The sequence below is a fragment of the Centroberyx affinis genome, unplaced genomic scaffold, assembly GCF_046629955.1.
Source record: "Centroberyx affinis isolate AG114_WGS23_722 - 3 ecotype Tasmania unplaced genomic scaffold, CSIRO-AGI_Caff_v1 ptg000109l_1, whole genome shotgun sequence".
Lineage (NCBI taxonomy): Eukaryota > Metazoa > Chordata > Actinopteri > Beryciformes > Berycidae > Centroberyx > Centroberyx affinis.
The window spans coordinates 517093-790000 of record NW_027278811.1 but is presented as its reverse complement, the minus strand read 5'-3'; the positions used below and the strand labels follow the sequence as shown (position 1 = coordinate 790000).

Here is a 272908-nt window from a genome sequence, read left to right as displayed (position 1 = left end):
GATGGACAGATGGCTGGGAAAGGGGGCTTTTGGTTCCAGCCAAGAGTGAGTCACGCCAAGCCAGAAACCACAAGCGCGCTCGCCCATTGTCTGCCCCGCTGCAGTCAGCCAGTCCGTCAGCCAGTGCAGAACATGACTTGGCGTGAGGAATAATCTTCATTCTTCACCCATGATGCTGGATGTGAGGTATACTGTATAGTTTGGCCACGCTGGCTCATTTGTTTCACTGCCACCACGGCTGAATTTTGGCAGTTTTGCTCAGTCGGTTAGTCGGTCAGACGTTCTGAATTTCAAGATGAATATTCACCCTGTCTTATAGTTAGGGTTTGGGTTATTGGTGGGTAAAGTTTACAAACCTTACACGGTCGCATTAGGTCATTCATAACATATTAATGCCTAGAATATGCCAGAGAGGCACTTCACAGTCCTCTCCCCTTTTTGAGGAAAACTGCAGAGGCTAGAAAGCCAAAGCCCATTGGTGATCCCATGAGAGAGAGGGGGGGGGGGGGGGGGGGTTGAGAGGAGGAGAGTGAGGGGATGGGATGGGATTTGAAGGGATGGAGTTGGGTGAAAAGGCGAGTGAGGGAGACAGAGAGAGATAGAGAGATGGAGCGGAGAAGGCATGGGGAATTACTGGGAGAGGAGACCTGAAGGAGCATGAATGAAAATGAAAACAGATAGGATCGGGCACAGTACACAAGCTGTGAGTGAGAGTATGATGTGGCACAGGGGAAAGAAGCAGGAGAGGGGAGATAGATGTTAGAACTGAAATAAAAAAGGAAAGCTATGGAGTCTTAGCAAGGACTCCTCTACCATGAAGTATAGACCGGACCAGAGAGCACTTTATAGCACGCATACACGGCTTATATTTTTCTGCATGACTACAGCTCTCCATTTTCTTTGTAGATACAGATATATAACGATATAGAAGCACTCCTATAGTCCTGCTGGTAGCTATAAATGGAGATGGAAGCTTTGAGATCATGAGGAGATTCCCTGGTGTAGCTATAGCTTTTACTGTATGCTTTCCACTATAAGAGACACTGACAGCGTCCTGGGAGGCAGCACCTACTGACTCACAGTCCCTCCGTTCAATGGTGGCAATTAGCCTCAGCAATTTGTAATGTCTAATGTAGTGACCGCTGTGCCACCGCTGCATGTAGAGGCAATTCGCAGTCTTGCAGCAAAGACCCCTGTCTAAATAAATCAATAGGACCATTATAGAGACCGCAGGACCACTGCCCTCTATTTCACTCTCTCTTCAGCTCTCTGTTTCTGTCTCTGACCCACACACATAACAGCCACCTCTCTCTCGCTCTCTCTCTCTCTCTCTCACACACACATACACACACACACACACACACACACACACACACACACACACATATACATGATTCCTCTTTTTTTTTAATTCTGCCTCCCCCTGTCTCTCTCCCTAAGGTGCCAGTGAACAGTGGTAGTTTTTTGGGGGTGTGGCAGTAGGAAGTAGACTTGAACAATTAATTTAAAAAAACTATACAATATGAACTTCTGCAATTTCCAAATAGCAGAGGCTGCAATTAATTGCTTAAGCGAGATAAACAAGGTATTTTAAAGCTCCAGGTAATTTTTGGTCCATGAATCACGTACAATGTTGGTCAATCGTAAATCCTGAACACCGACATCTATGTTTTTTTAACAAAACCACTTTTATTTAAACAATTTCATAAAGTTGTAAAAAAAAATTATGACAAGAAATACATGATGATATGAATCGCAGTTTAAATCGCAATTGCAATATTCTGTCAAATAATCACAATTCGATTTTTTTGTCAATATCGTTCAGCCCTAGTAGGAAGAACATCCTTCAACTGGAGGTCCCGGGTTCAATCCTCCCTGCTGAAGTGTCGTTGAGCAAGACACCAAATCCCTACCAACTCTCACTCTGACCTCCCTGTGGAGCGGGGCAAGCCAGGAGACAATTTCCCTCCAGGGATGAAACTATCATACGATTACATTATTATTAATGGTGTGTGTGGGCTACAAGATACTGTTGGTATCAGTGTGGGAGCGGGTCTAGAGGTTGGTCATGTCAGGCAGCCAGAGGCTTGTCCTGTCGCTGTGAGTCTTTGTCAGTGTAGCCGTCACTGCGTAGCCTTCACAGCTCCACCAGCCCGCTCTGCCGGCTCCACAGCTCCACGTTCAGAGCATCTGTGCCGTGCCCCGACAGCTCCGGGGGCTAGTGACGCCCCTTGTCAACCCATCCCATTCAACCATATGTGACCCTTACACCATTCCCTAAAAATAGGCATTTCACTTAATCTACACATCACCCAGAGTTAGACGCTGGGTGTCATTAACGGAGAAGTGTGCTGTGCTAGTCTTTAAAGTTATGATTTAATTGAGGTGATGAGGGAAGTCTGATGTTAGGCTGGACAACAAGATGAACATGACAGAATTTCTCTCAGCGAACCTGTTTTTTAGCTCCACTTTAGGCGATCCGGTGGCCTTGTCAGTAATTGGACCACAACATAATTTGCTCTTGCACAGTCATTCCCATCCGTCTCTGTTCAAAACGTAATCTACCATAGGTGATAGCCTCCCTCGTTAGGCTAATTGGTCTTAATGAGCTAAAATCACATTATTCTCCCCCAGCCTTTCCTTTCATGTAAGATGCAGCTAAATCAGTGTGTCATTTTAAAGGCACGTGCTTGTTGAAAGGACCCTGGGCAGCTGGAGCCGTGTCATTGATTGGTTATGATAAGCGCCACTGATTAGCATGTCATCCTTTGATCTACAGTTAGTGCTCCTTGGGGAGTGACTGCTGGCCATAAACCAGCGAGCCTAGTTTGACTTCTAGTCCCACGGGCCGACCTCTGACCTCTCTGACCTTACACAACCTCATGACAGGTCAGACAGAGGACCGTCATGCGTCAGCAATGCAAAAAAAGAAATCTTGATTATGGTCATCTTTCAGCGGGCTATTTTTAACTTTAGCTGGTCCTTTATGAGGATGGGAAATTTTAATTAAAACTGTAATTATTCTCATTTGTCCTATGTGGCTTTGCACTCTGCTCACATGTAATGAATCACCAGCGATCTGATAGGCAAGGCTTTAGAGTAGCTTTCACCTCAGAACCACTACTGTCACGATCAGAGTGGTGAGGAAATCTATTCTAAATCTTTAACTGTCTCTCTCTCTCTCTCTCTCTCTCTCTCTCTCTCTCCCTCTCTCTCTCTCTCCCTCTCCCTCTCTCTCTCTCTCTCACACACACACACAGTCACTCTTTCCACTTCATTTTCCCCGGTGGCTCAGTGAAGGAGTCGTGACATGCTAGTGTGTGCGTAGTGTGATCCATGATGAGAGCGAGCGTGTAGATTTGGGATTTACTGCAGTAAACATGCTCCTCGGGAGGGAGAGACGTGACACTCATTTACGGACTGACATAAATAGATCATATCAAGGCAATAGTGTATGTGTTTGTGTGTGTGTGTAAAAAAAGTACAAGACAATTTACATACACGGCACATACGCAAGCCACATCCATACGCCACATGCAATGCCCAGCATTGATCACTGCAGATACGCGATGAGCAGATGGATTGACTGTGAGGGGTAACTGGAAAAAAAAAAGAGAGGGAGTGACAGAGGAGAAGGAGAAGGAGGGGGTGGGCAGAGGGATATGGAGGGGAGGCTGAGAGAGGGAGAGGAAGAGAAAGAGAGAGGGGCAGAATCACTGAGGTAGCACAGGGGATCCTGGGAGAGGGAGAGTGCAGGACACACACTGAGAGAAAGAGAGAGAGAGAGAGAGAGAGAGAGAGAGCTTGCATCGTGGCAGCAGCAGCACCTGAGAAGCAGCAGCAGCTTCGTTTGCATCAGAAGCACGATCGGTCACAGGCAGCATAGAGCACCGAGCATCCAGCCACCAGGACCCACGCTGATAAGCTGTTGTTGTTATTCATCCCATGTGGAGGAGCATGGCAGCCCAGCCTGGGAAGGCTGCAGCGGAGCAGGAGCAGCAGCAGCAGCAGCAGAGCCAGTGCAGAGGCTCTGACTGAGGCTGGAGCTGAGACCAGGGCTGGAGGCAGAGCCTGAGCAGAGAGAGAGAGAAGGAGAGAGAGAGAGTGAGAGAGAGAGAGAGAGAGAGAGAGAGAGAGAGAGAGAGAGAGAGAGAGAGAGAGAGAGAGAAGGGGGGACGAGCAGCATCGCAGCCACCTGACTCAGACTGGGAGTCAGCCTCAGCACCTGCAGCGGCAGTCTGAGCACACCAGCTATCAAGGAGACTGGGGCAGACGGGGAGCGAGCTGCTGAGATTATGCACGGGGCAGAGAGCTCCTGTGGATTCCCCATCTTTGGCAGCAGCAACAGCAGCAGGAGCAGGAGCTGTGGCTCTACATATAGCAGCAGCAGCAGAGCTAGCTGTAGCTGCAGTAGTCTAAGAAGCCCCAACTCCGAAGCTATTTGTTTATCCAGAGATGAAGGTAGCATTTACAGCCAAGGTGTAGTAAGAGTCAGCTGTCGATGTAGCCACAGTGTTAGATGTATCTGTAGCCGTAGCACTGAAGGTAGCTGTAAAGCTGTTGCAAAGGTGAGCACAACAGTCCAGTTAGCTGTAGTTGTAGCAGTAGCAGGTGGGGCAGTGGCTCAGGACACTGAATGACCAGTGTGGCTGATGAAGGCCACCTGGATCCGGTTGCTGAAACGAGCCAAGGGAGGTCGCGTCAAGAGCTCCGATGCCTGTGTAAGCAGATTTTAAGTATGTTTACATGTGTACCTTTGTGTGTGCGTGTGTGTGTCTGTCAGAGAAAGAGAGAGGGAGAGAGAGAGTAAGAACAGACCTGCAAAGTTGGTATGTTTGTGTGTGCATGCGTGTGTGTGTGTGTGTGTGTGTGTGTGTGTGTGGGTGTGGGTGTGTATAGTAAGTAGGTAAACCTTTATTTATATAGCACCTTTCAAAACTTCAAAACAATGAGTTACAAAGTGCTTCACAACATTGAAAGCACAGAAAACAAGGTTGCAAAGAGTATGACACATATGTACTTGTACATGTGTGTGTGTGTGTGTGTGTGTATGTGTGTGTGTATTCCCTTCTCTGTGTCTAGTGCATCCATCAGTGCATGGGTGGGGGTCAGGGTGGCACGGTTGTGTATTGACGGTGATGATGCGAAGCCCGGTGTTGTTATCAGTTATGGCTGTCAGATCCCGGGCAGCGCTCCATATCACCTCCCTCTGACCCACTGGGACGGTGCGCTGGATCACGCCCCATCGTCAGGCGTGACATGATGGAATAATCACACCAGACCAGTGATTTTCACCTGCCCTTTTCAAGTGAGAATCACGTGTAATAAGGAGCATTTTTAACTAGTGTGTATCATATTCTCACAGTGAGGAGATACTGATTCACAGTGTGACTCAAACTTGAACTTGAACAGCGTTTTGAAGAGTGACAAAGACGCGGCGCGTGTTTTGGATGCCCTCCGAATGTTTCGGATGCCGCTAGGAGATGAATATGATGCGTTATTCATACACCCGATGTGATGAAGGCAAGAGCTGCCCATGGATAGTTAATGAGCTAGGTTTCAGATGAACGCTGGGTTATTCATAGATGCTGTCTCAGGTACAAAGTAGGGAGACGAGACACAGGGACAGTTGACGAGCGGCTTGGTTTCATATAAGATGGAGGATATAAATATGAATAGTCTTGTATTGTCTATCATAATAGTAGTGGTGTCATTTCCATTCTTAAGCCTGGTAATGTAGGCAGGGAAGAGGAGAGGTATGATCCTCCTTTTTATGTGTGTGATGGCTGGGTAATTCTAATCAGGCATAGAGTGAGGGAGGCTATTTTTAACTCAGACACAGCAGAGTATAATGGTGCAGTGAGATGAATGAGAGACCTTGTGTGGGTGCCATAGTAGTGTGCAGGTAAGGACATGGATCGCACTCCCTCCACTTAGTTAAAAATCCCTCTTTTTATATCATAGAGCTTGATTTACGCAGACTGACCTAACCAAAAATAAGGGAATAATTCACTGTAGTGTTTTATTGTATTTCATTTAGCTGAAATAAGCAGTGGCTCAAACAAACTGAATGTAAACATACTGATCTGTGCAGCTATAGCCTGTGTGCATCCATTACTTCATGTACTTTTGCAGTTTTTAGAGGTCTGCATGCCTGTACCATAACGTATATGTTATATAAGTGTGTGTGTATGTGTGTGGTGGTGTGTACATAGGCATGTCGCCCACAGGAGTGATTGAATGTGTGTCTAGGGGTGAACGTGTGTGTGTGTGTGTGTGTATGTGCGTATTTATATACGTGAGTCTGGTTGTTTATGAGTGGATCTGTAGCACACACATATCACAGAGAGAGAGACGTAGCGGGAGCCAACATTTCCCCCCAGTGTTTACCACAGAAGGCACACAGCAAATCTACAGGCAAGCAGCTGAAAGGCTCCTATGGACAGAAAAAAGAGCTAGAGGATAGAAAGGATAGAAAGTGATGCTATGGGAGACACTGAGCGTCCTTTGGCATGCTTTCTCAGACAAAGAAGAAGTGCTTGTGAGTTTGGAATTTCCCCCAGAGTGTGGCAACGGTGCAATTTCCCAAAAAACCATGTGCCTGCTCCTTTCACTAGGTTCAGTGCTCTGATTCATTATTCCGTGGGGTTAACTGAGGTTACTTTGATTCCTGGAACTTCATAGACATTTTAACATTTTAGTCTGTGTGTGTGTGTATGCGTGTGCTTGTGCGTGTGAGCTGAACATCAAACGCTCACCCTCTTTGAGTCAAACATTGCCTTTTTAGAGCAAGGACAATGCAAAGCAAAGTAGGTTATCTCCAATGTCCTCAAGACGCTGCCAACCTCTCCAAGTTCACTGCTGCTTGGCTGATAACAGCAAGCCAATTGGAATTATACAGTGTGGATTCTGGGGAGGTGGGGAGGGGGGGTTAAGTTTCAGTGTGGTGTGACGCTGTTTGTGTTCCTGCAGGGTTCGGCCGACTCCTACACCAGCCGTCCATCAGACTCCGATGTGTCCCTGGAGGAGGATAAGGAGGCCGTGCGCAGAGAGGCAGAGCGACAGGCTCAGGCACAGCTCGACAAGGCCAAGGTAGGGGATCCTGCACCAGACTGCGCCGGGTCGCTCTGTCCACCTGTCTCTGTTTTTGCCTCTGCCTGACTCTGTCGGTTTGGAGGGGGGAAGCATGATAATATTTCAGATGAGGTCCTCCCAGTTTGAAATATGTGCTCCAGATATCCCGAAAAGTTGTTACTTAGTTTTGGGTGGTATTAATATATTTTTCTACTTTTAGAGGGTCAAACATCTCCACTGAGCAATTTGAGATTGTTCAGCCGTTTAAACGACGTCTAAATGGTTATAGACATCTAGGCTAAATGAGGCTACACAGGTGCATATTTTTGATATTTACAGCTGTTTATGCATTGTTTAAATGTGTAATATTGTATTTACCGTTTGGTCTAAAACTGGGCTATAAATTGTCAAAAAGAACCTGGGCTATATGAGAGCTAAAGCGTGGAGGCAACATAGAAATGATGTGTAATGCTCAGGGGGATCAATGGTGATAGAAATTTGAGAGAGAATTTTACTTTTGTCTTTCCAATTACATTAAATAATTTCCTTTGCCATAGTTGGTGAAACTAAAATGCTACAATGAGGTTTCAAGCTTGCTAAGGTTTCCAAAAGGGCAAAATGCAGCGTTGAGAGGAATAGTCTGACCAAGGACGGCGCATAAAGTTGATGTTTTTTTTGTTTTTTTTTTAAGTTTTTAATTTTTTGCCTTGACAAGCCCATCCATTCGTCCATCTATCCATCCACCCGTCTCTCTCTCTCTCTCTCCCCCCCCCCCTCTCTCTCTCTCTTACATTGCTTTAATGTGCTAATATTTTACTAATCCCGGGGTAAGACTGTGGGCAGTGCTGCAGTACGGACTAGGTGGCTATATGAGAAGCAGGATAGCACAGTTGACTCCAGCTGGCCGCTCAGATGAAGAAAGGGCCGTTGGGGGCCAGTGATGTGAGCGGCCGGGGGGCCTCAGGGGGACAGAGGGCTCAGCCTCACTGTTTATCAGAGCCAAGCCTGCCTGCTCTGCCCTGCTCTGCCCTGCTCTGGGCCACAATTAGCAGCATATAAACAAACAAACAGACACACACACATGCACAGCAGAGCAGACTTGCCTTGTGCAACAGGCATGGCAATCAGATCTCACTTGCACAAAATCACTCAAATTGCTCTGTTAAGATTTATGCCTTTGATGTGTGAAATAATTCTTCTATCTTCTGTGTACATGCTGTTCTCTCCCCACTTCAGGGTTTCCAGCTCATTGGATAGTTCATGATGTTCTATTTTTGCGTATTAATTTGAGCAAAAGTCTGATAAATTGGTTTAGTGTCTATAACAGCTAGCTCACTCATTAGCTCTAAGCTCTAAGCTTTTAGCTATCCAGCCATTCTAACAGGCTTTTTCCTCCTGCGCTGTCTCACGGTTTGTAGCCGGCAATGAGACAGATCAGTCCAGCAGCTCGATGTTGTTATTTCCCAGAGTCAACCTCTTTGCTCACTAATTAAAAAGATAACTTGGCTGTAGATAACCTGGCACAGATTACCCCCGCTGACATTTTGTGTGATAGATGAGCAGTAAAAAATAGCTTCTCAGTGGTTTGGCCACCAGAGACAGAGCAAGCTAGGGTCAGAGGAAGTGCAGACTCTCTGACTGCGATCCTTTATGGGTAGTAATTCACAAAGACTTCCCCACCGTACCACTGATATACTTAGCTGGTGTAGACAGTAGGGGTGATGCCTGTAGGTAATGTACAAGATGTTCCATTGCCCTCATATGTCTTCATATATACACATACTGTATATTCTCATATACACATATACTACACCCACAGCTGTCTCTAATTAACCTTAATTATAGAATATAGCCTGTCTAGTCTTTAAAGTGGTGCCTTTACTCTGGCATGTTGTTGAACATTCAGTCTGGTCTTCTTCTTCATCAGCCAGTTTTGTCTACATTGTTTGGCCATACAGACTGCTCAGGTGTGGGACCCCCCATTCTTCATATGACCAGTAGTAGATCGTAAGACTAGGCCATAGTCTTGGCTGGTGTAATGTCTCAAAGGCACTGCTCAGACTGTTTTCATGCACAGTATTTGAATGTTATGGCCGACGTCAGGGTTTCCGGATTTAAACAGGGATGACTCTGTTGTGATTGATATATTGATTATTCTCTGAAGTCTCATATGTCTGGATCTTGGAGGTCACAATCAAAATCAGATCAGATCAGCATCAGAATCAGTCAATTTAAAGCTGCACTGGGCAACTTTGCAGCCCCAGATGGCAGCTAGAGGTATCTGTCTGAATTTTGAGGACTTCACTAGCCAGGAATCCTGTGAGGTGAGGTCAGTAAAGTAAATGCCTTCTTCATAGTGGCTGTGGGGGGTGGAGGTGGTAAAGTGGTTTCCGCCGTCGTTGGTGAGTCCAGCAGACTTTCTTTTGGACAAATAGAGTAAATCTGCAGCATTTCAGTTAGATGTGGATGGGGCACTCTTCTCTGTCGCAGACCCACTTCCTGATCTAGGCTGATAAGAAAGCTGGATTTTTACATAAAAATCTTGCCTTGTGTAGCTTTAATTCACCAAGTACAGTGGATGCATAAGGAATCTGACTTAATTGGTGCTGACACATTGCAAGACACATTTTTAGTGCAGACAAGACTTGACATGACATGACATGACATGACATGACGGAAGACTAAACATAAACACACTACAAGTATACATTTAAAGCCAAGTAATTGTACCAGTCCAGCAGCGCTGGAAAAGTTGGCATAGTCACAGAGATTCAAAGTACAACTAGGTGGCTCAGGTTTCATCATCAGTTTTTATTGTGTGTAGCTATACTAAAACATGTGCCCTTGCACAATTATGGAACAATCTTCCCACATTGCGTTGATGAAGGTTAAGGTGCCTGCATACCACATAAAAATGCATTTTACATGCTCACAGTACGCCCCGAGGCTAGTGCACAGAGCTAGCTAGAGGCTGGAGTGAATTCATTTCAAATCGATCTAGAACATTCAAGGTGAAACAATATGGGGTTGTTGATTTATAGTATGACATCCTGCGCGTGCTCCTAATGGAAAGGCTGCGCTGCGTTACATGGCCAATCAGCATCAGGGAGGGCAAGTGTTCACTCAGTCAGTGTAAGTACAGAGAGGACCGGGAGGTATTATCTAATGAAATATTCATAGTGTGGTGTGATATTGTGAGGAGTGTCTCTGTGGTGTTAATTGGCTGTGGTCCATGGCGCTGCCTCCCAGGGTTCCCAGTTACAAATCTGGCTCCTCTTATGCCTGTTATCTCTGTGGCTCTTTCCATTTCTCTTCCGCTCGCTTTCTTATCCTCACTCTATCTCCTATCTATCTGTGTCCCTCTCTCACCGCCTCCCCTTTGCCTCCTTCACCTCCTTTTTACGGTATATCTTGTTCTGCCCATTTGCTCTCTCCTGTCTTCTATCATTCTGTCCGTCTCATTTCCCCTTGCTCCCTTGCTCCCTTCCTCCCTTTTTCCCCTCCTCCCATGCCTATTCCCAGATCCCTAAACCCTCCACCTCCGTCCTTCTCCTTCGCTCGCTGCGGTCAATACGGCATCCCTAATGAAGGCCTGTGTTACGTAAGAAGGAAGAGAGGAGTGTGGGCTTGGTCAGGAGATGTGGAGTTACCGGAGTGCTATGGCGCCATTACGTACAGATCCTGCCGTCACCTGTGATACAAAGTGGCATGTGAGGCCGTGTGTGCGTACATGTGTGCCCACGGGTCTGTAAAATGTCATTAAGCCTATATAGGAAGCTAGATGATGGATCAATGCAAGCAGAGCAGCTGGGAGGGAGGAAAGAGGCAGCGGTCCATGAGACAGCCTATCCCTCTCACAGAAAGAAAGACCACATACATGTTCTAATGGACCTAGTACCTTCATGCAGCCATGTGACTCAAAGCATGCAACCATCAAGGACGCTCTGTCCTCTGTGTGTCCCAACGCTGTACACACACCGGACTGGATGCTCTCCTCAGTGGGGTTGACACAAACACACACACACACACACACACACACACACAAACCCAGCTCAGTGCGCTCCTGGAATATTTTACACTGCTGTCCTGGTGAGAAAAGCGACTGCAGGAGGATTTCTTTGATGTATTTTTTTTTTTCCATAATTCCTCATAGTTCATCATCGGTCGGTTTGCACCTGTTATATTTCCATGAGGCATTGGCTGACAGTGAATGCCATCATGAATAAATGAGAATACCCTACATCCATATAGCACTTCCCATCCTCCACTGATGAATTCCTCCCACAGCACTATACTGTAATGTACTATGTAGTGTTGAGGATCCAGAACGGCATCCTGATCCTTACAAATCCCATCAGTCCTACTTTCCTGTTTGGAGGTAAACGCCGGGGGGAAAAAAAATCATCCATCTTAACAAGTCATTTAATCTAGTATTGAATCCTTACAGAAATGTGCTGAGTGCTCAATTCCACTTGCTTCCAATGCAAATTAACTTGTTTCAAAAGTTCAATCAAGTGACATTACCTTGATGCTAGTGGAGTGATGTACCTTGTCTTTCTCTTTTTTTTTTAAACTGTACTGGAAACAAGTGAAATTGTCTCATCCCGTTGGCAGATTTTTTTTTCAGTTACTTAAAGAGAAAAAGTTACTACAGCTTCTCTGCCAGATTTGAGGGCACTTTGAAAGCATTTTTTTAAAGTGTGTGTAAGGTCCAACTAGGTTACTGTATCAGAGCTCTGATCGCAGCCCCAGTGAGGTTCAATTTGGCTTCCAGCAGAACGTTAGGCTGAAGCTCGGTACATCTGCCTCCCCCCCGTCCCGCTCTCTTTCATCTGCAGGTAAATATTTAGCGCGTGAGGCCACGCTGGGAGAGATTGCTCTGAGCTACATGCCTGTGCGTTCGGCTCGGCTTTCAATTGACCACCGTCGGGCTCGTCGCACTGTCACCGGCTGAGCAAATGTAATCTGGTAGAGGGCATGTCCATGTCGTCAACTGTTGCCCCAAGATTGTGTCCAAAAGCATTTTATGTAATTCTTAAAGGAATGTGTCTCGTATGGATATTCTTAGGAGCGCGACACGGGTGCAAGGATCTGGATTTAGTGTTTGTCTGTGTGCATGTGGTTATCCCCTGCTATTTTCTCATGTTGTGACCTATTTTTAAATCTTTGTTAAATCCCCTTTTTTCGCTGAAAGTGTAATGCCTTTACTATGGGCAGAGGAGATTTGCTCTTGCTTTGTCCAAAAATATCTGTGGAATCTACAAATCCGCAATATGACATGTGATCGATCAGCTACATAAGGTGGTTATGTGTGGGCCTGTAGAGGTGCTGGAAACATTTCATTAGCTTTATTATCTATATGGACCGGCTGCTTGTCCCAGAGAGGAAGGCCAGCGATAATCGGATAGGAAGCCCAATATTGATTAATCCATTGTAAAGATTGTAGCTAGATTTACGAGCCATTTACATGAGTGCTGTTTGTAGCAAGTAAACACAAGACAAGAGTCCTGTTGTACTGTTGTGCTCTTAAGTGGTTATTGCAACAAACGTTAACATGAGTGTTTTAGCCTGTAGCAGACAGACAGAGCAGCAGCGGGCTCATTCATGGAGAGATAGCCCAGCTGAGTGAGGATGAGTCACAGCCTGCTTGTTTCCCTCGCTATGAGTTATTTTTACACCTCGCACAAAGGGAGGAAAACAGCTCACTAATAGCACGCTAAAAAAAGTTCTAATTTCAGGAACAGATATCTCTACTCTCTCTATGGGCATTCAAATTCTGCGGTTGTGGTTTTTTCAATTATGACACAACTGCCATTTGACAGCCACTCTAATCTTACGTATGATCTGACATTTCCATCTCTGTCCCTCCATTGTTCCTCCTGGCAGACTAAACCGGTTGCGTTTGCTGTTCGCACAAATGTCAACTACAGCGCCAGTCACGATGATGACGTCCCCGTGCCGGGCATGGCCATCTCCTTTGAGGCTAAAGACTTCCTCCATGTCAAAGAGGTGAGGAGGCAATCACTTCAGTATGAGATGATATTTAAGATGGTTGATGCTGACAGCTATGGTGGTGATGGAGAAGATTAGGAGGAGGGAGGAGAATGCTGAAGGTGATGGTATTATTGTCTTAATTCACTCCCTGTGTAGAAATTCAACAATGACTGGTGGATAGGCCGCCTGGTGAAGGAAGGCTGTGAAATCGGTTTCATCCCCAGTCCGGTGAAGATCGAGAACACGCGAATCCTCCAGGAGCACAGAGCCAAACAGGGCAAGTTCCACTCCAGGTATGAGGCTCGTCCACAACACAGTCTCTTCTCTTGTCTTAACTTAGATCTGTCAAGAATTTCAGTGACAAAGTGCTGTGATCCTAAATGAGAAAACACTCCCTCTCTCTTTTCAGTAAATCAGGAGCAAACTCGTCCTCTAGTTTAGGTGAAGTGGTTCCTAACTCACGGAAATCCACCCCTCCTTCCTCTGGTGAGTACTTGATAGCCATCATTTCTAACTCCAGCTTTGTACTTAAAAGATTATTTAGTCTTTTAAATCAACTTTGAACCACTCTGATTTTGAGTTACTAGTAAAAATTATGATAGTGGAATATGAAGGTAAGATTTATTTCTTACATTTTTCATATCTTGTTGATCAAGCTGCAGTAAAGTTGACATTTATCGATGTCAGTTATGTTTTAACTGCCATTACTGCACTTTTAAATGTTTTGTTTAATATTGCTGTTGCTCTCCACATTCTGTATCAGTCCTGTGCTACTGTGGATGTGAAATGTTCCCCCTGTCCCCTGTAACCTCCTGTGTTCGCCTCTGTGTGATGGTGGTCTTGTCTGTCTGTGTGCGTAGCAATTGACATAGACGCCACAGGCTTAGACCCCGAGGACAATGAGCTTCCAGTCAACCTGCGCTCCCCTAAAGCCAGTCCAAACACTGTCATGTCACCCCTAGCAAAAGAGAAACGAATGCCCTTCTTTAAGAAGGTAAACCGGGGCTCTATACTACACTACCCCCCCCCCCTCTCTTTTTCTCTGTCCGTCCGCACGGCTCTGACAAAACGCCTTTGGCTGCTCGGCCTCACTCAGCGCCCGTTCTGTTTGTCTACTTGTGCCACCGTCCTCGTCCCTCGGCGTGCATCCAGCCGTTAGCATGCGTGCCTGTTCTTAACTTCTCTCTCTTTCCTCTTCCGTCTCACCATAGCTAAGCAGAAGCAAAAGTCGGTAAGTTGTGGTGCAGCGACACGGCAGGGCCCGGCCTGTGCCGTACCTCTGATTCCCCTCCTTACTGACAAACCCCCCTCTCTCTCACTCCCTGCTCCTGAGATCTCTGTATTTGTTTTTGTGTTTTTTTGTGTTTTTGTATTTACGATTCAGATTTAGTGGGACCTCAGTGTGCACGGCATTTTAATAAGCTAGACGAGAGCGACTTCATTCTTTGCTTCTCTCTGTTTTGGTCGTTGCCATGTAACAGAGACAAATTATCATCATCATAATCTTGGATGACCTCCATTATTTGGTGCTCTGGGCAGAGCCAATCATTGTTTTGATTTGCCCTCACAATATTTTGCATTTCATGTATTAAGCTTATGAGTGGTCTCTCCATTCATATTTTTTTATTTTTTTGGATCTGGCAGTAACAACAATGAAAGCAGCGATAAGGACCACTTCCCATGACTATACTGATATTAATCAAGTAACCCAAGGCTGAACTTAGGTTAACGAAAGTATTTCAGCTGAACCACATTGTCCATTAATACTCTCATGTTAGTCAGCGGCAGCGTGCATCTTTCACCAGTTCCCTTGCTCTGATGTAGCATAGCGTCCCTAGGGGAGTCCAGTGACGGCAGCAGATCGTACGAGCTTAAGAACAACGAAGACAGTCAGAGAGATAGAAAAGAGAAGTGGAGAAGACAAGGTGATAGACAGCAACATAAAGTCCACAGAAAGACTCATCGTAAAGACACAGACTCATAAGATGGAGAGAACAGCTTAAAACATAACGGCAAACAAGGGGAGGTGGAAAAAAAAATATTATGTGGTAGATACAGTAATTAGCAGTCCTTTTAAGTATCTAGAGGAGGTAGAAGTCACCCTCAACCCTCCCTCCCTCTCTCCCAGCTGTCTCCTCTCCTCTCTCCCTGCTGTCTCCAGCAGAGCTTAGATCACGCACTGTTGTTGCTTTAGAGAGAGAGAGAGAGAGAGAGCGCTTTCGTTTTCCTCCAGTGTGTCGGCATATCCACACATCCTTCAGACATACTGCTGTCAGACGCCTGGGACACACACAGCGGCGGCAGGCTCACCGCCTGGCTGTCAGACGCAGAGACAGAAATGCACTTCCTGAGAGAGTATACAAAGAGAGTACAAAACATAACAGCATTAAAGGGACATTCTTTCCAAACCTACACAGAAAATCCCTTCTATTCTGGGCAACTAAATATGTAGCTTGCTGCAACAAAAGGGACAACCAGCAGGATATCAACTTTATCAAAAAAGATACAAGATAGCTACATGCAGGAAAATAAAGGTGGGAACTGGCACTGAAAATGGTTCTTCAGAGTGATGCCATAGGAGAACCATCTACAAAGAACCTTATATGGTTCTTTGGGATATTAAACGATTCTTAATTCTTAGTTATTGGATGGTGGGTGATGGCATAAATGTGGAAAATAACCAAACCCCGGCCTCCATAGTACAGTATATATTGTGCAATTGCTAATGAGGCTGTACAAGCGCAGATAAACAAAAACACAATGCAGCTGTATAAACAAAGGAGTGCAGAAATGGTTCTTTAGGGTTCTTTGTGGAACCAGAAATGGTTCTTCTGTGGCGTCACTCAGAAGAACCATTTGCGGCACCTTTTATTTTTCTGTGTGTACAAAATATACTGTATGTCATTCTTTTCTAATACCATTTCTCCTCATTTTATTACTAAAGGAAGTTGCTTGGAGCTTGGAGAATTCCATCCATTGCTAATTTAATGTATTAACATTTTGATAAACGTATGTTGCTCTCAGTTTTTCAGCATTTTCCTGTAAATCGCTATTGTTATTTTTCAAGTTGCTTCGTTAAAACATTTCAAACATCACGCCAATAATAATGCCCATTGGATTTGAATTTAAAAAACGAGGCTGTCACACTAACTGAGCTCCCACTTTGTCCCAGCAGTAGTAAGAAAGTGTGTCTGCCTGTTTCCCCTCTTCCCAAAAGTCTCAGTTGTAGCTACTGTAGATCTGCTTTGGCATTTTTGCTGTCTGACTAACCTCTTCCTGTTACAACGCTCCCTTCTGACCCGATTACGTCAGAATCATGAGATGAGAGGATTTATCTCAGCACTCAACACAACAATGTCACGGAATGTTGTAGTTTATTGTAACCTAACAAATATATGAATTTCGACGACGTGCGGATGTTAATATTTGTATAATAAACCACCAAATCTGTTCTATATCAAAGAAAGCTTGCTTGTGTTTTGTTGGGGCCAGCTGAGACATCTCATTTCATGGTTCACAACGTTCCAGTGCTTTTAAATTGTCTAGTGCGTTGTTGTTCCAAATCCCAAAGTGATTTGTGATGGCGAGTGTTTACTTTATCTCCATAAATGTGTGCAACTGTTTTCCCTCTTCTTCTTCTTCTTCTTCTGCTCCCCGAAGACGGAACACATTCCTCCGTACGATGTTGTGCCTTCCATGCGGCCCGTGGTTCTGGTTGGACCATCACTGAAGGGCTATGAGGTAAACAGCAGCACCGGCAAAACTTTGGCATCTCCCGCCGCCTGTCCAGCTGATCACACGGCGCCGTCTCCAGCACAACACCGGCTTTGTTGTTCATCTGGGAAACGATCATTACAGTCCAGAAATAAATATGTCCAGGCTTCTCTCACTTACACAGGGAGAAATGTTTCTGTCCCTCTATGCACTGCAAAAACTGACAAATTTGTTGACAAGTTATTTTATCTTGTATCCAGACTTATTTTAGGATTTTTTCAGTAAAATCATATTACTGCACTGGCAGATAATTTTACCCAGTTTCAACAAATTTGACATTTTTTCAGGATAATGTAACTTGTTTCAGAAGATTTACTTGGTAAAAGTGATTGTCTTGGATAAAGTTTCTTGTTTCAAGATTTTCTTGATTGTTTTATGATTTCTTGAAAGAAGTCGTATTGGCATGTGTCAAGTGAAATGCATTGAAACCAGCAAGATTATCTGCCAGTGCAGTGAGATAATTTGACTAAAATTATCACAAAATAAGCTTGATAGGTCTAGAAACAAGTTAAAATCACTTGGCAACTTGTCATTTTTTGCAGTGTGCATACACCCGTACAAATGTGCAGATATCTATTTTCACTGTTACTATCCTTTCTGTAAATGGTTCCTGAATTCAGATGCTGTATTCTCTTCACAGGTGACAGACATGATGCAAAAAGCACTGTTTGACTTTTTGAAACACAGATTTGAAGGAAGGTAAGTTCACTGTGACCTTTTAATCCAACCTCTCTTCCTCTTCTCCCTCATTCCTCCCCTCTCTCTGAGTCCTATAGGCTGGTATTTATCTCTCCCCTGAGGCTCGCTGAGGGAGTGTGTAACAAGTTTGTTTGGCCTGGAGATGTGTGCTGCTGCTTTAAATAGGCCCTCTCCATGTCCTTAATAGGCCATAGTGGGCCCCGGAGCAGCGCGGGATTCTCCTCACTCAATGTTAAGTCCCCCGGTTGGGCGCTGTCCCATCCAGCCATCCAGAGCAGAGGCCATAAAGTTACACAACGCTAAGATCCACTCAGATCATCAGCAGCCGCAGTGAATTCTGTTAATTCCCTTTTGATCCACTTGTATCACATCTGTTAATATGATTTAACAAATCCGCACCTCTCCTAGCTTATATTCTGTTTATTCTAGCTCTCCGGCTCTGCTCATCATCATTTGTCTAGGATATATTAAAAAATTTTTGGTGTCTTTTTCTCTCTCAATCATTGAATTGTTTAATATTTTCATTTTGGTGTCGGCCTGAGCTAAGTTTATTTTATGTGCCAGAAAAAAATTCTATATGCTTTATCAGATTCATTCCATATTTTCCCTTTCCTCTATGTCAGAATATCAATCACTCGCGTCACGGCGGATATCTCTCTCGCCAAACGCTCAGTCCTGAACAACCCCAGCAAGCACGCCATCATAGAGCGCTCCAACACACGCTCAAACCTGGGTAAGTTGATCTAGAAATGACTGCCTGCCTGGGAACATCTGGTGTTTTGATGCATAATGTTTTCAAGGAGACCAACTTATGTGAAAAAGGAAGGAAACGATTAAAGAAATTCTTCACAACGGTTATGATACTCTCCAAAGCCTGGAGTGGCCTTGGCTAGTTTTCTTCTGTTTGGAATGAAAGATAGCAAAAAATCGAAGCATGCCCGATAACGAGTTCAAGCACCCCCCTGATTTAACCGGGGTTGATTGGGGTTCAGATGTGATTAGAATGAAACAGATTCCTGAGTGATGGCCTCACAGGCCCAAGTCCGACAGAAGCCACGGGGCTAATCTTTGCTTTGTATCACCATAAGCGGCAGACAGCGCCGCTCTCAGAATAAGAAGTCCCAGAATAAATCCATGAAGTCCCAGGAAAAGCATAAGCTTGAAGCAAAAAGTGTATTCCATTTCAATTTTTTATGATTACATAGAGCCAGCACACGACACACGATGATGTGACCCCAGTCTTTTTCAAGGGTGTGCTGCTGTCCCAGAATAAACCCTAAACTCAGAAGGAGCTCCACCACCCTGCTGTCTTCTTTAATGATACATTAGGACTGAGACACATTTGGAGCGAAAGTCTTCACTCCACATTTTACCCAAAGCTATTTTAAGCCATTGCCACTCGGAATTGTTTTAGACATTTCATCAGCATACTTACACTGCCAAAATATCATTTTAAGTCATTTAGTCTAGTATTGAGCCTCAAAATCTAATTTTTCTCAAAGCGGAAAGTGGAAAAAGTGGAAATATCTGACAAAGGGGTGAGATTATTTCAATTGCTTCAAATGTAAATCAACTTTCTTCAAGAATATTCTTGAATCAAAAGCAACATTGGCTTGATACTAGTGGAGTGATTTGCTGTATGTCAAGATATAATCACTTATTTCAAGAAAATTCTCAAAACAGGTTAAAGTAGTTTGGAAACAAGTGAAAATATCTCACCCACTGGCAGATTTCAGAACAAAAACAAGATTTTATGACTCAGTACTAAACTAAATGACTTTTGCAGCGTTGTCATATCACCAGTTTACTTCTGACATTATCATGACTGTGAAAGTCACGAAGGCTGGCCATGTTTTGGTGAGATTGGGAATTGTGCCCTTCTGCGATGCTGTGATCTTTGGAGGATTGTTTTGCAGTCAAATCATTATCTGTCGGGGTGGGGGTGATGTGATGTAACAGTTCCTGTTTGTTTGAGGTAATACAACATGGCTCGCTGTTCCTCTCAGAGCTATTACTCTCTAAGCCATGTCCCCAAAGTCATGATGTCTCTTGAATAGTAAGTCTCTCTTATGAAAAAGAAGGGAATCAAGCATCGAATCAGTGATGCAATGCACTCTTATTATTAAAACCACATCTGGCTTATGGACTCCGGTTTCCAGACAGAAAAAACCCAGAAGTAGGTGTACTTGGGGGTAACTAACAGTCACAAAATGTAGTAGACTGACAAATAATCCATGCAGTCAAGCAATGTTACAAAATAAGAATTATTCCCTGTTATGATAGCACTTTGTGAGAATGAATTATCAGTTTCAACAGTGAAAAGCTTGTTAGCTAATAAATTTTCTCTCACACTCTGGTGCCAGCTACTTTCATGTTTTGGTATCATCCAACCGCACAGTCCTTATAAGTATAATCTCTGGTCTGATGGAAGCACTGACCCCCCACTCTCCCTCTCTGTGCAGCTGAAGTCCAGAGTGAGATCGAGCGGATCTTTGAACTGGCTCGGACGTTACAGCTGGTGGTGCTGGACGCTGACACCATCAACCACCCGTCCCAGCTGGGAAAGACCTCCCTGGCCCCTATTATTGTCTACGTCAAGATCACCTCTCCCAAGGTGAATACTGTATGCTTTTGTCGTGAAATTGGCCGTATTTGATCCAGCAATAAACCTAGACAGAGGAAGAAATGCAAAGGTCCTCGACAGAGAGTAATGACAGAATGAAGAATGAAAGTAGTTGGAGTGAAATGTTCCCTCTATCCCTATAGATGTAGCAGTCAAGTCCTCTGGTTTATGGATGTCCCTGGTGCATTAGGAGGCGCGGGTGTATGGATGTCCTGTCACTGCTCATATAGTTTTTCTGTAACTGAGCAGCACTCTAGCTGCGGTTTTAAATACAGGATGTCAGATTTGACTTCGCATCTCATCTGAAAGGGAGAGAGTGCGTGAGGGTACTGATTCATCACTCTGACCTTCAGCCATGTGTAAATAAGGCTCATGATTCAGCGATCAATAAGAACGCAGGCATTCGAGTAACATAGAAAATGGAAAAAAGCATAGCCGAGGAGACATGAGATGCAACCTTTAAATCAAAGGGCCATCAGCTTGAATCACACTGGATAGAATAAACAAGCCTTTACCAGCTCCCCTCTCATTTACACCCTGCTGCCATCTCCTGTACAGCTAACCTTAAAGGACAACACCAGTGTTTTTTAAGCTTGTGCCAATCCTCTAGGCCGCCCCTCTCCTTTACATGACTCCAGGTGGTGTTAGCATATTTGGAGATATCACAGCTTGTTTTCCTCCCTTCAAAAGAAGCCATTTGCTGCAATTCATTCTTGTACAGTATGAAAAACAACTTCCACAGACATGAAAATTGCCCGAGGTAGATAATCCATCGCGGTAAACACGAAGCCTTAATTTGGCTTTGTTAGAGTTTGTGTTTTATGGAAAAACCAGCACAGCCATGACCTTGTTGCCCTTCGTCCTTATGTGTCCTCAGGTGCTGCAGAGGCTCATCAAGTCCAGAGGCAAGTCTCAGGCCAAACACCTCAATGTCCAGATGGTGGCTGCTGACAAGCTGGCTCAGTGTCCTCCCGTGAGTATCCACAGTGGGCACAGATCACTGCTGACTTGGACCCAGTGTTAAAATAACCTCAAGTTTTAGGTGAACTGTGTCAGTTAGAGATAGCGTGGCTGTGGGCTTTCGTTTCATGCATATCTGAAGTCGGATTTTTGAAAGCATTATAATTCCTGCCAGTTCTATTTCTGTTCTGCTGTAATCTGCTTAGTTATTATTTTAGACTATCAAGCAAGCACCCCAGGCTTGTGAAAATTTAGGCTTAATTTAATTCAAATAGCAGTGTATATCTTTGGGGATTTTCGTTTTTTAAAAGGCAACTTTTATGGGAATATTTTCTCAGAATTAATTCCTAATGCTATTAAGTGGTTAATTCAGCTGGGTTTTTTCTAACATAGCTTTGATATTTTTGTATATCTGAGAAGCAGTTTGATTATATCTTTACAGAATTACTGGCAATGTTATTTGTAGGTTATTTATCAGAACAGTCCTAGAGTCAGTAATTATTTTCTAGGAACATTTTTCATTTGTGAAATGAAGCAATATTATCACAGGTCTGTGACACACTGCCTGTGAATTTGGTCCATAAGAACTGTAACAGCACTGATTTGCTTTCTTGCCCCCCTCACTCCTCCTTTCCTTTTTCTTTAACTCTCTCTGCACCCCTCCCTTTCTCAGGAGATGTTTGACATCATCCTAGATGAGAACCAGCTGGAGGATGCATGTGAGCATATGGCTGATTACCTGGAGGCCTACTGGAAAAGCACTCACCCTACCAGCTGCAACCCCCCCAACCCACTACTGGCAAAGCTGGCCACAGCCACCCTGCCCTCCAGCCCAGCCCCAGTCTCCAGCATGCAGGTACAAGTGCTGACCAGACTCAGGGCCAACGTAGGCTCGCCCCACAGCACAGACAGAGAGGGCAGGGAAACCTGCAGCAGTTCAGTGGAGATGAGCAGTCTGCCCTTGGCCCACTGAACAAAACAGGATAGGACAAGACAGGACAGGAGAGGATGGGACAGGATGGGGGTTAGAGAGGGAGAGAAGAAGGAAACCTGCAGGGTAATGAATGTTAAGATATGATGACAATGAGGGAAAGGAATAGAGAAAATACAGAAAAGGACAAGAGGGGGAGGAGGTAGCATGAGAGCTTGAAACCCTTGATTTCACACATACAATAGGATTGTCTTACTAATAAGTGTTTCATTTGATTTTTCTGAAAATATCAGCTAACTGTCATGCATTTGAAACTGTCATGTTTGTTTGGTGATTTAATAGTGACACATAACAGCACATTAAGTAGCATCACAACTAAATGAGTTGCACTTCAACAATAATGTGTCTTGCCATGCATCTTGGTCAGATTGTGTCAATATAATGAAAGGTTTTTGTTTATAAAATTAAATGAATTACTATGGGTCATTTCAGGTTATTTAAGTGTGCAAATACTGTATCATCCCTTCCCTCTACCCTTTCTCTGTCCACCGCCATCACAATGGGAAATGTAAGACTGAAAATGAGGAAAATCCTGATAGTGCTGAGGAGCTGGAGTGAGCTTGACATGTGATTGCTAGTGTGGTGAGTGAGAGGCCCTCAGTCACAGGCTTTCAACCTCAGATCCTGGTAATCCATGGGGAGTCAGTCTTGGTCCTGGAGACTAAAAATAAAAAAATATGAGCATTCTACAACATTCTGCCTTCAAAGCACCCTGAACCTTTCTTTTGAAATTGCATCCTCCAGGACCACAGTCAACCTTCAATGGATGGTTGATAGATATTCAACCTAAGAGTGTGCACCAGCGTGTGTGTTCAAGTGTGTGTTTGGATTTCATGGTTTTAGGTTTTGTGTGAGTACAGTATGCAGCAGTAATAACGAGGGTGAAGTGCATCTTAATCTGCATGAGTTAGTTGTGTTTGTGTGTGTTTACGATGCATTTTGCTGGTTTGTGTAACTCTACTAACTGGCGTGTGTTGCTAACCTCAGGGCAGTGGGGCAGAGCAGAAAGGAGATAAAGCGGTAGTGGAGAGAAAGGGCTCCAGAGAGGACCACCAGCACCATCACCACCACCACCACCACCACCACCAGAGCCAGGACCAGGCTGACGCCGAGGGGGAGGAGGAGGCCGAGGTGGAGGGCAACGAGGAGGAGAGGCCGCTGAGGACAGAGGCGTCCAGGAGACCGCAGCACATCCACCACCGCTCCTCCTCCACCAGGACTGAGCACCACAACCACCATCACCACCACCACCACCACAGCAGCCGCGCCAGGGGCCTCTCCCGGCAGGAGACCTTGGACTCGGAGACCCCCGAGAGCAGGGAGAGCCGGGAGAGCAGGGACTCGGCCTATATCGAGCCGCGCACTCAGGTCCTCCACCAGGAGCAGGAGGAGGAGGAGGAGGAAGAGGAGGAGGAGGAGGAGGAGGAAGAGGAGGAGGAGGAGGAGGAGGAAGAGGAGGAAGAGGAGGAGGAGGATCTAGGGGAGGGGCACCCCCAGCAGCAGCAGCGTTACGAGCCTCTGCCCCACCGGGACCACAACCACCATCACCACCACCACCATCACCGCGGCGGGGCCGAGGAGGCCGGCCACAGCATGGGACACCACCGCTCCAAGGAGCGCGAACAGGACCATAACGAACGCAACAAGCAGCGCTCTCACCACCACCACCGGCCGGCTCGGGACCACCACCACCACTACTATGACCGGGACAGGGACAGGGACCGAGAGGGGGAGGTGGCTCCCAAAAAGAGGGGCGACACGGGGGACTGGGCCAGAGACTCCTACATCCACCAGTAACAGACCAAAACCCCTGATTCCCCCCACATACACACACACACACATACACTGAGTCAATCTCATTTGGACTCCACCTCCTCTTGAAGACCATTCTGTTCTCCCATCGTGCTGCTATACCCCGACACCACAGCATCCTATTTATGTATGCTTCCTTTGTAAATGCTGTTGCATCCTTAGCAATGGCAGTATTTTGATTATATAGATATAGATATGAATATAAATATATATGTATGTGTGTATCTATGCATAGACGTTGTCGTTTATGTGTGGATATGCATGAATATTCTCAAATATGCATAATATTTTAAACCTGTGTTTGATAAAGCATGACACAAAAGCAGAATTTTTTCTGTACTGAGCTGTGCTTTCTGTGATTAGCATTTTAATTTTTATTATTTTTTATTATTATTATTTGGGTTTTTTTTTGCTTGCTACCACTTGAATAATTTGTTCCCTCAGACTACTGCTAGGGTTGACTGCTAGGGTTGACTATCCAAGTTAGTTTGATGCTGTATTTGCAGAGGTCTTTTAATTTTATGATCATCATTTATTGCTTAGTTCTTTTTTTTTTTTTTTTTTTGCACCAATGATTTTAGACATTTGGTCCTCATATATTGATGCCTCCTTTGAGGTGCACCTTAGTCTTGCCTTACAAGACAAAAGATTTCTAAAATAACTTCCTGTCTTACATGCAGTACTGTTCTATTTATATGGGTCCAGAAACATTTTATAACATTGATACACCCTTTATTCTGCACTTTTACTGATTCACATTGGTTTCAAGTGAAAAAGATTTGATATGACATTACAACTTACAACTTACAGTACGTCTAGTACCAAACTCCATGAAGGTTTGTCTTTTATTAAGTTTGACCCCTTTTCTAATGACTCATTGTGTTTCATTCAGTTTTATTTCATAGTATAAAGAATGTCAATTTTAGGGTATCCTCTCTGTTCCTCACTGCAAATAATAAAAAAAAAAAATAGATACATTTGCAAAACCGTCAGAAACAATTCCAAATGTTTACCAGATAAAGTTACTTCTGTTTTCTGTGATTTTACCATTTACTCACTTGTCATTTTGGGTCAATTTCAGATCATTCCCTTGACTAATAGACAGGATCTTAAACAGTTTAATGTCTAGCAATGGTGCTGAAGAGATGGTTTAACCCCTGCATTGTAAGCTCGATGAAGGGTCAATAATGTGCAACTTGAGATCAATGTTGAACTCATATTTTCACAGATATCATGTATTGATATGAATTCATGATACTGAAAATCTGAATTGAACACACAGAAGGCATCTTAGGTTAGTAATGCTCTGCAAGATAATGGAGTCCTTCTGTTTACACTCCCACCAACCCGTCCCCTCACTTTCATTTTGTTTGTTTGGTTTTGCCTGACAACTGTAATTATGAAAACTTCTCCATTTCTATGCTACTTTGGTAGCACTACAAATTTTTTAACAGTGTACATGTGTATGTACATAATGCATAAATGTAAAGAATAAAGTTGGCAACAAAGGACTGATGTGGGGGAGAAGAACTTGTTGTCTGCTTTGTCAACAGTGAAGATCCAGACAGACGAAGAAAGCAACATCTATAAATAGTCCTTAGAAACTCCGCTGAGAAATTGAGGTGGACTCACCTGCCTGCCTCCTGAGTCGTCATGGCGACAACAATGAATGACAAAACTGAGTGGATGAATCTAAAATAGGGAGGTGTTTTTTCCTGCATCCCCACACACAGAAGCCACCAAAATAGCCAAACTGACACACTCCAAAAGCTGCAGTCCCATTTAAGCCGATTTAATCTCGGGAGAATCTTAACGTTGTTAAACATAAAGGGACTGAAAAATCCTTATCCCGAGTCTGATACAAAACCCTTTGTGCCGCAGCCATTTTAATCAGTACTCTACCCCTTCATTCAGCGCACATACCCAGCAAGCTGATGTGACTCGTGATTGTTTTGCAAGTACCGTGCAGTGTGCTGTCATTTCAGTTCAGACAGTTGTGTGGATGCTTTGACGAGAAAGTCTGGTGGTATTCCCAGGAAGAGGAGGTGAGCTGAGGTCACTGTGAAGGTTTTCTGAATCCTGCATATGAGTGCCAGAATGGGCCAGAAGGCTGTGTGCTGTAGCTCCAAATCTAAACGTTACACTCTGTACACAGATTTAATGGACAACCATAATTCAGTTTCCAGTGAATGAATTTGTGAGCAGTGTTGTGATTTTCATTGAAAGACCAACATTTCACCAATATAATCAGAATATCTACAGGTAAGCCTTATATATGCTAGACATGCATAGCAAAAAAAAAATGGCACAATTCTTTGAAAGGAACTTTTATTTGAGAGAAACATATCAAACGAACACAATTTCAATGAGGTGAATGCAGCGATTCAGGGAGAGCCAGACACCAGCATCATTTCCCTTTTACAAACAGCATTAGTAATTACTAGCGGTCCCAGTTGTCTGAACCACTACTAAAAGGCAGTAAATTGTTAATACCTCTCATGACCTCTTTCTGCACACTACTTCCTGATCTACGCTCTGAGATCCAGCGAATCCACTGTCACCATGGCAGCTGTGTCGTCACTGTTGTTATGGCGACGCCAGCAGTGCTGCATTTGCCAATACTCATTCACTCTCTCCCCTTCTCCATCCCCACGTTGCCCCCCTCTCTCGTTCTCGCACTCAGATCCCTCCCTCTCTCCTGCCCTCCGTGTTTATAAAGCTCATCCCTATATGGCCCACAGTTTTAGAGAGCAGCTGCTGAGAGGCAGATGTTGTAAACAGCACAGTGAGTGTCTTTGTCAACACCGCCCTGTCTAAGCATACAGAGTGTCATACTGTAAACACTATTGTTCCCCTCTCTCTGCAGTCTCATGTAAGGGGCCGTCGGCAGAGAGCAGCGCCGCTCTGTATACCGATAAGAGAGAAAACGTGCTCTCCGGTCAGTGTTTCAGGAACTTGGCGATAAAGAAGCCAATAGTGTCCCTGTTGGCTCTGCTGGGGAGGAGGGCTGGCGGCTCCGTCTGGTCCCAGCTCAGCTCAGGACTGAACCTCTGGAGGAGACGCAGCTGCTCAGGTGACAGGCCGGCTCCCGGCATGCCTTCTGCTCCGATGTGAGGCTCCTGAGAAAGATGTGAACAAGTTTTCTGTTTGGTTTCTGTTTACGGGCATATGCGTGAGTGTGTCCACATGGGCCAGAGTGCCGTTACCTGAGGCTGAAGTGTAAGGCAGGGAAAGGTCTGGAGGGCCCAGGCTACCTGCTCCTCATTCTCTGCTAGAGTCACTGTGCAGGTGCTGTACACCAGGACCCCTCCTCTCTTCAGCAACCGCACTGCCTGCAAGCAAGCACAAGCTCAATTTAGGAGGATTTATACACTTACAGACCTTTTATTAATATGCCACACAACTACAAACAGTCTAGTCTAAACATGTGTTGTAGACATCAGCATCTACCTAAAAGCAGTCTCTCTTCAGCCCACATACTGAAAAGCCTTAAGGCAATGCTGGTGGACACTGATGGAGCACTATGTGTCACTGGGATAAATGATGTCCCCTGCACTGGACTCTAATCTCCCTGTAGTAATCCATCTGCTAGCCATACTTAAAGCAAAAGTCCACCCTAAAACAGATTTCACATTTGTTATTCCTTTCAACTCGGACAGTTAAATCAACATTTACGTAAATGTGCAGCTCTCTCCCAAAGCTAGAAACAAGAGAGCTACTACTGAAGTCCAAGATATCCTGAAGCAATGCTTTCTGGAGCTGCTTCCTAGACACCAATTAAGAGACCAACTTTGGACAATGTGGCAATACAGAAGATGGTTTTCTTAAGAATATTGACACGGTTTCTAACACAATGCTGTAAGTTGTACAAAGAAAAAAACTCATGAGTGTGTAAGCTTAAGAAAAATTCTACTGTACAAGTCCAAAAAGTCAGCATCACAGTGTCAGTGGATCAAATCCACTTCATGACATCAAAGATTGGAGTCTTGTTTCTCAATTATAGCTTTGGGGGAGATTTGTACATTTTTGTAAGAGATTTGTAAATTTTGCTTTGGGGTGGATGTTCCCTTTAAGCTGTTCATTAAAGCTCTGTAACCTGGAGCAGTACAATAAAATAACTGCCCCATGCCGCCACCTACTGTCCAAGATGAGTCACTATCAATGCAATGTGAAAACACCCACATAGTTTTAGCATAAAAAGGGAAAGAAAGGAAGTTATACATGTATGTGTCTGTATGTGTGTGTTAAACATACAGCATGGAATAACTTGCGCTGCAGTGGCTGGTAGGAGCAGATCTCCTTGAGGCTCCAGGTGATGGCCATGTTGGGTCTCTGTCCCAGGCCGCTGCAAGGGGCGTCCAACAGAATCCGGTCAAAACTCTCGGGGAGGAAGGGAGGTCCTGCGACATTTACAGGAGAGAGATACCGAGATGCTAACTATTTACTGAGTCCTGTGTTTATTCATACCAGATAGACAGGAGCTGACACTCTGTACCTTCAGTGTCCTGGGCCGGGTCGCTGCTCACAGCCTGAGTGCTGTTGAAGAAATGAGCTTTGATACAGTGCAAATGCAACATTTGGGCATTCTGACGGATGCGATCTATCTTATTTCGGATCCTGTCCAGGGCCACTACCTCACCCTGTGTGGGAGAGAAAGAGACAAAGTCATAAAGTCATGAAAAAGACGCAAAGAGCATCAACTATGTTTTCAGGCCGATAATCTATAACGCAATTGGAGTCTGTAATGAATGTGTCTTATAAAGCCTGATAATATCTACAGATTTTCTGTGTCCACTCCACTTAAATTAAATAAAACAAATACCTGTAACTAGCGAATTTGATTACATGCAGTTCACGCATGTTGGGTATATCTAATAAAGCCACTACTTCATGGAGGCCACTACTTCATTCCCCTATGGAACACAACCATTCACCTAAAATATTTCCTTTTCTAAGGAACTTTGTTGCTGCAGGTCATACTGTATGTTAGGTGTGCATTTTTAGACTACACTCTCAAAATGTATGTAAGTGAGCTCATGTCTGCTGTTGACTGTTCACAAACTCTCTGGGAGTTGTACCTGATCGCCCATGAGGGCAGCAATGTGGCAGGTCTTCCCCCCAGGTGCAGCACACATGTCCAGGATGCGTTCTCCAGGTCGGGGCCCCAGCACATGTCCCACAACCACAGAGGGAAGGTTCTACAGAACATGAATCCCTTTATTTGTCCGGTGCAATAAATGTACAGAAGCAAAACAGAACATAGCCGACTGACACACTGTACATACTGTGCAAATAGACAGTGGCCCGATATATCAGCAAACCTAATAGACAGTAGAGTATAATAATCACTCTAATAGACATTCAAAAATCAGCTGCTGTGTACATTCAGGCAGCATGGCACAGAGTATTGTCCAGTAGTTCACTGGACAAGAGTACCATGAGGTAGTTATATGGAATAGGATGAAATGGAAGAAAGAAATTATAATAAATGATAATGCTCTGCCCAGATTCAATGTATCTTAACCATATACAAAAGTTTCTACAGCACAGGCAGAAGTCCATAACTGTTTTCCAGACAAGCCTGCAAAGTTTCTTGGGCTACTTGTATTGAATGTTAAGAGGACTGGAGGAGTGGATAGAGTCATCTGAATGCAAAAATATTCTACAGCCACTGTATCAATTCTTAGACTTAATTATATCGTTGAAAGGTGGCTATTACAGCCACAATATGTCAACACCAGCAGTTGAAGAGTTTCATTCCAAAATAAGATTTACACCATTTAAAACAGTGATACCTACTCTGACAAAATGATTGTTGGTTACTATTTCAAAAAGAAAGTGAAATGAATGAACGTCTGATTTAATGAGTTTTCAGGCCTCAAAGCAATAGAAACTAGAAGATTTGAAAGAGTGTACAGACTTCATCTATAGGTATGGAGTAATAGTAGTTTCTTCAAAATTATGAAAGGACATGCTATTGTAATACTTTGGCACATAAACACAGATCATAATGACTTATATGTTGTTTCAAATGCTCTAAAGTACAAAATCAGTCTAGGGTCTATGTCTGGTACTGAATGTGCTGATTCACATTTCCAACAATAATTTTGCATGAATTTTCTGAGCCCAACCAGCACTATATTTTTGTTTTGGGCACAGCCTAAAACAAACATCTTGTGGTTATGCTTGCCTGCACCAACTTTTTAAACTTAGCAAAGTCCTGACTATAATATGTCGATCTGTCTATTCACCCAGGTAATGCATGAATTACCAATGTAAAATTTCCTGCATAAAAGTTTATGATTACCAGCAATAGACTATTGCTCTTCAAATTGGTATACATTCTAGCAAGACTGACATATTTATCAAATGTGGTACAAACACTTTTCTATTTTATGCTTGTGAGTTGCTTTTGAGGTCAGAGTGGAACGGTGAGGACAGAATGTTCTTATCCGCCCTAAAACTATCCTAGACCTCTTCAGATTCTGCAAATGATTTAAAAGCACTTTAAAAAATAAATAAATAAATAAATAAAAGCACTTATGAGTTGCAAAGGTTGTGAAAGACACATCAAAAAAACGAAAAGTATATCTTCAAAGGGTCTTTATGATAAAGTTATGAAGCCTCTGGGAAACAGCTCCCTTGATCTCAGGACTGATCAGTCTGAGTTCATGTATCAAACATTTAAAGAAGTAACAGAAGAAATACCTGCAGGAACGCCAGGCTGGGCAGAACTCCATCGAAGGAAGGACTTTGGTAAAGTGGTTCTACCATCCGGACACCAATACCTCTGGATGAACACAAGACAGTCACTATGTTTTTCTCCTTTTGGGATTTCAGAGCACACGATTACCATGATACATACAGTGTAATTATTACATTTGCAATTATTCCCATATTTCTAACAGTGACTAGAGTCTACCTACTTGGCAGGTTCACCTGTGCAGAAAATGCTGGAGCGGTCCATTTCAGCAACTCCATTTCCCAGAAACACTCTCTTCCCCTGGAAGTCCTTGGCTCCCCGGGTGCACTTGCCCTCCAAGTCGGAGAAGACAGACACCGCATCTCCAGACTTCATGACTGAGAACAAACGCATCGCGAGCAGATTTCAAGTCAAACAACCGCACCCTGACTTCCAGCCTTGTCTATCAGAATGAATTACAAGCTGCAGAATGAACACAATGTGATCTTAATAGATAACTTAGAAAAGTAAATGACTAAGAAAGTCCATATGCTGGGTAAGAAAATGGACATAAAATAAGGCTTCTCTGGTGCGTCGATTTCAAATTAATTCAAGAACCAAAAAAAGGGAAATCTGCACTCTCAAAAAGATCCACACACTCGCAGATTTCCTTTTTTTGCTTCTAGATAACTTACAAAAAATAGCACATTGACAGGAATTCAAAACACGACATGGTTCTATAGCTACAGAATTGGAAAATAGGAAAAATATATGCTTTGATTGGTTGTTTTTTTTTTTTAAATAATGTGTGTCTTCTTACACTTGGGGCTGCCGACGATCCCTGGGGCAAAGACATGAGCCCCTCTCAGAACAGCGCTGCCACACTGAGCGCCCACCACCACCTCCGAGCTGAGCTGGGTCACGGGCCTGGGAGTGGAGGGCAGAGGCCAGTCACACACACACACACGCAAAAGCACCACTATATATAATGGCTCTCCCTCACACAAACACCCCGACAGCTGTGGCTTGGATTTGAGTTGTTCACGCATCAAAAAAGTAGCAGAATGAACACCCAAAGAGGTGCAAACTATTTGGCACTGATGAACTTTATAACAGTCACACACTCCTCCGTACATTCGCTGTGACGTTTATTTCACGCACTCACATTTCAGCTTTCTGAGGGTGTGAAAAGTGAATGTCATGCCAACTATGTGACTACTTGTTTTTCTATAATTTGTGTTGTCGAGCCCGTCTTTGAACGGAAGTCAGGAGAATAATCTATTTTGGTAGTAGCATACCATGAAATTACATGTGGTTTTTGGCCCTGCATAACTCCAGCCCAGTGGAGGGACAGATACTGGTGATTTGGGGCTTTGTGTGTGCTCTATAAAGCAGATTCAGATTTGGCTGACGTTGCTCTGGCATTCCTCGCATACCTTGGGCCAGTGACAGGAAGGAGCAGCACATCTGGAATGCACGGGTGAGAGAGAATCTGAACGGGAACCTCCTCTGCTGTTGGAGAGCCGCACATCTGCTGCTGCAACGAAAACAGCATTCTGAACATCTAATCCAATCTAACTCCACTGCTGGGCACCACCAACATATGTATATCCACACCAACAAACTCTTAAAATATACTCTTCTTCTCTCTCTCTGTTTCACTCTTCTATAAAGGCAAAGGCTCACCTTGTTCAGCTCTTCCCCCAGCTTGTGCCTGATCTCTTCCAGGGGGGCGAGGTGAGTACTGGCCCGTACACAGGTGAATGCGGGGGGGTGAGACAGGCACAGCAGAAGCCTCTGGAAGCGGCACTCTGCCTCCTGACGGCCAACTGCAGCTAACACCTGAACCCAGCACAGAACAGGACAAAGTCAGGACCAAAAAGGTCAAGAAGTAGGAAAGCTACATGGTAAGATGTGGCTGGAGCTGGGTAAATAATGGCAAAACCCATATATATGATGTTGGTGTGCAGTAGGGTGCCTCACCTCCTTGTTTAAGAAGACATTCTTGAGGTAATCACTGACTTCTGGCTTCAGAGAAATTCTTGGGAAAATTGACATTTCTTCTGTTCTTAACCAGACTTCAATCTGCACAAAAAACAAGTAATATCTAATCAATAACACAAATCCAAATCACTTATGGATTGCATACATGCTGAGTTGCAGAAGCAGTACGACAGATATAAGTCTCTACAGAGCTTACAAGCCCATGGTGATGGCTTGTTGACACTAGTAGATAAACAAAGATGAGAGCCATCAGTTTATATCTTAGTCCTTTTCTTTGTGCAGTTGGTCACTTGTTATGCCTGTCTACCATTGGTACTATTTGGATAAAATTGAACAAACACGAGATATTTAAAAAGGGACATCCATCTACTATTATGAAACCTCCTTGGGAAGTGCCTCCTCCCAAAAGTTTTTATAGTTTTTATAATAAATAGTGTCCAGTACAGATCGGTTTGGAAGCTGTTATCACTGAAACTTTCTCTAACCAATCAAGCCTATTCTGTATACTACTTTTATCACTTGGGGAGTAATAGCTATGGATTAAACTAATGTTGGCTAGTTACTTTGATTTTACTTAGACAAACAGTACTCACGTTTTCTGTGCAGTGCAGACTAGAAAGCACGGTTCTGCTACTTCCGTATACGTCACTAAACATTGACCACGTGATAATGATGAAAACAGTTTTGTAGTCGAATTAATCAACCACTTGATCGCTCATGGGGTGGCTAATGTCAGCATTTATGAGAGATTTTTGGCTGAATTGACGTTTTTTCTTATTCATTTTTATAATGTAGATTAAAATGTGTGACTGTTTCAACTATCTATGCAGTGCCTCAGCATACACATATACGTGCATTGGTTATTACATATTACTACATAGTGATGTCAATTCTATTTTTTTCAGACGCATTTTAAAAATTGTGTCTAAATAAAGCATTTCTTAGTACAATCTGTGCGTACAGTAAAGCCCTCAAATGACAAGCCACAACGTCACCAAGTAACCGGATAGTGGGGGCTGCTTTTCTAGAGGCAGTGAGCCAGCTAACGGGCTGCCTGTGTGTTGAGTCAACACTGAGCAGCTCTGCCGTTAACAGCCTCGGTTTGCACGGTTCAGGAGCCTTTAACGATACCTTAGACACTCAGTAAATAAGTCAGCACTTATCCTGTACCATTAACCCACATTTTGCCTTGCACTAGTCGCGTTTTAGATGTTGTCGGCGCGCATGGAGTCCGGTTCAAAAAGGTCGGTGAGGTTTCTGTCGGACAAGAGGTACAGCTAATGTTAGCTAGCCGCAGTCAGCGAGGGATTGTACGGTGTGGACTGGTGAGGCTCGGTGCTGCTGCCCACTCAGCCGCTGCTGACACTGCTGCTAGCGAGTTAACGTTGGGTAGCTAACGTTACACAGCTGTAAGGACATTGCCATCATCTTCTACAATGGGCCTCATATTCGCCAAACTGTGGAGTTTCTTTTGTAATCAAGGTGGGTACGTTAGCTCTTAGGTAGCGCGGTGAAATTGTAACGGCTGTGAAGTGTTAGCTAGCATGAAGTGAGCAACAAGACCGATAAAGCTAACGTTTGGCCAGTCGGGGGTATTATCTAGCTTTACTATAGGTTACTAGCGTAGATATCTTGGTGACTGTAAGACTCGGATTGCTCTCCCACTTGAACTCTTTGTCTCTCTTGCATGCCAGCACATCTAAAAGATTTCGCGTTAGCTAGCGTTATTTACTTAAAATCACTTCAGGCGCTTAACAAACATGTTGGCCAGTTAACATTATGTCACCTAATGTGATGTACAGTGTGTTAGCTAGTTAACGTTAACATGATTATGTGAATTTACAATAAGCCACTTGTTGATGATGTAAGAGCTTTTTCATCGAGTTGTAAACCAGTGTTAGCCAACGTTAGCTGGACACATCAATGACTTTTCCTTGGGGGCTATTACTTAAAATGTCTTCAACTAAATTCTCACTTTGATCAACATCAGCGGCATTGTGTAGTGCTAACGTCGTCATCTTGGGAGGTTCTAGCTAGATAAAGCAAAATGGGTTCATTGTCTTTTTTTAATTTACAAAGGGCGAGATCTTCAGTTGTAGTCATAGGTTAAGTTGAAGTTGCCTTCCCCATGCTCTATACTACTCTGATGCTGATTCTGGAAGAACATATGAAAGGCTCTCTCTTTGGTCTAATTCCTTTGTGCTTTTCTACCTGGCCCTGACGATAGCAGCATGGCACTCGTAATCCCACTCACTAATTCTAGATTATACTGTTCCCAGTGTCAGGTTTCAATCACTTAAAGAGATCAGAGTTTAGGCCTAAGTGGAATTATTAGATGTAATAGTAGAACAGTCCTTGTGTTTGTAGACGGGTCGTTTCCATGAAGTTGTAGAGTAAGGGGTTATATGTATAGCCAAGACTGGCATAATTTAATTACAATATTGAAATGTGGATTTTGTGATGGTTGGATGAGACGATGACAAATTTAGTTGTGTTGGCCATCCACTGTCACCGCAGGGTAGCTACTCTCTCAGGAAGTAATAGACATGCAACATCCTCCAAAGCCCTGTGTGGTGCACCAAGGCTGTCAGAATTGTGAGCCCTCTGACCAGACTTCCTTCCTCCCCGACAGCCAGAGGCCTTGGAAGGTGGAAAAGTCAAAACACTCAAGTGGGATATTCTAGCATGTATGTGCCAGCTTTGATTCTGCCTTTGGTCTGTCATGTGTGCCTGCTTCACAAGCGGCCGTTACAGCCCTTACCGTTGCCCGGTTGTTAAAACACTGTTAGCGGATTTATGAATGGGCACAAGTTACTGCAGTTAAAGCTATGATTGAAGAAGGAGGTCAGGTAGCTTTGAAGGAAGAGGAAGGAAGGAAATTCAGCCTCTTTATGATTCTGAATGGGCTGCAATGAATGACAGGAAGGCATCGTATAGAAGGAAGCCAGGCATACTCTTTGACATACTCCTGGCGGGATATTGTTTTTTATAGTGTGGTGGACAATGAAAGCCTTTCATTTACATCAGAGTGAGATATGGGTCAACTCTTAAAGTTGGTGAATGGCTAGGGTGGTTGGGTTCACTGAAACCCCAGCAATAGACCACAGCTCATGGAAATCTCAGGGTTAATATTGTATTTTTTCCCCGTGTTTTGCAGAGCACAAGGTGATAATCGTGGGACTAGACAATGCGGGAAAAACTACGATACTCTACCAATTGTAAGTAATTTTCTTTTCATATAATTGCACCTATCTCTGGCTGCCCCATTTTTTTTTGGCTTTGCCAGAAATGACTTTTATCCTTTTCTGTTTTATCTAGTCTGATGAATGAGGTGGTCCATACATCACCCACCATCGGAAGCAATGTGGAAGAAATAGTGGTGAAGAACACTCACTTCCTGATGTGGGATATAGGAGGGCAGGAGTCTCTCAGGTCCTCCTGGAACACCTACTACTCCAATACAGAGGTGACTGCACACAACTGGAACACACACCTCTCCATATACATTATATTCACATGCCAACCATGCATTAAAGCTCAGTTCAAGCTGAAATTATCATCTTGATGCTGTCCTCCCTATGGGCCTGCATGTCTGTAGGCATAGATTCACTGTTGTGGTGAGGGCTGCAGTGCAGAGCTGTAACTATAGCAGGGCTCTTAATCCCTAATAGCTGTTGTCAGTGAGGGGAACAAAAGTAGTGCCCAGCAGCAGTTCCCTCCCTGAGCATGGCAGCTGGTGTGTTTGTTCAGAGCACAGACGGCAGTAGGGGCCGCCCAAGTCAGAGGTCACTCTCCCACAAAGGGGCCCGTCTGAAAGGCAAGGCTAGGGTCAGCCTCCACAGCGTATGGACAGAACGAGAGAGGGGAAAAAAAAACAGGACAGTTATAGCGAGAGCGGGGGAGTGGGAGACGCTGAAGAAAGCTCTGTTCGAAACCACAGGAATTCACTTCAACCAATATCTATAGCCCATACAGTTCCAAGTTTATACTGTAACACAGCATAGGCCATACTCTCCTGATGTAACACCCAACATCTGCAAGACACGTCCTCGCTGCATTGTCTCAAGCAACAACCCATCTCTTATTCACGCTTTCACACCTCTCTCCAAAATCTGATGCCCTTGTTCTTTTGTCATGTGTTGTCACTCTCTGTTATTCAAAAAGGGCTATTAGCATAGCAGTCACCATCTGCGGGGCAAGGCCATTGTGAGACCCTTGGCCAGGAAGTAGCCACCCACTGTGTTTCAGTGCATTGCTGTAAATGGCTTTTGAAAAGGTTGCTCAGTGTGATTTTTGCTTCCTCTACTCTGCAGTTCATCATTCTGGTGGTGGACAGCACAGACAGAGAGAGGTTGGCCATCTCTAAAGAGGAGCTCTACAGGATGCTGGCTCATGAGGTAAAACACCCGACTTCATACATGGGGCAAGGACCAGCAGAGGAAAAGCTATAAGAAAATAAAATAGAACAGAACTAGCCTTGTTGATTCATAGGCATTGATTTTCCTGCAAGGCTAACCCTCAATCACGTCTCAGTTTCCAGCCTGTCACATTGTTCGGAGGTCGTGGTAAAATGGTGTGCAGAGTGCAGGGTTGTGGTTTCATTGTTCTCTTGTCCGCTCCTTCTGCCTCCCCTCAGGACCTGAGGAAAGCAGCTGTGTTGATATTTGCCAATAAGCAGGATATGAAGGACTGTATGTCTGCAGCGGAGATCTCCAAATACCTCACCCTGAGCTCCATCAAAGACCACCCCTGGCACATCCAGTCCTGCTGCGCACTCACAGGAGAGGGGTAAGAGAAGATGGCCTTGTTGCCATACACACTCCAAAGGCAAAATGACAGACACACACACTTTAACAGCTGCTCAGGGCTCTTATGAGCCTTAAAATGTTTTCAAGGTTTATGTATTTTGGACAGAAAGTCCCGAAGGAGCTTGATCTCATAGTAAAATATACCATTGAAGTCATTAATTGGCACACAGTTTCTGTGAACATTATATAAAATTGAAGGTTCTTGATTGTGATACAAGGCATTTATATGTTCCAGATATGCTTAAATGCTTCGCCTCTAGCAGAACCTGTTTATTATTTAAAAACCATGACATTTCAGTCTAGACTAGGCTTTATGCCGAAATGTGTTAGCCTGATGAAGCCAAAATAAAAACCGTCAACTGAGGCAGAGGCTTGCTGTTGGTAATATTTTTGGAGTGCCGCTATCCATGGCTTTTTCGTGACATTTTGACTCCAGCAGAGCACTCAGCCAGAAAGGGCCACAAGAGGAGGCACACCTGTTGCATATCTCAATTCAGAAACATTAAGGAATTGACATTAATAAAAACTTATCAAGTCCCAAACCTATTCAAATGCCAGTGGGACCGCCGTGATTACAGGAGCAACTTATTCACGGGAGAGCCACTGTAGCATAGTAACAATGGATCAGGTACATAAAGATCACCGCCTCCTGGTTTGACACACCAGTATCTGTGTTTTTAACTACGTTGGTAACAATCCAGTGTTGGAATAAATGATATGACCCTCAGTTGTTCTGACAACAACATTAGGGGGAAAAAATAAGTCTTAAACGAATCCTTGAAGATGACGTTGAAAAGCATCGAAACATCCTTGAATTTGATGCCTGAGTAACTGTAGGAACCCTGAAACCTTTTCCTCCACTGACGCATATCTTCATTGTTTTTGTTTTCAGCTTATGCCAAGGCCTTGAGTGGATGACCTCGAGGGCTGGATTAAGATAGCCTCTCCCTCAGCCTTTGACTGACTGACTACCTGCACCACCTACAAAAGGTGGCACAACAGCTTGTCCCGTCTGGCTGTTGTTTTTTGTTTTGTTTTTTTAAATGACAAAAGTTCAACTTTGACCTCTCAAGACTGCACAGGAAGCAAGTGTTTCCACTTAGCTCTACCAGACCATACTTGTAACAATGGAGCTGCTACACCTCCAAAATACTTGTTTTTCAATGGAAACTTGACCAGAACTCACCATGGCACTTGATCATGGAACTAGCAATCAGTTTTACAGCAGAGGAGGAGAAGAAAAGTCTCTCGGTGGGGACTCAAGTCCAGCAGTGTGTCCAGTGCAAGGCAGGGCAGTGGACACCGATCATCAACACTACATACATATCATGTTACATAACACCATATCATGTCAGAATATTGCCATGAACATCACAAGGATGCTCGACTCTTGTGGAACAAATGGTGCAGCTTTCTATTGATTTTCATTGCCTCCACAGACGTTTGTTCATGTTCAGGTCATATTTGATGGGGCAAACAAAGGGATTATGACTTGCACACAGCAGTATTGTAAAAACAATTTGGATGGGTATGGTGGCATTAAGTTCTCTGTTACACTGCACAGACTTGATTAGGGTTTTAAACAATGGTGTAATGTTCTCATTATTTTTTTTTTTTCTCTACCTTCTCATTCTTAATACAGTTATCGTCTGTTACACAAGATCTCAGTTTCATAAGCTACATTGGTGGTGGTTATTTTCACATTAGAACTCATTGGTGCTGTGTGTAAATGTGGTAAAACTAGTGTTAAGAGGTATGAATCTCCCTTCCTATTAACTGTGAGCCGCTACATGTACATTATTCAGCCAAATGGTCCAGGTTCATATGCTGGCGTGCAAACTTTTTTTAATTTTACCTAACCCCGGGAACAAGCTGATGTTATATCAGCCATACATTGAGTTTTGCAAAACACTAATAATTGGCCAATACTTTTCAGCCCCATTTCAGATGCAGCCCTATTTCAAATGCAAGTATAAAGCTCAGTTTTATAACAGTATTTTAATTTACACAGTATGTTTTGTCAATGCTGCATTATGATTTTTATTTAATTTTGTTTATTTTATTGAGCATTGTTTTTGCTTTTATAGACTGTCAGTGTCAGGAAGGGCAGGTTGATAATCACAGCTAGTTAGCCTCTAGACCTATTTTGTATTAAGAGATGGTCACTGGTCTGCTACAAGCATTTGTGGCTGACATCTTAATATGAGCTTTTCATTTACCATGTTCTACAGCCATTCTGACTCATATTTCTCTTAAAATACTTTGTACTTTTGATTTAAGAATCAGCATAAGCTACCATCAAACAGGTGCACACCCTTGAAGCAATTGTTTTGTCGGCCTTGACGGCTCAGGGTTACGTTGCCCTGTATCGAATGTGCCACAACATTTCAGAGCTTGGCATGTATGCAAAGTTGTTTCTCCTTACCCATCTTGACTGAGGTTTCCAATGGTTTAGTAGCATTAAGATGATCTTAACTCGATGTTTAGGTCATCAAATAGATGGAGTTGTTACTACAGTACTTGTCGAAGCCTCGGCCTTAACCATGCTGGTCTTGAGTGTCTGGAGGACCGTGTGTGTGTGTATGTAAGTCAATCTGACAGTCTGACCTGTTTTTTTTTTTACCCTTGTTTCCCTCTTTTTACGATCAGGGTTTGTTACTCCATTGACCTGATATAAGAATTCCCTTAACTTGCTAACAGATCTATGCACGTGTCACTTTGAAACCTTGTATACCTTCTCTTAGTTCCTCAATGGCCAAAATGGGTACAAGAAGGAGCAAGTGCATGAGTTTCATTGTTAAATGGATTCTGAATCAGAGTACTGACTAGAACGAAGATGATGATAATGGTGATGATGAAAAGATGGTGTCCATCTTGGTCTTGGAGTGCCTCTGGGTCTCTAGAATATATTGCTCAACGTTGTGTAATAAGGTACTTTTACACTAACAGGCAAAAGAGGGAACTGTCCAGACCCAGTCTCTCTGCAGCATTAATGGTTTTTACCTTGATCTCACAAAGCAAGGGAACTGACAATACACTTTCAATCAGTGTGACGACGTGTGTAATCTGGGTCACGCATTTCTCTTTTGTTTTTAATAAAATTTTGTTTTGAACCCTGAGCTTGGCATGGTTTCTTTCTATTAAAATGTTAATGTGGAGAGGTCCTTTTTAAGTTGTAAGGTTAATTATAATGGGAGTTCTCTCAGAAGAACAGGGTTGCAATTGACAACGAGGAGTGTTTAATTTATGATGGAACAAATATTTTTGGCACTTGGCGGTGTCTGTGGATTAGAGGTCCACTTCTGTCTTAAATAGGGTGTTTGTGGGTCACAGATCATTCACTTCAGTCAAATCATATTCATGTCAAGAGGCGTACAGGAAATCAAGTACAAGTTCAAATACATTTTCAATAGACACCGAAGGTCAATAGTTTGAGAAGACAGTTTAAACAAGGATAATACAGACTGATCTGAGCGCGGTCTCCTAAAACCCATCTCTTGTATATTATTTGAACATTAAATTATGTAATTTGCAACTGTTTATTGAAATAGCAGGCATAATTTACGCTTGAGGGAATGCACCTCCTCTATTATCAGTGACTGATGCTGGCACTCAGCATGAGGGAATGTTTTTGTTTTTCTGTCAATCATGCATAACTTCTATCAATAATGAGAGTTGATAAATGGATGTGGACTGATGGAGATATTAAATAAAAGGGGGCATGACAGTGTAAATATATCTTGTCAAGTGAAAATCCTTGGCATCGTTTAATATATTGTTATAATCATTGTGAACATCCAGTTGAAAACATTTGTTTTTAACACGTAATATGCTTTATTCTCTTGCTGTGCTATTAATTTAGCAGATCCCACACCCAGAATGTCTACGCTTTCATTGAACCTTATACAATGAATTTCATTATTGAGAAAATGCCATGTTTGAATTGAAATTTCACTCCTTTTAGCTTGTCTATCCATGGGTTTTCTGAACTCTTGTAATGCTAGGAAGTATTCTTAGGTCTCCCTTTATGATGCCTTTGACGCTGAATTAGGGAAGGCAATTCACATGGATTCTATTTATTTTATCTCCCAATATCTATTGTATGAAAGTTTCTCTTCCTTTTTGTTCTTTTCTCTTTAGCCTGCCTATATTTCTCTGTAACACTGTAGAATTCTATATCATCCACCAGGTGGCGACATTGCTCTGTCTATTCATCACAAGTCCCAACTGTTTCAGGGTTGTGTAAAAAAAAAAGCCTTCATGCCCTTTACCAGTTATCAGCTAAAGGCAAATATTGATCTTGGCTGCTGAAACCAGTGTTCCCCAAAGAGACATCTCTTAGTCTCTACTAAGTCTGTGTATCCCAACTGTTTTGCATATATAGGTAATCTTATGTCCACATGCATCATCCCTATCATGTAGCTATTTACCGTATCAGGATTCAATTTGAGAGTGGTGGCTTGTTGAGGGTCTGTTGAAGGGAATTATTCTTAAAACCTATTGGGAATTAAATGTTAAGGTATTTATTACAATCAGTCTGGATTGTATACTGGCTTTATAGGGGCTCCTCCTAATTCAATAGTTAGCAGAATTCCAAAATGGAGATTGTACTGTCCTTTGGCTGGATATCTCCCACATAAGAAAACTGTCAACATACTACCACAGTGTACGTACTGCCTATACATTAAGAACTTAAATGGTGTTTTCAATAAGAAGAAGACGTATTATAGTATGATTGTCCCATGATGGAGGACACTGGGGTTATTTCTCACAGCAGTCGTGAGCTGATAAGGGAATGCAGAAGAACCAGTAAACTACATGTCCATTACCTACAGTTGAAGGACTTAACACTATAGGACTATAGGACTTTAGGACTTTAGGACTTTACTAACCTCAAATAAGGACATCTTTTTCTGGTCTAATTTCTGCCAATCAATTTCTGCTTCCTCCATGCAGACTAAAAAGTTTTTGACAAGGTTGAAAATATTCGATCCAAGAATACTCTTCCCTCACTTGGACTTGCTCAGTCACTTTACTGCAATTTCTCTGCAAGAACTTATGGATATTGTGTCACATTTGAGATTGTTCATTCTGCTTGATAGACATATACACTGGGTTGGAATCTGGAATGGTTCTCATCTTTCAACCTGTCAAATTTTCTATTTGGCAGGTTTCCACTGGTGACCATGTTCCCTCCACCTCTTTAGTGACATGGTGTACCTCAAGGCTCAATTCTAGGCCCAATTTCATTCTCACTGTACTACCACTTTGCACCTCATTGATTACCTTTCCCTTTCCTGTACTTGACTTCCTTGGCACTGTTCTGCTAATTGCTGCTGTGGCACCTGAATTTCTTCCAGGGGATCAATAAAGTGCAATCTTATCTTATCTTATCTTATCTTATCTTATCTTATCTTATCTTATCTTATCCACTGGCATGGTGTTGTCCTCCGCTGCAATTCCAATGATACTCAGCTATATCTGTCAGTAAAACCCAATGATTTGTAGCTTGTGCATATTGCATTACTGTTTATGTCTGATGTCTCAGAACTTTCTGCAGTTAAGCTCTGACAAAAACCAAAGTTGTTGTTATTGGCCCTGAATGCATTTCAAGACAAATTCAGCAGTCTCTTGGTCCTTCAACAGATATCAATCTAAAAATGTAGCCTTCATCTTCGATCCAAGTTTAAACCTTCAGCATCATTCCAGAAGGCAATAATCCAGTTATTTTTTCTCCACCTAAGGAATTTCCCTTTGATCTGCTGCAGTAAACATAATGTATTCATGGTATTCTAGGCTTGTATCAACTTTTTTGTGTCAATAGTCTTATATCTTACCCTTCATAAGAAATTTTCTTACAAAATCCCATGTTTCTAATAATAATTGCTGAGACTGTGAGAGGGCAGGCCAACAAAATAATATGAAACACCTGTTGAAAGCAAATGCAGGGCTTAAACAGATGATCGCAAAGGATGTTCAAGTCATTTGGTTTCATATTGAGCTTGAAATCTTGTTTTTCTTGAAACGGGTGAAGGGTTTTGCCAGTGGGATTGGATGGTTCCACTTGTTTCCAATGCGGTTTCATTTATTTATTTTCTGGACGCAAATGTCAATATCTGAAACTAGGCAGAATAAGGCACATTACTCGACTAGTATCAAGAAAATGACACTTTATACATCTCTACCCTTGTTATCTGTTAGGTTTAGAAATGATTTTAAGATTGTGGGGCCTTCTTGTCTTTACTTGTAATATATTTTATTAATATGATGTTGGTTATGATTGTTTGTAAGCTCTGTTTTTTAAAAGTGTATAAATTAAGGTTATTATTTATTAAATTCATTCTCTCTCTCTCTCTCTCTCTCTCTCTCTCTCTCTCTCCTCTCTCTCTCTCTCTCACACACACACAAACACACACACACACACACACAAAGTATAAGTCTGCATTTTGCTTTTTTCCACTGCATGTCCGTTGAATGTCAGAGGCAGGAAAAGTTTAATTTAATTCAAATGATTCAGCTTTTTTGAAGCACAGTTGCCTGAAGGGGCTTTTCTGCAGCAGGCAAAATGGCTTTCTTTTTGTTCATTGTCCAGAACTATGGATGTCATTAATCTTGTTTGAGTGCATTTTGCCTTCCAGCAGAGGTGTCCAAAAGTGTGCTGAAAGTGAAAAATAGTTTGCCTGACTGAAGATGAAAGAGGTCTAGAATCAACTACCGTATGGCACTGCTGCAGAGACCAGTGATATGTTGTAGGCCTGTACTTCATAAATGACCAGTACAGTCTGCCATTGCCCTCAGTGATTGATTCAGTGGAGTTAGAGAAGAGACTGATCGCACCAGTGAGCCTCTGTTTTTGGTAATAAGCACAGAAGAACCTGTTAAGCTTCAAAACAATCAATACTGAAAGACTTGTGGGTTAAAACTCTCACAGCAGACACACTTCTCTGGTAAAGTGACGCTGTACTGACCTGACTGGCCAGTCTTCAGAGGTCTGCATTGAATTGTGTGTGTGTGTGTGTGTGTGTGTTTTCCGGAACGGCAGTCTCCTTAATGACTACACCACCCATCTTCTTGGAAAAACGCCTCCCTGTTTTAACACCGGAGAATAAATTATGAGATAAATAACTAGATATGCATGAAAGTAACTCATGACAATGGCCATATATTTCACTTGAGGCTGCTGGCTGAATAGGAGGGAGGGGGCTTTGGTGTGTGAAGATGGCATTGCTCACGAGTACTGTTCTTCATTTCAGCTTAATAATAGCGTGGCATAGGTCAGGCATACTGTATGCCCATGATTGAATGGCAATAACCAAAAGTACAACCAGCTGCCTATGTAAGAGTTGTTGATGCCTTCTGGGAGGGTTGGACAGTGGAGACTTGAATGTGGAAACTGCCTGAAGAATTGAATCACATGTTGACCCATACACAAAATCTAATACTTTTCATATGTATTTCAGAATGTGTTTACAGATATGTTTGAAAATATAAAAAATTGGCCAAAAATATATTTTATCATGAAATATATTTAAACATATTTTGGCTAATTATACTTCCATATATATAATGTCAACAGTGATTAGGAGGAATGTGTTTCCAGTGTCCAAAATGCATTTTGAATGAATGAAAAATGTAGGGACAAGGCTGAGTCTAATATCAAAGATTAAGTGATCCAACATTGCTGGTCTCCTGGACTTCCAGTCCTAATTCAAGTCACAGTATACTGCCAGTGATGACACAAAAAACCTGAAAATAATAATGGTAACAGAGAAGTAATCGCCATGGGGACCAAGAGCCAGCAGCGGCTCAAATCCCACGCTGCCAGGAGGGTCTGTGAGCAGAGGGTGTTCATCCCACATCCCAGGGTGTAAAAACCCTATTCATGGACACAGAGACCATCACATGAAACAGAACCTGGATTATCTCTTTGAAGAATCCGCCCACCTCAGCAAACCAATGGATTTGACCACCTCAACACTGATCTTATAGTCCGTTCTATTTTCCTACCATAAAGGATTTTATTCTCCCTGAGATGTTGCTCATTTTTGTCTTGCGGTGTGTTTTCCTCTAAGAAGTTTAATAAATACTAGCTACCATCATGCAGTCCCATTGATTCCAAGTAGCTGTCTCATTTAATATGCTGTCTTTAGGCTGAGACTATCCAGAATACTGTGCACCCTTACCCTTTTAAAAATTCCATGTATGTGTTATTACAATTTTGACTGGGAAACAGTGTAGACTGTAGTTGGATGGGGCAAGTCATTCAACAATATGGCTGCTGGATTGCAGTTTTATTTGGTTTTCATATAGACAGGATCTGCCAGAGGGAAGAACCACTTGAGTTTTCTGAATAGGGACCAACCATAGCTGTCACATGCCAATATGGTTGTAAATAACACCATATGCTCAACAGTTTGGGAAAGGGGATGCCCCTGGCATTTGTATAATTCAATATTTTAGAGAGAAAACTGCCATTTTTGTTGCTATACTGCCTTTACATGTCATGGATTATCCTGCAATTCTTACGCTTAAAAAAAATCTACACATCAGAAGAGGCTCAATGGACATAGCATGCTATCATAATCTTTCAAACCTTTGCGTTATAAAGTACATGTAGTCACAAACAAAACAAAAGTCACATGTACAGTACAGTACATTTTAATCCCCTATAATGCAGCCTGTGCCATGTCTACAAAGGTTTGGAGAGCTATTTCAAAAAATGTTATTGACTATCTTTTTTTTTTTTTTATATTTGTGTGCGCACTCAGCCCCATTTATGCAACCATTAGATGAGATAAGTAGCCCATCCTGCCCATTAAAATTTAATTTTAATTAAGAAAGAAGGCAGCACTTAAATGAGAAATGATGAATACCTCATCTTTTATAACAATGGACTGTAGGAAGATCACCGCATGCTCGACTACTATCTTATGCTAAGGTGCTAGAGGTCAAGAAACATCAAAGTGGAAGAGCAAAACTTCTGCACACTTAGGTCCACGTGAGTCAAAGAAAGAGTAAAAGAAAGAGAGCTGAAGATTTCATCACAAAACAGATTGCATGACAGCAGCCACATGATACAGCAGCACAACAGCACTGTTTGACCACTCATCCATTAACTCAACTAACACGTGCAACACATCAGTTCAGTGATGCACACAGGTTTAAGGCATGTACTTGACAAATAAGGTAACAGGTAGCCCAGAATGTAACCAACAAAGGTGTCGCTGAAAGGTGCATTGTGGGATTTATGCAGCATCCACATACTCCCCTCCAGCCGCTCCCCTGTTGGCCAGCAAGGATCATGGCTCATCCTCATCTGCCTACAGAGCAGGGGCCTCCGATCATGTACCACAGAGGGCCAAGAGTATGAAGGTTTAGAGGCTTCACAGTTGCATCAAAAATCTCCTACCCACCGCCATGGATGTCCATCAGTTTTGCCTGTCAAGTGTACCTGAGGAAAAAGTTGAGAAACTAAAAAGATGTGAACATTGCTTTGGGTAATAAGGCAAAACAGAATGGAGTTTTATTCAGTCATTTTATTTTACTTATTTTATCCCTATCCAGGGTCACAGGGGGCTGGAGGCTGTCCAGCAGACACTGAGCAGAAGGCAAGGTAACACCTGAGACAGGTTGCCTCAGACCTCAATCACACTCACATTCATACTTATGGGCAATTTAGAGTCTCCAACCTACCTGACTTGCATGTCTTTGGGCTGTGGGAGGAAACCGGACCGGCTGGAGGAAACCCAGGCAAATTTAATGCAGGTCCTTCTTGCTGTGATTCAACAGTGATAACCACTGAGCCACTGTGCCACCAATGGGGATTTACATAATTATAAACACATTGGAAACTATCAGCAGTGTTAAAAGGAATATAACTCCAATCTCAGCCCATTTACTCTTTAATTTTATCTTCTACTGCGTCTGATACACCTAATGACAAGAAATTGGCACTCATTTTCTAGCATGAAATTTAAAAAGCTCCAGTTGGTTCTCATTCAGTTTTTTTAACCGGGGCGTCCTGGTGGCTCAGCTGGCTGGGGTGAGTGCCATGCGCCATCGGCCTGGGACCTTTAGCGCATGTCATCCCCTCTATCTCTCCCCAAGTCTTTCCTGTCTATCTCCACTATCAGCCTTTATATCACATATTGAAGGTAAAAATGTCCATAATCTTAACATCCTATACGAAAAATTATAGTATGAAAAATATGCATACAAACATGAAGTAGGCCAAAGAATAGGCCAGAATGAAAGTTGATTTAAAGCTGTAGTGGATAGCCTAGTCGGTAAATGGGCTCTATGCTGTATGTAGTGTTTTTTGCGGAATATGCCTTTAAAAATCTGACTTATATCAAGATATAGCATACATGTCCCTAAGACACTAGAGAACACAGCAGACACTGTCCATTTACATCCCCATTCATCCTTTTTTTTTTCTCCATCACACACATTATTAGGTCCTCAGGTTATTTTAAGCCAGTGATTTTCTGGGCTGCTTAGTTTGTCCCAAAGAATCTCCAATTCTACATTTTCTATCAATCACCAACAAGTTAGCCGTTTGACAGTGGGCTTTCTCTAGATGACACCAGCAGATGTTCTTTTCTTTAATAGTTCTATGAAGCATCTGTTCCAAGCAGCTATCGGTTCTCACAATACAGTAAAAAGTCCATGTTTCATCGTTGTTCATGTATGACCTTCTTGTTTGGGATTGTTCAGGCTGCTGCTGATGTGTTGCTGTGTTAATGAGTGGATTAATAACAAGCCAGGAGCTCCATCTTTGTGCTGTTCATTCAGGCTTTTAATTTATGTCTTAGCTTTAATTCATGCTTTGTTTGTCAATGTAATCACTTCTCTGTGTTTAGAGAGGCTGAGTGACTCATCCCACAGAGGCTACAGGTATACTGTGTTATTAATACACACACACACACACACACACACACACACAAAGTGCACAACACAAATAAATATCCTCATGCTTCTACTTAATTTATTGCTGTCGGCCCTTTGGTTGTCCATCTCACCACCACGGCCACTGATATGAAGTTTAATGCCTTTCTCTTAACCACTTCCATCAATTTTTAACACCTTATAAAATTGAAGCAGAGCTAGGAAAGAACTCCTTCTGTTTTATTGATGTCATGACCCCATCTCTGTATATTAACTGGGTTTTATTTCATTTCAAACTCTGTTATTGGAGGAATGACACCACACATCTTCAAAATGTTAGCTTTTCAAAGAAAGGAAAAACTGCCTCATATTCTGCCTGAGTAGCATTGATATATATATGTTTAATTTTTAGATTTATTCTGAGTGTATTTCATGCTTGCTACAGTCCTGAAATGTACTCAGCGTAAAAAAAAAGACTGGGTTACCTTTCAAGTAAACACAATTAAAAAAGGCGAAATTGGAATTAGAAGGTGTAAAGTGTAAAGGAAAGTGCACGATGTCATGGTCAAGCTAGGCAGTGATCGTCCCTCAGACCCTCATGACAGATGCTGCATGCCAAATAGAGAACAACTTAAATTTTCAATTAGGAATCCCCACTTACCCACTCAGTTGTACTGCTATCCCACTGACATAGTGGGATAAATAAGACTGCATGTCTAGCTACAGACTGAACATAAAACCGACTTCCATTTTAGAAATTTAATGTATACGTTGTTATTTTCAGTGGGAAACAGTGTCGACTGTTGATGTACTGGGCAGCTTGCTGAACAGTATGGCTTTTTGGATTGCATTTTTGTTCCTTCATATAGAGAGAATCTATCAGAATGACAGACTATTTCAGTTTTCTGAATAGAGACCAAACAGAGCTGTCATACTACGGTTGTAATAAACACCATATGCTCAGCAGATCGGGAAAATGGATGCCTCTGGCACTTGTATCATAAAATATTGAGTACAGAAAATGCCTTTTTTGTTGTACCGTTTTTGTATTGTTTTACATTGAGATGAGACACTTGCTTGTCTGCACATGAGATTGGAGCTTCTTAAAGAGGCTGAAATGGACGCAGCATGCTATGCCTGGCTACTCCATCCTGACAAACATCCCACAGTGATAAACATGGCATCACATGAGGACAGATAGACAGCTCTGCTCTGCGGCCTTGGCTGGGCCATCCTGTATTTTATCAATAACTATGCAGCCACATGCCGCTAGCCCCAAGCCAGGACAGATGTAACGGGCCAGCAACCTCACAGTTTAGCCTTTAAGTTCATTCCCAATCTCTCGTGTTGCTGACTGAACATATTTTGACCCCAGCACTTTTGTTACTAATCTCTTCTAATTTAATTTGACATGGCAATTCCTCTTTTAATCCTTAAATAGAAATGTCTGTACTTACGGATATAATATCTTCCCGATGCCGATTCTCTATTCCTTACCAACCATTCAGAATCAGAATCAAGCAGCACTCCCATTAATATTTATGTTCACTTTACTACCATTCTCCGCTCAGAGATAATCACTGTGCCTGCATCCCTGATTAATTCCCTGAAAAATTCAATTTGGTCGATGCGTTGTGGAGCCAACACTTTTGTGACATTTCCCTTGTCACATAAGTGCCCATTTAAGCTTGTCTTCTTACTCATTATGCAGTTTCATTTGCATTTTACAAGAATGCTGAATCTCTGAACCCCCCCCCCCCCCCATTGTTTCACTCATGGCCTGTCATTATGTGCTACAGCATGCCATCTTTACATTAAGCCTCCCAGCATGTGAAGGCATTTGAATAGCCTGAGCTTCAGTCATATGAAAAATATCAAATGTCTAATATAAAAAATAATTAAAGTAAATATATTTACAGGTGATGAAGTTCTTCAGCAACCGACCAGCTGTGGTCCACAACCTACTTCCTTGAAATTACTTTTTTGCTGGAAAAGCCGAATTTCCCACCTGGTTGCCTCGTGTTTTCAGATTTCATCTGAATGTAATATTTCACTAGCAGTCCAGATGAGAGATTAGAAGAATTCAGTTTGTCCACAGCTACAACAGTGTTAATGGTTTTGGAGAGCCGTTTCTGTCTTTAAACTTTCAAGTTGTTACATTTTGAGTGAAAGCAGTCAGGGATAGTTTGACAGACGTTAATTAGAATGATGACTGAAATTTAAAGATAGATTTTATGTTCAAGTCATGCTCTCTTGGCTGTACTGACACTGTTAAAGCACATACTCTTGACAGAAACAGCACTAAATGGTGTTTTTTTGACAGGCTGTTTGTGTGTAGGAGGCAAAGTAAAATAATCTTTTTCCTTGCTTTGCAATTTAAATCTTTGACTCAAAAAATCTACTGACTCCATACTTTCTCGCTGGTCCAATGAACTGAAACCCATGCAGTAGATCATATTGAAATATAGAGGTGTAAGATATATTTCTCCCAACTTCACAAGAAATCTTTTGCACACACTAAAGCTACTTTAAAAATGAATTCAATGTATTTGTGTTATTATGACTATGCATATGATCGTTCTTTATATGGGTGGAAAATCAAAGCTTGTTGCTCCCTCTAGTGGTTCAAATCTCCTTTTGAAGCTGTGATAGTAATGTACACTTTCTGTACAGCCGATGACACAGAGAGTCACAGATATTAAATCAGAAGCAGTTACCCCCCCTGCACAAACATCTGCTAACAGGCTTCCTGCTTTCAACTTCCTCTCCGTTTGAGCCAAACTGCCAAACTGCACTGTTGCATCTTTTAAAATGGCAGAGAGAGGGAAGTAGAGGGGAAACAGAGGGGAGCTTACAGTGTATTTATCTCAAAAAGAACTGAAATCCCAACAAAGATGAGAGAAAAGTGCAAGTAGAGGGGAAAGGCAAATGGAGTCACAAGCAGTCTTTTCTTTAAAGAGAATGTCTCCATAAGGAACAAAAATTTTGCAACACGAATAAAGGAAAAATGTAATTTCTTTCTCCACTTCAAAGGAGATTTGGGTCAGTATAACTTCATATTTCACCTCATTCTGAGTGTGTCTGCCATCTTCTGTGAAATCTCTCTCCCACATTCAGTTCCCTTGCCAGTGGCAGGGTTTCTGAAGCGTAGGTCCGCGGCCGATGCCAGGCGACACTGGTGACTGGATGAGGTGGCGGAGCGGGTCAGTGTGGTTTAGCTGATCTGGTCTGGCAAGGAACTGAGAGAACTTTGTATGGGACAAGAAGATGGGTAAAACAACCTGGCATGGGCAGCCGGGCAGAAGTTCTTCAACTCCACAGAAATAATGGGTGATACGCTGTAACCTGGTGGGTCCTCTGTGTTATCTCAGACCTAAATTAATAGGAAAATAAAGGATGTTTTTATTAGTCAGTTAGTTTGATGCTGTCCCATATAAAACAAGGCAAATATCCTTCCACAACCAGTTGAATATCTGAGAGGCCACAGGCTCAATTGGACTTTTGAGTCCTGTTCTATCAGGTTACAGTACAGTATTTTTTTTTACAATTTGCATTGATGAAGATGTACAATTGATTTGAAAATGACATAAAACCATGTGAATACCCAGAGTCAGGTCTTAAAAATGCAAAAACGTATCATGTGAAATGAACAATCCTTATAATCCTCGTAAGCCTTATGCTAGAATTGCCCTTTTGTTTTATCTTCAGTAAGCCGTGCCCTTGGATTTAGCCGGAGAGAAAAGTGATATATTGACTCTGACAAGTTAAAAGCAACTCCTCCTGGGTGAGCACAGCGAGGTTACTCAGGAGAGGAAACACTCTCTCCGTCAGAAACAGCCGGAAACTCTTTGAGCCCGTCCCCGTGAACTTCACAGATGACAGGAATGTCGTGCCAAAGCGCCGCACCTTTTGAACCTTTCATCCGTATCAGACTTTTCCTCACTGAGTAGAGTGCATCACCCAAATCATCCAAACCGCTGGAGCAAAGACAGATCTAATGGCGCTGAGGCGTCCTGACATATTTTGTCTAACATGTGTTCTGGGTTAGCAGCGTGTCATTGCACTCTATTGTGATACTTTCTCTCACCTTGAGTGGTAAAAACAGGGGAAGTTTAATATCCAATTTTAATAATGGAAATAAATGGCACACTATTACTACCCAGCCATGTGGAACTAAACTCAATCAGTCCAGATTAGCTTCTTCTCTTCGCCTTCATTTTTCTCTTCATTGTCCTCTATAACCCTAACTATGTGAAAATATAGGAAATGAAAGCACACAATTCTCTAATATGAATTCTGTGAGGTTTTACAATACATGGCTATTTACATGAAACCTGTAATAGTAGGAAACCCACAACACTGACATCCAATTCATTATAATCTAAGAAAGTTATGGAAATGTTGCATGAACAATGTGTATTGTTCTGAGTGGGTTCTCTGTAGCGATGGGACAATATATCAAAATTCAATGTATCGCAATACAAAAATGTGACAATACGTATTGTGGGGCAGAAAAATGAATCGTGATATTAGCTCCACTTTATTCTGCTGTAGTTCTTCATCAAAATTATATTATTTGCACTTTGAAAATGACATTTGAAAATTGTTGTTTTGTTGTGCATCTAGCAAGACAGCATCATTGCTAGAAAGATTTGTGGCTCAGAAATAAACATAATTCAGACTTTGTCATACTTTGTTGTCACTGAACGTTTATTTATTACATCGCATCGTGATTGTATCGAATTGTGAACTCCATATCACGTATTGGATTGTATTGTGAGATAAGTATATGGTCCCATCACTAGTTCAGAGGAAGTCTATATCTGTCCACAACCCTCCAAGACTTGATGTTAGTGTGAAGATCTGAAAGTCTGTTCGCCCTCTAACAGCCTGGGGAGTTTAGGCCAGAACAGAACATGAGATGTTACTTTCTCTTCTTAAGAAAACAAGCCCTGGCCTGATAAATATGGTTTGGATTTTTGAGGAGAATTCAACTTTCTTGCAGTTGGAAAATCTGCCTTAGTCGATGTCAGCTGTTACAGGACAAGACTGCCACTGCCAACGGATGGATGGTAAGATTAACAAGAGTACAGCATGGCAGCTCTGAACGCTCACCAATCAGCAATAAAACCTGAACCACAGCAATGGTTTACTGCCTCATATTATCCATGTCTGTAAGCCTTGACATTTTGTACTATTAGGATACAATTTATGATATCATATCTGTATCTTTGATCATGTATAGCGGCCCACATGAATACATCAGCATTGAAAAAGATGGCTTGTCTGAGAGCCAACAGCGCTGGGAGGGTTTACACCCACCTGCACTCTCATGCTGACCCTCACATGTTCATGACCCACACACACACACACACACACACACACACACACATACAGCCTGGTGGATGCATGTAAATGCCTCAATTATACTGACGCTCCATGAATTCCTGCAGAGATGTCAGCTCGTTATTCAAGCACATAGGGTTGTCATGGTCAAGGATTCTGCCGTTTTCCCGCAATTTATAAGCAGCTGCACCTGAATATCAAAAAGGCTTCAACTGTCACATTATTTTTCATTTGAAATATCTCACCTACTAAATATACCTATATCTCTATTGCTATGGACTTTTTAGGAGTAGACTAAGCAAAAGTGATATTTTCAGTGACTGCTTGTCAATTCAGGTGCACATTTTTGTCTTTTGGATCTGTCTGGATTTCCGGTGTAATTAAGATTAATAAAACTTGTCCTCCACTTCTGTCTAATGAACCTCCCCTCTCTTAGTCATTAATTAAGCTGCAATTATCCAGGTGATTTACTTTGAGAGGTAATGACCTGAGGGAGACAGGACTAGTCTCTGTTCTTCATAATCTGCTGCGTTATTTACAGAATATGTCAAACTGATGGAGCTGGTCATTCACTCCAAATCAGCTGCTAATTGGGTAAATTAGCATAAAAGTAGATTTATTGGTTTATATTTGATGTGATGTATGTGTTTTTAAGAATCAGGTAGCCTGCATAGACATCAGCCACAGCTGAGACAGATGAATAGCTTGACTGATGAAGCATTTCAGCCATAAACAGCTGACTGGTTTCCTGTAAGTTACCAAGAGGCCAATGAATTCGACTCTAACTCTATTCTATTCTGTTCCGAACACTTGGCAGACTGCCTCTTGATCACTGACAGGTGGCAGCATTGTGGCGAGACAAGGATCTGGCAAGACGGGATGCATAAGACTCAGGTGTTTGATGAAGCCTGGGTTTCAAATTCTTCTTCTTATGTGCTCATCAGCACTTCATTGGCTGTTTTAGATTTCCTGCACGAAGCAGAAAGCACGGCCACAATTTACCAAACACGACAGGATCATTCGAGTCGCACCGCCTTGATTTGCGGCGCTGAGGCAGAGAAGCATCTCCTACAGGCATGAAGATTAAACCCCAACTCTTGTGATCACTTCATCCCACGGTGAATAACTGGAATCGGGTTGAAAGAAGCTGAGCAGATATATCGACAGTGAATGAGTAGCATCTTGAAACCACAGAGACTGGATTCGAAATGTGATGCAAATGTTCTTCCCTGTCAATACATTCTAATTAACAAACTATCTAAAGGCAGCGGGATGGAAAAAAGCTATTATGAAGACAAATGATGATGCAACACGACTTAACTTTGGTTTCTTTTCCCCTCCTAGAGCAACAGTGCCTTTAAAAATGTATTTTATGTGGAGCTCTTCTGTAGTCACACAGCACATCCTTATCAGCGTTCCTACTTCTGCTGAATGGAAATATGCCTTGGAAGGTAAAAGTGTGTCTTTTACTGAAATTTCACAGCCATTTCAATAGTTGTTTCTATGTGTTTTTGTGTCTATGTTTTTGCCACAGTAGGATATAACCTATTTGTTTAGGTTGTTCCAAACACCACACAAACCATGTATCTGTACATACTGCTGCCAGGAGACTTTCTATTCAGTACGCCCCCTCTGTCTTTTTTTTCCCTTTCAAAACCTGTGAGATAATGGGATTTTTAACTCATATTCTCAGGCTGTATGCCAGTGTATGAAGGTAACCTCCCACTCACCATTATTTTGATGAAACATCACCGGAGTGGCAAAAACTAAGGTCAAAGGCAATTTTTCCAATCAGCCAGGTTACAGATGTGAACAAGATTTAATCAGATCTAGGTTTTAATATGTACCAGACGGTGTGGGCAAAACAGATTGGTTCAAATATTTGACAAATGGTTGCGGTGGTTACACCAGCACCCGGGACCTAAATGATATGTCTTTTTTATTTAAGTCACTTATGGTGGTGCTTTGCTTTGACCTCCATTTCGCGCATGAAGGTGAATTGAATCACAAGACTCCAAAATTTATAAGCTAGAAGATGGAAGGGAGGAGAAATGCCTAGAATTGCCCCAAACTGTGGAGATTAGTTGGGCTGCGGAGGGAACCTTTGTTGAACAAATGTCACACATCCCTGCTTCATTTTAAAGTTTTCTTACTTGCAGAGGTGGAATATTTTATTTCACCATCCTCTTAATTTACAGGAATACATTTTGGTATACTGTATGGAGGATATTCTCTTGATGTGAAGTTAATTGTTATTCCAGCAATAATACAAAGATAGACTTGCAGCTTCTATACCCAGCCACTCTTAATACTTTGTGCCTGTATGACAATTAATCTCTTTAATGAAGTCTTACTTTATTTACTGTACATGGAAAACAGCTTTGTGCTGCCCTGTTGCATGTTAATGACTCCCTCAATGAGATCAATTAATTGGGCTTATGAGTCACCATAATTGGGCTACAGTATGTTGCTATTCTGTTTCCCTTGCACTTTCCTGTCACAGCATATTGCTTGTGGTTGCCGTGCTGCACGTCCATTAATCCATACATTAATGACATCCTTACCACTAATTGTGTCCCATATAGTCCACATACTGCAAAAAAGTCCATCTTAACAAGTCATTTAGTCTCATATTCAGTCTTCTTTAAGGAATTTTGTAGAAATGAGTGTCAATATCTTGAAACAAGTCAGAATAAGGCAGATCACTGCACTACTATCAAGAAAATGACACTTGATTCTACAAAAATTCTTGAAACAAGTTGGTGTCAACTGTTTTTTGTTTTTTTTTCAAGAAAATCTGATTTTAGGACTGAACAATCTCGGAACCCATTGTCTATCGGTCTGACGACGATTAGACTCTGGGGGCGACGGCCAATATTTCGGGGTTTCCGGTGTAGCCAGCAGACATCCAAGACTTCCTCTTCCGTGCGCCCCTCATTGTTTACAGTCTGATTAGCAACATGAGACGCGACGAGTCGAACGTTTCTCCACACAATACACAAACATCGATACTTTTTGTAGGTGTTTTAGGTCCAGACGACATTTCGGCTAATCTCTATAAACAGATATCTGCATATGAGACGTCGTCTCTCAACTCCAACTCCATTCTCGCGTCTCAAGTTGCTAATCGGACTGTAAACAATGACCAGCGCACAGAAGAGGAAGTCTTGGCCTGGATGTCCGCTGGCTACACCGGAAACCCCAAAATATTGGCCGTCGCCCCCAGAGTCTAATCGCCGTCAGACCGATAGACGATGGGTTCCGAGATTGAGGACTGAATAATAGACTAAATGACTTGGCTGTTCTTCCCCTTTGCAACATTTTAACATCTTAGTCATTTAGCGGACACTCTTATCCAGAGTGACAGTGAGTCAGCAGAAAGCAGTCTTGCTGTCTGATTTCTTGCACAAGGACACTTCAGCAGGACACACTGGTTGCTGTGGGGATCAAACTTGTGACCGTCTGGTTGTGACACAGTCTGTCTACTCACTAGTCCACCCTGCTGCCCACAGTCTGCACACTCTGGCTCCCACTGCCAATATAGATCAATACGGCCATGATCCCATCCTTGTTTCATTGGTCCCTTGTCCCCTGCTGAGCCGTGAAGCTCGCCTCTTGTCTCAAGGTTAATTTCATTTGAGCTACACTACCTCTTGTATTGGCTCGCCGCTCGTCTGTTTGAGGTCCTCTCTTTATTGATTGCTGTGAAATGAAATTATGTCTCACTGTAAAGTGGAGCTGGGCCCTGTTGGACACAGCTAATGATCCACTTAAAGTAGTTCATATTCCCAACCAGAGCTCTTCTCCCCCTTGTTGTGTGTTCAATCCATCAGCCGTTAATTAGCTGGAGCTAATTTATCTTATCTGGCCCACAACATTGAGGACCCTCTTGTCAGTATGCAGGCCCTTCACCTATACTTACAGCCCAGTGGACATACTCTTGCTTATTCAATTATGTGTTATATGAGCAGTGGTTGTTAAAAAGCCCTAAGTGTTAAGTGTTGAATATTTACACGTTGTTTAGACAAGCTTACAATTTATAGCCTGCTGTTCACACACACATATACACACAAACATGCACATACACTTAACCAAATACCTAAATGATTTCTTTGACTTACCTTACTTGTGAGGACCTTCATTGACTAGCTTCATTACCTAACTTTAATCCTCTCCACTATATAGTATGTGCCTAGCTTTAACCCTTACCTTAACCTTAACCTAATACTAATTCTAATCTTAACTCTAAACCCAAGTCCTGACCCTAAAATTTTTAAAAAAAAAACATAGCAAAATGTCCTCACTTAGAGGATTTTTCTCATTTTTCTATACTTGTGACAACATTTGGTCCACGTAAGTAGAGTAACACAAGAACACACACACACACACACACACACACACACTCACCTTATTGAGTAACAGCCATAAAATCCATTTATTGCCCTTTACCCCATGCTAACAGCTTGAACACACGTAAAGAATCAATCCAAGAGCCAAGTAAACTGGCTGCACCTCGACTGGAGTTCTCCTTCACGTTCTCACTACAACATGCTTCACTTTGGAGGTGAAGTGTGAGAAAGGGTTCTAGTTAAAGGAGAAGGAATATCCAAGCTGATGACTTTGCTGCTGCGGCCGGTGTGGCTGCTGGCCTGCTCTCTGGTTTACCTGCCTGTGTCTGTCGGAGCGTGTTCAACACGAGAGTTTACCTGTGCTCACGGATCATGTGTGTCTGAGGACAGTGTGTGTGACTTCACTGACGACTGTGGGGATGGCAGCGATGAGGAAGACTGTGAGTAAAACAAGAAAACTAATCTAAATAATATACAGTACATATATACTGAATGTATAAAATATTAGGGACACTTACTCTTTTCATGTACACTGGTGAGGTGCATCCAGGTAAAAGCCATTATTCCTTATTGATTTCCCTTATTAAATCTATACCAATTACAAAGGAGGAGATGTAGATAAAAAGAAGCAGACGAGTTACAGAAGGATTTTTAAGCTTTGAGACAACTGATATTGAGATTGTGAAAACAGGGCTGCAACTCAATAACAGGAAGATGTTCCTACATTGAGTGTATCTACAGTGTACTTTGGATTAGAGACAAGCAGGAAGAAGTTAAAGGTCATCTGGGCAGACACATATTTGTAAATAATCCATTTATGGACACATAAATTGAGAGTAAATTTTAAAGGTTTGAGAGTAAAAGTAATTAAGATGGAGAGTCTGTGCAACCTTAACTCACACCTGTTTGTTTCAAGCCAATAGAGATTATATGTTGTGATAATTCACGTCAATCTTACTGCTGTCAATCAATCTCACGTGGGTTAGGACTGTTAGGACACTGTTTCCTGCACCCACACTGCTGTTTAGCTAGGAATGCCACTGGCTTGACTAGCCATGGAAAACTATTTGAGTTCAAAGCCTTCGTCAGGCGACACTAAGGCCAAATTAGCTACAATAAGAAAATATGATGATAGCTCTATTGAGTTTGTCAAGTTCATCGACGAAACACATAGTTTGCATGTGGAGCATGATCATAGAGTCTGCTTATAAACTTATAAAGTTAAGCTACTGTGGTTGTAAATAGCAAGAAAAGGCCAAATTGTGATGCAAAACAAAGGTTCTGTGGTACATGTTTAGAAGACAAGGCATAATTACTATGATGTGTTCTGTAATGCTGTTGTGATAACTTATTTTATGATGTTTTTGGTGTTATGGTCAAGAGAGTGTCCTTGGAAAAGTTTCTCCCTTCTAAAGGGTCCCCGGCCTGAAAAATTTTGAGAACCCCTGATCTAGGAAACTATCACTTATTAAAAGTTAGGATTCTGCAGTTGGAGCTCCAGCTGCAAACGGCCCAAAATGCGACAGAGCAGCAGGCCTCCGTGATCAAGGCTTTAGAGACGGAGCAGAAAGCAGCAGATAAAACCATTGCTGATCTCCAGTTGCAGCTGCAGAGAGCCAAAAGGGATGCAGAGCACAAGGCCTACGAGATCAAGGACTTGGAGATGAACCAGGAGGATCTTCTACATGAAGTGGCGGAGCTAAAAGAAACACTCCAAAAGGAGAAGAGTCAGAACACCCTGCCTACTGACAAAAAGGATCTGCTGCTTAAATCTACTCAGAAAGACATCAGGAGGTCGTAGAGAAGCTTGATAAAATTATCCAGAAGGAGAAAGAGGCCCAGAAGGCTCTAGAAAATAGCCTGGCCTCCATGCTGGCTGAGCAAAAGGCTCAGGGTGATGAACACAACATGATCAAAACCGACCTGAAGCGTTATGAGCAGCTGCTGGCGAACGGACAGGACAGTGCACCTGTGACAGCGCAGGAGGAGCAGAGCGATCTCCTCAAGGCCCAGAGTAGGCTCCAGCAGACCTTGGAGGACGAGCAGAGGGAGGGGGCAGAGAGAGAGAGAGAGAGAGAGAGCATCGTGCTGGCCTGGATTGTTGAAGTGGAGGAGGAGGTCAGAAAGATGCAGGAGATAAAGCAGCGCAGCTGGCTGAAGAGACTGATGCGCAAGGGGAAGAAGAAGAAGGAGGAGGAGGAGAAGGAGATAGAGAAGAAGAAGGAGGAGGAGAAGGAGATGGAAAAGGAGAAAGAGGAGAAGGATATGGAGAAGAAGGAGTCCACTTCCACCAGAGTTACAACAAATTCTTCAGACTCTTCAATCAAACCTGAGCACATTGACACTTGTGCTCACAAACGCACCCAACCATAACCAAACACACACTCCCAACCCCCTAAATCCATTTCCAACCCCCTGACAATTCCCAATAAAAGACATCAGCAATGATATCTTAATAATAATGTACTGTCTGTATGGTACTTCTGTAGAGAATTGTAAGTTCCACTACAGCCAACAGTGTATGCATAACTAAACTATAACTAAACAGTTTGAGTGGTTTTACTATTTAAATGCTGTTAAAAATAGAACATTCTCTTCTCCCTCTCTAAACAATCAAACTCAGAAATGGAGGTGGAACTGGTATGTTGCTGTATATTTATCCCTGCAGTCACATCATGACCTTTTTATTTTAAGGTTCCAGTTGACATTTTGGTCAAAAATAATTAAAACATTTTTTTTATTTAAAGCAGGTATGGAAAATAAATGAATAAATGAATGAATTTCCCCGCAGACAAAACCATGGGTGTCAGGTGGCCTAAGTGAATCCAAATTTGGTCTTGTTTTTATCAGGTGGTATTAAGCATTACAAGACAGTCTCACATTTGAAGAAGACCAATCCAATGATAAGAAAGAACACTAATTTATATATATAACTTATATATATTTATATATATATCAGATGGATGGTTTGAGAGCCCAAGTCCACAGAGGGCAGCTGTATTATGTTAGCGCTAGGTAAGATTCAACAAAAGCAAGGGGGAGGAAAATCTGCTGTAGGTGTTATTGTAATAGAGAAAGAATTGAACATGTGTACTTCCAATATACATATGTGCCAAGGTCCTGTCTAGATAAAAGGCTTTATCATCAGAAAGGATCACATACAAAAAAAGTGATCTAAAATCAATCTAATAAACACTTAAGTATATAAAACTGCCTCGCTTTCACTTAATAGGCCTTTCCCAAAATACCCCAAAAAATAAATAGGTAAAACCGTATGCACTATGAACATTACATCTGAATACATATGCATTTACTAACTAGGAAAAGCCAGAACACATCATAAATAAGTTAATTTCTTTGGGAGCATTTTCCAGAGAAGTGTCCAGAGAAGGTGGTTCTTGAAGAGCAGGAGTTTCTGTAACAGAAGAAACTGCAGTAAGTATCTGAGGCTCGGTGTCATAACAGAACAAGTACAGATCCTGCACAGGCCCGTGGCGCATGTGTTGAATTCCACTAGCTGCGGCCACCCTGATCTGTCGGAAAACGGACAGAATTATTGACGGATAGCTGTTTTGGAACGTCAACATGATGGAGAGGCAGAAATACAGCAGCCTAGCTTCGCTCATAACGGTGCTACTTCATAGAAACAAGTTAAATTCACTTGAACACATTGTACTCACCTTGGGTTGAAAATAGAAAAGAATGTCTGGTTTCTTCTTTCTCAACATTTTCACAACACAACCTGTCAGCTCCGCGGCTCGGATTAAACTGTCTGTGCTTGTCATTTGATTGTGCGTTTGTTTAATGTTGCCGGCATCCCGGTTGAGTTTTACGTTTTTAAGCACTGTGACTGGCCCAAAGGTCCAAACACCGCCCAGCCGGAAAACTTTGGTCATGAAACAAACCAAGCCAGTAGTTTAAGCTCCTAAAACAGGTGCAACCACCGGTACTGCTCTGTATTTATTTTTTCCACGGCGCAGCTGAGAGCATCATGAGCCAAATTCAGGTCAGTCAGTCAGTCAGTCAGTCAGGTAACGCTTAGATGATGCGCTTCATCAGATGGCCTCTAGAGGACGTTTTTGACTGTGCGGTTTTCCCATATATCGGCACAAAATCAAAAGTTGCTCAGTGTAAAGAAATGGGTCTAAATTGATCTCTAATGCACCTGATGTGGCATCATGTCATGTCTGTAATTTGAAGATGTGCAGACAGCAGGCCAGCCAACTCAATCCACAGAGTCTCCTGGTGTGAAAACAAAAGTGAAACTTAATATTCCACAGTTAGTAACAGGGATTTGCAGACAGTAACTCGTCTTCGCTGCCATACAGACTTTAATGGTAGGTGCCTTTAACGTTACCTTGTGGTATTTAAGTAACATTAGTGGAAATAGGTAATTTAACCGTGCCTCAGTGCTTCAGTGCATAGAATTGAACATGCGCCGTGGGTACAGGATCTGTGCTTGTTTCAGTTTTCACGATTCCACAAATGCCAGGTGATGCTTACATGCAAAAAACATATTTGTGAGCCAATTATTTTGTTTGTAAGATACAAAACATATTTGTGAGTTTTATTTTATTTTATTTGTGACATGTTCATACTATTTATTTATTTTATTTTGAAACAACAATGCCCCCATAGAATAGCTCTCTCTGAGGAGGGATGTGCAATGAGGATGAATCTGGGTATAAATACAATATGCATGCTGTGTCATTATGGCTTCTCGCTCAGCACAGTCAAGCTGAAAATGAAAAACATGAATTTCACACCTGATGTAAAGAGCCATGCAAAACTATAATTGAACAGCATAATAGATGGTTGTCAGAAAGAACATTACTACTGTTAGTCTACTTTTTTTTATCAACAGCCTGTCCTTCCTAATAATTGACACATTTTGGGTCATTTAGTGTGAGATGGTTTCCCTTTCATTTCAAGCTGTTTACATAACACTTCTTAACAACCATCATTGATGAATGGTGAATTAATCATTTTGTTAATGTTTATTAATTATCGTTTAATGGTTAAGTAACAGCTAATTGATGAGGAGGTAATTTCCTAGATTGTTTACTCATTAATAGTAGGCTAAATAATATGGTGTACATTGTTTAATTATTACTTAATAACATGTTAATAAATGGATTAAATGATTTTTATTTGCCTACCTAACAAAGGTACGCTTGTCACAATGTGGTACACTGGTCGTCCTTAATGTACAAATAAAAAATAAGCATTATGTGGGCTATTATAACTGATGTTTACAAATGCTTTGTAAATATTTAATAAGTGGTTTGTTAACATGTCATGAACTAATGATTAAATTATATATACAATATCATTTATTATTCATTTGTAAACAATGCAGGAAATTAATAGCCTAATCATCAATTAGTCATTGATAATGAAAGAATATTAAATATTGATTAATTCACAATTTCTCAATGATGGTTGTTGTAAAGAGTTACAACTTTTAATTATATCTCTAAGATAATTTGAAATGCTAGGGCAGACACAGATCATGTATGGAAATGTTCCTAATAGCATGATCACATGCACTGATATACTAGAGGAAGAATTGAAATATGTACAGTTTTTTAACGGAACACACCCTGAACCCATGGCAGGTAAATAACAAATTAAATGAACATGCAACATGCTCCTTTGAAGACAATTCAGTACACTTTGCTTGCTGCATCATCAGCTCAACATTTTGATATTTATTTCTTCCTCTCCTAAAGCCTGTTTGTCACTGAAATAAAATCTGAAAATCTAACTGACCTTTGCTGATCATATATCTGGGCATTTTACCTCTGAAAATACTACAGCAACAATACAACTGGTTTATAGTCCCAGGTTGCACATCAAGCCATAAAATCAAGTCAGAGTCCCTGTTTTAAGCTGAGAAACTACTTGCTGAGTTGATGAATCTTTATTGTGCGTGGAACATAATCCCAATACACAGAGGAGCGGTAAAATACACTCCAGAGTGAAACACAAAACAGTGCAATTTAGAAAGCAGTAGACCAAATTCAGAGTGTCAGTGGATGTGCGCTGTACTTGAAACTGTTTTATTTTATTTTCCTACAGGTTCATGGTACAAGCGGTGTGACTTTGAGGAGGGGTTCTGTGACCTGACCCAAAGCTCAGAGACGCTGTCTGAATGGACCAGAGCAACAGGGGTCCCAGGACTCACACATGACCATGCTAACAACCAATCAGGTAGCTCACTGGATCTGAAGTTGAAGACTTTCATTTTTGATTGGTTGATGAAGGAGCATCTGACATTTGTTATATGAGATACACGTCTATTATGAATAAACAACCTTTCGTTTCTTTCTGTTTCATTTATTTTCCCATCCTCTTTATTTCTTCCTTACTCACACACACACACACACACATGCACACACACTTCTCTCTCCCTCAGCATACTTCCTATCCCTTTTGCCTGCCGGAGGAGAAAGAACCGTGGCAGACCTGAAGAGTCCAGTCTTCCTGCCCTCTCAGACTTGCCAGGTAGCGTATTCTCCTGATTGGGTAGAATTTGGTCATGAAGTCCAGACAAAACCATCAACAACTGATAACTTTCATGCATTTTTACTCAACAGATGAGCTTCTACCATCACATGGGGGTGAAACATGGAGATCTTCAGGTCCTAATTCAGACTCACCCTCTGGGTCAGAGCACAGTGGTGTGGAAAAACCTGCAACCACAGAAGGAAATGTGGCTACGGACAGTGATTCAGTTTACCAGTAACCACCATTTTCAGGTCAGTACAATATACAATTTAAAATAAAATGCAGCCATAAAATGCAGATACAAAATGTATAGTAGTATTGCACTATAGAACAGATATAGCCACTAAGTGGACAATGTGTATCACTCATCTCTTCTTATCTCACATCATATCAGACCTTATCATATGGTATGGTATGGTGTGGTATTGTATTGTGTCATACCGTATTGTATGGTTTTGTATGGTATATCATATAGTATTGTATCTTATTTCATGGCTTTGTTGAATACTCAATTCTGATTGGCCAATGAATGCATTCTAGGGTCTGTTACTTCTGAATTACAGGCCATTGTTTCACATAACAAACTGTTGTTTCACATCTACTGTAATCACATCACTCTGCAGTCAAGAAGTTGGGTAAATTTTGTTGATAATAAAATTAATTTGCAATACCTTGTGCTGAAAAGATACTCCTTGGTTAACTATAAACAGTCTTGCTAGACAATTTTTTTGGCTGAAACTTGTAAATTACTTTAGCTTGAAATGAAATAATTTTAAATCAGTATTTTCTGTCAAATGATTAATGTCTTTGGTAAGTAACAATGTAATAAGCGGGATAATGTACAGCAAGATGTTTCAGGTTGGGGTCTTGATTCATCCTCTTGGTTTATTTTTTGGTATTGACCGGCTCTCTTTACATTGTCTTTTATGTATCGTATCGTATCGTATCGTATCGTATAGCATTGTATGGTATCTGATCATATCGTATTGACACGTATAAAGATTACTGCTGAAAAGTTTACAGGAGCTGTCACGTATTTGTTGATATTGGATAGTGTGTAAGATACATACTGTAGGTTGCCTTTAAACTGATGAAGCCATCAATGGAATAATGAGTGGCCAAAGGTAAGAGAAGGGCCATTTATGTGCAGTGAGGGGTTTCGACCCAACTGGACTCTTCAGAGGCCATCTGGAGTCAGATGAAGCCTGCTGTTTGTGTCCTTGCCATATCCTCAGACAATGTCAGAGTCTCACCCCTCTCCCCTTCTCTGCCTCCACCATCTGCCACTGGGCTTAGCCTGCTCAGTTTCATAACATGGCTGCCTGATGCCTGAGGTAAATAGAGGTCAACTCTTTGCTAACACTCACTTTCCCCTCCATTAATCCACTTCCTGTTTCAAAGGCAGTTTAGTTGATAGGGTTTTATTTACCGCAGCGATTCCTTCTGAGTGACTTCAATTTCAGCCTACTTTGCTTAATGATCTACTACACTTCTTCACCCATTTAAATGCTTTGCAGTTTTCGAGGTTACACTCTAGTCTTGTAGCATAAATCCACCCCAAAGCAGAAAACACTTTGGTTATTCCCAGGATTTTGGAGAGTATATCAAGATTTGTGTATGCATAAACATGTTTGTCCTAAAGCTGGAAACAAGAACGCTGAGAATCTAATCTATGATGTGATTAAGCAGCATTTTCTGGAGCTGCTGCTGTTCACGATAACTAAGTGACTCGGTGGATACTGTGAAAGAACCCAGGAGGATTTTCTGAGGGCATGGGTGTATTGTTTGGATCAGATAAACACACTCGTTTGGGCGTAAAAAATCCTAAACAAACACCTTGTGTATGCACAAAGTTATCATCCCATACATTGTTAATGTAGCAGCTCTACAGTATTGCTTTATGGCATCAAAGACAAGAGTAGTGGTTCTTTGGATTCCAGTTCGAGGAGAGAGAAATATAAATATCAGCTGAATATTTTTGACTATAAAGTATAACTGATACAAATTCTGTATTTTAGTGGATTTTCCCATCACCCATGATGACACAATCCACCATTTCATCCTTAGATCAGTCATAAATCATAAGCTATAAAACCGCATGATGGTAGATAAAGCCTCTCTCTGGACTTTGATCAGTGCAGTGAAGATATTATTCTGATAGCACTGTGACAGACGGAGAGAATGTAATGGTTTTTCTTAGATAAAGAGTATTCTAGGAGGTTCAGTATGAATCTCACATACACACAAACACACAGCACATATACACAAATGCACAATTGCACACACACGTGCACACAAGCTCACATACACACAGAAATATAGAGAAAAAGAGATTGCAATGAAAAGAGGATGAACAGGAGGGACTGAATGATGATATCTAAAAGGTTTTCTGTGTGTCTTCCAGGTAGTGATTCGAGGGGAGCTGTCTGCTGACAGTGGATCCTCTGGGGTCCTGGCCATCGATGACCTCTCCCTCAGTCGTGGCTGTGTGACAGTGTCCGGTACTGCTGCCATTAATAACACCCCACTACACAGACAGGACAAGTTCAGACCTTGAGATTTGATGAAATATCGCTGCACATTCTTAAACAGACAGCCTTAACCTTGTTTTGAATACTGATAACGAGGAAAGAAAATAAAGCGTCCAATACAAGACATCCTTAGCTGTGAAAAACGATTACATGGCCCCATAGTGATAATACTGAATCATAACAGAATGACTGGATCATTAAAATAGTGCTTACTACACATTTCCCAGCACTGAACATGGAGCACAGTCGCTGGATTTATTTATGTCTGCTATAGTGTGCTGCCTGCAGGTAGGTGATGAATACGACACAGCTGAGCATGTTGGCCAGAAGCTTTGATATAGAGCTGACCACTTGGTGTATCGGACAGATTTTTAACATGTTGCCACGGTGATATTTCTCAGCCACAAGCACGAACTATAGCGTCTTTATAGTGAATTTTATAACCACTATCATTCACCCAATAGGATGGTGTCCCTTCTCTCTGTCTGTAAAACAAACAGGAGTTGTAATTTCTCTATTGATTTTCTCATTCAAGCATCCACCTGGTGCCTTCAGGCCGTACAGGTCTCTTTCCCTGTGGAGCCTCAAGGCCACTGTGAGTGTAGACTAGAGGCAGAAATAATATGATTAGTTGAGTTGAACCTCAGTGGGCAGAGCCAAAGTATCACAGTTTTAGCTAACTTTAGCTAACTGGCAAACTTGAATGGCAAAGAAGGAAATATAAATGGTAATGACACATTTTTTCATTTATTCATGACCATGGCAGTCATGATCTTGGAAGCTCAGCAGGCTAGCTAACTAGCTTAGATAACTTAGGGTGGCTAGATTGCATTTTCAGTTAGTACCAAGAGCTAGGCTTCATAATATTGGCTAACTCTCTTACCTCTTTTCACTGAGCTTCAGTCTAATGGGACTTAGCCAGAAAAACTTTGTTTCTTTGGTCTCTCTGACCAATGAAGTTTAACTCAACCAAATAGATTATTTCTGACTCCAGAGCAGCTCTGCCTCGGAGAAGTGTTTTGTAAAACTAAAACTAGACTGGAGTGGAGTGTGTTAAATAAGAGCACAGCACACAGTGCCCAGTGTGTGCTGTGGACTTGAAGAACCACAGAGTCTGCTGGACCTTCACCAGGACTAGTTTAGCGTGTCTAAGTGGACGGGACAGGTCAGTGTCACCTTGGCACTCGGTCCCTCTGCTTCCATCTGTCTTCTATTCCCAACAGTGGAGTTGTGAAATGTGCCACGCCTCATCAAGCCAGGTTGGTGGCTGACCTGCTCCATCGTACCGAAAACATAAAACTGCACACTGAGCGACGGTGCAGTGGACAGATGCAGAATCCCAGCTAGTGATGGTACCCCAGCTTCTCTGTTATGGCCTCTCATTGGCAGCTCTGCACCAATACACAGTCTGAGCCAACTTAACTTACCTTTTTGCAGTCAAAGCACCAGTAGTGAAGAAATAACCAATGGGTCTTAGATTAACATAGCAATTAACAGTTTACTACACAGGCAGAGGTTAATCTCTATAATGGATCTGTGTGACTCCCTGTTTAGCCTGGCCTGTATATTTGAAGCAGAGGAAGACATGGAAATCGTTTTGATATTTTTGTCACATCTGAGATTACTAACTACATTTCATTATGTTCACTTACAGCGGATTCTTTATGCCTCATGTCCTTTATTATTCATCCTACCTCCCATTCACCTAGAAATGTGTTACGCTGAAATATGGGTTCACAACAGCTATGAATTTAGATTAAGTGCATTGTCACAAATAATGGCATTATAACCATTAACATGGGCCTATAATTAAGTGGTTACCTTGAATGCAGGGTGAAAATAAGACAGAAAGGTTTTGTAAAATGTATTTTCAGCTGAAGTCTGGCACTTCTCAGACCCTGCTATCATAAATCACACTCTTTTTGCATGTGTGCTTGTTTGTGTGTCTGTACATGTTGGGGGAATGAACAGGCCACCACATAATTCACTATCTATCTGTCTAAGTGATATTTTCAGTCGCTTTTGCTTGGCCTGGTCTTGTCTGGCCCACTCTTGAGATCATCTGGCCTATCATCCTCATTTTATTACATTTTCTTGCTGAGATGAGTCCACCAGGGAGACACTCTTCCAAGGTGTTTCATTCCTAGACTGCAAAAGCACAGGAGAGGGACTACTCATAAACTTATATTGCTTTTCTATTTTAAAAGACTTATGTTTCGAGAGTTACTGTTGCTACAGTAGTCTGGGAAATCAGGAGACATTTACAGCCTTTTGCCAATAGCCATCCAGAACCCATCAGAAAATTGGACTATTTTTCACTTTTGTTTCCAGTAATTCTTATATAATAAGCAGAATGAAATTCAGTTCATTTAAGAGATGGGGTCCTGGGCTTACTATTGATCGAAATATCTGAACTTCGTTCATTCACATTACTTCACAGTTAAATCAAATCTTCTTCCATAACAACACGGCTAATGTGCTTGCTGTTCTGTGGTATAGAGGAGGACCCAGCTCAGCTCAGCTTTATTAATCCACATTGATTTCCCATGAGTGCCTTTAAATAATAAAATCACATGATAGGAGTCAATGATAATGACTAACTCTTTGTATTTGGTCGGCCTTCATCTGATTAAATGGAGCTGTAGCTCTTTGCATGTGGTGGGCTCACATCTGATTAAATGAAGCTTTCAGCTATCAAAGTGCCTCTACCACAGAGTGGCATGTTGCTGAATACTAAGTAAGTCATACTGTATATGTGCATTTGTATTCCATCAAAGTATTGATTTCTCATTTGTGATCCCTGTGCCAGAGAGCAGTGCACCTACTCCTCCTGTCTGCCCCCCCTCATGGTTTGCCTGTGGCAGTGGGGAGTGTATAGAGGAGAGCAAAGTGTGCGACTTCACCCCACACTGTCCCCATGGGGAGGACGAAGCCAGCTGCTGTAAGAATCCTGTTGCCAAGTAACACATTCCCATCATCCACATCCCATTTATACCCTCAAATTCTCACAGCTTCCTGATTTATATGCATCTGCCAATATGGTCAGAACGGTTGAAGTGACATTCAAAGCTGTGGATACTAGTGTGTCTAATTTTTTGTCCAATATTTACACGCCAGAACCAGAATTCCATCTTTTTCTTACTTTGTTGTATTCTTATGGGATTTGTCGTTCGGGGCAGGCAAAGAGACCCCCATAATTGAGTTTATCCAGCATTTTGAGACTTTTTATTTAAATAGCAGTACTTAACCTATCTCTCTACCCATGTAGCATCTGCGTGTGACTTTGAGGGCGGCTCTTGTGGCTGGTATGAGTTCACCCTTGGCGACGGCTTCGACTGGGTTAGGGGCTCGTCTGTAGAGGTGCCTCCATACTACCAGGGCCACCCACCACCCCTGGACCACTCCACTAACAGCACCGAAGGTAGAGAAACAAACACGCACATGTACAGACACACATACACGCCACACGCATGTGCACACACACAGCAATTTTGCCATCTGCAAATGGCAGCTGCTATCATCAGTCACTGGAACAAGGAGAGAAATGCGATAAGCTGATAAGAGGATGTCACTACGTCCAGGGTGCTGGGTCGGAAATAATTGGCAGAAAATAATATTACCCACAGATTAAATCAATGACTTTGTGTGAAAAAAGGAAAAACCCTGTATTTTTTGAGAGATAACCACTGCAAAGAGAAATGCTTTCTCAGCCATCTGAATAATAGAAAGGAAATCAACATATACTGTACCCATCCTCCCATATTAAAACCTCACACCTCACTGAAATGTACCACAAACTCTGAAACACTTTTAGTTTCTCCTATGGTCCAAATGAATTATATACCACAACATCTTATGAGGTTATTGTATATTATGCCTCTAATTTATTTACTTAATTTATATCTCTACACTCAGGTTTTCCTCCACACCAGCTGAGTCTAGTTTTGTCTTCTTGTTACACACATACAGCCTGAAATTGAGGCACGGATTCATCAAGATGCAGGAAATGCTCCACAGTGATCTTGTTCCATGCCGACTTGATAGTGTCACACAGTTCCTGCAGGTGTTTCAGCGGCACATTCAGGCTCTGAACATCCTGTTCCACCTCATCTATTGAGTCGAGATCTGGGGACTGCGCAAGCCGCTGCAGTATACTAAAGTCACCGTCATGTTCCTGAAAGCCATCTTGACATGATGCAAGCTTTCACAACATGGTACATTATCCTGGTGGAAGTATTGAAAATTTGACTGTGGAAGAGATGGATCTTGTCAGCAACAATGCGGTGTTCAAATGATGCTCATTTGGTGCTAATGGGCCTAATGTGAGCCAAGAACACATTCCCCTTACTATCACACCAACACCACCAGTCTGTACTGTTGACACCAGATGGATTCATGCTGTTTATGCCAAATTCTGCCATCAGCATGTCAGAAATTATGTTATCTATTACTGTCTTTAGTCATCGAGTCATGGTCATCACATGTCCACTGCAGCTTCATCTTCTTGTTCTTTGCTGACAGCAGTGATTTAAATGGCCTTCTGCACAGCCTGTTTACCTTGAACAAGTCTTGCCATTCTCCTTTGACCACTCCACAACGAGGCATTGTTGCCCCCAGGACTGCAACGGACTGGATGTGTTTTGTTTATTGCACCATTCTTGGTAAACTGTATAGACACTGCAGTGCGTGAAAATCCCAGGAGGACGGCTGTTTATGAGAACCTGAAACTGCTCCGTCTGGCACCGACAACCACGCCACGTTCAAAGGCGCTTAGTCAAATAGCAGCTGAACCTCTCAACCCTGTCTGCATGCTTTACACTTTTGCTTTGTTTATAGGTGACTCACTGTCTGGAGGAACAAGCTGTTTGCATAAATGGGGATGTGTGCCTAATAAAGTAGATAGTGAGTGTGGTTTGAATATTTATTGTGCTCTCGCTCATTGCAGGCCACTTCATGTTTGTGCTGAAGAACAGTAGCAGTCTTTATTCGAGGGCCGTGCTCCGAGGACCGCGCTTCCAACAGTCGGCCTCCGGCTGCACCATGACCTTCTGGTGAGAGACATTGCAGGGCACCTTCAAAACCCGTCCTTCCTCCCTTCCTTCCTTTGTTTCTTTCTGTCTTTCTTTCTTTCTTTCTTTCCCACTGAAGTAGATATCAATTGCCTTATGTTTTTTGTTTTTAAAGATATTTTTTCGGGGGCTTTTTGCCTTTATTATAAAGTCTGCAGTGAAGAGAGACAGGAAAGATTGGGGAGGTGACAAAGGTCCCAGGCCACATTCAAACCCAGGACTTTGCAGTAGATATGAATTACTCTAGTCTATGAAGTTGGCTGACATGACTTGTTATAACCAGAATAATGTTCTACCTGCAGTTCTACCTGCAATTTTATACCTTTCCCATTTGCTGTCTCTCTGCCTCTGTCTCTTTCTTTATGTATCTCTCTCTCTCTCCTCCACTCACTGTTTCTCCTCTCTCTTCTTTGCTCTCTCAGCATCTCTCCTATTTCACAGTCTCACACAAGGGGAAGATGCGCATCTGAATCTGTCATGTTTTGACAGTTTTATGACTCTTAAAAGTTACCGTCAAATGACAGATTATATTTTTCCGCTGGGTGATTGGAGACGTACTTTTGGCAGAAAAGTGCTGGAGGCTTATAAATTTCATTTTTTTTCAACAGAGTCGGCAAAAGCCTTCATGTATAATGTCCAGCTAGCATATGCATTATCACTACAAGAGGAATCAATGATTTATCAGGAGTGAGGAAGTAATTTCAAAAAGAAGAATGTGATGGGTTGCACACACAGCTAGAATACTACTGCAGGTAAATTTTTAAAGCTTCCTCCGCTCCCTCTCCTCAGGCATTACAACTCAGGCATATCTGTGGGGGCTGCTGACATGTACCTTCGCATCGCTGGAGTTGAGAACAACACCATAATATGGAGAACTTTTTACAACCAAGGAACCCGTTGGAACCGGGTCACCGTGCAGCTGGGACGCATCACCCGGCCCTTCCAGATCTCGCTGGCTAAGCTCAGCCTCGCGGTGTTCGATGGGGTCTCTGCCTTGGATGACATCACTTTCCAGAACTGTTCGATGCCCCCGGCGGTGGAGGAGTGCCCCGCCCACACACACTTCCACTGCGTGCGCAGCAGGGCGTGTGTGGAGCACTTGCAGCTGTGTGACCTTGTGGATGACTGTGGGGATGGATCAGATGAGGAGGGATGCTGTGAGTGTGGCGAATGTTCCTCTGAAAGGGTTTTCACACAAGCAAATATGGAACTTGTCTCCATTTCTGCATTTCAATCATTTCAATCTTTCAAATGCAGAAATTAATGCTTGTTTTACAGTTGTTACAGTGTTGGACATACATGTTAATGAGCAGCTTCATGTTCCTGTTGTTTGCTGACTGTAGTGCAATTCATTCCCCTGTCATGTTTCATAGCTCCAGAGATGCAGTGTAACTTTGAGCACGGGCTGTGCAGCTGGAAACAGGAGCAGAGTGGCGGTGATGTGTTTGACTGGACCCACACCCAAGGCCCCACTCCCACCTTTAACACCGGGCCCTCGAAGGACCACACGCTGGGCACCACGAACGGCCACTACCTCTACATCGAGTCCTCCGTCCCCCAGGAGTTCAAGGACACCGCCGTGTTACTGAGCCGAGTCTTCCAGCCCACCCTGCGGCGCGGCGAGGGCCACGGCTCCCGGTCCCGCCACCCTTGTGTTTTCCGCTTCCATTACCACATGTTTGGCTCCCATGTGTTCTGTCTGGCCGTGTACCTCAGGACCACCGCTACAGGCCGCGGTCAGATGCTGTGGGTGCGGTATGGAGACCAAGGCAACCTGTGGCACAGGAAGACTCTCTACCTCAACAGCGCTCGGCCCTTTCAGGTAGCTAAAGGACGTAATGCTCCACAAATCGATGAGAAATGTGGTAAAAAAAAATCTCTTTCATAGTGTGTTTAGGGCTACTGCTTTCTAAAATAGAACTTATTATAAGAGGTGAGCCATATTGAAATATCAAGAGTGATCTTTCTGTTATCAAATCGTATTTCTTACTTTGAATACAGACACTTAACACTGAACAGAGACAAAATGTTCCACAGATTCCCTTCACTTTGCATTCTCTACAACATTATAAATCATTGGCACTGTGGACTAGTTGAAAATGCCAAGTTAGAAGGTTAATTTGAAGGACTACAGGTTGATTTAGTTATTAATACTGCAGCACCAGCGGCAGTCACTTCACATCCCACTCTGGATCTTTTGCATAATTCAGCCCCCTTGTCTAATCAAAGATATACATGCAGACATGCACTGCAGCTGAACACAGTTTCCTGGCAATTAAATAGAGCCTGTATTAAAGAGTGCGCTCCAGCGTTGCATGCTGCAGATAGGCTCTCTCAAATACAAGCTCTATTTAATAGCTTCACCAGTCGACATCGATCACTCAAGATGGATGTTCTGTTGCCATTACTCATGACTGAGTAAAACTTGACAGGCAGTTAAAGACTTTTCCTCCATCATGGCATTGAAAACAGGAGCTCTGTTTGTCAGGTTAATTGACTACAGAAAGGGTAAAAGTGAAAAAAGGAGAGACTAATGAATTACATGGTCTCAGATTGATCCATTTGCTTTTACAGTGACTATATTGCATGAAATGATAAAGTACGGTGATGTGACAGCAAGACTGTCAGTGCTACTAACGCACCCATTCTGAATTTAGTGATATAGATAAGGTGATCAAAGTTATTAAATGTAACCAATCAGGCAAAAGTTGCATGTTGTATATGAAACCACCATCCTCTCAGCCTAAAGCACAACTCTATAAGTTATACAGTAAGAACTGGTCTAAAAATATAGAAGGCTTTCATGCATGAAGGCAACAATGAGCTGAGGGGCATTAAAGTTAATTAAATTGTTTCCCATGGCAGTACAGAGATAGTTAAAATTGCTGATTATTGTAAAAATATTTCAAAACAGTGCTGTTGGAGTCATGCTTATGTGAAATTCTAAAAACCTCCAGAAAATTTTTTTTCAGATTGTGCTTCAAATCAGCATTTTAGACACTTGCCTTGCTTATTATTCCTCTGCTATGCCTGTAATACACATGTGTGCTGGCCTGATTCCTATAGTAAACTTCACATTTTCAGCAGAAAACCTTTCCCTGCTTGTGATGCTCTAGTTGCTTCACTAACCATCTGACTTTACATCAAGCTCTCTTCATTCAATGTTTCCAAATTATGTTCCTCTCCTTGGGGATGACACGAAGTCAGCAGGCCAGGTGGCTGCAGACAGAACTAATCTGAAGCAATAATCTTTTAGCCAGTGATTTGTTGCATTGGAAGGCTGTAGCAAAATTTAAATTCAGTGTATGTAGCTTACAAAGCTCGCTAGCAAGCTTAAAGGAAAAATCCACCCTAAAACATTATTAGAAAAAATGTCAAAATGTAGACAACATAATGTCACGTTGAGCTATATTGCTGCTACAATGGAGTTTGATAGCAGAAATGTTTTCAGCGATATAAAACATCACATATTGTCAAGTTATGGTGTCAGTCCCTCAGAAGCAGAAGAAGAACTAAAGTACAAGTAGATGAGGCAGTTGAGGGAAAGTGGGTATACCATAAATAATAAATAAGTAAATTACAACACTTCATTATTAAATAACTCCTGGAATGCGCTAGCTTGTCAGCTAGACAGAGACAGCAGTTATGCCACTGAAATGAGCAACGCTTCAATAGTAGTTCCTAACACCTTAAGATGGGATGTTTAGATGCTGTCAATGGAAAAATCAGCTATTTTTTTCTCAATTCCTTAAAGAATCAACAGTTTTGGAGATAGAGGGTTTTTGCACAACACTGATGTTCTACATATCTAAACTCTTCAGATGGTTTAATATTGGCATCATTAATCTGTCGCCTACACAAGAGGGTATTACTGAAATTGTCTCATGCCTCGTTTTACTTTCCCTGTTGGCAGATTTTGATAGAAGGTACTGTTGGAGACGATTTCAACGGAGACATTGCCATTGATGACCTATCCTTCCTGGATTGTTCCCCTTATGAAGGTAGATGATTATGCCATAACTCAACAGATGAACTTATTATTTAAGGCCGTATAAATGTCCTCCTAAGTCTCCCTCTGTTTGCATCTCCACTGTTGACTTGTGTTTGCTGCTGTGCCTCATGCTAGGAGAGCTGCCTTCTGTGAACCCCACTCCCCCCGTAGCGACCACTGTAGCCCCCACAGTCCAGCCACATATCTGCCCCGATGGACAGTTTGTGTGTGGGGCACATGGGGAGTGTGTTCACCAGAGCAAAGTGTGTGACTTCAGGCACGACTGTTCCGACGGCTCAGACGAAACAAACTGTGGTGAGCATTGTGAACATTGCCTTTTCTTCTCCCAGAATTTCTCTATTTTCATCACTGTGTCATCTTTTTTTCATAATGTTTCTGTCATCTCTTCCTTCTCTGTCACCCCCTCTCCCTCTCCTCTCTCTCTTGTCCTCCACTTTTCAATGTCTTTCTGTCTTTCTCTTTCTCCAGTGAAGGAGTTGTGCGATTTTGAGACTGGTGACACTTGTGGCTGGAAGAGGGTCGACCCCTCTTCAGTCCCCATCCATGCATTTCGCTGGTTGCCTGACCAAGGGGAAACCATTCACAATGGAGAGGAGTACCACCGTCCCATTAATGACCACACCCTGTGAGTCCCAACAACACATTCTATATTTCAATTTTAGTTACTTAGTTGTAGGGCTGGGCGATATGGACCAAAAATCATATCGCGGTATTTTTAGGCTGAATGGCGATACACGATATATACCTCAGTATTTTCTACGAAGTGCGCTAAATGTTCAGTTGTAAGTAGGGCTGGGCGATATGGACAAAATCAAATATCACAATATTTTTGACCAAATACCTCAATATCGATATTGCGACAATATTGTAGGGATGACTACTGGTGCTTTCACAAAATATTTACACAATGAGATTTTTGATAAATAATCATCAGTAATGTGGATATAATGACTAAGTGGGTAAAGGCAAATAATAGAACAGCTAGAACAGTCTGGTAAGTTCAGAAAATTACATCACTTTACTGTAATGCAGCCTTTAAAACCAGGAAAAGACAACACTTATGCCATATCACAATATTACGATATCCAAAATCTAAGACGATATCTAGTCTCATATCACAATATCGATATCATATTGATATATTGCCCAGCCCTACTTAGTTGACATTCATTTCCAGAGTGACGACAATAGAATAAGTTCAAATTCCTAAATCACCAATATAGGCTCAGAGCCGCAGCACCCTGACAATAGATATAGCAAACGTACCTGTGTCTCCACAACAACAATATATGATATTGAAGTGCTAAGGAGCTAAGGAGAAAAAAGTAGAATGTTTTTTGAGTGGGATTTGATTCATATTGATTAGTGGAATTGGACTGCAGAATTTCTGTATTCCCTAGTTTTTACTTCATTAAATGCATAGACCTTTACAGTAAAAACTGTGAGGCTGAGTAAGTGCCCAGCCACAGTGGGTAGACAGTGACATGTCCTGGACTTGATTGTCCTTATCTCCATTTTATTGAGTGGATGGTGAGAGCAGGGAAAATGGCCATGTACTTTGAACCGCTACATTTCTGTAATGTCTTCCCTCTGCACCGGAGCACAGATACAATCTTTTTTCATAGTCCCTCCGTCTGCCTCCACCTCCACCTCCACCTCTCCTTCCCCACCCCCACCCCCTTCTTGACTGGGGCTCAATCGATAAGCTGCAGAAGCCCTGGACGAGTGAAATGGATAAGGGAAGCTGCTTCTTCTTTAAGCCCAGGGGAGCCACTCTTATGGGAATTGAATTGGAGCAGAGAGGGTGGGAACAGACGTAGAGACGGATCTGTGATTGATGGCATGTAGGTGTCTGGCTTCTGGGACAGGGAATAGAGCTTGATGAGTGTCAATAATGAATTGGAATACTACTACTGCTACTACTAATAATAATAATGATAAAAACTTTAATTATATAGCACTTTTCAAAACATTACAAAGTCACAAAGTGGTTCACAGAGACAAAGAAGTAAAAGAGAGGTAAGAAAACCAGGCAAAAGCACAGGGCAGTTTGAATAAAGCAGAATAAAAGCAGAGCCCAAAGTGACAGAAAAGAAATAAGAGTAACAGCAAAAGGTGAGTAAAATAAAACATTTATAAAAGGGTTTTTCCTGAGAACAAGGTTTTATGTAGGGATTTAAAAGATGACACAGACTCTGCTGACCCGCGTTCCTCAGGCAGGCTGTTTCAAAGCTTAGGGGCTCTGACCGCGAAATCCCGCTCACCTTTAGTTTTCAGTCTGGATCTAGGGACAGGTAGAGGGGCGCAGGGGCTTGTAAGGGGTCAAAGGGTCCGAGATGTAACTTGGGGCTAGGAACTCGTTGATCCTTGAAAACGAACAAGAGAGCAGTTTGGAATTGGTCTTAAAATCAATTATTAAAATGTACAGTAAGCCAGTGCAGGAAAGCTAGAATAGGGATAGTAATGAAATGGAACAGGATAGATGTTTTATACAGTCTTTGGAACCAACCAAATAATACTTTTTAGTGCTTTTCATGATTCAGATCAGAATGAGGAAAGAGTAGCCTGTCATGCGGAAGAAGCTGTTTTCATTTTCGTAGATGCAGGAGTAAAAAAACATGTGGCATGGTCTGGCTTGGTTCAAAGCTGCAGTATTCACTGCACGCCTTTGCGAGTCGTGGACATAATTATGACATGGTTCTCTGCTTCCTGTCTTTCTTGTGATAGAGGCAGTCCTGGGGGCTGGTACATGTGTGCCGACAGTTCAAACGGTGGCTACGGTCACACCGCTGACTTGCAGACACCTGTCATCTCCTCCACTGGGCCACACTGCACTCTGGTCTTCTGGTACCACATGAGCGGCTTCACCGTGGGCTCGCTGCAAGTGAGAGGAGCAGTCATACCCTGCTGGAATGATCTCATTTAATACTGCAGGTTACGTGTGAAGGCTTTCATCTGGTTTGAATTTCGTGATAGTCTTATATGTCGTTCTTGTAATGTTTGCAGGTGTTGCTGAAGTATGGAAACGTCACTCATGCGGTGTGGTCTCAGACGGGGAGTCAAGGCAGCAAATGGAGGCGTGGGGAGGTGTTTTTAGGGATATCAAATAATGTGCAGGTCTGTCAATCATCTTGTGTCTTAGAAACACATACAAGTGTGTTATAGCATAATAAGCAAGTAAACGATTCACATCAAAGGCATCTTTTTTGCTCTTGTGTTAAGTGATATTGGTTCCCCACCAAGATTTTCTCTACTGTCTCTCGTTAATTTGGTTGTGATGTTTTTTTTAAGACTCCAACTTGTGTAATACCTTCTTCTATATTCTAAGAATTGAAAAATAACGTACTAACTTGGAAATTTATTTTCCAAGCAGCACCTTTCAAATTTTTGACAAAATCATCTTAATTTAGCTGTTTTAATTGACTCAAGGTGAATTTATCCAATTATAAAAAAAAACGTTTTATGGTAGTCGCTGTGGTTCACATGGTTATCACAGAACCAAACTATGCATTTTGTTTCAGGCCAAAGTATCATCAGAACCAACTGAGTATCATATGATAAAAGGAATATTTTCATGCTCAGTAACTCTTAAACCAAACAAAGTTGTGCAAGACTGTTTACGATTTTGGGATATGTGTGATATGATGTACATAACAGCTTTGTTTTACAGTGAAGAGCCCCTTTGATATGGTCTGTGTTTCATTGTAGTTTACAATCACAGACATATGTGATTCAGATTTTTGCCATTTAGGTTTAACTGACAAGAATGTTGTAAGGAAAGCCTCTCAGGAGACTGAACATCAATGTAATTGGCTTAGTTTCAGTTAAGGGCAGACTATATTGGACAAGCTTGTCCAATGGGCATGATGATCAATGATGGATTGATTGATTCTAATTCTATCTAATGAGTCTTAAGTTGTTGGTGTGTCAGTAATTAGAGTCGCAATCTGTTCATGGAGTCACAGCATGTATCTGCCTGCTGAAGTTATTCCAGGTCAGTGTCACCATACAGAAACTGAGGCCCTGTGTCAGGATTAGTGGCTCGATTGCTTTGGAACAATCCTTCCTAGTCCAAATACCATGCCCTTTGCGCATTTTCACTGATGTCCATTAACCTTTGTCAGACTAGACAGAGTCAGAGCGTCCGATCTGATGGTCCAATCAGCATCTCAAGGGCTTTCACACAAAGTCTCTAAAAGAGCCCTTTTTCACAATCAGAGACACTCCAAGTGCCCTTTCCCTCCTCTGCCTGAGCACTTCATCAGCTCGCTGCCTCCAGAGAGAGAATAACATGACTTACTAGGGCAATGGCCATCAGTTGTTTTGTTCCAATGACTTGTTTGATAATATTATTATAGATGAGTGTTGGTGTTGTATTCTGAAAATGTGATTATGTTTCCTAATGTGAACAACATGCAAAAGTATGACAGACAAGACTAAGAGCTGATCTTGAGCCTGTTGCTGTTTGTCAGGTGGTGTTCAGGGCAAAGCGAGGCATCAGCTACATGGGCGATGTGGTGGTGGATGATGTCAACTTCCTGGACTGTGCCCCTCCGCTGATTTCAAACCAGCTATGTCGGCCTGAGGAGTACGCCTGCGCCAACGGCCACTGTGTCCCCCAGGACAACCTGTGCGACTTCATCAACCACTGTGGGGACAACTCCGACGAGGACCCCTACATCTGCAGTGAGGTTCCCTGAAAATACCCAACAAAAGTTTAATTTTGAGATAACAGATTAGCCTGGATTGATTTCTATTGTGCTGTTCTCTCTCAGAGGGCTTTAGCGGACGCTGCAACTTTGAGTTTGACCTCTGTTCCTGGCGCCAGTGCCGGCAGGATGACTTTAATTGGCTGATCAAAGCGGGCAGCACACCGACGGTTGGCACCGGGCCATCGACTGACCACACCCTGAGAGACCCATCAGGCCACTACCTCTACCTGGAGAGCTCCTTCCCTCAGGCGGCCGGAGACGCCGCCCGAATATCAGGACCCCTGCTGAGCCACAGGACCACACAGTGCAAGGTCAGGTCAAGATCAAAGGGCAGAAAGCAACACGACAGGGTGCAATTACATCAGGAGGTTATGAATTATAGAATAGGGTGCGATTACTTGATCAATAAAGTGAATCGCAGTGATTCAACAGGTCATGGCTGAGGAAATATTTGATTGAGAAACACGGTTAGACTGAAGATTAAATGTTGTTTTCACTCACAGCCTGCAGGTTAATATGATAATATTCTGTTGAAAATAAGTACTTGGAGAATCAATATATTGACAGCTTTATTTCCACAGGGACATCCCCTTGCATAACAAAGTTAGTTTTTTACATGAGAGTCCTGCACACAAAGCATGGTTTAAAACAAACAAATACCATCTAATAAAAAATACATTTCAATAAAAAAAAGGAAAGAGCAAAGCAAACAAAATAAGCTATAAAACAATCAAAATAGATGAAAAGAGTTAAAGCAAATAAAACACAGTAAGCATTCAAATAAAACAGGAGCACTCCACTGGCTTCCTTTGAATTAGTGCTGACAACTGGATTACGTGAATCTAATTTTAGGTTTTACTGCAGTATGTTCCATTTGGTAGAGGCATAAAAGTATCAGCAACGACATATTTGCCTAGGTCTGTGTTGACATGGCATTTTTTTTTACATAGATACTCAAGATACTAGATGCAGTTTTGTAAATTGTTATTCTGTGCCCCAATAACCAGAGGCAGCAGAGACAGTGCTGTAACCAACTGTGAAGATGAACTCAGAATGCAATTTTCAGTTAGAAAATAACAGATCAGAACACTGACAGGATCATTACTAGAGATAAAAAACTTTGAAATTTGATGAAAGCTAGTCCCCTCATGTCCTCTTCCTTAATGAAGTGGTAGAAGATGTACTGAGGTGTATTTTTAGTAATGACATTTAAGTTGAGGCCGAGGCAGATGAGTTAAAATACAAGCAATAATAAGTGCTGCAGGCTGTAGGAGTGTGTCCAACTTGCTGTGTGGGTGTACAATATTTACAACACATTTATTGAGCTAATTTGTAATAATTTGCTTTACTTTATCTCCCACCTGCTCCAAACAGAAGGGATTACAGTTCTTTCTGAAAGATTGCCAATAGAAACAAGTGATAGTGAAGTGAAGTCTGACCATCTCTTTGCTTCTGTCTTTCTAAGCATCGGTCATGCGTGTGCATGCACAGTTGATGTAACCTAACTACTGAGTGTGTGTGCTTGTGCACGTGTGAGTGTGTGTGTGTGTGTGTGTGTGTGTGTGTGTGTATGTCTGCCCAGCTGTCAGCCTGATGCTCTACCTGGAACAGCCTCTTGATTGACTGCCCAGTTTGCTCTGTGCATTGCATCTGTCTTATCCAACTCCTGACCTGTCAATCAATTATGGAACCAGCAAAAAGGCAGCAATTAAACTGAAGGGAGGGGTGGGGAGGAGAAGTGAGAAGACTGGAGGACAGGCAGAAGGGAAGAGTGAGCTTATGGGCTATGAGGGAGTCTGTAGTCGCACTGCTGCAGCTTATGAACACGCCTTAGCATCTGGTGCCATTTGGAGAGAAACCCCATAGAACTTATCACTGCTTTGAGACTCAGTTTGTTGCCAAGACTTAATGAATGCAAGGACTGAATTGAAAAGTGTATTGATCTAATGAGATGGCCATTTTTATTCAAACTTAATTACCTTTGTATGCACATGCTTTTGGGTTCCTTCCATATTCTACAATGAGGAGCAATGGCTATTCAATACAAAAGTGGGAAAAAAATAAATGGAAAAGAAAGTAGTCTCAGTTCCCAGGATGAATGAATATCGCTCAGCAGGACCAAAACACCTAACTCTAAACAGGAGCAGTGTAAACATTTAAAGGATAAAATGGACTAATCCTTTAAATTATAGCTCTTACTTTAATCTGACTGTGGTCTAATTCGTCAATAACAAAATATAATACGCAGCACAGAGCACAGAAACTAAGACTTTGATAAAGAGAAACAGGATATTGTTTTTCTCCCTTTCGTGATGGTTTATTTTTCTCAAACTATAAACAACTCCAACAGTATTACTAATGATTACTGGGTCAAGGTAAGATGGAAGAGTGGCTTATTGGTGTCTACAGAATCAGATGCTGTTAGTGTTTACATAACATTTTCTCACTGTTTAATTACACTGTGATTGTTGAAGCAAGTTGTAATTTAAAGCGTAACCAAAAATGTAAATGAAATTCAACTGTGGGACAATTACTACATTCAGAACTGCACACTCTGACAAATTTTTAATTCTCTACTCCCTGTCTAGATGCGCTTCTACTTCCACATGTCCGGCGAAGGCATCGGGACGCTCAACGTGTTCAAGAGAAGCAGAGGAGAACTCAGTCTGCTGCTGAACCTGACTGGAGACCAGGGAAACTTCTGGCAGATGAGGGAGATCCCGCTGAGCTCTGCCAGCGACTTCCAGGTCATGTTTGAGGGCAAGGTGGGCCGAAGTCCCAAGGGTGACATCTGCCTGGATGACATCACCTTCTCACCAGGGTGTCTGCTTGCCTCCTCAGCTAGAATAGAGGAGAGCACCCCTCCACCTCCAGCAGGTACACCCTCTTCCTCAGCTCCTGTGTCTCAATTACACTGATGGTTGAATTGTGGGCGTTTGCTTTTTTTTTGTAAATTTTCAAGCCTCAGTGAAGATTTAAGTCACAATGAAATGAAAATTTTTTTTAAGGGCAGACTTTTTCATGGTTTTTTCAAATTTTTCACCTTGTTAGCTAATTCTTCATATCATAATCAACACCTATTTAACAATAAATGCCCCAACATTTTTATGTTCTTGTATTTTTATATCAAAATCGTATTACTTTTACTTCCTAGAAAATGACATATTTCATGGCGTACCAGTATGCAGGCATATACATTCCAACTAATAACACCATCACAGATTTTTGAAAAAAACAAAAAAATAAAACTGCAACTTCACAGCTTGTAACAGAAGTGGCAACATCAGGTGGTGCATTTGTGGATGTTCACCCCTGAAAATGCTGTTTCCTTTAAGACACCATGATTGAATCCTGGTGGCTGGAATTTATTAATTTTTAATAAGAATCCCAAATTTGTGATAGCTCAAGATTATGGCCAAAGCACTGTGTCACTATTTATGTTTGTTATGGTCCAACACGCCCACTTTTGAACAGTACCTCCCCTGTATTGTGTCAAAATCCAAATCCAAAATCCTGTTTTAACCAGAAATACACTGAATTATGGAAGCAAGATACCATCAAAATGCTGTTTCCTTGTGATTTCAAGGAAAAGTGACAAACAAATCTCCGTGAACTGTTGAAGGGAAATCAGCGTCATGCCAGTCACATCCTGAGGCTCTTAGGACAGCGTCTGCCTTACCGAGGCGACTCTTCCAGACAGTATTAGTCATGCTCTGTCTACGCACTGACCAAACTGAGCACAGCATTGTCTGTATCTCAAACTTACGAACTATTCAGCTATTATAAGTTCCTCTGCATCCCGTCCATTCTTTACGAGGAAACTGTTGAGAGCCGAGAGAAAACAACAAGAGCTGATTTATTGCCATTGTCACTGAGGCTATAATTGCCCTATTAAATTTATAGCCTTTCTCTTGTATTGGATACTGGGGAGAGGAGAGGCTTTCTGGATTGGCTGTGCTCAGATGGGATGGAGCGAGCTGTGTGGCCCCTACAAGAGTCTCCTAGCCGTCTTCAGTTGAGCTGGTTAGGGCGTCTGAACAACAACAGGTTACTTTCCTTCCAGCTGTCTTTCTCCCACTTGCTATACCGCTGTCTCTCTCTCATTCTCCCTCAATTTCAATTTTCAATTCCAGTCAGCTCTATTGGTAATAAAGTAATTCTGTTGCCAAAGCTTACATAAATAAAGGTAAGAATAATTACTAATCATAAACAAACTAAATGATTAATACTTATAACAAACTGTAAAGAATAACTGTGAATGAATGCAGATAAAACAGATGATGAACATAAAACAGAGAGACATTCACATTAATTCTCATATTGGTTCCACTGACTGTTTATGGCAGGCTGCAACATAATTTGCAGCTATAGCGGAGATAGTATGTCTCTCTCTCTCTCTCTCTCTCTCTCTCTCTCTCTCTCTCTCTCTCACTCTCTCTCTCTCTCTGTCTCTCTCTGTATGAGGGCTTACAGTGAATTGTTACCACAGAGTCCCACAGAGCTGCAGTATTAATCAGTCACCAGAGAGCTTCTAAGTAGCCCGGTCTGGCTGAGATCTAATGTGCGTCTGTTTGCTAATGATGGTTGCATGTTAATGCTGTTAATTACACTTAGCATCTCACCAAAAGTGTATGATCTCATCCTCTTGCTGCGCTTGCTGTCTTCACTGATACTTTGGAGGTTCAGAAGGAGGCAGGAATGTTATTTCTGTCTTCCTGTCATTGGCCACTGAGACATCAAGGTGCTCCTTCTTGATGTAGATGTAACTTAAGGAAAAGATATGTGCATATAATTTACATCTGATGCATTTTACATTTTACGAATAACTATAGGCATGATGTCCCTGGGTCGACATCAGGCATGATGTCCCTGGGTCAACACAAAAGTATGAAATCCATGCTTGCTAGCTAGCAAGCTAAGATATCAAGACCAGTTCCATAACTTTGCAACTTTGCAACCACATAATTTGAATGGATCCAACAATGAATCCATTCATATTCTGTGTTTGCAACATTAAAAAATATTGTGAAGCAACTGTTCCAAGTCCTCTAACAGTATGAAAACACATTAGCAAGTAACATAGCAATGGCTATAGCCAATTTAGGTAGCAAGGTCCTTTGTTAAATGGACATTTAAATTCCTAGCTCATCAACATTACATTACATATAGGCACCCTGGCAGTATAGATGTCGTAAGTATTCTAGTGTCCTTAGAATTATTGTGTAGAGACATGCTAGGTAAAGAAAAGAGTTAGGGAAGCAGAAAAGGTTTTCTGCTGTTTTCAGAGCAAGTAAAGGCAGAGCAAACACAGGAGGAAGGACATGGGAGAAGGGGATGTGATTCGGGAGGAGAGGGGGATATGAAGCATTTCTTGAAGAGACAAGCTTTCAGGTTACAGTGAAAGATAGGGAGTGACTGAGGTGGGAAGGTCATTCCCACCCCAGAGAGCCGTGAGGGAGAGAAGTCATGGCTGGGTGAAGAAGGTGAAGCTTGCCCTTGCTGCCTCCTTAGTAGCTGCAGGCTCTGGAGGAAGAGCAGTCATTCTGATGAGGCCAAAGACAATGGGCACTGTAATTATATACTCAAGCCCCCCCAGGGCATTTTCCTCCACTGCTTCATTCTATAATACCATTACAGTACATGATAGGACTCTCAGACGAAAATACACACACTACATGCACACACACACAGTTTTTGCCTGTGGCTGAGTATTTTATCTTGGCTTTAACAGGCCATTGCAGACCAATATCTGCAAACAGTGTTAATGTAATAGACTGTCATCACTGGCCTGGCATTGACTCAGTGCCTTTTATGTATTCCACACAGTATCACTTTGAGAGGCTTTCTAACATTGAGAATCAGCCTGAATGGACTTGTTCTTTGTCCTCTTCTTATCATCAGTGGCCCCTGGTATCATAACTTCATTTTCTTCTTCTTTTTTACGGCGATGAATTTCACAGTGTCTGATCATAGGGGCTGATATTCTGTATGAGGATGAATTATCAGACTTTAAAGCACTGCGTTTTGATGCTATCGCTGTCTATCAGTGTTTGGGCTCCGAGGGCAGAGGAAGGTACGAGGGAGAAGGACAACAAGAAAATAGTCTCAGCTTCAGTTTCATTCATCATAGAGAACTGATTAAAAGAAAGAGAGGAAGCCAGACTTTCTCTGGTAAATGAGACTGTTTCTGGATTGATTAATCTCTGCAGTTGTTGTGAGGCCACCGTCCTTGGGTTTGACTCCCTCCAAATGGAATAATAACGTCTCAGATAGAGGAAAGACAACGATATAACAATACAATGAATCATGTGGCACCTAGTATGATTGGTCACTTCCAAACTACCTGTCAGACTTTTGAATGCAATTCCAGAATACTTAGAGTAAATCTCCCAGAAGCAGATCAAACTAAAAGGTTCTAAGGCTAAACTTCTAAACGTGCGTGAAGTTTTTAAACCACTCATCTGGCATCTGGATTGCCATCCTTGCACCAGGGGGCAGTGTGCCACCTGGGGTGACTGACAGCCACAAGTCAGGGAAGTGGGTCTCTGGGGAGAAGGTCACATTGCACAGAGCGAAACCCAGCCCTAAAGTTATCCATGTAATCTGATCCACTGTTAGGGAGCAGGATAAAATGTGTGCTGGAATGAATGAGGGCCAATGAATTAGTCTGTATTCACAGAGTAAGAGAGGTAAAGAACTGCAGGTGAATAGAAATTGACTATCCTGTTAGTTGTAGTGATACAGAAGCAGTAAAAACACCAGAAGCAGCTTTTAACACAACTTCTCTTTTAAACATATGCACCTACAGCTACAGTATGTTCCCCATGAGGCGGTGAGGCAGCCTGGCTGCACAGTGGGGAGCCGTGGCTTCCTGCCTTCCTATGTGGCTTTGTTGGGGCAGATTGCTTCTGGTCCTGTGCATCTGAAGAGGAACAAAGGATTAGGAGGGACTTATCCCCCTTTCTCTCCTTTAATTACAGGGACCACCCCTCTTCATCACGCCTCATCTCCCTCTCTAACACTCCCAAAAGCCAAGCACTGACCCCGCTGGAATGCCTGGCGCCAAAAGAAACAGATTCCAGCCCCCTCCAGCAGCACCACCCTATGATACAATGATTTGGGCTTATTGCCCTGCGCTGCTTTGTCTTCTTAAGCCTCTTAAAGAGACCCTGATGCTGCATTCAGACGGGCTCTTCTCACTTGAGTTGGCTTTTTACACTCTGAAGTTAATACTGAACCCTTATGGTGCTGCGTTTTCTGTTTAATCTGATGAAGCACACAAGGCAGACATAAATGTTTTACTGGAAACTGCTTTCTGTGGCCTGTTTTTTGTTTCTATGCAATTCTTAACAGACTGACCTGTAAATTGAATCCTGTTTCCCTCCTCATACTCTTGACCTCTGACTCCCAGGTCATGGAAAACCTATTACTATACATATGAGCTCATACAGGCCGTCAGTAACACAGTTGCAGGTTGTCCTTGGGAATTAGAGATGAATGGTTTCCTCATGTGAATGTACTGTATGTGTGTAATGTACATGTTTGCAGCGCCTGAACTCAATGGCGCTTTACGTGTGTGTGTGTGTGTGTGTGTGTGCGTGTGCATGTGCGTTTGGGTGTGCGTGTTATATCCAGGTTCCTGTCCTCTGGGCCACCTGCCTTGTGAAAATGGCCAGTGTTTTACTCCAGAGCAGAGCTGTGACTTCACAGATGACTGTGGAGATGGCACTGATGAAAAGGATTGTGGGACTTCCTGCTCCTTTGAGAAGGGCCGCTGTGGCTGGAAGAGCTCCCTGGCTGATAACTTTGATTGGACTCTGGGTACTGGATCCGTCCAAAGCATACGACCTCCATTTGATCACACTTTGGAGAATGAAAACGGTATGCTGCATGCTATTTTCCTTGATGTGTATTGTCACTAACAAATGCTAACTTATACTGTCAACGAATATAAAACATAGATTTTTGACTCCCAGTTTAAAAGGAAAAGGAATTTAAAAGGAAATGTGCTTAATATTCTACCCTGCTCTTTTTATAATGACCGATTCATATAACTGAATAATGTGAATTTACTTGGTTTATAATTTTGAGTACTGCAGGTGATAAAGATAATGGGAAGATAAAGATAAAGGGAAAAACATCTACAAAGTTTTTAAAAAATTTAATAACTATAGTAAATAATTGTCGCTTTTACAGACAAGTTTCCAAGTCTTGTCCTTGATAGAGAAACTTTCATAAATTTCGATGGCGCCTGTGTCAAAAGGCTGTGACGCACCGGGAGATGTGTCAGAGATTAGCCTCTGACCCCGAGACCTCGCTCCCCCACAGCACTTTTTGTGACCTGTAATTTGTCACCTGCAGCAAGAGCTGCCCGTACAGAGATAGTTATCAATGCCTCTCTCCCTCTGCCTCGTCTCCCTCTCTACTGCCCTTGTCTTCTATCGTGTTTCTTCTTTCCTGTCTCCCCCTTTTTCTCCCTCTTTATGCCCTCTTAAGGTCATTTTGTCTATCTGGAGGCTACACCAGTGGGACTGAAAGGTGATAAAGCTCATATCAGGAGCTCTGTATGGAAAGAGTCAAGCGCCATCTGCAAACTCTCCTTCTGGTACTATATTTCCCACAAGGCCACAGGAACCATCCGTCTGCTGATCAAGGTAAATCATTTCTAGTCAGGACAGTATTTTGCTTCAGATGTGGGTTAATTTTGTTTGCGCACAATCATGACAGGACATGATGAATCAAACTGATGCCAGCCCAGGATAGTTTGAAATGGGAGCCCTGCAGATTTACTGCCTCCCATGAAGCATGGTTACCATGGTTACACCCAGTCAGAAATAACGGCTGATTATATTAAATCATGTAAATGTAGACAGTAATTACATATTAGCGCTGCTGTCCAGTTGTCATGGTCGTGGTAATTTGGGAAGAGGAGAGGTGAGTCATGCCGCTGTCAGTTTCTGGGCCAGTGCTTTTGATCTATAGGGCATTTGTGGGGAGGTGGGAGGTGTGTGTGTGGGGGTGTGTGTGTGTGAGGGGGTGGGGTGTGGAGGGGTCATGGTCACCCCTCAGCCCAGAGCAGCCCCACCCCACCATCTGGGCACACTGAGATAGTACACCAGTGTGCAGCGGCAGCTCTGCCAGCTCTCAAGTCTCTTGCTTGTTAGGCTTTCAGCCATCTAGTTTGTCTATGCATGGTTGACTTTAGGGATTAAGAGTTCTGCTTGCAGCTTTTCTGCTATTGAAATTCTGCCGTGATTTACCCGGCTTCTTTCCTGTGGTGTGTGTACTCTCAACTTCATTTAACTTAGTATGGTATGAGTCAAGGTCAAGGTGCTGAAGTGCAGAAGTTGTGTGTGTGTGTGTGTGTGTGTGTGTGTGTGTGTGTCTGTGCATGCAGGTTTATGCACACATGCAGAACACGTGTATGATTGTTAGTGTGTCCTTGTGTGCGCAGCAGAGACCAGTTTATGCAATTTGCTAAACAGGTCAGCAAGTTACCATGTAAATTTAACACAGCCTTTTATTCTTCTTCAAACAGCAAGGGGTGGCATCCCGCCTGCCAAAATTAGCATATCATTATGCTGATAAAGGATGACACTGATATTGCCTCATGCTGCAGCAGCCAAGGCAATGCTACATATAGCATATGGCAGCAACAGAGCTCACAGTGCAAATGTGTTTGTATGAGAGAGAATCTAACTTACTTAGGAGATAAAAGCTCCATCAGCACCTCAAACTAAAATCTGCCTTGCAGGGTTGCTGACTGTACTGATAATTTACAATATATCCTTGCTATGCTTCTTATGCGTTATCATCCTGCCACCTGTGCATGTAGAGCTTATAATCATTGATACTGTTGTGAATTTAATTATGATTCAAATTCTCTACCCTGCTATGTTATTGATTGCACCTTAAAGGCTCGTGCTGACTCCAAGTTGATAAAGCCTCTCTCTGAAATTTGCCCAGATTTCTAGCCAAGCCCACTGGCTATGTGATTGATTATATGACTCCCTGAGTGGCAGGCTAAGATGTATGGGAGTGGACCTCTTTACATATTCCCCTGCTCACATATAGATGGAAAATGCAAAATTTGGCCTTTGAGGAAGGTCAACTCCAGTCATGAAGACGAGGTGGTGGAATCAGCACACACACACACACATTGAGACAGTGATGAGTTCAGAGGTCGTCAAACAATGATATTAGACGCTGGGCAAAGTGTGTGTGTGTGTGTGTGTGTGTGTGTGTGAGAGAGACAAAGAGAGAGAGAAAGGGAGAAAGAGAGAGAGAACACCCAAGACTTTCAGTTCGGCTTTATGTTACAATAGCCATTTCAGTTGACATGACATATAAATCATGGTAAGTGCATGTATGGCCTAGAGGTTCAAAGACATTAGTACTTACAGATTATGGCCTAGCGCTATAATTTACAGCACTTACAGCATTTATGGCTCAGAACAAGTCCCTTTCAGAGTAGAAATGACTGTGCAAACACAAACACACACACAAACTGGCACATAGTCATACATACACACCACACACACTCTATGAGCCTCTGCGAACACCATGGTGTAAATACAGCGTGAGCCATCTTCAAAGGTGATGTAAGTACAAAGGGAGTTATGGTAATGACTCTAGAGACTTCAATGGGCCTGGACAGAGACACAGAGCCGGAGGGAGGGGCCTGTATTTACCTGGCTTCACTCACTAAGCGTTTTCCCTCTGAAGTTCACCAGGGTCTCAACAGGCCTGTCTATTTATATCATCCTGTAGACTGTCGCCCTGTGAACCGCTCCTGCGAGTCATCATTCATCACTCTGATACGAGTCCTCAGGTAATAAAGTACTAGAAGCCAGCTCAGCAGCAGGGGGGCTGTTAGTGTAAGCGAGGACTTGAACATTGGCAGGGTGTCTAGGGGTGAACTGGGAAGATGGTGATGCAGTCAATTTTTCAGTTCCAAACCACTGCATATAATATTCAAGATAACTTTGTTGTCCATTATTGCAAGCAACATGGACATTTTTCTTGGCTTATGTCATTCTTTGGCTTGTGTCAGGCTTGTCAAACACAAAACAGAGAGTCAGCAATCAAAAACAAAGTTAAAAACAAATGTAAAATGACAACAAATAACAACAACAAATTTAGAATAAAATAAATATGAAATATGAGACATGTAGCCCATGAATGTAATGTCTTCCATGTGGTAAAGCCAAATGTATCTGCCAGGCAGCAGAAATAACATTCTTTCCAGGAAAATATTGTATGTGGGCTTACCATGTTTTAGGTATATTTTGCTGCATATGAATGTGTCCTTTATTTGAAGTGAACTTATAAAGCGAGCCTATAATGAAAACAATGTGTGGGCATCCCCTCAGCATAGCAACATAACTTTACTCTGCACAGATTGAATAGAAAAAAAAGTGGATGCACTCTGAATTGAAGGTGAATTTACAGCAAAACAGCTGCCAGGGGTCCCATAAAATGAACAAGTCATGAATATAAATTGGATTTCAGCTTAGTGGGACGTTCAGTATAGCAAGACACTGGGGGATTTCAAGATTTCAATGAAATAATTATTGTATCGTGATTACAACTTTCTCTGTTCTTTTTGGCCTCTTGACTGTCGTCGGGGATGATAAACTAAATTATGCAAATGTCTATCCACTCTTCACTTTGAGCAAAGTGAATTTGTGGTTGCATTGCCATGAGAGCAAGCTCAGGAAATGAACCTTCAAACTGATCGAATAAATGTCTCGATTGATATCCCATCGAGACATGGAGTGTGAGCTACGCCGGTATCATACACTCGTCAGCCGCTCTAACGCCGGTTTTATGGATTGAGCCTTTACTCTATCTGTGACATAAATCTGGATAAGTCCTGCTGTAACACTGCCTATTAATCTATGCTCGACTCTCACAGTAACAAGATTATTTCAAGCCAGGGCTCCATTGGCATAAAGCGGAGGAGACAGCCTGTGCACGCCTCACCCAAGGGTGCATTTTAATAGGCTTTCAAACTGCAGAGTAGAACGTGACATTGCTTGTCCTCTGTTTTGAGTACATTAGGCCAGCGCTCTTTCACTGCAGTCAACCCTTTTTTGCAACTACAGTAAGCTTTTCATGTCTTGAATTGTCACACGGTCTTACACTGTATGTTCTGTGTGACTGTCGAGCTGCAAAGACCAGGAAGCTTCACATTGGCGACATGGATTCTCATCATGAAGCGACCGTAAAACTGAGCTAATGGTGCGATGAACTGGACTGGCAGTGATTCTCCTGCCTGTAAAAAGCCCAGTAGATGAGAAGTCATTATGCATTATTTCAGAATTACACCAGTCCTGTTATTAGACTCATGAACTTCAGGAAGATGGGTAGTTAAATCCATATTCTCCTCTATTAAACACTCTCTGTAACCAGGCAGTGCGTCTCTGTATTGACCTGAACCTGAAGTGGGTTTTAACAATCGCTCCTGTCACCTCAAGCGAGACAGAGAGACAGCGTGTGTGTGTGTGTGTGTGTGTGTGTGTATGTGTGTGTGTGTTTCCACAAAAGGGGTGTCATTTGGATGCAAGTCGCAATATAAAGCCCTCTCAATCCATACTACCTCCTCTCCATTTGCTCACCAATTTGCTGCCAGGTGGCTTGGCAGAAGCATGGGGGCATATGTCCTTCTTTTTCTTTAGCTTTATACTTTGCATCATGGTTTTTCTTTAGCTTTAAACCTCAGCATAACTAAAAGATTAAAAATAATGTTGTGTGATGATGTGAAAGATCTTTGTCGACATAGCTACTGTGCAACAGGCTCTAGTACTAATACCAATAGTGCAGCGTGGGGAATAATATTTTTTTCTCTCACAACAATTTTTCCTTATTACAAAATGAGGTGGATTGGTAGGGAAATGATGGACAGATAGGTATGGAAGGCTGAATTGTTTGTATTTTTGCACTACTGTCTCTGCGCCCGGCTGAAAATTCAATAAAGAAGATAGAAAGCAGATCACAACTTCATACAGAGCAGTTTCAACTTCAATGTATTCTTGAATCATAGTATCTCTAATATGCTGTGATGTGACTTTGTAAATATCCCATTTACACTCCTGTACATTACATCACAAACCATCAGCAAGCGGCTGGCCTGTAAGACATGCATGCCAGAACCTGTTCAAAGTCCCGTTCGTTATTTCAAAGCTTTATTAGTCATGATTCAGTGCATGGCCAGTACCATGGGAAAAGACAGCGAGGGCTTACCAAGTAATACACATTGGTCTGTCGTTTAATATGTTCCATATGTGGCATGAGAGAAATCCATTACCGTAACTCAGGGAGAGTAGAGAGCCTTGTTTCAGTCTGAATAAGGCAGGGGCACTCATTACTACGATGTTATGCTAATGAGACTTTAATGACTCCTCTTAGATGGCATTCCTTGTTAGTCAGCAGCAGAAGTCTGTCAGGGAGTCGACTTCAGCTCATTTTAACTTCATGTTCTTTACTCTTGACATGCGACTCAATGATACTTAAAGTTTTGCTTTTATGTCTCTGAGAATAATCAGTGCTAGTGCAGCTTTGAATCCACTGTGAGGCACTTTCAAATGATATTACTGTTGACGTTAGCTGTAGCGGCGTAACCGGAGCAGTATGTGAAGCGCCACCACATGATAGGCCTGTGTCATCTGTGCTCTTCTTCCCCAGACGGAGAACGACTTGTGGGAAGTGTGGAACAAGAAGGGGCATCAAGGGAACAGATGGAACAGAGCCGAGATCCCCCTGAGGAAGCTGAGGAACTTTGAGGTGATATTTGAGGGGATCCGCTCCAGGGACGTGAGCGGAGGGGCCGCCCTGGACGACCTGGAGTTCATAGACTGTGCCCCTAGTAGGTGATAAGAACCGCAACCACACACTTTTTGTATCGTTTTAGATGGTGCCCACAGCATAGACTAAACCTTAAAGGGGCACTGAGTAATGTAAGACCTCTATTTTCACAAGCTAGTTAATCTGAGTAGAGATCAAACAGAAACTTCAAGTGAAGAAGGTAATATATCACCATGCAAAATACTGAAATTATTGTTTTTTTGGCTTGAGAATGAGGCTTATTTGCCTATATAGCTGAAATGTCTTGTAGCACTGTCCTCCATTGAGCAATTGTGACTAGATGGGGGGGAGAAGACTCAGAGTTTCTTTAAAGATTTTTTTTTTGGTGACACTTTACAATAAGGGTCACTAAGTTAAGGGTTAGTTAATTTAATAAGCATTAACTAACCCTTAATTAACAGTTAACTAATGTGCCTGGTAATCATTTACTACCACACACATGGTGTTCATGTTAACTAAGGTATTAATTTATAATTTATTTGATAGTCATCTTTATAAACTATTGAATAATGTATAAATTACTACCTTAGTTAACATGAACACCATTAGTAAATTACACATTAGTTAACTAATTAGTTAACTAATGCTTAATAAGCATTAACTAACCCTTATTAAGCATTAACTAACCCTTAACTTAGTGACCCTTACTGTAAAGTGTTATCTTTTTTTTTGCATTTCTCCTTTAGTGGACAGTTACAGTGGAGAGAGACAGGAAAGACAGGGCAGAGAGAGAGGGGATGACATGCTGCAAAGGGCAATGCGATTAGGACTTACCCTAACGGCAGGCATTCTAATGGCTGAGCCACCAGGGCGCCATTCAAATGCCAATGGGCAAGCAGTTTTTGTTCCAAAACAGAGAGAACGGGCAGGAAAGTGAGATTTGAAAGCCAGAAACCTCAGCACCTGGCAAAGTAATCATTGAGTCACTGGTGCTGATCGAACCCCCACAGAATTTGTGCTATGGGGCCTTAAAAATCATACTCATTGCCCCTTTAATATAAAAGTATCTTCAGTTTGATTAAACTTAAACTAAAAACTTTGAGAGAAAAATATGAATCCCTCTAGAAACCATCATTAACTCATCCATTCTTTCAGCTTTTCTCCCCATAGCAGACCATAACTAACTTTTGCCAGAAAGTGTCTTGAATGTCCTTAGTCTTGTCTTTGAAGCTCACTGATCACATAAACAGATGCTGTGTTTGTAAATGGGAGATTAAAATGCCAAAAGTATAGTAAAGATTGATTAACATTGAAAGAAAAAGTAAACCCCAAGTCCCGTCCAAATCCCAGGTTTCTCAGACCATCTGAATAAATGATGATGGCAATAACAATACCCTTGAAAATAAATCAAACCTATGAAAATCTTCAAGGGATAAACATCAAACAGCATTGCGTATCACCACAGGCCATGGTTGCGTAATGTGGATTAAATTAGATTAAACCACTGTCTGACTATCTCTGGCTCTGTCCTTGTTTCATCTAAGTATACTTCCATTAATCTTCACAATAGAAAGATGTAATTTTGCTGTGAAATTGTTTCACGATCTTGTCAAATAATCTTTTGGGTATGAAATAGATTCTGTCAGTACCGCACAGAGAAAGAGAGAGAGAGAAAGAGATCGAGTATGTCTGACCGATGACAGTTAGTTGACGGATGCAGTTAGATGTTTATGCCACCGACAGATGCTGCACATCAAACAGAGCCTGGCACACGGCTGGACACCGGGTGGCAACTTTCCAGGCCGCTGCCAAGGCCCTTTCCGACGCTCACGTACAAACATGCATACATCAAGAGACATAAATACTGACTGACAGACAAGCAGAGACAGATCAAAACAGACACAGAGGCATGCAGAGAAGGACTGACAAGCAGACAGACTGTCTGTCCAAAAAAAATGGATGATGCTAACACACATGTCTTCCATTAAATTTTATATTTGAATTCATGCTAAAATGGATTTTCACTTTATTCTACGATGGTGTTAAGGCAAGGCAAGGAAAATGTATTTATATAGCACATTTCATACCCAAAGGCAACCCGTAGTGCTTTATAGAGTACACAGGCAAAAGCACAAGAAACAAATGATAAAAACAATAAAACAAACAATCAAAAGCACACAGAATAAAAGAAACAATATAACAAACCAACAAATACATTTGATTTAAAAGAAAATTAATTAAAAGCAATGGTAAACATGTAGGTCTTTAGCTTGGATTTGAAAGTAGTCAGCATTGTCTCAAGTCTTAGCTCTACTGGCAGTTTGTTCCACATTTGAGCAGCATGGAAGCTAAAGGCAGCTTCACCATGTTTAGTTTTGACTCTGGGAACATCCAGTAATCCAGAACCAGCCGACCTGAGAGGTCTGCAAGGTTCGTACTGGGTCAGGAGATCTGATAAGTATCTTGGACCTAAACCATTCAGTGATTTATGGACAAGCAATAGAATTTTGAAATTGATTCTGTGAGAAACTGGTAGCCAATGTAGTGATCTGAGAACTGGAGTTATATGCTGAGCTTTTTTGGTCCTTGATAGATACAACCCTGGCAGCAGCATTCTGGATCAGCTGAAGCTGTCTGATTGCTGTCTTAGACAGACCTGTGAAGAGTCCATTGCAGTAGTCCAGCCTGCTAGAGATAAAAGCATGCACAAGTTTCTCTAGGTCATGTTTTGACATCAAGTCTCTGATCTTTACGATATTTTTAAGGTGATAGAAGGCTGATTTTGTTATTGATTTAATGTGACTACTGAAATTTAGGTCTGAATCCAGGATAACACTGACGTTTCTAGCTTGATTTTTGCTCTTCAAGGACAGACTATTAAGGTGAGCACAGACTTTAAGTCTTTCTTCTTTGGCCCCAAAAACAATGACTTCAGTTTTGTCCACATTTAACCCTGCTGATCTCCTTGAATGGAGTCCTACTCTTTGCTCACTGAAGTCATCATTTAACATCTTTGCCTTTGTACTTTGAAGTATACACACGCACAAAAGCGGGCGCACACATGCACACACACATATATACACCAAGACACACACACACACACACATATGCACGCACACAGGTCTGCTGTGTACTGTCTCTGATCCACCTGATCCATCTTTCCTCCTCTCTGTTCTCTGCTGTCTCAAACAAGGCGGAGCTGGAGGAAGGAGCTTTGATTTCACTGACATGCCTTTGTCTGCTTTTGTTTACTGTCTTCTCTTGCTGCTCAGATCCTTTGGTGCAGAGCAGAGAAAGGCTGTGTTTAGTTGTTCATCACAGCATTTTCTCTGATGTCAACTCATAAGCAAATTTTGATTCAAATGAATGGAAAAGGGAGATGAGTTCCTGTCTGATGGGCCGGTTTTAAAGAAGATTAAATAAGATTAGATTTCCCAGTGAGCAAAACGAACAATATGGTTCATGTGTTGAATCATAATTTTCCCTGCTGTGTTATCCTATCGTATCCTATTGTATCCTATGATGATGTGTGTGTGTGTGTGTGTGTGTGTGTTCTAGGTGCTGTGCTGCCAGTGAGTTGTCCTGCAGTCACAGACTTTGTGTGCCAGAGTGGCCACTGCATCGAGTCCCACCTAGTGTGCGACAACAAGGCAGACTGTGCTGATGAATCAGATGAGATAGACTGCAGTGAGTAGAGATGGGAAATTAGTATCTTTGGAACTGGGAGTGGATCCATCTTATTATAGAACACAGAAACAACTATCCAGCAGGACTGATGCCTGTTCTTACTCTCTGTGTCCTTCCTTCTTTCCCTCCATCTCTCTCTCTCTCTCTCTCTATCTCCTAGACCACATAGTTGACTTGCCAGGTGCCTGTAACTTCAACATCCAGGAGAACCAATGGGAAGAGACCTGCCAGCTTTCTCAGGACCCTGACGATGACTGTGATTGGAGGATAGGTCAGACGAGTGAGACACCAGGAACTGGACCCCACACTGACCACAGTCCTGGTTAGTGCAAATCTGAATACCATACTGAACAATGTCAGATTGAGTCACACTGAGCTGTACAGTACTGGACTTTAGGGATGGGAGGATATGGTTATCTCACGATACGATTCGATATACCATATGGGGTTCACGATTCGATATAACAACAATACGATGTAATAAATAACAGTTCAATGACACCAAACTATGACTTTGCAGAATTATGTGTATTTCTGAGCTACAAATCTTTCTAGAAATGCCGTTGGCTTGCTAGAATGTAAACAACAATTTAAAAATGTAAAAATAAAAGTTACAAGTTGTTTTTTTTTTAAAGAAGTTATAACCTGGAATTGTATAGCGATGGTTAATTTTAGGGGAAATTTCTGGGTCGGTACAGCTTGCTTCAGAGAGAGAGAGAGAGAGAGAGAGAGAGAGAGAGAAGAAAGGGAACAATGTAGAGCCAGGTCAAAGAGTCAGCTGAGTCTATTATTTTATTAGTTTGGAATAATACCACACAGAATGCAATATTCTGTGATGAATTAAAGGTGGTCTAAAAGCATCCAGGCTGGTCAACAATGTTCCAAGGCAAAGAGAGGCTTTGTCAGCAGGAAATTCAGCATTCTTGTCTTTATTGGGAATTTTAAGGGGTGTTTACAGTTGTTTGTCTTGGGCGCTGCTGGCTCTGGACCGGGATAAAGATGATATAGAGCTAGTGTTGGATTTGGAGAGTGAGGAGGTGTAAGCTTGGTTTGTATGCAGCGACATCAAATCATAACAATATTATCTAACATATTGCATAATTTCAGAGTGACCGTGAATTTAAGGACAGGGCAATGTTTTTTTTTTTTCTAAGGGTGACAGGCGCACATGAACATCAACTCTCCTAGTCTATAATGTAACTCTTTCCATTGGCTGTTGCTGGGTTGCTGAGTCCCTGCCCACTTCTGATTGGCCAGCTCAAATAGTTTATTGATCTGAGAGATGAATCTGGACACCCGGCGCTGTGTCATAGAATGAACTTATGATCTCACTGCAGAGCAGATCGATAAACCTGGTCATCCGTTACACCCCTCCCCCACCCCACACCCTTACCCAGACAGACAGACACACACACACACACACACACACACACACAGACAAAAAAGAAGATCTGAACAAGGACAAGAGGTATACTGGACTTGAGATGGCAAACAGTGGTGGAAGAAGTACTGAGATCTTTTACTTAAGTAAAAGTAGCAATACAACAATGTAAAGATACTCCATTACAAGTAAAAGTCCTGCATTCAAAATCTTACTTAAGTAAAAGTACATAAGTATTGGCAGCAAAATGTACTTAGAGTATCAAAGTAAACATACTCATTATGCAAACTGTCCCCATTTAGAGAGTTATATTTTTCATAAATTATTGGAATATTAATACTGATTTATTGACATACATGTACATGTAAGCAGCATTTTAAAGTTGTCAACGTGAAGCTAAACTTAACAATTTAGCTATACTTTTGGGTAGTCTAATCTATAACAATGCTATTTTATAGTTATTTTATAAAGATGATCAAATGTTTTAAATATAAAATATTGATCTGAAAAGTAACTAGTAACTATAGCTGTGAAATAAATGTAATGGAGTAAAAAGTACAATATTTCCCTCTAAAATATATAATAATAGTATAAGTAGCATAAAATGGAAATACTCAAGTAAATTACAAGTACCTCAAAATTGTACTTAAGTACAGTACTTGAGTAAATGTGCTTAGTTACTTTCCACCACAGATGGCAAAAAACTTCACTTAGTTGCTTTATTAGATGATGTTGACATCTGCGTGAAACGGCAACATTTGCTGACACAGTGGTTTTTGGGAAACAAGTTGTTGTGACCATACCTTTATTTGAGTGAATGCACATGCCATGTCTTGCTTTCCCTGAGGAGAGTAAACGTTAGAGCCAGAGGAAAAGAATCCTGTGTTGTGGGTGGGAATGGGGTTTGCTTTGCACTGTGGATTGCGATGGCCCTAAATCCCCTTTAGCTCATGTGGAAAACTCCCACTTTGTTCTGGCATCGGCTGGATGGCGTCTCATCTCCGAGCCTGGCGGAGCTGAAGAATCCTCTCTGCAGTGCGTGGCTGCAGGCTACAGCCTTTCACAACAACACAAATACTGTCTTCTCTCCAAATGTTTTGTATATTGGAGGCAACAGAACAAAGCTAGTGGAATTCTGGTCTCTAGTAATGCTGAACTCGGTTGAGCGTGGTAAATGAGGTTTCTGCTGAGGATACCGGGGAAATACATTCTTACTCTGCATCAGTTGCATCATTCTTCATGCTGAAGTGTTATAGATGTCTTATCCTGTACCTAAATGGTGTATAGGACTCACTGCCACTGTGTTCTATATTTCATATATCTCCAAAGGTGGTGGCGGGAACTTCTTGTACGTATATTCTGCCATTCAGAGGGAGGGTGACGTTGCCAAGGTGACAACCAAGAGTCCGTTCCCAGCCAGTATCGGACTGTGTCACCTGCGCTTCTGGTTCTACATGCACGGCTCTGACAGGATGGGCACACTGAAGGTGACACATGATCTAACGTCAGCCATCTTGCCATAAGTGATTTAAAGGATAATACTAGTGATTTTTTTAAGTCCGTGCCAATCATCTAGGTTTCCCTTCTCTTTTATATTACTCTTAGTGGTGTCGGCACATAGTCAGTGTAGTTGGAGATATCAAGGCTCATTTTCCTTCCTTCAAAAGAAGCCATTTGCCATTCATTCATTTTTGTGTAGTATGAAAAACAACGTCCACAGACTGAGCTAGATAATCCCTCACAGTAAACATGAAGGCTTAATTTGATTTTGTCAGAGTTTCTGTTTTATTGTGATTTCATTGAGCCCGAGCTGAGTGTTTTACATATCGGTGCACACATTGCATTACTCTCTGCTTACTGTCAATCACCTGACAGCCACAGGAAGAAATGGAAATCGGGAAATAATCCCTCAAAAACATGTCACTCTACAAACTTAAGTGTCAAGTCAAATGTCTTTTTATTTAGGATGTCTTTGTTAGCCAGGACAGCAGATATTTTCAAAATGATGAAAAACGAGTAAATGTTAAAAAAATCGAACTTATATGGCAAGCATTGCAAAACGATTAGGGGAACGTAAACTAGACATAGACAGTAGTAAATGCGCTATAACGCTAAATGGCAGTGGTATTTTCCTTTTAAAGTGGAATCTCACTCAGACTAAACATTAAACTTCTGACAAATATTCAAACACCACACAACACCAAAGCGAAAATGTCACTTTATGTCTCCAAAAGATGTCATGTACTTTCTGCATCTCTTCCTGTTTTCCAGGTCTATACCGTTGGACCCAGTGGCACCAGTCTGCTGATGTGGGCAGCCAGCGGAAACCATGGCGACCAGTGGACGTATGCTAACGTTATCCTGTCCAACCCGGCTCCCTTCAGGGTAAGCTTCCAGGCCGAAGTAGGGGGAGACATGTGGACGGACATTGCCCTGGATGACATCTCCTACACCACAGAGTGTATGGTAGGAGGTGAGCCGCTGAAGTTAGATATTACTTTTTTCTTTCATGCTCCAAGTTGAGCTTTTCTTATTTGCCCTTCCACTTCCATTATGAGTTTTGTTTCTTTCCTCCACTCCTTTCGTCCCAACACTTGTTATTCTCGTTATTCATGTAATTTCCTCCAATTTCCTCTTTTTCTCTTCCACATTCTATGTCCACCTCCATCCATGTTCCTTCCCTCCTTATCTCTATAAACTGCATAGAGCCTTGGGGAGCGTGTAGTGAGTTAATGGAGCCTGTTGCCCTGTAGGCCCATATAAATTCACAGTGGCGACTGGGTCACCGCCGAGGGACAGCAGAGAGAGCAATGGGGGGGGAAAGCAATTACATTTATATTGTGTTGTTTCCACACTCCCACCCCTCTGTTCTCCCTCCATCCCTGAACGGCTTGCTTTCTCCTAGACCCCCCCTTCACCCTGTGGACACAGAAAGACCGTTAGCATGCTTCTGCTTGTTCACACCATCTACATGCACAGGCTTACAAGTCAAAATAAACCATCCTCTGAGACTTAACAATTCCCACTCAGGGATGCTTGAACGAGAATCGATGAGGGGATTTTGTGGCACTTGTGTTAAGCTCTCTGCATGTCTGTGTATTTGTCTCTTTGTGTAAATATCTATGGTCGTACTGCTGTGTTCCCCCAGGTCCAGTGACTCCCCAGCCTCTGACCTGCGGTGCGGACCAGTACCAGTGTTTGCACTCCTTCCAGTGTGTCCCAGAGAGCTGGCGGTGCGACGGGGAGCCGGACTGTGCTGACCAATCTGATGAGGAGCTTTGCCCGACTGTGGTGCCTGGTACCCTTCCTCCTCAGGACCGCTGTGCCGCTGACCAGTACCAGTGTTCGGATCAGCGCTGCCTCCCCTCCATTTTGCGGTGTGACGGCATCCCCGACTGCCCCGAGGGAGAGGATGAGTACAGCTGCCGTAAGTGTGTGTGTGTGCGTGAGTGTGTGTGTGTAATTTGCAATACCTCTGTGCACGGAGAGGAATTAACAAAGTGTACACACAGTACCCCTTTGTTTCCTTTTCTTTCCTTTTGAAACAGGATACTGGGGTGGGACATAACATAGGGAGGGATCATTCAAAAGTGGAAACCAATGGGACATCAGTTAGGGAGAGAAAGGTAGTTTTATTTGACGGGAGGGGCAGAGGGGTGAGATTGTTCAAAAATCTGTGATGGTTTTGGAATGGTGGTTTTGGTGGATGGATTTTGATGGTTGGAATTGTTATGTGGCCTCCTGGTAAACGATGATGTCACCACTAAAGATTTTCTGTTTTCCAAGAAGTAAACGTAATGGGATTTTGATGTAAAAATACAAGAAAATTAAAAATCTTTTGGCATTTATTGATAAATAGGTGTATATTATGGCATGGCAAATAGGTGAAAAGGTCTTTTTTTTTTATTTCATTGTGACTTTAAAGGATCAAAGCTTGGGTTTTGAGAACTCCCATTTTGAGTATAATTTTTAAATAATGAATTGATAGTGACCTATGAATGCACAAAACAAACTCCCTTCTCACCCCTCTCTATTTTGCCACCCTTTCTCTATTTCTGCCTTTGTAATTCTGTCATTTTCTCCACCAGCTCTGCTGCAGTGTGAGGTGGGGGAGCTGGTGTGTGAAGGTCCTTCTGGTTGTATCCCACTCAGGAAGCGTTGTGACCTCTCCGCTGACTGCCTTCCCTTCCAGTCAGACGAGTCCAGCTGCCATGGTAACCTGCTTTTACTTTACTTTCCCTTGCCAGCCAGTTTTTGTCATTAACTGCGTTCTGTTTTATGGTTTCCTGACCGTGCAGTACACATACAAGTCACTAGTGGCACATTGACTTCAAGATAGGCCCAGAGCCACTGTGAGCTGTAGATGGCTAGTGGGATTCATAAACATTTCTCCTGCTTCACCATGGTGTGAAGTCCATCTGTGCCTTTCACTTCTATTTATATATTTCTTCATGTAGTCTCTATTAACATTAGTGACTTTATTCTAAAATGATTTAAAAACAACTTATTTCATTTTTTACCTCAATTTTTGTGACATTCAGTTTTAGTTATGGCTGTCTTCATGCTTTCCACCCGATTAAAAATAATCGCCTAATGAAAGCTTAATAAATGCTATATGCTGCTAAGGCATCAGAGGTGTCAAATTTAGAGAGAAGACATTGTGCAACATTATTTAATTTTTATTACAAAGCATGCCACATTAGCCAGAACCTGCATGACAAAAATATCAGTCTTAACAAGTAATTTATTTGTTGTTGAGTCTTAAAATGGGGTGGAGGGGGGAGGTGGAGTAAATAGTTCCACTTTTTGCCAATGCTATTTCACTATTTTCAAGAATTTTGTGTCATTAACTGGAATAAACAGAATAAACTGGATCACTAGTATCATGAAATGACACAATGACGCAATGTTATCTCAGATTTTGGCCATTTTTTCAATTGTTTTCAGAGAAATTAAAATTAGATTTTAGGACATAAAACTAAATAAATGACTTTTTAATATGGATATTTTTTGCAGTGTAGTTGACTATGTACCCTACCTTTTTTTTCTTTTCTATATTTTCTACACTCTCATATGACACATGGAGAGTTTTGACTGAAGTGCTGCCAAAACTGAGATTAATTCATGGTCGCTCAGTGCCAACTTAAGCAGTAACTCTTGAGGACATTTTCAAGTATGGCTATTTTGTCTTCAAAGCACACCTCATAGGTTACTACATGCTGCCAAAATCCATTTAAAACCTCCACTTTCCTGCAACTTAAGGAATAAGACCAAACCACCCATTTAGCCTGCTTTCACTGCCAGCCCACCATTACTTTTTGTTGCCAGGGTTTCTTAATGGTGTCTCGAAGATTATGATTATTTAACAAGCAACCCTGATAACCCTTAAACCATCCATACAGTATAAGCAAGAGCAGTAGTCACCAGATGCATAGGGGAGAAGACAGGAGAAAATAGATATACTAGAGGGCAGCTGTGTCCGTGGGTTTATGTTCTTGCTGACTCTATCTGAAGAGGTTAATGGAGGAGTACGGCATTTACCCCCTGGCAGTATAATTCCCTGTCGTCTCTTCAGTATTCATGTTCGGGTGTCAGAGAAGCAACATGCTTGAGTGTTCCTCTCTCTCATCTCAGGTGAGGAGAGGACTGGAGTGGATGATGGCTGGTGTATTTGGACGGGAGGAAGGGGGGAAAGAGAGTGGAGGAAATGGATTGGAGGCTTTTATTGCTTTCCTTCTGATGGGGTATTTTGGAGCGGCGGTCTTCCCACCCGAATAAGCAATTTTCTGTTTGATGGCACTGCGGTGTAAAAATGAGTGCTGTGTCTTTACAGATTGTCCTCCGATGTATTGCCTGGATCATGGCTCATGCCAGGTGGAGAGACATGGGCCCGTTTGCATGTGAGTTGATGTGCAACTAGATGCATACAAATATGCATCTGTAAGCACACAGGCTAATGCACACACACACACACACACACACACACACACATAGACTCACACTCAGTCACACATAAACATGCACAAACAAACAAAGATAAATGCCCCGTCTCTTCTCTCCCTCCCTGATTCCTTTTTTCTTTCTTTGTCTGACTTAAAACATGGAAATCCCATCAGTCTTGTTTCTTTCCCTGGAAAAGACACGCTCCATGAACCATGGGGGAATCTGCTTATCCCCACAGCTTAAACAGGGTGGTTCTGCCTTCATTTATTCACCACACACCAGCGCAGTGTTTCCTGGGAATCACTCATGGATTCTGCTGGTCAATATTTAAACACGGCCCCCGCTATCAATGGTCTTGGTGGGCTGACCACAAAAAACTCCAGCATTAGATTAATCTGCTGAATCTGAAGCAGAAGCTGTGAGGGTGCTGCGGTTGGCATGAACCCATAGGACTGTCTCCCTTTTAAAACGCATTGGAGACAGACACTCTGGTCACACTGCTGGAGGGCCTTAAAGAAACTCATGAATGTAGCTGTCTGCATCAGCAGTTTGGTATGTTCGCAATGAGATATTCCATTATAAAAGTAAGAATGCCATTATGAGACTTGCTGCTGTATCTGCTAATGTCATTATGGGCCAGTGAGTCCTCTCTGAAAATTTCCCATTCCTCCATCTACATGATAAAAGGCTGTTTTCTCAATAGGATGGATTTGAATTGTGTGCTGGAGTTGTTAGGATACCTGTTCGCTAAAGTCAAATAAGTAACTGCACTGTGTGCCCACTCTATCTTTTCCCACAATGCAATCAGAGAGAATCATTAGAATGCAAATGCACTCCCTCCAGAAATGCTGGAGCAGGAAAACACCTTTTTTTTTTTTTTTTTTTTTAAAAAGTGCATTTCTTAAATGTGCCAAAGTCTGGGGTGGTGATATTTCAGTGGCGTTTGGCAGCAAGAAATGCTGCCTGTCCCTCGCTTCCATTCTCTCCTTCAGTCTCGCTCTCTTTCATTCCCTCCCTCATTTATTTCCTTGTCCAACATTCTCCAATGCAGCGCCGCCGCCGCTCCCTCCTCGCATTATGCAACAGGACTTCACCACTGTCATTCAGTGTGTAGTGTGGCATAGAGCTCCTGTTGCCGCTCCAGCGTTGATAAGAGCCCAGCTGTAGCGGAGCACGAGGCCAGTAGTTGGAGGGCACCTCTGGCTCTGTATTAACATCACGTTCCTCCACTCTGCTGAGCAGGATCCACCAGGGAGCCAGACCAGGGCCGGCCCACCGCCATGGCCAGACTGTCACACAATATGTACCCTGACCCCCTCTGAATGATAATGACATAGCCTGGCTTCACCGAGCGCTGCGTGCTTCTCAAAACGTCGAGCTGATACCGAACAGATGTTGACTTGGAGCAGAGTCCCCGTTCGGGAGAGGGACTTTACTTTCTCAGAGACGGAGCTTTCCAGAAGGCCGAAACAAATTGTCTGAATGAATGCATGAATCTCTGTTTCCATGCTGGACGTCCAGTAGAGAAACCTGGCTCTGGATGTCGAGCCAATTATTTTCTTTGGAAATGGTATGAGTGAATGTGTGTGTGTGTGTGCGTGTGTGTGTGCATGTCTTTGTGTATGATTCTTCAATTAGGAAGCTTGGCCCCATGCTGCTTGGCTCCATGCTGCCATGCATGTGGTCCCTGCATCAATGCCATAAATCTGATCCCTGTTACCACAATCACAGCCACCTTCTTGTTACAGACTGCATCCTCTATAGCTGTAGGCTGTATTTTTTTGTTTTCCTGGTAAATAATCACATTTGTCGTCCTAGGTGCAATCCAGGATGGACCGGCAACCGTTGCCATGTGAGGGAGAAACCCTCTCCCTCCACCCCAACACCCCAAACAGAGGACACACGGCTGGGTAATAAAGAGGAGTGCCCCCCCTCTACTCTATAAAACTGTCTCACCTGGATTTATTTACTGTATGCCTGAACACCCTGTTAATGTCCCTGCAGTTCATTAAATATAGTTCTCCATGCAACTCTATTGAATTTACCTCACTCATCTTATTCAGATGCTGTGTATGCCGGCATCGCCATCGGCCTGCTCCTGCTGATAGCTGGAATTGCTGTCTGCGCTCTGTTTTTATACACAAAGAAATGCTGCTTAATGTAAGTTCTGGCTACAACGATGAGAGGTACGCTGTTGCTATCGTTGCCAATGACGACGATGATGAGTGCATTTGCTGGTTCCGCAGAAAGCCTGGCCCGATGGAGTATGGGGTGATGGATAACCCAGCCTTTGACTGGAGAGCAGAGGTCAGTGCACAGAAATGTCCTATCAATCATCAGTGAATCGCAGTCTTGCAGCATTAGATTTCTCAAACTATACAAATCCCATTGTTCTTCACATTCGGCTTAGATATATTCAATAACTGGATTTAACATTGGAAGAGGTCAGAGAGAGATCGGCAAACACTTCTCCCAGATTAAATTTTTTATTTAAGATTATTGATTTTGCTGTGTGTGAGGTGTGCAGGCGCGAGTGTGTGAGTCTGCGGCTGTGGATGTTGGTGTTTCTGTGTGTGTTAGTGAGTGTGTGTGTGTGTGTGTGTATGTGTGCTGTGCTTTCAGTCTTTCTGAGCTCTCCGCTGTTCTTCCTCTATTATCAGTGAAAAAGAGCCCAGCAGGGGAGAAGATACAATCGTAGCTATTTCATTTGGGCGATGGCTGTTGTGTGTGTGTGTGTATGTGTGTGTGTGTGTGCGTGTGTTTGTATGTGTGTGTGTGTGTGTGTCAAAGACAGAGAGAGTGAGTATATGTGAGTGCACGCATTTATTTTTATCTGCATGGGTGTCATCCTGTACTAAAAGTGAGAGTGATGTTGAAAGCCACCGCTGTCATGACTCTGATGATGGGGGTCATCAGGGGCTTTAATGATGCTGTGTGTGTGTGTGTGTGTGTGTGTGTGTGTGTGTATGTGTGTGTGTGTACAAGTCTGTACCCCATACAGAAATGCAATATCCTGATATATATTTTTAGAAAAACACCACACATTCAGTACATATCCATTTGTTCACATGTATTTTAAAATATGTTTTACTAACCATATGATATTCATAACACAGATGCCTTAACATATTCCCTAGATATATTTATGGTGTTAGACACACACAAACACACACACACACAAACACGCACACAAACACACACCCACACAGTATGTCAGTATATTCTATATCTGTACTGGCATGTGTGTACATGTGTACTTGCATGTGTATGCCAGTGAGGACGCCACTATAAATAGAGAGGTGTAGGTGTGAACTGGTATCTCCATAACACAGACAGTGATTCACTTCAACACTCAGGACAGGAGATGATTATTCCACCTTGGACAGATGGTAAAATGTTTTATTAAGGTTAGAGGCATAATGATGGACATATAGTGGGTCAATTTGAATTTAATTGCGTCTGTATTTCATGCACTCTCAAACATTAAGCGTAATCTATTTTTAAGCGCTTGTGTAGGTTTCCTTATTGACTCACATGGTATTTCCCCCCGCCCCCCTCCCTCTCCTCAGCTCCCATCCCTGGATGGAAGGCCCAGCACTTGTCCCGGCGTTAACCCCAGGAGGAGCGATGATCCTGGGCTTTCCATCAGTGTCTATCCCTGGAGGAGGGACGCAGAGGTATGGTGGCCCTACTCAGCCTAACAACCTTTACTCTAATTATCTGTCCAGATGTCAGTGACTTGATGCATGTCTGTGTGTGTGTGTGTGTGTGTGTGTGTGTGTGTGTGCGCGTAATTGTGTGTGTGTGTGTATCCGTCCGCAACAGGGTTCGACCTGGAAAGATGCCAAGCTGTCCTTCGCTAACCCCTTGTACCATTATCCTCCTGATGCTAATGGGACTGACTACAATAGCACTGAAGCATAAAAGCGATGGACTTACCATAGTGACGCTGCAGTAGACCTGGGTTAGAGAGTATTTGCAAATACCTAATGTGGTTTTTCTTAGCCTGCTAAGCTGCCAGATGTGGAGGACACATTACAATGAGTGGCAGAAAGTTGAAGTATTTGCAAGGAAGTATTTGAAAGTCAATTTTGATATTTTTCTAAACTAAATTATTTGAAATGTCTTTGTGTGATAATCCCCCATACATCTGGTACTTCATGCAGGTTAAAATGAAAGCTAAGAGTTATTTGTCAGAGTTGTAGTCAAGACTGCCTTAATCGAGTCCGTTCAATCAAGTCAGTTCCAAGACCAGGTCCAAAGGGAGTCCAGACCAAGTCCAGACCGAGACCAGAGCAAACTACTCCTATTCAAGACCAAGACCAAAACAGTGTACATGTCTTTCCAAATGCAAAAATAATGATTACGTTGAACAGAGATGTAGGTCTATCTGAGTTCTGTACTATACCCTTCAACAGTATAGAAACGGACTAATCAATGCACAGAAGCTTCAGAACCATAATGCACAGGTTTTTATAGATGAAATCCTTTAAACTGTTTGTGGTGATGGGGAGAAAATAAACAAAGCGTCAATAAAAATGATCTATTTTTTCCTTGGTCTGGGCCACATTCAATAGTGGCCAAGACCAAGACACGACCAAAATGTCCGGACTCAAGTACTGCAGCTGTTCTTGTGTGGTATTTGACCGATGTCTGCACTGTAGTAACAATTTCACAACCACACCATGACTCTCTCACATGCAGAAAGTGTTGTGTTGCCCTGTGCACGGCAGCTCAGGTCTTCTTCTGCGCTGACAAACGCAGAAAACACCCAATTCAATTAACACAAAGGTTCCACCGAACACGAGGAAGCCGGAGCGCCGACTTCTTTAATAATCCTTTTTAATTCTCACAAGTGCAAATAAAATGGTTTGCCACTGCTTTATTTGCACTTTGTGAAAATTAAAATGCATTACAAGTCAGCATCCCAGCTGCTTTGTGTGTGGTGTGAATTGACTCTCAAGCTCTGTATCAACATCGCAAAGCAGATGGATCATAAATATCACAGTTAAACTGGTCTGTTGTTATAAATTTCATGAGTATTCAGCCATGGCCTTTTCATGCCGTTAGAAATGGCCTTTTCATATTTGACACTCAACCCAATCTCACAAATGATTTACAAGACTAAGTCATGTACTTGTATAGTAATACATATTACATAATTTCATTTAGGTATTTTCCTATCAGAATTGCTATCGTCCTATAAGTACTGATACACTTCAGGTTAAAATTCACTTCAGTTGAAATCATATTTGGTAATAAAATGATATGGATTACAAAGAGTAAGGTTCTACAATTAATATATCCTGTTGTTTTGTTCCTGGTTGCAACTTATTTATTACTGTTTTGTGTCTCTGTGTGTGTGTGTGTGTGTGTGTGTGCGGGTGGGTGGGTGGATTGGTCTCCTACCTTTTGTTTGTTTATTTGTTTATTCATCTATTAAAAGTCATATCTCAGACACTGCTAATTGGATTTTGACGAAATTTGCGGAAATGATACATTGATACGTTGTGGCATTTTCAAAATAACACTGATTGGCCCAAAGGGGGACGATCACCCACTAATTGCATTTTGATGAAACTGATGAAACTTGGGGAGATGATGCATTTACTACATCGCCCAGTGCTAAATCTTTTGTTCATTTGTTCGCTTGTCCATGTATCATACGCGATATCTCAGGCACCACTGATCAGATTTTGACCAAACTTGGGGAAATGATGCATCTCAACACTGTGTTCCAGCATTTTCAAAATAACAGTGACTGGCCTAAGGGGGGCGCTACAATTACAGGGCAAAATAGGGTGACATATTTGTTACTGATTGGCCTATAAAGGGTTTGTATCATTTGTGGGGGACGATATGTTTACTGTTGCCTTGTTGAATGTCTGCTATGCTTGGCGTTGTTTTATCGGTGTACACTCAAGATATTTCCCCACATTGCAAGATGACATTTATGTCTAAAAAACACTGTTAAGACTCAAACAGATGCTGGCATACCACTATCTGGCAGTTGTTTATGGTTGAATCAGTTAGATAATCTCTCTTTAACACACACACTATGACTTTTTTAGTAGTTTTTCTTTCTTCCAGTCTGGTTCTTGATATACTTTTACTTGTGGCGTTTACAGGGAGTGGGAGCAATGATCCATAGAGTCATATTTCACCTGTATGATCCAAAGCAGTCTCCATCCCATTCATAAAAAATGTCAGGTAAATGTATTGGTTCCAGTCTGCTAGACTGTTCTCCCTTTTTACTTACTTACTGAGCCCTTGTGCTCAGTCAAAGTCCATTTCTGCTTGTATTATCAGTTCAACTTCTGCGTTACAATTTCTGAATCTTGTATTTTAGGATTCCAGATGACTTAGGTGACTTACTGTAGGTGTCACTGCTATTTACTCTTATTCTTCATCATTGTTGATTATTTGCTGAGTCTCTAGGTCTAGTCTGGTTCAGAGATTTATCAGAAGGCCACAAGATCAATTTCAGCCCTTGAGCTGCGCGCTACCATTTTATTGTTTACTGCCCCAGCCTTATACTGGCTCACTGCCTTTTCCTCTGAGGTGCTGGTTAAGATTTGGCAACTGGAGCAGTCCTCACCCATTCAGCCTCATTATCACCAGTATGAATAATCTCCAATCATCAGTCTGGAATTAATGGAGTTGTTTTAATTGACCTACCTGATTAAGTAAAAGTTAAATAAACAAATGAACACAATGTTCACCAACATCATTTTGGTAAGTGTTTTAAAGCTATTTGTATTATGATGATGATGATGATGATGATGATGATGATGATGATGAAGAACATCCTGGTTGTTCTTATTGTTATTATTATTAGTAGAAGTAGTTGTAGTATCATTTTTTTTTATCATTCTAATCATTATTATTAATTGCTAATTCAACAACTTCAAGGGCATCTCTCTCTCTCTCTCCCCCTCTCTCTCTATCCTTCTCTCTCTCTCCCTCTGTCTCTCTCTCTCTCTCTCCCCCTCTCTCTCTATCCTTCTCTCCCTCTCTCCCTCTCTCTCTCTCCCTCTCTCTCTATCCTTCTCTCTCTCTCTCTCTCTCTCTCTCTCTCTCTCTCCCCCTCTCTCTCTATCCTTCTCTCTCTCTCTCCCTCTCTCTCTCTCTCCCTCTCTCTCTCTGAATCACCAAAAACACCAACTCAGCCCTTTCACAGCCTGTATTTCAGTGTTTGTTTGTCTCACCTCAGTGACATTTGACCTAACAAAACAACAATCAATGGCCTACACAACAAATCCCATCCCCCCACCCCCTACCAACACACCCACCACCACATATAAACACACACACACAGACACACACACACACCACCTTCCATATGCCTTGCCCAGCTTGCACACACTCACATGATGGTCTGCTGACTGAGAATGTGCAGCCATCGGGGTTTTCCCCAGCGTTTCTCCCTGCCTGTTTTTGTCCAGAGGGAACAGTGCGTCTCTCTGGTAGCTTCGTTATTCATTCTGTTGAATAGCGGACAGGAGAGCTGGTAGAAGCCACCGGGCCATTGTCCTTGTGTTGTTGACGCCTCTCCATAAAGCAACGTTAGTCAGCTTTTTCTCACCGGAGCTATTGTCGTTTTGTTAATCACGGAGCACAGTCCATCTAAAGGTCGCTGGTTTGTCCATGTACTTCTCCGCTCCTGTGATGAAAATGCTCCAGGAGAAATGACAGTCTTTAGGGTCTTGGCTGTATGAAGCCTTTTCTCTCAGCGACTGTACACAGTTGGCTCTCGCAGCATTAGCATATAACTATCCGGCAGAATATGTCTCCCTATCCTTGGCTGTCAACCTGCTGCCACTGCATTCAGGCCAATTTCCTCTGCTTCCACCATGCTACAGCAGGGGACCAGGGTTACCCAAGCAGCCCAGGCAGGTCAAGGTGAAATTTACCCCCCTTTCCTTGTAATGATACCTCAGAATTGGTTCTCTCATCCTCTCTGGACATAAAGGGTCTGCTTCTTCTATCTGTATTCAGTGAGAGTGGATGCCGATCAGCCCAGGGGGCCGTCCTCTGACCGTTCCTCACCGAGTCTCTCCTGTAGTTTCCAGAAAAAAAAAAAAAAAACCACCACAGGTCTTTGGCTCTGTAGAGGCTGAAGGGAGAGGATACTGCTGGGCTGCTTTTGATTGGATCTCTTGTGGGTTTGGGCTGTAAGAATAGAAATGGTTCTGTCTGCTTTATGTACACCTTAACTGCCTCTGTGTTGTACAGTAAAGGTTAATTATTTCTTGAAAGTAATGTGAAGTGTGCTTTATGTGCCCTGTATAAGCAATTGCACTCTATCCTGGTGCGCCCTAAATATCGAACTGCCTCATGCTCCACTGCATTCCCTCATTGTCCCCTGATGCTTGATTAACTTTCTAAATACAAGACAGAGAAGTCAATATATCATCAAACATTGCTTAATTAATGAGATTTTTAAGTTTATTATTTACTGTTTGCTCCATGAGGTACACAAATGAGGCCTGACAGAATGATTGAATAGGGGGAAATGGCCTTTGCAGGGTAGTTTATTTTGCTTTGGATTGGAAATACAATTAATTGCTCATGGGAGATTGATCAATTTATGAGCACAGGGGATGCTGGGGCAGCTCAGTAGTTTGCACTTGAGGAGACAATCCATCTCACCATTCTGTGTTCAATTAGAGATGTTACACGCAGACTTTAAACAGTTAGTGAATTTTGAAGTGTGTTCATGCCGTATAGGGAAGGCTGTCCTTCTGATGCATCAGACACTGAGTTTTCTGTTTAAGATATTCTGTGCAGATCCAAACCTAATTTAACTGAAAAGCACATCAAAAACTGACAACCTGTGTTTCTGTGTGTCATCAGTGTTGCACCACCATATAAAGTTTTGCAAAACACCAAACCCTTTCCAAGTTAATGTCTCAAGTTTCCACCGAAGAAGCCGAAATGATAGTCCTGGCTAATATTGTTGTGAGACGGAAAAGCAGAATAGTCTGCAGGCGACGCTATAATGGAAAGAAAGGAACAGAGCTGACCTTGTTCTCTTTAGTGGCTAACCGTCATTAACATGTTTTACTGGGACTGTTCCTGTAGCAGTGTCTGACTGCCACACGGTCCCTTTGTTCTGCGTTTATTAAGTAGCCAAGCGCCATAAATGCTGTGGTGAAACGCAGCGCTGCAGCTCAACAAGTGGGACCCAATTCCAGACGTAAGCAGACTTTGGAAAATTTACACTTGCCACTGCCCTCAAACCTAAGGGCCTTGATGTTGCTGAAAAGCCTCCCGTTTCATTTTAATGCCCATTTTTTCATAACTTTTGATGCTGTTGAAGGTCACCCTGGGGAGGTTGAGTGCGGTGTGGTCTCCAGCCAAGCAAAAGTTCATGGAATGTGTGACTGATCCTGCTTACTTCACAGGGAAGGAGCGAGAGAGCGAATAAGCTCTTCAGAGAGAGAGAGAGAAAGGCTTAGCGAGAGAGAGTTTAGAGAGATAGTGGAAGACCCAGTTTGGGGGAAGATGGATAAAGAAAGAGATTTTGAGAGCGGTCATCTGAGGGCGGCCAGACTAGACAGCGCTGTGGCTTCCCTTTAGCTGGAGTTGTGGAACAGAGTAATGATAAGAGCGGCAGCATCTCAACTACCGTGATGATTAAACTCCTCGTAGAGAGAAGTGATTTGGAGACAGAGAAGAGAAAGGAGGAGAAGAGGTGTGGAAGTGCGGAGGGGGAACTGCTTTCTCAGCAGCAGAGATACTGCCTCTGGTCTAGTCTTGGCACCAGACTGTGGGTGGCCACACTGTCAGGGACTAAATCACATTTTATCCAAGCCTCTGAGAGAATTCAGTTCTGTTATTTGATTGTAATATGCTTTATGGCCTAAGTGGCCCCGGTACATGTGTCCGCAAGCTCTTTTTATGAGTGGAATACATCACAGAGCGGCTTATTTTTCATTTTTATCTGGGATTGTTTGTGTGTCCTGTAGACATTTGATATATGTTCCTTCGGGCACACAAGGGACGCGTGTTGATTGAATCAGGCCGAGGGTGATTCAGATTTATGTGAGAAAGTGGATGTGACACTATCATGGACAGGCGCTGTCAGCAGATATTTATTTGGGTCTCATGATCGTAATAATGTCTCCCACAGCTATTTTAGAGGGAAGTGAAAGAAAAGCATCCTAAAAAAACAATCGCTCAATCTCTTCCTCTCTTTCTGAATCCAGCCGGGAAGTATCCACACGATTCCGAACACCTCATTCTTGAGACAGGAGCGCTCCTCCTCGGGTCATCTTGCAAATCCAAAGTGAAATTCATGCACCGCTCTCCTCTCCCAGCGACACCTCACTGTCACTGACACTTACTGGGCCTGGCACAAAGCACCAGCTGCATTCATTTAGCGCAACCCTCTGTCCTCCAGAAACAAATCCCTTTACCCCTGCCGCACCCACTTTGTTGGCAGCCGGCATCGCCACTTCGTAAAGATAATGGAACAGATGTAGGTTTGCTCAGTGATTTCGGGTGGCCAGTGAAGATAATCAAGGTAATGACTAATTACTGACAAAGCTATGGAAGTAATTGCTTCTTATTGATCTGTTTTCATTTATGGGCTAGAGTTGTTGTGAGGCATCCACAGCATATTTTCTTGGATTTTGATGACATCTTTTGACTTTGATTACCTTGAAACACATGAAAGGTTTGCAAATCCATTTAGTGCAGGAAAACCATAAAGAGAAATGTTGCATATACAAGTCAAAAGTTTGGACACACTAAATTTTTCTTTATTTTTACTATTTTCCACATTTTTACAATAATAGTAAAGACATCAAAACTATTAAATAACACAAATGGAATTATGCAGTGACCAAAAAAGTGTTAAACAAATCAAAACTCTCTTTTCTTCTTTAAAATAGTTGCCCTTTGCCTTTAATGGAAAGGCAAAGGCTTTGGAAAGAAATTCATACATAGGCATCAACTTCAATATTTATATTTGTCTAAGAAACAAATTTCAAGCATTTAAGCATAAGCCTTTAGATCAAAATGGCTTTAAGAAAATGAAAAACATAATAGGCTACATTCAATCAGGTGTGTCCAAACTTTTGACTGGTAGTGTACTAATAATAGTATATTTGTGTTTTCGCGTACATCAGCCAAATAAATTATGAAAGAAGTCCTTTATGAAAAGATTTCTTCTCCATATTAATCTTTTCCATGACTGTGGTGCAGTTGTGCAGCTTCTGAATTCCCACAGTGAGTGTCTTAATTGGAACATGCATGCGGTCCAAGTTGTCCTTCCTGTGCAGAATGAGAGCCAACCAATGAGGAAGAAAAAGATTGGTGAGTCCTGAGTTGCTGCCTTGGAAGACTGAAATGTTCCCTCACATGAGCTGCCTTACTGGCAACTGCAGCCGAGAGATTTCCAATCCTGCTGCCAGACATACGTTCCCCTAATGACTGCCTGCTTCTCCGAAAGGTGAAAACGCACAACCAGCAGGAGGAATCCAATCATGCCTATAAACCATAACATCATCAACCAATTACAAGAATCCCCTTTTGAATTTGACCATGTATTATCCTATCCGGTCATACCTGTCTAGTTTCAGGTATAATGTGCTTTTGTCTGCATAATTGGAGCAAGGAGATTCCAATTATATGGGCGTTTCCAAACCTCCTAGTGATTCATATGCAACACACAGTATTTCCACCTGAAGAGGGCGCCCTTACAGTTCAATCAAGCGCCCTTTACCTGCCTGTGCAGAAAAGGTGTGAAGTGGTGTCAAGGGTGATGTTTATTTGGGACACAACTGAAGTCTATTATGACTTTATTGAGTAATAAGAGTCTACACACAGTTTATATGCTTTTTCATATTCAAAAAAATGTATTAAATAAAATGAGTGAAGCATAAGAGGAGTGTAGGATGTTTAAACCTTTTGTCTGGTGGCAAACAGAGGGTCTAAAGCAGCTCAGTCTCCCAAAAGCTTCTCTGACTTATACATTTTTCACATCATTCAGTTGCCACTTGGCAGATATTATCCCCGAGGCAAATCTAAATGCCTCACCGCCAGCTGGAGAAATGCTTTGTTTGCCTGCTAGACCATCAGAGAGAAGAAGACCATTGGCTCTGACGGGTTGGTGACGGTGGGAGCGGGACTGGGGGAGCGCGCTGTCTTCTCCGAGAGCGCAACTCACACACGGACTGGCTGCACCTCCTTCTAGTGGGATGAGACCAGTGCGCCGGACTGGGATGACCTCTGTGTTTTGAACTGTGTTGCTTTTTTTGGGGGGGAGGTTGAGGAGGAGGACGGCGACCTGTTAGGACGAGCGTGTTACTACCCACATGCGCGCAGTCTGGCATACTTGGGGACGCACACACACACACACACACACTCACACACACACATGCACACAAACAAAACAGCCCAGTGCAGCGCAGACAGGTTTCGCTTTTCTCCGGGCTGTTTAAAAGAAGCCAGGCGGCAGAAGAGTTACGGAGTCAATGAGAAAGCGGTTTCGGTGCAGGGGAAAAACACCTCTTAATCGAGCGGGACGTTAAAAAAAAAACATCAGCGGAACTTGGATATGGCGGGTGTGAAGACATTCGACCTTATCGTTGGAGTTGTTTTAGTTTTGCAATGTCTGGGGAATGCGTTTCAAGCCCAAGCCGAGCTCTCATCCAACGGTAAGAACCAGTGCCTCATCATTATATCATCATAAGACCTGTAGACGAGTGTGTTAGAGGTCCGCCTCTTAATTACTGGAGCTCCTGCTCAGGTCAGGAGGGACAATTGCGTCTGCAAAACATGCGGGATAATATGACTTGTCCTGCTCGCACAATAAACTGAATGGGAACAGGCGCAGGTAGAGTGCAGCGGGTTGAATTGTTCCATTTACCTCTGTTTTGCTTTCCCATCAGACTTAGCACTGACTTGATTTTTATTTATTCGTCGTATTATTTTACGGTCTATTAGATTGTGTAATTTGCATAATTTGTTTCAGCAAGGCAACACACCAGGTGCATCCGATCATACAGACGTCTTCTCTATTCATCCGTTTCAGATGCGTTATAAAGGCAAAGGGTGGGTGCGTGTGTGTGTGCGTCTGTGTGTGCGTGCGTGTGTGTGTGTGTGTGTGTGTGCATGAGAGGGGGGTGGGGGGTGTAGGAGAGATGCTCATTGTTCCCAGCGCTGTTTTTTTTTTTTTTTTTTAATTATTTTATTTTAAGGATCATTATTTATGTAGGCTAGGCTGTCATGACCTAGTAACGTCCACTTTTTTCCTTTTTAGATCAAAGACATAATGTTTTGATTATCATATTTTCACAGCAATTACAGGGTTGAGGTTTTCTTTTTCATCTTTTTTTCATGTATTATCTTCTGAACATGATTGTATATTTCAGTCAGATACACTACACCATTCACAATATGCACTCATGCAGAATCAGAATGATGTGGGAATCTCAATCTGATGTGTTTCTGAAACTGTCCCTGTGTGTGTGTGTGTGTGTGTGTGTGTGTGTGCTGGCTTGGCCATAGCACAAGCTTCTGCATTTATCTGTCCTGAGTGATGTGATGGAAACAGGAAGATAAGAGGCGAATGAGTGGTTTGCCCTTGTGTCTCTTCTCTGTCATCATGACCTAGAACATCCTGCAGCCTGGGAGTGTCATCCATCTGCAACTTTTAACACACTTGAAATCAGTAACCGCCATGTCAGAGAAGCTGACAGAGAGGAGAAGGCAGGTGCTCTGTGTGAAGAGATCCACGGAAGTCCTGCAGTGTGAAAGAGAGAAAACGGAAAAGCCTAGATTATCCCATTCCCATCATTCAAGTGGTGCTGCTGGATGTCTGCATGCTCGCGCTCTGTTGGGGCCCTTGAATATTAAAGAGAATCAACACTGGAGGATGAGGATTGGAGTGTGAACAATAACCCTACTGTAAACCTGCAGTATAGTCCCTCTAATCTGAAATCTAGTCCGTTCCATAGTGAGCGCAGCGCTCGGCCTCAGACAGACGGCTGGGTAAGTTCATGCCAACATTGGTTCTGTTCACACAGGCGCGCTCTTGTTTCCCAGGGCATTTATTGCTGGCAGCGAATTTTCATCACGTATCGGATAGTGGTTGGAGAAATGCACGGCTGCTGACAGTGACCGTAAATTAAAACCGTGTGTGTGTGTGTGTGTGCAGACCACAGAGTTACTGGAATGCATGGTTCAGTTTGGGAGAGATGCTAGCAATAATGTGTGACCATTCACACATAGACACACATACACACACCGTTTCAGTTTTACAGCCAGGTACTCAGTCTTATTAATGAACGTGATCAATCTCCTGACCTGTGCTGTGCTCTGGATCATTTGACATCAGAGCCTTAGAAAAATCAACAGCTTGTTTTCCCTTTACGCAACCCGGAGTTTGTGTCTCTCATGGGAAAGCTGTGCCAATATGAGGCACTTTAAAGCGTTCACAGATTAAGGAAAGCCCTGTGCAATGAGATTCCAGCTGCAACAAATATTCTGTAAACCTCCTCATCCATAAGGAAGAGGACATCTATCCCTCAGAGCGATTCACAACTCCATCTCCTGCTCTAGTCGGAGACAGTTAACTGTGGCCCCCCTCTCTGCTTGAGTCCCACAGTATGTAGGACAGTATTTTTAGAGGTGCTTCCCTTGTTGTAGACTGACCTCGACTCTTTGCTGCTGCTGCTGCTGCTGCTGTAAGGAGCAGCCCTGTCCTTTCCTTAGATAGGGTATTATTAATAGACAGGAGGTGAGCCCTCCACTCTGTTTAAGTCCACTGGGAAGAAACTGTGCACCATTCACTAGAAAAGCTTTCACAGTCTTGGAATGCATTGGACCGGTTCCACTATAGAGCCGAAGACGTGAGGAGAGGCTGCTGTGGGTTATAAAGGCACGTTAAGGCGTTCATGCAACTGCATTGACGCAAGCAAGCACACAGAGACGGACAGACACAAACACAGAAAGAGGACACACACACGCAGACGCACTTTCCTCCCCTCTTAGTTATCAACTAGATGAGCTGTGGAGTACATCTGGACGACATTACACAACATCCTGTGAGCTCAGCGTATTGTTTTTGAAACTGTGGCTCTGTGATGTTCCCCCGGTGATACCAGTGGCACACGCACACAAGGAGGAGAAGCTCAGGGCTGATTTGGGGGGTTCATTTGCACTCAGGTGTTTTCTGGGAGTGGAAAAGATGTTCTATCAAAGTCTGGAGTATGTGTGTGTGTGTGTGTGTGTGTGTGTGTGTGTGAGAGAGAGAGAGATAGTGAACGAGAGAGAGAGAGGGCGTGAGAGAGCGAGCGTGAGAGAAAAAAGTCTTGCACTGTGTAATGATGTGGTCTGATTTAAAAGCCTATGCCGAGGGCTGTTAATGTGCTAAGATTGTGGCTGTGTGTGTGGAATTCCTTCTGAATTCCTTCCGCTCGGGTCCGTGTGTGTGTTTGCTGCCGCGCAGAGCCGAGTCCGAGAGGGTTCGGAGGTGGATAGGGGGTTAACCAGGACAGGCAGCCAGCGATACGGAGGTCTATAGCTCCACCGACCCCGCTCCTCATCCATCATAATGCCAGGAGCTGCCTCTGCAATCATACAGACACACACTCAGACCTGTTCGCACACACGCACACACACACACACAAGTGCCTGTGTGTGTATGTCTGTGTGTGTGTGCACAGAAACAGTCGACACATGCCTGCACAGTCTGACCTTCATGACAAACACTGTCCTACTGCTGCTTTCTCTTTGTCACGCTTGGTCACAGGGGCGATTCCCGGCAGAAACTGTCTACAGAAGAGTTCTGTCCTTTCCCAAAATGGGAGGTCCAGCTTAGCCTAGTTAGGGTGTGTGTGTGTGTGTGTGTGTGTGTGTGTGTGTGTGTGAGAGAGGAGTTTATAAGCCTTCTTGGAATCTCACCCCCCCCCCTCACCCCACCCTCCTCCTCTCTCTTTCTGACATTGCACATTTCAGAACAGACAGACTGAGCTGGCCTCTTTATTGGCCCTCTGAATGACCTGCTGAAAGGATCTGCCATGAATGGATGACGGGGGTGGGGTGGTATGAGCCGCGGTGGGATGGGGTGGGGGTGGGGGTGGTGGCAGAGGGAGGGAGGGAGGGGTTTTTGTGCGGCCCTGTATGTGGTGACAGTGGGCCAGGGCGTCCGGCACAGAGGCAGGGTCAGGATCGGCCCCGTCCCGGCGCACAACACCAGCACCAGGCTCTTGTATTAGTCACGCCTGGCCCTTGTCACTGAGCGTCCCGCCCCTTTGCTCCGGGAAGGAAGCTCAGTCTGACTGCTTCAGGCCTGGAGCGGTACACCCAGTTCAATAGGCCCAGAGACAAAGAGTGAAGAGGCCACTAGTTAATGAAACCCAGTGCTGTTAAGCTGCTCTTTAGGTTTTGCACCCATTGTCTTTCATGTGCTTCAAAAGCTCTTTCACTTCTAATTGTTGCATTCGTCGGCCAGAGTTATCAGGCTTTTGCTTTGCTTTTTAATGACATCTTCTAGAAGTTGCAGTAATCACTCCCTGGCATTTGTAAATTGTACTCTGTGTCATTTTGTTTAGTTTATTTGATTAATAGAGCCACATAATAGTGGATCTTGTCTATCAAGCCACTGGAAAAGGTCAAAAATGAGCAGGGGACTTGTGTTGGTTAAAGTGGCCTTGTCATGAAGAGATATACTGTAGATCTGAATGCTGTGTGCATGTAATCGTGATGGGAACCCTCAGCATTTTCCATTCATGATAAACACTTCTTTCCGCAGATGATTTCATAGCTGCCAGTAGACCACAGCTTCGTCCACATTTAGGCGATTATCTGTTCCTCCTGCTGTCTCTGCTTCTGGATGCTGCCGTAGGAGATGCTGGAGTTAAATGTTTTTTTTCTATTTAGGTCGGAGGAATTTCCTTTTCCTTCGCCTGCAGGGGACAGTGTGAGACGATAACGAGGAAAGGAGATTTAATAAAAAGGCACTTCCCCTTCCCTGCTGACCAGTCTCACCGTGCAAGAGAGGAGAATTAAAATATGCTCTCATAGTGGTGGTTTGCAAAACATGCTACAATCTGAAGTACAGCGGGTGATGATAAGAAGCACAGGGATTAATACTCTAAGAGAAAAAACGGATGCAGATAGATATTATAAATCATCAGTCTGTGATGTTCAGTGCCTTCCAGGAGTTAAAGTGTTGTAATTAACTTTTTTGGCGTCTACTTCTACTTCAGTTAGTGATTTTGTGCATTTCCCAGAATGCCTTTCAGCTATCTCCAGAGAACAGGGGGAAGAAAAACACACCACCAAATAACAAATTGGGCCCAGAAGTGCAAGGTCTATCACCAATAGCTGTTGAACAGTGTTTACCTGTAGGTAAGGGTGGATTTTTTCCTTGAAAGTGGTCTAATCTGGCCCAAGTTAACATCAGTCATGCGCGGGGTCCTTTTCAACTTTATGTCTAGTCCTGCTTGTATGCAGAAGAGTGCTGGACAGTAGAATTAAAGCAGTTTTCATCCTGCCTCTACCTTGGGTGATAGAGACTGAGGATCTTCTGAGTAGCAGGCCTTAGAAGGGTTAAATACTGGAACTTTTAAACACGATACACGTCACTAAGTGCCTGGTATTTCATGGCATTAACCTACATTTCACATTGCTGAGTTTTATAGGGAGCATAGCATAAAACTCTCTCCGGTTGGTTAGTACTGCCTGGGCATACAGTGCATCTCTCAGCTGTGTGGTCCGTATCAGGAGTCCCTGTTGGCTAAAACCAGTTAAAGCATCTGAGAGAGGTAATGATGTGGAACACAGATGGGAGGATAGCATGTTTTGTATAAACCTGGTGGAAAGGCATTTAGTTCCTTTATTTGTGTCTGATGGGAGCGAGAGAAAGAGAAAGGGAGAGATTTGAGAATTACTTGTAGGCGTTATAGAGCTGCTGCATCATGAATTAGTGTGATTTATCTTTGCAGCCCATTTAAGCAAATTGGGAGCGATGATGATTTTTTAGCTCCATCCGGGTCATTCTTTTTAGCACCAAGCCCCCTGCAGGTGCACACACAGCTGTACAGCATAACACCAGGCGGCTTCTGTGAGTGTGGGAAATTATGAATGGCTCCCGCCGCTCTTTCACACGACTGCACCAAAACGATGAAAAGAACCCAAAGATTTGATGTGCTCACTGAACAAAGTTGAAAGAACCCGACTCTCCCGAGGAGAACCGAGCGTTTGCATGCGTCGCTATCATGAAGGGGAGGAGAGAGCGTAGCGTTTCAGGCTGTCCAGGCATGCTGGTGGAAGATAAGGGGCCGGCGGAGGACCCTGTCACCCCACCTTTCACCAGGCTTCATATCCCCAGCCCAGCAGGAACGGCGTCTCGGCTTTGTCCCGCAACCGCTGGTGTCACTCACTGGGTTTACGGCATGCTGCTACATGCCTTTGCCTATATGAGAAACTGTGTGAAAGTTTTCTCTCTTTCTCTGTTTGAATCTGTCTTACGCTCTCCCTCTCCCTCTCCCTCTCCCCCTCCCTCTCCCTCTCCCTCTCCTCTCCCTCTCCCTCTCCCTCTCCCTCTCCCTCTCCCTCTCCCTCTCCCTCTCTCTCTGTCCCTCCCGTATAATTGTATTCTCTCCTGTTTTCATCCTCCTTACTCTTTATATTTGTTGTAAATTTCAAAGTCAGTGCTGACCTTACAGCAGTGCAGGACAAAAGCATAGAAAATGCAAAGCAAAGTTAGGTGGATAGTGGCACAGAAAATGTTGCAGTATGCGACTGATTTCTCTGGTGTCTTTTATAAGGTAGACTGAGTCAGCACAATGCAAAACACCTATATTTATTTCAGTGAGTGCGATCAAATTTAACCTGACCTGCAACTCAGATTGATCTGTTTATCACACTTTGATGGCAAACTCACTCCGATAGCCATCAACTACAGTTTTATAATGTATAGCCGTTGTTCCTTCCTCTGTTGATTTAAAGCTGCCAGGCGTAACTTGTAGCTTTGGGTTTGCAATGATTACCCTCCTAATGCTGTATGCTTGAGTCTGTTAAAATTATGTTTTTAACTGTGCCAAGCGAGTCCTAGAAGACATTGATGTGTTTTCCTTGCTCTACGTCCAACAACACCGCCTTTGTTACTTTGCCCGGAAAGTGTCTGTACGTCCCTGTCCAACAGTCTCTCTTTCCCAACCAAACTCATCCTGACATTGAACAAGTATGCCCCGCAGCAATGGCTGTCTCGCAGTACAATTCACCCTGCACGACTTTGACTGGGCACAATCTTTTGGGTAAAATGAAAAGGTCTACAACCACAAGTGTGTATTTGCGTGAGGAAGCAGAGAATAGATTGTGACTTTGATGTCAAGATCAAAGCTTGTTTTCTATTTGCCACCTTTTATCTGCAATGCATACGGACAGAACAAATCCCTAAGATTCATAAGCTGGTGTTTGCTACTGTCATGTGCCTTTATTGCATGAGTACATGAGTATTTTCTGTACTCACCGGACACATCGGATGTGCATAGCGCTCAGTTGATATTATGACACACTAAATGCTGCAGAAATTTTAATTAACTCAGATTTATGGGCGCAGCAGCCCAGGGGGAATGAAACATTGCCAGTGTCATCTGTCATTGTATGTGTGGGAAAGGGAACGGTTAACATCGCTCTGTGACTTGTTTGTCCAAATGCACTCTTGAATGAATCATGAAGATTCAACTCGGCTCTTGTAATACATCTGTAATGCTTGCTAGTTAGTTTAGGCAGGGATCCGCTAGTGTTGTTTTGCCATGTTAGTCAGTTGACCCTGCAGGATCCAGGACTGACTGGAATGGGAGGATCAGGGACTCTTCCCAGAAGCCAGCGCAGATTTCTGGAGGACACGCTCCTTTTTGTTTGGAGCATACGGCCTTGGACAAGCCTAGTCCAATGTCTCCCAGCTGTCCACCCTCTCAGTCTGCGCTGAGCTCATCCTGATGCAGTACACAGGAGACCTATCTCACTTGGCAGCTCAGTCATACTGGGAGTTTCACTGGCAGTTCATGTTGAAAACAGGCACAGTTTTTCATCTTTATCTCCTCTGTCTTCATCCTGTTTACCACCCATGCTTTTTCTGCTAACCTGATCAAACATGCTTGATGATTCAGAGTTCATTAAACAAGAGAGGCACGACCGGTTTAAGAATCAACAAGTGATTCTGGTAAATGAGGCGTGGTCGGTGCCAAGTGTTCAGGTTTCCGTCGGCTCGCCAGTGCCTGCTAGCTGGGAGCTCAACCCAGAGCCAGAAACAAAGGCTGGCTTTGAGTCTTTGTGGTGATGAATTGCAAGGTGTATCAGCAGCCTTTGTATGTGTGTGTGTGTGTGTGTGTGTGTGTGTGTGTGTGTGTGTGTGTGAGGGAGAGAGAGAGAGACAGAGAGAGAAAGTGAGAGAGAGAGACTTGGCAGATGTGTGCTCTTGTGCTCTGCCCAGGTAACTGGAGACTCAGCAAGGCTTGTCTTAATCCAGCCGTATGCCCCCGCAGTAAGTCTGGGAGTTAATTGTGTTTTGTTGTACAGTCTAGGATGAACAAACAACGGCCATCTTGATCTGGGGGGAGGTCTGTGTGGTGAGGTTTACACATGTTATGAACCAGGGGCCACAGTACATCAATTTAATGGGCACAGTAGATCAAAGTCTGTGTTTGGGCTCTGTAAGAGGCTGGACAATAAATTGGCTGGTCTGGAGACTTGCTCCCAGCATCTCTATTAGGTTCAGGTATTTGTTATTCTATGTATAACTGGGCATGAATGTGTCTTGTTAAAAACAGAAAAGCAACGTTCAAAGTCTGTTTAGTGCCTGATTTATTCTGCATTTTCCTTGTTTCCCTTTAACAGACAAGACAGAGTGTGAATGTCCCTGTTTAAACAATCACATTGGCTTCTTTGCCCAAGGAAGGCAGCTCTCGACAGTTTCCTGACTCTTCCTCTAGGTTGATGGGTCTTTTGTCTCAGCTCAGCACTCGCATCCAGCATTCGCTCACACCTGAGTGTCAGTGAGAGTGAATCCTCTTCCGATCTGGGCCCATCCTGCTGAAGTGCTCTGTCACCTCTCCAGTGACTGTTGTACTGCTCCGGGTTAGAAATGTATGAGCTCCTCAGAAAATTTAAAGGTCAAGCAGCTAGGCGTCATATTGAAAAGGTAAATTACCTCCATTTTAGACGGCTAACAAACAATGTTTTGTCCAAGGAATTTGATGAATAGCACTTTGACATAAGGGGAATTCGTAGTCTTTGTGGTTCTTATAAGTTGTCCTCAGGTGGTGAGAGGAACCCTAACCTCATCAAAAAGTGGTAATTGACTCCCGTTAAAAGGCCTTTGTCTCCTGCACCCCAGAATACGCTAATTAGAATACTGAGTAAATGAGTGTTGGCAGTTTAATTACGCATACATTATTCATACCATTGCACACAATGGTAATAGATGTGCCCCTCTCTCAAAGGGGTGTGGTGGGAGGGTTTGACAGGTTAACAGTGTGACATAATGCAGTCAGTATGAGTGAGAGTGCCTTCACCAGTAAAAGATGTGTAATTGATGGACGTCCACCTGTAATGATTGGAAAATAAGCTAAAAAAAAATGTTGCATAGTGAGAACGTCTAATCTCAGTTTCCTCTTATTGTTCAATATACAGACAGAGTTGATTGGTTTATCATTGCATGCATGTCCCACTGGACCCAAAATCTGATGTGTGTCTGGAGTAGAGTTCCAGATATTGATTAAATGTCTGGCTGGCTCCCCATTCCCCCAAAGGCCTCTGGTATCACAGACGCGTAAAGTGGTCAAGGTGCCAATGCAATGTGCATTATCACAACTGGGACTCGCATATTGCCAGCCCAACTCCATCTAAGTACATTTATTGAAGTCGTAAATAATGAGTTGTAGGGATATAATTTGAGGTCTGTCATGCTATAAATTTCTCCTCTGTTTTGTTTTTGGCCTTAAATCTGGAGGACCTGCTTCCAAGTGATATTGAAAATGGTCAAATATGAAATGCCCTGTCTCCAGAGAGCTGCCAGGCCAATGATATATGCTCTCAAAATCCCATCTATCGACGTGCAGCCAAAAGTAGAAAATGAGAGGTAGAGATATGAATATAAATTAGCTACTTGATGTCCTGTTTCCAGCCACAAGTCTGCCCCAAATGTCTGGAAAACATATTTATTTTCTTTTGAAGCATCCTACCTGTTATTGAGTCCTTCAATAATCGCTATAATTTCTCTGCTGCTGCAAACCCAAGTGGGTCGGTGTTCATGACATAATGTGTTGTTTAATATGCCATTCAAAGTTGCATTGCATTCTGCTGCCAATAGGAGTCGATTTCATTTGAAATTAAATATCCTGCTGACAGATGTCCTGGTCAAAACAAAGCTATAATCCACTACTCCGTGTCCACTAAATCTAGAGAAACAGCTTCTGGTGCCTTTCAGCCTAGTTAACTAGCAGCAATTTTGTGGACATTTGGAAAAAACATCCAGCAGGGAAAATTTAATTAACATTGGATTTGTGTTATCTTGTATTTGATACCTACTATGGATCAAATGAACACCGTTCAGTGAGCCAGTGCTGACCTGAACAGGAAATGACATTTAAAGGGACAAGACCGCAGTGAAAACTGACCTGTGAAGGATGTAAAATGAAGTTATGAAGGAAATGAGTCAAAAAGTCAGCAAAACATCGGCATTGTCCTGAAAGTAAGTTTGTGTTTTTACTGTGAACAAATTCCCTGCTGCCGAGGCTTTTTTTCCGTTGCAGATGTAGGGCCGCATGCAGAGAGGAATTTCTGGGAGTGTTTCCCTCAGTGGTTCAGAGGATCAGCTCACATCAGAGGAGCAGACCGGATCATCAAATCTTGTGCTGAGGAAAATACTGTGTTTTATTGTTTGCACATTATCTCTGCAAGTAATTAGGATTCACAGACTGAACTGATGAATTCAGAGAGTTTATTGAAAGGTCAGGCTCACTGTGCACTAGTGTGTGTGTGTGTGTGTGTGTGTGTGTGTGTGTGCGTGTGCGTGTGCGTGTGCGTGTGCGTGTGTGCATGCATGTCTCTGTATGTGCGCATAACTGTACATGCAAGCTTGTGTGTGTGAGTATGTGTGTGTGTATGTGTGTGTGCGTTTTGTGTGTGTGTGTGAGTGTGTGTGTCCTGCCTCTGTGTGAGTTTATTGAGCAGCCACTCCACAGCAACCCATCAACAGCTGTCGGATATTGACTCTGCATTACAGGTAAACAGATGGAATGGATTAGTTATTTTGGGATCACTCTTCGCCGAGCTACATGGATACAAGGATAAAGATGAAGGTCAGAAGACAGATGGTGTGAGAACGACGCGTGAAGGAAACGAAGGAAATGAGAAGAGAAGAACTGATTCCATCTGGGTGTATACCCAACATTTCCTGTTGTGCAGAATTTTGATAGCTTAGATCAGATTCTGGCTTAGCGAGTTCTCAGATAGTTCACAGGGAGAAACCGGCTTTGATCAGGCTGTCGAGCTACGTGTGTCTTAGCTCCAGTAGAGACCAGCAGAGACTCTCTTTCTGTCGGCGTACAATTAGGAACTCCTGGTCCTGTTTTCCCAGCTTCCTGTTAACGTGCCTGTGTCACATGTGATTATCCGGGGAGCCATAATGATTGGCTGCTTGTGCCGCTCCACAGTGGCCAGACCCCGAGCGGCTGACCGAGGATGTGTTTTTAATGAGCTGGAGGTCACAGTAATCCACTGCTGAGAACAGAGGCCGCTCTGCCGCCGCTCACACCTCACACCGAGAAAGTATTCTCGGTGTAACCGGTGGTGGATGTGAGCAGCATGGAGAAAAATACTCCATTATAAGGCGCACAAGATCAGCCACACATACAGTATGTACTATCGCATGTTCTTTCCCTCTGCATCTGCCAATCTCTTTCTCACACATTATCTATATCCTCTTCCCCCCTGTGCTTGCCCGTTCTCATTTCCACCTTCTCCCTGCCTCACTTTTTCATACTGGATGCTTGGTAAAAGATGAACAGTCCTGAGAGTCTTTAGCCCTGTCACCCATCATCTGAGTTCAGCTGTCCAGCCCGTCCTTCACCCTCTGCCTGCTCTGCCAGCTCATCGCCTGATGAAGAGTCCAAAATTCAATACCTCACTGATAGCAAAGCTCGCGCCCGAAGAAAGGGGATATGAATCAATAGCACACTAAATCACACTGAGTCACCATGACACTGGTATCACAGCCAAACAAAATAAAAATAGCACGCTTATGGCTCACTGGACTGATGTGTCTGATAGCACATCTCACCCTCAGCTATACAAATGTGGAGCAAATGAACCTTCTTCAGCTACTGACAGTGGAGCCTTGGTGGTGAAACGTCAGCCGCGAGTTGTACACAAACAGGTGTATGCGTGTGTGTGTGTGTGTGTGATGGGGGTGTGGGTGGAGGGTGGGGTATGTGAGTTAGCTTAGGGCTATTTATCAGGGCTCAGAGTTCTGCTGGTTTTCTATCCTACCAGTTATTTAATTGCATTCACATTGCATCCCAGGTGTAAATTAGTGCCTGATTAGATGGTTAGAATGAAACCCAGCAGGGATTTTGGTCCCTAGGGTGAGGTTTGAGAACTACTGTTTTAGGATAATATCCGCTGTCTTCAACACACTAGCGTGCATGACTCTGCAAGTGTTTGAGCAATTTCCATGCAGTCAAACACTGCCGTTCTCCACTCCCTGGGCCCCTGCTTTTTGTGTGTGGGCTAAAAAACAGACTGCTGCTTCAATGGAGACAGAGTGGAAAAAGAGAAAGAGAGAGAGAGAGAGAGCAGTCAGTATGATAGCATGTCCTCCATTTTGACCCCTGACCCCAATCTTGCGGTAATAAAAGACCTCAATCCGGCTCCCTGACACCACAGCCCTTTGGCTAAATTCATCTCTCTGTCTGGACACGAGGGGAACAAACACATTAATGCTCTGGTGTTGGCCTGTGGCCAAATAAAGCACTGACCAACAGACCTCAGACAAATACCCCAACCAATAGGCAAATATAATAACTGGCATGCAGAACACTGGCCAAAAGTCTCTGATCAATGAGCAAATACATTACTGAATGGGAACATAACCTCACACCGTTATACTACTGGCAGGTGGACATTTACACCGCAATAAATCTTCCATAGAGGCTTTCACCTGGGACTGGAGGAGCAGCCCCACTGGAGACTCATTGATTTACAAGGGGAAATGATTTGAAGAAACTGTAGGAAATGTTAAAAAAAACGGTGTTAATTCTATGTATGTTTACTTATATCAGCAGAAAAGTTGTCTGGATAGCTTAAAAGCTTCAAATTATTGACTTGTCGAAACTGACAAAACAGGGCAAATAATCAACCTCTCTACTGTCAGTGTAGATAGAAAAGCCATTGAGCTGAATTGGCTATTAGACCTTTAACACTGGCTGTGGTTTATCAACTTATGGTTTGGCCATGTAGGCAGGACGTTGTGTATTTTGTCATCTTGGCATTTGCAGTGTACACATTCAAAATGTGCAGCAATAAATCTTTGTTTACAACGATACCAGAATGCCAGTGGCAGAGAGCACAGCTTTGGGGGGTTTTAGAGTTGTTAAGGTCATCGGAGCCCCATAAAGTCTGTCGTTTTTCGGAGGGAAAAGCACACTCTCTCCGCTTGTGTTTGGATCTGTTTGGATTTCTCCACCCCAGGAACGCCCCTTTGCAAATCTGTCCCACAATGAGCTGGGTAAGAACACCTAACCCATAAAATTTTACGAGAATGCGTTTTCAGAAGAGATAAATTAACAGTTTGATAAGTAAATACGTTTCTCTGTACCCTCTCTAAGTGCATCATTAAAAAATTGTAAGGTTATGTGTTATTATAGTCTTTGGCACAGAAGGAGTTGTAAATGAGTTTCGCTAATATACTGTAGAACTACAAGATTAGGCACAAAGGTGCTTTTGTTAAGGAATATCCATTTTGAACAGGAGCGATGTTTTCTTAAGTGGTAGCCAAGGTTGCTCTGACCGCTTTGAACGTGTGTGTGTGTGTGTGTGTGTGTGTGTGTGTGTGTGTGTGTGTGTGTGTGTGTGTGTGTGTGTGTGTGTGTGTGTGTGTTGCAGTATGGTCAGCTGTATCCCTCTCTAACATATGCTGACAGTTAAATCGGTACTGCTGGCCTGGGTGACACGTGGCCCGTCGGCGCCCCACCCCTGGTGTTTGTGTCCTGTGGCAGATTTGCAGTGACAGGCCGCTGCCTAGACATGACAGGCAACACATCCGGCTAGATATGAGAGTACAATCACATTGACAGGGAGGTAATGAAAGGCCCCGGCTCCCTGACACCTTGGCCGTCCCACTCGGTGCTGGTGCTAAAATGGATTGCGGAGTGATTGACGGTGATAATATGACCCTGTCTGTCATGGCGCCTTTCTTTCTGGAGTGGCATCACTGGGACGACCTGATTGTCTCTCTGGGCACAGGTTATCAGCACAAACTGTGTGTGTGTGTGTGTGTGTGTGAGAGTGTGTGTTTACCAGAGTGTGGTTCTTAAATTTGCTATTTTCACGTGATTTACTTGAAGATTCAGTAGCCTTGAGATAATGAGACTCTCTTGAAATTGATTGATGTTATAATAATTCAGTTCAACACCATATTTCCTCAAAGTTTCTGCACTGCCCCTGCATTGTATAAGCTTCATTCAGTCAGCTGTTGCAGCATGTTTTAGGGAGGGCAGTGGGAAACTCCTCTGCAGTGAAAGTCCTGGCATCCTCCATAAAACAAAGACGATGGTTGAAGGAAGGGATGGAGGGAAGGAGGGATGGGGATACCATATGGGACTGCACATCTGTCTCGGGGAAAACAGGTCTGGCCTTGTAAAGAGGACAATGAACAGAGAAGGAGATGGAGAGAGGGGTGGAGAGGGAATGTTTAAGGGCAGTGAGGGCCAAGCTGCCGAGGAGCTACACCGGGGTCTGATCTCATGGACCCTGGGGTCAAACAGCTGGAGCCACATCAGCTTCCTTTCAGCCACCATGCAGCATCTGAGCCTCATTTCAACCACGAGACTGCAGCATGAACAGAAAGTGCTGTAGATAATAGGGATGGGACGATATCTCATGATACGATTCGATACACAGTATGGGGTTCACGATTCAATACAACCACAATATGATGTAATAACCAAAGGTTCAATGACAAAGTATGACTGTGCAGAATTATGTTTATTTCTGAGCCACAAATCTTTCTTACAGCAGCATCTGTGAAATAAATGCTTCATCATCGCTGTTTCTTTTAAGAGGTCATCTGAAGAGAACCTAAGGACTCTCAGCAGTGCTGCGTTGCAGGAATCGTGGGGTGAAAGTTGGACGGGGGGGAGGGGAGGGGAGGGGGGGGGGGGGGCTGATGCAAAGAGGCTGAAGACGCCAGCAGCCTGGAGATTCTTATGATAACCTTGTTAGCTGAGCAGACCTGCTACTGTTGTATCATGTGTCAGCAATATTCTCTCACCTCCTTGAGTTTGATTCCATCTCTCTCTCTCTTTCTCTCTCTCTCTCTCGCCGTCTGACTCCCCCCCCCCCCCCCCTCTCTCTCATGCATGCACACACACTCGCACGCAAAGCACATGCCCACAGAGACACACACACACACACACACACATTCACATATAGGCAAACACAAAGCCCCACACCCACCCTGCTGTTGTCATGAAACACTGAGGGTTTTTTTTTTTAAAAAGTACTGAATTTTGTGCAGATGTCTTGTTTTCTTCCACCCTTATTTTTCCACTACTCCCCTTCTCCTGCTCCTGCAGATGTGAAAGCTTTTGTTAGTCACCAAACAGCCTGGCCTTAGTTTCTCTTAGCTCTGGCTAGTCTCAGCTGTGTCGGTCAGGAATGTATTAATTTATGTTTTATTGAATAATGGGGAGAATAGGTGTTTCATTATGAATCCAGTGCGCTCACCATGCAGTCACAACGCACAACTTTTTAACAGGGTGCCAACGTGCCTGCAGCAGGGTGGTGTAGTGGAGGAGGGCAAAATGAAGAAAGAAATTCCTCTTTAGGGATCAATAGAGTATACTGCATTGCTGACTGCCTTTTAGATTGAAAATACTATGGGCTGTTTTTGGCACATATTGTCAAAAACTTTTATTGGTGGGGTTAGTAGTAAATGGAAATCACCAAAGCTCTTTGAGAAATGAATAACACCCTTATCACCGAATTATTTTGGTTTTCCTTGTCCTTTCAGTGGGAGTTGAAGCCTCTTCCACACTAGACAGTGCTTCAATGCGTTGACAGTGCAAATATGTTATTTGGGTGCCAAGGTCCCCATGTGTTGCGTCTGCCTGTTAATTACCCTGCAAGGCAGATGGTAAATAATACATGACAGTCTGGCATGTGTGTGTGTGTCTGCGTGTGTGTGTGCATATTACCATACTTGCATGAATATGTGCAGTTGTGTATGCATGTCTCCTATACGGGGTTTGGGTCAATTCATGAATGAACTCATTAATTCAAATTCAACTGAGGAACTGGAATTTGAAAAAACCTACAGGAAACAGAATTGGAATTGAATCAGAATTCAGTTTTTTTGTTTTTTTCTTACCACATATCTGAGATTACACATAGTGTTAGATATTATCAATACTGAATATCATAAAATGTTAAAGTACCTTTCAGGTGGATGCATAACATGTAATCGTAATCCATACATTATGACTGAATGTATTTGATTTGTTTCACTGTCTTTTATTTGATTCATAATGTTTGATTTATAATATTTATCTTAAGTTAAGACAAACTCTGGAAGTGGAATTTCATGGAATTCAATTCCGTTTTCTGTTATTCCAATTCAATTCCAACTCCAGGAATTCAATTGGAATTCTCCACGCATTCTCAATTCAGTTCATGCATGTGCCCAACCCTCGTCTTGTATATATGTGCAGTTGTTCGTGTGCGGCTCTGTGCCTGGGTCTGTAATGTCTGTCATTGTATGCATATCAGCCCGGATTAATGATGAGTGGGCAAGCATGGAAACATTGATACCCAGCTTCCCCCAGAGGAATGTCAGCTGTCATGCAGAGGAGTGGGACTTAGCACATTTATTCTTATGAAGTCCCTGGTGTGTACTGTACCTCAGGATGTGGATCGTGCTGCTTGTTGCTCAAGGTCACTTCCCCGATTTCATCAGTAAAGATCAAGAGAGTCAGCAGAGCTCCAACCAGAACGCCTGGTGTGCTCTCTTCCTGTTTGGAGTGTCGACATGTTTCTGCAGGTGTGTTTGTGTTTGTGTGTGTGTGTGTGTGTGTGTCTGGGTGGTGACCTAGTTCCCCAGCTGATAGGGTCATAAACAGAGTACAGTAGATAGATTAGAGGGAACAACAGCCCAGCACACAGCCCTAGTGTCTTTATAGGCTCTATAAAAGAGCCAGGGGCATCATTATACAGCTTTAACAGTAGCTAGTCACGTGCCGCACTGCTGGGACGGGTCTGTACCTGACCTTGTTGTCCACACTACAGAGAATAGGTGGAAGAAACCCTTTACTCCTCCAAGAAAAATCACCAGAGCTACCTTCAGCACAGCTACATTCCCACTATGAATTTGTTAGCTTTCCTTTGCCTCTGATGAAACCCTGTATAACGGATGAAGCAGTATTCATTGAACCCTGTTAAGGTGACTTTTTTTTACAGCTGGTTATAGAGTTTTATACTGCAAATACTTTCACTCTGAACTGTTATTGATTTTTTTTTTATCTTCACGTTTTGATTGATATTTTTTAATCATTTTTTATATTACGTTTTGGAGCCCAGTCAGAGTATGATAGGAAATCAATTAGATAAGGGGCATAATCTCACTATCCGCCAAATATTATGACCACATTTGGAGCCGGACCAAAGAGGAGTCTTGTTGATCTATCGTCTCCCTGCCGGACAGTAATGGTATGCTAATGCCATAATTATTTTTGTTGTCAAACAACAAACTTTGTCTTATGTCTCCAAGGACAAAATTACACATGAGACATTTTAGATTGGATGAAGGATTGATAAAATGGATACCCGAATGGTCATCCAGGCTTTGTGCTATTAATTGGCTCTTGACTAATTGGTTCTCCCCTCTCCTGAAACTCTCCAATTATCTGAGAAAAGAACACAATACAGTATCGGAGGTCTACCTTAGCTCCCTCTCCTCTCTTTCTTTCTCTCTCATGTTTGTGCGCCCTGTGTGTCTTTGTGTAATAGAGCCTGTGTTTTCTGCCTGTAAAGCCCCCGGCTGTCTGTCTCCTGCGGTTGAGTCCTCAGAGACAGGTGGTGTGAAGACAGAGGATAGTTCCTGCTGCAGCTCCAGGTACTGCAGCTCAACGCTCCCGCTGTAACAGAGTGACTCAGCCCGGCGCTCACCCCCTGAGGGCCTTTTCCCTGCATAGCTCTGACAGCTCCCCTCTCGCTCACTCCCTCCTTCATCATAACCTACCGTTGGCTGAGGCTTGAACTGTGTCAGAAAGGGCCCCTTATAAAAAGCAACTTTGAGAGCGTCTTGTTTTTGGTGCCTGTTTTTGCACTGTGCCGTTTGCTGCTTTCTTGGCAGATCATCAGCAAAAACTTCAAGTAGAATGTGAGTATGGTTTCTCACCTGTTCCCCAAGCTGAGCCATATGCATTCTATCTGATGCATTCGGAAAAAAAAAATAAGGGTTTTTAGGTTATCACTACAGGGAGATTTTCATGTTTTATTCATGCGCCACTGCTTCTTGGTGTTTGTCTGTAAGCATTTACCTGAATGCCTCCCCTCTACAACAGCTGTACAAGTTGTGAGAAAAGTAAGCAGGCAAGACTCTGTTCTGTATGAGAGCTGTACGCCTCCTTTCCTTTCCTGTCCTTTCCTTTCCTTTCCTTTCCTTTCCTTTCCTCCCCCCCGGCTGCTTAGAGGAGCAAGCCGAGGTTGTGTCAGTGCTGTGGGCCCCTGAGTTTGATCAATGAAGCCCACAGCGGCAGAACACGGGGCCAAGTGCCGGTGGCAGGATGCCCAGCAGCATGGCACCGAAGTGAAGCATGCATTATCCCCATCAGGACTGGGGTGCATGAGGGATAGAGAAGGAGGGGGGTGAGGCTGCCAAGGTACATCCATCTCCCTACCCCAAGAACCAAACAACCCCCCCCCATCCCTCCTCCCCATCACCATCTCAGGAGGAGGTAGCTAACCAGCATCCAGACTTTCTTTTTATACCTTGAAAAAGCAGCGTGAGAGGGACGAACAAGAGGAGAGAGCAAGTTGGAAGATATTTCAGGAGGAGGATATTTCATTTGCATTCTAACCTAGTGTCTCCCAGGCTGTGTTTGTCAGAGGGCGCAGTCTTTTCCTATTAAAGACTCGGCCACGCTCAGCTGTACAAGACAAATGGCGCCATCAGTCCTGAAGTGCACAATTACTTCCATGTCCTCTCCAGGGGTCAAATATATGTTTGGATTAGATCAATAGCCTTATTAGAGGGATCGATGGTTCGCGCTGCAGACACAAGCAGACAAACCTGCCTGTGGAACATGCTGGCCAGCTAATTTTACCCCTCCGTCACTGAGGTTTGTCACCACAGTGGGATAGCGAGGGAAGTAAACAAACACGCAAGTCGACACACGCAGTAATCCGACTGGACCGTGTCGACATACCACCGGGATGATCGGCATGACCGCCCGAGCCCCAGCTGTCCTGTGTGAGCGGCTGCACTGGTGTTGTTTTTGTCACCCTAGAGTGAAGAGGCAAGCCCCAGCACGCCGCCTCGCCTCACCTGGGACTCCCCCACAGCTCCCAGGCCGAGCAGGAGTTACTTCCCCAAGTCCGAGACACAGTCCCACTTCCCGCTGCTGGCCCACGCAGCTGCCCCCGGGGCGCAAACAGGGGGGCGTTTGTTCAGCGTGACCAGGAGCGATTAACCAAAAGGTCCTGCTGTCCCTTTCGCCATTCTCTTTCGACCCTGATGACCTTACTGATGAGCACATCTCCTACACTACCATGTGACCTATCCCCCCTCTCTCTCCCTCTCTCTCTCTCTCTCTCTCTCTCTGTCTCTGCCAATGTCTTTCTCTGCCATTTTCTTTATTTCTCCTTCTCTCTCTGTCTATCTCTGTCTCAACCAATCCTCTCTCTCTCATCCTCTTTCTCTCTCGTTCTGTTTCTCTCTCTCTTTCCTTCCCTCGTTCTCTGTGTCATGGAAACCACAATCACTGTCTTTGTTGAAAAAAAACCCAAACTCTCTGAATTCAATAAGATAGCTAGACGTCTTATCTTCAAGGCAGCAATTTAAATCACATTGGGGGCACAATTCCTGAGGAAATCATCTCTGTCGTGTAGACACTGCCCAAGGAAATTAAGTAGCTCATTGTTGCAGTGAGCTGTTTATTAGATTGTTCAAGTCTGCTGAACATTTGCTTGCAGTTGATTTTGAACCTAAAATTACTTATGCCGGTGTCATTTTAGATGGCATTTCAATTACTGGGAAGAGTACAAGCAAAGTGAAATAAATGAGAACTCTGATGAATCATGATTTTAATGGATTGAATAAAGCTTGTATAATACTTTCTTAGGGTATTTTGACGTTCAGGTTGAGAAACTATTGTGCTGTTCACGTCACATGTGCTGTCAGAGAATAGATGAAACACAAAGGATGGGTTTTTTCCCCCGGCTGAATCCGTGTAATTAAACGTTTTCACAGAAAGCAGGGACTCACAAGGAATTCATTCTGTTATTCAATTGACAATGCAAATATTTGTCAGGGTTAATTTCTAATGGGAGGCAAGCTCACGTCTATTGTGGTGTCTCTTGTGTGTCAATGTGTCTTAACAAGATACGCTTTTCTGTACACACAATTCCTCATATAATGGGGTTTTAGATGGGATCAGCCATCTGCTGTGTGAAGTGCCGCTCTGTAGGTCGCATTCGGTGCGGCAAAACTCTCAGCGAGGGGAGGCGGCTGTCTGGTAAACAATATTCAATCTTGATTTCCTGTGAGTGGCTGAAGTCGCCACCACTGAATGGGAAGGGGTTCAAGCAATTACAGACTCTATGTGACTTGGATGTGGCCTCGCAGTTTGTCAACAGATATGTGAAAAGTGGCGGCTGGGTTTGGCAGCTCGGCCTGAGGAAATGGCCCTCGCCCTCTCTCTCTCTCTCTCTCTGCCTCTCTCTCTCTCCCTCTCTCTCTCTGCCTCTTTTTCTGTATATATGTTGCGAGAAGAGACTGAAAATATATATTTAAAAGTCGATTGGGATTGTGTGGGCTGCTGCTGCTGTAGATCTTTTGGCTTGTTCAATTTTGTTGTTGATGTGTGTGTGTGTGTGTGTGTGTGTGTGTGGGTGGGGTGGGTGGGTATGAGAAGTGGTGAGTTTTTAAGGTGTTTGTAACATTTCTTTCCTCTGTCTTTTTGAGAGATTTTTCGTTGAACATCAAAAGTGTCTGTATGTTGCATGTTAGTTTCGGCATGCTGGGTTTAGGCAAAATAAATGCAGTCATTGGATGCATGTTTTTATTTAAGAGTTCTTTATTACTCACATGCTAAGTATTTCATGGCTCAACCAAATTAACTTGATTATAAGGAATTTCATAAGTGGATATCAAGGCTGCCCTTTGGTGTCGGAAAATGGAATGAGTATATGGCAACCACAGTGCGTGTTGTCGGTCCAATTTCTCATGATCTCATGTCCAATGAATGGATTAGTTCTGATATTGAAAAAGGAGGATGCATCGCTGAATAAACAGTGGAGGAGTTTTGATTCAGGATCTGGTTTCTGATTCGGAATTCTGATTTTGTTTGTTTGTGTGTGTTTGTGTGGGTTTGTGGGTGTGTGTGCACATGCATCACTTAGGGTTATAGAATTAGGGAAGAGTTGGACAGCTTTTCAGGAGCAAAGAAAAGCAGCCTTGTTTTAGCTGGACCACCGTGCATTTTTGAGTTTATCCAATTGGGGCTTAAAAGGTTTCTATAAGCCTCAACCCATAGCAAAACATTTAATCCTTCAGTTGAAGTGAAAACATAAAAATTGCCAAAATTGGAGTTACAAAGGTTTCACATAACAGTGATATAATGCTCTGTGTTGCACAAGGGCTTCTGCTGCCAAACCTCCCAAGAGGAGACTAACATTACTGTGAAATATTAGTATATCGAGTGATATTATAAGTGTAAAAATGGCTTCATCCTCAGTCTGAATTGAAAAATCCCTGTTTTCAATTTGATTTAATTCATTTGTCAACATGAAAAAATATATTGAGCACAAATAAAATCATTTAGGTCACAATAAAGTCAGTAGTAAAGATGGTAAAGCAGGTTAGGCAAAATATATTCAACATTAGCAATTATGTGAGAAAACACATTAGGAATCAAGTAAATTCATAATCATATGATTATACTTGGCCACTTCACCTATTTTTCAGACAGCTGGACTCTCTATTTTAACTGTGGGAAATGGCAGGTCCATTGGGGTAGAGTTGGACCTGTCTGTGTGTTTACACAGCGCTCAACTTCGAGAACATTGGAGTGTGGAGTGGTTTTGGCAGAGTGGAAGGGAGAGAGGCTCTCTGATGCTGATGGATTAGCAGGAAGGACGAGGACAGGCCCAAGGGTCCCGTCTGGCTTCGCCTGGAGCCCTCGGCCCAGAAAGACAGAGAGAGCCACGGATAACACACGCACACACACACACACACACACACAGTCAATCAATCTCCACCTAAGGGCAGAGTCACACATACACGTGTACACAAAAAGTTTCCCTCTCTCTGCAATACACATTTACATGCACACATAGACATACACACACACACACACACGCACACATAGACATACACACACACACACATGCCTGTCCACACTACAGGGAATCAATCTTCAGTTAAAGGGTTTTCTGGCACAGGCGTACTGTTCCTCAGACATACATACTGCTTGTCTCTGACTCACCTCTTAGACAGATTGCTTTTAGAGTGACAGAAATGTAGAAGCGGCCAATTAGCCTAAAGCACCCATGCTGATCAAAGTGTTTGAAATGACCATAATTCACCCTCTTAAGTTGATGTGTCTGATTGCCGGACGGTTTATTTTATTTCTTTTTTTTTTTTTTTTTAGAAACGAGCAATGATTTATAGGCTGTAAGTATTAATAGATCTCTTTAGTCCTGGAACCGCAGCATTTCCTATGGCAGTGAATCAAGGTATACAATGTGATGAAACATGGTAAGTTAGGCTAACTCTGGTTCCCAGGAAGAGATCCGGAGTTACACTGAGAGCTTAAAGGGGCATTAAGTAGTCTATGAACTTTATTAACCTCTATCAGTGACCAGTAGGAATTGCAACATCAATTGAATTTGTCTCCTCATAAACAAGTCTCTGTCCCCTTGAATTATGGTTATTAAGTCAAATTTTCACAATAGAGACAAGTAAGCTAACTAAGTGAAGAGGTAATAAATCACAGTACAAAATGCTGTAATAGTAATATTGCTTTGTCATTTGCTTTTTTAGCTTAATAACGAGGCTTATTCGCCTTCGTAGCTGAAATGTTGAGCAGTAGAAAATGTGAGTAGTTGGGAAGAGGAGACTGGGAGTGTCTTGAAATGCCAGTGGGCGGGGTTTTTTTTGCTTCAAAACAAGAGTACAGGCTGGAGATTGATTTCTGAAAGCCAGAAATTGTTGAGTCACTGGTATTGATCAACAACCCAGTATCACCTCCCCGAAGATATATTATGGTTATTTACTGCTACCAGGCAGCAACAATCGTACTTATTGCCCTTTCAATTATGTTTTTTATTACTGTAGGAAGCAGGCCTTGGTCAAATAGTCAATTCATTTTTATTGGGTTTTTGTTTGTTTGTTTGTGTGTGTGTTGACCTGCTTGATGCACACAGGAAAGTTAATCTAGTATCCATTTCTGTGATGGACAACTTTCCAGACGCTATCTGAATTGCCCTGATTCAGTTTAAGCCCACCCACTTGTAATAGAAGTATTTCCAAATACTAGCATTTGTCCAAGGCCTGGCATCAAATGTCTATTCAGCAAAAAATCTACAAGGCCCATGTGAATCGTTCATGGCCTTTAACTATGTGCCTAAGCCTTCTGTGGCTAAAACGATGGAAAGATTAACTTTTCTTGGACGAAACTTGGACAGGCACAGTGCTTTGAGGTGAATGACAGGCAGTCGACTAGCGGACAAAGACAGAGTATTGTGCAGAGTGTGTCTCAGATGTTCGGTGTGTAGGTGTGTGTCTATCTACAGAAACTAGCGCTGAGCTGAAGGGTGTGTGAACCTAGAGGATAAAGGCACGGCTATTGTTTGTGATGTGGCGTATCAGAGTAAAACTCTGCGCTTTTGTCCTGCCTATCCCACTCTATTCACTGGTACAGATTTGACCATTTCCAATTTTAAGGTCTGTTAAGCAAGCACTCAGAGGACTGTGGGAACAGTGAAAGGAGAGATTTAGCGTTTTCATGGAGAGATTTCGGTCGGCCAGCGAGGCAGAATGAGAGATGCTGTGCTGTTTTGTGCGAAAGATTCCATGACGGTTTTTGCCACGGCTAGCCGGTGACCTGTAAGAATACTGTATTATCGCCACAGGTAATGGTCTGTACTGGAGGGAGGAGAAATAATCTGTTACAGGAGGTCCGGTGTCTGGTGGTGATACATTGGCCGGGCGCTCTCATGGCGGAGTGATTCAAGGCCTGCAGGCTGCTCACAGTCCCACAGTTGAAATGTGGAGTGAGAGCCAGCGGCGGCGCTCGGTTAGAGTCCCGCACTCTATCACTCAATCTCCTGAAATATGAGACAGACACTCTGCCTGACTGGAATCCTGAATTCCAAAACGCCTGTGTCACTCAGGAAGCACACTTGAATACGCTCTTCTCTTTGTAATCCATCCACCCCGTCTCTCTTTCTTTCTCTCTGTCTTCTCTCTTCCTGTCCTCTGTCTGTCTGCAGCTCTCCATCTCGGCCTCTCTGTCTGCCTTTGTCTGTCTTTTCCAAAGCATTTTTTTTTTTCGTATACTGACCAATGCTGCAGCCAAGACAACCACCGATTACATAAAGAAAGCCACGGTGGTGACAGCAGACTCCATGATGGTTTTCTTCAGCACTTGTGACCCTGTGTTTTGGGGTTTGATACTGTATGCCTGGGATTTGTTACTGTGTGTTTTGTGGTTTTCAACTGTTTGGGTTTTGTGTCCAATGTATTTAGTGTGTTGAGCAGTTGCTCAGGCAGGGAAATTAACAATTTTCTTCAGAGCCCCCTTGAAGAAAACTATCGAGTTGTTTAAGGTTAAAGCCTCGATTAAAAATCACTGGACCTAGAGCTGGACATGTCTAGCTCCCACCCATGCTCTTCCTCTCCCTCCTAATTCCCCTCTGTCTCTTCCCCCCAGCCTCCCTCCTTCCCTAAACACGCGGTCCTGACACCTGTCCTCTTCACCGGGCCTGCGTTTCCCCCGGGCACTGTGAACGCAACATTAGTCTCCACCTAATGAATTCCCTGCAGCCTCCATGCTCTGTAGATTGTAATTAACACTGTGAGAGTGAGGAGATTGACTTTTATTTATAACCCTCTCTCACACCTGGCTCTCTTCCCATTTTGGTGACATGCAAGAGCGGCTTCTCACCACAGCGCATTAGTTAACATGCCAGTATGCTAACTTCAGTGTTTACAGATTATTTTGTTCTTCGCTTGTTTCTTTATTCTGGCCCTGGCAGAAATGCCCCCTAATGCCATGCCTGATAAAGTGTACTGTATTATGCATGAGTGTATCAACAATGCACAAAGGTCGGTACAAGTGTTGTCATTATTTACATCATTGTTGAAATAAGTATTTGGCTCAATCTCATTTTTGCTCAAATGAGGAAATGTATTATCTTGCCTTGGATCCCAGGCTTATTAAAACGCTCAGAAGGAAGCCTGCGTCCATTTTTGGGTCCCGACCCATATCAGGGTTTTAGATGTCATACTGTGGCCCCAATAAGTTAATGTTTCAGCATTAGACAGAATGCCAATGCCAGAAGTGTCCATTTGCATCTTTATTTGCAGTCCCAGCGAGACTGGTGATGCTCTTGGAAAGATGTGACTAATTGTTGTTGGCAAAACCGAATGTCTGGCGTAATGGTGCACACATGACAGGCAGGATGCTCACTTGATGAGTCGCCATATGTTTTGGAAGGAAAGTGATTAGCATTCATTTTCAGTACTAGTGCCTTAAAGCCTTTGGAGTCTAAGGCTGTTTTTGCGATTTTGCTATACATTGAATTTGGCCTTTGTTTACCACCTAAAAACTGTTTTCACCCCTAATGCATAGTATACTTTTTCTCAGCACAAACTCTGAAAATGTCAGTTAACATGAAAACACTATCAAATAACATATCAGAAATATGAGAACAGGCTGTTTGTTATTGTCAGCGATAACTGCGACTTCAGTTAAATTCCTTCTTCAGTGAAAAAGATTGTGTTTTCGTATTGCTTGTAAACCCTTGTACTGTATATCTGTGTCCTAGTCTGTGTTTCTATGTCTCATGCACTAATTATCTAAGATTATTTCTAACTTCTCTCCTTTATCATTGATGCTCATGACTTCAGAGTGCAAGTTCCCACTCTAATATTACTGTCTGAAATAGGATCTCTTTTAGCGCCTTTAACTATGCAGGTGCTGTCTGTCTGTTGGTCTACTGCGTTTTCCTTTCTGCTCCAGTCAGCTTTTTGACTTTATGTGTCTGCTTAATGACAGGCTGTGTTTTAAGATAGGAGGTGTAAAAAAAAAACAAAAAAAAAAACAGGTTACGGCAGGTTAGCAAAGCACACTTTCCTCTGCATAATAATTACAGACTGTTGCATGTCTGGAATTTGTATGGACTCTGCTTTATGCGAAGGCGGTAATATGTTTAATGTTTGTATTTGTCTCGCCACCGCAGGCGACAGAGAAGTGTCTGCAGTTGATGACTGATGTGGAGAAAGCAATGAACATTTTTTGTAAACCTCTTTTGTATCCCACACACTGTGCACTGTTGAAGTAATTTGATTAATATGGAAATGAATCATGTCGTGTTGCAGTATGTTTGCTGTATGTAATCCGTAATCTACAACATTAACCCAATATGAGATAGTGAAGGGAAAGCAGATGTTTGTTTGACCGACCTCAGGACTGAGAGCAGCAACAGAACTCCCATCTCGTCTGTCTCTTCTTATTATCTAAGATCAAACCGCAGCCATCTCCTATAAAACCCAGTTTATTAACTCATCAGTCAAATCGCATGTCTGAGCTTATCTGTCTGCCTCTTCCTTTTAGCATCTGCCATGGCTGATAACGTTCTGTCAGGGTTTTCCAGGGTTTTGAGCATCAGTTTTTGGTGCCCTTGCCCTTGCTCAGAGATGACCCTGCACATCATGAGTCTCCACAGGCCGCGCTTTACATGAGAGAGGCCATTAAGTGGTGGGTCAGTGTCAAACAACATCTGTTTATCCAAGCTCAGTTTGGCTAGATACTTTACACTGGCTATTTGTAGTTTTTATATGTTTAGTTTGGTCCCCTTGGACATAGACATCAAGTCAGTTAGTGGTTTTAGTCCATGTAAAACTGTGGATCTTGTTGTTTCTTCTGGGCAATAGCAATTAGGATTTTTTTATTTCAGAGTCGTTGTTTTTTTCTTTCACTGATCTTGATCATAAACATCCTGCACCAAACTCTCCAGAGTGCAACCAAGAGAATGAGTCAGTCATGCTTTAATTCTCTATACAGCTTTCACAGGTTTCTTCTGTTCTCCAGTCTCCCTCGATCTCAGTCTCCTTCACTCTCTGACCTCATCATGTGGACCAAGCTGGCATGTTTTGTAGGAGATTAATTAAGCTGAATAAATCAAATAGGCTTTCAAAACCCAGGCATGTGATCCGAGGACAGCTCTCGCTGAAACATTAAAGGGAAAGTCATCGCCGTGCCGTTTGCTCTACACATCTTCACAAGCTTTTGGGTTGTGATGCTCAAGTTGTGCTCAACGCTTAATTATTTCCTGACATTTCCCAAACTCCTAGCTCTCTGTGTGTGTGTGTGTGTGTGTGTGTGTTGTGAATGATGGAGTGCCAACCTCCTGACAGCCGCTCCCAATGAATCATCGCTAATGAAGAGAACAAGACACGCTAAATGGAGGAATAATTGCAATGTTCTCTCTCATGATCTGGAATGATACTGCGAATCACATGGTCTATGCTGTATATCAGGTCCCAAGATGGTTTATGAACGGGGCACACACATACATTTTCTAAACTGTGAGTTATTGACTTGTTTCAGTTATTTTCTAGTTACAGTGAACGCATTTCCAATAAGATGGGGGCATCAGCAATACTTATAACAGCTTACTCCATGTTGACCCTGGTGAGTCGATCTGCATGAAGTCAGCACTGTTACAGACCCTGAGAGAGAGAGAGAGAGAGAGAGAGAGAGAGAGAGAGAGAGAGAGAGAGACGGTTCTCCAGAGTACTTGGCAGGGTCTGCTGCTACATTGATAAAGCAGCTTTGAATGGGCCCTGAAATAAGCACTCTGACGCCCAGAGATAGAGAAGCTAAGAAACTGCACTGCCAAAAAGGCTTCAATCCAACCTTTTTCAGCCTTTTTCTCTACTGAACATGTTCACACCCTGATAGACATGCATACCACACACACACGCACACACACACACACACACATACACCTTCAAGCATTCTGCTCCCCACCTCTACTACTTACCAGTCATGTGTGGAAGTCTTCTGTCAGTAACAGTGAGTCAGGTGGCCACCAAGAGAAAAGGAGGATAAAGTAGAAACTGAAAGAAGGAGCAGAATGAAAGAAGGGGTGCAGGCAGCACCTAGTCTGTGATTTTACGACCTCCTTTAACTCCCTTGAAAGGTTTAGGCGAAACCAAATTACAGTTCCCCCGGTGTTTGCGGATCAGGGGTGTTGACAGGCGCGAGTCCGGCCAACGAGGCTGCTCCACAGAGTCAGGGTGAAGGTATGCGGGGTATTCAGAGGGAGTGAAAGAAAAATAGAGGGGAAAGATTTCCTCTCACACAAAAGCCGAGGAACAGTCACACACAGAGGAGAGGCCTCGTCCTGCTGGGAGGTTATTTTAGGTGTTCCTCAGGGGTCTGTTCTCGGTGCCCTGGCAAAAGCGTGACAAAAGGCCCCGAGTCTCCCTCTGGACAATAGGAGAGTTTGCTGTCCCTGAATCAGAGAGGTGACGTCCCGAGCAGTTGCAAAGCGAAGGGCAAGCGGAGCCTTGTGCAGGTGCTCCTTTAAACGGTGACTCATCACGGCCATTCACTGAGGGACATGCTGGGAAAAGCACAGCCATTTATTCAAGGCCTCTATGTTCTGGTCATGGTGTATTTTAAAGTATCCGCTGTTTGCCAGCTTTCCATCGTATATTGAAGGTCTAACAAAGATCCTTTGGGGGATGAGAATAGATGTTCATGTGTCTGTGGAATGCTGTGTATAGGTTCCTCTCGGATTGAAATATATAAGTGCTGTTGACGGGAAGCTTGCATGGCGACATTGTCCTGATGGACGTGACTAATGACCATTAGTTGATGAGGCAAGAGGGACAGAGTGAGTGTCAGGGAGTGAAAGCGTAGTATGGTGAGAATGAGAGAGTGAGTGAATAGTTGGCCAGGGGAGCTGCTGTAGAGACCTAACAACAAGATTGAGATGATCTGCATAGTAATTAGACGCACACAGAAACAGTACGTGCCTCTGCACAGACTGCCTTATCTCATAGTGAGTTAATTAAAACATTTTGTTGTAGCTGTGAATTGTGAAGCATTTATCCCAGTCCTCTTTATGCTCTGTGCTGCACTCTCCCTTGGTTCAATTCTCTCAAGTGTTGTCAACGCTCACCTCTATGTGCAGATTGGTCTCTTTGCTACTTGCTTTGCAGATGCTCATTATAAAGTGAATCTGTCAGCTTCCACTTTGGGTGCATTAGCATCTTAAGCCCCTCCACTCCGCTCTCACCACCTCTCTCCTCTCCTGAGAACCACTGGTCTGGGGCCCAGAGGGAGGTGGGGTGTGTGTGTGGGGGGGGGGGTGATGCGAAGGGAAAGAGAAAAAAGACAGAGAGAAAGAAGTGTGAGTACGAGGGAAAAGACCGAGAGAGGAAAATAGGGTGGAAAACACACACTGCTAATTAAACCCAATGACCTCTGTCTCATAAAAAGAAGAGTGAGAAAGAGCAATAAAAGAGGAATCAGCAGTTTGCTTTTTGGCTCCAAGCCAACAAATTTGCATAGTTGCATAGCATGCAAGCACTTTGTAAACTTTGTTTTTAGATAAGTGCTATATAAATAACGTTTATTATTAATTCGTCGTCTTTGCCTGTGTAATCCTATTCAAGGTCGGGGGGATGGGGCGTGGGGGGGTATCTGGAGATATCCCAGCATGCATTGGGCAGAAGGCAGGGAACACCCAGGACAGGTCGCCAGTCCATCACAGGGCGAACATTTAGAGTCTCCAATCCATGTCACTTTGGACAGAAACGCACACGAACAGAATATGCAAACTCATGCTAACCATGCTGCCCTAAAGTTTATTATTATTGTTGTTATTATTGATATATTTGGTGGGGAAAAGCAATTATAATGGGAGAGGCATGCAGGACAGGGCCTGGGATAATCTGCCGTATGCCTTATTTGTCATTCTGACCCATTTTGAGACAGGGAGCCATCACCTATTTTGACACAGCACATTTCACCTTGCATCCAGCGTCTGTCTCGGTCCCTGTTAATCAAGTTTGTTTTTACATTAAAAGAGTACCATTTCTCACCTGTCACCGGCATCCCATTCCAGAGCCGGCGATAGGGATGATTGGGTATGACTGCGGCCCACTGGGCTGTGTGATGGCTGCTGAGTCGCCCCTAATGTGCATCTGTTTCAGCCAGAGCAAGATTTCTCCCCAAAGCAATGAGAATAGTCCAGTGAGACAGTGAGTTATGAGGGAGAGGCAGAAGATTAATGGCGTGAACAGTCCCTGCCTCTGCGGTTGGACCATTGCCTTATTGACAGTAAAAATATTATTGTCCTTTGTAATTATGTTGCGTCTACAATCTACCAGCGCACAGTGCAGGCCAACAGATTTTCCTTTCAGTTTGACTAATATAGAGTTCAATAGTTTACAATTCATTGGCTAGAAAATTATATTGACGGTGCTGTATTACTACACCGGTAAAAGTATATTTGTGGTGACCTACAGTAAATTTAATGACTTTAGGTTAGTATTTTAAGGTGATTTGGCTTTGCGCCGCTAGTTAGCTCCACTAATGCTTTTTTTTTTATCCCCTATGAATGTTGCTTTGTTACTCATGTCCTCTCCTCCTGTCTCCTCAGGGGTCTTCTACTCATACGTGCAGGGGCAGGCAGCCGGAGATGAGGATGTGGCAGTGGACGTCAAACTGTACAGTCATCGATGGAGGAGATGGCTTCCCCCAGATCCTCGTAACATGGACAGTAACAGAGCCAGCCAGGACCAGGACCAGGACCAGGACCAGGAGCCGGAGCAGGAGCAGCCTGAGGGCTTCCCAGGCCTGCTGTCTGCGGAGGAAACAGACAACAGCTCCCAGATAGAGGTAAACACTGATTCACACTAGGGCTGCACAGTTGATTAGTAGGTAATTGTATATCACCATTTTATGTTTCCACAATTAAGAACTGTGTAATTTGATGGCGATAATGAAGTGTTTGTTATTTGTCCCCTGAAAGTCCCGGTGTGATAAGTACCTCTATTATGGTTGACCAATCACAACGTTTCAATGCACAATGTGACAAAAACAAAAGATGGAGAAGCAGAGAGTCTTTGGGAAATCGTAGCAACAAGTGGAAAAGAATGGATCGGCCCAGAACGTTAGAGAGGAAAATCTTTCTCCCAAGTCTGAACGTGAAAAGGCTTAAGTCTCTAAACGTGCATCATTGCCTGTCATTTGGAGATACTTTGGTTTTAAAACAAGGTGACAAAGAAGTACAGATTCTGTGGAAAGGGTTGTAGCTGCGCCTCAAAGACAACAAGAGTAAGACAGTAACAAGACTTTCTAGCTGCTGCTACTTGCTGCTAATACTGCACTGAAAAAAGCAAAAAAAGTTTAAATATATGTTAAGGTTCATTTTGTTTCCTGACACTGAGACAAATAATCAGTATTAATAAGCATGATCACAATGTTTAGCAAAATAATCAGGATTATCTTTTTTGCCATAATCTTAATCATGCAGCCCTAATTCAGACCACTCCTGTTTATTGTGTTTGGCTCATTTCAGGGCAGCACAGCATGCTCCAGTAGAACAAAGCGGCCCACACACAGTAAACCTCCCCGTCTAGTAAAAAACAGCAAGCTAATATGAAGAGACTGAATCGATAAAGTCCCATCCTATTAAATCTTGAGCCATGCCTAAAAATACTCTTTGGTTACTTCCCTGGAGCAATTATAAATCTCCCCAGATGAGTGAGTGTTTTGGAATGAAAAAGGAGGGCTAGAGGAGGCTTTAAGGATGAATATTTTATATCAAATTAAACTCGACCCCCAGGTGTTCACCTACCTACTGCATGGGGCTGGATCCTCTCAAACTTGACCTCGGAGAGACCAGAACAGGAAATTAACCCAGCCTCCCACGGTTCAAGGGGGTCGGTGGATCTGCTGGAGATTAATGACCGGGCTCGGCCTGTGTTTGGGTCCATGTAAATGAAAGGCATCGCCCATGTCTCTTGTTACGGTGCCTCGGCCGGCGCTCAGCACCGAGGCGTTCTGTCATAATGATGGCGGCCGCCGGGGCGAGACAGCTCGTTAAGTCTCCCCGTGGCTTCTAATCATCACAGGTTCACAGCCGCCGTCGCTCAGCGCGGAGGGAGGCGGCTTTGATCGCCAGCCGTAAACAGTCACTCACTCACACACACACACACACAGGGACGCACGCACACACACACACACACACACACACACACAGGGACGCGCACACACACACATGCACGCCACTTCAAATGTAGCTTTAGCTCACACACATACACACACATATACATGCACACCACTTCAAATGTAGCATCCACACACACGCATACACTCACACACACACACTACCATTCCAGACTTCACACACACACACACACACACACACACAAACAAGTGCACACACACAACTTCAAATTTCACATCCATATGCACACACACATATATCACAGGCGCACGCACACAAACATGCTCACAAATACACACCACTGCAAACTTCTCATACACACATACACACACACACATACACATAGTATACATACACAAGTGCACCCACACACACACACACGCACATACACTCCCAGATACACACACACACACACAAAGACACACACATACAGTACATACACAAGTGCAGACACACACAACTCACCTATACGTACACAAGTGCTCACGTACACACACACACGCACACACACACACACAACTCCAGACTTCACACCTGCACGCACACACACACATACATACACAAGTGCACATACACACACGCACTTACGCACACACACTAATAGACACACAAACATGCCTCCCCCTCATTGTTTTCCCTCCCTCAGGCTCATTTGTTGTTGTGGAATGGGAGAGCGGTCCGCAGCACAAACACCCTGTCGCTCCTCCTGTCATTATCTGCACCCCCCCCCACCACCACCACCACACACCCACCGACTCACTCAAACCCCCCCACCTCCAGGCACACACTCCCACCTGCCACCGACACTTTGTTGACATGAGAAAAGCCTTCATATTCAGAAGGCACCAGTAAAGAGAAGGAGAGGGTGAGAGCTGAAGGAGCTGGAGCTGAAGGATGAAGTGGTGAAAGAGAGAGAGAGAGGGAGGGAGAGAGGGGGAACGTGTGTCCATTTAAAGGAAAATACCACCCTCGGATACTTTTACAGCGGTATATGTCATCAATCTGTGATGTTCGATACATTCCAGGAGTTATTTTTGCAATGAAGTGTGGGAATTTCCTTTTTTGTTGCACCCACTTTCCCTCAACCTGCCTCGTCTGCTTCTACTTCAGTTAGTGATTTCCTACATTTCCCAAAATGCCTTTCAACTACCCCCAAGAGAACATGCCCGAACTTGTTCCATCCAGCTGCTGGTTTTAGATGTAGGTGGAGAGAGCGATAGTGATAGTGATAGCATAGTAACAGCAAGATAGCAAGAGTTTTTCCAGTCGAGAAAAAGCGAGAAAACTCAACCTGTCTTGTGGCCGCATTGCATTCTGGTCTATTGTGGCTACTGTCAGTGGAGAGATTGTAATCGCTCCCTCTTCTACAATGAATTTCTCCCTGTATGATTGTTGAACACTGCTTCAAAATGTAAGTCTAGAAAGAAGCCCCCACTCTTGGATTCTGAGGGTCTGACACCAAAACCTGACATTTACTGTTGATGTTTCAGATAGTAGAAAATTGTTCTGCTATTAAACTCCACTGTAGGTGCTGGAAACATCTACATTTATAGGCCAATTATCTGTTGGAATAAGAAAAATACAGCACCAAAGGACAAAATGGGTACAGAAATGCAAGGTACATCGCCACTAGCTGTTTTTTTGAGTGTTTTTGGGTGGATAGAGGGCTAGAGGGAGTGTGTCTTAGGTGTGAGAGGTTGAATCCCTATTTCACTGACAGAGACGGAGAGGCCATCAGCTCCAGATTATTTTAACTTCCATAAATCAGGCTTCCACTTCATAACACTCGAGGGATCTCTCCATCGTCTCCGTTGGCTTTGCTTTGAGAGCAGTCTGTGTTTGGGTTAGCTGGTGCCATAACACGCGTTTCCAACAATAGGTTTCCCTCACCTCGACATGCAGGTTTATAACAGTGTCCATAACGGCAGACTCTCTGACGCCCTGACTGACAGTGAGTCACTCGAGCAGCTTGGTTCCCTGGATCGTCGACCCAGATAAAACAACCTGCCAGCTTAGGCCAAAGGAAACCTCAGGTAACCTTATGGCCGGGGTAGAACAAAGTGTGGGAACGAGCCAGTGTTACTGAATTCAACCAAGGTTTCATCACCATTTCTTTTATACTTCAAGGCAAAGTGTGTGCCAGTCCGGACATGCCGTCATGGCTTGTGACAGTTGGCGGTTGTGTTTTTGTTGTTTGCTATCTGTTTAAGTGTTGGTTTTGTGGTTGCTGATAGCTGTCAGGTGGCGCCATTTTAAATGCCACACATCTTTATCGGGGGCTATTATATGAGTCTTTAGACAGTAAACTCTGCGTCTATGGCAACAAGAGATAAAGAGATGCTCTTTCCATTCTCAAGTAACAGCATGTGAACACACACACACACACTCACACACACAGAGGACATATGGCAGCCACTTGGTTGTCAGGTTGTGCAGATTACGGCTCATTTTTAAAATCCTGTGTTATATTGCAGCGACAGCCAAGACCATAAAGTCAAACCTACAAAAATATACAGCTCCTCGTGTTCCCTCTGAAATGAGACATTTGAGGGCCTTGTGAATCAGAACACACATATCTACTCATTTTCACACCTCTCTGTTTATATCTATAGTACAGCATGTCCTGGAACTGTACTTTACCCAGTGCCATTAAAGCCAGTTTGCTGATATGGACATACAGTATCAACGTGTGTGTGTGTGTGTGTGTGTGGTGGGGGGTGTAAGGGTCCACTTTATTAAACAGTCTCATTCTTAAGTCGTGGTAATGTGGGCAATACAAAACAAAATGGATCTCATTTTTAATCTCATTCAGTTTTTTTGTGATACAGGACATCCACTATCGAAACCACATACTGTATGTCATCAATCACCAAGCATGCCAATCATATCCCAACCTCATCCCAAACTGGACTCTGCCTTGTGTTCGATACCTCTAGCATTTTGACTAGTCATAATGTAATAAAAGATATCTTAAATGCTAATTTTCAATATCTCTCATTACATTATGACTAGTGAAAATGCTACTTTAAAATATTTCAGATATCTGTAATGAGAACTACTGGAGCTACCACTACTAGGCCTATACTGCTGCAGCAGCTGTAGTAGTGCAGCAGCTGTAGTGTGGTTGCTTGCCACAAGTTACTGAAAATTAGTAATTAGTTACAGTTACTAGTTACCTCTCTCAAAAAGTAATTGAATTACTTTACCAATTACTGCATAATAAAAGTAATTAATTACTAGGGAAAGTAACTTTTGTGTTACTTTTAAATGTCTGCTTCAATTCTCTTATTAATGCACACAGCTATATTATTTTAGTGTTGCTGTGGCACAGTGTGGGACAAGACAACTGTCAAATTTTATTGACAGTACCATCATTGTACCCATTATCACTATGATGAAAAGTAAGTAGTGGAACAATAAAACACAATAGATATGTATTGATAGGCGTATTTATTGTAGCCTCATAGCCTCATTGTCCTTTATCTCGAGGAGGGAAACATAATGACCGTATTTCCAGGACAGTAAGCTCGCACCTGAACTGTCGGCCATTGTGTGGCTAAGTTACCGGACCGGTAGTCTTTTGATTCACTTGCGCCACCGTAAGGTCAGATGATCATACACCGGATAATCCTCTGAAGTTGTCCGCTATTTTCACGTAAAGTAACGAGTAACGAGCCCATTTAAAATTTCAGTAATTATAATTGCGTTATTTAATTTGAAAAAGTAATTAGTTACATTACTAGTTACCGCCAAAAGTAATGGAATTACAGTAACGCGTTATTCCTAACACTGCCGACGATAGAATATGATCATTGCCGGTGGTGACGATCATAAATCGCTGTACTATAAATTGCCCTTTACAGTTGGTGCTGTTTGTGTAGCTCGCTTTGATGTGAACTAGTAAGGGTGTGGTTTATAGTGAAGTGTTATTATTGGATGCAGCAGCACACGGCTCTTTACCGCTGCCTGCTGCACACTGCGATTGCTCAGGAGGCTCTTTGGGGTTTAGATGCTTCAATACGTTCTCTAGGTTTGTTTATTTGTGAATTTCTACAGGGAGAGAATTCACACAGCGAGGCAGCAAGCTGCCAGGCTTGGTAATTTTCATTACTTCATTTGATTCCCAAAGGTCCTTTTATCCCTACCTCATTCCATATTCAAAACTTGCGGTGAATATGAATTTGTATGGGAGTTTTTTTTGTTTGTTTTTTGTCTCAGTTCGTCATGTTCTTTAAAAGATTCCCAGAGGGCGATGTGTTTGGAAAGGGGTGTTTACTGTCTACTGTTGTTCAGTGATTAAAGGCTGTAATGCTTCTAGCATGCTGCTCCTCTCTGGTGTGGAGTGTGGGAGATGTAGGAACTGTTCTTCAGATTAAACCGTAACAGTCTGAATTTCAGCATGTGTTCAGTCTGCCTCAGTCTTAGACTTTCTTACTGCCCGCACCATCTTCTAGTTGTCGACTGAGAGACTTTTCTCAGTGGGTCGGCCAACATGCTGGCTCTCTGTCATTTCTTCAGATGGCTTGCCTGATAAACAAGGACGGCAAGTGAGTGACTTTGTGAATATCTTGCGGAGTCTGCTTTGATCGTTTCTGTACCTCTGTGTCCTTGAACAGTGCTTTCATGTGCAGCCAGATACACACACAGACACACAGACACACAGACACACAGACACATGGACACACACTTACACAAACACACATTCTGTCTGAACCCAGATTCTGATTGAGACCTACAACCACAGACTGGAGGAAGTCCTTAATAATACAAGGGGTGTCTTGCACTGATGTGCCTCAAACTGCTTATCCACCATATTCTCTTCATTTTCTCCATTGTTTTTCAAACATTCCCCACTCTCCCCATATTTTTTTTCTTTTGCACATTAATATTTATCCAATCCAAAAGCCTTTTGATTGTTTATTATAAATTACAAGCGTTGGCCTCAAATTTCTGTCAGCACTTTTGGGGCGTTTTGTTTACCATCACTGTTCATTTACTTGTTTACTCCATATCCAGACTTATGTACAAAGGAATCAGAAACTGGCCTGGTGCTGGTTGCTGGCATGATGTTGACTTTCACCACACACACCAGCAATACACCAAGCTGCTCCAACAGGCGAGAGATGGAGCTGAGTGATGAATAATGGATCACAGGCATTATCAGCTGATGAAGAGCTGCTCACATGAGCGATGGCATCTTTTTAATGCTCCTTCGTACAGGCTGTGGTCTGATTTAACTGTGGATGTTTACCCTGTGAGCTTGTGTGTGTGTGTGTGTGTGTGTGTGTGTATGTATGGGTGGGTGCTGTGTTAGGAAAATGAATGAAGATGGCTGACATGCAGCTTAATCCCAACATATTGTGACATTTATTCAAAGCTCAAACGCTTGTGGTGCATACACGAAATCTTATTTTGCAGAGCATAGACACAGGAAGGGGTTGGGGATGAGGGGATTACAATTTTCCTTTTTCCTTTTTATTTTTTTGTAAACATTATTGTCCAGGCTAAGTGAATTGCTGCCACAGCTACCTCTTCAATACCAGCTCCAGGAGACATTTCCAAACATCTTATTTTCCTGAAGTAAAACGCCCTGGATTATCTCATAAAGGCACTGCAATAAATTCTGCTGGTCGGGGATATGGAGCCATTCAGAAATGAAAACATGTTGGCATGAGATATTCAGGCCTCAACGTAATGCAATATTGATGTGGTGGGCAGCTAGAGTAAATGCCTCAGACGGAGATGGGAATGAATCTGGGATGAGTTCATACGCCGCATGAATTTCATCCAGCATCTATGTGTTTTTTTGTGCCCTATAGACACTCTAACGGTCACATAAAACACAATCCACTATCAACGACAGGCAGTTATCGACAGCAATATGCGCTTTCTCCGTTCCCCATCTAGTTGCAATATAGAGGTTTATAATGGGCAGATGAAAATGGGGCGAAGGATCTCTATTGTTTTTGATAGGCAAGGTTACACTCCCCCTCTCCTCTCAATCGTTCATCCTGTGGCCATCTATCTTCCTCCTTTAAGCGTTCATTTCAATGCAGCTCGGGCACATCCCTCCCCTCCTATAGTATCTGTGAGGGTCATCTGGAACTTAGCCCACTGAATTTGTTTGTGTGTGTGTGTACATGTGTGTGTGAGGGTGTTGCTCTGCTCAGCTCTCCTTTTCTCGGTGTTCTCTGGTCTTGGAAAGCCCTCATAGCTTCGTGTCAACCTCCACCCAGCTGGACGATGGCTGCTTGCCCACTGCTCCCATCACTCTTCCCCAGGAAACCTGAGGGAAATGTGGGGCAAGAACAGCCAGCTGGCCCCCTCTCACCTCTGAGGAGTCCCTGTCTCTCTCTAGACCTCCTCAGCAAGACCAAAACATCTTGTGCTGATTAGTGGGAAAACCTAACAGGCTTGCATTTGTGTCTACTCCCTTTACAAGTGCCCTTGTTTTCTATTCTCCAAGTAATGTGCTGACTAAGGCTGCCTGGAGGGTGCTTTTTCCCTGACAGGATTTGTCTGTACTTTAAGCTGTGATGAAAGGCTTCTGGCAATGTTTGTTTAAATCTACAAATTAATCAAAAGTAATACCACCTGCATGGCTGAACTCCATTTGGAATTTTGATATGTATCAATCCCACCGAGGCTCTGCCTCGCCTGAAACGTTATCTCTCAGTCTTAAACTCTACGGTTGAATATTGTTTGGAGGTAAGATTATAACTGTCCAAGGGAAATGTGAAGCCGTGATGCAAAATGAACTGAATGGGGAAGAATTACGCTTTAATTAATGTTTGTCTCGTGGCTTTTCGAAAACCCAAAGCTTAGTTGTGCTGATTTATATCACCCATATATCAAAGTATCCACGGAGGAGCACGAGTTCCCATCAGAGAGATCACAGTCAGAAGTACACTTCTGCTGCTCCCCATGCAGCAAAACATTAACTTTAACAATGTTTTTAGATAAAAGACACAGCTGTGAGGCATCTCATTAGACCCAGAAGGAAAGAGACAAGCAATAGGGGGCCCACGACACGTGCATTATACCTAATTCTGTACAGGAAACCGTAAAAGCAGACAAGCCTTTCCCACATGGCTTATAAAAGACCCCTGGATGTGTCTGTTATAAAAGGCAATCCTGACTTTGCAGTCTGGTACCAGCTCTTTGAGAGTGGAAGAAGTCATGGTTGATTGGCTCCTTGGTTTCTTAATTTGATGAGTAGCCATTACAACCACTTCATGTGCTGATTGTGCCCTAATGAAAAACATAAGAGTTGAATGAAGGGGCACAGAGCACACACACGCGCGCCTGCACGCACGCACACACACACACACACACACACACACACACACAAACAGACACACACACAAAATGGAAATCATTGTATCATCTGATAGTCCAATGTAATAGGTAATTTGTTCCACAGCAAAATTAAAATATTCCAACATTATTGAGTTGGCGCATATGAGTTTTCAGTTTGTAGAGGTTCCAATTGGTTTTAGAAATTGCAAGTTATAGTATATTAGGAAGCTTGGAATTAGATTTTGGCTCATAGCAGCTGAGCGGTACAGTGAAAGATGAAAGATGTTTCTGTTCTGCTGCAGCATGTCTCCTCATAAAGATGGGTTTATATTCTGTATGTATCTAAGAGCACAGGCTCCATCAGAATAATTCACATAAAGCAGCATTGTGATATCCTCTCCCTCTCTCTCTAAAGTTGTATTTCATCTATCTAAATTAAGTCCCTATTCTTCCCTATAAGGCTTACACTGAGCCCAATATAAACCTGACTTCAATGCAAACTCGCTCACAGGATACATTTTGTTTTGTCGTCCAACAGGAGGATACAGATCACAACTACTACACATCAAAGACATACGGACCTGCAGACCCAATGAGTAAGGACTTGTGGGTAAATATCGACCAGATGGACAAGGGAAAGGTGAAGATCCATGGGATTCTGTCCAACACACACAGACAAGCTGCGGTAAGACAACACACTCAACATGTGACATGCATAGCTAGGCTGCCGATTGCTGTGTGAGAGGAGACTACATGTTTCGGGCATTTAGGATGGTTCTTCGGTTTGGACTTGGTGTCCTGGCAAATTTTGATAAACTGCTTAAATGCTTCTCTGCAGTGTAGGGGCTGCAGGTTTAAAAGCTCCCCTCCCTCTGCCTCTGCACAAGCAGGTGACCCATGTGAGGCGCATACTGATGAGGTCACACAAGGCTGCATTGGAGTGACTGGGGAGAGGGAGTGGGATGGCAGCAGGGCAGTCAGAGAGGCCACTTTGAAAAAAAGCACCCAGGGCGAATAAAGGCTGGTAAAGAGATAGAATGGAGTTCCACATTGTGCATTCTGCTCCTCTACCTTCAGTCATGTAATGATGGATTGAACCATACAAAGTGAGGCAAGCTATTCTTTTTTTTCAGCCAGAGAAGGGTCTGGCTAAAAGGCAAGGCTTTTCTTCTAAATGGTATAAGAGGGAAGTGGGAGTTTTCTTAGACTTTGGCTCTGTCTGGAAAATCAATAAGTTGGATGTGAATGTGTCCCCTCCTCTGCCCCCCTTTCTCTCTCAATTCAATGGCCAGTCAAGCAACAGAGAGCCAAAGGGAGATATGAAAAAAAGAGATTGGGCTTGGATAATTTGATCGTAAGATTGAAGTGCAAACCAGCTGTGCTGAATCACATTCAGCCACTGTGTCAGCAAACTAACATTTGGGACAAACAGAGTTTAATATGATGGTAATTTAGTCTTGAAAAACTGTAAAACTGTGAGTACTGGAACAAGAATGGAGAGCGCTTCCATGTTCCTTTCTGGCACTGTTGCATGCCAGCGTGTTGGCCTGGACACTGAAAACTATCAGCCAATAGGATCGTAAAACAAAACACGCCGCAGAGGTCAACTTCATCACAACACCGCAGAGAAGTTAAGCTGTAGATTGGCTATTTTGTCCTGGTAATTGAGTGTGGTCTGCCACAGGATTACTCCCCCTGGTATAATCCAGGATCATGTACCGTAGCTGCATGTTTACTGTGGACTTATTTTCGCTCTCGTCTTCATAACATTTTGTGGTGGTGTTATGTGAGGGTAGCATGTTCCCATGTGGGTAATATAAATGACACAGAGACCATGTTTTGAGGTAATGTAGATGAGCAAGTTGCTGTTTATTATGACCCAGAGTATTTTTTATGATACTTGTGTTTCTTAAAGCCCTTTATGCTATCTGTGTTAATTCCCATTCATCTTGTAGATAATATCTCCATTTGCTTGTCGTGGCCTAAAGAAGTGCTGTTGTTGCTCCATACAACAGTTTAAGGAGGTTGCTGGTACATAAGGAAAAATATACTCTCCAAGAGTGGAATGTGTGCCATAATGTTTGGGCATTCATTGAATTTGGTCCCACTATACTCATTAATTAAAAAACAAATTTAACCTTTCATGTTTTCATGAAGACATATGAATATTTTCCTGAAAAGTAGACAGTTCCTAGGAGCGAATATTATTTCTCAGACTTGACCAATGCTGAAATGTGATACAGGTCATAAATTATGTTTTTAATTTTTTAGAACCTTGACAGTCTTCCCAGGATTTATATTTTATTTCTAAGATTCATCTCGCAGACATTTCTGAAATGCCCTAAGGAGCAGAACAGGTATACCACAGGGCGCCTCCGGGTTTACTTTCCACATTTTTCCTCTGTCGAGAAGCCCAGTTGTTTTTTAGACTTTTAGACTTTTCTCAGACTTCTCTTACCTCTGTCTTTCTGACCAGGGTCATCTGTCTGTTTTTCCCCTCACAGAGAGTAAATCTATCCTTCGATTTCCCTTTTTATGGACATTTCCTGCGTGAAATCACTGTGGCGACCGGTGGTAAGTGAACACTCTTCTTGGACTCTATTCTCTCCATAGTAGCTATTAGTGTTATTATTGGAAATATACTTGGCATATTAGACTGTACACAGACCGTTTTTATTGCTACAGGGTTTAGGGGGGGATGTAATAAGGTTTGTAAAATGAGTACAGAGGCATTTATGCAGTGGAGAATAAAAAAGTGCATGTGTGTGCGTGTGTGTCTATGTCTGTGTGTGTGTTTGATCCTTAGTGTACCTGTGTGTATGTGTGTGTGTGTGTGACATATAGCTACATAGAGCTCTTGCTCCTGAATATAACAAAGGGCCAAACAACAAGTTATTTATCTAGCCATTTTTGCTGTGAAATTCCCGACCAAGCCAAAAGAACCGACTGAGAGGTTTTGAAAAGCCTCGTCTGGCACAAACCACAGTACAAAACCACCAACAACACTCAGCTCTACTGGCTAGGCAGTCAGCCTGGTACAAGCCCATTTACTGCTCTCACCTCTGCAGGATAGTCTGCTAGACTGAGGGAAAAAAAAAAACCCAAACCACTCCCAGCACTCAGCAGCACCAGTTCCACACCAGAGCTTACTGGAAGAGAAGCCAGACCTGTATGGGTTTGGACTGGAAACAAGTGTGTCCCTGCCAAGCGCCCTAGTACACCCTGATAGAGACATGGAAGAGGAGGGGGGATATAAGAAGAATGATGAGGCACTTAGAAATCCTGACACACTGTGATCCTCTCGCTCTCTCTCTCTCTCTCTCTCTCTCTCTCTCTCTCTCTCTCTCTCTCTCTCCCTCTCTCTCTCTCTCTCTCTCTCTCTCTGTGATATGGGCACGTATGTGTGGGTTAGACACGTGACAAAGCAGACGTGTTTGCTAGAGTGTGCGAGGCAATTTTCCACTTGAGTCTTGACGGCAATACCACAACACCCCAACCGGCTATTATCACATCAAAGACTAAAGCCCAACTCTTACCCAACTATTTCAGCGATGCTGGGCTGTGTTTGACTGCCACTGTAATAATAAAGAAATAAACCGCTGCGTCTCTTATCATCATTATCATCACAATGTGTAATTTTCCCACTTGATTCCTGATCGGCGGCCATGTACATGGTGCGTGAGAGCTAGCTCGGTGGTTGTCTTGGCTATGTTTGCTTTAGCGCGGAGCGGGCTGGATGCTAGCGAGGAGGGATGAATTGGCTCACAGGCTGCTTGCAGCTAGCGCCGAGGAGATAACGAGAATTTGCATTCCTCCAGACAGAGATGGAGGGATGAGGCCAGGGAGGAGAGGGTAAACTGAGGAGGAAGAGGCAGCTATCTGTCATTCGCAGGCCTCCAGAGCTTTGTCTCTGCGACGCCCTCCTCATATTCCTCCATTTCCGGGCCTATCAGTCGGCTCATCCTCCTCTCCCCATTGTCCCCGTCTTTCCCGCAGCTTTTCACAGCTGTCAGCAAGTCACTGTTTTCACTCTGGCGAATATTTTCCTTTTTTGCTACCCACCCTGGAACTCTGGAAGGAGAAGATACTGTCTTACCTGAGTCCTCATATGACAAAAGAGCTGTGCAGCACATGTGAAGCTCAGAGACACCGAGACAGCGCCAGCAGCCAGTGATCAAACACACCAACAGCGTCAGGCAGCAAGATGGCGGCTTGCATCCATGTTAGAAGTCCACAATCAAAGACCTGAACCAAGTGATGATTCAATAACACGATAGGCCTTGTAGCAAGATGGCAAGCTGTTTGTGGTTAATCGAGGGAGTGTTGAGGAGTGTGTGTGTGTGACTTATGAAGTAGAGTTTGGGGATGTCAGTGGTGAAAAGTGATACGTGCTCTGACCACCCCCAGCTGTGTGGAGAGACCCAGCTGTGGGATGCTGTTTACTGGGCCAGCTGTCAAACCTCCCACTGGCCCCCTGTCAAAGCCCCTTTACCCCAGAACACACACACACACGCACAAAACACACACACACAAAACACACACACATGCTTTTGAAGATCATTTTACAAATCATTTATTCAACATTTCTTGGAGGTCTCCAGAATGATTTGAATAACAAAGAAAACTGAATTGAAAATGAACATTTATATCAAATTAAAGTCTTGATATTGTGGTACAATTGATTTGCAACCCCAAGAATTGATATGTAAATGAATCTAAGGTACCAAATATACCAGGAGCTGACCAAGTGCATAACGTGTGAGACAGAGGGAGAGGCGTTTATGAAAGAGAGACAAAGAAAGAGAGAGAGATGTAAGTGTAAGATGTAAGATGTAAGAGAGTGTAAGTGAGGTGAGTGAATGCGAGAAATCTGCAACATCCTTTTTTTTTTTTAATTTTGGCGACATCTTTGTTGCTCAGCGCTCATTGCTCTGGTGTTTCTGCACTGCAATCCCCCAGAAATCACCTGTCAATCAAACAGTGTGTCTAGTACTGTGACGTCTTTTTCCTTTCCTCTTGATGAAGTTTGAGTTTCTGTAGGTGGCGGTCTTTTCGTTGTCTGTTCAGCCATGGTGGCTATCGCTGCTCATGCTAACTACCCAGTTCTTCTTCTGTTTATTCCAAACAAACCGAAAACGTGAAACGCATCACTTCCTGTGCCTACCTGCCAAATGTAAAAGCTTTCATGAACTGGGTATAGGTTGAATCACTGTTGTTTTGTATCAGTCAGCGATAGAGCAAAGCAAAACATTTAATTTATATGAAAATGTACTTTAAAGACAGAGCGCAAAATAGTGAGTGTGAGTGTGCATGCGATCTAGTCCTGGCTGTTTCCCGGCCACAGGAACAACTGATAAACTAGAAAATCTCCAGTAAATTAAACACAGCTCAGTATGAAGGAACAAAGAACTTGTCTAAACACAATGTCCAATAAAATGAAGCTTTAGTCCAATGCGACTGCTAATTCCCGCTCATGTTTTCCTTGGATATACACAGCCCGGCACTTTTGGATAGCGGCACACATAAACACACTTTGTCAAGGAAAGAATTATCTGTCTTTTATCCCTCCCAGCCATCAGCCCTTTTAAGCTCTCTCTCCATCCCGCCTCCTTAAACCAGACACCCCCCCCCCAAAACTCCTCTCCATTATTTTATCTCCTCTCACTCCCTTTTCTCTTCTCTCCTTCTGCATCTATTGTTTCCCCCCTGAATCCCTCCCCGCTCTTCTGTCCGGTTTCCCTCTGCTGTAAGTGATGGCCATAATGAATGAAATGGCTCTCTATTGAGTGCCCCATGGCTCTCCACTCTTTAGTGTATTGAGAGGCTGTCCGATTTTCTTTAGACTGTCAGATAAGTTGTATTGTGTTTGCAAGAGATTGCTGGAAAAGCACTATGGAGAATGCAGAGACAGAAATAAAAACCCTAGGCCTGTAGAGCATTTTGTGTGTGTGTGTGTGTGTATTTGGTTAGGTCTTTTCTTTATGCTTTTTCTGAGATTGAAAGGGAAAGGGAAAATAGCGAAGTGGGCAAAACAAGGCGTAGCCGAGAGAAAGAGTGAGAGAGATAAAAAAACGTGCTTGAACCAATGTTGGGTAAACATGAGATGAGATGGAATGCGGCGACTGATTCAGAGGAAGTCATTTGTGTCGAACCCCCTGTGTGCCAGCGAGGATCAGATAAAAGATGAGGAAGGGCTGACGCGGCACCGCACACACGTGCTGCAGCTGCACCACCAGCACCACCAGTGCTTCAGTCTACAACCCCCTGTCTCATCTTGCTCTTTGCAGTTAGAGTAGGTTTACCTTGATTCTGCCTTTAGCCAGGTAGACTCTCCCTCTCTTTCTCCTCTCCTTCACTGCAAAAAAATCTAAATCTTAGTCGATTATTGAGTCCATACATCGTAATTTTCTTAAAATGAGTGAAAAAATCTGCCAATGGGGTTAAATCATTTCACTTGTTTCCAATGCAAATCAATTTGTTTCAAGAATTTTGTAGAATCAAGTGTCATTTTCTTGATAGTAGTGCAGTGATCTGCCGTATTCTGACTTTCATTTGTAGAAATTTCCTGAAAGAAGGGAAACTGCATTGGAAACAAGTGGAGGTATCTTCACCTCATTGGCAGAATTTTCCTCTTGGTTTAAGAAAAATAAGATTTGAAGGCGAGACTATGAGAGTAAATGACTTGTTAAGATGGACTTATTTTTCCATCTTCTTCACATCCATATGCCATAACATAACATATGGCTTTAGGTAGATGCTTTTATCAACTGTGCTGTGTGTGTGTACTGGAAGCGCCGTGAGTGCGTACATTTTTAGTACAGGCTGCCCCGGCGGGAATAAAACGAAGCCTAATGCTGGCAGCTCAACCCATTGAGCCATACAGGACCATACCCCTTATCTTGTTCACCCTTCCTCCAGGTAGAGTGCTCTACAGTCGAGAAACAAACTAGATAAAGTCGAGTCTCCCCTCCTCCTCCCTCCTCCTGCCCCTCCTCCTCTCTGTATGTGTGCTGACAGTGTTCGATATAGAGGTAATTCTGAGCAGTGAGGTCTTTAAAGGCGAGATTGATTCTCCACATGCTCTGCTCCTGGCCTCCAATGTGATAGATGTGTTTTTATTGCCGTTCTACTGTATGTGAAGACATATGGTGACAGGAAATGAGAGTTCATTGGCTCGGGCTCAGTGAGACCTTTCCCCAAAATTCGCTTTTTTTTCGTTTTGCTCAGCAAAGTTTTTCACACGTAACCCTCAGGCGGTCATTTTATAAATTTCTCTTGAATGTCCTTGTGAGCAGAATGATCAGTTAGCTAGAGAATGATTTCCTTACTTTGTGTTGATTGATGGTTTTAGTGTAATATGATATACAGTACACAAAAAATTTTAATCTTATAGACCAAATGAGGTGAAAAATGACTTTTCCACATTGTCCATGTCCTAATATATGGCAATTTAACAATATGTGGCAAAAGATTTACAAAACGTAATTTTCTCATATTTTTATATCAATACCTCCCTACTTTTCCTTCCTGGAAAACGCCATATTTGTGGTGGATCTACCAATAGGCATACATGAAGATCCCAACCAATAATATCAAGATTTTCCTCAATCTATACCAATTTATTATTGGGGTTTTTTTTGTGTCCTTAAAGCAATAGAAAAATTATGCTAGTGGGTTGCAATAATTTCACCTGTTTCCAATTCCTATGTTTAATAATGTTTTAAAACAATGTTTTGAAACAAGTGGCAATTGAAAAGCAGTTGAAAAACGACAGATCAGTCCACTTCATGATTTTGTTACTTTATTCAAGAAAATTCTTCAAACAAGTTGATTTGCATTGGAGTGATGTCATATAAGTGAAATGATCTCACCTTGATCTCACATCTGTTCAAAGACAAACATGATTTTAAGACTCAGAATAAATGACTTGTACCATGTAGTTCACTTAGATCATCCAATAGCAGTATGCTGACCATCCCTAAAATTAGACTTAAGAGTGGTGAGTCAGCATTTGCTACCTTGGACCTACACTGTGGAACTCCCTCCCAGATAAGTTAAGAGCCACTGATACACTCAGCACTTTCAAGAAGCATCTTAAAACACATCTTTTTACCATTGCTTTTAATTAGGTGGTGGTAAATTGGTTTACATGTATTTAGTGTTTTTTTCTTTTACTCCTGTGTATTTAAATTGTATTCTTTGTTGTCCTTTTTACTATTGTTTTTATTGTTTTACTCCTTTCATTTCTTTGTTTTTATGCCTTTCTATTCTGTGATACACTTTGTAAACAGTCTTGTTAAAAGGTGCTATACATATAAAGTTATTATTTATTATTGTTAAGAGGGATATTTTTGCAACTCAGAGTGGGATGAATCTTCAGATAACAGCTGACTCTGCTACTCTTTGTTGTCAGTGGGGAAATTAAGATGCTGTTTGTTTCTGTTGTCATCAGTGTACATTTTTATGCAAAGAGCGTTCCCTTGTGATGAATAGTGGGCGTTTTTCTCCTTTTCTGGAGTCCATTAATAACAACACGTACAGGCTGCTAAATGATGCAGCTCTAGTTTGTGTTGATTGAGCGTGTCTCTCTCAGCAGATAGATCTATTGGTGCTTTGCTGAAGGGACATATAAATAGCCAAGTTAACATAATGTCTTTTTGTTGTCATACTCTCTTTTGTTAGCATCCATGATTGATGAGGTCAAATGAAAACACAAACACACACAAACACAGGGGGAGAAAGAGTGGACACCAGTAGAGTGTGTGAGTTTGACAGGGAGAGCAATAGGAAGAGTCCCACAGCCTCATGACATAGACCCCAAGATCATATATAAGTGACTGCACACTCAGCATATCCTTTGAAGATTTGCTCTTCTGTTTTTATGGAACAGAATAAGCTAATTTATCAGCATTGCTGGCTGAAGCAGGGAAGCAGCCTGTGGTGCTGGGCCAGAGACAGAGAGAGAGAGAGAGATGATTGGTGCGGGTTAATGAGCAGCTTTCAACATTGGACCTGGGGCAGACCTGATATTCTCTTCTTACAAGATACGGGGTAACAGCTAGACAGAGAGGAAGCAAGGGGAGAAGAAAGGAATGACGGGAGGGAAGGAAGGTTTATGGGTGTTTAATGAGTCCTTAAAGGAAAAATCCACCCTTAAACATTTGACCCGTGTTAACAGTTATTGGTGATGTACCTTGCATATCTGGGCCCATTTTGTTTTTTGGTGGTGTATTTTTCTTATTCCAATTGATAATTGCCCAAATATAGATGACATCCAGCATAGAAGAGGCAGAGAGATCAGTTTCTCCACTGACAGCAGCCTCAATAGACCAGAAAGTAAATTACACCACTTCAAGACAAAATAACTCCTGGAACATCACATATTGATCATATCTAACAGTGTAGGAGTATCCAAGAGTGGATTTTTCCTTTAGATTACACCATAGCACAGACCTTTGCAGTACTTGATGTACATAGAGTTACATGCCGTGTGTTTTCTCCTTTTCTCCCTCAGGCTTCATCTATACGGGTGATGTGGTCCACCGGATGCTAACAGCTACACAGTACATCGCTCCCCTAATGGCCAACTTTGACCCAAGTGTCTCCAGAAACTCCACGGTCATCTACTTTGATAATGGTAACAGCAGCATACCCCTAATATTGTGTTCATATGGTTCCTCCTAACTTATTTCTACACATGTGTACGGCTGAGTTTGGCTTCAAATCATCTGCTGATTAACTGAATTCATATATGGAGAGTTTCACTTCAGAATTTCCTCTTTTTCCAATTTCCACTTCCTGCATTTGAAAGTTTGACATCAATTTACTCAAAATGATTTTTGTCTTGAAATTAAAGCACATTATAGCTTATTTTTCAAGTTATGAATCATCTTCAGACTTTTGCTTACAAAATAGTTATGTTTTGGATTATAGAATCATTTTGAAAATACTTTTGAAATAATGACTGATAAATCCAAAACCAATACACAGCATTTTGGAATGAAACCCTCCATAAGCTCCTTAACGTTCCCCTGAGTTCCTCTTACTCTCCTCAAACTAAATTGATGTTCTTCTTCACTCTCCTTGATGAAAACCCGTCCCATACCTCTCCTGAGCCATCTGTGATGTGTGGTTATCCATCACACCAGTCACCGCTGTCTAATCCCTCTGCAGCACAGTGACTGACCAACTGTGTGACCTTCTGCAGTGGAGCTCATCAGATTTTACCCATACTGGCAGCCGATCGATGCTCGGCCGGCCTGCTCCTCGCCACACTGTCCATCAGTCAATGGAACTGCCAATGCAGTATAAGCGCTGTATGGTCTGTTGTGAGACTCAGTACCGACTAAAAATTACAGAAAGTACAGATATTGAACAATCCCATGGCATTTGTTCTGAATGTGCAAATAGGATTATAGGAGTTGTGTGAAAATTTACAGCTACTGTGTGAAGATTCATCTTTCAAATTTAATTTTCACAACAATGGAACTTTTACTTCCTTAATTAGAAACTGCTAAATAAAGAATAGACATGACGCTGCGCTGTTAACCATCACAAGGTTTGAAAGCGCATAATTATAGAGTGAAGTGTCTCACACCTGATCCGGCTGACGTCAGTTTGACTGTCGAAGCTCATGGCACCATGGCGACAGCGCCATGGTAAAAATGCCACTTAAAGGGGCTGCATAACATCTTTAACACTCAGAGTTTTTATCACAACTAAAGAACACTGCTGTGACATAGATTCATTTCACCAGAGAGACATTTCTGATTTTATTAATAGATTAATTTTGCATCTAAAAAAACACTGCTGAAGTCCTGTCTTGACAAAAAATCACTTGTTCCTATAGGGTGGGCTGGTGGGAAAGAGCTGGATTTGTTTTGTTTTCACTTCATACAGCATGTAAGCCGTTTAGGGGAATCAGAAACAAGGCCAGTGTGTACTGTGTGCACTCCTCCTCACCCACTCTGTATTTTTAGCCAGGAAGCCCCAGATAGCATGGCAGCCTCCCCTCCTGAACGCAATGCATTTAAAATAGGCACAGGACTTAAATTTGGCCTAACTTATAGTGCTGACTGACTAAGCACACAGCACCATGAAGTAGTAGCCATTTAGCACTCTGTCCCCTCTGTTTTATCTTCCCTGCTTCCCTCCTAACTCTCTTCCTTAATGCATTACACCAATCCTTCTCTTTTCCTTACTCTCCATCTAAACACTCGAAATAGAGTGGCTGCATATTTGCTGCCCTTCACGCTACAGTTGCAAAGTGCCTTTATTGGCCACTCTATTTTGATAATGAAGTAATCTGAGCAGATTACTGTAACTGTAGCCTGGCCCCAGACTAGTTATATTTGTGCCATCTCCCCAGATAATATTAGTCACATGGCATTAAGTATCAGTGACAGACCAGGTCCTGACTGCCATGGCTCTGAATCTGTCCTTTCGCCCGGGCCATGCAACATCTACAGCCAGTGCCAGCGGCCCTTTGCCTGCCAGATGTGAATTATTATGGGGTTTCCTGTGGCAGTAGACGCCTGTGCGCTTTGAGCTGTCGGCAGAGCAGCTAAATCTTGTCTTTACTTTGGATGGGGAGGCGCTCCGGCTGTGTGACGGAAAAATTGATTAGTTGTGTTAACAAACCTTTATTGCCCTGGTGCCCGGCCAAATGACTAGCTGGGAGGGGGAATGGCTTTCACGTCGATAGGCTCTCCAAAGTCCACACTAAATCAAAACAGCTTTAAGAGTAATGTGAGGCCCGCTGTCTGGGAGGTAAAGCTGGATGCCGTGTGAGTCTGGTTCTGAGCTGGCACGTCCCCAAACGTTGATAAGACTACACTAATGATGACTCTGTGTGGTCATGTTGGATTCCAAATGTGTGGTTTCTTGTGGTTTAAAGGATAAACCGGTATTTTTTTAAAGTTTGTGCCAGTCGTCCTCCTTTACATTATTCCACAGTCAGCATAGTTGATATCAGGGCTCGTTTTCCTCCCTTCCGAAGAAACCGTTTGCTGCCATTCATTCTTGTACAGTACGAAAAACAACTTCCACAGATGTGAAAATTGCCCAAGCTGGATAATCCATTACAGTAAACATGAAGCCTATATTTGGTTGTCAAAGTTTCAGTTTTATTGCTATTTCATTGTGCCCGAGTGTTTTCGTATCAGTGCGCACACTGCATCGCGCTCTTCCTCCTGTCAATTACCTGACACCCACAGGAAGAAATGGAAGTCTTTGCCAGGAAATAATCTCTCGAAAACATGTTGCCTTACTAACTTTATAGTCACAGCCATGTCTTCTTATTTGCAACATTTTTGTTAGCCGGGAGTTAGCAGTTAATTTTAAACTACTGTGATGTTTGTATTTTAAAAATGAAAAACAAGTAAATGTTGAATCTAATATAATTTAATTAGCTACTGCATGTGTTGCAAAATGATTGGAGCAAATGAAAACTAGATGTAAACAGAAGTAAATGGGCCACAAGTCTAAAAGACACCGGTATTATGCTTTAATTCAGGTGATTCTGTGTATCCTCTGTGGTTAATGTTTATTTGTTTATTTGTTAGGATCCCCATTAGCTTTGCCCTAAAGCACAGCTAGTCTGTGTGGTTCTGTGTGATAATAAGTGGCTGTATGTGTTTCATTGTGGTTCTGCTTGTGGTTCCTCTAGGTACGGCTCTGGTGGTGCAGTGGGACCACGTCCACCTGCAGGACAACTACAACCTGGGCAGCTTCACCTTCCAGGCCACACTGCACAACGACGGCAGGATCGTCTTCGCATACAAAGAGGTCAGAGCTCATTCAATCATTTCATTCACCGTTTTTTTTTTCTTCATCTTCTATACACTACCAGTCAAACGTTTGGACACACCTGATTGACTGTATTATGTTTTTCATTATCTTGAAGCCATTTTGATCTAAAGGCTTATGCTTAAATGCTTGAAATTTGTTTCTTAGACAAATATAAATAGTGAAGTTGATGCCTATGTATGAATTTCTTTCCAAAGCCTTTGCCTTTCCATCAAGGCAAAGGGCGGCTACTTTAAATAATCTAGAATATAAGATAGTTTTGATTTGTTCCATTTGTGTTATTTCATAGTTTTGATGTCTTTACTATTATTCTAAAATGTGAAAAATAGTAAAAATAAAGAAAAATGCGTCCAAACTTTTGACTGGTAGCGTATGCTTCCCTGTTTCCTCTTCAATCTCAGTCATTTGCTCAGTCAATACATTTCTAACTTGCTGCCCCTCTCTCCTTTCAACTTAATCGCTCTTTCTCATTCCAAGTCTCTCTAACTCCTCTTGCTGTCTTTCTAAATGTCTCAGTCACTTCCAACACTTAGTGCAGTCATTTGCCCCCGTCCTTCACTGGAGTCGAGAAAGTAAAGCTCCGTGTTCGTGAGCCTCTGTTTTCACTCTGGGCATCTTAATGTGACGCCACCATGACTGACAAAATAATGAGTTTCATGATGGGCGCTGCCTAAGAAAATATTACTTAATGTCCTCATACTGTTTCCATATGCATGATTTGGTTGTAGCAATATATTAAATTATGTCGCAGGTTTTGAATCATTGCAACATCTGTGCATATGAGAGAGATTATGTGTATTAGATGTCATGATGGTATCTATTAAAATTTCAAAAAAGCGTGGAAAAACAAACTAAATTGAATAGACGAAAAGGAGCCAGGCATGAAGAATAATTTGGCACAGAGATTATTCTAAGAGTGTGAAATTGCAATCACCGAATCATCATGTATCATAATTGTAATGGTCATTATTTTCAGCCCAGTTTCTTTTATGACTGGATGCCCTTTTATAATATATTTTCCTGTGTTATTAGAAGAGCTGGTTCAAAAGCTGCCAGAGTTTGCCGCTAATAAATATTTCATGACACTCTCTATTATTGTTCTGAAAAAAACAACCTGACCATTATGTGTAATTGGATTCATTACATGAACCTCGCTGACTGCAAGCCTTGTTAAGTAGAGTTGAGCTGATCCGCCATCTCATCTTTCCTTTCAAGTTTTCAGCCCAATCACTGCGTACTTCTCTGTAGCTTAACTCTTCTCTCTCCTCTCCTGCAAATATCATGTAAAAAAAAAAAACAGTACATCAACTTCAAAGCTGCCTTAACTTGGATAGTCTATGAATGCCAGGGCTTCTCAGTCTCTCCACAAGCTGGTTTGGTTTGTCTGCCTCAGATTCGACTCACATTCATTTGAGCCTCTGTTTTGGTCTATTTTCTCTGAGATGAGTCAATCCTCACAAAGTTGTTGTGCATTTACTGTCTCGTCCTCCCTGTGTGTGTGTGTGTGTGTGTGTGTGTGTGTGTGTGTGTACATGCCTGACTCTTAATGTTAGCCTCTGTTTTGTTTTGATCTATCATTTCTCACAATGTTTTTGTGCATTTAGTATTTCATCCTCAGTCTCCTGCAAGTGCATTCACTTGTGTGCGTGCATGTGTGTGTGTGTGTGTGTGTGTGTGTCTGTGTGTGTGTGTGTGTGTGTGTGTGTGTGTGTGTGTGTGTGTGTGTGCATCCATCCGTTAGTCCGCCTATCCATCACCCTATCTATTCACCTATCTGTGTTTTTTTGTGTTCATGCTGTTCACATGCATACAAGTATGTGTATATGTGTGTATGTGTGTCTCTCCTTGTGTGTGTGACCCAACAGCAGCAACCATTTAAAATTCTCATTCAGTGAACCGTAGATAGCGACATGCTGATTGAGGTTGCATCATACGTTAAATCCCTTAACCCCTTCCTATGGGAATAGTAATAACTTGGTTGAATTGTCAGTGCTGTCAGACCAGTGCGGCCTGCTCCTATTCTCCAGCCACTCCAGACAGACCGGCCTGGTCCTGGTAATTGATTTTCCCTGCTTCTATTTCAGATCCCCGTTGAAGTGTCACAGATCAGCTCCGTCAATCACCCAGTCAAGGTGGGCCTGTCTGATGCCTTTGTGGTGGTCCACCGGATCCAACAGATACCCAGTGAGTCTCAAACACACCATTCTGTCTCACAATCTGCTTTAATTCTTTTATAGTGGGGTTTTTGAGCCACCCAAATCGCTCTGATTGTTTTGTATCATAGTCTTTTTGTTTACCCTTTAAGCCGGGTCTCGTAGCCAGAGATCCAGGGTTCAGCCTTGTCTGTTTTGCTTCAGCTCCAGCTGTCGCCACCTCTTCTCCAACCCAACACAACTCTGTTCCACCTCTCACAGTGGTGGGTACAGCTGTGGGCGCAGCTCCAGATCTGCCTCTTGCTTTTGCTTTTGAGTTCCTCCAATTTAGGCCTATTAAAGTTAAAATAACCCAGAGCAAAGGGGCGAAACTTCAAGCCTTTTCATCCACAGTCAGACTCTCTCTCCGGGGCTCTTTATTTAAAGTCTGCCACAATAATGAGTTGTCAAACATGATTTATTCAGTAATTTAAACTGTGTGTTGATTGCTTGTGTGAAACTTGGATAGCATCTATTTATCACACTTAATATCTTATAACTGTTATTCAGCATCAGAAGTGCTTTTTTCCTCCTTCAGTTGCCGTCTTTATGTTGAGTGGGATGGTGAAGCGATTGTTATGATGAAATATGTGGTGAGAATGATATTTGTAAGTTTGGTTTTAGAGTAATTCAACCCTCCAAATCCCCGGTTCCCTAGAGGGGCAGGAGTTTCTGAATTGGACATTGTTTTCTGATTTGTCTGAAAGCTTTTTGTGCAGAATCTCTGCACAAAGGCTGCAGTTGGCATTTAGAGTTCTGCATCATGAATCTGTGAACTCTTATTCTTTATAAATCAAGCTGTCTTTGATGCCTCTGACTCAGCATGACGAAGCCAGTGTCTCCGGCTGCTTGGTTAGGGAGCGATGAAGTCCTGGATGGAGGCAGATTGAGACTTGGTTTTAGAGTTGAACTTGAAAGATGACTCAGAGAGGGCTGTGTTTTCTCCTCCTACCCCTTGGACCCTTTTTCTGTTCTGATAGTCCACCTCAAATGACCGCTGTGCTGATTCTGCTTCCCAAGAAACCTGACTGCTGAATATACCTCAATCCACTTTGGGTTAGAGCCAAAACAACCCACACAGGACTCCTTCAGAAGCAAACAAAAAGCTAAAACAGTCATTGTCTTGCTTTCATCTGCGTATATTATATTGAATACAGATGATAGTGAATATTTGAAACAGAAAATTGAAAAGAAAATTTCCTGGTTATTGCTAAGACTTCCTGCAGTCACTGTAAACAAAACCTGAACTCTTGCAACAGCCGAAACAAAGAGGGCCTTGTGTTTTTTCTGTGCATAGACAATGTGATATTTGCAAAGTGCATACGTTCATGTCCATGTCTGAAGGGAAAGGGCAGTATTTGCATCTTGCATCTGTCATTCAAAAGGGCTTGACATGCCCCATGAGCAATATGACATAGCTTCTGTCTATAAAGCAAATGATGCAGCAGCTACAAACACAGTTCCTTTGAATGATAGGTGCAGAAATGGTAGAACCCTGCAAACGAAACCAATCCATACCTTACCCTGTACCTTTTTGACCTGAAATGTTAAGATTCAGGAAATGACAGAAAAAGATGCCTTCTGAGATGGGAAAGGCCTAACCTTGAGAAAGAGAATGAATCAGCATTTTATGTGGAGAACTAGAAAGCCAAGGTAGTTCATTCCTCAGTCAGTGCCTCCGATCCCACAACCAGCAGGTACAAGTTGATGGCTGCTGCTGCTGCTGCTGCAGTATCGATTACTGTGTGACCTCGAGTTTCACTCCCAGTCTTGCGCTCAGCATACAGAAATCTGGGGTGGGAAACGTTGCTGCTCTGAGGGGAATTTTTGTAGAGAAATTTATTATTGCATCTGGACACAATGTGTTTGTTATTCCTAAATAGTCCACCTTGAACTATTTCAGATCTCATTTTGAAGGGGATCATATTGATGAAGAAAGATGTTTTGACAGATTTTTTACATCTATATTACCATGTCATGTATCAAACCAGTTAGTCAAGTTTCTTGGTGTGCTTAGTTTTAACGTCCTGAGCATATTAAACTCTGACCTTAACAGGGAAAAACAGACAGAAAAGCCGTGGCTGCTATAGGCGCTAGTGTTCAGAAGGCATGTCAACTCAATAAAGTGTCTCTGCAGCCAATTACCACATACCAGCCAGGGCACACAGTGAGAAAGGGACATTTTTAACCCACTTTAGCTTCATCTAGGATTAAAAGCTCAAATAAAACATTTTATGCTATCTCCAGGCAAAGCAGGCCCACTGCCCAGCCAGTAAAAGGAGATGCACAGAGAAGATTTGTGGGTGTCCTGGGGCCAGGGCACCTAATTAGAAGGTCAGGTGGTAGTGCACTTCCTATGTGACAACCCAGGCTTTAATATCCTTTCCTAAGGCCAGCTTATGCATTATCAGTCACAGTGCATTATTCTTAAAATGAGTTTATCAAGCTCAAATCGCCTCCCCCCTTTTCATAACTTGCCCGCCTGCTTGCCTGCCTACACCAGGCCAAGTCTGATTTATGTTATTAGGTTTTTTTTTAATTACATCTTCAATAAATGCAAATCCATCTAATTCATCTAATCACCAGCAGAGCCGAGCTCTGTGAAGGAGAACATAAGGATTTAATATGTTGGAGATATCAAAGAGCCATGACTGGAATTGTGCGGTTAAGAAAGAGAGTGGCACAGAAGTGAAAGGACACAGTTTTCCCCGTCTTTAGTGTGGCTGATTGAGCGTCGTGTGACATTTTCTGTAACATTTAGTGTAGCAGTAATAACAGCCAGAGCGCTGCTTGATGAGAGGGCAATGAGAGCCTGCCTGGGTGTTTGTCCCTCCACCAGATTTGGGCTGCCGTATTTTTTCACCATTGATTTTTAACTCTGGGTCTTGACATCACATTTCCATTGATTTCCATCCAGTTCTCTGAGGTGGATGAATAAGCAATAAGAGGCTGCCTGGTTTTGTGATATTCATACCTCATCAAAGAAAGTCTGTCAGCACCAGTATTTCTCCATTACATCTTTTCAGCTTAGAGAATGATGATTGTGTATGTGCATTATGTTCCCTGAATGTGCCTTTAATTTGATTATGGGCTAATTGACCCTCTTGTGCATAATTGATGACACACTTTTGTAAACCCCCCTTTGTATTGGTGGAAGGTAGCTAAATCCTCATTAGGGCTTGTTTATGTTGCGGCTGAGACAGAGCTATAATTGCTCTGATCTGCAGCTTCCTTCCACCTCCAGACTAGAGGCCAGCCTGGCTATAGAGCCTCCCCACACAGCAACAGCCTTGGGCTGGGTGACTGACCCTCCTCTGGCCCCTGCACCATGTCATTAAGCACCAGATAATCCCATTGCTAGAGGCAAGAGGAAGGAGAGGAGGGAAAGGAAGGGCAATCATATTCTCAGGTTAGTCCTAGCTGGCTCCCATTTGTTGCTTTGATCAGTTGTCCTGTGTCTAATCCAACCAAGCAGGTCAGCAGGCAAGAAACACCATGTCATCACGAGCACAACACTATAGGAAGGATTAACAATTAGATCCCAGACCAAAACTCATCCAAGCAAGCAAAATAGTAACCTTGAGTACTGGTAACTTTGAATCTGCATCAGTAAATGGAAACAATAAACGTAAGATGAATGGGACTCGCAAGCAGTCAACGTCATTGCTTGCTGTATACAGTATGTTACAGAGTCATGGTCCAGTATATTGAATTTCAATTTTCTAGCTCATTGGTCAAGCAAATAATAGTGTTATAGGAAATGTCATGTATTGAGCAATGTCATATGAGGCACATTGCAGTGCATCTCAGTGATCTATTCTATAGATTTCTCTCTTCATACAGAAAGTCAAATAAGAATCCCATTAAGGGTATAACTTTACGTTTAATATATTATGCGTGGAGAGCCTTTTTGACTTTATATTAACAAAGGATTTACAACATCCCCCCCTTTTCCATTTCCACTGCAGCCATGCCAAGGGAAGATGCATGGCCAGCAAAAGCAAGCAGCCCATTTTACAGTGGCCCCTATGAGTTATAAAGGCCAGAATGCAATGAGAGTCACTGATGTATCTAATCAATCGCTCCATCTCACCTAGGCTGAGGACTTGCTGCTACAGATGACTGGGAAGGCAGCCTTTCAACAGGGTCTGATTGATATCAGCTCCTGGGGGAAATTGCTCCCGCCCCTTTGCCAAGTCGCAGGCTGACACTGGGGCACAAAGAGAGGGAGAAATAAAGTGCTGTGGTAGCATCCCATATGACCTGATTCTGCCTCCCTCTCTCTTCCCTCTTTCTTCGGGGACCATTTGTCCTAGTTTTTATCTCTCGATGGAAGATTTGTGATGGTTTATTCTTTCTCCCTCACTCCTCCCTCGCTCCCTCTCCCTCTCTCTCTCTCTCTCTCTCTCTTTTTCTCATAATTTAGATGTGAGGCGGAGAACAATCTATGAGTACCACCGTGTGGAACTGACTAAGACTAAAATCACCAATTCTACGGCAGTGGAGATGATGCCTTTACCCAGTAAGGAGAATGTATTGTAATAGCTTATAATGTATTGTAATAGTCATAATATTGTCCACAGTAAGCCTTCATTCACTGTGCAACTCTTTTTACTGTTCCTTATCATGAGAAGGTTTTAATGCCTTTTCATCTGAATGAAGCCTGTATGTTGAGTATTGAGTGTATAAACTGAGTCGGCTGGGATCTGACCTGTGCTGACCTTTCTTCCCTCCAGCCTGTCTGCAGTTCACCAGCTGTAGCGCTTGCATCTCGTCAACGATCAACTTCAACTGTAGCTGGTGCCATCGACTCAACAGGTTGGACTTCACTTCCCTTCACTCTTCTTCTAACAGTCTTACCTTTAGCCCCTCCCTCACTGCAGCCCTAGCCCAGTCTTGTCCTGTTGTCAGAGGTGGGGATGTGAGTCACATGACTTGGACTCGAGTCAGACTTGAGTCACAATTAAAATTTTTTGAGACTTGATTTGATGCATGAAGAGAATATTTGAGACTTGACTTGACGTGGGTTTTGGTGACTTGGGACTTGACTTTGTAACGCTCTTACCAAGTTTTTATTCTATTAAAACCATATTGCATTGAAAAGTCTGGAATCTTGATTTGTTCTGACTTGACTTGGTGTTCTACATTTAGATTTGAGACTTGACATTTATGACATGGACTTGACTTGCATTTGACTCCTTGTAATCTACATTTAGACTTGGGACTTGTCTTGAGACTTGTGCCTCAAGACTGGAGACTGACTCGAGCAAAGTTGGTCACACCTCTGCCTGTTGTTTCCTCCATCTCTCTCCACCTCTTTCCCTCTCTGTCTTTCTTTTCATTGTTTGCCAACATAACTCCTAAACAGCAGAGGGGAATAAAGTTCTACCTTTTTTGCTAGGCAGCAGCTCAGTAATCCTGACATTCATTCAGCTCACACCTACTCTGTCACCACCAGCACCCGCCTCTCCCCTTCATCTTTCCTGCCTCCCTGTACCTCAAACAAAAGTAAATATTTGAGCTGCTAAAGAATGTTATTGTTCCTGCCCAGTATTTCCTGACAGCTGAAATGTGAACTGCGGTAGGTTCGTGCACGGTTTGTTTTTTTTCACGTTTTGTTGGATGGAAAGATTTGAGCTAAGGAGAGGAGAAATGAATTATGAAGAAATAATAGAGGTGTGTTGTCATCCATTTAAATTGAGGAAGTCCAAGTTAAGTCGATAGATGCCGACTGTACTGATAAATTTCTTTCCCCAATCTGCTGAAAATGTCTTTTTGGAGGTTGTTGTCATTGTTTACTCAGCTTGCCTCGGGGCAGCCACCATCCGTTCCCTTTTGTATGCCTCTGCATTTTGAATGCTTTATGCATCAATTATTAATCTGCCACTCTTTGGACTCATCATTTATTCTGTGAGTAATGATGGCAGATTTGAGAAATGTGCAGTACACGCGCTACGCCCATTGTGAATAGGGGGGTTAGATGGAGTTGCGGATTAGCCTTTCCCTCTCCTCTGCATCTTAAATTCTCCAGCCTTTGACAGAGACAAACAAATTCGCAGTGCAACAAAGTGAACTAGTGTTTTTCCTCTCAGCAGTTTATGGATGCTGTGGAGAGATACTGTATGCCTGAATAGCAGCGATCTAATTAAGATGCATTTTAATTAGATATCTAACCGTGTTCATATCTGACTGTTCAGCCTGACTCTGTCCTTTGTATCCTTCAACCGCTTCCTTTGAAAGAGGCAAACATGCTTTAAACGCGATAATTAAAAAGCAAGGCGGCCTTGTTGGCTCCGGGGTTAATGAAAGATGCTGACATTTTGAGAGGACGACCATAATGAACTTCTCTCATAGCGATGCACAGGGAAGGTGAGAGCTTGGTGCTTCATCACCATGCTAGGTTTCAAGCTACATCAGTTTGTTGTGGCCGATGATGTATGCAAGCGGTGCTGGGCCGGGTTAATAAAGCGTGACAGGCATCCCTATGGACCAGCACTGCGCCGTTACTGCCAATGCAGCAGAGTGTTGATTTGTTTGGAGGAAATGCGGGGATTTGTTTACCCAGAACACACATCTGTTGTACATCACAAATGCAGCTTGTAGAAAATTAATGACTGTCAAATCACAGATCAAAGCAGAAGAATATCGAGTTTTAATAAGTCTTAGACTCCCGGCATGTTAAAATCATTAATGTTGCATACTTTCTAAGCGTGTGCTGTGTCAAGAAATGGTGTGAGCACTGGCTCGCCATTCTCACATATAGTATTCTTAGATTAGGCTGACCTGCCATGACTCCGCCAAATTGATTCAAACACTGTAAAGAGTGATTGTATCGCTGCCATGAATTGGAGAAGGCATCAGCGAGAAACGGCAGCTCTGGGAATGAAACTCAATAAGGAAATATATCCACTCTGCCGCGAATGGGAAAAACCTGAACAGAAACATTCTACCTCACGGGTTCATTTATATTCAAATGAAGCACCTCAGCCCATTTCTAATTAAGAACACTGTGTCTCAGTATGTTAGATGGCAACTGGCTGCGCTGGATGCCATTGAGCAGAAACAAAACAAGAGCTTCCCATAGGGACAGGTTAGACCAGACCTGCTCAGTGATATCACCGTCTCACTCTGCATCCCACTCCTCCCTCTCTGGGGAAAAGAGGGGGATTAACCGGAGGAATCTGTCTCGCCTGATTGAACAGATGAGGCTGAATTTTTTTACAGGAGAAAAAAAAGGGAATGGGATGATTAGAGAGGTAGAAAGATGAAAATGGACTCCTCCACATAAAGCCATTACCATAACAATATGTTCACTAGAGAAATTGGGCCTGCTGGGGATGTGTAAGACTCCACTATAGGGCCACATTGTCCTAGCAGCACAAAGCGCGGATTCCATTGCTGGCATTTCTGCAGTGTGAGACAGACAGTCATAGGTTGAAGATGGTTTTGATCTGTACACAGTGGATTTACTATGCGTTTACCACCTGCGCTGACAAATAATTTGCAGACCAGCAGACTAAGCTGTCCGCTGGGGAGAGGTGGGGGGGGGGCAGCACTGCAACGCATACAAACTTTTCTTCCCAGACAGGATATTTGCCCCTTTATTTTTCCCTTTAGAGAGCAGAGGAGAGCGAGACAGAATGATGGGAGGGTGGTGGGTTCACCAGCGGGTGAGTTGTAATTGTGATCCATTAACAGGATGGAGGATGAGTAGTTGCCCCCTCCTCCCCCTCCCTCCGATTACAGGCAGGCTTTTTGAGTTTATTAGAAGTCTCTGGTCATGATGGAGAGTCCACCCAGCAGCCCCCCTCGCTTCCCCACCCACCCACCCTCGCTCCAGCCGACCCCATCCCCAGCTGCCACCCACCCATCACATTCCCGTCACTCCCAGCGGCTCGACCCATTGAACTTCCCTTTCACAAATCCCACTTACTCAAACTGTACAAAGCCGCCTCCTCCTTGAACTCCCTGGATCCAGAGCTTGGAGGGAGGTGGGAGGTGCAGACCTTTGTAAGTCTGCGCAGATTCAAAACAGAAAACTTTGAGGTATTATTCAACCTGCAGCATATATAAAACGACAAATCATGCCTGTGACTCCTATGACCATGGGTCCATGGAGAGCTTGTGAAATTATGATGGTCAAGCTGTCTCATTTGTGATCACTACAGCAGAATAAAATGGAGCTAATATCGCGATTCATTTTTCTGACCCACAATACGTATTGTCACATTTTTGTATCGCGATATATTGAATTTCGATAAATCGTCCCATCCCTAGTTATCAGTGTATTACTGTGAAGATTTGGCCTGTGTGTGACTGTGTCGCTCCATCTGTCCTCAGATGTTCCAGTGGCTTCGACCGCCATCGGCAGGACTGGGTGGATAACAGCTGCCCAGATGAGGTGAGCGTGATAAAGATAGACCGTCTAATGATGTGAATTCAGCCATGACTGGAAAACTGCTGACACTGCTTCAGATATTTCTGTCTCTTACCTGCTAATTCTGGAATATGTGTGTGTATATATGTGTGTGTGTGTTTGGTGTATACTGGCCATTATGTGTAACTGCCAGGATGATGAATGCCCTATTCTGCAGTATGCAGGGAGAGCCCACTTATATCTTCTGCCTGTACCCTCACACAAACACACACACACACACACACACACACACAAACACACACAAACACACACAGACACAGACACATTATTTTGTTTCTGAAAAGACTGCGTACATGCATAACCAGATTTTTCACCCCAACAGACAAAGGACAAAACCTGTGACATCATCAACACCACACATCTCTATCCCTTCACCACCACGATTGTCGCCAAGACGACGTCCAGGAGCGGAGAGACCACCGCCGGCAGGGACGCGTCCTCCACCTCCCACCCCCCCACCAGCGTCCCCACTGAAGGTACGGCGCATTGGAGCGAGGCCACGCCACACGTTATACAGGGAGCCCAGAGCGATACTTTGAAGTATTGATGGATGCTCCGCTCTGACAGCAAGTTAAATGAAGTGCATTTACTGGACCCGCTCTTTATTGGGATCGATGTGTACCTCCTTTACAACATCCACAAGACGCGGTGTTCCTCTTTTTGGGTTTGCATGAATATCTAGAAAGCTTTCCTCTTCAGCCACAAAAATTCACTCCAGATGGCAGGCGGTGAAGCAAGGCACAGCAGCTGTGTTTGTACCAACTTATAAACAATGCAGATTGAATTGGGACAAATCTCCTCAGTCTTAAATTGATGCATACCCACACAAACTCGTGTTCATCTCGTTCAGCTCTGCCGGCTTGGCATCAGTCTTTGATTACAAATCTTTTTTTTTTTAAGCAGACTTCCTTTTCCAATGCTAAATTTTCAGCACACAAGTTAGACAAGTATTCTTATTATTGCTTTTCTTAACCTTCAGTTTTTTCAGAGTTCAATTCTGGGACATTAACTTTCAGTATTTTACTATGAAGCCAATTTTCTTTCTTGAAAAATGAATCTTTAATAGGAAATTAGATTGAACGCTGGCTGTTGTCTGGGTAAATGAGAAGTGACTTTACAATCATTTTGGAGTTCGGTGAAATTGGCTAGATTTAAACCAGATATTGAGGCTTACTGAGGACTGTTCCTCAGTATTACCTGCATTCTCTTTCTTTTAATAGCTTCATTTTACATTTGAGGGCTTATTTTCTGGTGAGGTCCCAAGGCTGTGGCTGTTTGGAGAACAGAGGAATCTTCTGTGGTGAATACAGTCAAAGTGAAATTAGATTCTGGTTTTAGTGTTTACAGATGATCAGAAAGAAAGCTTTCATAAATCTTGCTCTGTATTTTCATATTTTCACAAAGGCAATATACTGAAGAAACATACTTGTTCAGCTGGATCTGATTATATTCCTCCCCTGAGTAAGGCAGGAATTGTTAGAGTTGTAACTACACCTCAGTAAAAAGTGAATTTGGATTTGGATTTCTTGGATTTGGATTGGATTTCTAAAGGGTTTAATGCCATGTGGTATTTATGAATATTCAATTATAACTATATACTCCTCAAACTGACTACTTTCTAAGGTTATTTGACTACAAATCATAGGGAGTAAAGAACCTTTAGCTTAGAATGTTGTTAAAATACCTTGTTTTTGCATATATTTGCATGTATTTATGTACATGTATTTCACACCCTTCTCTTCTCAATGCCATTGCCTTTTCTAGAAAAAATAGCAAAACATAAAGCAGATATTCAAAATGTTTCAAATAATTTCAGATATTCAAAACCAAAGATACTGAAAATACTACTTGCTCATTGAAAGACTATGTTAAACTATGTTTTATCTGCTAAAATATGTGGTAAAATATGTTTTATCAAAGATGAATATATCTGCTGTAGACACGGAGTATATTTGACTTTAGTAAATAAAAATATAATTGGCCCAGATCTGGCATAAAAAGTCAATATTGGGTCAATCTTAGCAGTTGCTCCATCTTTAGTTCTTTGTTGCTCCTCTTTTCTCTCGCTGTGTGGAAACAGTGTTTGGCCTCTGCTCTCTCTCTAACAGGGTTTCCCTCCAAAGATCCAGGGGGTCCTGTTCCTCTGGTATCACAGTGTACAGAGCATTGAGCACATGATTCGCCTCAGCCCAGTGGGAGGCTAACTCAAACCATACTTCAGCATAATCTCAAAGTTATCTGATGCAAATCCCTTCTGAGACAAGCAGGCAGGCTTCTTTTGCTGATGATAGCAAAACGTCCAAGGTGTCCTCTAAAGTTTGTTTACCTCCATTTCTTATTTCTTGTCTCGGGAGGAGCAAGAGTTACAAGTTGGCGGAATTGATTGTGCCAATTTTCAGCTCATTTCCCTGTTAATGGCTTTCGATGCTGTTCATTTAAATAAACAGCCGATTCATCTTAATGAGCTCAAGGTACAGTAGAATCAATGTAGCGCTGGATAAAAATGATAGCAGGGAGCCATCAAATGATTCATCTGCTTGAGTCATATGTTTAAGTGAATGTCCTGTCAGTGTGTGTGTCATCATATTATACGCTGTCTGTGTAATCAACACTAAAAGCACACACACTGTATGTAGAGTGTTTCTCCCATGCAGCTATTGACTGTTAATTGACTTATGTTATATGATGACTGGGATACACACTTAGCAGACAACATACATGGGGAGAAGTTGAGGGCCACTGGAGGGAATAATTCTGCTTCAGGGTTTTAGGGTTAGTGCGTCTGACTGTGACGGTCAATGCAGAGACAGTGGTGTTTAAAGGTGACTTAAGCACTGGGTGGTTTAATAGTCAGGGCCCAATCTGTGGTTATGATGACTAAAGCAGATCCCCAAGGTTTTGGCTCACGACACGCACTGCAAAAAATATCCATCTTAAAAAGCCATTGCATCTAGTGTTGGGTCTTAGAATCTTATTTATCTTATAACAAGTGGGAAAAACTGCCAAAACTGCCTTGGGGTGAGATAATTTCACTTATTTCCAATGCAAATTAACTTTTTTTTTAAAATACATTTCTTTAATCAAGTGCCATTTTCTTGATAATAGAGGAGTGATTTGCCTTATTCCACCTTGTTTCAAGATACTGACACTGAAAATTCCTGAAACAAGATTCCTGAAATAAGATTTTAAGACTGAATATGGGACTAAATGACTTGTTAGACATGTTGGACATTTTTTGCAGTGCAACTCTGCAGGATCTGCAGTGTCATTCCACCCTTCTCATCTCTCTCTCTCTCTCTCTCGTTGATGGCATTCGTTTTCTCTTTATGAATCTATGAGGCTTCCTACTGTCAGGCCTGGGCTATTCATTATTTCATTTTGCAGAAAAGGCATTTACTTTAATCTCTATCTCAATGCAGTAGCCGACCTTTCCTCCATCATACCCCCATTAATCATCTTGAGGAGGTTGAGTGAAAGTGGACACTTCATAGCGGTCGGTGTGCTAGATAGGCCGCTGTGATGAGGATGGATGCTGCGAGTTCAGGGCGGAGTGTGAAAATTGTCCAGCTGTGAGACAGAACGCACCGAGCAGCCCCATAGGTCACACCAGGGTGTGGTGAGGGGGCTATAACATGAGAACAGAGAAATAAAATGTGTGTTTGGTGTATGTGAGCATGTGTGTGTGTGTGTCAGTATCAAGCAGGTCAAGAGGTCACCCTGTGGTATTTGTTGTGTAGCTGACAGAGAGAAGTCCTCTGACAGACTGACACGCACAGCGGATCAGTTTCCCCCGTTCTCGCCTGTCTCTTCAGCTGCAGGGGTCAAAGTTCAGGTTCAGGCGGCCACTTTGAGGGTGCAGGCGGGGCGGCTCGCGCACGTGCTGCTGACCCACAGTGCAGCTGGAGGAGAGAGCGAGGGAAGGGAAACGAGAGAGAGGAGAAATGTGTCTGTGTGTGTGTGTGTTTGGGGGGGGGGATTCAGCGGTGTGAGAAAATCCAACATGGAAATTTTCTCGGTCTGTCTCCTCCCTCTCTCTGCTGACATTAGAATGAACTTGGTTTGTCTGCCTCCGAGGAGCTGCAGTCCTGATAATGATTTGCTCGAGCGCTAATTCTCTCCTGTGTACTATCCATGAGTTCAGATGCAGTGCGGAGACAGCGGTTCTACGCTGTACAATAAAATCACCTAAATGCTTTCTTTTTCCCTCCAGCCTTGTGTGATCCATAGAGCAGTGATAATGATCCATATTCATGACCCTCGCTGTGGTGTGGGATCCACCCGGACTCTGAATTGAATTTTCTGCTCTCGTATACAGTAGCTTATCTCATTTAACGTTTCATTTCAGAAACCAAAATGTGGTTGCATTTGCTATTTGGAAATTGAAATGGAACATCCGTTTGAATTAGATCTTTCAGTGAAATATTTCTGGTCCTGTATGTGCCTAATTTGCATAATGTGAATCCTATGGTGTGTGTAAATGCCTGTTACCCCTCTCGGAGAAGTGGGTCATGCTACATTTCCATATTTCATAGATATAGTTAACCCCAGACTGCTTTTTACGTATTGAATTATGCATGTTGAGCCATTATATTCAAAGCATTATTTTTTAATCAGATCTTAAGTGTAGTACATTTCATTTTGAAAGGAAGATCCGCTAATGAAAGAAGCTTGCCATGAAAACACTGAATATCTTATTGTCATTTGGGACCACTTGGGGAGTTGTTTATTTTGGCGAGGGCTTCAAAAAACAAACACCAAATACAAAGAGAAATATTGGATATTGTATTGCTTTGACAATCTCACCCAGACGTTTCCCCACATGTTTTCTCTCTGTCTTTTTCTTTCATAGATGACACCAAGATTGCACTGCATCTCAAAGACAACGGAGGTAGGCTTCTCTCTCGCACTGCTGTGTAGTCCAACAGCCGTCGTTGCTATGGCTGCCGCTGAACCAAGCCTTCGTTCTCTGTTGTTGTTTTCATCTCTGTTTGTGCTTCTGTGTCTGTCTCCTTTTGTGTTTTTACCACTGACATATTGGTCCCTCCACATCGCTTTTTGATCTCTTGGGAGGACAGAGACGACTGGCACACAACTCCAGCAGTTGATACACTTCATACAGCAGCTGATTGAAATGGCTAACTGTACTTCCCTGGATTGTAGCAATCAATCAAAGTGTCTGGATGGGTGTGAGGGAAGCAGACGGGGGGAGGGGAGGCTGGGTACCCAGGAACTGATGTTTTAAATCCTCTTGGACTGTGAATCAGTTCTCACATCATGGAGGTAGCGCTTCCTTGCTTTGTTTGTGTAACATCTCAGCTTTTTGAATGTCAATGCACACTGTCATTGTCACTGTCCATTTGAAAATGAGTTTTTCTGTAGATTTTATATGAGTCAATTGCCAATAATCATACAGCATCATAAATCATATCAGAGACCACAGTTCATTGATATGTGGGAGCATATATTTTCCCACATGTCTATATTTGCGTGAATGTGCCATGTGTAGCATTTCAACATCAATAAATTATTTCCACAATAATTTTGAGACATTAGTATAATTACTATAAACAAACAAGACCATCACAGAGAAGATTGGCAGCCTCTACCAGCCTCTACACTGCATTTTACATTGTGTGCCACCAGGTTGGGATATGTGGTCTTAATTTAAAATTAATTAAAAAATTTAAGACTCACTATCTCAGCTTGAGATAGAGCCTACCAATCATCTCAACTATGGTCTAAATTGTTTACAGTAATTATACCAAGGTACACAATTAATTTGATGTGTAAAAATGCTACATGTAGCACCTTTAAAAACAGTTAGGCGAAATGCAAAGTGTTTTAGTTGTTTATATCTGCAAGACATTCAAACTCGGGAAATGAGTTCCAACTCTATCAATTTTCAGAGATAGCCTCTCAAATATTTCATTTCCTCCTCGAGAGGAATTGGAAATCCGCGGCTCCTATCATCCTTTCATTACACTCATGCTGCATGTCTCTCTCATCACTTCAGCACTCTTGGGCTGGCGTTGCCGCCTGGCACATTGATGATATCTCTGCATGCCATTTCGTTTTTTTCATGAATCAGTCCTTTTTTCACATCATAGTTGGCATGATTTTACTCAAGGTGACAGCTATTGGCAGGGAAGGCACCAGAATTATCATCCTGAGAGCAATAAATATGCAAAGCAAGCATTGCTACCGTCCTTGTCATTGCTAAATGTCCAAATCAAAGACAGCATGTTGTCTTTAGCCATGTAACACATCCTAAATGTATTGACGGAGGTTTTCTTTAAGCAGACCACAAGGTTTTCCATAAGCCTATTTGATTAGCTTCAGCTTGATGGTACAATGATTTAAACACGTGTCTACTTCATGCCAATCCACCTCCCAATGATCCAGGATGGCGTATCAATCAGTTGCACCAGGGTGTCCTCTGACCTTGTGAGCCTGTGAGATGGTAGGAAATGCTAAGGCGATTACCTGCAGCACAGTGCTGAGATAAGGAACAACACAAGTTTCTACTCCACAGCACCACTCTTCATCACACATTTAAGACGAGGGAGAATTATGTCTGTTCAGAACCTTATGGTCCAAATTAGAGTGAGTTCATGCTGTTAGCATCCTAAGACCCATTAGCCAGGTGAGAGGATGGCTGTGCTCCTCTCTCACTGCAAAGGCACTAATGTAGAGCTAAAAGGAGCAGCTTGGCTGGAGTTTCCATTGGTCTCGTTTATCCTCTCTCTCAAAAGCTCTAATGTATTTTATTGCTGTCTAAGGGTTCTGCTGTCCATTAGTGTTTGCTTAGTCTCCTCAGGTTTTAGTGATCATGAGGACAAAGCTAATGGCCAGTCAATGCGAGGCAATTTGCTATAGACATGGAATTTCTCTGTGTCCCAAATCTGACTCTATTGTACCATAGAGATAAATACACACAAACATTTCTGTGATTATGAACTCATGTAGAGAGAATGTTTTGCTGACTTAAAACATATGTTTGTAGACTCTTGGTTATCCTGCCTTTCAACAGCCCACTATGATTTAATACAAATGATATGTGGAGGCCCTTGTCTCCGCTGCCCAAATGGTTTAAATGCACCACTCGGCAGCCTCTCGCTAAATCTGCGTCCAGATCCACTGCTGTGCTCCCCCCTGCCTGCAGAAGAGACCAGAGCGAGCTCAGCTCTTCCAGGGATCTGGGCAGAACTGTCTCTGCTAGCCTCCGGCTTGTTATTTAGTTGTGTGTTAGCCTGCTAGGCTGTTGATTTCTCTGTGCGTCTTCATCTCAGCTCAGTTGCATGCCCCCTGCTAACCTACTAACACCTCAGACTAACAGCCTGTCGCTTCGTTTGGTCTTCAAGCCGGCCAAGAGATGGCTCTTGGACTCTTAACTCTCCCGGATACACACAGAAAAATTGCCTTTCAAACAAGAAGAAAAATAAAACATTCCCCAAGCAGCTTTTTTTGTTGATATTAGAATAAATAGGATTGCGAGAATGTCAGAATGTCAATTCCTCAGCCTAGTTGTTTTTCTCTGAATAGTAGGGTTCCTGAATGAACAGTGCACTAAGTGTTCCTTGTAAAAGCCTTGCACAATCACAATAGCCACATTTCAGACCGACTTATTTATACTCTGAGAGCTTTCATGGAAAAGCTCTATTCAAAAACAAATGTCTCCATTAAAACAATTTTCGGCTGAATTATGGAAGATGCATTGGCAATCAATCATATCATTTAGAATAGAAATCCAAAAAACAATAATGGCATATTTCTAGTGTGATTAAAACTCTGCACAGACAATTATCTTTATTCTGTTTTTAAATGTCCAGTTTGTGAGCACACATAATAGCTACACTGACGTACATAGACCACACATCTACAATGATTGCCCACACACAGCGGACAGGTTTGATTACCACTGTGAACCACTGTGTGCTGGAAATCAATAAGGCAGGGGGCCAGGGGAGAGGCTGGTTGGCTGACGAGCTCCATGGTGGGTATAGCTGCTAATTAAAGCCAGGGAGGAGACCAGGGAGAGGTTGGTGGAGGGGCATAGAAGAAGAAATCTGCAGCCAAGTGCATAGATCAGGGCTGAATCTGCTATAAATCTGTGGGAGATAAGCTCCGAGACCAAAATCCACACTATTTGTTTTATAATCACTTCATTAGCTTTCCCCTGCTATGATCAATGTTTCTCTGGTGGGACCCTGCAGCACTGGAAATCACATTGTGAGAATACTTTGTATTTTCTCCTTTACATATTTGTTGTGAGTTCTTATATTAGGTTTTCTTCTACCTGACAAATTGCTGGTGAAAATTCTCCTGTTCCCTGTGTTGGGGAATTGTGTTTTCATAGATGAAAAGGAAGATTCTCAGTAGGTTACGTGATACTCTGATAATCTTCAAAAGAATTCACAGAAAGTCTGCTGGATCTCAGCTGACTTTGTCGTCCCAACTTGAATCCAGCTAGCTGCTTTAAAGATGAGCGATGCCTTCCAAGGCCCGCTGTAGGACAGACATTATTATGGAGTCATTGCACAGCCTCATCAGATTGGACGGATACGACTGAGGCAGCGGTTCTGATAGGACTCTGTATCTGCTTCCATATGTCCCCTTCCTCCTGCTATCAAGACCATGTGCTGCTAACCTTGGTGTGGGATTAACTCTCACCTGTATTTGCTGGAGAGGAGAACCGCTCATGAATAGCTAAGCAGGCTACAGAACAATCATGTCATAGACTACACAGCCCATCTGCTAAAGACCCAGCGCAAACCTGACCCTTGAATTTACTCCCAAAGCAACAAAGATGTCCCCTCACTTGTCATCTGAAGGACATGCTGCTTTGTTTCTCTTCAAAAAAAAAAGAAAAACCCAAATCAACAATTTGAACTTGGCTCTTTTTAATTTTATATGGCTGATTGATATTTGCTGCAGGAGTGCCACTGATTAGGCCGTGAAATCAAACAATGCCTTTTGTGTTTTTCCAATGTGGTGACATTTTACAAAATTACATTTTGATCGCCAGCATCAGTTTATGACATAATGGCACTTGGAGGAAAGACTGGCATTGATGAATGATGAGTGTCCCCCGCAGGTCAACAGAGGAACTGCAGGGAAAGGAGAAAATCTGGTAGACTTGGTTGTAAAAACATCACATTTGGTGGATGCTTTTATCCAAAATGCCTTACAGTACCATAAGTGTATACATTTTTAGCATGAGTAGCCCCAGTGGGAATCAAATCCCTGTCCCTGGCAGTGTTAGTGCTCTATCCACTGAGCTGAGTAATTATTATAATAACATGCCTAAGTAAGTGTGTGTGTGTGTCTCTGTATGAGATGTAACAAGTATTATTCTTTTCTGTGTTTTTCAGCAATGCCAGCAGACAATGCTGCTGAGAGGACGACAGGCACACACCCTCTGCACACCGGTCTGATCCTGGGCATCCTCATGGTGATGCTCATCATGGCTGCCGGTGTGCTGGTCACCGTCTACATCTACCACCACCCCACCTCCGCAGCCAGCCTCTTCTTCATCGAGGTGAGTGGGGACGCTGCCGTCTGTCACCATGCTGTGTTAGAAAACTGACCAGAAGAGGTTTGGTTCCACAATGAGATATTCTCCTAGAGTATTTGATAGCAGAAAAGAAAAACAAATCAAATTTCTTAAAAGCGTAGACTGTTCACTGTCTCCAGTATATGAGCAGTAACTTAGGAACGTGTGAGGATTCCTTTCAATTAGTGTTACTGTTTTTCCAAAACATTCAAGCAGACACTCTGGTGCAAAGTCAAGCAAATATGTGTGCTAAAAAGCAGACACATATTTTTAATGTTGAGTAAGAAACCAGGCCGACTGGTTGGCTGACCATGTAAAAACACATTGTCTGAAAAAGGAGTTGTTTTTGAACAGACCTCAATGCGTTTTCACCCCTGAATTCCTAACTCATAAATATGCATGAATATTTTCACTTGAGGAATGATGAAACATAGTGCACACGGCCTTTGTTGATAAATGAATGTGAATTCCCCAAGGATGAATAGGTGCTGTTTGATTTAAATTGGTCAGAGAGTGTAATAGACTGATTAATGTTCAGACATCTTTTAAAAATAAATGACAACTCCTCATCTTCAAGGCTGGTCTCACTGTCTGTATTGCAAGGTCAGTATCGCTCAGAGGAATTCCCTGACAGGCAGATTTCAACTGCCGAAGTGAAAGGCCTCTCTCTTTCTAAATCCTCATCACTCACTGACTCGTACATGGCATGCATCAAACGTACTGCTGTTACATTAATGATCACAGAACATCTGTGTCAGTCATGCATATCAAAGAGGGTTTGTAACACAGGAAAACACATTATCTAGGTGTGCGTGCGTAGCCTGAAATGGCCATTCGACTGAATGGCCATTTCATTACCACTCCATTTTTCAGCTTGACATTGCCTCCATGTTAGCCGTTTTCTGTGTGTAGGGGGGTTGATTTTCCCCGAACCAATCACTAGTGGCTGACGTATCCTGCCTTCGGTATTTGCAAAGACAATATGTTGGTTAAGGGGGTGATTTCAACAACTCTATTCTGCTGAAACGCCAATGAAAACCACTTAAACTTAAAGTCCCACCCGCAAAGGCGCTGATTGGCTCGATTGGTTCTCCGAGCGAGAACAAGCCGTTGACTAGAGCAGTGATTCTCAACCTTTTTCATATCAATGGCCCCTAATTTAGTCCACATTAGGGCCATGGACCCCCATTTGATGAGATTTTGTCTCTCTGAGTATTTTTATTGTTAGATATGATTTTGTCCAGAATTCCAAGACTATCTGTAGAGAGATAACAGTGAAACTATGATCAAAATAGTCATAGTCTTCATAGTTTAACAATTCATCATTTGCTGGGGACCCCCTGGTACCCCCTCAAGGACCCCTGGTGGTCCCCAGACCCCAGGTTGAGAACCACTTGACTAGAGCAACACCAGACTCTCTGAATCGTTTGACAAAATCTGAAAAGTAGGCGGGACGCAACTCGGGAGTCTGGAACCAGGCTAGTGTGTGTGTGTGTGCGTGTGTGTGACATTTTCATCTCTGCTGGACACTCCCCGCCTCAAAAAAGGACTCAGCAGAGCGTTGCCCTAGTGTTAACACCGGCTCTCCATAGATCAAAGGCAAAGATGAACCTCAGCCCTAACCTTTAACCTTTTATGACACTTTGACCTCTGACCTCTGTCCTGAACACATGTCCTCTGCTCCCCCCCCCCGCCCCTTGCAGAGACGCCCCAGCAGGTGGCCGGCCATGAAGTTTCGCCGGGGCTCGGGTCACCCGGCCTACGCGGAGGTGGAGCCGGTGGGCCAGGAGAAGGAGGGCTTCATCGAGTCCGAGCAGTGCTGAGGGAGGAGGGGGCGTCGACATCCCCCCACGGCCCCCTCCAAACGCCAACCCCTCCTCCCTCCTCGCGCCCGCTCCACGTGGGACTTATCACCAGATATAAAAAGACTGACCTGCAGGATCTGCCCGCCGCCACCGCCTACCGGTGGAGAAGCTGAGTGTACAGAGTGACTCGTGAGACGTGAAGATTGCTGGTAGATTGACCCTGGATGGGACTGTACCAGGAGAGCCCAGATCTGATTTAAGAGGATGTAAGGTCACTGCCAGAGGGACTGCGCTGTGGGGAAAACAAACCCTGAAAACTGATCCCAGACCAGCTCATTGTCCAGGTCCTTAAAGAGCTCCTGTTGGCAAGGGACTGACTTATTGGGGACAGAAGGAGGGTGTAGCATCGAGGTCATCGACTCAGTCAGCGTTAGTGAAGAGTGTGTAAGGCTGCAGTCACGTTGCCATGGAGCGGTTGTACAGCCTGACTGCCTAGACTCATACTGGTGTACCTGAGGGGGAGAGTAGGATGAATTATACAATATATATTTTCAGAAACAATACAGAGTATGTGAACAGAGATTTCCACTTTATTGTCGGTGGGGTTATATAGGCCTTTGTATATCCATCAGGTTTTTGCTTCTGTTTCCTTTGTCTTTCAGTCTGTCGTTTTCACAGGGGTTGGCGTATTTATCTGTATTGGTTGGATGTGTTGGTATTGCTTTCCGATACCGTACCAGGCTTGATTAACTTTTTCCACGGCCTGCTGTCCACAGTGAGGCTGCGGCTGTGTGATATGACGTGACCTGAACTCCTGCCGCCGCGATCGATACCGGCTAGGAGTGGCGTTCTGAACATTTCAGCATCAGCGTTGAATTTTGTTTTTGATGTTTGGTTGGTTCCATTTTCTGATAATGAAGCATAAGATGTTTTTGTTCTCTGAGAATATCTCAGTGTTTTGTTTTTTTGGAATGGGTGATGGGCATACTCTTCTATCCTCCTCATTCTTTTGATTGCTCCTTTGATTGATTGCTTATGTTACCGATGCCATTGTATGTTGTGTTTTTTGTTTTTTTGCATTGTTTTCATTACTGCCGTGCCATTTTGTCCTTGACTAGAGTTTGCACAAAGTTTTTTTTCCATGCACATATTTTTTTTTTTTTTTTCATCTGACATGTGGTACTAATGCAAAATTACAAGACAGGCGCTTGTGAGTGTGTATGCTGAATGTGTTCTCTAATGTGTTATTGATTTGTGTGTGTGCGTGTGTGTGTGTGTGTGAGAGAGAGAGAGATAGAGAGAGTGGTTTACAGTAGTGATTGGATATCCACCTGCTTTATGGGTGCGTATGTTTGAGCTGGCTCTGCGTAGTTGATTCTCATTGATTAATCTGAGGTATTTAGAAACAGCTTGTATGGGCCAGAAAACACACTGCTCTGTTTGGAATTTTTCCTGGATTTACAGTGTGGTTTCCTATTTCAGTTTGACCCGCTGCCAGCATAACATTTGGCTAGTCTGTGTCCATGTTAACACAATTATAATGATTCGCTCGTCCATGTTAACACAATAATGTATATACCAAGGCTTCAACCCTTGCCAAAACATTTGCAGATTCAGGTAATTCATGGCAAACATTCATGTATGTAGTATAGCAGTATGGTACCGGAAACCTCTTTTTATTTTTTATGAGTGGCCTTTTTCTCTACTTTTTTACTTAAATGTGAATATTGTTCCAATCATCGCTGTCACAGGTCAATACACAAGGCTTTTGAACTAATCAAACAAACTGATTTCTGTTGCTAAATATTATTTCAAGGCAAACAAAAAATGTTTTACACCAATGATTGTAGACTCATTTGAGAGACATTGTTGGTGGTCTGGAATTCTACTGAAAATACTACTAATAATAATAATTCTACTAAAAAGTGAAAAGTGCAATATCACACCAATTCAGTTTTACATGTGAAAACACATCGAAAATAACAATCATACTCTTCTGGATTTTTTCGTTCACCCCTTGTTGCCATCACATCGAGACCAAAGACTAATCAGCATCTGAGTGAGCTATATTTTGCAATATTTACCTCAACCTCCCCAGAATGACGACACCATACATCCTAATCCATTACTGCTCACCAGCCGTACCGCTATCCAGAATGTACCAGTCTCTGTATGTTAGTAGTACTAGTAGTAGTAGTAGTCGTGGTTTTACCGTTTCACAGTCATTGTCTGAATTAACAAACCAATTAACAATGTCATATAAAACTGCTACACAATTTTATATGACATCTTTCATCTAAATGCAACGACACCACTGCATCCTCCAATTGCACACTACAAACCCACATCAGCTGTAACTCACAGACCCAAAGAGGCATGCAAGAGTCGTGTACAAAGGTGCCGAATTAATGATTCACTGGCTGTTCTAAAACTTCAGACAAAACCTTCTTTATAGGTAGGTGGAGATCTGACATGGACTCATTGGTGTCGACCACAGAGAACAACCCCCAGGCTCTCAGACCCTCTGTTTGAGAGGGTTTAAAACTTTTATGACTCCTCATAAAGTTAGGTTCTTTTCCAAAACAGTGTTAAAAAGTGCACAAGAGTGAAGGGAGGGATTGGATTAAACAGCTTTTTCATGCCTACAGACATTTGTTTCTTTTGATATTGTCTGATTTTTTCCCCTGTGGAGAAATGCTCTTTTGCAAGTGCTTGGGACATCTGCTTATTGTACACTGCCACTTGAAACTGCAAATGTTTTTATAACCACTGTCAAACGCAGTCAGGGAAAGTGGCTGAGAGTTGGATTTGTGTGTGTTAAAATGTGTTTGCAAAGCCAAGACAGTTTGATCATAAAAACAGGAGGGTTTGCAGCAGTCTTCAGTAATCACTTGCTTCACTGGACGTGACTAATTGCTTTCACCCCACTTTCTTAACATGTTATTTTAGATGAAGAAAAGCAGCATAGTGGTGTTGTTGAGATAGGTTACTGCAGTGTGCTGTTCCTTTTTCTCTGACGTATGAGTTGAAATGAACAATGTAACTCACACAGGTACAAGATTCAGCAACGATTGCCAGAGCTTAATATAAGGAAGAAAGGAGAATTGGACTTTCTTCCAACTGTGACCTAGTTTTGCTCTGATCTTATCATGACACTTCTTAGCACACGAGAGACTCGAAATCACACAGTACCATAGCTGTCTGTAATTTCTGTAACTACTGTTGTTTTGATTACATTTGAAATAATAAAGAATGTTGTTTAAACAAAGCCATCCGCTCAATATTGCCATTACACCCCACTTGCTGTGTATACGTGTTTGTGTGTTTGTGGAAGAAGTGGTGGGAGATCTTGTGCTGGATTGTAGGACCAAAATTCTTACAAATCACCACTTTCCTTGTTCCATTAATCAGTAATCAGTATCATGTGTATATTGAGAGCACAAACACAACAGAGAAATACATGAGCAACTGTATGTTTACATGCCAAATGTTAAAAAAAGAAACCCAGTATTTGACTGGAAAATGTGCTCTCAGCGCTCATTCGACAAGCCAATTACATGACAAATTGCACTAAACTTTGGCTGAATTCATTTGCAAAAACTTTGATGTAGAGACTAAACCCAGCAGATTTCCTCTTCTTCCCCCAGCTACTTGTGGCCTCACTCTATCTCAAAAACATAATTTCCCTCTTTACATTATCTACATCCATCCTGAGTGATATCATGACAGTGAAAAATGCTGTCTGGTTAATTGGAATCCTTCTAGTAAGTGGGAGGATGGATGGTAACACAGCTTCTCTGCAGATTCAAGAGAGATAGAGCTGTCCAGCAGCAGTGAGAAAGCTGGATAAAAAAAGGCTGCAAAGGGGAGATGGAGCAGAGCTCAGCAGGCCGGGAACAAGGAAGGGATGAAGGTAGAGTGAGAAGAGTCCCCACCAGGGACAACAAGTTACAGCGTGAGCCAGCAGGGCTTTCAGACCTTTATTTCTTATATCTATGTACCAGGCAAGATGGGTCTAGCAGGATGAAGGACAAAAAGAGGATTAAACCTCTACAATGTTTGGCAGTGGAGCTGCGAATCAAGGAGAGAGCCTGTAAACAATAATAGGAGGGTGTTAATAGATGGACATCCAGCCATTACATACTTCAGCTGAAGTAAATTAGTCTATTGTAGGCAAGGTCACTACAGTGCTGTGAGTTAATATTGTTGTTGTAAATATGTCCATGATCTCTCTGACCAAATACCTTACTGCCATCTAGTGGTGAAACTACACAGGAAACAACTCATGTATTGCAATCAAGAAGAAAACATGACATAGCTGTATCATCTCTTCAGGTTTCATGCAGCATATTTCAGTATTTTATATTATAACTCCTTCCTTCTCGTTTATTACATCAAACTTAAAAAAAAAACATCTAATACATTGTGACAGCGATTCATTACCTGTCTCCTTACACAACAAAATTACCCTTCATCTAGTCTCTCTATATTCAGTCTGTTTACGATTTACTAGTTTGTGAGCCATGGAGGGAAATAACTTATGGTTGCCTTATCAACTCTGTCTGTCCTATTTAAGCCAACAGCTTTGACTTGTCAAAGCTTGTGTACTGCCCAACCTTCTTAAACCACCTCAGACACACCATTTAATAAAAAGAGTTAAAGAGGCATCTATGTCAGAATGATAAAATACTCTTGGGATTTTTAACACAAGTCTGAATTTGTCAAAGAACAAACTTGAGCATTAAATCAAAATATACATTTATTGGGATATAATAGAAAAAAAAACAGTACAGCACTTGCTAAAAACAGAAATTCTAGTTTGTTCACAAACAAATCTCAATTGTGTAGGCAAATAAATGCTGTAGCAAACCTACAGAGGTTAAACCCCAGAGAGATAACACCCCTTCTTTCATAAATTATTCAAAAGTAACTTGATTCATGTGTTGGACTGAGAGCCGTGCGTCACGGGGAGATAACCAAGCAACAATCTTTTACACAACAATGCAGGCCTACACTAGGCCTATGTTTCTGGCTTTATCTTTCCGTATTAAATAGCGACATACAAACAAGTTAGTATTTGCCCATACTGGGTGATATAGTGCATGTGATGATTGTCAGAGTAATATCAACAGCATTGGATTTGCTATACTCTTTAGCGAGTATATAAAAACACATTCATGCAAAAGACCAAGAGCTGCTTTAAAGAAGCAGATTTATCAGTGGCGGTTCTCAATCCTGGTCCCCGGGGCCCACAGTACTGCTGGGCTTCTGTTCTACCAGATAGGCCTAGTTAATTGCATTCACCTGGCGTCGTCCCAGGTGTAAGTCAGTCCCTGATTTGATGGATAGAAAACCAGTAGTAAATTGGATCCCATGGACCAGCATTGAGAACCACGGCTTTAAGGCGATCTATATAGACAACTGAGAAAATCAATAACTGCAGAAGTGCTTTATAAGTGTACACTGAGAGTGTAATAAAACAATGCAGCATAAGAAAAGCATTTTCTGTTTGGTCACAACAAATGGGAATCTTTTAAAACCAATTCCCTCGACAGAACATTACAGTAACAATTTGATAGTGCAGTTGTGCCGCCAAGACTAAGGAGTGTTCACAATGGGTTTTAAAATTTGTGACGGTTACCTGAGTAACAGCTTGTGCTTCCTTGTTACAGACTGAATTAAATCTGTCCAATCACACTACCCTCATGGACCAAACCTTGAACTATTAAAAACCCACATCAGACATCTACCCAAAAAGTACCCTTACATGTAAGGGTAAAATACATTGGCTAAAATATTTAGATAGCATGAAAAGGCATTAACCAACACAGTGAGAAGATACTGCATCATCATGACCGCACACCGCTACAATCTCTGTTCACAAAAATAAATAATCGTACTTGTTTGCGCATTCAGTGAATTTCAGTAAGTTACCCTCGTCTGAGGCTGGACTTTGATAAGGATGTCAACTAAGCAGCTTTACAGTCAGTAAAAAGGATGGTAGAGGCTCCATTAGTGGTGGTTTAGAGAGGGTCCATCAGCCAATGAGTGTGTCCAGTTAATCTAGAATTAAACACACAATGAGTTAATGTTAACAGGCCTACATCTGCCATAGATATGAGCTTAACTCTTACGGCATTCAGTTAGACTACCCTGACACATAACTATCATAATGTTATTACAGAGGGAGAAATCTTGCTTTGTCCTCCTTGGGTTATTATGGAGACAGAGGACAGAAACACAGGGTTGACAAAACAGCACAGAAGAAATAAGGGTTAGGGAAGGTGTTAAGATGCATGGTGCATGATCATTGCTTACTGCAATCCAAAGCATGCGCATACCAGACTAGCAGAAGGTAACTACTGCAAGGCTAACAGGTGTATCTACCTTAATCTGAGTAACAGAAATGTTCCTCAAACAATACATAACTTGTTGAGATGTGAGATTTCACTTAGACTTTTGTGCGTTCATGCGCTATCGGATATATCGGAAAAACTAATTTTCTACTGGGAAATTTCACATGAATGCCCTCCAAAGGCAGATGATTAAGTCGGAAACTCAGAGAAAATTTTGCTACCCGAGTTTCCGAGTTATGATGCAATGATGACCTTTAACCTTCTCAACAAGGGAAAAATAAAGTTTTGTGTCAGTCAGCAGTAAGAGAACACATAGATGGTCCCTTATTGCAAGTCTGTTGTTAACCAGACAAACCCAACATTTGCTAGAAGTACGTCAAATTAATTTGTTAAGCTTCAGGACATCTGCATTTGTTTATGTCGGGGGGGTTTGATTTTTCCAACAAAATAGCACATGAACGACGCAAAGCTGTTTAGCAGCCAACTTGGAAGTCCCGGATGTCGGACCTTCCCACCAGCACATGAACGTACAATTTGTTGCGGACCAAGATAAATGCATCACTCACTGAGAGGCGGGTCCACCTCCATGGGTTTGGCCAATGCCAGGGCAGAGTTCTGTTTGGGCCGCGCCCCCAACTCCCGCCCCTCTTTGACCTTGTTCTCAGCCGGGTTCTGGTTCTCATCCAGAGGTTTCTTCTTCTCCTCCACCTCTTCCGGGTTGTAGAAGCCCCCCTCCTCTGCCACTATCTTCTCCACCCTCTCCATTAACCGCCCTAGCTGGGGGTGCTGCCCGAAAACACAGTTATTAATGACGAAGTACCTCCTCTTGCACTTTTCCAGCACCCACTGCAGGTCCTTGCCCTCCCTACGGATGTACCTCTCTATGGAAATGTTCCTCAACACCTCTGCCCAGGTGAACACCACAATCGTATGCCTCCAGATGCGCTCCCCCAGCAGGCTTACATGCTCCTCGATGCGAGCGCGGTCTACCTCTGAGAACATGCCCACCGGGATGACCAGCAGGAAGGCGTGGGGACCTGGAGGGCACAGGGAGGCCCCTCTCACTATCTCCTGCTGGTAGGAGGGCGGCGTGTCCTGGGCGGAGAACCAGCCTGGCGTGTCCACCACAGTCACCTGCCGCCCCTCCACCTCCGTCTGCCTCTTCACGCAGAACTCGGCGGCTCGCTCCAGGCGAAACTCCTCTCGGCCCAGGATGGTGTTGCCCGTCAGGCTCTTTCCTGGCCACCTCCAGCCCAGCAGCACCAGACGAAGTTCAGACAGACGGTTGGCCACCCGGGCTGCAGCTGCTGCCTTCTTCTCCTCCTCTTCTGGGTCAGGGACATCGTCTGCTGTGGTCATTGGATTGATAAAGCATTCAGTGTTAAGCAGGGATGCAGTGGAGCGTAAAACTATCTTAAATGGAGCATCCTAGTGGCTCAGTGGTCTAAGGCGCATACCAAACACAACATCCTGGGTTCAAAGGGGACCTTTGCATGTCATCCCCTCATCTCTTTCCTGTCTCTATCTCTACTTTCAGTAATGTAATGTAATAAAGGCAATAAATAATCTTAAAACCACCTTAACTGAGTTTATCCAGCTTTGTATTTGCAGAGTATAGCTTACCAACCGTTTGAGGCATTCATACATTCATAACATACATCAGTATGAAACTGATGCAACTCTGTAGGGGAAAAACAAAAAATACTTTTCTGAAAATACAATTATTTCTTTTACATTGTTGGTTGTTTGCTATATAATGACCGCGACTGGAGGTCATACTTTACCTTTTTATTTAGCAATACATCACTAGTGTTTAGTATTCTACCTTTTCCAACTTTCAGCTTATCAAATAAATCAAGGGTTTTGTCCACCCACCACAAAGCAAGTTAACCACGCTTAGCGGACTGTGTTGATGTAGCTTTCTGCAAGTTGGGAAGTTAACTTTAGCAGTCAGGTAACCTCAGGCTAATGTTACATCAGTATAACCCAATGTCAAAGGCAGTGTGAGGTGAGCCTGAACATGTGCCAGCTTATTCTAACAGTTACTGTCTCTGCATACCAACCCTGAAAGGTAGTACATTCAAAAGTGAAACTGGCAAGTGAAACGTGTCACATTCCGGTTAGGGGGTAACGTTAAAACTGGAAACAGTCGACTAACGCTAATTTCAATAGCCAGGAAACTCCCTGTGTTTGTTAGGCAAGATCGACAGTCGCAGGGTTTAAGAAATAATTTGGACTTTGAAGACTCACCTGTCGTTTGTAGTGGTCTCTTCGTTTCCATTCTCAGTTTTTATTCTAGCTGTTCGACTTATTCAAGTTTTAGGTTTCTTTGGGTGGCTAACGTTAGTCCGCCAAAGGACTTCCTGCCTGCCTAGTTGACAGTATACGTCAAGCTAACCAGAATAAAAAGAGCAAGACATCCGGTCCGAACTTTCAAAATAAAACCCTACTTGACGAAAATGGTTGCAAGGTCGTTTTTTTGGTTGTTGTTGTTTTTTTGAGCAATATAAAAGTATCAAAGGGAAAATTCTGAATACATGCAAACCTGAATATAGGGATATTCAGTACATGAAAATGTTTTTTTTGTTTTTTTACCACAGCCTCTTCACACACCCTCTCAAACAAAAAACATATACCAGACAAATTGGAAAGATATCTGCTAAAAAGTCCATTTTAACCCAGGCACATGAACTGTTGTGGTGCCCCCTTTGAAACTCCCGACTGGCAGTGTTACCGCTCCACATACCAGAAAATAACAAATCAAGTGACTGACATGCCATTCTTAAATCATTCTTCATACAGGCCTAGTGCTACTTTTTGAATGCTTTTATTGGTTAACATTATTAATGCAAAATCTGACTTTATTTACAGCTATATGACATACAGTTAAGCATTTTATGTGTTACAAACATCACAGTCATATCCCATTCATGTCTTCATTAGGCCTATATAAACAGTAGATTCTTTGGAGGTTAGATGAGAATGACAATTGGGAGAATAGAGAAGCATGCAAACATAGATCTATTGCACCTTGATGAATCCTTCACTTAAAAATTACAAATATTTTTGATAAATAAGACCAGGCAAGTGGCAGTATAAGTTCATAGAGAAAGGGTTCTTTATAAAACAATGTAAGGCACAAAATTTTCCCTATCAAAAATACTTTGTAGAAAAAGCTAAAAAAAAAAAATTCTTCATATCGTGTGTGTTACTCTGCATCAGTGGATGAAAGGTTGCATTAACAGGCTTAAGTTGCCCAAGCTGCCAGCATATGCATGTCGTCATCATCTTCAACCTTTTTCTTGGATGCTGTAAAAGTAGGAAGGAGAGATCATTAACATTTCATGTTATAGAAATTGTTTGGGTACAATTATCAGGCTGGGAAATTAAAAACAACCATCAGCCAAATACTGGTAATTTTGACAGTGACTAGTAAGTTGCCTGCTTAACCAGCTGCTTTGGAAGGTTCATATCTGAAAATCAATTTTTTCTGATAAAACTGTGAAAGTGGCTGCTAAAAGAAAAAGTTTTCTGTCCTGAAATGCATCATGTCCTTGCAGTGTTGTACTTACATGAGCGGTGACCGGGGTGTGTTGAAGGGAGTTTGGAGGTGGGCACGCTCGGCAGTCTGCCCATGCTCTTCATGCTGTTCTCCAGCTCCTCCTGTTCCAACTCTGCCAGCTCTGCCAACAGTTCATCCTAAGAAAACACACAAAACAGCATTATGATATTTTTAAGATGCATTTCGTAGAATAGTAGTAAGGCAGTTAATAGATTAGCAGCAAATGACACACACAAGGTACCATGCTATATTTCAAAATCTGTGTCAACGAATGGATTCACAAAAAAATATGTACAGAAAGGCAGAAACAGAGTGAATGCCTGATTGATTTCGATCGAGGAATCGAAAGGTCTCTACCTCATCAAATGTCTCGCCAAAAGGTCGGGAGATAGCATCACAAATCTCCTGGGCCACTTCTTGTTGCTCTGTGATGTCCTGCATTAGAGAGTCTATCTTGTCGAGGTCCCTGAGAGAGACAGGAGGTGAGAGAGAGATAAAGGGCGACATTTTAGGTCCAACTTCATAATAAACTCAGTCTCAGCTTTTCACTCACTTCAAGAAGTTCACTTGCTACAAACCCCCTTGTAATTTTTAGTCCCCATGTAATATTTCCTTTTATTATATCAATTATGCATAAGTATTCATAGATTCCTGAAGGGTAAGATTCGCTAATGGAAAATAAGATCTTTGCAGCTTTCATCTACTGCTGTAACTCAAAAATGTCTTTTAAATTCATAGCTGAATCAGGAGGTGCGTGAAAGCGGTACTGCCACAACTAGTGCTATACTCCAAGTCTAGACTATTTAAGTTATTTAATGCAGTGGCACTCAACCTGTGAGTTGGGACCCCCCAGGGGATTGCAAGATAATTTTGGGGGTTCTTGAGATGATTTAATATGGGATAAGAAACAAAAACATGTTTCTATCATACAAATTCATCATTATGTCTATATGACATGACATATCATGTCGAAATCCTGAATAGTTTTCAGCCTCTAGGCCTTCTGTGATATCAAATGAAACAACCTGAAATGGGAAAATCATTCTCTGGTTGGACTGTCTTTGATGCTTCATTTTAAGGGGTCACAAGCCAAAAAGGTTGAGAACCACTGATTTAAGGCATAGTAAGAGAACGCAAAAATACGATCAATCCTTCTCTATTTCTACTGCAAGCCTCTTACATGTTCTGGTGGACGCCCTTGATGGCCTTGGCAGCGAAGCCCATGTTCTTCAGGACCTCGGTGTTGGTGTGGGCATTTTCTAGCGCTTCTCTCTGGAACTCAATGGTGGAGAGCGTGCCATCAATCTGGGTGAGCTGCTGCTCCAAGCGCTTCTTCCTCTTCAAGGCCTGCAGGGCAGCTGATACAGCAGGAGGTCAGATTGTAGAAAGAGCCATAGGAGAAGGTAGTTGTGTGTTATTGTTTGTGCCAGTTTTACACCATTCCTCTGGTAATGTCATATAGGTGAGAGTGACACCCAGTCCTGGGCGTTCACAAACAAAGGCACCTGGGATCCTCCCATTATATCATGAAGTTTATTTATAGGCTGAAGTTATTCACCAAACGATGGCTGCAGCAGCGCAAGGTCTCATACACAAAACTACTTTAGAGAACCTGTGATTTAACACTGAATATCGTGGGTTTCTTGCACATGGAGATGTTCGAGTTTTCAGGTTCGATAAATCTCAGATTTGCAATTCCTGTTATGTTGTCGGACACTTCCCTTGCAAAAAACTTGAAACTTGAAGTGTATTTTTTAATGTATAGGCTACAAAAGTATAAGAAGTGTACTAACTTTGGTAAGCTATTAGTTTACTTTTAGGTGTACAACTTTGTTGCTTGTTGGGACTACATTGGCCCACTTTTTAGTTTATAAAAGTGTACTTGTAGGTTTACTTCAAGTTAACTTGAGTTGACTTAAAGGTTGACTCACATACTAAAAGTTGGTTTACTTAAGTTTGGACCACTTAAGTTTATACTTCTGGTGTCATTAAAAGTACTATCCTAAGTATACTATTCTCACATGTACCTTTTGCAAGTACAAAAGTAAGATAAAAGTAGCCTATACTCTCTTATCTTGCAGTTTTAAAGAAGTAGGCTATACAACAGTTTACTAAAATAAACTTTTTTATATATTCATTTGTTACAGCTCTCTGCAGTACAGCTGTTGTAATCAAACCTCAAAATATTAGATAGGTATTTTGTCCCTTTGCTCACGAGATCATTATTATCCCCCCCCAAAAAAAAATCACTGTAGGCCTAATTATCCTATGGAAACTGTTGTGTCTAGTGGCCTTATGGTATTTTTAATCTCCTATGGTAACACTGTAATATTTCAATAGGGAATTATTTGTATAATATTCTTCCAAAATATGTTATATAGTTATAATAGTCATTTTCTCAGGAGTAAACCCCTAGTGCACAAAATAAAAGCAGGTTAATGGAAGTAGGCTGCTTTGTGAATTGCAGCCTGTAAAGCAGGTGCAACGCAGACTAAAGCAATAAGGAAGGGACGAGAAACATACCCCGCTTGTTTTTTGTGCCATTCTTCTTGGCTATCATTATTTCTTGCTCTATCTTCTTCTCCAGGTAGTCTTGCTTTTTCGTCAGCATTTCCTCCGTTTCTCGAAGTTTGTGAATGGCCTCCTGGGGAGAAGGTCCTGCACGCGACCGGTGGTGTTTAGATTTTGAAGAACTCGACGAACTTGAGCTCGAGCTCCCCTTGAACATCTTCGAAATTTTACTCATTGTAACAGTTTTTGGAGTAGGTCTAATACACTGCACAGGTAGGCTATAGTATACACGCACTTTTGAGGGTGATTAGATAACCGTCCTGCTTCAAACGGAGCCCATGGGCGGTTGTGTCCACAAGCAGATTTTCCTGCCCGACGGCTTTCGACTTTCAATTCAAACTAGCCAGTGAATGCAGCTTTCACCACACCTTTCTCCATACCTGTGTGACGTCTGCTGAAATCTGACGCCCTCCATAAAGGCCAGTAGATGCAACAAAAAAAACCCCCAAAAACATAAATAAATAAATAAATACACGAATAAATAAGTAAATAAATACATACAATTTCAAATACAGAGAAACGTCGTATTGGCGGGGATGCATGTGTGAGTAAATAGAAATATGGCTAAACTACGACCTCCAGTAGTAATCATCATAAGGCAAATAACCATCCATATAAACAAAAAGTTGTTATATTGTCAAAAAATAGGCTATTAATTTAAATTGACTTTTTTCATTCGAATAGACTATATTCATCTAATTTACATCATTTTGATACCACTTACTTATAGTGGGCTATAGCCTACTTTAATATCAGAATTTCATATCGTAACTAACACATCATAAAATCTCGCAAATGAAAAGGTGAATTAACTGAGTTTGGGTGGGTTTGCCCTCCGCTAGACTACATAATGAAAATCAGAGACAAAGCCAAATTATCCTGTCATATTAGTTAAAATAAATTAAAATGAAAATAACTTTTCAGTTTGACAATATTAATTGATTTCGTAGATTGCCCTCGTATATAGGCCTAGTTATAATTTTCTAGGGTCAAATAATCACGTGATTCTACTACTTGGGGTCAAAGTTCGTGTTGACATGAATCGTCATGGCTGAACTAGACATTGGGCAGCATTGTCAGACCGACTCCTGTAATCAAAGAGGTTCGTGTCAAATACATCGATGTTACAGAAAATAAAGACATTGACGTATAGCTTTCCTTTGTCCTTTTTTTGTTCATTACACAACTAAACGTGCCAAGCGTCTCTTTACTTTAACCCTTTAGCTCTGTTTAGCTTGTCAAATAGCTAGCTGACGTTAGCGTTATCCTATGAGACTGTAGCAGCTTTTAGCTACCTTAGCTGGCTACCAGCTAGCTAAATAGCTTGAAGCTTGGTCTAACGCCCAAGTTTAGGTTATTTTCACAACTTATGTTTCTTCTATTCTGCATTTAATCATTAGAAAAATTACTTTGGCTACTAGCTATCCTGTTAGCTGATGTAGCTGCTTGTCTGCTTGGTCTTGGTGAAAGTTTAGCTACATCAGATCAGATCCATATGAATCAGCACCATTGTATAGCAGTAGCAAATAACTAGCTAACTAACTAACTACAACCTAGAATTAAATCCAATATACTTGATCCCAGTTTGGTGTTGACAGGGTAGGACAGTGGTAGGGTAAGTGTCTGTTTTTCACAGTATCCTGTTTCTTATACCCTGACCTGATTGAACTTATTCTTCCCATTCCTCTATTAGATTTCCTTCCATTTGTTTGTGATTTCTGCAGTGGTGTTTTCTGGTAAGATTTGTGCATCACCTGGTGCCCAGCCATTTCACGGCTCTATAAATACTAGTCAATGTACTTTATTTAATGTGAAACATATACATACATATATATACATCTTGTCTCTTACAGCCTTGAGCACAGAAGCACAGAGTCCCATTCATGTCCAGAGGTAGGTCTGGTTGAGCACAATAAAATGTGCTACATGCCCTCCTTTTATATGATCAGAACAACTACATTTGTCCTCCATGCAGTTAATTATATGCAGGCTGTGCTGTTTTTATACTTTATTTCCTTTTATTTTTTTCAGGTGCCAGTGAAAAGGGAATTGCAGTCCTCGGGTGGCAGTACAAGTTATGCATGCTCATTTCAAGACTGCAAGGGAAAAGAATTGTTACCAGTCATATGCCCACAGTGTGAAAAACATTTCTGCTTGGCGTAGGTTTACCGCTTTTTCTCTCTTTGATTAACCTTTGTATAAAGTAACATAATGTGTGTTGACCTTGACTGTGCTCCCCATTCTCATGTGGACTTTCATACAGAAGGACTCAAAGGGAGGGGGTGTATATTACTATTTTATCAAAGGAACAGGTAAACCGAAACTGAAAGTTTCAAGTTCCTTTGGTTCTTCCTTTACAGCCATCGTCATCAGGATGATCACAAGTGTGAGAAACTGGAGATCCCTAAGCCTCGAATGGCAGCCACTAAAGAGCTGGTGCAAAAGATTGTGGGTCAGTTACAACTTTGTTTACTTACTTGTTAACTTGTAATTGGTAGCTTGACAAGGTGGCTCAAGTCAAAATTTATCCTAACATTCCTCTTTTGTCCACATGGGAGCAGCATTCAACAAAATACTCTGGTTTATATCACCACTTACATTTGGATTATGATTTTATTACCTTCTTGTGATTACTCAGAGTCAAAGGCAGGACTCCCAGTTAAAGGACGCAGAGGAGCAAAGAACAGTGCAACTGCAGCCAAGGTAGCATTAATGAAACTGAAACTGCACGCAGCAGGAGACAAGGGACTGCCACAGGTACAATCCTATCCAGCATGGATTTCAGCTGGAAAGTCATAACTTATTGTATCGTCATTGCATCTTACACAGTACATGCAATGTACCTATATGTATTATTCTGTATAAATATTTTTTGTCCCATTTGGCTTTCCAGACAGAGAGGACCTATTTTCAGGTGTATCTACCCAAGGAGTCTAAAGACTCCAGTCAACCCATGTTCTTCTGTTCCAAATGGAGTGTGGGCAAAGTGGTGGATTACGCTGCTTCACTAGCTAGTCTCAAGAACAACAACAATGTACTAACAGCTAAGGTAACAATGAGATAGCATCAGTAGTTAAGATAATCACAGTTGGGTTTTTTTAACACAAAAACAAGTACAACTATTTCAAAGTTCATTATATAAATAACAAAGTTCATACATATATATATAGTATATACTATATATATGTGTGTGTAATGTATATGTATATCAAAGTTTAGTATATATCAAAGATCAGTCAATATTTCTTGTTTGGCCTAACATACTTATCCAATAATAAAATGGTTATAGGTCCAAATATTCTCTTACTGTACATCTCCCATAAAATACACATAATTTCCTTCAAAATTTATACCTCTAAATGACTGATAATTTCCCAGGAAATTGCAGAAAGGGATCCCATATTATACTAGATTTACTGGGTTTATTACTTAGTTTCTTTCCGAATATAAATACTAAACTCTTGGAATTTAAATGAGACTGGAATAAAACTGTTTCATGTCTCCTAAATATGTGTTAACAACATGCCTCTGTCCTCTCCATGCTGCCTTGCCATCCGTAGAAGCTGCGGTTGTGCCATCCTCAGACAGGTGAGGCTCTGCGGATGGATGACACCCTGCTCTCACTGCTGGCTCACCCAGAAAGTCCCCTGTTCAACGGGGGTAATGTGATCCTGGAGTACCTGGACAATGCCAGCACAGGCCTGGAGGATGTTTCTGACTACGTCCCACAGACCTGACTAACCTAGAGCAACCGCTGCATGGGTGTTTTCTATAGACATATGGTGTGCCATTTCTATTTCTGTTAATAAAATGCTGTTTTAAAACATATGACCTGGTCTTAACTTTACATAAGAAACTGGAAATGTCTAGTTTTGTGCAAATGCTGAGTTAAATGGGTAAAATAATGTCTCCTTCATCAATAGGCTAATTCGTGTATTGAATATGTTATGGTTGCACCTTATTCCAAATTGAATGTGTTTCTGTCCCATATGTAATTGCAACCTGGAATAAGCTTGTTCAGAACATATGTTGGGAAAAGATATGGTCTCTTCCTAATAGGTATATAAGATAAGATATCACTTTATTAATTCCGTTGGGGAAGTTAGGGTGCCACAGCAGCAACTGGAAGAACAGTACCAGGGAAAAATAAGTACAAAAGATAATAAAGAGAAGAGGTAATAAGATTAAAAAAAAAAAAAAAAGACAATGTACATAATATAAAACTATAGAGACAGCGCAAAATGCAGTAAATGCCAACAATTATAATTAAGGCGTATCCATATACAGTATATGTACTGTATATATACACAGTCAGTGGTCAGGGGTTATTGTGTATTATTGTGCAGGGTGTGTGTGTGTGTATGTGTTCTTATACAAATTATAAGAAAGAATTAGAAAATGAATATTTTGTGTGTAATCTTATATTGCTGGCCAAGTTTTATATTGATAAATGCAAGGTCTTAAAAACTTAAAAAGTAGGCCTAAACAACACTCACTGTGATCACGTTACAATCACCTTTATGTTCAACGTTAAGGTTGTGGAATGCTGAAGTATCGCACACATCCTCGCTTTTGTGTATTGTAAAACAGACAATTTTGGCCGTGTTAATATTATTTTTCATCCAGGGTTGTGTTTTTGAACTAACGCTGTTCCTATGGCAGACGACGGGCATGATGACAGAACCGGCCCGCAGCTCCGCAGCCATGAAGGCAGAGGCTCCCACAGGGGTCGGTCGGACAGCGATGGGTCCCGCAGGGACGTCCGCCAGCGGGGAGGCCACTCAGGGAACTTCAGTGGCCCTCGGACCACGGTCCAGGCTCGGCGACAATGACAGGAATGTAACTATGACTGACAGCTCTCAGGACAGCGGCTCCCAGCGCAGATTCAACCCCTACGGAAGGCCCAATCTGAGAGGAGATGGGCGAGGAGGCAGAGGGAGAGGAGGTGGGAGAGGAGGAGACCAAGGAGGAGGAAACAGTGTTGAAGGAGGGAAAAGCCGATCAGGCTGGTACAAAGTGACGATACCACACGGAAGGAAATATGACAAGAAATGGTTATTGATAGCTCTCCAGAACGTCTGCTCAGTACCCTACACACCTGTACACTTTCATATTGTCAGTCACCGGGCCCATTTTTATGTGGATGATGCCGCTGCCGCCACTGCTCTGCACAAATGTTCCCACAAGATCACAGACACAGACGGTTATAAGGTGGCAGTACATGTCAACGCCAGATCTCCTCCGTCCTTCCTCCTCTCTGGCCTGAAGCCTGAACACTTGGAGCGCCTGAAGCAATGCATGGCAAAGCACTTCGACGGCTCCCAGCAAGCACTTGACTTGAACAACATCCGAACAGACTCAGACCTGGCATCCCAGAACATTGAAGTCATCCTGAATAGGAAGACAAGCATGGAGGCTGTGATCAAGATCATTGAGGAAAACATTCCAGAGCTGGTGTGCTTGAACCTGAGCAACAACCGTATTCAGAAAGTGGACAAACTGGCTGAATTGGTCACCAAGTCACCCAAACTGGAGACCCTCGACCTGTCCCACAATAAGCTGAAGTCGGACTGGGAGCTGGACCAGGTGACAGGCCTGAAGCTGGTGGAGCTGTGGCTGGTCGGGAACCCTCTGTGTGACCTGTTCAAGGACCAGGTCTCCTACATCAGTGCTGTGTGGCAGAGGTTTCCCGGGCTTCTCAAGCTGGATGGCCATGACCTCCCCCCACCCATAGGCTTTAACGTGGCAACGCCCACCGTCTCCCTCCCCCTTCAAGGGCAGCTGTTTTGGCTCCGATGAAATCAAGGCTTTCATCCTTCGCTTCTTGCAAAAATATTACAGCATCTACGACTCAGGGGACAGACAGTCTCTTCTGGATGCCTACCATGATGGAGCTTCCTTATCCCTTGTGACACAGGGAGAGTACCACAGAGACAGTCGAAACCTGAAGCGAATCAAAGACTCCACGATGCGGTCTTGCCTACTAAAACACACACGAGTAAATGTGGTGGCTTTCCTCAAGGAGCTCCCCAAAACTCAGCATGACCCTGCCTCCTTCACCATTGACATAAACACCTACACGAATACACTGCTGTCATTCACAGTGAGCGGGATTTTCAAAGAGAAGTGGACGGTAAATCGCAGGACTGTACTAAGGCCTTCTCTCGAGTCTTCATCGCGGTCCCTGCCGGGGATTCTGGTTTGCGCATAGTGAACGACCAGCTTTCCACCCGGATGGCCACAACAGAGGAGATCCGCTGAGCCTTTGTGTCTCCCGCCCCACCCCCCGTCTTCCAGCCCGGTGCCCACCCTCACCGCACTGCTGCAGGAGATGCTCTCAGCCTTCTCCCTGAATTCCGGCATGAACCTGCAGTGGTCCCAAAAGTGTCTACAGGACAATGAGTGGGATTGCAACAGAGCTGTACAAATGTTCACCCAGTTGATTACGGAAGGCAAGATCCCTGACGTTGCATTCACAAAATGAATAAATAAATGATACCTTCTGTGAAATAGTGATCATGTAATTTTATTTATATGGATTTTTTTGTTTTCTCCTTTTTCATCTTTGCCTTGTTTTATTAAAGCTGATGTAGACCAAAAAAAAAAAAACAAAGCTTATGAAACATTGTCATTGCCTCCCCAGGTCCCATATTGTGCCTCTTTGATTATAAAGGAGTTGGATGCGCTATCTAAACATCGTGAAAGTTATCAAAATGCATAGTAGCCAGCTAAATCCACACAATCCATATTAGAAAACCGAGCCTCTAAACGAGCCGTTTGGACTTCCGTAACTTTGTGGCATCACAAAGGTACGCTCATTATCATATTATAATTTTTGTAAGAAATAATAGGCTAACAAAGTATTTTTTTCAAAGCAGTTGAGTGATTGTCATTGTTTATTACCGGAGAGTTTTCCCCTGCCTGTCCCTGTCTGCTGTGTCTGTGGTTTCTCAGTTTCACCCTTGAAATGGTTAGCCAATCAGAACAGAGGGGTCTTCTTATTAATGAGCCTTAAAGACACAGCAACAGAAACAGCCTGTTTCTTGGCAAGGCTCAGAGAGATGCTGGAAAATGACCGTGTAAAAATGGATTGAGACTGTTTTTGGTCTCAAACAGCTTTGAATGGACCTCAAGACGTAAAGCAAAACACTGGAACATGTAGAATATGGGAACTTCAATATGCTCCATTTAAAGGTATCTCTCGCCTTTAATTGCGACGTTTAGCCCAATCATTCAGTCGATTAAAGATGACGGCGTACGACCCAGGTGGGACTTGAACCCACAATCCCCAGCTCCGGAGGCTGATGCCTTATCCATTAGGCCACTGGGCCGTTTTATATAAAATGAATTAGATTACGGTTCTGTTCAGGGCAGTCAAGGTAAATACAGGTGGCAGTGCTGTCTAAATTATGTTAAGTTATCTCTCTCAATGATGTAAACATATTATTTCCATAACTGAGTTTTTCAATTGAAAATGAGGGAGCACATACACTGTGCATGCATCTTTTACTTGACTGCTTAACTTAACAGCCATCAAATATGACCATTAGGATGCGCAAACGAATTTCACTTATAGGCTATTCAAATTCCACCTCAGACGAACCAGCAAAATATTTTCATCAAGCAATCAAAGCAAAGCAAGTAATGATGGTCAAGTTAATATGGGCGATAAGTGTATTTTGTCTAACGTTAGATAATAGGAAGAGAGGGGGTTTTAGGGGTTTGGATCATGTCTCGACACATCCCCTTCATATCATTCTGGCCTTCAAGCAATATAATGCGGCATGCTTGAGTTAGTAATACGTCTTTAGTGAAAAAGTGAACTCGAGATTTTACGAGCAAGCGCGACAATTCTCAATCTGAATTGCATGTCTTGATTCGGCGAGATGATTTCTTATAAACATAACAAGTCAAGTAACTGAACTAGATCCAGCATGGGGGTTGACCGAGCAAATCTTAAGCCAATGACATCAGTTTAAATTTATATGGACAGGTCGTACAGCCATTCATGGGTCGCTACGCTAAAAGTGGGTGTGTATGTCAACCAAGATATAAATTGAAAGGGGTTGGGCTTTATTGTACAGTGGATTCCGTTGTTTTGGTCCGACAGAGATATAGCTGAGGTAATCGACTATTTGCAGCAACCTCGAACCTTCTTTGGCAAATTAGGTAGCTTGTTAGTTACTGAGTTGTTTTGATCGAGTCGCTTAGAAAAGGCGACTTGATCTAGCTAACACAAAACCCTTAGTAAAATTAGGTCGAAAGGGATGCCGCTGCAGATCGAGTCCGACGGACGCCAACAGTCTTTGGATTTAATTTCGTCGCATTTAATCGGGAAGAGCAGTTTTTCTATAAAAGTAAACAGCCCCAGAATAAGTAATTCTCGACCGAGTGCCTTTGAAGAATGTTTATTTTCAACTGGGAATTAGAAGATCAGCTGTGAAGTCAAGACAAGAGCATATAGCAAGCTAACCGCTAACGTTAGCTGGTCAACAACAAAGCGGGGATCGTTAATCTTTGCGTCATCAAGTAACGAAGAATTAGCTTGGGAAGAAAGTATCTTCAGTCGACGGCTGATTTGGAAACTCGTTGTCTTCTGCCTGCGCTGCAATTATCATTTGGTAAGTTTATTGTGGTGTAAGGTCGATGAACTCAACCAGGAAGACGAATTATCAACTTCGACTGAACAGTGTGGGGGAGGGGCGGTGGTTTACAGAGAGGAAATTGAGTTTTTGATCAGTCGTTATATGCCATTATGGGGCGCTGTGGCCCTCATGTTTTGGATGCTGAAAGACATTTGAGTGAGTCCAACAGCAAGTATCTTTTTAGATGGTTCAAAATAATCTTTACACCCTACTTGTAATATATTGATTGGCACTTTACAGGCCAAACCTTGAACACTGTCAGTTAAATACTTGCACAGAGGTAGCTATTGGTCCTTCTCCTTCCTTCATGCATGTAATCTGACACTAGTGACAGCAAATGTCTTGACTGCTCTCCTGACGTGACCCCAAGCTAAATGTAACTGCTTATACTAACGTTACTTTCTTTGTTCCTTACAGACAGAAATGAAACTGTTGGAGAATTCCAGCTTCGAAGCTCTCAGCTCTCAGCTGTGTGTTGAAACAGGGGAGTCTCGCATCCTTGGCAGGTAAAGCTCATCGCCTTGGCCTATGTTGTTACTTGAATAACTGAGCCTCTTAACAGACATTTATTTACACAATTTACAGGGGCAGACCTTCATTATCATAACAAGAAACACAGAGGCTCTTTAAGCTTATGATGAATGCCACTGTACTGCATTGTTTTCCGAGGGTCTGCTGCACTCAGACGCCACCTACTTCCATGCCCACCCCAACCTTAGCGTGTGTGTGTTTGTGCAGAACACACACCCCCCTTCACCCTCCCTGGGCAATGCATGCATTGAGTGCCTCTCGAGATGTGTTTGTGATTGGCTTTAGTGCTTCTATTTTAGTAGGCCAGCCTTGGAGGCTCAATGGGAGCATCAACACAACAGTGAGAGTTCAGTCTTGCCAGAACTTGCATGCCAAGGTAACTGGAGAACCACTGGAGTAGTGAACATTTAATGTAAGCGATGTCCAACTTGACAATTGTTTCACTGATACAAGGAAAAATCTTGTCTGGTATGATGTCATGAAACAAGGAAAAGGGTAGGAGAGGTTGCTTCATCAGGTGTGGCTGCTCCAAAGATCACAGACACTGCTGATAAAGAGGGGCAGTAGAGCAAACAAGTACCTACATGTTATGCAACACAATGATGATTTATACTAAACCTACAGACCTACTTTAAGACCTTTCCTGCTTGCCTGCAGTCGCTAGTTTTTGCTGATATAATGACTTGGCATTAACATACCGTAAATGCAGTAGAATGTGTTTTATGTTTATGTAGTGGGGGTGGATGACCTCCAGCAAGCCTTGGGGTTACAGTAACATATAGTTACATAAGTTGCATACATAGTTATACTGAGCTTCTATACTGGACGGTCGTGACCTAGTGTGACGCACAACATGGTGTCCCCTCACACGCCTTTGTGGCTATTTGGAACCTGTAATGGAGAGTGTTATGGGGGTGTGTACATGCACACACATACACATAACACTACATCACAGCTGAGTGCTGTTGGAGCTGCCAGGTCTGCTGGTGTTTAGGCTGCTTAGCAGATTAGTACAGCAGCCCATCATGGCAGCAGTAGTTTTAAGCTGCGGCTTTGAACTGAAAATGTACCTACCAGTAGGGTTATTACAGAAGCAAATCTTGTCTCCAGTTTTGGAGCCTATTTGGGATTTTGACATGACCGTTCCTAAATGCGGGTAGGATGGATGGAGTTAGGATATTATATGCGGTTGAGATTTCGATTTTGCAACATGTGGAAATGGGATTGTTGATGTTGACAGTCAGCTCCAGTTCTACATGTCGGATCAGCCATTTAGCCTTGGCTGTCACACCAAGAAAGACAACTGATATGGACTATCACACGCTGCTGCTGACACATTTTGTGCAAGTATCAGTCACTGTCTGAACAGCTAGTTTTGGCCTTGAAACAATGTCATCAAACAGGGTGCTTGTTCCAACCTCTCAATATAAAAGCCCAACCTCAGCAAATAGCGTAGTGTAAAACTGAACAGTGTATTGATGTAGCTGCAGCGTGATTTACTTGGCACTGCATTGTTGTGGTCACCAGTTAGTGATTTGGCAGTCATGAGACATAAACATATTGAATTTATGGCTAGTGTTCTATGTTTAAGGTTATTTCTTGTAAATTACAGAAGCCATATTGAGGTAAAAGAACAGGCCATGGTCAGAGTTCACTAATGTGTATACAGCTGTTAACATCTGAGCCTGCAGTTAACATTTTTTCATATTATCTTTTTAGAATTCATAATCTCTACTCTGCTCTAATGTGTTCCCTATCATCTGGTCGCCCACAGTGTTTTTGTCGGGCAGGTTGGCTGTGTTGTGGATGGAAAACCAGGGCAGTTATTTCCACCATGGTACCCTTGGCGACCCGACGCCCCTATAATTAGACTGGCCGGGCCATAGTGGCTCATAGCCGGGCCTATCTTAAGTTGCACAACCTCTGCTCTTGCATAACCCCTGGGTGGGTGGGGGCAAAATAAACACTGCACACCAGTCTGCTCCATTCCTATCTCTGTCTACAGCGGTATCTGACCCAGAAACTCTAAAAAGAGCAGAAGAGGAATTGTAACACTGACATGTTGCTGCAAAGTGAATTCTCACACCACCAGGCTTCTGCTTGTCAGATGCTTGTGCAGCTAAAGACTTTTACTTATGTACGTTGTATGTGTGTGTTTTAAGTCAAAAGGACTATTAATGTGTACTTTGAGGATTACATTGCCACTCATCTTGCATCTTTCCCATTATTACATTTATAACACATGCTCTTTGTTTAACACATAAACATTGATCACTTCCAGTAATGCAACATGATTTCTGCGTTGCAGGATTGAGAGCTACTCCTGCAAGATGGCAGGGGATGATAAACACATGTTTAAGCAGTTCTGCCAGGAGGGGGAGCCACACGTCCTGGAGGCCCTCTCTCCCCCCCAGTCCACCAGCACCACCAGCCCCTCACAGTGAGTACTGCAGCCCACAGCCAGAGCAAAACAGCACAGGTCACAGTTTGATTATTACCAAGGTCACATCAGAAGATTGGTCGTAATCCTCAAAAGATATTGAAGACGGTCCTTTATTCAATAAGTAGGGAAGGAAAAATGAAGTGATGAAGGTTTAGCACTGTTTGGACTATTTGTGAAAGACTGTTAACTACTATAAGAGTGGACAGTTTATGAGTATTTTCCCTAAACTTCCCCTCTCTCTCTCTCCCTGTGTACTTTGTCCAGACTGGGGAAGAGCAGTGAGGATGGGGAGAACCCTCTGAGTGACAAGTGTTGCAGGAAGACTCTATTCTACCTCATCACCACGCTCAACGAGTCCTTCAGGCCAGACTACGACTTCAGCGCGGCGAGGGCCCACGAGTTCAGCAGGGAGCCCAGCCTCAACTGGGTCAGTTAAAGACTTTTTTTCTTGTTTAAGAAAAAAGTCAGCTCTTTTGTGATTGATATGATAAATTTGTTTATAAATGATTAAAACATATCACAGTACTGTTTTTAAAGTTTTCATCTTTTTAATAATTATTGAGATAATTTTGGTCAAGATAATCGTACTATGAAATTTTGAAATCAGCACAGGCCTGGTGTGATTGTCAAGTTTATTCCCAGAGTGCACTTAAATGCTGGACAGAATTGTCACAAAGTGCTTTACATAACATACTGGACTCAAAAACAGATAAGAATGAGAATGGGGTTACGCATGCAGTCTGCAGAAGTGGCTGAAGGACAGACTGCAGGGAAATGAATGGAGAGAAAGGATTAGCTGATAAGATATGCGTTGACATAGATTGTAGGCTGTAGCTGGGTGGCGTAGTGAGCAAGGAGACGAGCCTTCAACAGGAAGGTTAAAGCCCTTGTGACAGTAGCCGTCTGACCTACTGAAGTATCTTTGACTTCTGACCTCCCTGAAGAGGGGAGCAAGCAAAAAGAGAATTCAGAGGGATCAGTAATGACTCAAAAAATAGGCTTTGCTGAATAATTATGTGAATGTGCTGTCTCCTCCAGGTGGCCAATGCAGTGAACAGCAGCTTGTTCTCAGCTGTGGGAGAGGAGTTCAACTCGCTGGGGCCTGAGCTATGGAACGCCATAGACCAAGAGATCAACCTGCAGAGCTGTGACATTTACAGGTAGGGGTCTGTGTGTGTGTGTGTGTGTGTTTCCTACTAAATAATGTATGCTGCTGTTAACTGTTTCGCCCCATAGCCTTTTTAAAAGATTGATGTCTTGATATTTGTTCATAGCTACAACCCTGACCTCGACTCAGACCCCTTCGGTGAGGAGGGCAGCCTCTGGTCCTTCAACTACTTCTTCTACAACAAGAAACTCAAGAGGATTGTATTCTTCACATGTCGCTCCGTCAGGTCAGTAGCCGCAACACTGAACCATTCTCTTTGAAGTGCTCATTCATCCACTCATAATTGCGGATTCATAAAACGTCAGAATCACTTGCTGACAGTTCATTTATAGACCAGTTCAGAGCTTCTAAAGGGAAAGGACTAATCCAATAAATAATTTGTCAAAAGCTATGTTTATTTCTGATCATTTTAAAATCTGTTTCATTCCTGCAGCGTCCTGAGTGGCTATGGCCGTGGGTGTCTTGACAATGAGCTGGACATGGAGCTGGACGATGAAGAGGAAATGGATGGCTTCACTGAGGACAGGTTAGACTGGTTATCATCCACTGACTTTCCTTAGTCACTATTTTAAATTGCTTGGTTTGTTGCAGTGTGTGTATATAGAAAGGATGCAAGAGCTACTCTGCCGATGTTACTACTGTTTCTCCAGAAGCATTGCACACAATTGTCAGTAGAAATGCACTTAAAAATCAAAGCAGATATTAAGCACTAGTGCTGGTGTTTGGTTATGCAGCAGCATAAGGCACGTTTTTCTTACCAGTTATGGTCAAAGAATTTTCCATTTACTTTTTCTTCTCTTCACTCATGCGCAGGTTCCCCAGAGCTCTGTGTGTGTGAATCTTCCCAGAGGACACTCCTTGGCCAAAGAATATCTAGGCTTTCACATCGTCTTCTCATCCCATTCTTCGTCCCATCTACCCTTGTTTTTTTACCTGTTTTTTTGCTGCCTCATCCAAAGCCATTTTCTCGTACAGAGGGAGAACATTTCACCCCATAGACAAATGCATGTTTGAAGCCTTCTCATCTGCTGGACATGAACTGTGTACCATAAGCGATGGACATTTGTAAATGCCCCCGGTGGAACCTTTTTTTGAGCGAGATTCTTCTAGCTCCTTCATTCTCCAGTGTGGTTATTGACCCTAAGCTCCTATCCCAACGACACACACATGGGCGCCTCTACACCTGACACATTTCCAAAGAGAAATCCCCTTCTCAGACTCTTGGGAAGAGGTGGGTCCCGTTACGGATGGGTGACCATGGAAGACTGCAAGCATGTTTTTTTTTTTCTTGCAAATGATGTCATAAAATAACCACAAGCCAAGAGGAGTCCACGTAACACCAGCATCAATGAAAACCAACACAGAGATAAGGGGTTCTTAGAACCCCAACCTGGGGAGGAGCTGGGCTGGGCCCACGAGAGCCGATACAGTTGACTGACTGACCAGCTGAAAACTCGTTTGTGATTCTTCGTTTGCTCTTTTTGTGCGTGTTGCTTTCTATGTGTGACAGTGTTGTTACTGTGAGAACTAAATACTTTTTTAGCACTGAGTTTGAAATTAAACGCTGCATTTGTAATTGAACCTTGTATTATTGAATCTTATTACTGCGAATGCTCTTCTTCTGTAGGAGTTAGATAGGAGGGCACTGCCAAGGAAAGTTATATGGACACCCAGTTTGCAGCTTAGACAACATCAGTTTTTATCGGATGTCCCATTGTTTTGCTTCAGTCCCATTATTATTCAATCGTGTTTATTTTTTTTATGTTGTCCTTATCCAGTATTTCTCCATTGTTCCCCTGACTTAAATCCATTTCCTAATATATAAATGTCTGTCTTGCCAGCTTTTTTCTTTGCTCATTACCTCAGTGCAGAGGCTTCAGTGCAAGTGAATGTATAGTATAATGTAGAGACTAAAGTTTCAGAAAAACTTTCCAGAAATGGCTGACATGTTTTACACTATTTTTAGACCTTGAGAAGCTCCTCTTTACGTTCCTTACTAGTGGGTTGGAATTCCATGACTTTCTTGACTGCTCTGTGCTTTGTTCGATTGGCCAATATATTGAAGATGTGAATAAACTTGTGTTTGAATCAGACTAGCCTGGTTCTTGTTATGAGGGTACTAGAAGCCATTGAAGCGGTAAAATAATCACTAAAATTGTTTTACATTTCTTCAGTGGAAAAATTCAAGTTCAGAAGGATAACTATGGCCATCACAGTAGATCTAAACCCAGATGAAGTGGTTAAAAGTAACGTATAGTCTTCTAGCCCATGTCCAACACTAGTTCTTTTACTCCTATTATCTAATCAAACCAACAACAATGACAATGTTATTTCAGATACAGGGCGAAGGATGTAAAAAATAACCTTAGTTGAAAAGCTAATATTTAAATGTTTTTCTATGATTTCCAATGCAAAACCCGGAGCTGCTTTATTGACATTGACTTTGGACTGTCAAAATGTGTGTTTTTATTTTCACATATTTATGAGCTTTATATTATTGCAGTGGTGTCAGTTCTGACACAGGAAATGTGTCTTGATCCTCAGGAAATCACCCTGGCTGCTTTCAGGCTCTTTTTCCAAATCATTTTTTTAGTTGAGCTATATATTGGTGTAGCATTACAGATTAGTTTTACATTCCAAACTCTTCTCTCTTGTTTTGTGCTAAATGTTCACTAATACAGACTTTGCTGTCTTATGATATATTTCAGAGCTGAATTCAGTGGTATTCCCCTGATATTTCCATTGATATTCCCCATTGTGGGTTATTGACTGATATCCATAGATTGCCACTAGATGGCAGTATAATATACAGTAGGTTCCTTGGTATAATATATGTAAGTGGAAACTGCAAAACTTTATCAAACTTTCAATACCATCTTGACCAAACCACATTGTACTTATTAATTGCATGGCTACAGGCTGGCAGTTTTGTAAATGTAGGCTAGAAGACTCTATTCATCAAGATGAAGAATGGGAACTGTAAGCATTACTTCAACAGATTTGGCTTTGACACAAAAAATATGACTTCCTAAAGTGTCATCCCACTGATAGCCTTGCAGAGCTTATTTGTCTCCAGCTGCATTAGAGCAAGGTTTGAAGACTCAACTCGACAGCATCGACAGTGCTTCGTCAACGGTGCTTGATAAATGAAGTTGAACAGCATCCATATGCTCGTATGCACAAGTCGAGATACGCATTTCCTATGATGATCTCCATAAATAGACATATGGTTTGGAAGGGTGTAGAACCTGAAATTCAGCTTTGTAAGACCTTAAATCAATAAACCATTAAAGGCCGTAAAAGTACTAAGTTATCGGGTGATAGTAAAACTGATTTCAAAAATAGCTGCACAGAATCAACAGTAGCAGAACACGATAAATAATGTATAGCCATGCAAGCAAAGGTCCACTCTACCCTTACTGTCGTGACGTAAACCAATACGTGCAGCGTCATCAATATGCGTCACTGTAAATTGTAAACACTGGAGCGCCAGCGGCAGCATCTTGAACGATCCCACAGACGGAGACAGTTTGTCTAGTTAACATAATGTGCCAACGTCTTATATTTCACACGCGAAATGTTTCCAGCCGTCGCTGCATAGTTTCTTTATGTGGATAATCCAACTACCTATCCGATGATGTTGTTAATTCTTTTTTTGGGTGTTTTACTGGATAGTATCGAATTGCTATCGTAAAACTATAGTATTAGCTAGCTTCACGCTGTTTTAACCTTAACCTTAATGTTGGCTAACTTTATCAGACATTCACCGCTTTAGACATGTAACGGCAGCTTCGTTGGCAAAGGAAATTCGAAGGCAACATTATTTCGGCTCCTCCTCGCTTTAACTTTAAAAGTTTAATCTTAAAAGCTCGCCTGGCGCTGTTCCACAATGGTGCTTCCTTTAGTCAGCCTTTGTGCGAAGGAGGTGGTGAGTGACCACAGTTCGTCGCCTAACTGGCTGAGCTGGGTGCCCAGGGAGCTGTACAGAAACCTGCTGGAAGCCGCTTTCACCAGCTGCCGACCGCTGGCTGTGGGTGAGCTGGTGCAGCGATGGCCTGAGCGCACACTGCGAGTCGGCGGACGGAGGAAAGCAGGGCAAAATCCCCCAAATCGACTCTGCATCCAGGCTCTCTTACTTGCTGTTGTCAGAGGACTGTCGGACCAAAGGTGACTAGTAGAGTAATGGTTATTATACAGTGTTTGGATTATGATCAGTCATGCACCATGTCTTGTTTATCAATTTTCCTCTATTGCTCTTTCTCAGGTGTGCGCTGCAAGTGCTGGACCTCTGTGGGCTGCAAGGTGAAGAGGGAGGAATGGGAGACCCTATGGGTGGCTGGTCTCTGACTGTGGCTCTCTGCACCATGGTTGTTCAGGCCAAGGCTGGAGCTCAGAGGGTGCAGAGAAGAGAAAGGGAGCGGGAGAGAAAACGGGTCTTGGCTATGGAGAGAGAAAAGGATATAGTGAAAAGGGAGAGAGGACAAAGGAAGACAAGGGTGGAGGGAAAGGAACAAGGTGGCGAGGAGGTGAGCACAGACACTGGGGAGCTGGGGAGAAATGAAAGAGAGAGGGTGGGATCGTCAGGGATTCCAGGTGAAGAGGAGCAGATTAAGGGAGTAAGGAGGAGGATGGAGATGGAGAGAAATAGAGAGAGCACAGTGGCAGGCAGCAGAAAAGAGAGTGAGGAAATGGATCCAGACGGTGACGTGGTGATGCACGTGAGAGCCGATCTCTTTGTCAATGCCCGCTCTTGGGAGCGTGTGCGTGTGGCTCTGGGTACAGTTGGACCCCTCAAGCTCCAGTGTAGATACCTTCGTGTGGAGGAGCTATCGGTGTCCAGCATCAGGACCCTGCTGGACCTCCTGCCTCATCAGAGCCTTCTGGGGGTGGATGTCCGCTACAGCAGCCTGGGGGTGGCGGGCTTGGCTCAGCTGCTGCCCCAGCTCTCCACCTTCCCTGCGCTGAACTCGCTCCGCCTGCACTACTGTAACCTGGATTTTCGCAGAGACCAGCCTGGGCAGGAGGAGGCACTGAGGGAAATGTCACTGGGTCTGGCACAGCTACAGCAACTGCGACGCCTTAGTCTCACCGCACTACGCCTGCCTGGACACCTACGCATGCTACTCAGGTATGGCCTGGGTTCCCTAGCACATGAACGCACCACATAACTGTGTTTGCACCTTGAGTCCAGTACTTGAACCTACTCATGATGTCAAGTTTTTTCTCTGGGGACGAGTATTATCAAGACAGTTTTTTCTCCTCACCCAAACTGATCTTGTGGGTTATTGTATCGGATTAGCATATCTGACAAGTTTTTGTGTTTCAGAAAACAAACCTACTGGCATATATTATTTTATTAATTCTACCTTGGATTTCAAAGACTTGGAAAGACAACATAACATAGCTAACCACTTAATACAAATTGGAATTGCAGTTTTAAAAGATTAATTTTAATCTATTCAGTGCAAATCCTCTCAAACTAATTCAGAATTTTAACATTTAAGACTGAAATCATAAAATAAATCCTGTATACTGAATATGTGCAAACTTAGGTAAATGTTCTGCCCTCCCCTGTTTTGTTACAGCTCACTGTCTCAGCCTCTGGAGATACTGGAACTGCCATATCTGAGCCTGAGCCCAGCTGACCTCGCCTATCTGTCCTGCAGCCAACATGCCTCCACGCTGCAGCAGCTGGATCTGAGTGAAAACCGTCTGGATGAAAACACCCTGCCTTCTGTTCGCCGCCTCCTCTCCCAAGCGTCTGGCAGCCTGCAGCACCTCACCCTGAGTGGCTGTGGCCTGACTGACGGCCTGCTGGCGACCCTGCTGCCTTCTCTGGGGTGCTGCCGGGCACTCAAGAGCCTGGGTTTGGCCCTCAACCCGCTCTCCATGGCCGGCCTCCTGGACCTGGTGAGAACAGCCGTGAGAATGCCCTCCCTCCGCCAGTTACTGTATCCCAACCCCCTGGAGGACTACCAGCCAGGCCTGCCTGACCTTCCCTCCAGCGCGCAGCTCCTAGACTGGCCTCTGGATGAGCCTGTGGAAATCCACGCGACCAGCAGCCAGCTCAACAGGGTGCTGACAGAGAGCAGCCGCTCTGACCTCTTCCTGACCTGCGACTTGCTCAACTATGATAAAGACTTGGTGGACTAGAGCAGAGTTCAGGGGAAGAACACAGAAGCTCTTCAGTTCACTGACTGACACACACCAGAGCAATGTACACAAGCTTGACAATCAAATTATCATCCTAGCAATGGGGTAGTATATTCTTTTAAAAGTACTTTTGTATTTTTATGCTTTACTTTCTCAGCGATGGATTGCATTATTCAGTTATGCTCTTTTCTGCTATGGACAAATTATTTGGCTGGAACAATGTAACAAATATATGCCAAACTTCAATCAAAAGGTGCTTAAAGCCTAAATAATACTCTGTATGCTATTGACTTGTTTACTATATGAATTAAGGTGTAGCATGTGAAGCAGTAGTTTTGTGCCAAAGCTCTCTAAACAGATTACAAGGATAGCTGGGATGGAAACAGATTATCAAATCCCACTGGTTTAAGGTTACAGTCTGTCCACTCCTGTGCCTTTACATCTGTCAGCAGTACTTTGTCTGTACATGGCACTTGTCCAAATATTTTGGGGGGGCCACCAGTCTTGCAAAACCCTGATGGAGCAACTGTGTGAAAAACATTTTATAATGTGACACACTGCACATGTCAACAACCAACATTATGTGTGGTAATGTGTTTGCAAAACTGTTCTTTAAATAGGAAATGAATGTATAGGAGGTGCAAAATATTTACATTTATTTGAATTAAGTATAAATTCTCTGTCCAGTAGTGATTTTGTTTTTCTAAAGCGGAAACAAAGTTTGCATAGCTATTCTAGGTATTTTTCTACTACATCTTTTTATTCACTAAGGATTTTTTTTTGTCTTTGTGCTGTTCCAATTTATGTCATTATTGTGGCATATGTCTGCTTTATCAGAATGATATCTTTTGTATTCAGGTCCATATCGAGTCCAAAGTATCACCAACATCAGCAAATGTGTGAGTGTACCAAATCACCCATGTACCAAATGAATGCAGTTACATACGTTACAGAATAAATCATAAAGCAGTGATTTAATTAAGAAGTCATTTTAATTCTGTCAAGCATATCGTCTTTCAAAATTATATTTTTAATGGGGTATTAATGGGAAACTACCTGCCTGAGAGGCATCATCTGTAGTACTCTACATAAGACTGTTGCAGAATGAAGTAGCGTCGAGGAGAGGCCGTCAGACAGTTCTGGTCTGAGCGGATGGGGAAGGGGCACAGACTAACCCGAGGTAACGGCAAGGTGATGAAATTGGGGCAGCACATGAGAAACGGACGGTTTCGCAGAGGAGGCAGAGTTATACCTGTGAGACAAGAATCCACTGGAGGTTAGAAAACATGCATTTTGTACAGTAAAACAGTTGCATTTTATGAGTAATCTTTACCAAGGCAAGGTGGGAGATGAAATCTTACCTGGTGGCCTGCGTATCCTGGCCATGCTGCAATTCTCTCCTAGACGGTAAATTGGCTGAGAACAACTACACACACACACACACACACACACACACACACACACACACACACACACACACACACACACACACACACACACACACAGAGAAGAGTAAAAAATTAGACAACAGGTGCATGTATAACATCTATTTTATGTACATAACTGGAGATATTTTATACCAGCCAGATTGGGGCAGAAGCACAGTGTCTTTGCGACCCGCGGGTACAACATGTTGGGCCTTCATGTATTCCTCTTTTCGGATGGAGCAGAAGTAATTAAGCACATCCACCATGGTGAAGGTGAGAGGCTTCCACTGTGCTGCGTTCCTGAGGTACTGACACCTGCTATGTTCCTGGGAGCATGGGAGGAGAGAGGAGACCAAAGGGAAACCAGTTAATCGCTTGGCAAGTCAAAACCAGTCAGGACACCGCAGGCCATGGCAGTCATCAACACTCTGACAAGCTCTCATGTGCTCCTATTTAGAGGAGTCAGGGTCACAGGAAAGGACATCAGAAGCAGCAGAGAGCTGATTCACAGAGGGAGGTCCTCTCAATTTTCAAGCACCTGTTCTACCCTTTTGTCTTGCTTAAAAATACTTTAATGAGTGGCGAGAATGGATATCAAATCTGTTACCTTTTTTTCCCAACCATTAAAAATGAAAGTTTAAGCTACAAAGATAGAGAGTTAAAGTAAAACCAGTCTTTGTTTACTTTGTATTTGGAGATCCATAGCTCCAGCCAGTATTCCGCTCTCTCATGCAGGCTCTTCCAGACGTTAGACTGGTCCCGCAGCTCTGAGTCCCAGCTCTCCAGCTCCGGACACAGCCACTGCTCAGCCTCATGCACACCGATCCCTGTCAGCATGCACACGACTGTTTTCCTATTGAAGGGACAACAGAAACATACAAAATGGCAATGTTCTCCATACGCCCTCTTTCAGTTCAAGAAGTTAAAATTTCACTTGAGAAGCAGACCGATAAAATAAAAAGTTGAGAGGCCATTGCCACCCATTGACTTTTAGAACAGCAGTAAAGCATTCATGGACTAACCGGAGATGCAGTTTTTTATAGGCCAGAAGAGTGAGAAGACTTATCACGAAGTCGCAGCTGTCCGATTTTAGACACATGAACAGATTTAACATTTCACCAATCAGGATCTGCTCCTCAGGGGACTGAAACACACACACACACACAAACAATAAAAAATTGAGACACACCCTCAAAATCCAGTTCTTCAAATGCAGAGCGGCAAGCGGCAAGTCATACAGTACCATATTAGGTCTGACGTGTTTGGACACAGAGTCGATGAAGCCTTTGTGAAACTTCTCTGTGTTCTGTAGAAGTTCCTGTCTGTGCAGCGCCTGTAGTGCAGCTACGATCTTTATCTTGGATGGAGCGCTGCAGGTGTTTAGATAATCAAGCAGCTGCAAGGAGAAATCCTCTGGAGATAGGGTGCTTGGGATACACTGCACACACACACACACACACACACACACACAAACACACACACAATAAGATCTAAACTTGGACCAAAGATCAATAGGAATTTACCATATTGCTTTGTGCACAGGATATATCTTGTTGAAGTTAACCTGGATTACCCTATGGTCTGGATACATGTCCTTGAACCAGCCTTCCTCTGCAAACTGTCTGAGGAACACTGGCATCTCAGGGGTGGGTGTCCTGGGTGAGACTGGGGTGGGTGTCCTGGTTGGGACCGGGGTGGGTGTCTGGGGCGTGACCGGAGAGGGTGTTCGGGGCGTGACCGGGGTGGGTGTCTGGGGTGTCTCCGGGGTGGGTGTCTCCGGGGTGGGTGTAACCGGGGTGGGTGTCCGGGGCGTGACCGGGGTGGGTGTCCGGAGTGGGGCTGGGGTTGGGGTCCTTGGTGGGGACGGAGGTGGAGTAGGGGTTTTTGGTTTGGGTTGCTTTCTTGGAGACGGGGGCTTTTGAGGCTACAAGGAAAAGTAACACACACATGCAGACATGCACACACAAAGTAAGAGATTCACCATAGAACTCACCAGGGTTGTTTACCCAAGGCCTCTGTTACTCTCAGAGAAAAACAAAACACGTTGTATTTTTCTGTCAATGATTTAACTGCCCTGACATTGCAAATAAACAGGAGCAAGTTTTTGCTTGCCATGCTATCAATGCATCCTATGAGTCTTTACCTGCTCCCTCCTAGACTCTGAAGTCATGGGTCTGTTCACTTTACAATCAGGACAGAAGTCTTCTGCTAAGGGAGGAGGAGTACATGGCTGCTCGTCATATGGCTCAGGAGAAAACAGAAGGGCGTCTGGGTCAAAGCTGTCCTCAAACCCAATCTGAAACCACAGCGTAATACCATTAATGATATAGTACTCTCTCCCCCAAAAATATGCCAAACATTCAAATAAAAGGTGTAATGGGATTTATTTGAACGCTGAAAGCATTGGCAGGATCATAAACACATCACAGCATGCAGACAGTCTTTAAAGAAATAGGCTGCATATAGTGCATAGATAGCTTGTACTGCCGCAGTGCGATAAATCCTGGACAGGCAGAGGTGAAGCTGTTGCTGCATGCAAGTTGATCAAAGAGTTTTTTTTGCCAAATGGCAGAGTATTCCTGAAAGCACTGAGAAGAACCAGGTAAAAGGGGGGTGTAACCTTAATGTTGGGAGGCAGGCCGTATATTATTTTCATGTAGTGATCAAAAGCCTCTTTCTGGGTTTGCTCTGTACTGGGAGGCTTCCTTCTCTTGCATTTCACTGTGTCTTGCAGGAGCGCAGCTAGGTCTTTGTCTCGTGCCAGTAAGCTCTCATACTCCTGTATTGAGACAGATGGAGAGGAGATAAACTACTTTGTTGCATGCATTTTTCTTACAGTGTGCCATTTTACAGACATGCATTGTATATTCGCATATATTACCAATTCACACACACCTTCTGTCTCCACACGTCTTCACAGGCTAATCGATTGCTGGCCGTGTCTGTGATGTTTTTGCTGTCTTCCTCTTTCATGGCTGTGCTAGCAGATCTGTTTGTATCAACATTGTTCATAGCTCATTAGGTCTTTACCATGGATTACTCTTAGTATGTAATATGAATGAATCTTACTTTCGTTTGCTGTGCTTTGCTTTAATCTGGATGATAGGCCAGTCGGGAACAGGGTCAGAATTAAGAGTGCAAAGGAGCTGTGAATACAAAATGAGCATAAAGAGACATTTGATAGGTGCTTTGCAGCTTTGGCTAGAAAATGTCTCATCCATCTATCCATCCATCATCCAGCCAGCCAGCCAGCCATCCAGATCAGTAAGTTACCCTTTGTTGGTACTCTTGTGGCAGTAAATTGGCACAGTTCATCCTGTACAGATCCCCTCTGATGCCCAGGAACAAGTCTCCTCCTAACCCACTGTAAGCCATGCACTCAGGCTGTGCACTCAGCTGGAGTGTCCTGGAGGGGTTACACACACAACTAGACATATGGAGACATTGTTTCTTCTGATTTCTGAAAAATGAAAGACTTCTAGGGCTGAAGAGCTGGGAAAGCTGTACACGTTAAAAGGCTACGGCACATATACTGGAACAAAATCGAAAGCTGCTTTAATACTGTCATGCAAAGGACCAGTGGCAAGTAATGAGCTCCAACCTGATGAGGCGATTCTCCTTGTTCCAAATACGCACAGTCCCATCCAGACTGCCAGAGACAAACACTCTCAGCTCAGGACACACACACAGGCCTGCATGAAAAACAAACACACACCCACACCAGCACACACAGAAAACACCATATCAGGTAATCAATTCATTAGTGACGCTAAAATTGTCCTCAACACTGCGGCTTGCTGTCTCTGTGACCTGTGAAGCAGTCTGAATGGTCCTCCCCAGGCGGGTGATCAGCCTGGCTCCGGCTGAGCAGGTTGAAGTGCATCAGGCTGTAGGTGGCGCTGTGGGGCTCCTGGAAGGCCAGGGCCAGCCGGGGCCCCAGCACTGCCAGGTGGAGCAGAGGCTGGCCGCAGTACAGGCTCAGGTGTTGGCTGAGACACTCCTGGGCGTAGGGATCCACCCTCCACACCAACAATGTCTTGTCCTCACCTGGGAGCAAGAGGTGGAGCTTCACATCATCATTCATCATCATGATCATCGCCATTGTCACCATTCTCAATCATAATAACTCAACCAAGTCAAGCATACAAAGGCCATAATCCAGAACTGGTGTGTACCTGTGGTGAGCAGGCAGCTGTTCTCAGGGTCTGCCTGCATTGTGGTGACTCTCTGGCCATTGTGTGCAGGCGTCCTGTACAGGACCTTCCCATTACCCAGTTTCAGAACGCTCACACAGCCTCCACTCTGGCCAAGCATGACCAAAAACCTGTCTCAGGCACATAAGTACAATCAAATCCGATAAGTTACAGGCTCTTTGGCACCATAGCATATTTACTTTGAAATGTACTGGAAATTCTTTCACGATCATTTGCCACTACATTTTCAGAAGAGGGGGATTTGCTCTTTTGAAATTATACATGTTATCATGTACTTAAGGTGCGTGTTAGAACAGTAAGATATTGTTGGGTCAAAACCTCTTAACTCTCTCTCTCTGATTTTTGTGATTTTCATTTCTTAACTTCAATTGAAAGATTACACATTCCTCTATGGGTTGAGAAAATTCTCTCTGAATGAAACTCTTTCAAAACCCACTGGATAAACTCTAAAATGCATGGTGGTCAAGCTGATAACAAGGATGTTTTTCTTAGCTCCTGAAAAGTTGACATTTGAGAGATGAGGTTTTCACCCGACAACAGCGGTACGCTGATAAAGGCCCTAAACAGTGTGACTGTGATAAAAGCGGAGGCAGAAGAAGTGGCTCACTTGTTCTTGGTATCATCAAGCGCTGCCTTGTTCCTGTGACTGTGTCCTCTCTCCTCCTGCAAACCCCTCCACTCCTCTAGGGCTCTCTGGGTTTCAGCCACAAAACTGTAGAGTACCAGGCAGGAAGCTGGTCCAGGGCTTGGCAGATTCTGGGCCTCATAATCAGTCACAGAGTCCTCCTGCTGCCAGGGCCCCAGGCCTCTTCCCCGCCACTCCTTCATCAGCGTGACAGGATTGGTGAGCGTGTTGGCCTGGAGCACCGTACCCGCCTCCGTCAGGGCCAGCAGGATCTCTTTGTGCAGGCAGTAGTCGGCACACAAAATCCTCTGCTTTGCTCTGAAGGAAGTCAGCACTGCTCCTGTTTCTCCGGCCACCAGCGTGACGTCACTGTCCCCGCTGACACAGACCGCTCGGGCGGGGTAGGGGGCGGGGAAGGGTGGGACGAGGATTTGTCTCAACGGCAGTCCTGCATCCCCTCCCAGTTTACAGTGGAGGGTGTACAAGCTGCTGATGATCCAGAAGTCTACTACCTGGTGAGAGAAGGAGAAGAAGGTGCCTCCCTCTCCAGTGGCTCCCATGTACAAGGGGGGGCTGCCCTCCTCTGTGTGGACACACTGGACCTCGTCACCTTCCTCCAAATTCCAGCAGCGTATGGTGCAGTCCATAGAGGCTGAAATCAGCATGCCTAATTCAGAGCAGTAGAGCATGGAGTTCACCACACCTGGACACAGAGACAGATACAAGAAAACAGAAAAAACTCAATGTTATGTCCATACAACATAAAGAGATAGAGAGAGAAGACAGACAGACCAATGGAGTGGTGGGTTTTAGTCATTTCTTTACCATTATGTCCTACAAAAGCCATATGAAACTCCCAGTCTGGATCCCACACTCTAATGGACAGGTCTTGAGATGCAACGATCAAACAGTCCAGTTGAGAGCAGTACACCACTGCTGTGATATCACTGTAAAACAAAATTTGTTAATCTTGATGCTCAAAAATGCAAATTCCAGCTCTCACAGGCTGTCAGGCATCACCCTCCACCACCCCACATCACATCACGCCCATACACACCGTAAGCAGAGATCCTTCTTGTGCTCCAGAACTTTCCCGGCGTCGAGGTCGACCACGGTCACAACTCTGCCGCACACAGCGAAGGCTCTGTGGGGCCAGTCGGACCGCGGGGGTGCCAACGCCATCTGAGTAAAAACGCTGCGCCGCAGACCCTCCACTGTCTTCACCTTACACCTCATGTGCATCACAGACCACACACACACGTTCCCCGCCCCCGCAGTCACCAGCTCTGTGGAGTGCTCTGCTGCCTGACACACACGGATGTCCGGGGGCTCGTGGGCAGCAGCCAGGGGGCGTAGCTCGCTGTCCAGAAGTGCGAAGATGGGCCCCGGACCCCAACCCACCAGACAGCCAGACAGCTTAGTGGAGGTCAGGCCCGTGAAGGGGAAGGGGGCCGAGCGGGACGGGGAGCTCTGCTGGCGGCCGTCAGCCTGGTGAAGGCGGGCTGTGTTGTCTGTGTGGAGAGTAATGAACGCTGCGGCAGCCTCAGAATACATCATGTAACGCACGGGGCTGTCACAGGAGAAATGGCGTAGGAGGTGGAGACCGTGAGTGAACACTTGGTGCTTGGCCTTAGAGTGTGCCACCTAGAGAGAGAGAGAGAGAGTATATAGTGTGTTAAGACCTCTGAGCGTACACACAGCAGGTCAGCATTCTATTAATAAAAGACACACACTACCTTGTCCGTAACCTGCATCATTTCACGGCCGAGCAACTTCCACTTTCCGAGTGTATTTCCAGTTGATTTCCCCCTCTCTTGAGACAGCAGCCCCAGGGAAGAGAGAGCTGCTGCTGCTCTCTCCCTGACACTCTCACTCTCCTCATCCGTCTGCTGCGAGGCAGGAGACAACATCACCACCAGCTTCTACTCTACTCTCCTCTGCTTCATCCACTGAACTTTTTTTTTTTTAAATTAAATTCTCTTTTTGCTGGTGGTTATGTTGCACTTGCTAGTGCATGACACTCTACACAAAACAAACAAATAAATAAGAAACAAACAAACAAAAACAAGTTGTTAACTTTAGCTATATGAATGCATGGTGGTGCTGTTTTAATGTTATTTTCCTGTATGCTTAGCAAGTAGTTAACAAATCATAGCTTATCCCATTTGGTGATACATGCAGTGATGAAGTGGTTAATTAAAAAGTGAGTAAACTGACATCCAGTTAGTGATCATATGTCAAACAACCACCATAACCTATAAACAAAACAAAAAATCAGTTGCATTTTTAGAAAACTATTGTTGTTGTTTTTTCTCCTTAAAAGATCTATTCTCATGTAACAAGATGTATTCTGAATTTATGCTATAAAGGTTGATGTTAGCCTAAAAAGGTGGGCAAACTATATTCTGGGTTTACCTTCCATTACATCCCTGGATACGTTAAGTCTGTAGTCTAGGTCGTGTCAAGTTTTCAAACTTTCATTAGTCGTTCGCTGACTTGATGTAGGCTAAAAATAGGCGAATCAAAACAGAAAATACTCCACTGACCTTCCGTGATCAATTTGCAAATGGATTTGCAACGTAGTTTCACGTCCCATGTTGGCTGAAATTAAATTCAATCTTTTGCTATCTAGTCTAGATTCCAGACGTCGGAAGAGTACTCAATCTTCGTTGCCAGGCAACGGGTCGCTGCTCGACAACTTGCGGCAGGTCAGACTAGTTTGTAGCAAACAGAAGTGTTTTTTTTTGTTTGTTTGTCTTTTCTTAAGCTTGCAGTTTGCTCCTTTTTTTCCCTCAACGACAAAAAAGAAGATAATAATACCCGACAAAGTGGCCCAGTGGTCAAGAGCGTCCTTCAACCAGACCCCACAGGCTTATATAAAACACAAGGCTTCTATGAGCATATGAATTGGACATCTACCCTTTATATAGATTTTTGTTTAAATCTTAAGTCTTATTTAATTCAAACAAGGTTTTACAATATCATCTTTGTTTTTCTTGAAAACTGTTTTTTTTTTTTAGCACTGTCGCACTTTTGTTGAACATGGTAGAAAATGTAGATCAGTGCATAGTGGGACACTTTTCTATGCAACAGAGTTATACCCTGCAAATATATAAAGACGATATTTTAAGGTTGTAGAGGGGGTGGTTTATAGTCTTAATAATTGACAAGTAACATTTCCATTATTAACAGTAGACTCAATTTAAGTTTGCCATACTAGAGCATTTGTATCCATGTTATGGACTGGAGTTGTAAGTCACCAATTACAGAAAGAAATGTCATTATCATTAAAGTAAAACACACCCACAGATATGCTCAGTTTATTGTATAAAAATTGAACGAGACAAATACAAATATTTTATAGTAATCAAAAAGTATTCATATTTACATCACACCCAGACTTATTTACAAGTTCAGTTTGCTGCCCTTATTCAAAATAGAGAATCTTTGGTATTTAGTAACATTATTTTGATTGCAATGTTAATATGTATTTTTCCAGCTATGCAGAAAAAATGTGTTTTGTGGGATATGAGTGAACAATGTGGCATCAAAAGTAGAAGAAAAACATAAATATTTTACATATACATATATATTGACTATGAAGAGAAAACAGATTTATAAATTGATCTTTATGCTCATCTAGAGTTAAACATTCTGTACATTTTCAATCAACACAAAAGCATGGTCTGAACACAATCGTATCAGATACACTATTTCAGAAGGCTTCATTCATCATACTCTCCAGCTTCTCCTCTTCTGCAGAACTGGGCACGGTGAAACTCTTTGTGAAATACTGCATCTCTATTGTTCCTGACTCATGTGCTAGTGCTATTCCTGAATATGTGTTTTGTTGTCCTGAGTCTCCAAAGACAGCCATAGCTGTCACCCTGAGAAGAGGAAAGACAATGTACAATGCATTATGTATTACTACATAATAATCTAGCGCTATTTATACATTTACTGCAGATTCTTTAGACAAAAACACACATCCATCATTCTGTCTGTCTGGGATTACCTGTCAGCACTCATCCTTTCAGTAATGACAGGCTCCGAGTCATTTTGCAGCAGGTCCCATATGTGGAGGTTAGAGGCTGCATCCAGCACACAGAAGACTGCAGGCCTGGTCTGGGCCCACTGCAGACAGACCACCGGCTCTCCAGCCGTGCTGCTCTTCCACTGCGCCACAGGCTGCTCATGGCTGACTGCATGCAGCCTGATGCTGCCGTCCCCGCAACCCACCTGGCACACGGGCAAAAGACGATTTCACACAATGCACATACACACACGTTTGAAGCTGTGTAATTATGTACTCTGGAATGGACAACAATTACAACACAATGTAGGATGAAAGCAGCTTCTGGGCCTCTGAGCACAACACTAAATGCCTGCCAGCTCCATAAGTGCTGTTGAGAAGCTGTCCCTCTCCTTCTGAGGATCGCACAAACATCCTTTTAGTGTTAAACAGTTGCACTCTCACCAAGAACAAGTTCTGCCTGAAGGGTGAGAAGTGGATTGAGCAGACATCAACAGGTCGGACTCCAACCTCCTGAAACCTGTAGAACTTTGGCGGAGCCTTCAAGCCGTGACTGGTTCCATGATTGACCAGGCCCTACGACAAAAATCACATTGGTACAGTGAGACAAAATCAGACAGTAAACAATTGTGGGACAGTTTGGCGCATACTTTGCTGAAAATTTTAAGAGGATTAATGTGAAAAAAAAAACTATGAGAGACAAGAACATGCTCACCATATTAGTGCCAATAAAGAAATGATTGGAGTCAGTTGGAAGGAATTTAAGCAGAAGTGTTTGTGATGGGCCTGTTTTCATTGCATCTCGTGGGGATATCCTGAAGGGCAGAGAGAGAGAGCAAAAGAGAGGGAGGGAACGCCCGTCCCAGAGGTCAGAGGTCAAGACCTTCCCAGCCAAAAACAAACAGTGCAACGGTGGAATACGACACTGCATCACATTCACACTGTACATATACGACCGCAGATACACTGGCATCAAACAGAGAGGTGACAACAACAACAGCGCACACGACATAACAAACAAGATCGTATGACCCGCACAGAGCAGCTGTGTTCCACTGGGCAAAGACATTGGGTATTTTTGGCCCGCTGGCTGGCAGTGATGAATGATCACTACAAAACTATCAATCCATCTCACCTCTCAGCAGTGAGGAGGGAGGAACTGTGAAGCAACTTCACTTTGCCCCCAGGCCTGAGCCCTGCAAGATGGGGGAGAGAGTAGAGAGAGACAGAGGGGGGGGGAGAGAGAGAGAGAGAGAGAGAGACAGAGAGAGAGAGAGAGAGAGAGAGAGAGAGGTTGAAGTTGGTATTGCATGTGTGAGAAGTGTGAGAAGGACAAGTACGTTCATGGAAAAAGAAGGAGCGCATTCAAATGTGACTGACTCACCCAAGTCTATTTGGGAGCCTGCATCGTTGGCTTTAGGGAGTTCCACCACCACCTAGAGGGAAAGATAGGAAGTCACGCTGGTCCATCGTGGCATAACTTTGGAGCTTGCATTAAAAACAAAAATAAATGTCTAGCATCTACTGTGAGTTTCCCAACCTACCCAGAGATTTAAAATGCCATTTTCATCCAGAGAAGCCAACTGGAATGACAATCCTGATGATTCTGGGTTTTGAAACAGAATAACACTTAGAATAGAAAGCCAACTCTAAACAAAAGAAACATAGCACATGGTAGTGTATATGGCACAACCATATACACTACCAGTCAAACGTTTGGACACACATGATTGAATGCACAATGCTTTTCATTATCTTAAAGCCATTTTGATCTAAAGGCTTATGCTTAAATGCTTGAAATTTGTTTCTTAGACAAATATAAATAGTGAAGTTGATGCCTATGTATGAATTTCTTTCCAAAGCCTTTGCCTTTCCATTAAAGGCAAAGGGCGGCTACTTTTGATTTGTTTAACACTTTTTTGGTCACTGCATTATTCCACTTGTGTTAATTCATAGTTTTGATGTCTTTATTATTATACTAAAATGTGGAAAATTGTAAAAATAAAGAAAAATGTGGTCTCTCCAAACTTTTGACTGGTAGTGTAGTTTCACTGATATTAATGAGGGTAATATTTTCTGTTCTTCCTTTACCTTCCTCAGATGCCAACAGCGGGACCTCTGGCCTCTGTCCCCCTGCTATAGTGGAGGGGACCACTTCCACAGAGCCCACCGAGGACGAATGACCTGAGCCGGCCAGCACGGCGTCTGTGATGACAAGGTGACAGATGAGAGGGTATCAGCACACCGTGAATCATCAACACTCTTACGTAAGAAAACAGACCTCTGAACTTTCAGTGAGAGAAACACAGGCGCAGGGTGGGGTGGTGTGTGTGTGTGTGTGTGTGTGTGTGTGTGTGTGTGTGTGTGTGTGTGGGGGGGGGGGGGGTTGGGGTGGCGGGGGCACAACAGTCAAGAACAGCAGACTCATCTAAGTCACGATGTTTGCTGCTGGTCGACCTCTGCCATTCATTTTCTGCGAGGGTTGCAGTGCAGACAGCAGAACACACAACAGCACAGAATAACAAGTGCAAGACTGGGATGCTTTATATAATCAAAATAAACAGCGTCTGTCAGTACCATTGCACCGATGTTCAACAATCATACAGGGAGAAATCCATCAGAGAAGAGGCAGAGGTACCAATTTCTCCACCAACAGTAGACTCAATAGACCAGAATGCAATGGAGCCACAACATGTTTTGAGTAAGGGGTGCGACTCTTTGTTTTTTCTCGAAGGAGGGAAAACTCTCGCTCTGCTGTCATATCGCTATTGCTCTCTTCACAGTTCACGTCCCTTATCTGGGGGTTATCAAAAGTCATTCTGGGAAACATACGAAATCACTTAAATAGAAGTAGACGAGGCAGGTTGAGGGAAAGTGGGTTCACTTGATCACAAAATAACTCTGGAATGTATTAAGCATCACAGATTGATGATATTTAACAGTGTAACAGAATATGCAAGGGTGGATTTTTCCTTCAAGTAAGGATTTTTCCTCCTAATGGTAGAAGGTAGAAGGTGAAAAGATTCACATAAAACAGTGGCGAATGAGAAATTTGGAGTGAGATTGTTATATTTTTAGTATGTCTTATCTCTATGTTTCAAACAGTGACGCATGGACAGGACTCCACCAGTCAAAAGTCTATGAAACACAATAGATTGAATTCAGATGATCACGACCGTCTGTGACTTACCGGTGGAGAAGGTGGGGTGTCGGAAGGTCCACTCGTCATCCCCTATCTTCAGGCAGTAGTGGGTACTAGCGTGCTCCCTCAGGTCCCACAGCACCACAGAGCCCACCGACGTGCCTGCAAACACCAGTACGGCCTTGCCAGGGCTGAAGCAGCAACACCGCACCTGGAGCACAGAGCATTACGATTATTATCACTTGTGTATAGAAGTGGACTGTGGGGTGATTTCGGTTCTGCTGCCGTTTGCTGCTGGTTTGCTCCTGGGCCAATTCCAGGATCAGTTTCAGTAGGTGTTGCATTTTTAGAACATCTCTTTTTTAGATATTTATATCATGATATATGGAGAATTACTGCAGTTAATTTACATTTTTTGGGGGCAGGCTGAGAAATAAGGCAAGATGATGAATTTTCATTGTATTTAATTTTTTCTCACAGTGGAGGCACTTTCTCGGGGCCACTGCAGCTAAATAAATGTGAAGGAAACATATTATTATTATTTTTTATGGTAAAATCAAAGTTATGCTCACTTACACCTGAACAAAATGTAGATCTCTAGTCAATACAGTTTACTGGTAATACGGTTTACAGAGCCTTATCAGCAAAAACCTGAGATGTGGAAGTAAAATACTAGTACATGTGCAAATAAATACTAGTCTTGCTCATGTCAGGTTTTGATGTCTCAGTGACATCCTGAAAGCAAGTTTCAACATTATATAACATTAGATATTGTTTATTGTCATTCATCACAAAATTGGACCCAATTTGCTGAAACCGAACCACAAACTGAAAAAGATTACCTCAGACTCATAGACAAGGATCTTCTGGGGTCGGGAAGGCTCCCAGATGTTCCAGATGCAGATGATGGTGCAGCTGTCGAGGCGCACGGCGCTGGGCTTGGCTGTAGGGCTGTGGACCGACATCATGGTGTGTCTCTGGACCTGGGAGAAGTGCACCAGGCTGACGTGACGACCTGCAATCAAGAATCAAAATTGATTGTCCCAAACGAAGAGCTGCCCAGATACTGAAATCCCATAGGTTCAACTCTAGATCAAGGTACGATTTCATGGTTTTCTCCGCACTGTTTATATTGTATTGTACAGAAAAGGCAGCAGGGTGGTGTAGGGAGTACAAGTCGACAAGCATGAGACACGGGGTCCCTGAATGAGACACTGAAGCCCCACAAGGTCAGGGTGGTGAGAAGAGAATTTCACTATTAAAAATCCTGAAGGGAAAAAAAATAAGCTCAACAATCTCTGCCTGTGATTGAGCTTGTCTCAGATGACGGGACAAAAATAAGTTACCTCTAATATTCTTATCTGTCTCATAGGAATAGTTAAAAGTCATGTGGCTGGATAGACCTTACTGCTAATCAGGTAATTTTGTGAGTTGACTCATAGGATCAACAAGACTTATTCTCACCACAGAAGACCATGGCAGTGAATGCATGTGTTAGTGTCACTATGCTAGTATATTTTGAACAACAATAACTAATGTCCTGGTGAAACAACAAGGTACAGATCATAACATGTACTTGCAACTGCATGGTTTTCATTTGGGGTCCATGCTGTGCTGCTGCTTCCCTCTATACTCTCTTTCCTGTTTCTATTCGTTATAATCTGCTACGGACAACTAATAAAATACTTGTGGGAATAGGGTGGACTGAGGCTAGGATTACTGTTGAAACAATGGGAATATCAATGGTTGTGATATGTACCATAAAGAAAAGGCAACTTAGTGTTGATCTGTAAACTGCCATCGCTGAAGGACAGCGTGTCTGTTTGAGTCCTTAGCTTCCTGAGTGATTTTCTCTCAGCTCGATCCTCTTCCAACAGCACAACCATCACCTGGATACAGACACAACACACAACAGGACTCAGTATTGGCGACAGGTCTCAAAGGGAGCTCAAAAGATCTGTAACCGTAAAAAAATAAATACCTGTGAGGCTGAGTGTAAAAACGTTGCCAGACGTTGTGAATCAATGTTCATTTCACTTATGCTTTTATCTCGTGCCTCTTGAGAAAGATTTGGATCTGTCACAACATGGGAAACACCATTAATGAATGCACATGTAAACAAAAGAGTTGAGAATTAGCTTGGTGTTTCCTTACCCCCACAGGCTCCACTGCTCTCTGCAGGATGCTGCGTCCACTTCTCACACACCTCTATCTCCTCTGTCTGGATGTCCCGGTCTGCATTGTCCTCATTACACTGAACGTACGCCTGACAAGGAAGAATTCCTCATGTGTTATTTAGACACGGAATAAGCCTTTTTTTTTTTTTTTACTGAGAAAAATTGTTGCATCATGGAATATTTTTCTTTTCTCTTTGATAAACTGAATGCAGGTATGTGTGTAAATGAAGGGAAATGAACACTGACCTGTTTGGTGTTTGCAGTTCCAAAGCTTTTGATGTACATGTCATATTCATTGACAGGTGGCAGATCCAGAAGGGAGAATGTCATTGAGAAATCCAGATCAATTAAGCGAAGCAGCTCCGTACTGCGTTTCCTGCAGTCACAAAAAAGACGTATTGGATGAAGTCGCCCCAACAGTTTCATGTACTCTACAAAGCTCTTGTAGAAGCACTGACTAAATAACACAACTTTGAAAAAAACATTACAAAAGCGCCCCAAACCAGATACAATTTTGCCAATATTACTATAATACAACATTACTAACAATATTAGCCAATATTGTTCCATGTGTATCCAATCATATTAGGAGATTTAATTCCCTGTTTAACGTGAACATCTTCTGCTCAGTCTAACCTACTTCTGTTTGTTGGCAACTTTCTTGCTGACTTCACGCTGCTTTGCGGCCACAAAGTCGATAAACTTCCCACGCTGAGAACCTCTACTCTTTCGTTCTGTCTCGTTCTTGTCAGACCCTGTCGACAGAATAGTGAGAGAAATTTGGATAAATTGTAAAATGTGCAAACGTCAGATGCCCCAGTTAAAAGATAATAACTCTCAGCAGACAGTATAGAAGTCAGAAATGTACCTCTGGACCATTTAGGCCTGTCTTCCTCCTCTGTGCTGGTGCTTCGTCTGGTCTGAGCTGTTCCCACTCGCTCGTTCTCCTCATCCATGGCTCTCTGAATCGCCTTGATCTCCTCTCTCTTTCGAGTGGTAAGCTCCTCCCGCTCTTCTCTCACCTCTGGATGCTGCGGCTCCTTCTCATCCTCACCTTCACTGGCACTCTCATCCATCTCCTCGAAATCCTCCTCGTAATCCTTTGAAGAGAGAAATCCCACTCATTCCTCATTCAATACAATATAAAGTTTGACAAAAAATAACAAAATGACTAAGATGCTACGAACATAAAATTTGCATCTTATAGGAATAAACATGAATGTACTTATTGCTAAAAACAAGGTTCCTCATGACAAATCAGATACTCACCACTTTCTTGAAAAATGAATCCATTTAGAGCATGCAAAAGTAAAATTAAACAAATAAAATATAAATGTCAAAACGAAAAAATTAAACATAATGAGAAATTATGAAAAACCCCATTACTTACTAGAATTAGGTACTAACTATGTAGCCTATTTCACAATCAGAAGCCAGTATTATTTTACCTCAAAATCATCTTCATAATCCTGTTCACCATAATCCTGGTCTTCAGCCAAATCTTCATCGTTGGCAACCTGCAGATGTGATATATATACATATATATGTAAGTATGCAATATATATACTGTATGTTGATATATATTGAAGTAAATACATGAACATTGATGAATCGGAAAACATGCCTTGCTTGAAGATAGTAAAGACTAAAAGTGGAAGAACAGACTGTGCACAGCATGCAGTACATACAGTAGTTGCTTGATAAACCAATCAAAGTCATCACCACTTCCCCAAAGCCCCCAATCAGAAAATGTAGATATTTTTAGTTGAAAGTGGGCTTGCTATGAACAGCCATGATCTGAAATTTGAAGATCTGAAATTTGAAGATCTGAAATTTGAGATGTGAAATTTGCTGATTGATTTCATGGCGGCAGCGGAAAGAGTACACTTAAAGGAAAAATCCATCCCGGAATACTCTTGCACTGTTAGATATAATCAATCTGTGATGTTCAATACATTCCAGGAGTTATTTTGTGATGAAGTGTTGTTTAGTGTTGGGTTTTTTTTGGTGCTGGGAGCTTTTAATACAGTGTGCGGATTCTACCTTTTCTTCTCTGTTAAAACTGTTTTTGATCCAGCAGCTGTAGAAAGTTTTTTTGGATGTGCGCACTTTTTTCTACTTTTTTGGTGTTCCCACTTTCCTTCAACCCGTCTCATCTACTTTTATTTCAGTTAGTGATTTCTACGTTTCCCAGAATTACTTTTGACAAGCCTCAGAGAGGGATGTGAACCTGTTGCTTTCAATCAAAGGTGGGAGTACGGGCGTATTTACATAGCTGGTAAAAATTACTGCAATCAAACTCCATTGTAGCTGCACTAGAATTATCTCAACATGATGTCATGTGATCTACGTTTGGCCAGTTATCCACGGGAATGATAAATACACAAAATGGGCCCAGAAATGCAAGGTACATCACCAATAGCTGTTTTTTTTTCTGTGGTTAAGTGTTTTGGGTGGATTTTTCCTTTAAGTGGCAGAGCAGGTTCATGAAAACGAGCATCTTACAGGCTCTTCTGTGTCTCCTACATCTTTCACACTAGCTGTCAAGGGCTCAGATAGCATCACTACTTCCTGGATCACAAAAAAGAGACACACAGTAGAACAAATTCATAAAATCCATCAGAGAACCATCAACAGAAAGGCTATGGAACGCTCTTGTAAAGATTATAAAGGCAAGCAATACCAACCTTTGTTTCTGCAGTCTTAGTCTTATGACTATGACTTCGGTCAGAGGCTGGTTTCTTGGTGCTGGTCCTGTCTCTGTGGTTCCTCTCTGGGTCTTCCTCCTCCCGCTGCCTTCTCTCCCTGTGTTTATCCTCTGCTCGCTCTCTGTCACCACGCTGATGACCGTCTGACCCCTTCCAGTCTCTCTGCTCCCTGGAGTCACTGTCATGCCTCCGCTTTTCATCCTGGAGAGCACAAAGATCCCCACAAGATGGCTAAGAAGATAGATTTTTCACACCGAAAAAATCAGATTATCTTCAGACCCAACCAGGCTGTCCCACACAAATTTACAAGATTAGGGGTTTTCTCAACAGGTTTTCCTGCAGCACACTGATCTTGAAAATTTGTCAACTATTACTGGATGTAAAATACTGTTGTGTGCATCTACCCTCTGTGGGTTCAATTGTCAATCTAGAAATTCCAGACATTAATTTCTTCATTTGATTTGAAGATTTTGGTGTTCAGTATGATTTATGCTGATAGTCCCCCCTACTAACTACTAACATATCTCTCTAAAAATACAGATAAACATACAAATATCAGAATATGTGAGATGACAGGGGTCTAAAGCCATAGAAAATGTGTAATCGTATGTATATCAGGACAGTACAACATTTTTCCATACTTTTCCAAACTTTTGTGCAGTTTCCAAACTTATCAAGGCCTGGAAATGACCACAATATCTTTCCACACATTTATATTTCCAGACCTGTGTAGGAACCTTGGGTATAGTAGGATTTATCTTGAATAGAGCCAAAGCGGTTTGTATCTTAATGTGGTTATTTGTTTATCTCTTTCTTCAAATACACAACAGAGATAAACAGTTGACATCACTGAAGATGCTTACATGTTGCCCTTTCTCTTTGTGCCTCCTTTCTTTCTCCTCTTTGTCTTTTCTACGTTCTTCTTTGTACGCTGAAATCAGAACAATAGAAATATTGGCGTCCAATATTTAAGCATAACCTGTGAGTATGGCAAGCTAGGTGAACACACTGCTGTAACTTTACCTCTTTCCTCCCTTTGTTCTGAATGCTTTCTGTCCGCATGCCTCTCTCGTCTTTCTCTGTCGCTCCTTTTGTCTTGGAATTCATCTCTGTGCCGTTCGCTTTCTTTCAGGTGCTCTCTCTCCCGGTGCCTGTCTCTCTCTCTCTCTCTCTGCTCTCTGTCGTGCTTTTGTGCCCGGTCTCTTCCTCCTTCCCCGTTGTCCTCATGTCTCCTTCTCTCCCTCTCACTCCTGTGCTCTCTGTCCCTTTCTTCTCTCCTCCTCTCCCTGTCTCTCTCTTCCCTCCTTTTGTCCCTGTCCCTCTCGTCGTGCCTTTCTCCCTCTCTTATCCTCTCTTTCTCCTTATCTCTGTTTCTTTCCTTGTCCCTCTCCCTCTCCCGGTTCTCTTTTTCCTCTCTATCCCGCCTCCGCTCCCTATTCTCTCTGTACTCATCGCTGTACTTGTTTGTTTCTCCTACTCTATCTCTTTCTCTTCTCCTCTCTCTGTCTCTCTCGTCCTTATCCTCTCTCCTGTCCCTTGAGCCCTCTTTCCTTCGATCTAGATATCTGTCTTTTTCTGCATCTTGTGGTTTTCCTCTCTCCCTCGTGCTGTCCCGCTCCCTGTGCTTGTCTCTGTCTGGTCTGGACTCCTTGTCTGGGTCTCTGTGGCGTCTCTCTGCAGACTCTCCACCCCTGTGTTTCCTCTCAGTCTCATCTCGCCTCCTGGCATAGTCATCCCCATATCCTCCATCCTAAAAAATAAAAAAGAAACACATTGGTATCATTGGTATATAATTTTGAATATTATTATTTTCTGCAATAAATAAATACAGCTCCATCCAGCAACTTTTGCACTGCTTTAAATTTCTTTGTCATGCCAAACTCGTAGAAACTTACCCTGATGTGTCTTCTTAGGTCTTCTGGTTTCCAAGTGTCTTCCTTGGATATTTTCTGAATAAATAGATCCCCATTCATTTATTATCCATTTCAGTGTAGCCTACTAGCAAGGCTACCATAGATATTTCATTATGACAATAAGACAAACAAGCAAATTTGCAAGATAACGTTAATTTACTAAGCTAATGTTAGGTAACACACGAGACAGGATACTTTCTAGTTAAAATAACAGTCAGAATATTTCCCAGCTTTAGCCCACGTACGCTGAAAACAGAGATAATGTATTACCTTGTCACTATGCATGTTCTCATCGACGCTTTTTTCACTAAAACGTTTCAGTAATCGATTAAAATAAGCTTATAGATTTGTGTTGACGCCGCCATGATGATGGACTTCCAGTACGCAAGCGCAGTTGGTCGAAACCAAGGAGAACGCGTCACATCGGCTTGACAACAGCCTTATTAAACAGTAACAGAGCAATCGCTGGAATCAACAGCCGATCACCATGGAAACTGTCTATAAATATACATGTTGGATCAACCTCTTTTAATTTTTCTCGCGTACGTGATTTTAATTAGTGAATGGAATGCCTCTGATGGTGCTGTTAATATTTGCTCTAATGTTTGCTAGAAATGAAATGCGTATATCGATCGATGTTTCTGTGCTCTTCATTTTGACCTAACTTATTTATTAGCATACATTTTGATTATGTATTTGAACTCCATTGCCTGCTGTAGCCTAGATATTGTTTTATTTGTTAATTTCCTTACAGGAATGTAAGTAAATGGTCTATCCAAGGGTCTATCAAGCCACCAAAAGTGTATTTACCGCTAGTGAGCACCAGGTGGCGCCATTTTGCGCTCTTTAGCTAAACTATCGGGCAGTAGGAGCGCACAGTGCAGGTCAGGATGCCTGTGCGTTTGGAGCTGCTCATTCCTATCGTCTGCACCCACTGTTGAGGCAGAGGCAAGTGCGGCTGTGTAATGGACTGGCTAAGACAACCAATGTAATCGATATAATGTTTTCCCAGGGATTGAGTCGTAAAGGCGAGAAAATAGTGTATGTCAACGATTCCCCCGAAGGCAATGGGCTGGTATGCAGGTGAACCAACGTGACAATTTTGGACACGGTTCGATCCGCTCCCACATGGGAACCGACTCTCCCCGCATTTTAGCAGTTTGAAGACAGACTCCGGGCAGCAGGACATGTCCAGAGACAGCATGACGGCGGTACGAGGAGCCCACTCGCACAACGCAAGCCCCGCGGCGCCCAAGGAGAACGGGCAGAACTCACCGAGCCCGGTTCAGCCCAGCGCCAACTTTGCCCGTCCCTCACCGGTGAACATTGCCGACGACACGCCGGTGTCCTCGACCAGCGAGCTGACCCACACCTGGGTCCAGTTCGCTAAAACGTTTGTGCTCATTTTCCCCATTTACGCCCTGGGTTATTTTGAATTCAGCTTCAGCTGGCTGTTGATTGGACTTGTTATCTTTTTCTGGTGGAGGAGAAACTCGGGAGGGAAGAACAGCCGACTGAGCAGAGCCTTGGCTTTCTTTGAGCAGGAGGAGAGAAGTGTCAAACAGAGTCTTACCACCTCTGATTTACCACCATGGGTAAGATGCCCTCCGAAATCTACCCCTCTAAACTAGATCAAATCATTTCAACTGGCATTTACCCAAGCTGGGTGTTTCTCTGAAAAGCATGTGATATTTGTGAACCATATTTGTGAGTTTCCAGGAAAAAATAATCAGCTGACAAGAGGAGGACCAGTGTTGAGCTGTAAAGCTGTGATCAAGCAGCTGTCCCTCAGTGACATTAGACTGAGCCCCAGTCTAAATACAGCAGGGTACAATGGTGAACCAGACACCATGCTGGAAAGGAAACATGCCCACAGGGTCCCTGTTATTTTAAGACTCGGACCGCCATCCCTCTTGCAGTAACACTCTCTATTTACTGCACCCCTTTATCTTTGTATACTTGTAAGATAACACAGCGGTTCTTGACTTTTTCATGTCAAGGACCCCCAGATCAATAGACCACAGACCAACCTTTGATAAAGCTTTTGTGCCAGCATCTCATCTCTTAACTGTAGCCAGGTGGAGAGATTTAATCCTCTGATCATATTAGTTGTTACTGTACAGTCTCCCATTGATTGTGCAAATTTCTAGTGAACAAAATACAGTAAGAGTGAAATGAGCTATTTCCTTATTTGGCTGCGAACCTCAAGGAACCACTGAAATAACGAGTTAGATTGTGTTTGATCGAGTGCTACCCAAGCACAAAATCGCCTACAACTCTGCTGAACACCAAATTGAAGTATGCTTTGCTTATTTGCCTGACAGTAAGAGGAAAGTGAAGTATATTTCATGATGATGCATTGGCTGAGGTCTGTGAGGTAATAAATACTGAATTACATTTCAGGCTTAGGCATTAGAACTCTTTTATTTGGCCATGATTAGGCTACCCTTTAATCCATCTGATAATGTCTCTGCCATAATGCCGACTCCTTTGGAAGAGTTTTGTTCCAAAAGGAGATGTGTACAGTTTGGAAAAAAAGTGGCACCTACTCTGACACAATGACTGATAGCACAACATTTATAAAAAAAATTCCAATACCGTTTTAAAGGATATTACTGTAGATTATTACTGTAGGTAACTTCAGTTTATAGCTGACAAAATGATATTACTTTTACAGGCTAGATTGATGTAATTGTAGAGATAGTGAATGATGAACTGCAGGTTGTGATTTATCCCCCAAAATGACATCTTCAGAAGGGGTTTGCAAGACAAGTTAAAAGAATTGATGGGCTTTTTTCAGGGCATTATGCTTAATTTATGCACTTAATCGGCCCTGAATGTCATGTTATGTAGGGTTGAAGTAGAATTCACTTGTATTCAAAGTGTTAGGGTTGGGGTTTAACTCTATTTTAAGTCCCACAGACAGAGATAAACTGACTTGTAGAAGCTCCATCAAGTCTCAGCTACTTATTTTATTAACTGGTAAATGTAGCACCTCTTGTCCACTCTGGTGTGTCTAGCAGTGACAGCTGCCCGTATATCAGAGTCACCGCTCCACTGGTTTGTGATATTCAGCGCTGCCTTATGTTTACGGCTGTTTTGAGCACAGTGAAAAGCTAAATCTGCTGACACAAGGCTGTGGTTGTGTTGAGGTTATTAAATAGGGGGGCGGAGGGGCGAGATGGTGGAGAGTATGAGAGGATGGTATTTGGCCGCATCCCACTTAAAAGAAAAATGCATTATTGAGTGACATGACCATCTTCTGCCCTGTGTTTGTCAGCAAGTCAAGCTACACTTAGCCCTTCTGTCTTGTTTTGGGGGAAAGAGGAAATGGGTTATACCTGGGTGGCTGTATCAGACTGTCACAATAACACATTACACCTTCCAGCGCTCTACAGTGAGCGATCTGGATCTCCTTAAGACTGACAGGCTGAGTACACCTCGCTGCATCGCTGCTAATAGGGATGGCATTGTTTTCGCAGACAGAAAAGCTCTTTCTAGCAGAGTGCCCAAAAGTCCTGAAGCTGTCATATTGCCGAGGGGCACTCCCCGTTCCAGTTTGTTTCCTCGGCTCTATAAATCCAGGGTGAGTCATTGGCTGCCTGTGGTGTTAAAGAAGTAGGCCTGTCTGTTGCTTGAGAAGCTCGATAAGTGCATTCTTTAGAAGAGTCTGACTGCAATTCCAACTTTTTAGACCTTGAGTAGATGCACTTTTTTCAGAGTGACAGAGTGAGAGGTGCGCACAAGTTGATATCTTTGCAAATCACTGGAGGACATGTCAGCTGATTCAAATACTTTACAAAGTGAAGAGATCACCTCCTGTATCCCACTGGTTCAGGAATGTGGTTTTCTATTTTTTCAGTATTTGAGTGGTCACCCAGCTGCCATTCATTTCTAATCGGAAGTTACTTTTTTCCCCTTCTTCCTGCACTTATTGAGTTCCTGATTACATACCTGTGTGCTGACTTTAAGCAGCGTCAGCTCAGAGAGAAACCCCTTCAATTAAAAATGTTTCGATCAAGCCCAAGCAGCCTCTTAATTACACATATAGGCCTACACCTCAATAACTTCTCAGTTCCACGCTAACGAAGATGAGCAGAACTGAGTAATTAACTCAGCTGCTCTACTCCCAGTTTCTACTTTTGAAGGATGCCAGCATTCCTCTGACAACACAACACTCTTTACTCAAAAACAATCTGTCCTATTGCATGAATGATCCATTACGACTGCTGTTCTTCACCTACACTGTCTGAATGAGTTAGGTCAGTGTGTCAGGTGTAATAGTGCAGCCTCGCCGGTGTATGTCTCTTCCTAATGATTATATAACTCTCGCTTCATAAAAAAAAAAAACTATAGGCTGAATGTGTCATACTCACTAGAGGCTTCTATTCCCTCTCCTCCTGCTCTTGTCACCGCTTTATGCCACTCTGCCACCGTAATGCTGCATCAGCACTTCTCCAGCCCACATTAGCAGCAGTGCTGTCTCCTGTAGCTGTCGCACAACATGTTATCTCTCCCCAGGACGCCAGGCAGGCCCATCACTTCATTTTGAAATTGCACTCAGGGAACAGCAGTATTAGATTTAGTGTTATGAAAAGGTGCGGTTCTTCTTTTAGCCAGACATTTTGTCAGAGGCTGGGTCTATCTGTTATTTATTAAGGTGCGTGTCCCCGCATGCAGCCTGTGCGCACAGTATAGAGTTAATCTCCAGGGCTTTCCTCTACCTATCGCTGAATCTAGGTCTAGCTTTAGTCACTGTGGTGGCGTGGAGGAGCTATAGTTCAGACTTGGTGCAGTGTTTCAGTTACATTTAATATGGTATCGGTTTTTATTTTCATTCAATAAAATTATAGATGCACAGTATTATTCTTGATTCTGCTGTTGTTGTTTCTCTAACACCTGTCACCCTTATAATGTATGCACATTCCCATAGAAGTGTTGGTGTAGTAACATGGATAGCATATCCAGGCTTTGCTGACTTTTACAATCTGAAATGAAAGCAGAGATTCTAAGGTTTGGGTTTCCAATGATGTCAATTATCCTATACAAGCTAACATGGAAATGTTGATAATTAGGGGTGTGGACATCACATTTTTAATGAAAGGGAAAGGAGTTCCAATGCATAATTTTATAAGCCTTTTATTTTATGTCAAGAGACTTTATTTCATTTCAAGTGTTGAATTTGAAATTGAATACTTAAATTGAAACCAAATATGGAAAAACGGAATTTCAAACAAGTAAATACAAGTTCAATTAATTAAAAAAAAGATTCAAATACGAACATTCAGTTTCACTGATCACATAAAAAATCAGAACACAAAATTCAATTCAAATTCAGTCGTCCGGTGGCATGAATCTCACCCCATAGAGTGCTTGTTGCATGTTGCATTAATAGGCTTAACGAAACAAACATGGTGATTATCTGTTGTGTTTTCTCCTTTGTAGGTCCACTTTCCAGATGTAGAAAGAGTGGAGTGGCTAAACAAGGTAAAGAATCAGCTGTCTGTTGAATTTGTTTGGTCGAGTGAAGCCTTACCTTTGCTCTGTGGATTCTGGGATAGATGGGATGTGAAGGTAGCCTGGCTTTCCCTCTCTATCCCTCTTCCTCTCTTCCCTTCCCACTCCAGCTTTGAATGTAGCCTCACTGCAGCACATTGAGCTGCACATAACAGTCCTGTTTCTTGCTTCTGCAGCACTGTGGGGTGCATTCACTGCACAGTGTGCATAAATCAGCTAGTAAGTCACATTAACCCTTTTGAATCCCTATGGCAAACTGGATGTCAAGGTTGAAATATTCATAAGTGTACGTTAAGAATTTCTCGATACTATCATCAAAATTTAATCGTTACTGTCACAGCTTGATGTGTATAAGTCTGACAAGGTTTTACTTAAATATAACTACATTTTGAATATTTTAATGTAGATATATTATTCAGGCAGTGGGACATGTACCTGTATGACAGAGCAAGAATAACCTAAAGGAGGGGAGGTTGAGGTAGTGAGTGAGTTCTTGGTAGGTAACAGTGTTTGTCCGCCTGAGTCATGTGCATGCCTTTCTGAATAATAATGGGGGGGAAAGGCACCAATTTTTAGTTTGTCCGATCCACCGTCTACAGTGCCCCCTCTATGAAATTGAGTGAGTGTGCCAGCTGGGCAGATGCCAGCCCAGTGATGTGTCTCTTCTGTCCCTGCACCCTCTCAGACAGTGAGACAGATGTGGCCGTACATCTGCCAGTTTGTGGAGAAACTGTTCCGCGAGACGATCGAGCCGGCGGTGAAGGGGGCCAACGCCCACCTCAGCACCTTCTGCTTCAGCAAGATTGACATGGGAGACAAAGTAAGTGCCTCTTCATGTTCCCGCATGGTGCTTTCAGGCACTCAGACCGGTCAAGTGCTGCAGCAGCAGGGACAAAACGGGCTACTAGGAGCAGGTGATGTCGGGGCAGCTGCCGTGGGTGTGTGTGTGAGCGTGAACGTAAACACGCGTGCATGTCGTTGACATGTGGGCCCGCTTGTTTCTTAAATAGTTTCCATGTGGGGTCACCAGAGGGGTCAACCTCATGCTAGCCACGCGGGATGCAGGAGGGGTGTAGGTGTTGGTGGGGTGTTGATGGACTGGAGTGACTTAGTGGCCGTAATCGTTCCCTCTGTTTCGCTGCAGCCCCTGAGGGTCAACGGGGTCAAGGTTTACACAGAAAATGTGGACAAACGTCAGATCATCATGGACCTACAGATCAGGTGAGCCAACCAGTGCCATGCTGGAGCAGATCTGTTTAATTCACTGTAGCTTTAATTGTTTCTGATTCTAGTTTATATCGTATGGCAGGGTTCCCACAAGCCTTGAACATTTTTGAAAGTTTGTGGATTTGAGAAAAGTAAAAGAAGGCCTTAATATGAATGGATGTACTTGATTTTTTATGACAATATAGCACCCAAATTCATCAGTATGCCTCGGCTCTGGGATTAGGATCAACACTTCACATCCTGAGGAAAACCCTGTGATGGATATTTGTGTTGATACAGCAGCAGTTTTAAAATGAATACCATGATTTCACCATGATTTCTTGACTTGACAAGATCATGAGTACAAAATGATGTCTGATTTTGACCAGTGTCATGTCTTATCCCAAAACATGGCGATTTTGACTCTTTGAATTTAAACAAACAACACTGAAAGTCCTTGAATTTGATGTCCAAGTGAGTATAGGAACCCTGGTATGGGATTTTTAGCAAACCTACTGTTTTTTTTTTGTTATTCAGCTTTGTTGGGAATACTGAAATTGATGTGGACATCAAACGATACTACTGCAAAGCTGGCATTAAGAGCATCCAGGTAAGGGAATTCTTCTTTGCTTGTTTCTGTCTTGCTAACACATCCTCACAGATACAGTCAACTCTGGCATGATTTCTGGCTGCTACCATGGCTGTCAGAAAAGGCACACTAAGCATTTGATATAAAATGACACGGTGACTTGAGGGGCTTTGTAGCTGTACTGGATGAACAGTTTAAGAGCTGCTCTACTTTTTGTACAGCACATAATACTGGGACGGCAAAGGTATTTGGACAGATTACATTCAGAGGAGTAGCTTTTTTTTTGTAGAAATCAAAAGTTCTTACTGTCCAATGACTTTTATGAAATGTCTTAATATGAAGCTCGCTGCTTCATTGAGCAGTGGCATGACACAGATTATGGTCTTAACTCTGATATTTCTAGCTTTGGAGGAAAGGTGTTCATGCTCATACTGATTTGGCTGTTCTCGTCCATATAATAAAGTAAATAAATAAGTAACAAAAACGACAATAAACTTAATTTCTTTAGTGCTTTTCCAAACAGCCATTACAAAGTGCTTTATAAAACAAATGATATAAATGAAGCAATGCAATAAAAGAGAGGATAAACAGGACAACAGGGATTAAACAGAACATAAAAAAAGAACATTATAAAAAGGCTTTCCATATAAAGTGTGCTTGAGAAGTGATTTAAAAGATGATACTGATCTTGCTACAGCCTGAGCTCCTCCTCTGTTCAGTTGATTTAATCAGTTAAATATTAAAACAAATGAAATATTGAAAAAAATGAAATAGCCACGTAATATAGTATATTTGAACTCTTAAATTGCATATTATTCCTCTCAAAGATTTATCTGCTTAAGTGTATTGGCTTGCTAGCAACAGAGAGGGGTGTATGTATGTGTTTATGTGTGTGTGTGTTTTGGTGCTTTTGTATGTCCTTGGCCCCTTGGCTGTTGCTGCAGTGGAACATAGCTGGCAGAAAAAACAATCAATCTGCCTCCTTGGAGACCGAGTGCTGTTAGGTCTGTCCCTGAGAGACATTTGTTCTGCACCGCTCCCATTATATAACTGGCAGACCTACATTTCTCTCCGGCTCATTATAAAGCACTAATACGTTAGTCCCATCGCTCCATGAGCTGCTTCAAATTACACATAGCAGGAGCAATTCACTCCATATCCGCAAGATTTAACAAGTAATTCAATTCCTCTTTCAAAACCTTTGGGTGCCTGTGGCTTTGTGTAATGTAAGGTTAGACAATGGGCTGGCATTGGCCTTTTATTAAATATCCGATATCACGATAATGATGATGATGATGATGACGAAGGTTCCTCCCTGACCACAGCTACATAAAGTCAGGCTGTAAAACTTGCAATTCAATTGTATTTTCTTTGTATGTTTTATTTATTTGTTTAATTGTTCAATGATGGTTTTTTTTTGTAAATGAATTCTTCATTTAATGGTTGTAATCTATCCCAGGGTTTCCCCTACCATTGAATAGGTGCATTGGCTCATCCTGCCTTAAAGCTGCTGCTAAAACATATTGGTTTTCATGGAGAGTTTTAGTGTCGCATGATGGTCTAAATGCTTTTTCAGAGGCTTTTCTACACTGACAAGAATACAATTTTGGGGGGAAACCCTGAACACCCATTTTTTTGGGCATGAAAGTGGAGAAAATTGACCGCTTCAATACAAAAAGTATGGATTAGAGCAGCTGTGTGGTGAGATCTCCATGATGCGTCTAAAGCACTTCCAATGCAATAATCCCTGTAATTGTCTTAATATGTTATGGAGAAGGTGGAGGATGACACGGGGCAGGTGTGAAGTCAGGCTGGGACAGTGGACAGCATCGAGTTTCCAACCTGTCATGTGCTACAGCTAATGGCTCCACCGCTCAGGAATGTTAAGGGCCACCGGGGTGTGAGTTCCCTTGAGCTCTCTCTTTAACTCTGTGTGTGTGTGTGTGTGTGTGTGTGTGTGTGTGTCCCCCTGTGTTTCCACAGCTCCATGGAGTGTTGAGAGTAGTGATGGAGCCGTTGCTGGGCGACATGCCCCTTGTTGGAGCCCTGTCTCTGTTCTTCCTCAAGAAACCGGTAAGTCCTGATGCTGGAAATATAACACTAGTTACGTCACTTAAATTAAAATAGTTCAGCGGATGGGAGATTTAATTTATAGTGATATTTTTATATGAAAGAATGCAGTGTCTCTATAGCAAAAGCTGCAAAATGGGCCTTTTTGTTAATGTTAATGTTATAATACACACCCGGGTTTCTCCTAAAATCTTAAAATCCAGCCATAAAACACATTCCCCATACATCTCTTTTCTGCACAGCCATACCTAAAAATGAAAGTAAGGGAGATTTTTCAGCACAATAGACAAAGACACATTGTACACACTCTGACTAATGTTTATCACTATATCACAGAATGGTTTTCTGTTTTGTTTTTCTGTTTGCACCTTTCGGGCAGAATTAATGACTTAAAACCAAACTTTAAGCAATGATATATCACAGCTGAATCACAATGTGATGTTTTGCTGATATTTTGCAGCCCTAAAGTCCAGTTCAAATTCAATTCATTTTTCTTTACTGTCATGGCTTATCAACATTGCCTATCATCTTATAGCTTACACACTTCTACATAATTTGCATTTTACAGTACCAGTTGCATGCATATCAGATATTTGCCAATGCATATTTCATCAATGTCCCTTTTCACCCCCGGTGCAGAGCCAGTGCTGCACAGCCTAAAAATATTTGACCGATTTAAGCCAAATAGGAGTACCCAGTGGAACTACACCAGGGCTTTAAATAGCTGCAGATCAAGCTAGCCCTACTTTGGTGGATTTCTTTACCCCAGGCACTTAGCTGAGACTCAAGGTGGAGATAGTGCTGTAGGAGGCTGAAGGGAGAAGGCAACAGCTCAGTAAATCAGTGCAGTCCCACATGCATGCACACACACACACACACACACACACACACACACACACACACACACACACATACATACACGTAAACCTGCACAAATATAGACATGTAGGGTAAGGGTGTTAATGGTACTTTGTGTGCAGGTTTATTTAATCAATGCGCTGTACATCAACAGCTGTCCCTGTGGCCCCAAGCCTAATGCTTCTCTATCTGTTCCTGCTCCTAGAGGAATAACATTATATTTGCATATAGGAAACAAGAGAAAATAAATTCCCATTAATAATCGAAGCAATTTCCTATGGGGGAGAATTTTAGTACAGTTTACCCTTGAATTCAGTGTAGTCAAAATAAGCCAACCTCCTCCTCCTTTCAGCCCTCCATAGATGGTCTGATCTTGTGTGCCAAACAAAAGAGAAACATTCCCAGACCATAAGAGGTCTAGGCCACAGTCAGCTGTGATCACATTGATGCAAGGCACTGCAGTGTAAATAAAAAGATGAAGCTATTGTGCAGTGACATTTTTAAAGGCAATTCAGCAGTGAATCAATACTGGAAGATATTGATTGTGATTGCTTATTTGACACGCCGACTATTATGTAGTGAGAGGAACATGGAAAATATTTTTTCACTGTCAGCTGTTTGGATTGCAAACCACCATGTTTATGATCCTGTTGAACAGCCAAATTAGGAGATATTTCACAGCCCTGGATTGCTTTGGTATGAGTAACCCAAACCCAGAAAGAAGCTTTTGATCGCTTCATGTAAATGATGTACAGGGGTGTATCCCCGTAAACCCCTCAGCCCCAACACACATTCATGCACACGCATCATTCATGGCCCTGCAATGCTCATTTCTTCCCTGCAGCACACAGTACATCTGCTGCAGTGTAAGCAACTTAGGGTGAGAACTGAGGGTGAGAACGGCTCATTAAGAAAACGCATTGAAACCCATTCCTTCAGCTTAGAGGCAGATAGAGATGAAAGCTCGCTGAGAGGCAGGATCTGTCTGCCTGGGAGTTTCCCGCCTCAGGCGATGCCATCTTTACCTGACTTAGCTGTACTAAGCTATTCTTTTCGTTTCCCTATTCCCTAATCCTGGTTTGACTCACAAGCTGCCTGTTTTACCCTGAAAGTGAATTAAATGAGTATATGTTTGTATCAGTTCGCTATTGTTTGTCCGTTTTTGGCTCCTGAATAATTAGTAAAAACTGGTGGTAACGACCATGGAAAAGTACGGTGTAACTGACCTCATTATACCCTGGCAACTAATGAGACCCCAGAGGGCTGCTGCTGCTGTGATAAATATTTCAGTAAGCCAGGTGTGTTTTTTTTTCTTCAATTCCATGCTAGGATCTCTGGTCTCTGTCAGTGGGTTGTGACTCATATAGCTAATTGTGCACTCAAAGTGTCCACTGGAGCGCTAAATAAGTAAGGCAAACATGCATGGGTAAAACTAAAAAAAGGGAAAGACTGAGCTGAAATATATGCCAAAAACACTTTTTAGATATTATTTACATTCCATCACCAAACTGGTGTGCAATTTAAGGCTGTTTGCCATGTCAATATTTGAAGACCTTTGTTCCAAAATGAGATATCCACCATTCTTACACCAGACTTACAAAATAATCAACAGAGCAAACATAAAGCTTTGTTTGACAAAATAGCATTTCATTTTTACAGGTAGTGGGGTAGTGATTTAGTTCCAAAATGGATATCTAGCGTTTCCGAATATAACTTTTGATTTGTTTTGGTTTGCTGCATCCTTTTGTTAGATTGTTTCACTTAGTTTGCTGTGATTAATCAGGGAATTTGTTGGCCAGAAAACACACCGACTGGTAAATGTAGCACAGGGGGCCACAAAACAATAAAGTTAAGTGTGGATCAATTGAAAGTAATTTGATCTTCCACTCTCTACCAATCTTTATTTATTCATTCAGGTGGTAGAGAAGTCAGTAGAGAGAAGTGTGTTTTCCAATGCAACAGCCTTGCTTCACCTGATTAACTGGCGCCCTCCTTATTTTCCTTTTAGCTTCTGGACATCAACTGGACTGGCCTCAGCAATATACTAGACATTCCTGGGCTCAAGTAAGTTCATTCAAACCTGCTTGTCTTGCTCAATAGGAAATAGTCTTTCTTTCTGTGTGAGAGAGACAGAGAGAGGGAGAGAGAGAGAGAGAGAGAGAGAGAGAAACAGAGAGAGAGAGGAAATCTGGGGATTTTAGTTACAGGTGAAGGCTTGCAGGCTTGAGTGACAGCAAGGCTTTCACGCCATTATAGGCGCTCATACAAGAGCAACCAGGAACTAAGGAAATAAGATAAAGCCCAGCTCAGAAACCAGCAAGGTTAATTTGAGGACGCTGTGAATTTTTAAATCCTGTTTCATTACTTGAAGCATCTAAAATGGGCATGAGCGCCGGCCGGGGTGCAGGCACTCATGAAAGCTGAAACACTCCACATTGGCAACATTGGCTTTTAAATTTGAAATTATGGTAAATGGTGAAAAGACAAAGAGTGAGGGTTTAAATTATAAAGCACGCTGGGTGGCTCAGCTTGGGGGAAAGCCTGCTGTTCTACTACAGGAGGGAGGGAGGTTGCGTGTGTCTTTTTATTGATTGTGTTTTCAGTCACACCGCCCCCAAAAAACGTGTGTTGAATGACCACTTGCTTATATTTTCATGCCTTCCTACTCCCTTATTCCCCAATTATTGTTTGCCATATTCTAGTCACAAAATAGGTATTCACATAAACTGTATCGAAACATCAGCAACACTAACTTCACACAGAACCAGTGCCAAATTTCAGGGGCGATTGGTAACTAATGAATCATCATATTTGCCGTCTCTGCCAGTGAAGGATGTGAGATGAACTGCGACTTGAGTCTTTTCACTGTGATCTCCTAGATTTGTGTGTCACAGTTTCACTGGGGCTGAGACAGGTCAGATTAAGAATTGTGGTGTTTATAGACTTGTTCCTCACTTAGCAGGAGTGTCTCGGTGTGTTTTATGGGTTGTGTGTGTGTCCAAGATAAAGAGTTGCGTCATGCAGCTAATGTCTTATCTTAGCAATAATTCCACTTTTTGCGACACACACAGTAAGTGACACATGCACTTTCGTTGCATGCAAACATCTGGCATTTCAGCCGTTTATTGTTCACCCAGGCGATTTAGACGGGCGTGTTGACACAGGCCGAGCTCAGCGGCCAGTCTACCCCCTCTTCCCCACACAGGACACACACACACACACACCGGTCCTGCTGTTGACATTTCTCTGTAGGGGTGAAATGGATCCAGGCAGCTTGTTGTGTGTGTGCATGTTTGCGTATGTGCCTGTGTGTGGGTGTGCATGTGTCTGTTGGCCTGCAGGGGGGCTCACGTGCAGGAGAGAGGGGGTTGGTAGCTGGGGGAGGGAGTCAGGCCCGGATAGTGAAATAGTAGCTGCAGCTACGCTGTTCCTTGAATGCAGGCGACAGACAGACAGCATCAGCTGCCTGCTTGAGGGCTGGACAGTGTCATCAAACACACAAAACCACACTTATCCTCTAACACCCCCCCACCCCAGCAATATGCAGCTCTTAAACCCTGTCTTATGCAACAAATGCTGTCTTACCGCAGTTGTTGTAATGTTATTGTTGTTGAGGAGGTTTTACAGCTCTAGCAAACGCTCTTAAGGTGTGTGTGTGTGTGTAAATGTCAGCAGTTATGAGCAATACTCGTCCTAAGGTGAACATCTATCGCATTTGTGTGTGCGTGTGGGCATGCGCACACAGGCAAGAAAGTGGGGGTGTTGCTGCTGTGTTTATGCCAGGGGAGCAACAGAAATGCAGCAATAAGAGCTGATGTGGCAGGAATCCCTTCACACCCGTGGTTCTTAGCTGGAGGTAGACTCTCGCTGTGATCAATCCCCCACCAGAGAATCATGTTGTCTCTAATCAGCTCACAGAGAAGAACGGTAGCCCGCCGCTTCTCTGGAAGCTAAGCCGAGGATTGATCAACTGAATGTTTCTCCTGGCTCCGGAGAAATTCAGACGGCAATATTGAGTTTATTTCGTTTGGAGTTTATGTCAGAGCTGGTGGCTTGTAAGCGGCTCCATAATTATTTGACAGTTGACAATCTCCAGAAATTCCATTGTTTGTGCAGGACAGCGCTGAAGGAAATTGCCAAAGGAAACAGTACATCTATGTTTATGATATACTCATTGAAATGAAGTCATCAACTGCAGGCATTTGTACAATGTTAAGTGTTGTTCAACATTTAATTCATCATTCCTGAGACTATTTCCTTGCTTATTGTGTCATATCCTAGAGTTTGTTTTATTGGCGACTGTAGATTAGGCGAGTGGTTCACAACCTTTACTGCATAATTTTGAACCACACTTACATAAAAACATACAAACACACACAAAATTATTGATTGCTTGGAAATGTCATATAGCTTCTGGCCAAAGATCAATTGTTGACATTTGGGTGGTTTCCATTGTGGACATCTGGTCTGTTGCATAACATTTGACATTTAAAAAAAACCGAATCTGTCTCTTTAGTATTTCCATCCATGTCAATTGGAATCATTTCTTAGTCAAAAATACACATGATGATAGATAATCCTATACTGTCTGTGCCTGTGTTATACTATGCCTAAATGTGCTTATGGCTTTGCTCTCTCACAATATTTAATTTTCATGTTTTTTCCCAACTTGCCATGTGGTGTAACTTCAAAATATTTTATGTTGCACATTATTATTTATAAAGTTGAATGTGTGTTTGGTTAATTGTGAGGTAGAAGAAATCAGAGAAATTGAGATGCAACGTGTAATTGCGTAGGTGTTGTAGCAGTTATGGGTAGTCATGCACTGTTCTCAGCTCCTGGTATAATTGTTTTAAATAATTAAGCTTACTGTTTGCTGATACAGTTTAGTCTCTAAACCGCTGAGCGGGACGTTTCAAGCCTGAAGAGTCAGCCGGCCTTCAGTCTATGTTTGTTGGTACCATTCAGTTTGTGAATGGCTGAGTGGGCTGTTGTCCCATGAGCTTATTGTTGTCAAGGCTGACGGTGAGGAGGAAGTTATTGGTCTAATATAGGTGTAATCAGTGTGGGAGTGAAGAGGAGGGGAATGGCAGAAATTATTGTTGAGCTGTCTGCAGGTGTCAAGGGCCTCATTCAACAAGACATCTAGGATGGGAGTTTGTGTTCTTTACAGCCCCAATGACACACATGCTCTCACCAAGTACATTGGTGCTCAACCTAAGCAGCACAAGGGATAGCTGCATCAGTTTTGTAGATTTAGCGAGTGAATTTTGGTTCTGGGAGACCTGGGATCACTTTCAATATCTCAGACAGTTTAAGAACGCCTCTCATTTGGATGTCTATATTATGATATATGGACAATTGTGCTGTAATCGCAACAATTTGTCTTTTGGGAGACAGGCTAAGCAATAATGCGAGAAGATGAAATTTCATTGTATTTACATTTTTCTAGCTTTGAGGGCAATTTTCCTGCTATTACACGACAGCTCAATGAATGCACAGGGAACCCCGGTAATGCCATTCTCTGCCCTCAATGTCACTGCTGTTGTCACCCAGTGTTGAATCATCAGTGGATCAGGGAGATATTTAGAGGTTTGTTGGCCAACACCAGCAACATGCTTGAACTGACTCCAACATTCTTACTGTCTTCTAACATGTAAAGTAAAATCTCGCTGCGCTAAACTCAGATTAAAGGAGAATATTTATAACCCAAGGGCACCCTTACTGTCTTTTAAATAATTTATTGTTTCATTCTATTTTTCCTCCTTTCCTTCCTTCTCTCCACCCTCCCTCCCTCCCTTACAGCGGCTTCTCTGACAGTCTGATTCAAGACATTATCTACAGTTACCTGGTGTTACCCAACCGCATCACCATCCCTCTGGTGGGGGATGTGGAACTGGCCCAGCTTCGCTTCCCCATGCCAAAGGTACTAGCGCTATTTGAAAATGCATCTCATTAAGTATGATGAGGCGATTAGTATGCCTCATCATGTCGATTTCTTAATATATTCCCTTTGGGTTCGGACATCTGCTAGCTGCTTTATGTGGGCATACATGCTTAGTAGGTGAAAGGTAGCAGACATCTGACAGTCACCCATCTGATAAAACACATATCACACAACACACCATGGTTCCTTACTTGTTTGTTGACAAAGTGAGTCAGCAGGGTGTGTATGTATTTCATTACAATTACTTGTTACCTTAACAAAATTGTAATCAGTAATTTCATCCAAGGGATTGGCCAAACTCTGTAAAGTGTAGTGATAATACTACTAAGGTTTTTTTTAGGCTGAAACCTAAAAAAGAATCTTAGTACAAATGCAGGTGCAAAACAGGTTAAGCTTTTCAGACATGCCTTTACTGCCAAAGCCGCAAAAAATGAATAATAAAAAACCTCTCTGTGATTGACTAAAAAACAGTACAATGCTGTATCACGATTCAAGCAGTAGAGTTATGTTTGTGTAATGAATTTCAAGGCTTTAGCACAAGCTCCTGTAGTATCCATGGCAACAAGATAAACATGTCAGCGTGGTCCACTACTTGCAACATCTCTTTTGGTAATATATCTTGTGATATTTTAGTAATTTTAATGAGACTTACATTTTTTAGGTAACATAATGGAATACAGCTCAATTTTTTTTGTGTTGAGAATACTTAATGCTGTTACAAGTGTTCCATTACTATCCAACCCTGGTAGTAAGCCAGCGTTTTCGAAGCTTCATATTATCCTGTGGGTAATGTCACATCTTATCTACTCCCACTGCATTGTGGCCTCGAAGTGTCAGTGGTTGCTATTTCAGAACTGTACCCTTAACTCTGCGCTCTGCACGTCTCCCTAGGGTGTCCTGAGGATCCACTTCCTGGAGGCCCAGGATCTGGAAGGGAAGGACAAGTTTTTGGGAGGACTGATCAAGGGCAAGTCGGACCCTTACGGTGTCCTGCAGATTGGCAACCAGCTATTCCAGAGCAAGACAGTCAAGGAGAGCCTCCACCCAAAATGGAACGAGGTTTACGAGGTGACAAGTCTTGAATATCTCCCGACTCCCGCAGTAGGGGATGAACGCTCCCTAGAGTGCTGTTTGCACTCTCATTTGTTATTTATGAAAAAGGATCACGGATGAATCACACAATTTTCCAGTATCCCAATATTATCAGCACATGAACCCTGCATTTCTTTTTTTACAGGAATTTCTTATTTCCACATGCCGTATTCTCTGAACTTGCATTAATGTAGGTTTCTATTGAGTGGACATGCCTGTTTGAACAGTGACCAATAAGTCTTTGTCTTGGTCAGGCGCTGGTGTACGAGCACTCAGGTCAACACCTTGAGATCGAGCTGTTTGACGAGGATCCAGACAAAGATGATTTCCTGGGGAGGTGAGCTCATCTCATATCCTGCTCTGTTCTGATCACAAATCTGATCTTGGCCAATAACAAGCTTCTCTTTAATCGGCCAGCTGGAGCCATGTGTCACACGCAACGAGGAGAGCTATAGCAGTGCCTATTACATCCTAAATACTGCTTGGGAAACTCAGAGGAAAAGTGTGATGAATGAATCCTTGGCCACTGGACATCAGTTAAAACTCAAGCTTAGGTCTTATCCCCGAGTCACAGGCTCAAGGGTAAAGCTGATTGATTTTGGCCCAAGGCTGTAACTTTACACCCAGCGCCAGCTCTTTCTCCCACTGCCTCACAGCACCGACAACACATAGCAGGGAATCAATACACCGGTCCGCTCTGTTCAGATGAATCGGTGAGATTTCTCTCCCTGCTGATTGCCAACTAATTTTATGTAATTATCTGCCTTTATTTGCAGCCTGATGATCGATATGACCGAGCTTCACAAAGAGCAGAAGGTTGATGAGGTAAAACTCTCTTTCTGTGTCCATTCATGTTGTCATACGATAAATTTAGTCAGAGTGAAATCTTTAACGTTAGACTTTAACATAATATGTCCTGTTCACTCTTATTTACCCATTCAAAGTATCTATTATTTAACGGAGCTCCTAAAGGTTTTTGGAGATATCCTGTGGCAGATCTATTCGATGCCTAAAAATGTGAATAATTAAACACTTCACAACAAGACAGTGAAAGCTGCTGCATCCCCCCGATGGCTTAACTTTGACATTTGGTCAAATTGTTCCAGTGGTTTGACCTGGAAGAGGTATCCACCGGGAAACTCCACTTAAAACTGGAGTGGCTGTCTCTGCTCTCCACTCCTGAGAAGATGGACCAGGTACGGCATGAGCTAACAAACTTTCCCACTCTGACTGAGCAATGTTGGCTTGTCAGTATTAGCTACTGTCAGTGGATATTGAATACATGTCAGTCATCTTTCTCGGTGGTTACTGCCCTCCCCGTCTCTCCTGTCCAATCAGGTGCTGCGGAGTGTGCGTGCAGACAGAAGCCTGGCCAATGACGGGCTGTCTTCTGCACTGCTGGTGGTCTACCTGGACTCAGCAAAGAACCTGCCAGTGAGTTATCACACTGTTTGCTTTATTTTTGATGGTGATAATGCTATTGTTCTGCTGCTGTACTCTAACATGGCACTTTGGCTAAAATATAGCAACATGCCTATAACTAAGGGTTCTATGTGTAGTGGGTATTGTGGCTTCTAACTGTATTAAGCAATAGGCTTATTTTCCTCCGCCCAAAGCACACACACTTCACATTTAGCAACACTCTGAACCAGTTTAGTGAGAAATGCCAGTGTAGGACACTTGTTTAAATATTGATTATTGGCCAACATGTAATAATGCACTATTGTTTGTTATATTTTCGCAAGATCTTCCATGTGTTGCATAATGCACAGTGACAGACATCCGTTTGCCCTGTTTCCCTGTTCTCTGAGATTTGGTTTTCATTGCACTCTGACCTCCAGGTGAACTGAACAAGACCTGTGGGATTTATTCTCCTCCCAACTCCTTGAAACTTAGTCCAGAAAAGATTTATTTTCTTACTCCTATAGTAGATACACAGGTCAAGATGTTTTCTAGCAGGCTATGCAGTCAGGTCACATCACTGTTCAGCAATTCTGTCTTTGTTTTGGTCAAGCTGTTTTCGGGTGAAAACCTTGTACCTCCAAGGAAATAATAACAGCATATACATAATAATAACATAATAACAGCTTTGTGCTTGACCACCATGCATTTTTTTAGTTTATCCAATGGGTTTTGAAAGGCTTTCATCAGACCAACAGTGGTAGAACTTTCTCAACCCATAGAGGAGCCTGAAATCCTTTGATTCAAGTGAAAACATTGGAGTGGCAAGGTTTTCACACGATTAGGACGACATGACAGTTTCCCTACGTAGGCAACTCAGGTCTCACACCTCCACCTTGTCCCCCCACCCTTCCCCTCTATTCTCCTCCCCCCTCTTCACCCAAGAGCGTCTTCACAGGGAGCTTGGGCTGTGGAAACTTAAGAGAGAGGAGAGCGTCTGGCCTAGTCTTTTGTGAGAGCAATACCTCAGAGTGTAGAACCTTATTTGTGAGTCCTCCGGTACTTTGCATCCCGGCAGTGTCAGCATTTAGCGGTGTGTGTGATAACGTGGGTTGAACAGTAACAGGGGTCCCGTAGACTTGTACCTTAAAGCATGTCAGTTGTCTCAGCTGCACGGTTTTACTGTGATATCTAATAAAATGTATTCCAAGTACCCAGTAACAATTAACATTAAGTAGATACTTTGGGGGGAGATGACACAGGGAACAAAACCATGCAAGCAGCAGAAAAATCTGAATTTACTTATTAGTCAGATTTGAGATTCTGCTAAATCAGATGTATCACTTCAAGGCTGAGTTATCAAACTCCTACTGTACAAAGAGCCGGCTGTCAAAGGTTATAATGATCTGAGCGTCACTGTAGTCAGCACTGAGCCAATTAGTGTGTAGTTCTACAGATATAGAAGGAGTGTAGACTAGCTTGTTAAATATCACACAATGTCTCATACTAGCTGCTGTCAAAAACTCATCCCAGCCTTTCCTAAAGGAAAGACCTCTGTACTTTCATTCCTCCACAGCATTTAATTTTGCCAGAAGCTCCCTGCAGTGTCATCAGCGACATCTCCGCTCATGCTATTTTTTTGCCTCACTCATATCATTGATCCATTCAGTACCCATTCCCAAGTCTTTTCCATTCTTTCCGGGTTTTTCTCATGCCTCATAACCCTACTGAATCACTCCCGTCCTACTAACTGTGGGTGTGATTTTCTCCCCATCTCCCTGTGGCTTAAAGAGCAACCTGTCAGATTTCACCTATGATGGGTTGAAGCAAGTCTCAGTCTTTAAGGCCCTGAAGGTAATGTGGAAAAAGCGGGTTGCATGTACAGATCACACCCTGTGTCTCTTCTGTGCTCTCTGTCGTTGCTCTCAAGTGCACCATCCAATGTCATGTGATTGTGATGATTATTAAACAAGCACAGATTGAACTGTCTTTATCAAACAGTTGCATGAAGATGGATAATCATGTCCTTGCTATGCTATACCTCTCTTCCTCCTTCCTTGTAATGACACCCGATTTTTCACATTTCCCAACTTATTTAGATTTGCCATGTGATCTTGCGCACAAAAATCTAACATTGTGCGCTAATATTTATAAAGTTAAATGTGAATTTAGTAAATCATGAGTTAGAAGAAATTAGAGAAAATTAGCTATCAAGATTTCAGTCAAGATTTGCACATTTCAATCTAACAGCACAGAAATGGTGCATTTTTGATGTGTTATTTTAACCGTTCCTCAGACCAAAATGTGAAAGATCATGCATTTTGAACTTTTCCTTCTTATATGTCTTCTCAAAACTACTTGTGGTTAATATAGAGCTTATCTGTAATGATGTAAAATAGGAGGCCAATTTAAGCGCCATCCACAAGAGTAAGGACAGGTTAAGGAGTAACCTAAGACATCTCTCCATTGTTATAGTCCTCTGCTGGTATCTAAGGAGGCTATTATTAATCTGTAACCAATACTGAATAATGCTCTTAGCTGTCAAAGCTCAGAACGCAGTACTAAAATTAGAATGCAGAGGAGACAAAGCTTGGCAGTTTCCTTGGTAGCGTCTTTGCTTGCAGCCCTGCTGGTCAAAACCTACAGTGATGTTGTTTTTCCTCCTTTTACCATTGTCTGTTTAATCTGGAGTCTTAGGAAGCTAGTGTTTGTTTATGTTTGGGTGTCATTTTGTCGAGCAAAAACCGCATTGCGTGTCATGGTAGAAGTGTCTAACACCGCTCTGTCTGATCCTCTCACAGTCGGGCAAGAAGGGCAGCAGTGAACCCAGTCCTTATGTCCAATTCACTGTTGGACACAAAACGTTTGAGAGTAAGGTGAGTCACACACGGCATAAGAAGAACTTGTGTACAAATGACTCAGCTTCATAAGTATTTGTCTATTCTCAAGTTTTTAGATGCTTTAGATCTGTGCTCTTAAAATGATGCATTGATAGCACAGCCAGTTTTAATTTGAGGTTACATATTTCTATCCACATGACAAGAACAATTACATTTCTACAGCTATTTTTGTTCATGGTGTTCCCATTGTAAGTTGGTAAAAAGTATTTGATTAAACCAAAGATTAAATAAAGTAGTTATTTTTTCTATGTCATACATTCTCAACACACAATGACAGTGAAGTTTGCAATCCTTAAACACCAACAAATCTTATTCTTATTTAAACTGTTGCCTACTCTCAGGTGCTCTATCTAAATTACTCTGTTGTGATTGTGGAATAAATAAATAGATGAGTAACAACTGTACAAGTAAACAAATTGAGGAATCAAAACCAGCAACGCACCATGCTGAAGAGCTTCTAGGTAGACATTGGTGTCAAATACATTTCATACATGCATTTTACACATACATTTCATATATGAAAATTGTAATATATCAAAAGTTTATTAATAGGTTTCAAACTTCTAGAAATCAATGCATGTTAAGATTTTTTTTTTTACATTCATATAATCTTCTTCCAAATAATATTACCCTTTTGAAACGATGGGCCAATGCACACAAATAACTTAACAGCCAATATGGATAATAATAATAATATAATAATAAACTTTATTTGTATAGCACCTTTCATACAAGAAATGTAGCTCAAAGTGTTTTACAACAAATAAATTACATGCACCAAGTTCTTCACATAAAACTTGATAATAATAGTGAAAATAAGATAAAGATGAGAATAGATGGATGGCATTACCCTTAAATAGATGGATGACATTACCCTTAAATTAAAACTGGCTATTTATCATATTATGATTCTACATCCAAATTAAAAACTTGACACTTTCCAATTACACTCATAGGTTTCTTCAGTTGAGTAATGTAACTTCTCTCGAAGACGACTCTTAAAGCATCTTTTAATTAACCACTAACATACGACTACCTGTCCCCTCCCATTAAGATCCGGTTTAAGACCAGTGAGCCTCTGTGGGAAGAGGCTTTCTCATTCCTTGTTCACAATCCCAGGAGGCAAGAGCTTGAGTTGGAGGTAACACTGCATAACAGCTCATTAAAACTTCACTGATAACATCTGCTATTTTTTTTATTTTTTTGTTACAAGGCAGTGCACCAAGTGGCGGAAGTAGCTGACTTGTCTCAAAGCAGATGTTCTTTTTTTTCATGACCAGGTGAAAGATGACAAGCACAAATGCACCCTGGGTAATTTGACGGTGCCACTGAGCGGCCTGTTGGTGGAAGAAGACATGACGCTGACTCAGTGCTTTTCCCTCAAGAACTCCGGGCCAAGCTCCACCATGAAACTTAAGATGGCCCTGAGGGTAAAAACAGACCGCATCATTCCTCATTAGTACTGTATGCGTTTAGGGAGAGTAATGATAAACCGATTCAAGTTGAGGAAACCAGGTTAGCTGTGCAAGATGTGGCTGTACCGATTCAAAACATACAGGACCGGGTGAAAGCTGGGGGGATAGTTAACGACTTCTAACAGGGGAAACACGATTCAACAGTCAGAATCAAGAATGCTTATTTCTCTGTGTGTCTTTTGCATTTTTTTTTCTCCCTCCATATCACACTCTGCTATGACTGTAGTCTATCCTGCGTTCACATGATGTGGGAATAATCGTTATAACGACTTGACGGCTCAAATCAGCAGCTTCGAAGTGTTCATGCATTCAAGAACTCATTAGAAGCCATCAAACACCATGATTGAATGATTCTTTCAATTATGATGTTCTGTATCGCACCAAAAAAATGACATTTCAGACTTGTGTTATCGCAGAACCCTTTTATAAAGTTTCTTTATAGTGCGAAGGTTCTATGTAGAACTATTTGAGCATGGAAGAACCCTTTGGAGAAGCTATGAAGAACCCTTTAAAAATGCATGAAATGTTCCACATCAGCAGCATTAAAAAAACCTTAATAATGGGTTTCTTATTCTGATTTTTACAGGGATTTCTTTTTAATTTATTTGAACAAATCAGAGGATTGTTTGAGTCAGTACAGTTCTATGTAGAACCACTACTCTAACCAAAGAACCCTTGAAGAACCCTCATTTTTCTGTGTGCAGTATGCATGATGACAGCTTTCACACACATCCGTCCAGCGGTGTCAAAAGTATGGAGATATATTACTTGACTAAAAGTACTTTGACAGGAAATTTCAATAGAAGTAGTAGCAGAATTAAAAGATGTTACTCCAGCGCTAAGTAACTTTTAAATGAAAATTGTTGAGGTTTGTGCGTTTCCCTAAATTGTTAGAGAAACTCTGCAGCTGTAGCTCTGGCCCTTGGTAGCACAGTTGCTCATGCATCAGTCCCAACCTCCTCCTGTCTCGCCGTAGATCCTGTGCCTGGAGAAGCAGGGTGCCTCGGACCAGCCCTCCTCCGTCCAGGTGAGGAAGGCCAGCGTGACGCAGCCGACCACGGGCCCCTCCCCGAGACTCTCCGCCTCCGAGTCCCCGCTGCCGCCGCCGCCCAGCCCTCCGCCGCCCATAGACGCCTCCACCCTCACCCTCCAGCGCAGGGACGGCGAGCCGTACTCGGCCAGCCCCATCCGGAGCACCTCCAACCTGAGCACCTGCATCTCCAGCTCCCAGAAACACCTGCCACATAACGAGTCCACGCCCAGCCTGGCCTCCGACATCTCCCTGCCCTTCGCCACCTTGGAGCTTCAGCAGAGGCTCCGGCAGCTGCAGAAGTAAAAGACAGATATGACTTCTTATTCTTATGATTGTTTATCCATCTACAGTCTCTCTATCTGTGTCTATGGATCTATCTGTCTCTTACCTCTCCTGATTTTTTTTCCTGCATTTAATGTAGTTTTATTATTGCAGTTCGACTAGATCCCACCATGTTGTTCCTGATATTCTGTTATCCAGTGCATTTGCGTCTTAGCTTGTCATTGATTTGAGCATGATTTATGATATCCGTCTGTGTATATATGCATGTTTTCTCTATCCAGCTATCGACCTCTCTAGCTTTCAGTCCATACATACATACATACATCGACATGCGCATTCACTGTCCAAACTCAGCTGCAGTCTATAAAAGTGACACTGACTGCCTGGTGTGTTTTTAGCGGCTCGGCCCCCAGCCAGTACCCTCTGGGCGAGGTTCAGCTGACAGTTCGACACAGCTCCCAGAGGAACAAGCTCATCGTGGTGGTGCATGCCTGCCGGTGAGCAACTGCCATCACCCGCTGCACTTCATTTTTAGCTGTGAAAGCCACATCAGCCAGCGCTTTTAAAAAAAAAAAAAAAAAATCTTGTTGGAAGGGTGTTTCTCACACTTGAATTCAGGGATTCACTGGTTTTAGCACCTGGTTTTAGCTTAAATCTCTTTCAGTAAAATCCCCCATTAACAACTTTAAACTAGGGGTAGTTTGTGGGAAATTATTATTTTGCTTCTTTTGGAAGTGCAAACATTTAAGAATTTAATCCCCAACATGTGCCTGGCAACATGTGACTGAAAACATGTTGTCCTATGTGTCCTCAGTAACTTGATAGCCTTCACCAAAGACGGCTCAGACCCCTTCATCCGGCTCTATTTGCTGCCTGACAAGAGCAGGACAGGGAGGAGGAAGACCAGCACGCTGAAGAGGACCCTTAACCCAGTTTATGATCAGACGTGAGTCCAGACACGCCCGCTAGTTTATGCTTACATCACATGTTTGTACTCTAAAAATGATCCATCATGCAGATGAATGTTGTGGCTTTGGGCTTTACATAGAAAGTCTGTTCTTTCAGGTGTTTTATATAAGGAGGTTTGTATCTTTTAATGTAACTCATGTCAGATTTTCTCTTATTATATCATCGTCAAATGAATGTGATAACTGGCGCTGTGTTTAACAGACCTTCTGAGCTGCTTTGTATTGCAGAATTTCATTTGTTTCCCGTCTTCATTGCTTTTGATGTGTAGAGTTTTCTTTGATTTTTTTTTAAGGAATCAAGCCTAAGAACTTGGGCCAAATTTAAATAGGAAGCAGATCAATGGAGCTACTCTTTATACCAGCAACAGTCTTACTATATTTTATTTTTCAGCATCACAACTCATTTCAGAGTTATATGTTAATGAACAATCTATCATTTTTAAACTGAATTGATCAATGATAGATTGCTATAATGAAATATCTGTGTATATGCTTGTGTGTGTGTGTGTGTAAGTAAGTAAACTTTATTTATATAGTGCCTTTCAAAACCAATGTTACAAGGAGCTGTAGAGGTGAAAATCAAAGAATGTAAAAGACAGATAAAAAAAAAAAAAACAGAAAAAAACCCACAAAGGGACAAGAACAGAACATTACAAAATATAGTGCTTATGATAGAGATGGGTTTTTAAAAGCTTCTTAAAACGTTGGTCTCTGCAGGTTTAATATTTAAGGGGAGGCAGTTCAAGAGGGTGAGAATGACTGAATGATCTTGCTGTGTGTGTGTGTGGGTGTGTGTGTGTGTGTGTGTGCAGGTTTGAGTTCAGTGTATCTATGGTGGAGCTCCACAGGAGAACTCTGGATGTAGCAGTGAAGAATGGAGGGAGCATCCTGTCCAAACACAAGGGGCTCCTGGGAAAGGTAACTATTACAGGTCTCTGTCTCTGTCTGCTGTGGCTGTTGGGCGGTAACATTAACTCTGGCTCTCCATTCTGAGGTCAGTTTCCTCCCAGGTTTGATGGTTGCTGCTGGGGTTTCCTCCTTAAGTGGAATTGGTAATAGCTGTGCTGGTTAGGGGAGATGACTTCTGCCTCTTGACCTTTTTGTTTTTATATCCATGCTGTTTGGAAAATCTTTTTGATTTAACTCTGTTTTAGTTTTCTGTTCTGTCTGACCTTTGGGCAAAACTAGTGAGCGCCCGTGATGGATGCACCTTAGTGTCTTAGAAACCCTTTTCAGTTGCATACAGCTCTCATTGGGAAAGTCCACGGGTGCCTTTCAGTACGCCTGCTTCCCCTTTTTATTGTCTGACCCTTTTGGTTAAACTTTATCTGAAACAGGTTTATTTTTAGGGAATGTAACAGTAACACTAGCTGTAGTTTCGAAGAGTGAAGGTTTCTGTTTTTATTTAAGAAGATACAAAACTTTCATTGACTCCATTTCTTGTAAAATTGCAGGTGCTGGTAGATTTGAGTGGGGAGGATATATCAAAAGGATGGACGCAATGGTAAACTTGTAATATTTTATGCTTTTTTTGCCTGTGATTTGTATAGATTGGAGAAAAAAAGTACTGGTTTTATTATTTAAAAGTGTTATTTGATCATCATTCTCTGTTGTAGGTATGATCTTACTGAAGATGGTTCATCAAAAAGTCTCCATGCATGAGAAGGACCCAAGACCCCACCCTCACACATCCATACACATCCCTCTGCTGTAATATAGTGATCTTGTTCATCGAAGGGCACATCAGTTTTGTTTCATTCATGTACATTTTTCACATATTTTTTGTTAAGAGTTTCAACATGTTGACAGTTTTTCAAGCATTTCTTGTTATTTCAGTAATGATTCTATGTTCACCATCAGAACATAATGCATTTATAAACGCATTAACTGCCTCGTTTCTATGTTGTCAGTGTTTTGTAAATATGCAATGGCTAATATATAGTTATTACAATTTGCAGGGGTTTTTATGGCATTGTTCTATATTTCCGTAAAGGAAATGATATCGAAATTGTTATCGCTCTCACTCTAATTTGTTAAAATGTTGTGACATATTCTGTGACAATACTCTTACCAAAGGGACAGATACAACCACAAAGTAGATTCAAGTAGCAGTCTTGACTTTAATCTGTTATGTTTTTGTCATGCAGTGTTATTTGGACTTTGTTTACCTCTTATTGTTCTTTATGCTTGATTACAAACTTGGAATGCACATATGCAATGAATAAAATGATTGCTCTGTATATTTTAAGGGGACTTTTGTGCAATATTGGATGTTTTTCTGAATATTGTCTCAGATACTGAAGACTTGGGGACACATTAGGGCTATCAAGTGCTGTATATTCTGGTATGATATGAAGTTGCTACAGTATATAGGATACTTGAATAAGAGTTTGATTGTTGTTAAAACCAAATGAAAATGAACGAACTGAAGAATATCTGAGCAGAGACATCAGTTATTGCATTTTCTGAGCAGTGTTGCCTGAATTTCTGTTTTGTTAAGATGACATAACTGTGCCATATAGGCTTGTACTTGTTTTTGCCATGCAGTTATAACTGTTTGTTGGGAGCTTTTCAATTTTCTTGTTATCTATCCTGTGCCTTAAAAAAAAAACTCACTATGTAATTTTTGGCATCTTAAAGTTTTAATTTTGAATGACATGATGAAGCCTCGTGTCTTCTGAAGAATAAATGGTTTCTCTTGTGAAAAATGCCTGGCTTATTTTTAGACTGTGGTCCCTGTGTCCAGTAAGAAAACATGAATTTCTTTCACTTTGGGTAAGAATTTGGGGGCCGTAAATTGGTCCGGTTCCTGTCCCAAACACTCAAACTATCCTTGATCCAGGATACAGGACTACAGGAGGGCCTAGGGAGGGCCCTGTTATAATTACAATACAGTATATCCAAACACAACAGCATGATGACACATACCTGAATCATGAGTACGTATTTCAATTTGTGCCGTCTTTAATTTTTTTCTCACAGCCCCGGAGAGATGCTTGTGCTTCAGCAGCACCATCCTGTCATCTGATTTTGAACTTGGAAGTCTGATAGCACAGCATCACCTATGGGGCCTCTGCCAATCAGATTTATTTATCCTTAAATCATCCCCACTCATGAATAAGAGCCATTGATTGGTTTTACTCACTTCTTTGCTTCTTCAAGAGGAAAGTAAATAAATAAAATGATGCATGAGGCCTTTAGGCCAGTGATTCTCAACCTTT

The 272908-nt window shown here is 42.7% G+C and overlaps 12 protein-coding genes, 1 non-coding gene and 1 pseudogene across 19 annotated transcripts in view; 9 read left to right on the top strand and 5 right to left on the bottom strand.

Annotated features, from left to right (window-relative positions):
- The window catches only part of cacnb2a (calcium channel, voltage-dependent, beta 2a), a 28657-nt gene extending 4548 nt beyond the window's left edge, over positions 1 to 24109 (top strand). Inside the window, exons 2-13 of the mRNA XM_071526057.1 lie at positions 6973 to 7092; positions 12961 to 13083; positions 13225 to 13361; positions 13478 to 13554; positions 13929 to 14062; positions 16729 to 16809; positions 17483 to 17541; positions 18165 to 18274; positions 20004 to 20155; positions 21042 to 21137; positions 21798 to 21980; positions 23103 to 24109. Of these exons, the coding sequence (XP_071382158.1) occupies positions 6973 to 7092; positions 12961 to 13083; positions 13225 to 13361; positions 13478 to 13554; positions 13929 to 14062; positions 16729 to 16809; positions 17483 to 17541; positions 18165 to 18274; positions 20004 to 20155; positions 21042 to 21137; positions 21798 to 21980; positions 23103 to 23912 (2082 nt within the window). The 3' untranslated portion in view covers positions 23913 to 24109. The remainder of the gene's footprint in view (positions 1 to 6972; positions 7093 to 12960; positions 13084 to 13224; positions 13362 to 13477; positions 13555 to 13928; positions 14063 to 16728; positions 16810 to 17482; positions 17542 to 18164; positions 18275 to 20003; positions 20156 to 21041; positions 21138 to 21797; positions 21981 to 23102) is intronic.
- Positions 24110 to 26265: 2156 nt separating this feature from the next.
- On the bottom strand, positions 26266 to 33211 carry nsun6 (NOP2/Sun RNA methyltransferase 6). Of its 3 annotated transcripts, none has more exons than XM_071525990.1 (12): positions 33207 to 33211; positions 32593 to 32694; positions 32296 to 32451; positions 32046 to 32146; positions 31430 to 31536; positions 30854 to 31007; positions 30636 to 30717; positions 29006 to 29125; positions 28423 to 28567; positions 28182 to 28327; positions 27134 to 27259; positions 26266 to 27046 (listed from the first exon to the last, which is right to left on the bottom strand). In XM_071525990.1, exons 2-12 carry the CDS (start codon positions 32665 to 32667, stop codon positions 26867 to 26869), a joined length of 1392 nt encoding a protein of 463 aa, XP_071382091.1. In that variant the 5' UTR covers positions 32668 to 32694; positions 33207 to 33211; the 3' UTR covers positions 26266 to 26866. The 3 variants fall into 3 exon arrangements, with proteins under 3 accessions (XP_071382091.1, XP_071382100.1, XP_071382108.1); XM_071525999.1 differs by having other exon boundaries at positions 32046 to 32143; XM_071526007.1 differs by lacking the exons at positions 32296 to 32451; positions 33207 to 33211 and having other exon boundaries at positions 32046 to 32143; positions 32593 to 32667.
- Positions 33212 to 33683: 472 nt separating this feature from the next.
- Positions 33684 to 40533, top strand: LOC139649207 (ADP-ribosylation factor-like protein 5B). The gene is made up of 6 exons (XM_071525549.1): positions 33684 to 34095; positions 35771 to 35831; positions 35932 to 36079; positions 36927 to 37010; positions 37250 to 37401; positions 38314 to 40533. Exons 1-6 carry the CDS (start codon positions 34050 to 34052, stop codon positions 38360 to 38362), a joined length of 540 nt encoding a protein of 179 aa, XP_071381650.1. The 5' UTR covers positions 33684 to 34049; the 3' UTR covers positions 38363 to 40533.
- Positions 40534 to 58268: 17735 nt separating this feature from the next.
- malrd1 (MAM and LDL receptor class A domain containing 1) lies at positions 58269 to 109578 on the top strand. Its single transcript, XM_071526100.1, has 34 exons — positions 58269 to 58443; positions 64085 to 64216; positions 64422 to 64510; positions 64603 to 64764; positions 66918 to 67019; positions 68109 to 68128; positions 69861 to 69985; positions 70313 to 70465; positions 71990 to 72095; positions 72903 to 73270; positions 73487 to 73935; positions 76027 to 76114; positions 76240 to 76419; positions 76594 to 76750; positions 78853 to 79009; positions 79132 to 79242; positions 80598 to 80811; positions 80901 to 81148; positions 83426 to 83714; positions 88473 to 88718; positions 89334 to 89491; positions 94524 to 94704; positions 98202 to 98330; positions 98491 to 98652; positions 101041 to 101198; positions 101983 to 102184; positions 102860 to 103138; positions 103800 to 103925; positions 105545 to 105611; positions 107473 to 107564; positions 107718 to 107814; positions 107901 to 107961; positions 109224 to 109331; positions 109480 to 109578. Exons 1-34 carry the CDS (start codon positions 58269 to 58271, stop codon positions 109576 to 109578), a joined length of 5490 nt encoding a protein of 1829 aa, XP_071382201.1.
- An 8370-nt stretch (positions 109579 to 117948) lies between these two features.
- plxdc2b (plexin domain containing 2b) lies at positions 117949 to 195926 on the top strand. Its single transcript, XM_071525770.1, has 14 exons — positions 117949 to 118319; positions 149017 to 149255; positions 158426 to 158572; positions 160392 to 160461; positions 167402 to 167524; positions 170555 to 170673; positions 172779 to 172878; positions 177313 to 177408; positions 177623 to 177704; positions 181227 to 181287; positions 181646 to 181799; positions 186173 to 186211; positions 190695 to 190861; positions 192580 to 195926. The coding sequence occupies exons 1-14, from the start codon at positions 118220 to 118222 to the stop codon at positions 192697 to 192699; spliced, it is 1617 nt and encodes a 538-aa protein (XP_071381871.1). The 5' UTR covers positions 117949 to 118219; the 3' UTR covers positions 192700 to 195926.
- Positions 195927 to 197422: 1496 nt separating this feature from the next.
- gimap4 (GTPase IMAP family member 4) lies at positions 197423 to 201423 on the bottom strand. Of its 3 annotated transcripts, XM_071525872.1 has the most exons (3): positions 201288 to 201423; positions 199604 to 200386; positions 197423 to 198744 (listed from the first exon to the last, which is right to left on the bottom strand). In XM_071525872.1, exons 1-3 carry the CDS (start codon positions 201316 to 201318, stop codon positions 198740 to 198742), a joined length of 819 nt encoding a protein of 272 aa, XP_071381973.1. In that variant the 5' UTR covers positions 201319 to 201423; the 3' UTR covers positions 197423 to 198739. The 3 variants fall into 3 exon arrangements, with proteins under 3 accessions (XP_071381973.1, XP_071381967.1, XP_071381980.1); XM_071525866.1 differs by having other exon boundaries at positions 197423 to 200386; XM_071525879.1 differs by having other exon boundaries at positions 197423 to 200383; positions 201288 to 201404.
- Positions 201424 to 201848: 425 nt separating this feature from the next.
- On the bottom strand, positions 201849 to 205493 carry chmp4c (charged multivesicular body protein 4C). Its single transcript, XM_071525692.1, has 5 exons — positions 205123 to 205493; positions 203780 to 203957; positions 202957 to 203065; positions 202610 to 202736; positions 201849 to 202346 (listed from the first exon to the last, which is right to left on the bottom strand). Exons 1-5 carry the CDS (start codon positions 205343 to 205345, stop codon positions 202285 to 202287), a joined length of 699 nt encoding a protein of 232 aa, XP_071381793.1. The 5' UTR covers positions 205346 to 205493; the 3' UTR covers positions 201849 to 202284.
- On the top strand, positions 204029 to 208994 carry zfand1 (zinc finger, AN1-type domain 1). Of its 3 annotated transcripts, none has more exons than XM_071525674.1 (8): positions 204029 to 204270; positions 206864 to 206906; positions 207024 to 207063; positions 207202 to 207329; positions 207531 to 207622; positions 207809 to 207927; positions 208064 to 208219; positions 208731 to 208994. In XM_071525674.1, exons 1-8 carry the CDS (start codon positions 204249 to 204251, stop codon positions 208905 to 208907), a joined length of 777 nt encoding a protein of 258 aa, XP_071381775.1. In that variant the 5' UTR covers positions 204029 to 204248; the 3' UTR covers positions 208908 to 208994. The 3 variants fall into 3 exon arrangements, with proteins under 3 accessions (XP_071381775.1, XP_071381781.1, XP_071381766.1); XM_071525680.1 differs by lacking the exon at positions 204029 to 204270 and adding an exon at positions 206197 to 206272 and having other exon boundaries at positions 208085 to 208219; XM_071525665.1 differs by lacking the exon at positions 204029 to 204270 and adding an exon at positions 206197 to 206272.
- Positions 208995 to 209825: 831 nt separating this feature from the next.
- On the top strand, positions 209826 to 211654 carry LOC139649694 (nuclear RNA export factor 1-like; annotated as a pseudogene).
- A 774-nt stretch (positions 211655 to 212428) lies between these two features.
- trnar-ccg (transfer RNA arginine (anticodon CCG)) lies at positions 212429 to 212501 on the bottom strand. Its single transcript has one exon. It is a non-coding gene; the product is annotated as a tRNA-Arg (tRNA).
- Positions 212502 to 213259: 758 nt separating this feature from the next.
- Positions 213260 to 220048, top strand: maf1b (MAF1 homolog, negative regulator of RNA polymerase III b). Its single transcript, XM_071525843.1, has 8 exons — positions 213260 to 213791; positions 214233 to 214321; positions 216655 to 216786; positions 217054 to 217216; positions 217828 to 217949; positions 218064 to 218183; positions 218391 to 218483; positions 218771 to 220048. Exons 2-8 carry the CDS (start codon positions 214239 to 214241, stop codon positions 218793 to 218795), a joined length of 738 nt encoding a protein of 245 aa, XP_071381944.1. The 5' UTR covers positions 213260 to 213791; positions 214233 to 214238; the 3' UTR covers positions 218796 to 220048.
- A 1436-nt stretch (positions 220049 to 221484) lies between these two features.
- Positions 221485 to 225074, top strand: LOC139649536 (leucine-rich repeat-containing protein 14). The gene is made up of 3 exons (XM_071525968.1): positions 221485 to 222124; positions 222222 to 223085; positions 223543 to 225074. The coding sequence occupies exons 1-3, from the start codon at positions 221847 to 221849 to the stop codon at positions 224108 to 224110; spliced, it is 1710 nt and encodes a 569-aa protein (XP_071382069.1). The 5' UTR covers positions 221485 to 221846; the 3' UTR covers positions 224111 to 225074.
- Positions 225075 to 234042: 8968 nt separating this feature from the next.
- Positions 234043 to 244730, bottom strand: dync2i1 (dynein 2 intermediate chain 1). The gene is made up of 23 exons (XM_071526019.1): positions 244620 to 244730; positions 244332 to 244385; positions 243460 to 244186; positions 243300 to 243367; positions 242416 to 242637; positions 242234 to 242299; positions 241177 to 241245; positions 240597 to 240828; positions 240369 to 240483; positions 239975 to 240104; positions 239706 to 239817; positions 239533 to 239627; positions 239311 to 239440; positions 238394 to 238566; positions 237600 to 237762; positions 236501 to 236614; positions 235954 to 236015; positions 235794 to 235845; positions 235545 to 235605; positions 235125 to 235224; positions 234854 to 234985; positions 234392 to 234615; positions 234043 to 234263 (listed from the first exon to the last, which is right to left on the bottom strand). The coding sequence occupies exons 1-23, from the start codon at positions 244632 to 244634 to the stop codon at positions 234092 to 234094; spliced, it is 3288 nt and encodes a 1095-aa protein (XP_071382120.1). The 5' UTR covers positions 244635 to 244730; the 3' UTR covers positions 234043 to 234091.
- Positions 244731 to 245551: 821 nt separating this feature from the next.
- On the top strand, positions 245552 to 271195 carry esyt2b (extended synaptotagmin-like protein 2b). Its single transcript, XM_071525891.1, has 22 exons — positions 245552 to 245944; positions 249795 to 249836; positions 250552 to 250686; positions 251011 to 251087; positions 251610 to 251682; positions 253645 to 253734; positions 256598 to 256653; positions 260395 to 260515; positions 261428 to 261604; positions 261883 to 261965; positions 262405 to 262453; positions 262735 to 262824; positions 262967 to 263062; positions 264821 to 264883; positions 265831 to 265905; positions 266984 to 267070; positions 267210 to 267359; positions 268381 to 268736; positions 269118 to 269216; positions 269534 to 269665; positions 270500 to 270605; positions 271142 to 271195. Exons 1-22 carry the CDS (start codon positions 245552 to 245554, stop codon positions 271193 to 271195), a joined length of 2604 nt encoding a protein of 867 aa, XP_071381992.1.
- Positions 271196 to 272908: the final 1713 nt, after the last annotated feature.

What these genes read in the sequence shown, in the direction of transcription:
- nsun6 (XM_071525990.1), bottom strand. Translation starts at nt 32,667, where the DNA reads ATGTCAATTTTCCCAAGAATTTCTCTGAAGCCAGAAGTCAGTGATTAC. An exon ending in CCAGCCTGGCGTTCCTGCAG is followed by an intron (nt 29,126 to 30,635) that starts GTATTTCTTCTG and finishes CATGTTCTGTAG; the next exon opens with AACCTTCCCTCTGTGGTTGT. An exon ending in CTGCCCTCATGGGCGATCAG is followed by an intron (nt 28,568 to 29,005) that starts GTACAACTCCCA and finishes TCTCCCACACAG; the next exon opens with GGTGAGGTAGTGGCCCTGGA.
- LOC139649207 (XM_071525549.1), top strand. Translation starts at nt 34,050, where the DNA reads ATGGGCCTCATATTCGCCAAACTGTGGAGTTTCTTTTGTAATCAAG. An exon ending in GAGTTTCTTTTGTAATCAAG is followed by an intron (nt 34,096 to 35,770) that starts GTGGGTACGTTA and finishes CGTGTTTTGCAG; the next exon opens with AGCACAAGGTGATAATCGTG. An exon ending in ACAGGATGCTGGCTCATGAG is followed by an intron (nt 37,011 to 37,249) that starts GTAAAACACCCG and finishes GCCTCCCCTCAG; the next exon opens with GACCTGAGGAAAGCAGCTGT.
- malrd1 (XM_071526100.1), top strand. Translation starts at nt 58,269, where the DNA reads ATGACTTTGCTGCTGCGGCCGGTGTGGCTGCTGGCCTGCTCTCTGGTT. An exon ending in CCAGTAACCACCATTTTCAG is followed by an intron (nt 64,765 to 66,917) that starts GTCAGTACAATA and finishes TGTGTCTTCCAG; the next exon opens with GTAGTGATTCGAGGGGAGCT. An exon ending in CCACACTGACCACAGTCCTG is followed by an intron (nt 98,653 to 101,040) that starts GTTAGTGCAAAT and finishes ATATCTCCAAAG; the next exon opens with GTGGTGGCGGGAACTTCTTG.
- plxdc2b (XM_071525770.1), top strand. Translation starts at nt 118,220, where the DNA reads ATGGCGGGTGTGAAGACATTCGACCTTATCGTTGGAGTTGTTTTAGTT. An exon ending in ATAACAGCTGCCCAGATGAG is followed by an intron (nt 181,288 to 181,645) that starts GTGAGCGTGATA and finishes TCACCCCAACAG; the next exon opens with ACAAAGGACAAAACCTGTGA. An exon ending in CCAGCCTCTTCTTCATCGAG is followed by an intron (nt 190,862 to 192,579) that starts GTGAGTGGGGAC and finishes CGCCCCTTGCAG; the next exon opens with AGACGCCCCAGCAGGTGGCC.
- gimap4 (XM_071525866.1), bottom strand. Translation starts at nt 201,318, where the DNA reads ATGGAAACGAAGAGACCACTACAAACGACAG. An exon ending in GAGACCACTACAAACGACAG is followed by an intron (nt 200,387 to 201,287) that starts GTGAGTCTTCAA and finishes CAATGACCACAG; the next exon opens with CAGACGATGTCCCTGACCCA.
- chmp4c (XM_071525692.1), bottom strand. Translation starts at nt 205,345, where the DNA reads ATGAGTAAAATTTCGAAGATGTTCAAGGGGAGCTCGAGCTCAAGTTCG. An exon ending in TGGCACAAAAAACAAGCGGG is followed by an intron (nt 203,958 to 205,122) that starts GTATGTTTCTCG and finishes CTGCTGTATCAG; the next exon opens with CTGCCCTGCAGGCCTTGAAG. An exon ending in TTGGCGAGACATTTGATGAG is followed by an intron (nt 202,737 to 202,956) that starts GTAGAGACCTTT and finishes GTGTTTTCTTAG; the next exon opens with GATGAACTGTTGGCAGAGCT.
- zfand1 (XM_071525665.1), top strand. Translation starts at nt 206,218, where the DNA reads ATGGCTGAACTAGACATTGGGCAGCATTGTCAGACCGACTCCTGTAAT. An exon ending in TTCTGCAGTGGTGTTTTCTG is followed by an intron (nt 206,907 to 207,023) that starts GTAAGATTTGTG and finishes TGTCTCTTACAG; the next exon opens with CCTTGAGCACAGAAGCACAG. An exon ending in AGTCCCATTCATGTCCAGAG is followed by an intron (nt 207,064 to 207,201) that starts GTAGGTCTGGTT and finishes TATTTTTTTCAG; the next exon opens with GTGCCAGTGAAAAGGGAATT.
- maf1b (XM_071525843.1), top strand. Translation starts at nt 214,239, where the DNA reads ATGAAACTGTTGGAGAATTCCAGCTTCGAAGCTCTCAGCTCTCAGCTG. An exon ending in GAGTCTCGCATCCTTGGCAG is followed by an intron (nt 214,322 to 216,654) that starts GTAAAGCTCATC and finishes TCTGCGTTGCAG; the next exon opens with GATTGAGAGCTACTCCTGCA. An exon ending in CAGAGCTGTGACATTTACAG is followed by an intron (nt 217,950 to 218,063) that starts GTAGGGGTCTGT and finishes ATTTGTTCATAG; the next exon opens with CTACAACCCTGACCTCGACT.
- LOC139649536 (XM_071525968.1), top strand. Translation starts at nt 221,847, where the DNA reads ATGGTGCTTCCTTTAGTCAGCCTTTGTGCGAAGGAGGTGGTGAGTGAC. An exon ending in AGAGGACTGTCGGACCAAAG is followed by an intron (nt 222,125 to 222,221) that starts GTGACTAGTAGA and finishes GCTCTTTCTCAG; the next exon opens with GTGTGCGCTGCAAGTGCTGG. An exon ending in CACCTACGCATGCTACTCAG is followed by an intron (nt 223,086 to 223,542) that starts GTATGGCCTGGG and finishes GTTTTGTTACAG; the next exon opens with CTCACTGTCTCAGCCTCTGG.
- dync2i1 (XM_071526019.1), bottom strand. An exon ending in ACCTAAGAAGACACATCAGG is followed by an intron (nt 244,187 to 244,331) that starts GTAAGTTTCTAC and finishes TTTATTTTTTAG; the next exon opens with GATGGAGGATATGGGGATGA. An exon ending in GCTGTTGGCATCTGAGGAAG is followed by an intron (nt 236,016 to 236,500) that starts GTAAAGGAAGAA and finishes TTCAAAACCCAG; the next exon opens with AATCATCAGGATTGTCATTC.
- esyt2b (XM_071525891.1), top strand. Translation starts at nt 245,552, where the DNA reads ATGACGGCGGTACGAGGAGCCCACTCGCACAACGCAAGCCCCGCGGCG. An exon ending in GGCAAGAGCTTGAGTTGGAG is followed by an intron (nt 267,071 to 267,209) that starts GTAACACTGCAT and finishes TTTCATGACCAG; the next exon opens with GTGAAAGATGACAAGCACAA. An exon ending in AGGCTCCGGCAGCTGCAGAA is followed by an intron (nt 268,737 to 269,117) that starts GTAAAAGACAGA and finishes GTGTGTTTTTAG; the next exon opens with CGGCTCGGCCCCCAGCCAGT.